General features: G+C 39.9%; 3 long non-coding RNA genes across 3 annotated transcripts; all 3 read right to left on the bottom strand.

Moving 5' to 3' along the window:
• Window positions 1–22,791: 22,791 nt before the first annotated feature.
• Window positions 22,792–40,396, bottom strand: LOC121668573. The gene is made up of 5 exons (XR_006017461.1): window positions 40,238–40,396; window positions 37,298–37,523; window positions 35,076–35,373; window positions 25,448–25,577; window positions 22,792–23,549 (listed from the first exon to the last, which is right to left on the bottom strand). It is a non-coding gene; the product is annotated as an uncharacterized LOC121668573 (long non-coding RNA).
• A 62,062-nt stretch (window positions 40,397–102,458) lies between these two features.
• On the bottom strand, window positions 102,459–240,292 carry LOC121668534. Its single transcript, XR_006017434.1, has 3 exons — window positions 240,190–240,292; window positions 104,398–104,478; window positions 102,459–103,449 (listed from the first exon to the last, which is right to left on the bottom strand). It is a non-coding gene; the product is annotated as an uncharacterized LOC121668534 (long non-coding RNA).
• Window positions 128,652–136,666, bottom strand: LOC121668533. Its single transcript, XR_006017433.1, has 3 exons — window positions 136,569–136,666; window positions 135,560–135,684; window positions 128,652–129,269 (listed from the first exon to the last, which is right to left on the bottom strand). It is a non-coding gene; the product is annotated as an uncharacterized LOC121668533 (long non-coding RNA).
• Window positions 240,293–288,358: the final 48,066 nt, after the last annotated feature.

Here is a 288,358-nt window from a genome sequence, read left to right as displayed (position 1 = left end):
CTTATGTGGTTATAACTTGATTAGTCCTCCATCACCAGGGAGCCTTTTAAGGTAGACAAGACAGGACTTTAACTGGTGAGACAAAACATTTGTTTCCTCATCTCATATGATAGAAGACTAGAACAAAACCACCCCATTTTTTCTTCCTTTGCAAGTCATAATTTATAAGGGTTCAGCAATGAAATAAAGAAATGTATCTTCACCTATTGGTTTAGGAGAAAAGAAATTAAGATTCTTTCTAGTATTTGTAATTGTAAGATTAAGTCAGTAATCTGGTTTCTTATCTGGCTCCTACCTACCATGCCTACCTCTTCTTGTACATGGGAGAAGTCAATAGCACTTAACTCTCTAATTGAAATCAGCCTGCTGACTGAGTCTGTCCATGGATACAGAAGCTGGACTGTAATAATCTGTTCTGCAGAGAATTAATCTCCTGGGAGTGAGGCAGACCTAATTACCAGCCTCAGAGAAAAGTCTGGATTTGCTATTGCTGCTTGTTGGCCCAGCTGGAGGAAAAGGCCCAGCATACCATTTAACTAATCTCTTCCTGAAATGTTTGAAACATGCCTAATACTGCATCTTGTGCAATTGGTTTTAGCAGCTCCAGTAACAGGGTAGAGGCTCTTTTTCAATCCCACTTAACATTAAAAGAATCTGGGCCTCGGATCTGGCTCAGGGCAATGGCCTGAAAGTCTCTAGAACTTATGAGTAACCCCAGGCTTACAAATGGCACTTAGACCATGTGTTTTACAATTACAAGTCAGCATTTATGTGGGCCACAGCTATTTCACTAGAAAGAAGAGTCTCTGCCAATGGCAAACTGAGAGCATAAATATTTCCCTTGCATGAATGGTGTATCAGCATATCTTTTCAGCTTTGTTCAAAGTGATGTGTCCCACAGGATAAAACACTAGGAGGTTGCAGCCAGCACATCGTTATCTGGGCTATTTTTCATGAAAGGCTCACTTTTTCATGAATTTTCTTCCATATTTGTCCAGCATAGGCTGCTGAGCACTCTGAAGATTAATTGATAATATTAAAAAAGAGTATCAAATATAGTTTCCTAAGTGTAAAATGAGAAGTCAGATGCAAAAGCCAGCTAAGGGCAGGCGGTCCAGGAAATAAAACTAACAGCTCTTGTATGAGCTACCCCACATCTCTTAGAAAGTATTTTCTTGCTGTAAAGAGCCTAAATTTGAACTTCAGAAGAAACTCTCATAAACCTAATGCCTTTTAAAGGTGCAATAATGGTAAAGGTGGTATGAAATGTCTCATATATCATAATATATAATTCTTCATGCAAATATTAAATCTGTGCAGGATTTATTAGCTCTTTGTGGACTGTGAGAACCATGTCATTAACACCTCACCGTGTTTTGATATTATTAGACTGATCTCAGTTCAACAAATTGAAGAGACCCAATTTTGCAATATAATATGATGGTTCAAATGCAGTAGATGCAGGTGGAAGCAGAGTAGTACATCCACATTCCTTACCTGCACCGACTAGCTAGACTCTGGGAAGTTTCCTATAGGAGAGGAAGTTTTTCATTGCAAGCCTCTGGAGTCAACATCTAATGAAAAATCAGTAGTTTTGTTGATGAAACTGGAGCCTGACTGATTTTGGGCAGTGTGTGTGGTGCCACCAGAAGCAGTGACAGATGTCAGCCAGGCAGTGCATCATGGATGTGTTTGTCCAAGTATAGATGAACCTTTTTTACTGCAGGGCGCTGCTGTATGGATGAACTGACAGCAACCAAAGCCAGTGTTTTGGAATTACATAGTAATTCAGACCACATTTGCTGCTGCACTTTCCCCAGTTGTGAAATTGTCTTCTATTCTCTCTTTCATGTTCAAGATCTCACAACCCCCCTGCTGGAAACAGGAACTCTGTGTGTGAATGGAAATCAGAGACTTGCGTCCTGCTGTGTCCATGCAGGTGCTTCAGCTGAAAGCAAGCAGTAACAAGGTGCCTAATAGGAGGCAGCCTGCAAAGTAAGGAAAAAGGAAGCAGAAGGAAGAGTCTGAAGATCTCTTTAAGTGATTGGCTTAACTAAGTATGGTCCCATTAGGCAGAGGCACTACTGAACCTAAAGGCTAGAAATTCCCTGAGACCAATGTATGCCACTTCTGGTGCTGGAGTTCCTTCTCCATGTTTTGCCACTGTGGCCAGCTTTTGCGGGAATAGTAATATTGTTTCCCTTAATGGGAATTTGCAAAACATCCACAGAAGAAGGCCCTGAACCACAAACAGGACTAGTGAGTTCATTATGTTGAGCTCAGAATCAGCAAGTGTCATAGTGATACAACAGGCTTAGTTATTAGTAATAAGTTTTACCTTCCACAACAGACATGTCTGTGAAACCAATCTTTTATATTTCCCTAAGTGTACAAATATTGCTTTTGCATCCATGTTTTATTTAGTTTGTTTTACTTGGCTATATGCAAATCAAACCTTAGCCACCTTCAGTGCCAGCTCTCATTTTACAGTCTGCTCTCCCATGGGCATTTATGTGACTCCAGGTATCAGAAAAAAGTAATTGTTTTAATATTTCACTTTATCAATAGACAGATGACATCCCTTGTCACTTGAGAACGTCATAATTCATTCTGGATTGCTTTATTACTGTGTCAACACTCAGGCATCTGAAATAAGCTTTAAATGCCTTATTTATGAACCTGGAGAAACTGACTTGAAATTTTAGGTTGGAGTTAGAAGTCTCAAGGTTATAGGGCTTTGTCCAAGGTGAGTCAAGACATGAGTTCATTGATCGGTGTAGGAATCCCAGGCCTTAAGACAGGACCTTTAGGGCTGAGAACTGAAAGAGATCTTCTTTCCATTAAGAGAGTCCTTGTAAGTCATGAAATGGCAGAAGAAGGCATCCCAGAGGGTAGCCATTGTTAGCTTACACCCAGCTGGTAGAGCTCACTCGAGAAACATGAGGACAAAGAGACATAAGTCCAGGGCAGGGCACTTTTCTAGAATAAAGGCATTATCTGCAACAATGATTCAAATTTTGGACTGATTTATGATGGTTAGATTTTGTTAAATTTACCAAAAGGGCTTAATTTTATTGAGGCCACAGTAATACCCCAGTTCTCTTTATGCAAGTTCACAAAAGTGCTATGAATTTGCAGAAACTGTACAAAAAACCTAGGCAGAAAATGCTGTAGATATGCCAAGATTATTACAGCCTCTCTAGCTTCCTTCTCCTACACACAGAGACACTTCTCTGGACACATCCCTAATATTTCCAAGAAGCTATTCATATATCATTAACAAAATTATCTTTTAAAGCAAAAATGGGTATTAATTTTCTTCATGTAAGAATATATTGTCCTAATAAACAGATCTTAATCATGCTGTTAGATACAGTTGCAACACAAGTGATAGAAATAAACCAGAAAAATTATCATTTATTTTCTCTGGCTTCAGGGGAGATTGCTTGTATGCTTTGGAAATAAATCCCTTACTGTGCTGAAACTTGAATATTACTTAGTCAGAGGAGACCATGGGAGAACATGCTAGACTTTTATTGTGGCTTCCCCTTGTTGAAGCCCTTCCAGAACTGAAGTAAAATAAAAGCATATTGCAGTGTTCTGGCAAAAAAATAGAAATAATAAAAAGTGCAAATAACATGACTGTGACTAAACCAGGAGAGAGATGACAGAGTTTCTCTTTGGAGGGTAAGCATATTTGTGATGAAAGAAAAATTATCCTGTAGGATTTTCAGCTGAAAATAACCTAAATTATCAGAGTTGATGATAAAAACAAAATCTAGTATCCAATACCTACCTGAACAGAAAATTGGAGCTCTTCTGGGGGAAAAAAAACACAGAAAATCCTTCCCATCCTTTTACAAACACATATGTATTAAAGTCTGATTTTATCAGAGTGAGGCAAATATTAGCTGAGATAGAATCAAAAGCGTCTATCAGTGTCACTGCTCAAGTATTAAAAGCTAGTGCTACAGCAATTCATAAAATAATTACACAGATGCAGAAATATTAAAAGATTGAGGGGGACGTAAATGGGGCATATTGCTATCCCAGTTATTTCAAAAATAAATTTTTAAGTAAAATATTCTAAACCTAAAAACATAGATAGGAACCCAAAAAGATACAGATGGGGATTTTTAGAAACAACAATAATTGCTTTATGTTGATTCAGAAAGGATTATTTCATCCAAGCACTTTGGCCAGTGCTTTCTTTCCCTAGCAAAACCTTCCACTCTCAGAAATAAAAAAAAAAAACAAAAAAAAAAACCACAACAAAAAAAGAAAAACAGTATTAAATTCAAAACCAGTAAAAGCAATGTAATAAAACAAAGAAAACAGTCTGAAATGAAAAATTAAAAGGTGATTAAAAATTCTGAATAGAAATAAGTAATTATCTTGAAGGGCCTTTCTCTATCCCCTATTTCCACAGCTCATTTCTTCTCCTTTTTTGTGGCAGAAACCACTCACCATTTCCTAATTGCTTCAGTGACCTCCAGAAACTGCATTTTTTTGTCAATTTACTATTCAGTGAAAAGATACCAGCAAACTAATTATAAAAGCATTTACTAATGTCAACTTCATTGTTTCATTACATCATTTTAAATTGTAAGGTCTTTGAGGCACAGACCACTTCTCGACACAGGGAGCTGAGTTCCCAAGATAAGACGGCATCCAAGGCTCCCACTTTGGAGACCTTGGGTATGGCTGCACACATGGAAGAAATACTGCCACATCTCACTTTCTCTGTGAGATTCCTGCATCAGCCCTGAAAGGGGCTCTGGTTGTGATTAGACCTTCTTCCTGTTGACCTCTTTCTGGTGTAGGCAGGAGAATTGGGATAAAAGATTTGAATTTAGTCTTCTCCTTTTCTAAGCACACACTAATCTTTGCTTAGTTACCTTTGGTTTTACCCACTTTCTCTGAGATGTGGCTGTGCATCCACCATTCACCCCAAAGGAGATAGTAACTTGTTGCTGCTTAAGCACCTCTATGTTGTGCTTATACATAACAATAGAATATTTCGTGGTAGCATTTAGAAAACTGGCTAAGTAAGAGCTGAGAAGGAGAGGGGAGAGAGTTCTCTGCTTCCCTAGTCCTTATCTCCGTTGGAGGGTGGGGCTGTGTTTTATATATTTTAAACAATCTAGCTACAGCTGTGAAACTGGTGATAGAAATGCTTATCAAAGCGACTTGAACATGCCTGCAATTTGTGCAAGTCTCCCCCAGGAGAGGAGGGGGAGGAAGGAATTCCATGGTAATCCATGTTATAGAAAATGCTCAAATGTATGTAATGCTGATTATTACCACCTGCTCAGCCTCTTCTATGTTACAACCCTCTTGGGAGAATCATACTTTAGGGTCTTGTAAAAAAATTTCAACTTTATTTTTTTCACCAGATGCAATAACTTTCCTTGAAGACCGCCTACTTTGGATCCCACGTGAAAATACCATTAAGCCTTCAGAGAATGGGTTTGGGGACGGCAATCGATTTGGGACCAGTTTATGGCTGTTGCAGAGCTCTGAAAGGCCCGTTGCACCCCCCTGCTCTGACTGAAAAGGCAAGGCTGAGGGAAATTCTATCTGTGTCATTCCTTCTTTAATAAATAAAATACAAATAGGAAGCACTTGATTTGACTGTCTATGATTTCTTTTAATTAGAGCCCTGAAGCCATCCTTTTCCCAGAGGCTAATGTTGTTAGATAATCTTGAACAATATGTCTATGCATTACAAAACCGGCAATTCAACCCCTTTTTGACTACGGTTACGTGTCACGAATGAGTTGACAGCAGGCATTAGGAGGTGCCTCCCGTGAGCCAGGAACAAGGATGTTAGACATTTGTATATAAAGAACTCAGGCAAGCTTTTTCTGACCTCGGTAGCTTGCAAACAAAGACAGTGTGTTACCAGGATTTCCGCACCTATAAAAAAGTCCTTTCACCTTTATGCCTTAAAATGATCCTGTCAGTGATATTCACAGTGGAAACTGGTCCTCTGTAACCCATTGTTTTCCTTCATTTTATTGCTTGGTAGTTCCTTTTGCTTTCTTTAGCAGTTCAAGGAAAGAAAACTTGAAGTAGGATATGCCTATTTAAAGGGTTTCAAGCGGTAGCCTAATGCCAAAGAATAGATCAGACAAGAGCATCTCTAGTGATTGCTTGTCTGTCTCTAGCACATTGCATGCTATTGTTGATCCGTGCTTCAGACCGGCCCCTTGCAAGGTTTTAGTTCTTTGGCTGGTTAATAATTAATGTTACAAGCATTTGAAATGAGGGTCAGGGTGCGGTCATTGCTGGTAACTAATTGGGTTTTCTTCAGACTTGTTGTGAGTTCACAGTGGTGAGCTTTGAACAGTCCTTCCCTTTGAGCCTGGCAGAGGCAACTGCAAGTGGAAGGCTTAGATCAACATACCTGGGGACCCGAGACTCAAATCCTGACATTGATGATGACTCTCTGTGTGGCCTTAGGCAGATATCCTACTGTCTGAGGCTCATGAACATAAAAATCCAGCAGTTTTTATTTCTTTTGTGTGACCAGTTATATCATCACCTTCACAGGGCTGACATGCAGACCTTGAAGTTAGTTGTAGCATCTTAGGCACCATTGTAATCAAATAGCAAATGAAAAGACAAGAACTCATAAACTTTGAGGCAGTTAAACAATCTCTTCCATCTGTAACCAGCCAGGGCAGTTTCTGGCTTTCTCCTCAGTCTTGAGGGCCAATGTGATTTCCGTGAACTCTAAAAAAACATTTGTCAATACAGTTATATCTTTTTGACAGATGGAGAGGAGGAAAAGTAATTTCTGCATGAATGAGACATGTAAAAGGTCTTCATAGACCCATAATTGTCAATTACCTGGTACTGAGTTATGCTCATCTTTATGGCAGAAGATGGAAATAGAGTCTATGATGTGCTACTGGTCACTGATCCAGTCCCAATAAGAAGGTATTCTGTATTAGCCTCTGCTAAATATAAAGTTTCACCAATGAAATCAGGAAAATTTTGATGGGTAATATTGAAAAGGTTTAAAACTTTCAATGAACTAGGTTGTAGTCAAAGTCTCTCTATGCATCTACAGAAGAGTTTTGTGTGAGTCTTCCAGAGCTACCCACAAATGCTTGGGAGAAACTTGAATACATAGTCCATTTGTTTCTCCATCATCACCCTGTACTTAGTTCAAGGGTAGTTGCCATTTGACAATAAGTCATTCCTTTTTTATCAGGAATCCTGCAAATTCTGACATTCCTGTACAGGTTTTGCTAAAAACTTTTTCAATTTCAGTCAGTTGTCTGCAGTTTCTTTTTAGAAAGGAAAAAATTAAAAAGGAAAATCACTCTTCCTTCATATAACGTGACTTTTTATACTACTAGATAACTACCAGAAACCTGATTTTCCTGAATGGAAAATACAGTCAGAGTCTGATGCAAGTGTGTGCTGGGTTGACCATCAGGCATTTGGCTCTTTGAGAAAGGAAGGAAGGATACAGTGTGTTTTTCAGCTGTTGAAAGAAGTGGGGGAAATTTAATTCAATCCCTCCCATGGGGCATCTCTGTGATCATCCCAAATGGCTTGTGGCTAAGTTGCTGAGGGAATTACTGGAATTCTGTGTGAGTCTGGTGCCAAACTGAATGTATTTTCTCCTCTTGACAAAACAGGGAAAGAACTTTTCAACTGAGAATCCACCAGAAAAAGATTTTGTAGTTTTGAGACAAATAGGAGAAAAATAGACATCACTTGGAAGAAATCAGAGAGATATGTTCATGCTAGCAGTGCATAGCACAGTCCCACATGATCAAGTCCAAGGCCATTTCACTCAATGCTGGAATTGAGACCATTACATATAGGAAAGTTAACTTGGCAAAAAAAGGATCCTGTGGATATGGCATGATAGGAAATAAACGTTCATAGTGTATGAACTCTTTGTTGGTGATCCAGGATACTTTCAGTCTTAGTCCATAGACACCCAAATGAAGACTTTGAATATCTGTATAATTTCATTTTATTATTCACTGTAGAGGGATTGACAAATAATCTTGTGGTTGTAGCACAAACCTGGAAGAAAGGAGATCTGGGCTGAAGCCAGACCACAACTGAAAACTTCAGAAAATAATTATGAGTACTTACATCCGACATCCAGAAACAGAAGTACCCCAAATTAACTATCTCTTTTCTAACTGCTTACTTATCTTCTTTTTAACTCCATTTTCCCCTGCCCCCTGGAAATGAGTTTAGTAGTAAGGAGGACAATTTTCTTCCTTTTTAAAAAATTGCTTCTCTATGGAAAGGAGGTCATAATACTCTCAGCATACTACCCCATAATAATACTAAATCTTTTGCTCCTTATTTGTTATCCATTGCAACTGTAAGGTATGCTGGGATGAAGAAGGAACACCCTAACCGAATACATCTTTTCACAATATAGAAAAGTTTAAAAAATACTTTGAAGTATTTTGAATAAATATATTCTTCAACTTTCAGGTTTTTGAACAATTCCACTCACAAAAAATCTTCTCTATTTGATGTTAGTTTTAACCTTATTAAGGTAACTTGGTCTTGCTGTTGTAATGCCTTGGCTTCTGCCACATTACAAATGTTGAATGTTAAATAGAATTGATGGGGGCCATTCTTACTAATTGCCACTTGTGAAAAGGTAATTATATTCTCTGTCTTGGATAATATACTGTGGCATTTGGGACTAGCTAGGCATGACCTACCTGACCTTTCCTGTTGTCAGTTTTGGAATGAATGGTATGGAAAACAAAGCCTAGTTGAGACTAGAAAAAGCGACTGCAGGTCTTCAACCTACCGCAATTCATTTGAAGGAAATATGTTTAAAGATAACTTAATCAATAAAAATTGATGGTCTGTGTTGCAAGGAGTGACCAGGAGATGTTAGCATTGAAAGCAGTTCTATTTTATTTTGTCATATAGTTCCAGTATCTTTTTGAAGTCCAAATACATGAAATTTATATGCCCATGTTGCACAAAATTTTTATCAATAAAAGAAGTACTAAGGGAAAAAATTGATGCCAACCTGCACTGCATCCTGACAAACAAGGACTCAGAGCAGGGGGAAAAGCTTTTATTTTTTACAGAACAGTTACCGGGTGAAAACTGACATTTCATGAAAGCTAAAATGTCCCATCAATTTTGTGGACTGTTTTTCCACCTCTAGGATGACTCTGCAAACACAGATGAACTGGTGCAGAATTTCAGACCCTCACTGGGAGCACTAGTCATTCTAGTTCAAGTCCCCTCTTGTTTTCTGGAACATCTGTGAGCCTGGTCTCCAACATCACATAAAAGTACCTATTACCAAGTCTTCCTGGACCTTCCTGTTCATTTGTTTCCTTCTAGAAATCCTGGAAAGCTTTGCTTTCCTTCTTTATAGCAGTGAAAACACATTTGAAGCTTGGATATGTTTTATGAAACAGAAGTGCTGTTTTCTGCTCCTCCATACTTTGAATGTTCTTGTTCTACTTCCAAGGCACCTTGTCACTTCTGCATCCTTGATTGTGACTTTTGAAGTCTAAGGGACCTTAGTGCTCCATCTATAAACTAGGGATGATTCAGTGCTCAATTTCTAAACTGGAGAGTGTGCCCCTTCCTTTCTTATCATTTTATTTGACCTGTTGTTGTTTTCTTTTTTGTTTTGGGGTTTTGTTACATTTTTGACACTTACTAGCATTGTGCAATGCATGTAAGTGAGAGTCTGATATTTGACACTCCTTATTCTCTTATTGTAATACAAATAATTAACAAGATGCAGAAAACATTATTACAAAACTGCAGGGGAGCACAAACAAGAACTAAATAGAATTAAATTACTAGATATTTAATACCATATCTTCACATCATTTTTGAAGTACTGTAGGAGAAAAGAAGATAAAAAGAATTTTTCATTCATCCACTGGTCTTTTGTTATAGAAATTGGCGCTTTTCTAAGATCCTTGCAAGTTTATGGTCTATTTACTTTTGATTAATTTTGGCACTGTTCTACTTGTTGCTCTAATGTTTTGTTATTAGACTTCCGGCAAAATTTCACTTCTACACTTCAGCAAATTAGCCCTGTTTAATTCTTGCTTTCATGAAGGCTAAGCACATCTACCACCACTGCTTTTCTTTACCTCTCCCAGAAATCCTCACTGACAATTAACATATGCTTATTTTATGTTTTTGCTAAATTACTGTAAAAATCCATAAAGCTCTACAATGAAGGAAACTCAAAATTTTGTCTTTTGTAGTCAGAATGAGCTAGTCTCTTCTGACAGAAAATTTTTGACAGGATCCTGGCATCTCCCTGTTTACAATTAAACAGTTCTAGATTTCATCCCTTCAAAAACCATTGAATTCCTGAAAACCAATCTAGCCAAAGACATGAGTCAACATTTTCTTCATTTGCTTGGCTTCTATTGCTCTTTCTAGAGCAATGACTATTTCCAGCTGTGCCTTGCTCGCCTCTCAGTTAAATGTGGGTGGCAACATGTACCATTGCTGACTGGTTTATGGGCCCAAGCCAATGCTGAAAGAAACCACTTCAAAAGATGATACCACAACAACTAAGTGATATCAGATGGACATTGACCTAAATTTGGTCTGTTTCGAAACAGTTCCCAAAAATGCTGCCCTTTTCCAGGTCTAAGTGTGGTGTTCTTTCTTACAGCTAAATTGGGTAATTATGGGGGACATGTATCTCACAGCTATATTCAACCAAAGGCATTTCTTACTTTTAACAGAACAAGAATATTTGAGCAGCTCCAGGCCCTGACCCCCTGGGTGCTGAATACTCTCTGCTCACTGTCATATCCACGTGAGAGGAGGGAATGATGCCTGCCAGGATCCAGCTCTGAAGGTGTGTGCACTATGGACAAGGTCATTGTGTTGAGTCCTGCAGGCTCTCAGTGAATATGGACACTAATACTGTGTCATTTAAGCCAGACAAAAAGTTCCCACTGATGTCAAAGGCTGACTAAAATCTTGAACTGTTATCCAACCAGTTTGCCTCCTCTTTATTTTGGCTTAAGAAAACTCATATTCTAGGATGTACATCCAAAGTGACATACAGCTTCAGTAAGCAAAACGACATACTTTGAAGTCTCCTTAGTGTCTTCCAACACCTCAGGCTGTTACAAAGGGCATTCTGGGAAAGGATTAGATGCCAGAGTTGGATCACCTGCCTTGGGACCAGAACATCAAGCTACTTGTCCCTGACCAAATATATGAAGAAGACACGAAGCAGTTTGGCACACTGAATTCCAGTTTTGCAAAGGCATCTCTCTGCCTGCCTGAGCTCACTGTTGTTGTTCAAGGGAGAGACAGTATTTTTCACATAAACCTTCAAACGTTTGCTGTTGACTGTCTGGTGCCAGGCACTTATCTCTCCTGAGATGGTGCAAACAGGACTTAGATGCCTTTTTCATTCATTTGAATTTTACTTCCCCACCATGTAGCTCCAAAGATCGTGAAATCTATACCCTCATGTCATGAAGTCTAACCGCCCCCTTTTTGTATCCCAGCTCCCATCTTTGGCCATCCTGCATGTATTTTTGTATTAGGAAAAGGCACAAGGACTTTGGGAGCAGAACAAACTGACACCTTAAAACCTTAACATACATTATTAATAGCAGAATGAATTGATAATAAAATCACTAGTAACTGATTTCAATAGGAAAGAAAAAACATTAAGGTTAAGAGCAAAGAGGAGAGCATAAATGGGAAAGATTTGAGAGAAACAGCAAAGAAAAGAGAGGACGCAGAAAGGCGGGTAAACAGAATGAAAAAGATAGGTAAAAAGGTGAACCATAAAACTATATGCATAAAATAAGGCAAAGTAAGGCTAAGGAATAAATGTCACAAGTGAGCCTAGGCTGTGCTGTTTTGAAAGTCTGCCCCCTGCTCTAGATGCTTGTAAATTTAGCTCTGAGCTCTCTCGGTAGTTTGACCTCACTTGCCTGAAGTGAAACACTTTCCTAATACTATAGACTACGTCATAGAGATAGATGCAAGACCATTTATAGGAGTATTTGTGACTTTTCACCTTGTCCACTCTCCTTATTTGTGAACTTTAGAACAATAGCAAACTCACATTTCAGCGCAAAATCCCAATGTTGACTGAATCAAACTGATCCAAAAATCCCATGTCATTTTAGCTCTTTCAGCAGGTAACTAATGCATTTCAAAGCATGATTTTTAATATGCTTGAGTCATACTCAGCATGACGAGTGTTTGTATCTTTCTTTTCCAAGTACATGAGAATATAAGCAAAGAGGCAGCTGACCTGCTACTTCGCTGTGCTCCTCTGTGCCCACTAAATGCGCTGCTGTAATTTATAGCCCTTCTTGTTTGTGTCTCCTCACAGCAACCTCAGCATTGCCATCTTGGAAAGTGATGTATGTGAATCAATTACTAGCTGAGGTTACTAGGATAGCAACACCTGAGAAAATGCTTTGTCTGAAGCTGGGAGGTAAGTGTCTTGAGACCTGACCAGAGAGCAAATAAAATAAAATGAATGAGAGAGAGAGAGAGAGAGGAAGCAACAAAAAAAAGGAAATGGAAAGAAATAATGCTGTTTAATAGCCTGGATTAGGAAAAGTCTTTAGCTTTTCACTATGAACTTGCAGAGTTAACTAATAATTATGTAAAACTCCTCCTATAAAAAATGCTGACAATTGCTTGGACCTGAGTGATCAATTTTGTTACATGGCATTGGTGGGCCTTAATTTGAGTCCATTTTCTTTCAGCAGCACATTTCAGTGATTGCCTAAACTCAGGTATTCTAAAGTCCTAGTGGTCAGCCCCAAAGATTTTTACCCTTTGCAAAAAGAAAAACTTTCTCATCCCCTTGGTCTTTATTTAAAAATGGAAGAATAGGGAACATCTGGACAAATATCTTGGCATCTTTTTGTTGTGATGACTCAAACTAAAGTTTGAGCTTCAACAATGCCTTGTAGCATCCAGTCACAAGGCACAGTGTGACTTTAGGTCCTTAGAACTGAAAGATTTCGGAAAATTCCATACAAATGAGCTGCAGACATACAAGTCTTAGAAGCAATTGTGGTGTTTCTTTCCACTTAGCTTTGAATTAACATTTGTTTGAAACAAAAAGGAGTTTTATTTTTCCCCCTAACTGTGTCGCTTTTTTTTTCTTCTGAGTTTTGAAGACATCTTCTTCTTTCTTTGCATTTAGGATATCAGATTCTGACTGTTTATGATTCTGTGAGAGGGCACTATTGCTTCTTTTGACTTGTTACCTTAACCCTATAGTAAATTTTTTCAAAGTCAATCCAGATAAACATAAATGTACAATATGGAAAAAAAAATGTTAACAGAAACAGCCTCACTTTAAATCAGTAACAAAAATGTCTCTGCAATATAGGTATAACGCTTTGTTATTATTTTTCTGTGTACATTAATTAATTGGTCTCTGTATTCATAAGTTGGTGAAATGGAATTTGCCACAATTTTTATTCTTATTTCCTTTAAACAGCTGTCTGAACAGATTACAAAACTCTTTTTTGAACTACTGTGGAATAGGTAATAGCAAATAATGTCTTGTTGAAAGCAAGTTTCCATTCTTATAAGCTTATAAGGGTGGAGATACTCTTTCCTACTTCCCAGGGGTGAAATTCTGCCCCACTGAAGTTTTGCTATTAGTTTCAGTTGGGACAGAATTTCGTCCCAGGTCTTCAAAACCAGCTTCCAGATGTACAGTAAAATACCTGAGTTTTGGCCAGCTTTCCTCCTCTCTTTGCCAGCAGCATGCATAGAACAAATACATACAGAGAAGAAATCTTATAGAAAGTCTCACAGACCTGAACACAATTTAAGCACGACAGCTTTAAAGACATGTGAAGGGATTCTGTACATATGGGAGAAGAAAATGTTGTAAAGCTATTTGAAGCATAGATCACCAAGTAGACATGCAAGGCATCTAAGTCTTCTCCCAGTTCTGCCACTTGTGTATCTGGTGACTTTGACTGAATCACTGCAGTTTACTGACATGTTCATCTTGCATGTAAAAAAGTGAGCAATAATTGATTTCCTCCAGAAGATACTTAAAGAATTACAGAGTAATCCCACGGCATAGTTTGGCTTGATTTTTCCTCCCATCTAGTGAAAATTGGACATTCGTGGATCATGTTTAGCATTTTGCAACATGCAATTTAAAGAGTTGCCTTTATCATGCATATGGTTAAAAAGTTAATTATTAGATATCTAGATGATTCATAGCAGACATCCAGTTTCATGCAGTATTCCATCCAAAGTGTCCTGTGGAGATTTATTCCACCAAAGCTGGTTTTCACTATAAGAAAATAAAGACACTTTTTGTGCAAAGAAAGTTGTAGGGTATGTGTCCACATCCCAGTAGACTGTGAAGAACCAAGAAAGTGAAGAGGGCTCAGACTCACAGCTTTTATCTGATTTTGTGTTCACTAGAATTTATACAACAGCTTTAAATGGAGAAATCATTTTATGAGAAATATAAAATAACACTTAAAAGTAATTGTTGCACTTTTCTTTTTCTTAATCTGCAACAGAAGTAGATATTTGCAGTTGTAATCTGCAGTCTGGAATGTGTACAAAAGATTTGCAATCACCAGCCATATGAAGTTCAACAAGGGAAAGTGCTGGATTCTGCACCTGGGATGTGGCAACCCTGGAAGTACGGACAGACTGGGGAATGAGACACTGGAAAGCAGCGCTGTGGAAAGGGACCTGGGGGTCCTGGTCTGTGGCAAGTTGAACACGAGTCAGCAGTGCCCTGGCAGCCAGGAGGGCCATCCCTGTCCTGGGAGGCATCAGGCACAGCATCACCAGATGGGCAAGGGAAGGGATTGTCCTGCTCTGCTCTGCACTGGGGCAGCCTCACCTCGAGCCCTGGGGGCAGTTTTGGGTGCCTCAGTGTAAGACATTAAGCTTTTAGAGAGTGTCTGAAGGAGGGCAACAAAGATGGTGAAGGGCCTTGAGGGGAAACTCTGTGAGGAGCAGCTGAGGTCACCTGGTCTGTTCAGCCTGGAGAAGAAGAGACTGAGGAGAGACCTCACTGCAGTTACAACTTCCCCTCATGATCTCTCTGGTGACCAGTGACAGGACCTGAGGGAAGTTGTGTCGGGGGAGATTTAGGTTGGATATTAGAAAAATGCTCTTCACCCAGAGTCTGACTGGGCACTGGGCAAGGTTTCGCAGGGAAGTGGTCACAGCACCAAGGCTGGCAGAGTTCAAGAAGCATTTAGAAAATTCTCTCAGGCACAAGGTGTAACTCTTAGAGATGGTGCCGTGAAGGGCCAAGAGTTGAAGAGATTCTTGTGTGTTCCTTCAAACTCATTGTATTTTTTTGAGATTCTGTGTGTGTGAATCTGCCTTGTGTATTTACTTTTTGCTGCAATTTGACTTTGTTTATTTGATTGATTTTTTTTCTCAAATGGTGTGTGTTTTCAACATCAACCTATTTTATGCGAAGGAAATAAATACATGTGTCACTAATGGAAATTATTTAACAGAGTTTAAGACTAAGAGGTACCATTACACTATTTACCTAGGACTCTGGTATATTAAAGTTCTTTAAATATCACCTACTTATTCTTATATGAAAACTCTATCTGCTTCTACTTCATCTTAAAGAGACATTCTAGAAAGACAATCCATCTGTGCTGCCAGTAGTTTGTTGTCCTGGTTAACAATACTCACTGTTAAATATTTGGCCGTTGTTTCTTGTAATACGTGATGCCTTTCTCTCCTAGATCAAAGCACTTCTTAGTACCCACTCTCTTCTTCCTGGGAAAAGGATTCATACTTGTAAACTCACCCTCTCTTCTTCTGATCAGATAAACAGATTAAAACCTTCTAAGTGTCTCCATGGACAAAAAATTTCATTGTCTTCAAAACGTTTTACATTTTAAACTTTTTTCTGAACACTTTCCAGCTTTTCTGAAACAATTAAAAGGTGTAGAGTGCCAGTGAAGTGTGCATCATTCTTCCACAGAGGGTAGCAGAAGACTCTGCTGCACACTGGGCATGGTCTCCTCTCTCTGCTGGCTCAGTACTTGCACACTGAAGATGACATTGATCTATTTTGTCACAGAATATATGTTGTGTTTGCACCCAATGTACCTCAGGTCCTCTTCAGACTCCTGATGCTTAGGAGCTTAGCTGAAATGTTGAACAAGGGTAACCATCACACCAAAAGCTACAGGTTCATGATTACACGTTTATTTACCACAGTCCAAGTCAAATAATGGGAATGGTTCCACAGGGTAGGTATAATAGGTAAAGTTTATAATTTTTACTCCAGAAAACATTGGAGGGAAAAGGCAGTATTTATTACCACTGATCTTTTATTATCATAGAAAATCTACAGATTTTCTATGGGTTATACATTCCAGGAGTAGCTAGATCTCTCAGAAAGTTCTCGGAATATTCTGGTACTGTTACAGAGGTTCAAGCAATTATTTGTATCATCTTCTTGACCTAATCTCTGCCAAATTCTGCTGGAATGCTATGATTTTCCTGATTGGCATCTGTGCTGCTTTAACCAGAGATGTATGGGGAATTTTTAGAACTTGAGAGGCTCAGAGATGAACTGGCACTCAGACCAACCCTTCAGTGGTCACTTGACTTGTTTGCCTTCCTGCAATATTTCCCCAGAGGAGTGCTCACCCTGGGGCCACTGCAGCAGCTGTGCACCTGTTCTCCACAAAAGGCATTTCCTTCAAAGAAAACATCAAAGCTCTGAGAAATAACCATGAGAAACATTTCTCTCAGCATCTTTCTAGCTATTATCTTGACACAACTGCTGTGTTCTGGGTACTTAACCCAGGAGATTAAATCTTTATGCGCCAGTGCAAAAAGATCATATCCCTGTAATTTTTCATATATATAATTTCTCAGCTGCTGTAGTTTAAACTTGTCATATTTATGGCACAACTGCAATTTAGGTGAACACTTTAAAATGCCATTCTCAAAGGACAATTCTCTAGAACTACTACAACAAATACCTTTCCTTGACAGTATATTGGGTGGTGGAACTTTTCACTGCAGTCAGTTATATTTCTGAGCTAGTGACTGCTTAATATTCTCTAAGAGAAAAATCTTTAGAAAATCCGTACTAATAAATTACAGAATGGTGTAATCGAAGTAGGAACAAAAGGTAAGATTCTGTATGTAACTGCATTTGCTGCAGAAGTGAGTTATACAGGAGTAATCCACCCTGGATGCCTAGAAAAAACTGGGCTGGAGGAGGTATAGATAAAAATTGGTTTAGCAACACCCTGTCTGCTTTTGGTGATCCTGTACCTACTCTCCAAACTATCTCTCCTTGTCTGGTGATAAGCTAATAATTTGCATGTCTCCTATGAATCATTGTAGTATTTCCTGTATTGCCTACTGGTAAGAACCTTTCTGTACTTTGGGGATCATTAAACAGGACACATTTTTGGGATATTCAGATTGTGGTCAAACCTGTACCATGGTAACTGAAAGTGGCTGGGATGACTAATGTGGCTAAACGCAGATGACAAGAGCCTGTGCTTAAATCCCACTAAATTCTATGTGATTTAGGCATTTAATTACTTGCAGTGCCAGGCTGGGGGGATTGTGTTCCTGTCAACACTGAATCCTATATTGAGCTGATTCTGTTCATCAGTCCCTAAGGACCACAGTGGTCAGGAAACCACAAAACTTTGGGCACACTGAGAAACACAGCCCCAAAAGTCAACTGCCATTAAGCACTGAAGGAGATGTGGGTAGCTACCAGGCAGCAAAATGCACTTCTGGAAGAATGCTGTTGGTTCATAGACTGTTTCTGGTTACCCCCTTTAAAAAAAAACAACAGAAAAAACCAGAAAAAGCCAAACCAATTTGGAATTTCCAAGAATACTAGAATAATGAAAGCATAGACAGTTTTGGAGCGACAGAGAGGATACACCACATCACACAAACCTCCACCACCACTGGCATTCTTGCTGTTGGCCTTGGATGGCAGCCCAAGGGCTGAACAGGCAAATGAATCTTCACTCCTCCTTGTGACCCCTCACCAGGCTTGAAGGCCACGTGGAGAGGAAGCTCTTATTGATGTTGCTGTTCAGGCTGCTTTTAAATATCTCAATGACCATGGTTATTGAACTAGTTTCTGGATTCTCAAACTCACATAACTGAAGACGGTCATTTTTCTGCACAGGCTACTCTGTAGGGCAATTCTGTGAGCCTAAGTTAGGTTCCTGTTCTTCTTCTTGTGGAGCTTTCCTCTCCATGAAAGCCTCTGCAGACTTGCAGCTTAGACACCTCACTCACCAAAAGTAAGAACTTGAACCAGAAGTAGATCTTCAAGGATTTGGATGGAAAGACAACTATTTCCTGTTTAGGTCACTAAAATAATTAAATTCTTCCTTACTGGAAGTTGGCAATTTTGATTCAGGATATGCTGCTAGATTTTCTGTTCAAAAAATCATGGAATCTGTGCAGAAAGAGTACATATGGGCTTTACAAGGCAAGATTCTGTTCAGTATTTTCTGAGAGGAAAAATAAAGAGAAAACTAAACCACAAAAAAACCCAGTGAACCACTGTGTTAACTGTGGTATGTCATGAGCAGTGGGTTGTGAATGGAGAGCTTCACCAATACAGTGCTAAGACCAGCATTAAAGTGTTGTTCGCAGCAAAGATTCTGGAGTTGTCATTCTCCATATGCTGCCTCAATATCTGCAATGAGAGCTAATCAAAGTAGATGCATTGGGCTTGTCACTGGCCTAAAACACACTCTTTGATACAAGACAGCCTCCAAGGCAAAGGGAGATATATTCTCTAGTCAGAAGGGCTAAGAAGAGGCTGTTCTTCAGAATTGCTCTTTCAGTATTGTTCCCTATGAATTTTATGTCTGTTGTTATTTCAATGTGGCTTGCACTGCACACAGCTTGTATTCAGGTGTGGATCTGAAGCTGGGACTGATTTGAGGTTATACTGGTATAATGAGTTCTGGACCTAGGTTTTCTTTGCTGAAGAAGCAGATGAGGCAGCAGGGCCTACATCATTGCATCTTGGAGCAGCTCTGTACTCACCAGAGCATTTGTCTCTAAGTGAAGAAAAGGCATCACTTTTTCAGCTCTCAAAAATACAAAGCACTCCCACTGCTGATCAGCTTTTCTAGGTTGTATCATAGGCTTTGCTCCCATGTAAAACTTTCATTCCAACTTGCTAGATCAGCAGGAATGCCTTCCTTGGGAGTGGACTAGGAACTCACAGCTTTGTAGAAAGCAATATTTGGAATCCTCCTGGGATGCTTCTAAAAGAGATACCTGTAGATGCAACTTGCCAGTATAACCTCTTAGAATATTGCTGAGCTCAAAAGCAGATATCCATATACAAAAAAAAAACCACTAAAAAACCCCTGTCGAGTAAGAAAAAAATGATATAGCTGTAGTATATAAATGACTCACACCACTGAGTTCAACTTTGATTTTTGGTGATAGTCTTAGCAGTCTGCAGTCTGATTTGTCTGCCTTCTGAATATAGTACATGCTATCTTTCAGTACCTTTCTTTATTCTCTGCAGGACTGTTGAGAAAGATTCTCTTGAGATTTGAGAGCCTGGACTTTTGTATTACTCTTCTGCCAAATCAATAAATGATGATTAGAGCAAGTTAATCAGGATGAGAGGTTTTGCAGGTAGCTAAGTCAGACATTCAGTCTGTCACCCAGTCTCTCTCCAGACTCACTGGGGTGAGAAATGCAGCTCCATAGATTCATATCATGTGTTAAGATGGGATGAATCACAGTTTTGGAGATGTCCATCAGTTTTTCTTGGGGTCCCCCTCAGTTCTATACTTAGATTTTGCACAGCCACAGGAGCATGGAGGTCTGTGGGAGTTACTCCTCAACTTGCTGGGGGTTTCTGCCTCTGTTACTGGATCATTTCCATTACCTATTTAGTTTCTTCAGGCTACCTGAAGTATGACAGATTTTCTGTCTTCTTCATCTGTAAATATTTCCCAGAGGACCACAAACACATAAATATTGCAAAAGTTATGACGTGCTCAGGCACCTAATGGCTGTGGTTATACAGCCATTACCATGTGTCCATGGCAAAATAAAAGCCAAATCAAAACAAAACAAAAACCCCACCCAAACTAGGAAAAAATAAAGACAACTTAGACTGGCTAATCAAACTTAGTTTGGCCAAGCTAAAGTGCCATGGAAAGATGGAGCAAGTCTAAGGCAAAGAGTTGAAGGTTCTTTCCACTGATATTGAAACAGCATTTAGTACTTTGAAGTAAATCCCTAACTTTATGGATATTCTACTGACCTTTGGTGAGACAGACAGAATATCTTTATGCAGTTTCATCAATATTTTAGGTGGAAAGCACGAAAATTATACAAACATTTTAGACAACGAAAAATGCAAATACAGATACATGTAAAAGGAAAGATGAATGAACTGTCTTTACAAAGAAGAAAAAGGAAAAATCCTGGCTTGTGTAGGCATGAGACCATTGTGAAAGGAAAAATCTCGATCCTGTAAATTTTAGACAACCTTGATTTTAGTGGACTTCCTTTAATATTGATGAGAGGCTTAATTATAGTTATCCAGCTCTCACAAGCATTGACAAATTTAACCCAAAGTTTGAGTATTTTCTTTGTTCTGAATGAGCTACAAGTTCTGCTCTCTTTTACAGATATAGGGTGCCATGGATTTTGCTTAGGCAGCACAGGTGTAGCTGGAAGATGAATTTGGCCCAGAATGTTTTCCCACATTAACAATTCATTTGACATTTAAAATGAGCTACACAAAGGCAACAGATTAATCAAGCCAGATATTGTAGATATGCCTGGAGCACAAAGGAAAACAACCCCACTGAGCTCAGAGATGCATTGCCTGAACTATAAAGCTGGTTTTCATTAAGTGTGTGTGATTCAGACAAATTAGGAACTAAGTACAAGGGAAAAAGAAAACCAAACTATAATCATTCCTGCACACTAAATTAAGATTTAAAAAAATAGAACTATTTGACACATTTCTGACCATGCAAACTTCTGTATCCAAATGCTTAGACTATTTTGTGTCCACCAGAATCTGACAAAGATTTTTAGTTGTTGAATTTTTCCCCCCACTCTTCTACTGAATTGTCAGACTCTTTCTTGGCTCACAGATTTCAGGCACTAATTAGAATCCCTCGTAAATAAACGTACTATGCAGTCACTAAATCACCATGATTTCCCACATGCCTGCATTTTAAAATGTACACAATATTTTCAGATGTGGCTGAAAATGACATCCCCCAAAGATGCTGTTATTTTATATAACACTAAGAAAAAAAAATGTAGTAATGTGTGTTCCTAATTTGAGAACTTTGTAGTAACATCTCTATATATTAATATACTTTTGAATTTATTTTTCAAAATACCATTGGATTTTACCACTATAGCAGTTAAGATGAAAGATGTTCTACTGAGTATGGGACTAACTTAATTCAGGTCCCCATTCTCTTACAAAAGCTTTTTGACCTTGGTTAAGACATTTAGAAATCAATAGGACTGAAGCCTAAATTTCATTGAAAATCTGTGGCTTTTTATTCATCTGTGTTCTTGTTTCCATTTTTTACAATCAGGGTTCCAAATATCTTGAAAAGGATAACAGTGAGCTATAAGAAACAATTAGCTTTTTTTTAGTTTGCAAAATAAATTAAGAAAAATTAGAATTTTTGCTTTTTGATTTTTTTAAATGCTTCTCTTTCAGTGAAAACAATTAATCCCAATCACAAATTATTACAGTCAGAGAGATTACACACAAAGATACTATGAATGGTCAGTAATGTGGGTCACTCCATTTTTTCAGATGCGAGCTATATGAAGAAGAAAGTTATTAGGTAAGATATTGTTCCTTGTGTTTAAACTATTTACAAAATTAAATCTTTGATTTCTTTCTTTCTTTTCTTTCCCCTCTTTTTTTTTCTTTTTTTTTAAGGTGCCAACTATTGCCTTTCTGCAGGAGATTTATTTCTGCGTAGTTCACAAATATTTTTTGGCCACTCAAGCTGTTTGAATCTAAAAAACCATTCCTGCTGTGAGTGGCATACTTCTTTGGAAGAGGTCACTTTTTCTTTCCTTTTCAGAGTTGCAAGACTCTAGGTGCAAGTCCACACGTTTAAACAGAAATGCTTTCAGGCCTTGTAGCAAAAATAAGTTATTTAGATCTTAACTGCAACACCACAGAGCTGCCATACGCCTTACCCTTTCTGATTTCACAGAATCCATTGGCTGCAGATCCCATGGATGTGGGATCAGTAGGTGTATTCCACTTCCACTGAAGGCACATTTCCATAAATGCACATGCAGCTGCAATTGTTATGTCCAAGGAGATTGCTACTGGGAAATAATGGAGGGTGAAGCCCCACGCTGTACTCTCTTTCTGAAGACTTTTAGAATACTTCAGATGAACTTCACAAAAGCATAGCAGATTACTTTTAATAGAGTAATAAATTACTCTTTCAGCCAGAATGCAACAGAAGCTGTTGGATCTCTGAATACAGAATCCAAACATCACAGGCAACAAAGCCAGCAAGTTACTTGGAAGGATCTGCAGAACACTGGCTCCATGAACCTGTTCAAAGCACCAGTCACAAAATGCTTCTAACAAAAATATAGTACAAAACATTTCCCAGCTCTCTAAGACAAATCAAATACCACCTAACCACTATAAATCTAACACTGTCCTGGGTCTTTGAAGTATAAACTTTTTTAGCTTATGGCAACCATTTTTACAAAATATCACAGGGCATATGAAACCAAAAATCACCACAGTCATTTGGAAAAGGTGTAAATCATGGTGAAATATTTGTTTATTTAATCACTACAGTAGGCAGCGACTGACAACAGATCTTGATGATACATCATAGAAGTAAAGGTGCTAATTTTAAAATTACAATTTTTGTACAATGCTAATAAATATCACTGAAATTTGCAGTTATTCTTATTGTGGTTTTATTCAAGAGATAAGACATAATGACATAATAACAGTCATTCACTTAAAACTCCTTCAAGCTCTAATAAAAAAGCATACTGCAGGATATCACATTAGAAAGGGCTTCAACTACTTTTTGTTGTCTCACAGTCTTCTGGTGCAGTCTTGTTCTGGAGCAGTTTGCCACAGCAAGCAGAGGAGTCACAGTCATCTGAGAAGAGGACACACTGAGGGCAGATGGAGGTCAACTGTGATATTTTAGGAAGAGGTTGAGCCACAGTGTTCAGATACCGATTCAGTCTTCCCCAAATTACAGTGGTTTCCAGATCCAAAGGTTGGCTTCAGGCTCAATTCTCCTGATTTTGCATTTTTAAAAACACAGAGTTTAGTGTTCACAGCTTGTGTTGATCTTGTGGGAATACTCAGAGGAGAGCACATAGAGAGAGTTTGCAGTGCAACTGTTCTGTTTCTTCTCCTCCCATATCCACTTAGGAAACTTCCCTTAATATTAAAAGACTTAACATCCATTTCTGAGTGTGAAACTGAAGTTGAGGGTGTGAGGATAGTGATTATAAACAATCATCTCTGCTTTTTCTTTCACCTTTAAGAGAAAATAATGGTATTTTTCACCTGTGCTTCTTTAGGGGGGTGCCTTTCAGGACCTCATGGTTTTGGTAAAGAATTGCTACTGCTGTATAAGCTGAGAAGGTCTAGTCTCAGTCAGAACCCATTAGAACCCCAAACACATCTTCAAAATATGTGTGTTGCAGGGCATCATGAATGCAAATACTTTTTTCCTTTAATGCACTTGGGAAACATTCACAAGCCACTTTAAGAAAGGTTATTGGTGATTAGAAAGTGTATATCTTCCCCACCATTTTTTTTTAATATGTAGATCTCTAGACTATCAAGTTGATGTTCATTATCTCTGACTGCCCCTTTCACCTTTCCATGTGGCTTATCCCAGTCCTCTCTTTGATGAGTTGACTGAAATGAACTGTCTTGACTAACTGTGGTGTGAACCATGTGCATTTGAAAAGGGAGAGTAAAACAGGGCTTAAAAAGGACTTTTCAGTGATCTGACAGTGATGCTTGATCTGAAGTTCTCAAATTTGGCTGCTGTTCTGAAAATCTGGAGCGCCCTGCAAACATTGTTGCTTAAGCAGAGCCTTTACCACAAAGGGCTGTCTCAGGGTGTCAGATCCCTATCTGGGGTGTGTTCAGAAGGAGCCAAGAGTCTTTTTTTTTCTCCTTCATCAGGGGGAAGTAAACTTAGATGTTTATAACAAGACACAAGTCACTGGCCCCATACTAAGCACTGTTTGCAGTACATCCTCTTGTCACTGGCCCAATTTTTAAGAATATTTACAAATTATTACACTGTGGCTTGAACTTAACATGCTACCCTAGGTGAGGGATCAACTCTGTCAAACCAACTGCCTCAACTGTGAGCCAGCTGAACACATCTCTTTCCAACAGGACAGGAATTTCTCACGAAAGATGAGAAAGAAGGGCTAGGCTTCTCATGAGAGAGTAACCATTTCAGAGTAACTGTCTTTCTGATTCAGGGCAGGGATTTCAACTACAGTTTAGGATTACTTGCAACCTTATTAGCCCATTTTAACTACCCCTCTTCTGAGATGTTGCCATTTGTACAAATCCTTGGAGTTTCCAGTCCAAAAGTCTATTTTAATCTTCCCTGTATCACAGAAACAGCAAAACACACAAGTAAATAGTGAGGCTGTGGCTCTCAGCAGAAGCAAGCCTCTGAGGAGTAGTAATTCTTACAAAGATGCTAATGTGACCATACTTTCTTAAGGTTTCCAGGTGAGTTTTCTTCCCTGGCTATCACACATTATAAAACAAAGACATTGCTCCTTTTTTTGGGAATATTTCATTATAGTTCTGAGACACTGAGACAGAGATGAAGGAAAAAAGTGCATACCTTCTCTGACCATTAGGATATGTATAAGGGCATATATATAAGAAGTCCAATCCTTAAATTTCAGATGTTTCCCCTGAAAATACTTAATAATGCAAAGTATCCACAAAGGTAGTTGAGACAGTTTGCGTGCAAAAACCCTTGACTGTCCATTCTAATGCCTGACTGACTTCTTTTCCCAAAAAAGGGCTAATGGCTGCTTTTTTTTTTTTTTTAATGGGAAGATCCCTTGGTTTTTTTGACCAGTACTAATTGGAATTGCTCTCCTGGAATACTCATCATTCTGACTCCTCACATTATTTCCAAAGGATACAAACTAAAGTGAACAAACTCAGTTGATATTATTTCTGAAACACAGTTTGAAACACTAGAGTTTAGATATATTGGCAAGAAAATGTCAAGCATTACTTTGTCGGGTACTTTTACTTAAAAACCACAGTATACAATAAAATATTAAGAATATCTCTAAATATTTTAAAGAACACTCATACTCTGAAAAATGAGTATAAAACAGCTTTATAGGTACTGTGCTTATATTATCTCATAAATTTGCTTACTTTGTCTCAAAGTGCAATACTTTACATAGATCCACTTTAGAAGCTGCAAACTTCTCCAGCTTCTCCAGAGGCTGCTTGCACATCTAAAAACAGAGCTGCAAGACGTGGTTTTCTTCCACAGCTGAGAGCTCTGCAGGAGAAAAGAGAAGGTGATATAAACTCCTGGGTCTCACCTCTGTAAGCCTGAAGGTCTGAGGACAGCACATACTTAAGTGCAGCAGGGAGGCACTCAAGGGACTCAGTGTAACTAGCAGGGCATGTTGCCCAAACTGATCAGCCCGAAGGCTGTCCTGCTTTCTGGACTTGAAATCCTGTCCCAGAAGAGCACTGGACCATGGCCTGGGGAGGTACAAGTTTGTGAGGAGCTTGGGTGATTTCTGCACCTCACTCCTGGTGAATATGGACCCACTGCTACATGTGCAATGCACATTAGTGCTGTCCTGGAGCAGCCACAGTCCCTGCACACGAGCGGATCACATGTGTGCATAGAAATGGACATGCAGCATTTTTACATACAGTCAATTATTTTCCCAATGTATGACCTATTCATTGTCATTTAAGCTTGTAGCATCTCTTAGACAAGAATGTTCCTGAATTAAGCATGTGGTCATGTGAGCTGAATTTACAATTTTCTGTAAATTTCATTTACATAATTAAGAGTCCAATTTATAAATTTATTTGTATTTGTACCTGCATATGGAGAAACACTTGTGCTGTTGCACACGTACTTCTGCCTTTAATTATCTTTGTCTTGTCCATTTGCATACTAATGTTTTCCAGCTATGGCAATTATTTTTAGCCTCCTATTAAAAAATTGAAGCACTAGGTAGAGAGACAATGAGCTGAACATCCTTCAGTCTTCTTCAACATGAGAACATGTCTGACAAAGCAGAAGGTCTGATCCGTCTCAAACTTAGAATGTGCAGAAGCTCTGTATAAGGCATGAGTCTCCACAAAGCTATGCACCCATTCATTCATTGAAGGACCAGACCCAAAATAGATTTAAAATCCTATTTGTACATACCATATATGAAAGCTTTGTTTGTACTTCTTTCCATTTTTAAACGCAATTAAAAATAAAAGACGCTCTTCAGAGAAATGCATACCAGCCTGCAAAATTCCCCTTTCCCAGGGCAGAGGCCAAGAAAGAGACAATGTTTCTTTTCCCCGAAATAGGTTCTGGTTGCACTAAACCAAATCCAGCAAGACAAATGATTGTCTGTGGTCACAGACAGATCAGGACTCTCTTTTGGTAATTTGGCTCAAGATACAGGCAGACAAATTTACTAAATGGAATTTTAGTGCACACATTTAAAAAGTAAAAGCTCTGCAAAGTACATGGCTGAAAGTGGCATTAATTAGAGCGGATGAAAGAGTCAAATAACATACACATACAAAAAATGTACCTGCAATCTATTTTGTGGGAAGTTGCAACTTTGCACTCACATACAGATATTTCAAATGCTAAATTAACGGCCATTAGCCCAAGAGGAAACAAACACACTTTAAAGGTGGAGCATACAGAGATCAACAAATGACGATGGAAAAACAAGCTGAGGTGTGCGGATACAGGTCATGTTTTTTGAAATAGTACACAGAGAAGTTTCAGAGTTGGGATTGGTTGCTGAAAGTAGAGGGTGAGTGTGAGACATACATTTTTGAGGGAGTTTTTGCTTACCATAGAGACAAATATGGCTGTGGGCTTAATGGCTTGACAACCAAAGGAAACAATGGAGTCCCTCTTCTGTGCGGGAGAAGAAAACCTGTTGACCAGCTGATAGCTGGAGTCATGCATTACAAGGAGCTAAATGCTCATAGCTTACAGATTCCTTCCCACAGGGAGCTAGGATCTCTCCCACTCTCTCCATCTGTGCACTGTGGCAAGCATGAAAACAGTTCTCTGAAGCTCCTGCCCCTATGCTGAGCCTTCTCAGACTCCTTCTGTCACCACTTGAAATAAGAGTATGCTTTTCCCTTGTTAAAGAAGATTAATCTGCCATGATGTCAGTGACTGAGTGGACTTCATGTATTTGGTCTCAGTCATGGTGTTTTCACCCTAATTGGAGACAATGTTGCTGATTTAGACCATCTGCTGAAAGATGACATCCTTTTGAGGCACTCACAGACCATAAACAATAATGTCTCAATATGCATAGAGATGTTTTACATGTCTTCCCAGCATTTCCGTAGAGAATCTCAAAGCTCTCTGCATACCAGTGTGTTCAGCTTCCCAGAGACTTCAACCAGTGGACAAAACTCCTGCTTTACACATGGCAAGATGAAACCCTGAAGAAGTCAAGAAACCTGAACTCAAGATCACCCAGCAAATCTTTATCAGGATGGGGAATAGAAACCAGGTCACCTTACATGTGGTTCTGCATTTTATTCACTCCCCTGGTGCTCTGACCTCACCATGCTCCATGAACCTCATCATAACTATATGGGAAATGCAGCTGTTAGTTCAAACATTACCTGTTTGAACTAAAAACACAGCAGCAGATGGAAATACAATAGGTTAATAGCTATTCCAAGAAGCAATCATTTAAGGTACCAAGAAATCACTTCTGTTAACCTTTTCCCTTTGTGACATTTGACCAGTATATATGCAGGTTACAAAGGTCACCCATTATCACCATTTTATGAGACTTGGATTGCCTCTGATCTTTCTTCACATTTTGCATTCAATAGCCTTTACCTGATCCAGCAACTGGTAATATTAACCAGCCACAATAAGTTTTTTTTCCTTTATGAGCCAGGGTCCACAGTCTTAGAGAAAGTATAATGTAGCTTTCTTTGCAGTTAGATACTTGTTCTTAGAATCTTATACCAATTTTATGGCAAAATCTTCTTGCCCTACATCTTTGATTCAGCCTCAATTTCATATGTGTTTTTAGAGTTTGATATTACATTACTAAATATATTTTGGGTGTTCTTTAGTTTTTTTCAGTTATGCATGCTTTGCTGATATATCCCTTTACTGTCAAACTAACCTGCCTGTTGTGCTCCTTGTGTCAGTCCCAGACTTTTACAGCTTCTCCTTCATCAAAAGCTTAGCATAGATCTGTGTGCTATCTAATAGAGTTGTAAAATATTGGGGTGTGTCTGGCTTATCAAGTCCTTTTGAGATTCAGGCAATCAGCACTGCTAACGTCCCAGCCTGATCTGTATGCCTTCAAGGACAAGAGTAACTCCTGAAATAATTTTCCAGTGTGATATAACAAAGAACCCTTAGGGGAGAAAGGGTGTGTTTTGATCTAAATTCACATCATACAGGAAGTTTTACAGAGAAAAAGGAATGTGGTGATGATTTAATTATCCTCTTCAAAGCAAAAAGCATGTTATTAGCAGGAGGTTGTGACTCAGAGGTTTTTACTTGGTTTGAGTTCTTATTAGCAGTTTTGAAACAAGGGAGATTGATTGATTCTTGTTCAGTCATTAAACTCGTTAATTTACAAAGATTCATTGCACTGGTGTTAATTTGAGAGTTGCAGGAAGTTGCAGAAAGAAATTGAATATGGTGCAGATAATGTTATTTCTTAAAGGATGATCATCCATTCCCTATAAGGCGTCCTTTGAACCACATTTTGGAGGCTTTTCTCTTCTTTTAACATGTCTAACATGTCCCCCCTAATGAAGGGGGACAGACACGGGTGCTCACCTCCTGACCCCAAAGCATTTTGTAAAATTGTCTCCAGAAGCTGTTACTCCAAGAAATAACATTTTGACATCTAGATGTTTTATTGCTGTTATTTCTGCCATGGGAAAACAAACACTAGACTAGACTGTTCCAGCTTTAACAGTGCAACCTAAGGATATTGTGGGATTATCTTTCTCTGAGTTAGGTCATACCCAATACAATTTCTTTGTGAGATGTCCTATCAGCAATAAAAGATGTGAATACAGGGTCTGTCATGCAGGAAGATATTGAGCTCCTTCACAAGGCTAAAGCAAACTAAGATGTGGACTACAGGAGATTAAAATAAAAATATTATTTCAGCTTCTACCCTAAATCAAAACCAAAGAGAATCAGCAAGTGTGTATGGTAAAACACATCAGATTAAACCATCTTCCCCACTGACAACTGCCTGTAATTTATTACAGCCTTACTTCACAATGTCTAGTACAAACTATTAGGATTTAAGCAACAGGCAGTGATTATGAATATCCCAGTTGAGATCTGTTTGCCAGAGAACAAGTGCTCAGTGCTTTATATAAAAATGTAACACCTTTAAAATATCTTCATCTGGTTACAAACTAGCAAATGTCCCCTCTTCCCTACTAAGGTTTGTTTCAGGAAATATTGGCTGTGGTGTGACAGTTAAGATGCCCATGATGAAAAGAGTCTGATCCCTGTTACACTCTTAATGGATTAGTATCTTGTTGGTTGAGGCAACACTTCTCCTCTCCTGTCCTTGATGCCAAAAGGTTAGGTAAGAGCACAGGAGGTCAACTCTGTTACTTTTTATGGAGGCAGAAAATGGCATAAAATGAAAATAATTTCCTGTGAAAGCTGAGGACATTCCTTCATTAGATTTGTTTCCTGTGCTAGGTCATATGGCTTTTTTTTCCTTTCTTTCTTTTTTTTTTTTTTTAAACATGCATTTGCTGGTTTCCTGTGCCCCAAGGGCTTTAGTGATCTGCTTTTATGAGACCAGGCCCACCAATGCTGTTTTTTATGATAAAAATGAATTAACTAAGTGAATCAAAACCATCAGAGGCGTGCTTGATAAGGGACAACAGGTGATATGTGTTTGATAGAGGCTAAGTTACTTAGGTTATGAAAAACGGAGTTATTACAAACCCACATTCTAAATCGCCACCTCACCTCAGTACCTCACAACAACAGGTGACACATCCTCTCCCAAACAGCACCAGCTGGACTTCAAACAATTCTTGCTAGTAACTCCCTCTTTTTTCACTATTGAACATAAAATGTCTAGCAATAATAAGATCCAGAGATCTTTTATATTTTTTTCACCCTCATAAAAGCTGATGTTGCCTGGCAGGAAGGAACAGCTGGTCACCTCTTTCCCTGGCTCTGGTGGAATGCAGAGCGAAATGGTGTCCTTCATTCCCACTGCCAACAGACCTAAATCCCAGGCAAATTATCAGGAGAGTCCCAGAGATTCACACTAAACACAGCATGTGCTAGACCAGCACAAAGGAAGGAGATGAGGCAATATGACAGATCATGCTGGCTGGCTGATTTCTCTGCAATATCACAGCTAAAGATCACTCTTTCCTATTTTTTTGTGCCCTTAAGAAAAAACACAGCAAAGATGAGCAAGTAAAAATGTGTAAATGGGCACTACCTCCAAGAGATAAAATCTTGTGGTTATAATAAATGGTTGGTTTCTCACCCTCAGAAAGGCAAATTGAATATTAAGCTGTATTAGGAAAGGAATAGGGAGCAAACCATTCCTACTGTAAAATACACCTGCATTCTAGTGATAGGGCTCAACTTAGGATGCTTTCCTTCACTCTCTCCCCTCCACCTTCAGGAAGGATGTAGTAGAACTAGGAAAGTTTTTAAGAAGGACAAGGGTAATCAGAGGCATGAAGTATTTTCCATATGAGGAGCAAATAAATAGACCGGGACTTTTCAACCTGGAAGAAGAAGGTGAGTGAAAGGAGATATGCAAAAGCGTGAATGACATGGAGAAGGTGAATAGGAAATTATTGTTTGCTGTCTCTTCCAGTACAAGAACTAGTACATCAACAAACCAGGCAGCAGGTTTGTAAACCAAAAGGTGATTTTTCTTCAACCAGACACAAAGAACTTCTTGTCCACTGGAAATTGTAGATGCTGGGAGCTTTCATGGTTTCCAAAAGTGATTGGAAAAAATCATGAGAAGAAAAAGGAACAGATAATTTTTTATTAAACACAGTCATGACTATCCATCTCAGCCACAGAGTTGGTCTAACCTGATTCAGCTGTTCGTGTGCTCTCATGCTGTGTTCTCCGAGAGGGGATTATGAGATTTCTTGTAGCTCACCTCTAAGTATGGACTATTTTGATTCTGACTGGATTTTAAGCTCAAAAACCTTTGCCCAGTTCAAGCAACAATTTTGTCTGAATATGTGTTTATTAAAGACTGGAAAAGAAAAGACATCCCCAGGAATTCATGTGGAATGAAATACTCTGTCAATGCAAGTGGCTGTAGGTAATCTTGAAACCCTGAGTAATTACACCAAGAGTCTGTGTATAAGACTTCATTGATTTTAGTGCATGAATACATACAGAACTGCTTCCTAAGAATTTTAAATTGATTGTGTCAGGCATATCATACAAACCCAAGGACTCTGGGAAATGTTTGCCTTACTCATATTTTTCTTGCTCAGTAGGCTAAAAATACACTGTCTGAAGTAGTGCCTCTGAGGCATTTCATTCCTTTTAACTTCACACACCTTACCCACCATCTGAACTCTTGAACAAAAGCTGCTGTAGAACTCAGATCATTATTTTGTGTCCTACTGTACATTAAGTAAGTTCACTTCTTACTCAAGGAATACAAGACCTGCAATCTTGTCACTATTTTTGTTTAGTAGCTCTTTTTCTTCCCTCTGAGTGCTTTAGTGGTATACAGAAAATATTTTAAAGCAGTGCTTAATGAACTGCTTTCCTTCCATAATTTTGATGGACAGGCCATAAGGACACAGAGTGGTCGGAAGCAGAAGAGTCTGTATGTTGTCTTTAGCTGGCAAATACTAAGAGCCCCCACAAGGAATTTCAATATGACATACTACTTTGTTACCCAAGGAAGAGGCCTCAAAGGACAATGCATTTTGTTGCTAACAGATCACTTCTTATTCCTACCAGTCCAATTCAAGATATTTCTGTACAGCGGTCAGCTGTTTGTGTCATTTTTGACAGCAAACTGTAATACCTTAATTTTCTAGAATTGTTGTCCCAAAGGGAGGTGACATTGAAATACAAATTATGTTACAAGCTGAACAGGGAAACTGCAATAACATTGAGAGTTAAAGCAAAGTGAAGATATATTAAATAACAACTCAAGTACTGCTATAATGGTGTTAACCACTACCTTCCAGAAAGTAGTCAGAGTGGGTCAAAAGAAGTGAGTAAATAAACTCATGGCTAAACTGAATATGATTAAAATTACTGGATATTAGTAAACAGCAAATATATCACAAGAAAAGAATAATTTGGATGAGAAGCTGATATAAGGCTATGATGCAGAAGATCAGTTGTTTAAAATGGTCTATTTATGATGAAAAAGAATGGAATTCCAGTGGAAAGAGCAGGATGGAACTGGGCAGGGATATGAAACTAAGTACTTCATGGCACGCTGCTTTCAAGTAATGAAAGGAAACCTATGAAAGACAGAGACACAAATCTCCATTTAGAGATTTAATCATAGGTAGGGAAGAGTTACTAGGGTATAATAAAGAAGACAAATATGGTGGAGCAGTTATTATCCTTCCCAGTCCCAGCAGTGGACCTACAGGTGCCTTCTTAACTGGAATTTTCATCTAACCATAAACAACTTCAAGGGGACCTATTCTGCAGGTTTTTGCTAGAGAAAACATTAGGGTTTTGCTTCCAAAATGTGGTGAATGAAATTTGTAGCTATATTACATATTATTGACGAAAATAATCAACATCTCAAGCAATCTGCACTTCTCTAAAGATAGAATTTCATGAATGTAACCATGCACATACATCTGTGGATAATTTACATCATCAGGTAGTTCACCACAAAAATTCATTAAAGAAATAATAATGGTATGAAGTAGTGTTAGCACATTTAAAATAATTACTTGATGAATAAATAGTTCCATAATTTAACATAATTTTAGAAAATGACAGAGCAATCCAAAATTTCAGCCATACATATCAAAATAGAGTCAATTCTCTTGTTTCAAAGCATATGTTGGATTTTGTCATTGAGAAGACCTCAGCCTTTGCCAGCTGCATCATACTCACAGTTGGCATTTGGAGACAGAGAAAAGTTTCATCAGTTTAATTTCCTGAAGTGTTGGCATGATCTTCAATTTTGAATTCAGCCTGCATGAATTCAGCAGCATTGGGGAAGTTTTTTTTTTTTTTTGTTTTTATTTTGTTTAACAGACAGGCATTTAATCTCTGGCAACACAAGTTTTCTGCAATTCTCCTAATTTTTTTTGCTGCAAGTTTTTTTTGTTGGTTCTTCTCATTTTTCATCAAAAATGATTCAAAGCTATAAATTACTGTTTGTGACACGGCTGTAGTAATTTTATCTGGCCTCTAGAAATGGTGAGTCTAATTCCAATTCAGAGAGATTTTCTGTAATCTTTTTCACTAGCCAAGGTGAGAAAATTTTGCAAAAAAAAGCCTCCAATACTAGTTTTCAATGTCATTTTACACCTTTTTTTTTTTTTTTTTGTGGTAACTGTGGAAAAATCCTTTTGGCAAAGTTTCAAGAGGCATAACTTCATGCTTTTAAAGAGGTTTTTTTTTTTATTAGAACAACTTGAAACAAACAGTTTTCTGATGAATGGTGGTAGAAATAATCATGCCCCTTGCATCTGCTTCATCAGCTGCTTTTCTTACAGGGTTGTCAAACACAGGGGAATTCATCAATGGGGTACAAACTGCTTTCTGCAAGATCTGAGTTCATTGTTAGGTCAGTGAAATATGAAGAAAAGCTCATCATTTTTCTAAGGAGACATTAGGCATCTCCTTGCCCGAGGTTTTACAGGTATTCTTGGATGACTTCAATTTCATCAGCATATGCACTAATTTGGGCCACCTTTAAAGTTGCTGATTTGTATTTTTTTAGGAGCTCATCTGAACAGCTGCTGTTACAATTCAAGTATTGTTCAGCTGAATTGTAGCTACACACCTTTTCATCTGAAAGGTGAAAATGTCTCCAAAGTACTCTTCTGGCAGAAACATTTCCCTGGGATGATGTGTGCAAAGGAGTTTTTTCTCTCCACTCCCTGCGGTGAGAACACCACTTGCCTGTGCTAAATTCGTGTTTCCTTATTGTAAGGCACAGGCTACAGCTTCTACCTTGAATTCAACCATAGAAATTTAGCATGCTTTTCTAATGTCATTGAAACCACTGCATCCTGCTCTCAAATAGCTGGATGGTATTCATTAACAACTTGTGTGTCTCTCTATAGTTGCCACTTTCCCTGGGTGAGGTAATGTTGTATAGGCAGTAGGAGGGGGACAGAGAAGTGTATTTCAGCAATAAGAGGCAGGAATACAGTGCAAGGAAGGGCTCAGGCCAGAGAAAAGTGATCCTGCTCTTGTGTAAATCCCTCCTTCCTGGGGCAGCTGCTGTGTCAGAGTCCTTCATTTTTTCTTGGAGGTTCTGTGCTACAGGGAAAGAGAAAGATATAATGGTGGATCTCAGGGGCAGAGAAGAAAATTACATGGAGTAAGAGGCAGCTAATGGCTGTGCTTAGCTTACATTTGTACTATTCTTTCATTCCATGGAAACATCATGACTGGCTTTTTTTATAATTCTTTTATTTTTATATTGCATGTTGTAATCTTGAAAGTACGTTACGTGTGAAAGAGGTTCTCCCTTTGTTTGTTTTAGCAGCAATGCTGTTATCAATGCATGTGAACCCTTGATTCCTTCACTATGAGAGAGACTAATTGCTCTGCACTCACCTTCTTCATCAGTCAGTTCTTTGTAGATCATGTAAAAGGTTTCTGTGCTGTTATCATGCCCAGACAAGCTTTTTCTCACTGGACTTGTGGTAGGTGAACTTTCCTCAATTGATGCTTGATGTGGGGAAACTGCCACGTGCTCACACATATCCATGCAAAAGGAATAGATTAAGCATGTCAAATCAATTATTCCTCACTTACAACTCCTTGGTACTTCTCAGAAGGTTGAGGGATTCTAGTAGCCATGGTGGGATTTAGACTTCTCCTCTTAAGCAATTTGCCCACTTCTCATATGAGGCTTAGAAGAAGAAGGAAACATTTTGTTGGAGGGTAAACAGTAATTCCACTGTCTACAATAAATGACTCCAGTCAGCAGTGCCAAGGTTCATTCCTGATCCAGTAATGAGAAGTGCTCAAAACTCTGGCAGTGGAAATTCCAAAATGTTATTTTTACCTCAGGCTTTTAAGGAAATGAGGCTTGTTTGATCATACTCTGTGTGCGCGCATGTGTCTATCTATCCATCTGACCTTTCCTAATAATGTTTGAGGTCTTTGTCTAATTTCAAGAAAATATGATGAAGAAGTAGAAATCACAAGCAGTGTTAAGTACCAAAAAGCGTCAGAAAAGTAAGTGGTTCCATAAAAAAGGGATGTTTGGTGTCTCCATCGAGGGAAGGGCAAATATATTTTACAAGCTATCAGAAAGGGCTGCTGAAAAACAGGCTATATTAGCTCTTTTCCACCTTGAATGACTGCTTTTATTTCAGTTTTCTTTTTCCACTTAACTTTTGCCCATAGGCTTTTTTTGTAACCATTACATGTAAGAGTGGTCTGCATACTGCAGACACTCAGCCAGAGCATCCCATGGGAAAAGCGCTCAGTCTGAGCAGCTCAGTTGTATAGACCTTCAGTTTGTGGCAAAAGGGAGCTTCTGGCCTGTGTTGCTTACAATGCTGAGAGTTCTTTTCTGATTCAGCATCCTAATACATTGTTGAAGAAGTTAAGCCTGGAAAATGCCAGTGGAAAGCCATATGGCAGGGGTGTCAAAAGAAAATATTTAAATGTCAAAAGTTGAGCCATGAGAAAATATGAGATTTGTTGAAATATCTCAAGGCTATGTTGCATTTTGCTTTCTTATACCTGTGATTTGTCATAACACACTAAAAATAAAATACCTACCACACAAATTCAATAACCAGAATATATCTATCTATATCTATATCTATATCTATCTATCTATATTTATGTCTATACAGGAATACCAGCTGAATGATTAGGCAGGTGGTATTTTCCCATTATAATTTTTGTTAAAATTTCTGAAATTTAATCTAAAACCTCTGAAGGTTCCTGTTGTAGCAGTTTTACTCCAGAAGATATGGAAAGCAATCCATTGCTGGTGTCAGAAGAATTCCACTTCACCGAGTTTGTTCCTTAAAACCATTTAGCTTACTTCTGATAACTTTTGAATCAGTGCTACACTGATATTGATATCAAGCCCAAATAAACCACATTAACATATTTGGTCCACTTAGAATTATTAATTTTAAACAGCAACTAAATTAGCAAAGAATCCTGAAACACAAATATGAACAAAAGTATCTTATTAACTAGAACTAAGTAAATCGTTACAATACATTGATAAGAAAAGGTTAGGGTGCTAATTGTAAAAATACAGAAGAGGTAGAAACAATAATATAGGAACTGTTGTAAAAGGGTAAGTCTGAAGTATTTAGAGTGGTTAAAAGACCACACTACAGAGTAAACATCTATTTTTTAAATGGGAAGAGTGGAGAAGAAAACAGTTGGGAAATTAATCTTTGAAAACTTTTTCTGTCTATAATGAAAGAATAATTTGTAAATCTTACTGGTTTTTACTATATTTCTTTTAAAATCAATACCAAAGCATACTTAAAAAGTAGATTTTCTTATTTTAAAAGGACCAATTAAAGGTCTGCTTATGAGATAATATTTTCAGTTTATCAGAATAAAGTTTTTCATTGACCTGAAGTGAACACATATTTTTGCATGTTATTCTGTAAAAGAATTTTTCAAGATTCTGTTTTGGTTCTATTTTCCCCTTGGTTGGAAAATCCATTTGCTGACCAGCTATACAAAATAGTCACGAAAGCAACATTTTTCTGTCAAGCAAATTCTTCCTTGTATTTTGAGCAATGATATACTAATCTTTCGTGTCTTATGGAGATCATGCATAAAATATTTACCATGCACTTAGTGTACATCATTTCTTTCAACTCAGGATGAGTAGTCCTAAACTTTGATTGCTTCTGTTTAGAAACCACTGTGGATTAGTGAGCAATTTGCAAAGTGGGAGTCAGCAGGTACAGGAGTAACCTAAGAAGTAGGAGAAGAGTGTCCTGTTCCAATTCAATCTGCTGGGAAGGCTGGACAAGTCCTTTTGTTAATCTCTGCACAGTCCCTGCCCCAGATCTGGAAAACAAAAGTAATGCGACCTTGTTAGCAATGTAGTTTGAGACTGATGGATAAAACTGTTACCTAAGAGATAGATAATAATAACTGTTTATTGCTGACCCTGCTTAGAAAATGAGGGAAATACACAAGAGTGCCTGTGGTCACAAAACAGGATAGGGGCTGGGACTGGAGTGTAAGATTTATATTTGTAATACCCTATGTCTCATTTTCTCATGTTTTGAAAGAATAGTTTAGGCAATATTAAATATTCTAGTATATGTAAATGGTTTCTCAGATTATAAAAATAATTATTTTATTTTCCTATCAGGTCTCATATCTTTCATGTATGATCTTCAAATTCAGACTGTCATTTTTTTGTATCTTGATCTATGCCATGAGATTTAATAATAATATATCCATCAAAGAAAACAATAATACAATCTAGAGCATTCATGTTCTGCAGTGGTCTGGAAGTTAAACCTGGCAAATGAATCTAAATGCCTCAAGATGGTGACCATCAGGGGCCCTGCCATTCAGCTGTAAGTGGGATCTGTGTGCTATGATAAGTGAAGCAGAGGTGTGTGAAGAACAGCAGTTGTAAGGGATCTTCTCCTCCTTTCACGGACTTTCCCTCAGATAACACCACTGGTCAGGAGGCATTGACAGCCCCACGTGTAACTGCCTTTTCACCCTCTATAGTTAATGGACCAAAGCAGGGACTCTTCCAGAAGGGGATTTTAAGCAGATATTAGATTAGGTGCCCTGAATTGTCTTCCAGGGATGTTGTTTTGTCTTTGCTGACCAGAGATGAAGTCAGAGAAGACTAGTTGGAGGAATAAGCCATCTCTGATGCCAAAATTCAGCAAAATTCCTTTCTTTTCCCACTTTTCTTGTATCTGTAACTCACAGTTAATTCACAGTGCTGACACTGTACTTCCCATGCAAGCCCATCCTAAGAACAGCCTAAGCAACTTTTATGGAAGGTAACACAGAAGAAACTGCAATTTTAGCATTCCCTGCATGGACACTTACTGGGAATGGCTATGCCAGTGAAAACCTAGAGCAGCATGACCTCTTTGCAGAAAAGAAACATGCATCTTCATTTGTACTGCAACCAGAATCTTTAAAAACATTTATAATTCTTTTTTTCCATCATAATAAGCTGAAATAGTCAGTCAGTTCACCTAGCTGGTTTCTCATCTAGAGGACACATTATTCTGTCAAAGCAAGTTTGAAAGGACTTGTGTTTGATTTCAGTTCAGATTGAACCTTGTGGAAGGATCCAAGACAACCACATGGAATAGATGGCACTCATCTTCACTTAGCACTCTTGAAGTGTTATCCTTCTAAGGCATGATCAAATCATCCGGTAAAGGGGAACAGAAGACAGATGGGTTTTCTTTCCACTGAAATCAGGGATGACTCTAAACAGTGGGAACATCTCATCAGTGACGCTTGCTTTGACCCTAGCCTGCAGCTTTGATATGAATATCTCAGCTATTCCTTCCTGCAGGGAGTAAGAGATAAAATTTGCAAGCTGGGAGGAGGGTGATGTGTGTCTGACTTTGGAAAAATAACTGAAAACAACTTTTCCTTTTGTTGCATTGAAGATACACTAAAAGACAGAATGTGCCTATATGCCTGATGAACATACCTTAAATCTCTTCTCCCTCCCATAGTTTTCCCAAATTGAGCAATGGCTTCAAGAATTATCTTCTCAGCTTTCCAGAATTTGCGGTGTGTTTCATTTTGTTTAAAAAACTAGGGCAAACCCAGGGAAATGACTTCAGCTGTGTGGTGAGAATTGCTAGCTGCTAACTGAACCACAGAGTACTGCTGGGAAATTTCATGCTTGCATCTGATAACCATTTTATGGGAATGTGTGCTGACCCACAGCTGTGGCTCTCCACAAAATACTGGGAGCATGAGTCCTCTTCTACCAAACATACTTTAGGGTCTATTCTTAGCCTCTTTTTTTTTTTTTTTTTTTAGCAGACTCGTTCTTTTCTAAACACTGAGATTAAGTGGAAGAAAAAAACCCTCGACAATGTTTCTTGTGTTTAATTGTGTCTTTAAATGGTTTGTAAATGGAGGTAGCTCTGTTAACCACAGGTCTGGTGTGAGTTGGTTAAGGACTGAACTAATTGTATTTATTGATTTATATTTCCACATCTGTAACTTCTGGTGAATGGCTATTAATTTCAGTTATGGCATTTATCAACTCAGATTGTACAAAAATTTAAGGAAAGAAAAAACTAACCTGCCTTTACTACAAATATCTCAGTGATATTAAGACAGATGTTCCTCAGTCTTCCTTCTTTCCAGGACACACTTCTGTGGATATATATATATATGTAAAATAAAGAACATGAAGCTAAGATTTTATGCTTGACTTCTCTGGGGCAAAAATTGTATATTGAGTTTTCCCAGTCCGTTCTCCTCTGTGATTATTGGAAAGGTTTCAGTGTTCCAGCTGAAAATGATCTGATACTTCAGTACTTTAAAATAGATGAGACATAAGTTTTCTAAATCAGGCCTAAATGCAACAGTGTGTCAGGTGGGATTCCGTAAAGCCCCATCAAGGTAAAACTTCTGGGAGAAATCCTCAGCATGAACAGACCTTCCCATAATTTAGCAGGTATGAAAGACCAAAGCAGTCTTTTGAACTCTTCTGTCACCTGTTTCAAAGAATGATGAAGGTCCCAAAAATCCACTGAACATAGGTAATCTACCTGAGGACAGAGACTTCTTGTTCCCAGCTGTGAAAGCAGTTGTATCTCTTGTTTTCAGATTAGTTTGGGTGAGATTCATTGATTTAGTCATGGGACGTTCCTGTGAGCAAAGATAATCAGCACTAAAGAACAGAGCAAACTGGGTGTACAAGTGCAATCTCACCACATATGCAGCATCCTGTGCACAAGGACACACACATATTTATACAAATTACTATATATTAAGCTGGCAAAGTAAAACAATATGCAGAAGGTCATTAAATTCTACTTAAAGGATCTGTTCTTCCTTCCCCTTTTTATTGCCTCTAGCAGGTACTTGGCTGCCTTTATAAACAATTAATCTCTGGTCTGATAGCATTGAGCACAGCAAACTGGAGCAAACTCTTCAAATAGAGTGAAGACAGCTATAAAGTTTCCCTCCTGAGCTCCCTATCTGACCTAGAAAGCTCCATTCTTTTTTCTGCTTGAAAATGCACTGGGGTCTCATCAGACATTTTCAGTCCACACATCTCATGGGATTGGAAACTGCCCTGCAATGTCCCTCCTTTTCTCTATAGCCCTATTTGTCATATCTTAAAAACCTTGAGGCTACTGTCGTGTATTCACCCCTCAAACAAAGCTAATATTGTGGACATAGGGTGGGGATGAGTACTGGTAAAATACACATGCTGCTTTTAAGGAATGTTGATTTGGAAAGAAGAAGAAAGCCCCCAGTGTGTGTCATAAGGCACCTCCTGAGATTTGGACCTTTCTTCTGTTGCTGCCTGTTCTGAGCTTCCCCTCCCCCCTCCCAAAGACATGTGCTCCGAGCTCCTTTGTTCCAAGCGCGGGCAAAGCCAAATGTAACTCAGACTCTTCAGCAGTGTCTGATTGGCCGCTCACCCCGGGTCCGCCCCCAGTCCTCCCCTTTCCCCTTCTCCTAATAAAGATGGTCGAGGAGAGGCAAACGCTCTCTCTCAGGTCAGCGACTTTCCTGTGAGCATCTCTGGTTGTCTGTCTCATTTGAAAGCTTCTAACTGCAGGGAATTGAGCGAGCAGGGAGCTATATTTCTCCCTCTTTGCTTCTGCTGATGGTATTTGCTCTGCAGCTGATTCAGGTACTGATTTTAGAGCTACTAAAATGCTAGATCGCCCTTGCTACCTCTCAAGGCTGCTCGAGGCTTTCTAAGGCATTGAAATACAAGCGCTAGCCGGTATAAAGCTGAAAAGATACCTTCCACATTCTTCCTTGCCTCACTCCTCTGGAAAGGTCCCACCAAGAGCCTCACATGGGAAACTGAGGCACAGTGACTCTGCCACAAACCAACACTTCCATTCCTTCAGGAATCTGTTTTATACTGAAAAAACAATTGCAGTGAAGACTAAAGGTGCTCATGTACCATGGTGACAGGAACACTCAAGAGAGGAAAACCATCAGGCAACAGTTCAGATTTCTTGCAAACACTTTTGGATTCTACACAAACTGTGAGCATGGACCTGCTCTTCCCTCCATTTGCTGTGCTAGTGTCCACACTGCTCACGTGCAAGCTGGAGAGATGAGGTGCTGTGTCTATCTGCACCATTTACTGCCTGCTAACAGAGTCACTGGAGAGAGCTTGGGCTCCCTTATTCCAGCAAATGGTGTAGGTAGAGCAGGGATGAGTCTGGATCCAGCCTGCCCACACAGCAGCAGTGGCAAAGGAAGCTGCTTGCCATGGTTTCTTCCCCTAACTCCTCTCAGGGCACTTAAGGCAAGAAAAGTTTGCCGATTTGTGTGCTTTGGAGTCAGCAATTTCACTTGCATGACAGTCTAGTTCAGTGAACAAATGAAATGGTTTATTTATAAGCTTGCTTCTCACCAGGGAGCCAATTTATGCTTAAAATTAGCTAATTGTCCCTTTGATGGATTTCTACTTGAAGTAAATAGAGGTCATTAAGTTTCTCTGTTAGGCTGCATTCAGAAAATAGCTATCTGACAAGAAGTTGACCTTACTGAGAAATCCCAGGTAAGGTCAACTATTTGGAACTGCTATTTAGCTTTACACATTTGCAAAGTGCCCAGGGAGGAAGAGGATGTCATTACCCTCACAGTCTCCTGATACCTCATGCCTTTTATGACTGGAGGTACGAGTTAGAATAACTTGAGATACACTTATAAACAAGTCACTTTTTGGGGTACAGAATTATTTTAATTTCCCTCCTTGGAAACACTAGTACCCTATTAATGACTTTTCTTATCAGACCTCCCAAAAGAGCATTGACTTCTCTTGAGAAGAAGCAGAAGTGCTAATAAAACATTAGGCATTCTCCCAAAGTCAAACAGTTGGCTCAATCTGTACTTTCCAAGCACTGCCAAACCCATTAATACGTCTCCTCTGTCTACTAAGATATGGTACACCTGCATTTCAAACTAGAGATGTGGAAGGAAACTTTTGAAATATAGCCTATTTAAACCCAAGATATAAGAATATTCTAGTCTACTGTTATCTACAATTTTTCACTACAGCACATCCTCAGCACTGGGGGTGCACAATGCAAAGGAGCACTCACCGAGGTATAATTTAAACAGCAATGCATCATGCTGTAGGGAAGTGCCGTGGCAATGGGAATTTGGCCCAGCATGATCCAATGTTTTTATTAATGACCCTGAAGAAAGAGCATACACCACATTTGTTAAATCTGAAGATACTACTAAATTAGGAGGTGCTGCAGGCTGTGGGGAGGATGGGAAAGCAACAGAGAAGGAACCAGAGTTGTCAGATATGTGGGCTGGGAATACTTAGCTGAAATCTATCCTGGACACAAGGAAAGACAAAAATTAAAGAAAAGCCCTTTATTCTGTATTTAGAAGAAGGGGAATGCTGAAGAGCTGGAGAATGAGAGGAGGTGATAGTTGGTTAGATAAAAATGTGTGAATATGGTATAGATCAGTGAAATATGAAATCCCAACCCTGACAGTAGCTCTCTGTGACCATTGTCTTTTTGTCAGAGACTAAGGAATGCTTCCTACATGACACTGATGAAACATTTCTGAGAGCGATCTTATGAAAAAAGCATAGTGGTCCATGTAGCCAAAAATTCTGTCTTCAAAAGGGACTAATCCTAGATAAATGAGGATAAGGTGTAAGGAATTCTGGAGCAAAGAGTTGTTTAAGGGATGAAGACATGGCATGCCCAGAGATGCAGAAAAAGTCTTATATAAAAGTCTTATAAAATCTTTCAGTGACTGGGAAGACCTCAGTTAGTCCCAGTGAGACTGTCAAGTGGGAGTACTGATGCAGGAAGTTGTTGTCCTGCTAGAAGCAGAGTCAGTCTCTCAATGTGACTCCACACTTGGGCACAGGGCCTGGAACTCTACCACAACATCTCTGTCTGCCCACAGGGAGAATTCCCTTCCCAACTCTACTCATTGGAGGTTCCTCAGTGTCCTGAAGACTGATGGCTTACATCCATTTAAAAATTCCTTAGGTAAAATATTAGTCACTTGGAAATTACTGGTAAGGTCCCACTGAGTTCAGTGGAAACAGGATTTCTTCCAGTGGATATATATATACAGTAAAGTCTGTGGAGGAATTGAAATGTCTGCATAGCAGCCTGCATAGATTCTTCCTCTTATAAATCTGCTATCTCCCTGTTGCTACTCCTGTAACAACTTACTCTCCCAACGGTAATGTCTGAAAGATATCAGCTATCCATGAAGAATTACAAACTAATTAATCAGGAAACTGGCCATGGGAATATTTCATAAAACTCTCTGAGCATTTTTAAATCTCAGTGCAAAAGTGGCTTTGTGGAGAATAAAACACAGGCATAGGAAATTAAAGTGTATTATTTGATCACTTTTGTTTTAAAATACACAAACAGAATTTTCAAAGTTACCTTAAACAGAACAAAAATGTTGAGTAGGCATTTGTGGTTCTTCTCTCCCATCCTTTGATTTAACTACTACTGGGAAATACAGTAGCCAAATGTACTTTTTCCTTCACTGAGGAGAAAGACACGGAGAGGTGCATTAGATAAGCAATTTCCTCTGAACACTTACTTTTAGGATGATGTGTTTTCCCAAAAACATTATTTTCTATATTCTATCCCACAGCAGCTGAAAGGGACTGCAAGGCTGCAAAGAAGGAAAAAGTTCCCTGTTAAGCTTCATTGCTGCAGAAGGTTGTGTCAGGAGAAGAGGACAGCCATCCTCGGACAGCCTTCATTCTGATACTGGCACAGACTGCAAAAGGAGCTTTCCATGCATTTTACAGCCACACTGACCTCACATATCCAAAATCTTCTCTCCTTTTTTTTTTTTTTTTCCTCTTTTCATTATTTTTCAAAAAACTTTGATGTGCTAGGAATTTTTTAGAGTAATAAGGCTGTAAAACTGAGCAGACCCTTCAGTAAAAATAATCTACTGCTACATAGTTTTCTTCACAGTCTTGTTATCTCTGCTTTTCTGATGCTACCACATCATATGTGTGGAAACTGCATGAAAATAAACACTGCTTATGAAGTGTATCCTCTGTACAGATTTTATGCAGCACATTTAAGCAATAACTATTATTTGATTTGCATCAGACAATGATTATTTGTGGCAACATTCCAGCTTCTAAATTGACCAATTGTGATTTCTTCTCTTACAGTAGGATGAACTGACTTCAAATCTAATTGTGTGGAGCTTAGATAGAACTGTTCTGATCAGTTCTAGAACCAAGGCAAAGTGAAAGACATCAGCTTAGTTTCATCTTATTTTGCTTCTATACTTAATATTATAATTTATTTTAAAATTGAGAAGAAATCTTTATTTTTTAAGTGCAGAAAATATTTATTCAGCACTATTATGTTGAAACTCAATAAATGCACAGAAAATGTTTCTTCAAAACAAATTATTACAAAATTATTAACACAGGTCACTACCACAAAGCAGCAGTGTTGAGATTTAGGAAGTATTTCTAGGAATAACTGCTATTTATGACATCTAAAATTTTTGCAAAGCGAGACATATAAACTAAAATATGTCTTATTTTCATCATTCATAAAACTCAGATAATTATAGTTTTCTTATAGTAAGAATTTACTTTTCTGAATATTTTAATGTGCAGCACGTTATTAATTATTTCTGCATACAGATTGAAGTGTTGGACTCCTATTTTCTGTCTGATTTTGTTAATGTAGAGCTTTGCATTTTTCTCTAACAATAACAGGACTCAGCAGAGAAAGGAATTGGACTCCAATGTATTCTGGTGAAGAGTTAGACCTTGGCTGGCTCAGTCTGAATGAGGGAAGATGGACTCACAGCTTCCAAGTTGTGGTGCTCTCTGGAGGAAGCCCAAATCAATGGACTGTACAGTCCTCTGGGAATGGGGCACTCTCAGTCTCACTTGTTGAAATTGCTGCACCTTCACACTGAATATTCAAAAACCCATTGGTTATTTAAAAAAAACATTCTCCCAGGTGTCTCTCCTCTTGACACCTTGCATTTTCTGAACCTTTTTGTTTGTCACCAACTTTTCTGGGTGTTGAATGGGTGAATACAGGCAGCTTCTGCAATTCTCTGGACTCCATCCCAAGGCAGAACAACCCTTATCTAATCCTTGAGACCCCTGGGGATACATCTCTTTTACAATATGTAGAAAAAATGGCTACTTTTAACTGTTATTATGGAAAATAACATTATGCACAGTGGTTGTTGAAACTGTTTTTACTCCAAGGGGTCAGATTACGATGCCTTTACTTCAAGCTTTTTTTTTTTGTTTGTTTTGGAAACAAACATTGTTCCATTGATTTTTATCACATTACGCTAATTTCCATTTTCTTAGGTTGATTGGCAGATTGAGGTTTTGTGGAAAGAGTGAGAGATGAAAACTGCAGCTAAAGAGAAGCAACAGACTAACTGCAAAAGAATGCTGGCAGGTAGAAAGCAATAAAAACCTATATACCTACGAAGTGTCAGTCTGCTTAGTAGCTAGGAATAGTTTATTTTTCTAAATACTTTATTATTATTATGTCTTTAATTCTATAAACAAACAAACAAAAAATAGCTGGCTGTTTTATTGAAGCAGCAGCAACAACAAAACATCAAGAAGGAATTAGATATCTCTAATTTTCTCCTCATGGGAGTGTAAGAGTCCAGCAGCTGCTGCAACTGGCAGTAAAGTCACCATTTCAAAGAACTTATTGAGCAGTAACTGTTAAAAAGTCCAGGTTGCCACTAAATCACAATTCCTCACTTGGTTCCCACACTACTGCAGTGCCCTAAGCTATACACAGCTGCCACACATCTCCCCAGAGGTGGCTGCATTTCAGTGGCATGCAAAAGAACACCCAAATTACATCAGCAGGCAGATTAATACACTCTCTGATTCTACATGACAAGCAATAAACAAATGCAAACCATCATTTTATTCAATAGGTGACAGAATTCCTTCTTGGACAATAGAAGCTAGTGTCCCAGCATACTGCTAGGAAATACTGAATGGCTACAAATATTTGGCCACCTCTCCAGCCTCACTGCACTGTGTGTGGTCACCTCAAACTATTTTGATGCAGTCATGTAATGCTGCAGAATCAGCGTGGTAACATTTTATGCTAACTTTATTTTGATTTCCACAGAGGCAAATAGTCATGAGATGTGAAATGTAATGTTGACTGAAGTTCAATCTCATTGAAAACCCCAAAATATCAAATGTGAATGCAGGGCAAAATTCTAAGAGGTCTGTTTGTACTGGAAAAGAGTATTATGTGTGTTAGAAATATGGTAGGGTCAAAGGTGTGTAAGAAATGGTGACAAGTGACTTTTATGAACACCAGTGAAGGATTCATCTAATGTATACCTACATCCTCTAAACACAAAAAAGTCAATATGTAAAAATATAGATTGATAAACATACAAAAAAAGTGCCAATAGCTCATGTTGCCATAATAAAATTATTTTGCCATAATTATTTATCAAATTCCTTTTCTGTGCCTGGAAAAGCAAACAGTAACCAGCATTTGACTTTCCAGCAGACACAATTTTCCCATGAAATAATGATATGCAAGTGTTTGTGATAAATCAGAGGCTCAATGACACAAAGGGAAAAGAGTTCCTAAAGGCACAGGTAAGAGGCCAAAGGCAGCTGAAGAGAAAATGAAAACCAAGTTTTTGTACATCCCACCAGAATTAAAAAGTACCCTTGAATATCTCCATTATTACAAAGTGCCAATCTACTTAGCAAATCCCATAAATGCTCTAAAAATGAGTAAGAACTTACTTATATGAGGTATTCCGCAAAGCCCCACATTGCCTCAAAAATAATATCACAGCAACTCTGGTATCATTCCTCCTGTTTTTTTATACAGGTTTTATTAACTCCATATTAGATTATTAGAGCTCCAGTCTGCAGGGCGATTTTTCAAAAGGAGGTGGTGTTTAACCTCACAATTTACTTCTTCCAGAAACATAAAACCCCCTACATTAGCAAAAAGTTCACTATAATTTGAAAAAAACCCACTCCTCTAGCTTCTCTTAGAGCAGAGATTCAGGCTCTAAACTACTACTGAAAGCTCTGTAGGAGTGATATATTTGAGCTACTGCCATTGAGAACCTATTCTTTCAGTAGTTCTTTGTGTTGAAATTGTTTATATAATCTCAGTTTGTCATTTTTAGAGTTTATTTTTTTGGCATCTGTACATTTGAAGTGAATATCTGGAAGGACCTGCCTCCCCTTGAACTGCACTTAGTGACTTGAGCTGTAATAAAGCAACTTTCCTTGCTCTGATTTGACAAGTTTGGTAGCCAACAAACAAGAGTAGTTTAATGCTGATTGCACAGAGTCAAAGCCATGTATTCACCAAAATGCTCTTTATTTCCAGACTCTCTTCCTTTATTTGCAATATGGGGTGAAGAAAAGTTGTCTCCAAAGTTAATCTGAGTTGGCAAGCTTCCTTCATATTTTATATGTGCCTGAAACTCATACAGGCACAAAGCAGCTGCTTTCTGCTTACAGTGCCAATGCACAAATGTCCTCCCCCAGTAACTGAGCAGGAGTAACAGGACTGACCCTGGAAAACCATGGAACAGCAGCAAAACACCACAACCTGTACACAAGCTTTCTTCAAGGCTGTCTGGGAAAGGAAAAGGTGCAGAGGGTTTGAAAGTGATGGTCAGAGAAGACTGCAACCAAAACCCAGCTTCTTTAGTCACATATTTGGCAGACATGTTTACACAGTATTCATTCAAGACCAGGTTTCCAACCATGAAAATGATGTGTTAGTTTTTTCTTAGGTGGTTGGGGTAGGTCTTGAGTGTGCCTTTGGAGGTTGTGGCCAGGAGTGGCTACTCTTATGGATATAATAAAAATGCTAATAAGATTGGAATAATGAAGGGGAGATATGAATCGTAAGGAGGGTAATTGGTGACTTTGAAATGGTAGAAATATTATTAGCCAAAAAAATTCAGAATTTTAAAACCAGTGGCTAATCTCTTGCAAGGTCCTGGTTAACCCTGGCATTTAAGTAGAGTTTTATGTTGCCTGTGCCATCAGTAATTCAATATGCTCTCACAGCCATGATACTTTCATGTTTTTTTCTGTGTTTGACTGTCCCAGTCTGCTTCAACCACACACTAGAAAATGTACAAGAGAGTGTGGCATTGCGTCATTATTTCTTATTCATATCACCAGGCCACATTAAGACAGCTACAATCAATTCACAATTCCAGATGTTGCAGTTACAAATAATTTGGAGGTGAAAGCAGTGAAAGCAGGTGAAAGCAGTAAAAGCATGCGCAAGGTAAATATATGAGAATTCTAATTGGAAAGTCTTAAATAACAATTTCCTAAGAGAAAAAGCATTTGAATTTGGATGGTTTGACAATGCGTAGTTGCGCAGTTTCATTTCTTATTATTCATTTTTCATAATCCCTCCTTTGTCCAGGCCCATGGCTTATGTACACATTCCTACTGCATGTGCACACTTCCACAAATACACATGCAAATTTAAGTCTATAAGGAAAGAATATAATAGGAGCTTCCTTAATCTAACAGTCTTTGGGTGTCGGGTGTATGTCCTTTTGTGATTGAACTTTGTGATCTGACGCTCTTCAGTCTGATATTTTTCACTGCCTTTTTGACAGCTCCTGCTTGATGCTTACAAAAAGTTGTGCATATTTAAATTATCTGAATCAGAATGAACCAGGCCAGCAAAATCTGTTTTAAACAGCTTCAGCTAGCTGAACTCTTTTGCAGCTCAGTTAGGTTTGGGGGCATTCAGGTGAGCAAATTCGCTCGCAGACCTGCAAGGGCTGTAGTCTCTTGCAGACATGTCAATGAGCAGCAGGGAGCAGAAGGCAAGGTTTTCTGCTTGCCTGGAATCTGGAGAGTGTCTGGACAGTTCTCAGTCTAGGCCAAAACTTGGCTGTACTTAAGCCATCTTCACTAGCACCTTGTCAGTAGGCAGAGGCCCTGAGTCTGAACCAAAAAAAAATGTTTAGGTCAAAAAACCTTTTCTCATATCCAGATCCCCTACAGCTCTCTGTACAGTCTAATCTATGTATTCTGTCCTCAAATATTGCCAAACATACACATTTTGTGTTGTTTTTAACTTGCAGATTTCTCATCACACTCGGTCTCCCCAGAACCCTCCTCAGACATACAAATACTGAGTCCTTCAGGCAGTTCTTCAAAGGTGAAAGCCATTGCTCTTGCAGTGGTGGACGGTGAGGCAGGATCTTCCTTCTCCCCTTCTCTTCTAAGAGGTCTTGTTTCTGTCTTGCTGTTCCACACTGTGAGGGGAAGTGATTGACATAAGACCAAGTCCATGGTCTGGCAAAAACTGAGCCCAGGGGCTGGCACAACCTCCCCAGTGGTGCCTGAAGGAAATTCTTCTTGTCTTGGGGATATATAAAGTAAAGAACACCTTAAAATTTTAGGTTATGCTGACTTCCTATGCGTATTGCTACAGCATTTATTACTACAGTTGCCATGATTCATATAGAGATCCTCTTCATGTAGAAGTCTCTTTCCACTGCTGTGGTGATGGTGAAGGTGCTGAGCCTGAGATCTGCACTTTCACCTGATGCCAGAGCAGAAGCAGTGCTCTAGACAACTGTAGCCTGCTAGAAGTTTTGTGGATGGCTCAGAGCAAAGCTTGGTGACTCCCTAAGTGTCTCAGTGGCAGGAGGGAAATCATTTCTCCAGCTTCAGCAGCATGATGAGTGTATTGTGGCTGGGGTAAGGAGGTGGCCAGAGGTGAGCTGCCTGCCGTGAAGGTGTGCAGCAGAGGGCAGCAGCTCACAAACAGACACACACCTGCACCCACAGCTGCCACACTCAACACATATCCCAACAACGCTTCTTCCCATCAAACACGGACTGGCAAGTTTTGGATCTCTGCAGGTGAGTGAATCACTTTCAATCTGAACATGTGAGCTCATAAAAATATGTTCCTCACACCGGGCAGAGGATCAGGGCTGTTTGCTGTGCTTTGCTTCTGCTGATGTAACCTGCATCCACAGTGACAAATCACAGATGTGTTCAAGCATTCAGTGCTGGCTTTAGGGCAATAAAGGATACACTTCTACGAAAGAAGCAGGGATATTTATTCTGAGAGTTCTCCAGGCATGCCTTGATGAACTTTTAGACAACCAGCTCTAACAAGACCAAGCGGTCAGAAAGTGCTTTGTAGACCAGAAAACTGGTCATGATGCTGGACTCACTAGTCAGTTCATTTGTCTTCTTATCTGGTGGATTTTCTCAGTCTGCCTTTCTGAGGCTACCCTAATAATCACAACAACACACTGCATTGAGGAGAGAGACATTACTTCAGGTATGAGTCAGGTTCTCTTTGTACAGAAAACTATAAATATTATTTCTTTCTATGAAACAGAGACAGAGGTGTAGGAAAAAAAAAAAAGCCCTGCATGCATTATGGGCCATTTCACCAATTCTGAGGTTTTGAAAAAGTTTGTGGGAATCTCCAGCCCTAGAGTGTTCTTGAAGCATATTCTGCTGTCAATAAAGGGTGCTGTTGTCTTTGATAAGAGTGATTCAGTTGTTTGAAATACGTCTAAGAAAAATGGTTCTGAGCCTGAGTGAAAGGCCCAGATATCAAGTTTCTTCAAACTTGATGCTGGTTGCATTTAGTCTCTGGACTGCTTAGAGGTTGAAGCCAGCTGGAATCAAGTAAATGTATATAACTTTTTCTTTAATTTGCAAATGATTTGGATTCAGAATTTCAGCCTGTATCTGCCTGATTAAAAAAAAAATTGTTTGGTTTAGAATTTCTACATTGTGTTCTGGAACCCAAGAAAAATTCTCTGTCTTGCCCAAACTGATGAAAGAAGTCTCTGAATGTTTAAAGGAGAACAGTCTGCTCACAGAGAAATTACTTCTAAATGTCTAGTGATTAGTGACTGATTTATATATTTCCTTCAAATTGTTTCAGCAGCAACATTATTATCCAGCTCACTGTTTTATTCTTACTCATATGGAATTGTTAGTCTCTGTGTTACTTTTAAGAAGTAAGATTTTTCAGGATACTTGCATTTAACAAAATTTATTCATTTTAAAATTAGGTAATTTTAAGAACTGATTCCAAATATAGAGGAGCTAAAAAAACCCCTTTGATTTCTATGGTACCAGAAACCCTTTAATATATCCCTGTATTGTTACAGGAAAAAATGTTTAAAATTCCAATAAATTCAGTCTAACAAAACAAAACAGTATTTTTTTTAGTATTATAACCCATAATTTAGTAGTATAATGTCTTCATTTTAAGCCTGTTTCAGAATCCTTGATTAAAAACTGAGTGCTTATTTCTGCATTGGAGCCATTCACAGTTTAAGACTCTAGCAAGCAAAAGTTACATGGGAAAGAAGTGAGTTACTGCTGGCTTTGACTTGAATAATTTTCATGGACACCCAGGCAGGATAACAATAAATGGTGGTTGCAATGCAACCGGGAAGTGATGAGCAGCAACAAAAACTAAATCCAAGTTTTCTGTGGGAATTTCCCACTGACCTCTCAGACACAATTCCCTCAAATTTTGCACTGAAAGTCTGGCACTGCATTGATAGTGTGTTGAGATTTGTTCCAGTTTGCTCATCTCCTTTGCCTCATTCCCCTGTGTGCGGAGACTTCTGTAGGGTTCTAAATCATTTGAAGGAGGTGACATACGTGCAAACCTGGCAGAGTGAGCAGTCCAAAAAAGGACAAAGGATTTATCCATAACCTTCTGCTCTTTCTGGCTGTATCAGTCACTATCATCAAAACATTTTCCCACTGAAACTTCGACACAACTTTCAGAAGTTATCCTGCCATTCATGTACCAGTACTTTCTAAGATTTGTCCATCAGTACTATTTTCTAACTGTCACAAACTGCAGGAATTCATTCAGATCCCATTTACACTTTTTTTTTAGTGCATTGATAATGCATCAGTTGAGCAGGGTACACTGTGCTTACAGAACTTGGAGGGATCTCAATTAACCTTGGTATAGCAGAGATCAGAATTTTAGCCTGATACATAAGACCAATAAGTTGAGGCCATAAAATTTTCTTATTTCAGAATAAAATTGTATCCTTTGGACTGACTCAGTACAATGAGTAAAATTTCTTTTGTTTCATAGAATCATAGAATGGTTTATGTTGGACAGGACCTAAATATCCTCTAGTATCATCCCTCCTGCCATGGGCAGGGACACTTTCCACTAGACCATGTTGCTCAAAGCCCCACCCAATGCAGTCTTGAACAATTCCAGAAATGGAGCACACATGGCTTCTCTGGGCAACCTGTTCTACTGCTTCACCACCCCCACAGGGAAGAATTTAATTTAAACTTACCTTCCTTCACCTTAAGGCCATTATCTTTTTTCCTATCACTCTATGCCCTTGTAAAAAATACCTCTCCAGCCTCCTGTAGGTACTGGAAGAAATAGTCCTAATTATTGTTTGAAAGACATTATTTATTTGACAAAACCAGTGGCCTGATTGCAAGTAAAGCATTTGCTCCTTATAGCTCAAACATTAAATCTGATCTTGATTGAAGTGGCTTTATGACTGTTGAACTGCAGGAATTTATACTGGTTTTATGATTTTATGTCCATTGCACAGGACAGATGCCTCTTCCATCAAAACATTAAATGTGGTGCGGAGACAATATTTTGAATAGCTCTGAACAAGCAGAATGAGTTTATATCACCTTTGAGCTTTCGTATATACCTACAGCATTTTTCACTTGGCAGTAGTGGAACCTGGCTATACCACAGAAGGCCAAGAAAGCAAATCTTCAACCAACAACAACCCTTCACACGTGCTCTGATCATCTTTTTGCTAACACTCATTCTCTGAGATACTTGCCACTTCAGAGTTCTTTTAGATACCAGGATTCTTTCCAAATCATGATTTCATGCAATCATAACTGTCATTGCCATAGCTCAGACCACTACTATGGTCTCGCTGCCAGCAAACTGTGTCTCTACTTCAAAACGACAAAAGACAAAAAAGAATAGGATAAAAAGGTGTCATTATATTACTCAGAAAAGAAAGAGGTTTCCAATGCCTTATTTTGGAGTGGTAGTAGAGTAAGTCCTCCTGGAAGTTCTTTCTAACCCTGAAGCACCTAACAACTTCAAATAAGTTTAAGGACAAGAGGTCATGAAAATGGATAATTCACTTCAGATTTTCCTTCTTCACCAAAGTTCATAAAAATAAGTTAGGAATTATTCCCCAGAGTGAATTTCTTCTCGCTATCTTACATTTTGTCTTCCTGTTTCTTTATTTAAAGTTTAATCTTAATATTCACAATAATTAAAACAAATAATGTCCTGCGCTTCTTCTATGCTCCATGTGGGAAATGGAGAGGCTTTCATTCGTAAGTCTCACCACTCTTCACCTTCAGAAAAGTTGAACAGAATGGCTTGGTCCATCATGTGAACAGCCCTTGTCCTGTCCCATCCTGCACTGTCCCATCCTGCACTGTCCCACCCTGCACTGTCCCATCCTGTCTCACTCTCTGGGTCCAGGCACTGTCCGGCAGATTGTTGGTTGGCCCAGGCCAAAACTTCCAGGAAAAGGGATCAGCTTCTCTGGTTTCCCTGATCACTAATCCATGGGCACAACGGTGCCCTAGGCCAGTTTAGTTCAGAAGCAGAAGATTTCCAGCTCTCAGGCTTCCCCAGAAATCTACATTTTTTATTTACTGAGATCTGATTCTCATGCAAGTTAAAGGAGAACCAGAGCCAAATATCTCAGAAATGTTTATAACTCTCATAAAGACAATTAATAGCAGACATCTGAGTAGGAACAGACAGAGCATGGGTTATAATACAAGCTAATAAAAAATACCCCATATATCACATGAAAACAAAGAGTGAATAAAGCCCCAAATCACGCCCTGTGAAAAACACCACATCAAGAGTAGAACAAAAGTATTGATGGCAAGAAAATGAGAAAAATAAGTAGCAAGTTAAGCCATAGCCCAAAGGTTTTCGTTTCATGCTTTGAAAGCCTCTTGCTTCTCCCTTTCCAATTGTTATTTCATTTCCAATATCCAATCATAAATTAACACTGCCCTTGTCACTCAATAGCTACACTGGATGAATTAAACGTAGGGAGGAATGCCAATCCTTGGCAAGAGCTAAAGTCCAATTTAGAGTCCAACAACAAAAAAATGTTGTGAATTAGGCTGCTGAAGAAAACACAGGTGAGAATGTCTTTGGAGAATCATGCAAATTATAATAAAAAAGAAATTAACCAGGACAGCATTCATAGGATGTGCACAATTTTGTTCACTATAAAAACAGCACCAGAACTGTAATTTCAAAACCAGAGCTGTGAACTGCTTTATCCACTCTCCTGACCATAAGAGTAGCCATGAAACATTACTTCCAAATGACATAAAAAGACATTGCCTTGAGCAAGCAGGGAGTGGGGGCACTGAATGAATGAAGCCAGCCAACTTCAGTATTTACCTCCACCTTCTCCCATCACTGCTTCTGGCACCTGATATTCTCCAGACACCATGCAAGATGCCATCACTGGAACGTGATCTGTGTGAACATTGTTCCTTCACTTCCATGAATTATGTGAAGCTTGTGTGCTCATCCCACTTCCAAACCTATCATGAAAACAGTGAGTGAACAAGGAAGCTTATGAATCTATGTGTTGGTTAGCTTGTAGAGTGCACAGTGTTCATGTCTGTGCTCTCTGGATCATCCAGCCTGAGGAAAAATATCTGTAGAGATGCAATTTTTTTCTTCCCTCCAGGATGCTGTTGCAGTCAGAATATTAGTAGTGTAGGAGAGTTTTGGATAAGCTCCTCTCACCAGTGTGAAGTAATTACACACTCATACACTGAAAGGTTCGGAAACCAGTGAGAGGTGTGATTTATTCAAGAAAATCATTAAGTGTTAGGCTGAAGATCCAACCATGTCATCCTTTAAGCACTCTCTTCATAACACAGGAGCATTCACTTTTTGCTAAAAGAAAAAACCTAAACCCATCAGAAATGGCCTTATGTCTTTTGGTAAAACCGAATGCCAATAAAACAGGATCTTCTTCTTTTTTTTGCTGAACGAACTGTCTAGTAACCAGCAGTGGAAAAGAGGTACTGAAACATATTGGAATGACATATATAATATTATACTGCAATCACTAGAGGCAAACAGCTCCAAATGATAAATCATTTGGAGATCCTGGGTTCAGAGAACCTCAGCAACTTGATAAATGCAAAGCCTGATCCCAAATATAGCTCATATCCAATACATAATTTTTAAAATTTCTAATTGTAATTTTGAAATTATCCAAAATTATCAGGAAAGTCTGAAGAAAATCTAAAACTTGGATCAAGAAAATAAATATCTTTCAGTTTTTTGGGATATTTTTCATCAGCTAAAATAATAACTACAGTGACAGTCATCATGCTGCCAGTAAGGCTGCTACTGGGATAAATGGATCATTCCTTGTCTGTATTGTTTTGCTTCAGCACAGTAGGAGTATTTAATTTGCTTCTAGAATTATTTCAGACAGGGAACAATGATTACCCAAAAAAATGTTTGACTTGAAAGTAGAGCACAAAGCATTTAATGAACATATCTGTGTTTTATCTGACAAATAATCATGCGGCCAATCAGTCAGAGAGTGTTGGAAGTTTTTCAGTCGATGATACAGAGTTAAAAAATACACAGATAATTTCACTAAAATTTTATTTTAACTTAATGTTTTTCTTCTGCAAAGGTTTGACATACTCCAACTGGTTAGTTTTACACCAAGTGTGTGAATTATAAAATAATTATACGATCTGTTCTACAGATGGGAAACAGATATCAACAGTCTAAGGGATCTGCCAAAAGTCACAGAATGCTTGACCCACATCCTCATGAAGCTAGCAGTAGGCTCCACATTCATTCTATAGTTATGCTTAACCCCATGGGGAGCCGTGACTGGAGCTCAGTTAATTGCAGGGTCCTAGTACGAGCGTGTAACTATTGCCATTACAGGAAACCCAGGTCATTTGTTACGCCACTGAGCATCCAACTGATCCTGTCATTAATCACTATGACATCACAGGACAGCTACCATATGGTGCAAAATAATCCCCTCCCTTGCTACAGAAATTAGATCTCTTTAAAGACAAAATCATCTCTTATACTTCTTGGAAAGTACATTAGACTTTTGTTTCCTTTTAGAACTTTGTCCTTAAAAGCTGGTTAAGACGATTTGTGAGGGAAAAAGGAGACCTTCAAACACTGTCTGCTAGAGAAAAGAGGGTCAGCCAATGCAACTCTTGCTGTATTCAAGTCTAACCTATCCATAACCCTAACCATATCAATCTGATCATTAAAAATCCATCCCTTCTAATGAACTGGGAAAATACCAGTCAGAAACAGTCATTCACACACTCTCACACACATTTAGCCTCCTATTCACTTCTTTCCTTCAGATGGAAAGTCTTGTGAAAAGTTCTCCAGTGGTGGCTACAATGATTCTTCAAGTATGGGCCTTTTGCAATGAACAGGATGATATCCCACCATATATTACTCAGATACAGTTTTACCCCCAATGCAAGCACATTAGGTACACAGTTTTAGTTTTGATGTGATATTTCAGTTATCTGAATCAATGGCCTGGATGATGGCACACTCTGGTTTCATTGCATTTCAAGCAGCAAAGTCATTAGCAGCTTTCAAGACTTGACGAGTCTGCCCTCACTAAAAAATATCTTTCCCTTTGCACAGGAAAGTTGTGCCAAGTCTATGTACTGCAATACCCTACTTTGGTGATAAGTTTTTGCAGGAGAATCTGGGACAGAAAATACATTTGTATACCATATTCAAAATATAAAACTTATTCAAGAAGGAGGTGCTGATGTCAGCCAGAGTAAAACATTGAGCATTCCCTGGTACTTTATAGACTTAGATTTATTAGAGAAGAGGTTAAATACCAGAGGCTTGTTTCCATTTCTTGTTAGTCCCTATAATTTTTTCTTCAATAGGCTGCTAATAACTCACCTACTTGTAGGCTTTAGGTATCTCTTCAAACATTGCATCGTGCTGCAGTTTGGCATTTTGGCACCCATATTTTTCTGAATTCTGCCTTTAGTCTCTATGTAAGGAGTGAGAATGTGGGATTAGGGGGAAGCACACCTGTTGTCAGTGATCTCCATGCTCCTATAGGAATATCACTAATTTTCAGAAACCAAGTAAGTGTGATGAACTTCCTGTGTGTGCACACATTTTGGATGGATTCTGGCTTGGAAAGACTTGTAACTTAAAGAGAAAAGGGGAAAGGAAGGGTTTAATTGCTGTTTTATTAATGGAAAACTGAGGCACAGAGAAATTAAATTCAACTAGAACACCAGATCATCCAAACCAAGGAAGAAATTGAATCAAGACCTGAATCAAGTGTCTTAACCACAGGATCATTCTTTTTTCCTCAATCTTTTGTAAAAGTCTTGATGACTATAGTGGGTTCATTTCTTTTTTCATCTTCCATAGGAGATTTGAAGCACAACTGGAATTCCTAAAGCTCTATTTGATCAGACTCAATTTGGCCTAATTATGAGCACAAATGTTTCAATAATTTATTCTTATTTCTCCACCACAATAAGTCAAAGACATAATGTCTTACAGTACTTCATTTTGAAAGAGAAAGCTCGTAGGAGAAATTATAATGCAAACCATGTGATGTCTCATCTCTGTTTACAATCTTGCTGAAAACTCTATTTCCCAAGGAAAAGAGCGTTCTTCATGTATAACCAAGTCCAGATTCTTATTTCATTTCATTTGGTTCAAACATACTGTTAACATCTTGCAGTATTTCATATAGATTTTGCATCCATACGTATGGCTCCAAGTTAAAAAAAATTCTCCACATCTGTGGCTGTAATTGCATTTGACTTAGGGTGAATACTTATTAATAGCTCTCCTAAATCTGTATCAGCAGGACTGAAACTCAGCTGAATAATGGAAACCTGTTTAGATGCTTAGATATTACTGGTGGGCATTGAATCAGTATTTTAAGGTGATAGAAATTCAGCCAAACGTAAGTCAGACGAATAACTTTCCATCAAAGTACTAGAAGAGCCATGCTAAAGGACTACATGTTAAAGCAGGTGAAATGCCATGGGATTTTTGTGGACTTGTGGTTAGTTTAAGAAACAGACAGGAGCTCCTGTTACAGGGATGTGTTACTCTCTCCTCTTCTAGCTGAGAATCTCCAAAAACAGATCACTTCCACTGTCTTTCCTCTGATCTACAAAATAGACTTTAAAATGACATCTTACAGGAGTAATTATGGTGTTGATTTAACATCTATGAAAATATGTTATACAGAGGTGAACCTGTCAGTTGGAGCAATGGTGCATATTTGTGACTATTTAGATCCCTGGCACCTCTTCAGTGCGTCCAAGGGGCAACAGAGGATATACTTAAAGAAAACAAGAGAGGTGTTATGACAGTGATCAGATGTGTCCCCACAGAGCAGAATTGTGACCTGAAATCTTTCTGGCATGCACTAAGTCCTCAGGAAGCTGAAAGTTGTCAGAGCATTTGTCAAAAATAAGTTTTCACAGAATCACAGAATGGGTTGGAAGGGATCACAGTGGGTCATCTGGTCCAACCTCCCTGCACAGGCAGGGTCATCCCAGAGCACACGGCACAGGATCATGTCCAGACAGTTCTTGAATATTTCCAGTGATGAGACTCTACAGCCTCTCTGGACAATCTGTTCCAGTGCTTGGTCACAGCACAGTAAAGAAGTTCTTCCTCATGTTCAGGTGGAACTTCCTGTGCATCAGTTTCTGCCCATTGCCTCTTGTCCTATTGCTGGGCACCACCGAGCAGAGCCTGGTCCACCCTCTGACACCTCCCTACAGATACTGATACACATTGATGAGGTCCGCTCTCAGTTGTCTCTTTTTTGAGGCTGAACAGGCCCAGCTCCCTCAGCCTTTCCTCATAAGAGAGACTCTCCAGTCCCTTAATGATTTTTGTTTTCCTCCACGGGACCCACCCCAGGAGCTCTGTGCCTGCCTTGTCCTGAGGAGTCCAGAACTGGACACAGCACTCCAGGTGAGGCCTCACCAGGGCTGAGCAGAGGGGCAGGATCAGGTCCCTGACCTGCTGGCAAGGCTCCTCCTAATGCACCCCTGGATACCACTGGCCTTCTGCTGGTTCTGAGAAGTGTTTTCTCCAAATATACGGAGGAAATTTATTTTAATCAGTATCAGTCATGTCCAGGGAATTTTTATTTTACTGTTGTAAGATAAAGATCTCCCAGCTGCTAGGAATTTTGTTTCAGGGATAAGTGACTGAAATGCTTTGTGGGAAGGACAATCATGCTGTAATGTATTTGTAATAAGCTTAAATGGTCAAAAAGACTCACAGTGAGATGGTTTCTCAAATTTAAAAACACTTCCTTTCATTTGCATAGATAGGTAACTATAACTCACACAGCTATATAAATATGCAGTAGACATATAAAGATATATAAATATAACAACACTTAGATAAATAAAATAAAATTTTATTAATAAATGTTTGATTTTGATAAACCAAATATAAACTTTTGATCAAAAATTTGATGTGCTTCTCTTTCCTATCTGCATATTTTTTAAATAACGTGCTCACATCAGTTATTTAGGCTTACCAGAAATATAAATTTTCTCATGTTTATCAACTATTTTTTGTTTTCCTAGTTAAAGAGTGTGTGACCCAGGTAAATAATTGCCTTTTTTTTTTTTTTGTAAGTCTTCTACAGTACTCATAAGCTTTAGTTATTTCAGTAAGTAAAATTCTGTATTACCCCAGCTGAGACAACATTCTTTGAGTTCAGCACTGATGTAACATCTGGAAAATTAATTCATTCTACATTAATAGTTACTTGTAGTCTAGCTCTTCAGGTCCTAAGCATATTGCTTACAGAGAAGAAATTCTCACTACTTATGCTTTTTTCAGATGATTCCATTTTAAAACAATCAATGACATAATCTTCCTCTTTTTCAGGCATTTAAATCCCCATATCCTCCGTAACTGATTCATTGAATAATCCAGAGATAGTATTAGAACACAATGCTAAGAACAGGAATGGCCAGGCTGGGTCAGAAGTCTTGGTGTCCAGCCTCTAATGGCAAGCACCAGCAGTGCAGAAGAAGCAATATGAAAATGAACTTCCAGTCGAAAGGAAATTGGGCTTACAGAGATTGACCAGCAGTCATTCTCTAGAGTGTTTGAACTTGAAGTTTTTTCCAGAAAGTGTATCAGACCTGAAACATGCTCCATGGAAATACAGGGGTTAATGATAAATAGATGTATTTGTGTAGGAAGGGGAATAAGGGGAATTTTAGGCTTACTGATGGCAGTTAATTACCTTTGAGTAAATTACCCTTAACATCTGAAAATCCTTCCCAAGCCCATATGCCACAAGTCACTAAACAAGTCTTGATTTTCAGCAGTGATGAAATTTCACTTGCAATTTCCAGCACCTCTGGAAACCAGGGCAGCTTTTTCTGTCAAAGACAGATGACATTTATCTCCACCAAACAATTTAATATATATTAAATTTAATATATATTAAAGAATGCTTTCCAACATGCCTAAAAGTGCAAACTAAAAGGAAGGTCTACATGCTACCTGTGGAAGATTAGCACAAGTTAAGTAAAACAAGGTCTAAAACTCAGAGCCTGGAAAGCCCTGTTTATCTGATGAGTCTGATGTCTGAGGTCTGCTCCTGTTCAGCTGTACCTATCTACAGGTAGCTGATGTCCTGCAGCTGCATGTACCCAGCACAATGCTATCGTAGACAAAGATGAGTTTAAGCCAACTACTTTGCGGCCAATCAAATACCTTGATGGTAGTGCCACGTCCTATTTGGATTTCAGCTGTGCTTAAGTAGTAGGAAGGTACCTGGGCTGCTTCCATGCACATGCTGATGACTAAATTAATGTAACTTAGGAAACAATGAGCTAAAGAAAAAAGTGCCCAATTTCCTAAGCTATTGGTTACTGAAATTATATATAAAGCACAAGGGAGTCTGGATGTCAACACAGGATATGGATAATAGAAAGATTCCTTCCTGAGAACTTTTATTACGTCTAATTTCTTAAAGGAAAAATAGAAATAGTGAGTCATTTGCAGTATTTTTTTTTCAGATAAGCATGAAATGCATCCAACAAATAGTAGCTTAGCCAGGTGCTACATCCTGTGTCATGTCCGTCAAGTCCATAGCCAGCTATATGTGGGTGGGGGAATGTGTCCAAAAACTCCATGTGAAAGGTTGGAGAGATATATAAAAGCTTGAGATACACTACTTCCTTATATTAAAAATAAGTCTGTGATGCAGCATGATTCACCTCTTAGGTGTATGGCCAGGTCAGTTCCACTAGTTCAGCACCATTATCACAGCCAGCACCTGCCATGCTCGTTTCCCTCTGATCTGAAATCCAAATGTGTAAGTTGCTGTAAATTCAGTTGAAAGAAAGCTTCTCTCTTTTTTTATTGTTATACAAGACTCCAAGGTATAAATTTGCATTTGGCTTCCAGAAATATCCTGCTTCCTAGAAAATTGGATAAGCATGCTTAATCCATGAGGTCTCTCTCCACAGCATTCCCTGGTTTTGTCTAATAGCTGTGAGGAACAGTAGAGGGTTTCCTGACAGGATTTCAGATATGTTAGCAAAAGTAAGGCTGGAACAAGCCAGCTCTGCTGCAAAAAAACCCCTTTTCTGGGCTTGCAGCTCTTCTATTTGAACTTTATGGTCCCCAGATAGACCAGCTGATTCCTCCAAATGCCAAGTATAGTTGTCATTGTTCAAGTCTATTTCCAGAGAACACCACAGGAGGCATTAAAGCACAGAATGCATATTTATCGTGTTACACACTGTTGGACGAAAGCCCACATCTGTTGCTTGAGCTGACTAGACAAAAATGGGTCAGAGTGAAGGGAATAAAATCACTAATACAGACCTCTCACATGTAAAACAAAAATCCAGAAAACTTCTGACCTTTAAGTAGAGCATTTCTGGTTCCTTCTGCCTATGCCTGCATCAGAACACAAGTGCCTAAGCAACCCCACGGAACACTGGCTGTTTCTAAGAACTGAGAAAGTTCTTCTCAGAAGAGAAGAAGGTTGATGCAATTTGGAGGCCGCAGATCAAAATACATTTTCAAGGAAAGTGTTTTGTAATCATCACATCTCCCTATGCTTAGCTCAAATTCTACTGCACATAGAGAAAACTGAGAGGATGAGCATTTCTCAGCCAGATCGTTTGCCGGGGAGAACACCTTTGTCTGCTGGTGACAACAGTTGGGAGCTCTGGCAGGGATCCTCACCTCTTTTTCCTGACAATAGGAGGCTGTTAAGGCCTCATTTACATCCATCTCAAAATGCTTCAGGAGGGGAAAAATAATGTATAATTTCCCACCTGCAGTGGGGGAAACCAAAGCATGTGAGGCTTTTTCATCATGGCAAAAGTCCAGCCTCAGATGTGCTGTTGCAAAACTTTTTGCTAGTTCTGAGGTGATGCAGCTGCTTTTAGTCTGAACAGAGTCTAAAGTGTCTGTGCTCTCTTGTTCTCATGGAATACTTGGGAGAGGTTCTTCATACAGACTTCACTCTATCCTGGCTTTGTGATCTTTTTTGAACATCCCAGGATCTTTTTTGCTTTGCTTTTTAAGACTATTGGGTGTTTGGAAAGATGATCAGTCTTCCTCAGTGCTGGCTACTACACAGGTTATTGTTTGAAATTATAGCTGAATACCTGGATATAACAGAAGTCAGGCTGCTGATAAGCTTGCCTGCATGTGTACACAAGACCATTTGGGATTGTGTTTTATGAGTAATATGGAAGACAATAGCAGAAAAAAAAAACAACAAAACAAAAGGTCAAGTAAATATTGAAACATAATTTTTATACCCAAAAAAATGTTGTTTGCCTGAAAACAACATTTTTTCTCCACAAAAGCCCATCACTGAAAATTTTAGTGAAAAGACAGTTTTAAAAGCAATAAAGGTCACTGGAAGCTGTAAATACAGTCTTCTTTTAAATTAAAAAACAAACAAACAAATAAAAAGAAACTAAAAAAAGATAATTCATACTTTCTGTTTGACAAAACCAGGTAAGATTCATTAAAAATAAATAACTTCTTCTTCGAATAATACTTGCTTTTATATTGAAAACAAAAGTTTAGAAGAAAGAGCAAAAATCCCATCTTCAGAAGATTACAAGGTAATCTCATAATTGAAATACATAAAAGAAAAACATAAAAGAAACTCAGTGGAAAATATCTTCATGGTGCTGTCACTGCAACCCTGCATAAGTTTTCAGTGTCTCAGTTTCCCCATGCAATGCTCACATTTTCCAGCACCTTCATTCACTCACCTTCACAGGACACTGAAAAGCTCTTCTCTGTAAGTGAAGGTTGGATGTCTGGACATCCTGGGCATGTGCAGTGCAAATGGATAGTGCTTCAACTGCTAGATGATCGCAGAATAATGGATTTTTTCTGATCATTTAAGATTATCCTTAATATTTGGATTTTTCTAAGTAGTGAGGAAAAATTACATTGATTTTCTATACAGGAAAACCAAGGCAAAGTTGTTTAGTGCTCAGTTTCCCCTTCTTTCTGTGTGAGATAGAAAATTAGATATCACAGAGGAGAGGGCCTAAGAATTTTGTGCAAAATCTCACAGGAAACCTGTGATAAACCATCCTTGAACTCAGGGGTTGCAAGTCCCTATCTTAATTTGGACTCAGGGTTGTCAAGGCTCTCTGCATGTGGATGGCAAGATGGTAACCTCTAATTATGGGTTCTAGGACAGTTGTAGGTCACACATTCCTTTGGTTTAGGTTCATGAGAGACACCATATACATTCAGTCTGCCCTTCATAGATGAACAAGAAAAAAGTGAGAACAATGCCAACATTTAAAATAATAATTATACATATGACATATTAAAACTTGTTAAAACACAATACTAATTCAAGGAATAATGTAGAAGTGAAAATCATGGAGCAATCTGTGTGAACCATGCTATTGAAAGAAAATCAATATTCACTACAATTAAAAAAAAAAGAGATATAGTGGATTAGTGATGTTTAGTTTTCCAAAGGTAGCTCTGAGATCAGTGTATATTTGTATGGATCTCTTTGTGTGAGGGACCACCCTTGTGCTAGGACTGAGGCTAGCCCATGTCTGGAGCCAGAGCTGTCACATCAGTGCCCTAGAAAACAGCAGTCTCTGGGTGAGCAGAGGGAGGGAGTACAGGCAGAGATGGCATGTCATGAGTTGCTTGCATTTGCATTTTGATGAAACAAAAGGGGATTACCCAGCTGAGTGTAAAAGCTGCTGATTTAGTAGAATGAGGAGACACCTTTGCTTGTGCTTTACTTTGCTCATTGTATAGACCAGCTTTATGAAAGGGGCCCCCAAAAGCCATTGAATGCAACAGAGAGGATCCGGCTGATTTCAGTGATTGTGGATAAGCAATAAAACTGAATTCATGCAAAATCTTCCAGGGCTACATATTAGGGACCCTCAGCAGAAAGCAAAAGGGAAAATACCTGTCACAGCCACAACCCTGCTGACTAGAGATGGTGAGAAAATGAATCATCAGTATTATCCTTGTGCTATCACTGCCTGGAAACTTTTAGCGAAAATGAAAACAATGAAACAATAACTGCATAGAGAAATCTGGAGAACAGCTAGTCTCCCACACAGAAAGGGAGGATGTAGTGGCAGGAGCTTGCAAGACAGTTTCAAAGATAATAAAATATACCAGCATTTTCTCAGGAGAGCTCATATTTTTAGCAAAGAAGTCAAAACTGAAGTGTTCTGACTGTGAGTGCCATTGTTTCTTGTAGATCCTGGAATACTTTCCCTAGTAAGTTAACTCTCCTGGTCAATGGCCTGTGCTCTAATGAACCATGGTCTTTTTGTTAAGAGGTGGGAAGGATGCAATGGAGACAGTCTTTGTGGTGAAGTATTCAAGTCATGGGACACGTAATATGTCTAAGGAGAATATATAAAAGAACAAGGAGGTGAAGAAATGTGTGGAACATCAGCCAGGTAACTCAAAAGAATTGGTTCAGTCTCTTATCTGACTGAAATATTTTGGTATCTGTGGTCTCATTATGTTTATAATTAAGGAAGTCCAGCACATCCAACAAAAATATACTGTAAGAGGAAAAATCCTCTATTGCTAAAAAAAAGAAATTTCTTAATTTGAAAGCTGTTTCAATACATTCTTAGTCTGAGAAAGTCAAGATAAACTACTGTTGATTTACTTTTTCTCTACATTTGGCAGGATAAGACTGGAAACCTTTTTTCCTCCAAAGTTAGGGATTCCAGTTGTTAACTTTGAGCTTAAGGTGGTGTAAGCTGCCAGTTGGATTTTGAGGCTCTGTAATTTTTCTCCAAGTATAAACATACAGCATTAAATGTTCCTTGTCTCAGGTGACTATGGGGCAGTGATATACACACTCCATTCCTGGGAAGGGTTAAGAAACCTGATAGCAGGCATAGAGAAGGAGAGACACTATCAGTGGCTTGTATCTAGTCATATGTGAGTATTTCTGAAAGGAGATTAAAATCAGTGGATGGATAATATCTCTGTGTTTGTATCTTGCTGAAAAAGCAGCCTTTTCCTCTCCCTTTACGTCATTGGCAGTGTCACAACTGTGAATGCAACCACATGAAGAGAATGACAACTTCCAGCTTTGATGGTCTGCACTCCGCTTTCCGCAGCATCGCATAGGAAAGTACGTGGGATGCTCGGCCAAGCCAGGAGGCACATGAGCAGCACTCTGCCCTGCAGTGTCACCAGTGCAGGGGACACCGGTATTGTGCTGCTTCTTCCTCATGGCAGAGTCAGACCCACGGTGAAAGGGCTGCATGGTCCCACCTTTCTCTCTCACACATCTTAAGACACGGTTTCCGAGGTGACTGTAGAAGAGCGCTGGTATTAGTAACCCATCATCTCTACTGGTGAATTATCAGCAAAAATACAGTTTGGCTGTTTCCTTTAATAGATGCAAAATGGCCTTAAAGATAATTTTATGTTAGCATTCAAAGCCTTTCATATATCCAGCTTAGAGGGATATGGTTAGCCCACACTTTCAATTAGCTCTCAGAATTGGTGACCTAAAGGAAGAGTGATGTGAGACAGACACTACTGGGAATGGCTCTTCCAGAGTTTGGAGAAGTGCAGATGCTGAAGCAGTGACACACCAGTCCCTCATTAAGTGCAGCAATATACAGCATAGAGTTTCATGTCAGACACGTGCTGGGAACAGAGACACCCAGCAGTTCATACAGACTGTGGGCACCAGTGGGAGCTGAATGACTTTACTTCAAAAAAGATTACTAGCCTAGGTCCCTAGCTATATGTTTCATTGGTCAGGAAATAAACCAAAAGTCTCTGTGTGCAGCAGTCACAAAAACCAAAACTTCCTGTTAATCTTCTCACGGTCTTGTTGTAGTTATTTATCAGCTTCTTAGATCTCAGAATGAGCCAGACTGTGAAGTTCATAGGAGAGTGATTATTTCATATATGCTAATATACCCGTAAGCATGGTGGGACCATAATTCTTGACATAAGTCTAGGTGCAGTATAATTCTCAGTATAGGAGGTATGTACCCTTTGCAGCTTATTTCCTTGGGGTTAATAACAGTCAAATATTCATCAACTTTTCATTTTTGACCAGACTGATCCCTTAAAATATCACACTGAAGTTTTTCCTCTCTTTTCATTTCCTAGACCTACTTTTACTTTTCACTTTTAGTCCACAGAAGTCTTGGAAATGTTGTGAGGAAATTCAGATTCTCTGAGCATTATATCCAGCCAAATAAAGACATGCAGTAGGCCTGTGATGTTCAGTTCTATTAGATTTTTACATATGTCTTCCACAAATCTTAAATTCAAATGAACTTTCAGGGCACATCTAAATTGCTAGATACTTATCTGACCTGTATCTAACCTCCCAACCTTTTGTGGCTGACACCATCACTTAATATCATCTGTGGATGTGCATGCACACCAGAAATAGATGCATACACTGCCAGGACATCGTTCACTTTTGCTTTTTTCCCCCGAGCTCCATTTACTCTTCATGGAGAAGTTTATTCCTCTGCATCATCAGTTTCTGGGGCTGCCTGCCCTCCAAGGATGACAGGTTGAGGAGTATAATCTGTTTGGTTATATGCCAGGAAGAAAAATAATCTAATTTTAGCAAACAAGTGTTGATACAAAAGGTCACCGAAGTCTGTCATCGCTTACGTGGGAATTGGGAATGAAGCACTGTAAAGTGGGGATGTTGCCAAGAACATGACTCTAATGGCTTTACATACTGTCAGTGACATGTGGGAGGGGCAAAGGCAAGAGGATGGAATCCTTGAAGGACAGGGGGTATCTTGCCCTGGCTGATCTGGAGGAAAAGATAATACATATATACAATATATAGTGATCTTTAAAAGAGAGGTAATAAAAGCAAAAGTAAAACATCAGTTTCAGTGATCTGAAGTAATAAATGCTCTTGGCCAGATGGTAATTAAAAAGTTTTTTCTTTCAAAAAGTCTCTTTTTTCCTTTCAAAGGTGAAATTTCTCACAAACATATAATTTTCTGAAAAAGGTCTCTATCCTAAAAGTTTTCTGCATTTTTTCGTTTGTCCTATCCCCATATGCCTGGGCCAGCATGGCTGGCAGTTAACGAACTCTTTCAATATCTACAGTGAGAGCTGCTCTGTTTGTTTAAGAGATTGGCTAAGCGAATGAGGAGTGGAACCACTTCAAATCCCGCAGCATGAAATCAACACCAAACTTTTTCATTTTTTAAATGTTCCCTAAAAAAACCCAAAAAAAACCCAACACATTGCTTTTTATAGCACTTTCCTTCTCAAATACTGACTTTGATGGGTTTGACCTCACCCACTCCTACTGGGAGGCAAACAAGACCAAGGTCAGTTACTATGTTCTTTCCTTCAATGGGAGATCACCCTGCTTGATCCTTAAGATTGTACCCATGAAACTCAGCTACTCTGGATAAGTCTATGCCAGTAAATTAATGTGCCCAGTACTGGTCTAATGATGTAAGTTCATAGGCAGTCCCATTCCTGTGCCTAGGAAGATTTTCTGGAACTGTTTTATTTATTGGTTCATTTAAAAAAGTCCTGGGCCCCTCCTTGAATGAAAGCACTTAGTCACTGCCCAGCCAACAGACCCTCATAGTCTCCAAGTAAGGCATATTCCTCAGTATTTCAGATATACATCTGCTGATAACAGTTTTGATTGCTTTTAGTTACTTCTGGGGGACCTCTTAGAAAAGATTCAGGGGCTGTTGTTTGAAAAGCATCATGTGACCCACCTCAGTCTGCAACCCTGCTCTCAGTGTGCCCCAATTATTTCTTTCCCAAGTTCCCACAAAGATCCATTTGTTGTCATCCTCTGAGCTGCTAAGGATGAAACACAGTTTGTGTACAGTCTATCCTGAGACTTAGACCATGGGAGATTTATATAGTTAAGCAAAATGCTTTAAATTTGTCCAAAATAGAGAGTGAGAAAACTCAAAGTAAGCAAGGATAAAGGAACAAGCAGGAAGAGAGGAAGATCCTAAACACATTTCTGATGAGAAATATCGGGTGAAATTTATGCTAAATTATAGACCTGACAGCAACTGGGATCTATTGCCCTATGTCCATTGAAGTCAGAAATTCCACTTGAGATTTTAACGTTAGCCATAACTTGCTTCTTGATTCCTTTCCTTATCACAGTCTTTAAATTGCTTGCCAGATTCTAGGAGAAGCCAGTACAAGCACTGCTTTAATAGAAATCTCTTTGGTGACTTCCCCTCTTCTCTCCTTTTGTGCACACGCACACATTTGCTATATATAAAACCAGCTTGGTTAAACTGATAGAACCAAGGTCATAATTTCTCAGGGAAATGGCAGACTAATGGAAAAAATGTTATAAATATAATAAAACATGAGTCCTGTGACATTTACCAAGGACAATAGTTTCATAATAAACTATCGGGCACTTTGAAGCCTTCAGTTAGGCCCCCAAAAGATATCCTGCGCCATCAGCAAGGAGGGGGGTGGGAGAAGGAGATGGAGGGGAAACCAAGAAAACTTTGAAACAGCCAGGGGAAAATATGCCTGTGGTTTCCAAAGCGGCCTGAGCTACTAATGCTCTCTGACGAGTTGAAGGATTAAAAGTTCAAAAGGGCAGGTCACGTCAGGGCACCAAGGTCATGCAGTGCTGTGACCTAGGAAATACTGACTGGTCAGAGAGTGAACCCTTCCACAGCATGTTACCAATTAGTGTTTAATGACCAAATGTGGAATGCATTAGTGCTTCTGAGAACTGAATAAGATTTCAAAGGGTCCAAGATGTTCTTTACAAACATTCCTGTGTGGTTTGATTCACACTCTGTTTGGGGAAATCTTAAAGCTTTGTCCAGACTACAAAGCAGATATGTTGAGAATTCCAGTGGATGCGAGAATGGAACAAACATGGTTTAAATTTCTAAGGAGACAAAAAGTTTCAGCTCAGGGACCCAGGAAGGGCCTCTAGGAGTTAAAAAGGAGATTCTGTTGTCATTATTCAGTTGCTAACATGCTTGGTACTTAAATCAAGACTAAAAGAGTATGCAGATTCAATTGAGCTCTCTCAGTTTATACCAGCTGACAAACTAGGCTGTGCTCTAAGGCCTTGCTATTACTGAGGCCTGATGTTGCAAACTCTTCCTACTATAGACACTTTTTGTACATCACATCACAGTTGCAAATTGCACACATTAATGGATTTTAGGAAGCATACAGGGGAAGAAAAGAAGACAAATTCACTAGAATCCAAAGCCCTGGTTGTACCTTCCTAAAGTCCAAAGAAAAGGGCAAAGAATTGGGCCAAAATCAGCATGCTTCATTGATCCTTAATCTTCCACTTCCCCCATTCCAACCTGACCCTCAGTTGCTCTTCTCCCTTCCTTTAATCCTTTTCAATTCCATACCATTTTCTACTCACCTGTTTTTTTCCAGGCCTTTCTTTTTCAGACTTCTACCTCATTTTCAAAATTTTATCTTGCTTCCCTCTTCAACTTCTTCTATCTTCTGAGAAATTTTTGTTCCTATTTGCTTCCCAGATTACCATGCGTAAGACTAACACGCCTCCAGGTCATATATCAGGCTAAATTTTGTACCACTGCACTTTAAATGCATTTTTCAACAGGCACTTGTTCTGGATGAGTATTTCTTGTGAGCTATACTACAGAGAGAGATCAGGAAGTCCAGTCTTAACTAGTGAAGGGCAAAAGGCAAAGGATGAGGCTTCTTGCTTCCTGGTTCATTCTGTTCCATTTTCTTTATGTTATCTGAAAGTGGTATAAGGTATTTACTAATATCTTTATCTCCTGGAGGGATGATTCTCTCAGTGCATATGCTACACAAAATAAGTACAACACTGCTTTCATTAGGACATCCTCGGAAATCTTGGTAAGGGTCAAGATGGGGGAGTGATGGACCCATTTTGGTAGTGGATAGTAATGATGCTTGGCTGGACTGGCCTTGGAAAGGCCAGCTAATTTGGAACTGCCTCTGGGAGGTCCCTGGAAGGACAGACAATAACCACTTAAAATCACAATGGCATCTCTCTCTGAGTTCAGAAAAAATACACTGAAGTGTTTCATATCTGTGGAAACAGACCAACAGCGATGCTGTGCTCATTCCTCCTCCATTTAAGCAAAAGGTGCAAAATTTAGTTTAAACTGCATGACTTCCAGTTGCCAGAAGAAATAGAGGGAAGAGTTTGGAAGGTCAAAACTTGGGTGAGAAGATGAAGACATTCATAGAATCATAGAATTTGATAATGATGTTACAGAAGGTGTAGGAAGCTTCAGCTCTGTGTATATATAGGAGAGCACAAACAATCCACGGACTACGATTTGCATACCTAGTCTAAGCCGTTCTGCCTCAGGTCTGCCACAGAATACATACATTAATGATATTTAAATAGTCCTTGTGTAGTGTTGCATAAAGTCCATTCCTACAGGGACAATAAGATTTTGTACATCTCTATGTTAGGATGCTTGAAAAAAATTTTTTCAGGGTTTGTTATTTAAGGGGCCTTGGGAAACAAAACCCATCCTTTGTATTTCTTTGAGGTGTTAGCTGATAGAGCATAGTCAGACACAAAAATTGGGGATTTTTCTGGCTGTAGAGGAAAAAAGAATTAATTCTTAAGGGTTTTTAGCCCTGTTTTTCCAACTATGTAATAGGTGTTAGCAGTAGAACAGGCACTAGAACAAGTTGAAAGTTAGTCAACCTGAACAAAAACCGTTTTTCTTCTGATTTTATCATTCTCTTCATTCATAAATCATTCACAGCTTCTCCACTCATTTATAGATTCTTCCAAACACCACCCCTTTCCAACTGTTCACGTATTCACAGCTACGTGGGTACTTCCCAGAAGAAACTCTGAGGCACAGTGACAGGGCGCTACCATTTTGGATGAGAAGTTTAAAAAGCACACCTTTAAATGTCTACTTTTATTCATTTTCTGAAGGTTGAGTTCTGCTAAGACAATTGTTTGTAAATGAACAGAGAGTGGCAAACAGATCAAAAGCTTGGCCTTTATGAATATTCTCTATTAATAGGTCTGATTTATTTCTTTTGTTAGAAAAAGGCATCCTATTAGCAGTCATCTGAACTATTATGCTTTCATGTGATAGGAACAGCCAGCTACGTGTGTCTCGTAACACATCCAATACCTCTGGAGCCAGAATGTAGGCTCAGCTCCCTTTCAGAGATGCACATTACAGACTGTTGAGGACATAAAATAGGCTTTAGAGTAAAATACTGCCTATGGGTGATAGCACACTCTGTTCCTTCATTGCAATCTTCAGCTCTCAGTCCTTGTTTCATTGGAAAGGATGAAATGCCAAGTCTGGCTGTTGAAAGATGGACCAGAACTCAGCCTCCCAGAATGTGTTTTGAAAAGTTGCTTTTCCGTGTTCTTTTCTAATTGCATAGGAATATTTCTAGTCTCCAGAGCACTGACATATGTTGGATACAAAAAACACCTCCAGTCCAGTCAATATATTCTAACACATTTCAAGTATCTGGATTCACAGGCACATCTCTGTGCTTGTTCCAAAAGGAGTTTATGTGGCTGAGCCACCCAGAAACTGTTCAGGGTGGACTCTCCACTCAGTTGGAGGATGTGCATCAGAGCTACATTTCAGTGTGAGGGTAGAAGAAGGATCACTGACTCAGCTGACTTGACCATGTGCAGCTGACCCTTTCATTCAGGGGTTGCTCAAAGTAGCAGCTGGTGAGTGCCAGAGTGATGTTAATGGCTGTGCGCTCAGGCAGCAGCTCGTTAGGAAATGCACGAAATGTCTGCTCACACTTTACTGAACTGTTCCCTGAGCTGCTGGAGATCAGAGTTTGTGAGACACTGCTGTCAATTTTCACTTACAAACTTACACTTTCTTATTTGTGGGGACTTACAAATAGAGCATCAGGCATTTCAAGCATCATAGGATGGCACTGAAGGATCAAGCAAAGTTAGTGATAGCAGTAACTCCAGAGACAGTTTAATGGAATACTGAGATGGCATGGACAAAAAGCTCAGGAATTACTGTGGAATTTAGGAAGCAGTGATCTGATACTTTATCACATCATGTTTTCTGTGAGACCCTGAGCAAACCTCATGAAGTTGATCTAAGAGAAGGGTCAGGGTAGATCTCAAGAGACATCCTTACTCATCTTGGCTCTGTCCACCACTGCAATGACTGCTGAGAATGGCAAGCTACCTTGATGCAAGTCTTCTTGTCTGTTAACAGGAATAAAAAATTTAGGGATCTATTAGATCTTTCCCAAGATAATATGCATTTAGGGGCAACATGATTGGCAGTGAGAGACCTAAAAGGGAGGCCAAGAACAGGATGTTGATCTTAAGCAATAATTCATGAAGCATGAAAACAAAATCTTTGCAATTGCAGAAATGGTAGAATAAGCCATCATGACCATGTACTCTTACTTTCACCAGTCTGGGTCACAGGTTGGGCCCTCTCCAGTTCCCTGGTAAATGCTGAGAAGTGTTGCAATGGATGGCAGTGCTACACTATTACAGTACCTGATGATTTCAACACATCAAGTGGCAGTGACTGCATAGAGTTCCCCATCACATACATGGGCCTGTACTTGGCAGACCATCACTTGATAAGAGAGGGCTGCTTTCTCCTTCAGTCTGGTCCTCTCCAGCCTGTGGCAAATCTGCTCTTTTCACAGGAATAAAATGCTGATTATAAAGGATTCTCTGATCTACTAGAGAAAGATGTAAAAAGTTCATGGGTGAAAATCAAAGACAGGACACTTAGAAAGGTAACAAAATGGGTGAATAACCATCGGGTAAGGATCCCAAGGGAAAAACTCCTCATGTCTTGAAATCAAGAGAAAGGTCCAAGATGACTTTGTCTTTCTGTAGGGATTATCTGAGAAGGCCAAATTTGGAGTCTGTCATGCTGGGTCTCTGCTGAGAGTAATTCAGATTTCTCCTTTGGGATGTCACCCTATGGAGGGAGTTCAGTCTTTTCCATTGAAAGTGGAGGAAGCCTGTGCTTCTAACTTAGGGACTGTGCTACTAACTTAGATACCAGTCAGAACTGGATTTGATTATTTTCCTGGATGAGTGATGCCACTTATAAATTGCTGGGATAATTACAAGAATAAATGGATGAAAAATAAGAGGCTGTGACTGAAAGGAGGGCAGTCTGGATGCTCCAATGATTTTTTTCAACTTTAAATCTTTTACAATATTAATACAGCTCTATAGAGGTCAGGTTTTCTGTACCGGGGAGTACTACAGGCAGCTCCCTCATCACCCTTCCTCTCTGCTTTACTGGTGTGACAGACAAAATAGCTGCTGTGACAGACACATGGCTGTAGCTGCCTCTTCTTCATCTTCCTGCATGCAGACTAGGCAACCCTGACACTGCAAGTGGAATTCCTAATGTGGTGATTGCAGGGGAAAGTTCATGTCAGCCCAGGCAGGCAGCCAAACACTGAGCTCATATTAACACTTCCACCCCGGCATAAGAAGAGCTACACTACAAACACACAGATTGATATCAGCATTTGGTGGGAACAGGTCCAGAGCTGGATGTGGATTTTGTGACAGAAAAGAAAAAATAAAATATTAAGAAAAAAAAATTAAAGAGAAGATCATACAATCATACACAGTGTTCTGGCTCCAGGTTGCTAAATTGGAGAGGGTTCAGAGAAGAACCACTGAAGTGATTAAGGAATTATAAACATACTTTGCAGAAATACTCAGCAACTCAACTTGTTTAGTTTAATCACAGAAAACGTTGAGGGATGACTTGATTACAGGCTGTTAGTACCTACTTAAGGAATGAAACTTCAATAATTACATCTTTTGTCCACCACAAAAAGATTTAACAAGATCTAATGGCTGCAAACAAGGCCAAGAACCTCACCCCACTCAAAAACGCCAAGTCTTGTAAACAGTTCCCATAACAACTAAATTGAAAAGCAAGGTTAGGTTATTTTTTTCTCCATAAAATATTATATGATAAAATATTATCTGTGTTGATATGGCCTATCTGTTTCTCTACTCCCGTCAAAGTGCCCTAATTTGACTAAAGATATTAATTTTACCCAATATAGATACCTACACTGGAGACATCTAATCTAATCTAATTGTTTTTCTTCTATTTATATGGTCAGAAGGGAGAAGTAGCCACTTTTAAGTGTATCATTTGCCTTACACTCAAGCTAATTTTCAACTAACCTCAATAACAAACCTCATGAGGTGAAGGCAAGTTTAGAGAGCTTAGGTAAAGGTGGAAGCATTTGAGACTCACATGTAGAGTTACAGAGACAGGTGCTTTAACTCAGGCATTAGCTCAGAGGAACTTGCAATATGTATTAGCAAGAAGACTCAACCAGCTAGAGTATTGCAAAGTTTTCTTCATCTTTCTAGATTTTCTTCATAGGCCAAGATACTGAAATCTTACAGATGTATTCCACAGTTCTTTAGGGAAAGATGGAGTGCAAGGAGAAGTTAGAGACAGCATTTCTTAACCTTTTCCATGGGGGCCAATCTCACCTCACATTCTCCTCCTGGTCCCTAAACAGACCCCAGAGGGGCAACGCTTGTCACTGATCCTCATCTGGCCATGGAGCTGTTGACTGCTACCCTCATACAATAACTGGGTGGCTGTCCCAGGTCAGCTTCTTTATGTTGTTCACCCAACACCTACTCTCCTGGAAGAGAGACTGGGTTAACAATCTGTCATTCCCTTTCTCTCACAATCTCATCAGGACTACACCAGAATAATTTTGCTAGACAGAGCATCATAGTGGAGGCCTTCTGTTATGGGTTGAAATCCTCTCTGGTGCTGAACTGAGAAAATAAACTCAGTGATTTCCTCACTGGCCACATTTAGGATATGCCAGTGGAGTATGATGTGTGCTGACGTCTGCTAACTCTCTAAAGCAACCAGAAGTTGCATAATTATTTTGGCACAGTAATGATTCCATGGCAATAAGCCATGCTGAATGGCAGGCTATGTTTGTTCCAACATAGCATTCAGATAGCACGATCACACATCTTTTGTATTTGGGCTGACTGACATCCTGCCATTTTGGAAAGAACTCACATCTGTGCAGATTTATGTGTCCACTTCCCTTTAAGGACAAGGCTGTCCTGTCCCCCAGGGTTATCTGGCATAGCTACAAACTGAAAAAGGGTGTTCTGTTTTCCTTTTATCAACTTGATGGGTTAGAAACTGGAATGAAACAGCAAAATAACACCAGTCTTTCCATACTCACCTACCACAGTCTCTATGTCAAGCACTTTTGTGGACACTGCACATATAGGAGACATCACACCATATGGAGGAGGGAAAGGGAGAGATTTTCAGATTCAGAATGTCTGATTCAATATCCTGCCTCAGTTCCTCTACAGAAGCAAGGAAATACCATGCATTCCAGTTAATCATTGTTATTGTATATAGAGATGTGATAGTGTGTTTCTGAAATGTCAAATATCCCCACAAGGCAGGCATTTTTTGAAGACAGAATTCCTACCTACTGTGTGAAAAAAAGAAATAGGGAAAGGGGAATTAACACATTCTATCTCCACCTCTAAAGCTGTGTACTCAGAGGTTTCATACTGGTATGTGTAATGAACAAGAGGAGAAAAATACCGTTGGCTTCATTTATTTCTGTTGAAGAGCTCAGAATCTTTCAGAATTGGACAGAAGCCTCAGCTTTTCAAAATAATCATAAGATTGTAGTTGGTTGACCTGTGTTGTTTTAATGTTCACTATTTGATACTGAAGGAAGAGTTTATCTTTGGCTAACTCCGCTCAATGCACATTATTTTATTTAAGTAAAGGAGATAAGGTATTGTAGAAGCTGTCTGTACCTTCTTCCCCTTTTCTTGATCCTTCCACAGGAAAGAATGAGGAAAATAAGAATGAATTACCCACTCACTTCTTAACCCCTAAGGAGACTTAACTGAGACTAAATGGGCAACTTTCTTCAGATGTAAACCAGCAACAATAATATGATGTGACTGCAGTAAATCACTTCCAAAAAGTCCGACACTGGCTTAGAAGTGATCTTGGAATCACTTAATAGCTTTGCCTATTCTAATTATATTTTTTCCCATTCAGGAGGAGGTGCTAGGCCTCAAAGACAGTTGCCTCTAGACCAGGCAAAAAATCTCAGCCATTTTGGCTACTTGCCTAGTCAAAAGTGTGGTATAAGTTTGTTCCAAATACACATCACCTCCAGGAAGAAACCAAACATGGAGAATTGCCAGAAAGATTAATGCATGAGGAAGTTATTAACATGTGAGAACAGGAAGTTATAAATGAAGGCTATATTGCAACCCTTATTTTGGAGGGTGTTACCAGGCTCCTCCCAGCCTGGTAAATATTTTTGTAGCTATCTAGGAACCTGATCCTTCTTCCATAGGAATTCAGACAGTACTTACTATTGCTTTCACTGGTACAAGAGTCAGGTCATCAAGTATTTTAAATAAGCATTCAATTTTTTTCTTTCTCAAGTAAATGAATTTTGAAAAGCAAGTATAGATGAGTTTACAGAGACTCTCTTTCTGAAGTCCTTATGGCAAGAAACTCTGTGGTTTTCTAAGGAAACAGAACTTGTTGTCATTTGGAAAGAGGTTTTGAAACACACATTAAAACCTGAAATGAACTGATGATGTAATTTTTGGTTTTCTGCTTTATATCCATCCAATTCTGTCCCCACAACAAGGCTTGATGTGGGAAGATGTTTGAGCCCTACCTATTAATAGACGCACAAGCCCTCAGGAAGACGTGTCACATAGCTTGAAATGCAATTCTCCAGTCAATGTAATTTAAAATTAGAGGGGGAAAAAGAAAGGACAAATGGAGATAAAGTTTATTTTCCATTTATGAAGATCTCACGTGGATCTGGTCAAGGGCATCCAGCCCAGATTCCAAGACACTGCTGCTGTAAAACAAAATTGCTTTTTTAAAAACATTTACTTGAAATACCAAATCTAAATGTTCTTAAGACTAAAGAGCTTCTTAAGTTAATTTTAGACAAGGCTCTCCTATTTTGGTTGTGGACTGGAAGCAGAGAATAATAAAATGTTTACTCTGAGAACAGTGCTGGGCATTGAGCCCAAATACAGCTATCTCCCATAATTCTCTCACCAAATAAGATATAGCTCCTTCTAGAAGTATTTACATCAATCTGTACTACTGCAAAATGACCATGCAGCTCATTATCAAACAGCAGATCAGTACAGTCTGCTGCACTTCTGTACACTGGGGTCTTGCCACATTACTCAGCCAGTATCCAGAGGAGTCAGGGCAGAGTGTACAGATGTGTAATGAAGAAAGAAAAAGGGGACTGGTCCTGAGACCTGGGTGAGTCCTTCAGCTTTCAACATTGTGAAAGCAAGGGCAGAGGCACTAAACCTGATAAACTCATGTCTCATGGGATGAATGAAATGAATAAGAGAGTGAACGTGCGTGAAATGAATAAGAGAGAAAGCGGTCTCACTCCAGCAGTTGTACACAGATGATAATGGAAAAAGATCAGTTTTGGAATGAATGAAAAATTTACAGGTTCGTATTGCAGACCAAGTACAAGTCTGTCAGAATGGGAGATGAATAAGAAATACAGGGAAGGAGACAATTCATTCTGCAGATGACCAAATTCTGCCAACAACAGGCCTTGGTTGGGTCTTTTGGCCTGTTGTCTTTCTGTGAATCATGTAAAACAACACTTTCTCAAAAACAGCCTTGTTGTAATCACTCTCTAGATGCTGCTTGTAAAAGACATTGATCATGAACACAACTGTAAAAATATCAGACATATTGAAACAATGAGCTACAGGCCTTCTATGGTGGAGTGACTGTATCAGCAGACAAGGGAAAAGCTTCTACTGTCATCTACCTGGATTTCAGCTAGGCCTTTGATATAGTCCTCTACAACAATCTTGCCTCGTAGTTGTAGAGATAAAGATCTGATGGATGAACTGTTTGAAGGATAAGGAGTTGGTTGGATGGTCATGTCCGAAGAGCTGGAGTTAAGGGCTTGATGTCCAAGTGGAAACCAGTAAAAAGTGATGTCCCTCAGGCGTCTGTACTGGGAGAAATAGTGTTTAATATCTTCATTAATTATATAGACAATGAAATCAAGTTTGTGGATTACATGAAGATAAGTGGTGGATTTGCTTGAGAGAAGGAATGCCTTCCAGAGGCACTTTGCGGGGCTGGAGGGGTGGGACCGTGTGAACCACAATGAAGTTCAACAAGGCCAAAAGCAAGGTCCTGCACTGGATCAGGGCAATCTCCAATATCAATACAAACTGGGGAATGAATGAGAACAACCCTGAGGAGAAAGTCTTGGGAGTACTGGTGGATGAAAAATGGGATATAGACCAGCAGTGTGTGTGCTTGCCTTCCAGAAAGTCAACTGTGTCCAGGTCTTTACCCAAAGAAGCATTTCCAATTGGTCAAGAGAGGTGGTTGTCCCCTTTTACTCTGCTCTGGTGAGGCCCCATTGGGAGTAATGTGCCCGATGCTGGGGTCCCCAGTACAAGAAATACATGGACAGGCAAGAACAGGTCCAGAAGAGGGTCATGGAAATCATCAGAGAGGCAGAACATCTCATCTATGAGGAAAGGCTGAGAGAGATGGGATTTTTCAGCCTGGAGAGGAGAAGGCTCCAGGAGACCTTATTGCAGCCCTTCACTACTTAAAAGAGGCTTATGAGAAAGATGGAGAGAGCTTTTTTACTAGGACCTGTAGTGACAGCACAAGGGGGAAATGGACTAAATCTGAGAGGGTAGATTTAGATTGTACATAAAGAAGAAATTCATTCAGTGACAGTGGTGAAACACTGGCACATGTTGTCCAGAGAAGTTGTGGATGCCTGGTCATTGGCAGCATTCGAGGTTAGGTTGGATGTGGTTTGAGCAACCTAATCTAATGAAAGGTGCACCTAACCAGGGCAGTAGAACTGGACATTTAAAATGTCTTTAAAGGTACATTCAGACCCAAACCATTCTATGATTCTATGAATCTATCAAATATCTAAAGTGGATTCTTCACAATTGAAAAAAAATCAAATATTTCAAAGAAAGAAAGCAAATTCAAAATGCTGGTCATTGTAGGACAGTAGCCAAAAAAAGTGTTAATTTTAAGTAGCAACAGCTGGGGATGGGGAGGGGAAATGTTTGTTTCTCTATTTCTCTGTTTTTATTTCACCCAAAAATGGGGGTTTTTTTCTTTTCACAACTTTTTTCTTACTTGGGCCATTCCAAAAGTAAAAATGAATAGTCAAAATGCAACAGTTAAAAACTTAACAAAACAAACTAAACTTGTAAAGACAAAATAAAAGTCTTTGATTCTCATGAAAATTCATAATTTTATTTCCAAATCGCCTGAAAAAAGACTCAACCACAGAAACAATTTTTCCATGTAAACACATCTGCTTTTTTTATTTCCATTTTGTCTTGAAGTGCCACTTCAGTGTTAGGATAGACCTGGGACTTCATAATTTTAAATATACCAAATATGTCCATTAAAAATGAAGCAAAAGTATTCAATTAAGGAAACAGCACCTGAGTCCAAGAGAGATCAATGGACTTTAACTGCCAATGCACTTTATTGCCATTTTAAACTATATCTTTATGAAGCCCATCAGAAAAGTCTATGATCATTTATCAAGGTAAGCAAAGTTTTCTAGCAGCCAGAGATCAAAGAATAATGGGCCTTTAGTCTACAGACTGCATCAGTGCTGTTCTTCAAAGGCAACTAAACTCCTCTGCCCATGACTGCAGAGCACTTTGAGGTCCTTTGGGATTATAAATGCTGGGTTTCAAAGCACACGAAGAAGTGTGAAAGTCACAATTACAGAACAGTGCTCTGTCATCTGGGAAGAGATTTTTAAATTAACTAGGGACAGATTCTTCATCATCTGTGTGAACTCACAGAAAAGTTTGCTTTGATATTTCCAGAAAAGGCCAGTTGTGAGTCATGGGGAAAAGAGCATTTGACCTTAGTGAGCATCTTAGTGCATCTTAGTGGACGAACCATATCTTCCCCTTCTTCCCTGGTGCCAATCACAACATCAGGCACCCATCTCTGCCCAACACAAAGATGTCTCTTCTTAGTGGGGACTTATACCTGGTATAGTAAGAGAGAGATGATATTTTGAATGCTGCACAAATATTCTGTCCCCAGTACTGAAGCAAGACAGAGAGGTCAATTCCTAAGGCAAGAAGGATGCTTTCCTCTTCAGAATTTTAGGAGTGGGGGAAAAATACCACTAAGCTTCATCCCTGGGAGAGCAACAGAACTCCTCTAGGAAAGGAAGTGAGAGGCTTTAAACTGGACATCTAATAGAGATTTGACTAGATGAGCAGGAGAAAGATGAAGATCACCTAACTACCTTTGTGAAACATCACGCTCCCGAAGAGAGTATATCCTGACTGCAGGGATACAAAATCATTCAGGATAATGTCTCTTAACACAATTCTAAATAGCTTACTGTGCTTTCTACAATATTTCCCTGCCTTCTGTCCTCACTGAGAGATCTCAGAAAGTAAATAAGTAAACACAAAAAATTAGTAACTGTGTATGTGTGTGTGTAACTCATTAGTATTCCCAACATTTGAAAAGGAATTAAAATATCCTTATCTTGGTCTGCAGATGAGGTGCAGGAAGGGAGGGTAGCTTGCTAGTGTTAGAGTGTATCTACAATACTGCTTGCACTTAGGGACAGGATGAAATTTCTGTTATCCTGACTTCCTTAAGCACCACAGACTGTGCCAAGTATGGAAGTCAGTGGGTATTTCAGAAGGGGCAAGCCCTATTCCTCTAAGCTCTGGGCCTGCACTCCACTCACTGAGCCACCACTTGCTTTCTGCAAACTGTTCCTGATTCATTATGTAGTGTCATTTTAGATTAAGGTCTTGTCATGAACCACTGAAGTATATGAGAAGGCTTTGTTCAAGAATACTTGAGTATTAGACCCATCTTTTTCCCTACTTGGTTACCCATCATGAGTTGGTGATGCTTTTAGACCCTTCCCTACACAGAGCCACAGGCTTCCATTGTGGCAGTCCTTTCCAAACCACACTTCCTTGTATATGCAGCAGGTTAACAGGCTCTGCCCATGGAGGACAATCATGAAAATGGTGAGTCAAGTGGTGAATGAATATGTGGAGTCTAGAGACAGAAATCATTCCAGTAAAAAACCATTTCTTCTTTCATTTAGTTCTCAACACTTTTAGCCTGTGAACAATTTCAGTCCCTAAACTATCCTGTCTCACAAAGTGCACAATTCCATTTCTTCTTGAAAACTTGTTTGCTGTTTGGGGCACGTTATTCTAGTGCAGCCTGAGATCAGTTAGTCCTTCATAAAGGATTGCTGCTTCTTTAGAAACTGTTTCTGGTCCAAGACTGATGTCAGGGCATTTAAGATAAAGTTTCATAATACTTGTGAAACAAAGAAACTGTTGTATCCTCTCAACTCTCCCTTCATTTCCCCAAATGAAATCATGTATGAGTTAATCTGAAAAATGTTCTTTCTCAGTGAGAAACTGGCTGTTCTCACCTCCAGCTGATCAGATTGTGGTTGGGAGTATGTGGGCCCTCATTGCTGTTTGAAATTTCTAGCTCTTCCCAGAGGAGACTTCCTGCACTGAGACTCAAATAAAAATTAATAATAACAGGCACTTGCAAGAAACACATTATTTCCTGCTACTGTGCTGGAACATAGATGTGCAGATATCCAGCAAGGGCAGAAGCATGTGGTAAAACTGCAGAAATCACCTTACTTTTTTTTCTCCCTCTTGAATCTTATTTCTCAAGAATACATAATCAATGAAGCACTGTAAATAAAAAATAGTCACAGAAAATAATCTACCATCTTTTAATTAACAGCATAGGGAAGATAGAGTCCTCATGTACTGGAACATTTTTCTGAAAGGGGAGTATTAATCTCACTCAGCTAGGGTGATAATGAGGAAAAATACTTCTGAGAGCTTTTAAAAAGCTGAACATCAAAGTCCCACTTTTAGTGTTTGATAATATGTGAACTGTGTTGCTGTTGGAAATTTCTGCCTGTTCCCAGGGGAGACTTAGTGTGCTGCCAAAGACCAGCAACCTTAAGACCAACTTCTGTGTAGTTAGTCCAGGATTTGTTTGATGCAAGGACATGAAACAAGGCTTCAGAGAAGGGGGCATGTTCAAGAGCTCCACAGCAACCTCTGTTAAACACAGGCAACATTATCCCCACTGGTATATTCCATTCAGGGGGTTATTCATGGCACATTTATTCCATAACAGTTGATGATATTACATAACTCATTGATCCAATAACTATTACCTGAAATAGGTTAACATATCTCATGTAAGGGGTGGGATTTTAGTACTTATTTTCTTGTCAGATAAGGTAACAATATGTGCAAAACTAAAAGTGAACATTTCTGTTATCTTAACCAAAATACAATTGATTTACATCAGCTTAAAATTTAAAAAAATACTCAAATAAGAGTTGAAGATAGACTGCATACAGTTTTATTTGGGTTTATCTGAAAGGTAGCTTTTACCATAAAGCACCTCAGAATATACTTTTTAAAGTCAGATCTTGTTTCACAAGTGTCTTTTCACTAGTCAGGCTGGGTTAGCACTTCTAATGTTTCATCTCCCAATCTTAAATGGTTACCAGCATTGACAGTGCACTCCTCTCCTCTCTCTCTTCACTTGAGACCCCCAGAATAGATTGACCACAGAAATTTCTGCCTCAGATTTCTCTCCCTACTACTTTCTTCCTACACTACCTTGAGTTGAATCACTCTGTAGAGGAAACAACATGGTTTTCTTATTGATTTCCAAAATATGAGGCAGCAGAAAACAGCCATCCTTTCAGGTCTTCCTCATCCCTGGGGTCTCAGGGAAAGGTGAGGGATAATGCCACAGGGTGTTTTCTCCCTTCCCTACTTTTACAGCAAGCATCCAGGACTGCAGAATTTCCACAAGGAAGCCAAAGTGGCCAAATCCAATGACATTATATTCTGATTTAAAGCCTTTTAACTACATCTGTAGGAAGCAGTTTCATAGTGAAGAAAGGAGAAAAAAAATTAGACTAAGATAAGAGGTGTGGGAAGCAGAGTAGAATGAAACTGAAGCACAATTTGAAGTCTAACACTGAACAAATTAGTTCAGCGTATCAAAGTTTGACCTTGCTTTGAGTCTGTTATGTACTAGTTCTGAACATCCTGGAATCAAAAATATAGAAGCTCTTTTTCTGAAGAAAAAAATGGGTGCTCTATACCAGGTGGTTTTCTTTTTCCCTGGGAACCAGACTTTTTAAATCTTCTACTACTGACTGATTATATAAACCCATGCAGAAGGTCATTGTTGAAGAGTGTGAAAGTGATAAATAAAAGAAAAAAACCTCACAGGTTTTACACAGTCATCACTTCTTGTTGAATAAGAAGTGAAATATTTAAGGGATAAAAAAAAAAGGCAGCAGAAGAAAAATACAGTGATTCCTTAACAGCTGAGGAGAATCATTGGAATGAAATGCAAAAAGAAAGAACAAAAATCCAATTCTGAGATAAATTCATTCTTCTATGAATAAAATTGAATATAAAAGTAACCACAACTCTCCTTTCTCCCTTTTGTGTTTCAAGGTTGTAAGGAGAGTACAAATCCTACTAAGTAAGCCCTGTGAAGAAAACTCAGCATGTTGCAAAGCTGAATGCTGGGTATCTTGATGCATAGGGAAAGCTTTTTTGTTGCTCTTAGGGACTCAAATGAAGGTGAGTTCTTACACTGCTCTGTATTTCTGATGATATGCTTGACCCTAATTTATGTGTGGTAAAACAGATTAACATCTTCTCCCTAGTTTTAGTACCACTGTTCTTTAAAAGATCTTAAATTAACTTATATTCTGTTTTCCTAATATGTAGTAAGTTAATTTGTGTTTGAAACTACTATTGTGTATCACTAAAGGCCAAATCAAAACCACCACATTTTTCCTTCTAGAACTAACAGTTGGCTGAGGTGTGCAGGGAATGTTTCTATAAGCCTTATTTTGATAGAATATTTTAATAGTCTACTGCCCAAGTCACAATTAAGGCTATTTGATTAGTTATAATTATTGCTGTGATGTCCTTCAGCCACAAGTATCTAATAACTTAGCTGAGGAATGTGACAGTAAACCAATTACTGTTTCACTGTGACTTGGGATTCATATCCAGATTTATCCTGTTTTGTGGTCCTGTGTTCTAGCACTATTTGTAGTTCCAATTTGTAATAATTTTGAGTCCCAATTCAGCCTTCCTATCATTCAATCATATTTCAGTACCACTAATTGTCAGTTAATGTCTCTGTCATGCAAATCCTATCTGTGAGGATTTTCTTAAATAAACTTCCTACATTTGTATATGAATTTTTATAGATCAAAAATCTGTATTCAATCAAAGTGAGCTTCTAGTAATATTCTTTAGTTTTAAAAATTCATTGTTTAATGTTCTTCAGGATATTTGCTCCAAATTATCATTTTTCTCCATCTTTTACTTCCTTTGAACTCTGCTTTTCATTACAGTAAGTAAACTAGAAGTTTCTGAGCAAAAAAATACAAGACGTGGTCCAGTATTTTGGTTAAATGTAGAATAATATCTTACTTTTTAGCTCATAGCATCCTTTAGGAAGGTAAGAAGCAAATGTTAATTGTGATGATGAAACAAAGCAATCCAGTTATTAAGGAGGAGACAAAAAATAGTTTTACTATATGCACTGGTAGATTAGAAAAATTAAGTAAAAATATTCTTATAATAGGTACAGATATTCAAATACATATTAGACAAACAGTCAATTTTACAGATCTGTCACATTAATTTAAAGAAAATGAAAGAAATGTCAAAAAGTATGAAAACCATCATGTTGGGTTTTGATAGTAGCAGCTCATTGTGAGTTAAGATGTGCAAGGTAAACATCAATTTAAAACTTCACTTACTCCACATAGAGAAAAAAATATTTGATGTGTTCTGAAGAGCAGTGTCTAAAGCCCAGTTCAAACAAAAGAAGTGAATTATTGTAGTGCAAAAGCTTGAGGCTAAGCATTTATTGTACCGCTTGCCCACCACACCCCTGAGATCCTCCACTTGAATTTTGTGAAGTGGTGGAGTGAGATCCCACACCCTGTGCCCTCTACAGCATTACCATAGAGCTGTCCCACAGCTCCAGCCACACCCTCGAGAAAGTTCTCTAGACCGCACTTCCTCCATCCCCTAGTCCCCAGTGCTGTCACACGTATCTTTGATGGAACACATTCACAAGGCTAATCATAGATTGTTTATTCACTTTTGCCTCTTCTCAGTTCCATTTACATCTGAATCCTTTTTCAGTGCTTCCAATATAGTGGAAACTTTTTGCAGTATTCTGGGACAATATTACATTTTCAGTGCTTTGCCACAATCATTCTGACCAACCACACCTGTCTCCATCACGTAGCACATGGCTGTTCTGATTGCCTACCTCATGGTTTACCAGGTGTTCACTGCAGACATTTGGGAGGATGGCCAACATGAAAATTCCTCTGGAGACCTAACCTAGAAAAACATCTTTTTCTCCCCATTTCCGACTGACAGGTTTCTTAAGACAGTTAAAAATACTGCACAGAATTTCTTCATCATCTTCTCCTATGCTACAAGCTGCCACCACTATTATTCAGATTTTGCATGCTGTATTTTAAGCCTTCTGATTGATTGCATCTCTTGTATATTGTGTGATACAGCTCACCTACCAGTTAGAATGGTAGCAAGTTCCTTGCCATAATTCCTATTAGCTACACGTGCTGGTATTAATTGTATGGGGAGAAGGAGATCGTTGCTCTTCAAGGGCTAGAGTTGTCACTGCTGAACTGATTTTAAGACAAGCTGTTTCTCAGAAGACCTGTCATTTGATGCTTAAACAAGGTTAAAACCCAATCTGAAGGGTTTGTCAGAAGGAATCACTTGTGTTGGTATTTTGTTAGTTTTGAGATGCAGCTTAATTAGGTCTTTAATTCCTGAACCACAAACTTTTCTTAAATTAATGAAGAGAAAAACAAAACAAAACAAAAACCCAAGGCTTTATGCCACCTGGAAGAAATTAAAATAAGTGTCCTCCCCCACTAATCTTATTTCAAGTCACAATAATAAATATGTTCTGTATTCAACAGCTTTGTTAGCCTGCAGCTGAGGGGAGTCCTCTGTGCAAATGAAGTATTTCCAGCACCGATACTTGACAGCAACAAATTAGCAAATCCTAGTAAAATCACCAATATCTGTGATGTATCCCAACTGGTGCTATCAAACTGTGGGCAGTTCTGGGAGATTATATGTATCCTGAGTATTTTGCTGCTGGTTAGAAAGGTATCAAGGGAGTTTAAAAATTACTGCAAGTAGAACATGAGTTTGAAGATCAAATTTTAAATGATGGACAGGAAAAAGGAAGGAAATACTGAGTTCTGCTTGTACCCGCTAATCTCTGTACCTGAGAGACTCCACCCCAGTGGTTTCCCTGGCAGCAAGGAGAACACAACAGCCCTACTAGTTCAGACTTCTCCCTGCTGCTGACAGCAAAGGCTCCATATAGGGCAAGGTCCTTTCTCCTGCACTGACCAGTTACCTGCTGGTTAAAATGACACATTTTCAGGAGCTTTCTGCCAGTTTTGAGCTTTATCATCAGGACAAGGAGTTGTAGCAGGACAGGGGTTCCCAGCAGCTGTTGAAGCCAGTTTTTTCCCTGTGTCTTCACGTCCCCATGAAGATAAGCTATGTTTCTTGGATGACGTGGGGTGCAGTGGGTGCCATTGATACACATTATTTTCTAGTTCCGCATTTGAAGTCTATTGTATCATCCCTTTTCACCTATGCTCCCTCTCTTCCCTCACTGCTGTATCACTGAACTCACTCAAATTTCTGCTTTGTACCCCTAGTCTAAGAGCCTTTCTGGCTCAGGGTGCTCCTCTGACCTTTCTTTTCCAGAGGAAATCAATAGGGACAGACATTTACAGACAAATATATGAACACTGCAGAGCGTGAATACGTTGGTTTGTGTCTTCACAGGTTTAACAGCTGTATGGTTAAAGTCAATATGAAATACCTGAAAACACTGAAATGCAGACATCTGATCATCAAAATATAAATCTGCTATGAAAATGCAGACACTGTTTGCTGGTCTAGGAGCTTGACTACTTTATAATTTAGGTGTCAGATTCCTACTAATACCTTTAACTCCCACCTCATGCTCATTAATTCCTTTTATTTAACAATTCATGACCCTCACCATTTCCTCACAGTTTAATGACTTCAGAGAAAACCTTTCATCCCATTGTTAACCCCCTTCTTTAGCTATTGCCTTTTGCAGAGAGAACACGGTCTGCTAGAGTAGTGGTGCTCATGTTCCCCACATGCTCTGAGGGAGGATTCCCTTAGACATAATTGTAGCTGTCTACTTTCCCCCTGTGGACAAATCAGTCCCAAACCAGCTCAAGTACAAAGATGCACAGTTGGGAATCCAATTGTGCTCTGAAGTCATTAGCAAGACAAAACACTCTGTGGAATTTAGGCTTTCAGAATCTCCTCTGCAAGGAGAATTTCTAAGAAAAACCTGGCAGTTCCAACTGGGAGAGGAATTCCTTCTGCTAAATAGAAGATAAGGAAAGATTAGTTTAGTGACAACAAGCTTGGAGTTAATGCTCTTCAAGTGACAATGTGCTCCTTCAGAGGACTGAATCAAACTATATATATATATATATATATAAATTTATTTTCAAATATTGGCATTTCTTATTAAATAATGCTCTCTTTAACTGGAAACATCTTTTAACAAGAGATACCTGTTGTTCACAATATTTTGAATTACAAGTACTATTACCAGCACTATTAATAACCTTATGGCAGTATTCCAAACTCAGAGCAAAATAATGAAATGCCTACATTTGGTATAACATTGAGAACACCAAATTCTTTATGTGGCTTGGCTAAAAAATTGGTCTTTTCCTTCAGTTTCCAATTCACAGGGAAACCTAAACTCATGGAAAGTAAAAGTTCCTGTCACAAGGCTGAAAGCAACATGTACTATCAAAAAAAGCTTCCCGGAGAAAATGAGACAATTCTATCTGTACCCTGAACAGCTAGCCAGTCAGAGTAAAAATTGGCATCTGGTTTATAAAAAAGACAAATTATTCAAAAAATTTGCCCTTGGATCTCATTTGCCCTCACTGCATAATTCCATCACTAAGTGACTGTTACCAATGGGAAGAAATATCTGTACACATTAAATTTGTTAGTTATCAGTGCTCATGGATCATTTCATCGTTTGGTTATACTGATGGAAATAACGCCAAAAAGAGCCTGTGATTTCAATGTTGTTAAAGGGGAATGTTGACATAAATATAAAGAAGAGGAAATATATATGCAAAGCAAAAATTGCTTTTCCCCTGGGCTGGGCAGGAGGGAATGGGTTAAACCATCCAAAAAAATCCATGTCTAACACTTTAAACAATGAAAAGAAGCGCTCAAATTCTTAATGAAATCATGTCCTGAAAAGGATGAAAGTGTTAATATACTTAAGGTTACATTTGCAACACAAATTGCACTGCAGTTGATGGGGAAGTCATTATTTTGGCCACTTTGAGCAAGATCTTTTCTTAGTAAGAGTCACAGTGGGAGTGTTGAGCATGCCTTAAAATGCGAACCTCATGTAAGTTCTTCATTGAGAATCACACACTTTGTAGGCAAAGCAAACAAACAAAACCAAAAACCACCACCCCTTCACCCTCCTTACTCCAGGTTACAAGAATTTGAATAAAGAAGAAGTGGAAGCTGAGGCAATTTGAAATTTGCCTAAAGCCAAGTCAGAGGACTCTCACGAAGGCAACCTGTGCTGGCTCAGGAATTAAATAACTCTGTGATCTCCATTTTCTAGGAACAATGTTGTTCTCTCAACTACACCTTTTTTCCTAGACGAAATTCTGAAATATTCCTAGATTAGTGGGATAGTTGATGTAACATTCTTATCACTGCTTTTAAATAATCTGTAGATTATACTTTTCATTTTAAGTAATTTATTCTGTGTTTATTAGAATGAATAGGCCACATATTTACCTAGACTCTCTGCGTTACATTGATCAATATTTAAAAATTGGAAGCAAACTACTGTTACTTCATTAAATGGCAAAAAATTTGGAAAGAGGATTATTGTTTTTATTGTTGTTATTATTATCTTCAGATACCACTTAACTAAGAGAAGAAATTATAAAATAAAACCCAGGTCCTTTTATAGGTTAAAAATTGGCATTTTTTTGGCCAGACTTTAAATTAGTTTCTTCCTCCCAGTTCATTTGAAAGAGTTGATTTTAACTACTGTATGAAAACAAAATTGCATCTGTTTCACACAAAAATTATGTTTATTTTGGCATAGCTTTCAGATGGAGCTACCCAACAGGGGTCCCACTCCAGCTGAAGAGATGCTCCTCTGGGGCTAAAGCTCCATTGCAGTGAGTTTCAGCTTTCCTTGAAGCAAATGACTCACAGCAGGTTTTATTTCAGCCTTTTATCATTTTGTTTGTTTGTTTGGGGTTCTTTCTGGTTTTTGGTTTTTTGTTAACTTGAATTGTTAGAAGTTTAATTTAATTTTTTTCTGTCCATTTTCCAGCATCAGCCTACTAACCACAGTGGATCTGTGACTGCTTCATGAGCAACAAAAACCCCATTTCAATAGGATACAGGTCTCCAGAAGGCTCTTAAAATAACCACATGTCCTTGAGTTGATCCCAGTAAGCCAGTGCTTATGGTTCAGAGCTCTTAGAGCTCTTAGGTCCTTGCATTGCAAATACATTCATACAAATTTAGGTGAGTATAAGACAGACTTAAAATAATTTAGATTCTGCCTACCAGTTTAAGTGGCCTCTTCTGGGCAGTTAAATTTATTTTGGTTATGAATTGCTGTGTGTTTCTTAGTGTGGAGAAGGTCTGGCATGCTGGTAAGTTCTTAAGGTGGAACCGTGTCCTGATAGAATTAATTAATGTTGCTTGTTCATTATGTTAATACCAATGTGTGTGACAAAAAAAGAAAAAGAAGGAAAAAAAAGGCATGAAAGGACAATTTTTAAAAAATCAGCAGACGGGTGGATCTGAAGGCTTTTCGGTGTGAGGCTGCTATCTGTAGATAGTTATCTCACATGGCAGCCCTGTGTTTTAAGAAGCAGAAAAGTTTTCAGTTTGTGATTACATACATATGGTAGCAGAAGAGGCCCTTGGGGCTGCTGCAGAGACCTCACAGGAAGCTCAGAGCTTCAATCCAGGGCATGGGGGAGGAGGAGGGATGCATGGAACTCAAGACGCAGAGATAGGAAACAATTATCATTCAGCTGGCAAAAGGCTAAAAATGTCCCTCAGCAACATTCCCGGGATACCCCAGGGCAAGACTTGCCAGTGGAGGGAAGACAAGGAAAACGGAAACTAATTGTTTCACCCAGGCTGAATTTCACATCCTATTACAAACTCTAGCAAACCCTATTTTCAGTGAGTGGGTGCTCCAAAACACAGTTTGAAAGAAACAAAAATTAGCAGCAACTTTTGGCATGTTTAATTTTGAGTGACATGCTCGTTGTGTGGCTAACTTGTGTAGTCTGGGTAGAGAAATAAGCATCATATGGGCTAAGGATATGATTTATATACATCTATTTCTAAGCAGGTTTTGGGGCTGACCTGGTGCTTTGCAAAGAAAATGAAGAGTTAATAGTTTAGCCTCGATAATTTAGAAAATATAGAAAGTATCAAAATATTATTTAACAGTGAACTAAATGACTAAAATTTGACATAAAAACAAATAAAGTTTTGAGAAATTAATATTCTTTATTGTTTGACAGTGAAAAATGTTTGTCAGGATCAAAAGTAATCATTAATGCAGTTGGAGAATTGAAGAACCTATTATTTGCACAGCTCATCTACATATACGTCAGCATGTAAAGAGAAAAAAAATATTTCAATTTTTCTTTAAATTTTCAATATTCAATTTTTCTTTAAATAATGCAGAAGTGAAAACAGATCTAACAATGCTGTGTGTGTTGTGGAAGAAAATGAAATTTCTTAGATGCATATGGTTCATGTGGAATATGAAGACAGCCAAACCACCACATAGATTTCCTGGGACAGCCACAATTTTTCTCAATAGTTGCATTTAAGTGTCATTCCTTCTTTTTTAACAGTTATTTGTGTTTCTTAGTGTTCCTAGAGACTGTTTAAACAAAGATTTCGTTTAACATTATTGTCCGTTGTCCAACTATGACAATCTTGAGGCTTCAAGGATAAAATAATTCACCTCCATCTGAGGAAATCTAATGTGAGAAGCTCTACAACAGGAGAGGTTAGGATGAGATTACTGCCCACTTAAAGATACGTTTTTCTTTTCTGCCTCAACAGATACAAAGATGAGGAGTTCTAATATTCTCCATTTAATTGTCAGAGGCAGATGCTGTAGTCAGATGAGGACAAGGTCATCAATTTGAATTATGCATTAACCTCCTAGGACTGTTGTTTCCTTTCTGACAAAAATTTCTACCAAGTATTGTAGCAACAGAAAAATGGAATAGGGATGATAATCTGTAACTTCCCACCATCTACTAAATCACTGTCCATTCACTTTTCAGGAGTGTTTTTAAAAAAAACATTCATTGGACCAGAACGCTTTTGTTTCTCAATGCCCACCTCATATTTGTCTTCCCTTAGCAATAAAAATGCTGAATACTATTTGAAGCTTTTGAAAAAGTGGTCTTCGGGAGATATTTCAGTCTTCTACAGTGGACTAAGATTTGTCACAGGAAGCTGGAAGATTACTATGCTGTAACATCAATGAACCCAACCAAAAATTAATGAATAGTGCTCCAAGAGGCTAGTATTCACTATGTTTCATGATCACCATTTGCAACGCTGTGGGTAAGTCTTGGATAATAATTGTCACAAAACTCTGCTACATTCTCAGTCATGGAAAAACGTGGTGAATTATATTTATTTTTTACTCCAGTGATGTCAGTCCTATATTAGCCGGATGTGAACTCAGTCCCATGAGCCCACTTCCATCCATGTGATCACTAACATGTTTCAGCAGACAATCTCCATCATGTTCTGATGCAACAGGACACTTTATCCAGAAGCTGTGTTAACTCATGGGGAGGACGTGTTCTGACTATGCTTTCTAGACTGAATACTGAAACATTTCTTAGACTTTCTCCTCTGTCTGTTGTGTAATACCATTGCCCCATTTTTATCCTGCGTTTTATCCTACCACCTTATTGGCCAAGAGACCTTTCCTCCACTGCAATTAACTTTAACGTTGGGAACTACCAGTCTTGCTCTCTTGTCTTCAGCATAGAGTAAGCAGGTCTCCAGCTTTGATTTGGAACATTTAATGCTATCTTTCCAAAAACATTCAACCTTATGTTTCCAAAATATAAAGTGTACTTATTGCCCTCCTGAAGATTTAAATGCTTATATCCAAGTACTGGGATGATGCAAGAGGGGAAAAGCTCTTTATGAGCCAAAGTTTGTGAATCTTTTTAAAGGACTTCTCTGGAAAATGGAATATTTCTGAAAAATAACCATGACTATTTTAACTGAAAATTTCCAGCATTCCACATCACCCAGGCTCAAGGGTCATGCTCTCTCAAGTTTGTCACTCCTCTCAGAAATTACCTCTGTTCATTGGCATTTATTTAGAGGGCCTGTTAACTCTTAATGTGGTAAATGTCTCAGGAAGTACAAGTAAGGACACACAGTGAATATAGACACAAGACTGCTGTTATGCAGCCCTTCCACCTATTTTCACTTAAATAATTCATGAATAATAAGCTACATTACATATTTGCCATCCAGGATGCCTATCCCAGATCCACAAGTGCATTATGAGAGACCTCACTAAACAGCATTTTTCTTTCAAGTCCTGATGTGTGAGTAAACGTTCACCTTCGGGGAGATGGCCCAAATTTTTAAGTTTCATTAAACGTGCCTCAGAACAAAACCTCTGTTTCTTAGAAAGGAAATCATATGATTAGTGGAAAAGCATCCTTTGTGCCTAGAGTTCCAGTTTGAATCATTTCCATAGGTAGAGAAATAATTCCCCAGAACCTGGTAGAAATAGCAATTCGAGATACTTAATTTCTCTGCCTGCTGCACTTGTTGGCGCCTGCCTTGTAGCTCCTACACCAGTTGAGTGAGTTACATACCTTTGCAACTCGTGCAAACCCTAAACTTCTTTTCCCTTTTAGCTCTGGAGCAGACAGAAAAGGTATCAGACATCTTAGGGGAAACAGCAGTGAGCCATGTTCTCCTACACGGATTCACTCACTCATTGATATTCTGTTATTTTGGGATATGCTCTGTGCCAAGTGCTCTTACAGCAGCACTGCAAGGCCTTTTTTATGTGAGAACACTTCATGAACTGCATGAAGGAAATGGTAATAGCAAATCACAGAGAATACATATTTAGCATATTTTCCATGAATTCCAGAAAGAGCTGAGGGATACTCACAGTAGCTTGGCTTGTTCAAAGTGAGTACTGTAAGCACACAACTGCCCTTCATTCACTCCCTTCCCAAACAAGTTAAGACCTTTATGCTAGAAACATACTGCTCTTTAAAATCTTGAAGTTGAATTCTGTTGGAATTTGGGGGTGTAGGATTTTGCTTGTTTGTTGGGGTTTTTGTGATTATTTGGTTGGGTTTTTTCCTTAAGAAAACAGGATTATACAACTAGGAGGAAGCATTATAGTTTTCTTGAAGAGCTGCCAAGCACAAAAAACTCAAAGTTAATTTTGAAGTACAACCAGCAGAAAGTGAAATTAAGACTTCATCTCCAACCCTGGTAATATCATTTTGTACCTGCAGTAAAAGATAATTCCAGAATGCAAAATGCAGGCATAGCTGTCAGTGTATGTTCTTTTGCCCAAACATTTGTGTGTGATGATAGGAAAGCCAAAAATGGGTTGACTTTGAGATATTCATCAACATATTTACTTCTTTTGAAATTCTGGGTACTTGCAATACCTAGAAAGTTAGCTTTGTGCTTGCTTTATCTCAGTATTTATCCACTAGCTGACAAGAATACTTTCCTACTTTGTAAAGATAATAATCGGAGTAGGTTTGATTTGATTTAACCCATCTCACTTTTCCACTAAGGCAGCTAGATTCTGGCATGGAATAAACTTCTATTTTCCCATTTAAATCCCACTTAAAAAAAATTATATATATATATATAGGCATTCAGATAAACATTCAGATTTTGAAGTGGGGGTTGTGAAGGAAAGAGATCAACAGCAAGGAAAAGAACAGCCACAGAAAAGATCATCTCTGTACTAAGAATTTCTGCTTTGTTAGTGACATTCAGAAAAACACATATGAAAGTGAAGGAAAAATTTCTAGTAGAAAAATAGATATTATTCCCGTATAACTAGCTAGAGATATGTTCCCATTTTTATATTCATTATGCAGTTATCATGGATTGCTGTGTTATTTCACCACTCCAATATAAGTGACAGCTCTTTGCGTGAGGAAACCTGCCTTCAAACTAGTCCATGCTGTGGTAGAATACAAAACAATATGCAAGTTAATTATGTTCACAAAGTTCTCGCTGTTTTACAGTGTATCAAGACAGTTTGATCTAAAGTTAATTACTCCTGAATTTAACTTCCCAGCTGTGATTTGTGTATTGATTTATAAATAAATCTATAGAAGATGCAAAGATTTAAGGCTTTGCTATGTTTGGCCTTCAAAGTTGGTAATTTTTGCTACTGATTTATGTGACATCTTGCTTATCAGTCATGTCCTTCTAACTATTCAGCTAATAAAATTGCAGTTATTTATTAGGGACTATCTTATATGCATTAAATGTCACAAACTGGCAGTAAAGGTAAGTTAAACCAATTGGTTAATCAAAACACCAACACACTGAAAACAAGAACTTAGAAACTGGGCTTCAGAATGCACAATGAAGTCTTAAACTTGATTTTAAAACAATAAATCTTTGCGGGATTATGGTTTCAGGCACCTGAATAAATCACCTGCTCATTCTACATGCTAAGCATCTATCAGGTCCCAATGGCATGAAGGAAATTTGTTGAAGGCTAAACATTTTTTTAAATTGAGGAATCTTATTCACAAGCCTAAAATAAAGGTTAGAGAATTAGCTGAAAGGATCCACTATTTCTTTTAGTAGCAACATGTGCTATAAAAATAACTATTAACTTCAAGCTTTGTATATTTTATTTGACAATGGGATCTTTAGGCTTGGTTGATCTATTAGCTTCCACTTAGTTAAAATTAAGAAAGAATAAAAGCTTTTATGAAAAATAAATATTAAAAATATCAGTTAAAACATCGCCTGTCTCTCACCACCCACACTTCACAGCTTTGCACAGAAATACAGCTGAAGCACAACACATGAAGGAATGGAAATGGAGTGCGCCATTTTCCTTCTCAAGCTGCATGGCGTGGTGAATGTGAGAACATGTATTCTGAAAAAAAAAAAAATTATAAGCAAAGCACACAATACTCACCTTTGTGGAAAAAAAGTAGGGAAGAAAGCCACAGACTAACCAGCACAGCTGTAGCAATCTGTCTTTTCTAAACTTAAATGAGCAGCCACCTTAAAAGCATCCTGGAAAGAAATGTCAGCCCTTCAGTGGAAAGCTGAAGTAGGTAGTTAAGCAAGGAGAGAATATCTGTAGTAATTTAATTCCTAAAGCTTACTTGCTTGTTAGTTTTATTAGAAAATGGAAGTGAAATGTATAGTCAAGACTTCCTATTTCCCCCTCCCATCCTCTCTCTCTCTCCCCCTCAATCTCATCCTCTTTCCTAAAAAAACACCCACAAACTGCCTGGGACACAGCACACAGATTTTAAGAACTTGATTTGGCAAAAGTATAATTGTCTGCTTATTGCCCTTAGATTTTAGTCAAGGGATAGTAGTATTAACTTGGTTATCAAAGAGAAAATGGAAGTAAATATGGGGCAGCCCTGCAGGGATTTGATCTCAACGGATCAATGATCTCAATGGATCTCTTCCCACCTCAGGAACTCCATGCTTCTGTAAGTACAGTAATCTTCATGTCCTCTGGTAAAAGGAACCACTCACTCCTGTCCACATGGAGCAGGACACTCCTTTCTAAGAAAATTGGTCAGGCATGTGTGGCCTTACCTCATATCAGATAGCTGAGCTTCTTCCTGCCCATCTTTGTTAGAACCTGCAGAGACTTTCACTAAACTTTGCAAAATCCATATGGATGGAGGAGAAAGGTTCACTCTGCTTATACCTATAACTTATAGGTAACCAAAGCAAGTGCTTTGAATTGCCCTCTGGAAGCACTTCCCTCTTTCCATTTGGTTATTGGAGGACAAAGGTTTTGACTCAGGTACTCTGAGGCACAATCAAGATAATGGCCTGATTCAGAGCCTGAAATAGCCTGGTAAATACACCCCACATGAGCAATGGGCAGGCTTTCCTCACCTGGTTGCATAGACAATTTTATTTGTGTAAGTTCATTAGCTCTTAATAAAGAACCTTGTCTAGTGCTGTAAAACTGCTTAGCCCAGCCTACATATAGCAAAACTTTGTAATGAAGTGACTCTCTAACGAGAAACTTTCTCCAGAGCACCCTTCAGATCAAGAGCCCTGAAGGCAAAGGGTGATTATGACAAAATTACACATCACCTAATCAATTAGGTATGATCATTGCAATTGTCCTTACCTGGAAACCATTATGCCCCACATCCCTTTAGAAATTTACTCCTGCAGTCCTGGGTCTTCAAGGAGGTGCTGTGACAGCAATAGATCAGCTAAAAGGCAGCAAGGGGTGTTTAGTTACCAGTCACCTGGGGTGAAAATCAGGAGATTGTATTGTCTCAGGAATATGTTTTTTTTTGTTTGTGACTATGAGAAGTATGTATTTTACCTTGCTGTCCACCTTTAAGTGGAGAAGACTATGCCATCTCTGTGTTGCTAGGAGAGGATAAAGCTCTAACTGCAAAGATCAGATAATGTAACAAAGATGGACACCTCAGAAATTAACACAGAACACTGTGATCTTTGTCAAATTTAAATATTTGATTTCCAAAAGACACTGAATTACCTCCAGAGGGATCTTACAAAAAAATGGTGAGTCAATCAACAGTAAAGGAAAATCTAACAAAATTGAAAGCAAAAATGACATTTTTAGTTTTCCTTGACAAAGATCCAGGGTAATTTTCATTAGCATGCCCATCAGTACTAGATGCAGAGTATTCATCAATATGTCATGGGAGGATGGTAATTCACGCTGGACCAGTTACTCCTTCCCTATGTATTTATGCTCTTTCTTAATTGGACATGCTTAAGCATGACATGAATTTTTCTGTTTTCATACTGTCTTTGCAACAAAACAGATTCTTTACTCTTGGTTTCTGGGAAGGCATCATAACCAGCCATGGGTTTTTTTGGAGGAGCTGGTCTTGCTGGGCATGTAAGTAATTTTGGAAAAAAAAAAAGTCATTTACTAAGTGCTAATACAAATGTAGGAATCTGGCCTCTGTTATTTCTAGCCTTCTGACATTAGTCTTGATAAAAGCAGTGTTCACACTGGGATAGCACTCTAGCTGAATAACAACAGATAGCACTGGGATAGATCTGTTGGCTGTAGCAGAGACAAGATCTCAGGCCTGGAGCAGAAATACTTTGGTCATTCAAGAATACTAGAAAATGAAATTTTTAAGCAGCATCTGAAGAGGAGAGAAGAAAGTGTTTGGAGAGCAAGGATTAGATTAATTTAGAGAAAATATAGTTTCTGTGTGTGTACGGTGCATCTCTGAGGGTACGACATGAGTTCTGAATATGTGTGTGGATTACAGATGGGCAAAATGTGCTGGTTTCAGACCATGAAAGGTTCAATGAACTTTTGCATTGGTTCCAGTTGTGATCCTTAATGCCAACAGCAAAGTGATACAGTGAAGCTTCAGACATTATTAGAAGCTGTGTAATGTCAAACAATGATTTGTAGAGGCGCTTGCATTTCAGCGCTTGAAGGCACTGAGGCCAGGCGTATTTTGATGCCAGTGAAGACAGGAAACAACAAAAGAGGAGCAATGTCTGGGGAAGGGAGAAAAAAGGAGAAACACAGAAGATGCACATTTGAAAGGTTCTGTTCTCAGGAAGATTTCCAAAACCCTTCACAGTACAGATAAACATATATCTATCTCCCTTTAATTCTAAATTAGCTTCTCGGTTTTCTACTGAAGAAGAACATAAAGGAATGTCTTATAAGTGTCAGTGCTGGTAGGATGTCTGAAGTGAAAAGGTGAGGTAAGAAAGGGAGGAGGTTTTAGGGTGGAGTGAGAGGGGGAAGAGCGGAAGGAGTGAAAAATCATCTCTAGTTCTAATTGATAAGATAGAAAGCATGTATGGGGAAAGGAAGGGTGAGGAAAATGGCCTAAGTTTGTTTCCAGAGACTGTCTGGAAGGTAAAGGTAAGTCCTGGCTAGAAATTAAAGAGGTCTGGAAAATTTTACCAGGTGCCAAAAGATGCGGGAGAGGAAGGGGAGAAAAGAAAGATTAGTAACTGTTGTGATAAGGATGTTTCCGCTTCTGAATCATGTCACAAGTGAGTATGATGTTTGAGGCAAGGCATAAGAGAAAACACGTATAGGAAAAAGGCTCACACTTTGAAACCCAAAATATCATATCAGTCCATTGCAGTAACACCCTGATTTCCAGTGAGGAGAATCACTTTGATAGCTTCTCTCTCAGTCCTCGGAATCATTAAGAATTAGCAGATTACTTCCTTCTGTAATTACTTTAATCATATTTGTTCTGTGGTTATCTGTTGTTAATAGAGCTCTTTGATCTTCTTAACTGCCTCCCGTGCAATTAGACAGTGGTGTAAAACACATGGATAATACTTTGCTAACGATGCAGTATTTGCACAGAGGAAGATGTGAGAGCACATGGTAACTCTCTATGAGGTTTTGACTGAAAATGTTGCAGACATATTTTACCATGTTTATTTTGTTGTTAACTGAACATCACGCATAATTGCTTGTTACATCGTTAATTGCTTTGCTTACAGCCAAGAGGTTCAATTAGATCCTGCTAATATTACAGAATGTTTCTTTGTTCTGAACTGGGTCAGATTCCAGCATGTTTATGTGTTGACCCTGTTGCCTTGTTTAAATGTTGCGGTTTTGCAGCAATGACACTTCGAAGAATTGCACTCCTTGCAGCAAGAAACATCACCCAGGAATCTCTGTCCTATTGATATCTGGTGTCTTCTTTTGGGTCATATAATCCACTCCTATATCCTATGCTACACAATTCTGGGTGGTCATCTTCCCTGGAATTTTTAGATGTAGCAGGTGACTAATTCCTGATTTCTTTTTCAGAAGCTGCCATCTTGACCTTCTCACCTGGAATTAAACTACCCAAACAAAGGTATTGCAAAATTTCACGTCCAAACCACCTTGTCAAGACATTCACTCTCTATCTGAAATCTGTTCATGAACTTCAGAAAACTTACAGATGGATGGAAGAAGCCAAATGTCACAAGAACTTAAAAACATGCTTGTGAGTCAGAACAATGGTGCACCCAGATCAGTATTCTGCTTCCAAGTTCTGCACAAATAGATGAACATGCACACTTGCAAGAAGGGCATGAAAAAATGGTCACTAGTGTAATGAAAAAGAGTGAGAAGAAGACAAAGGAGAATATGGAAGCATCTTAGGCTATTCATGTCTGATGGCTAATGTAGGTCTACCTGAGTATAAGAATTTCTTTCAAGACTGAGCATTATGAAGTGATACATGAGTTACTCTGGAGAATTCTGGTAAGGAGGTGCCACAAACTAAGAATTCAGTCCATCCTACACTCCCTGTATATATTCAAATCATAATTGGACTGAATAACTCAAAAGGCATGTGTGTCTCCATGTTGAATAGAGAGGGAACCCATAGTTAATACAGTTCTGACTTTAATGTTTCTGATACATGTTTCAAGCTCCTGGCCTGAAGCTGGTTTCCCAGTATTTTGCCCATCTGGAATGTTTTCTCTGTCAGTAAAACACATAATTACTAAAAGAAGAAGAAGAAAAAAACAAAACCAACAAATCAACCTAGATTTGATTCTATGAGTATTTCTAAATGTACCTTTATAACAAAACAAAATTCCTCAGTGAAGACATGCTCTGTAGCAACATTCCAAGCAGTACACAACTAGTTGTCAAAGCAGTATAATTTATTTTTCAAAAGGCAAGTCTAAATATCTACTAATCGCCATGTTTTTCTGCAGGAGAGACAAGCAAGATTTTTCTCTGCAAGTTAAGGGCAGGCAGACAGTAGCAAGAAAAACAGAGAATTGTTTGTAACTTGAACCAGAATGAGCAGAGCAGTCTTTTATCTGAAATGAATAATGTAACATTGCCCAGAATGTAAACTACTGAGTTTTACAGTGGAGTATTTAAGAGCTGATTTTTTTGTTACAGTAGGCACTACAGATGAACCTTTGGAAAGGATAAATTAATCAGGCCCTTCCCTGAAATAGTCAAAATACACAAATTCCTTGCCTGGATTGTGGAGCAGCAGGAAAGAGTGATATTTCATTAATTTTTAATTAATATTTCTATACAACAGAGTGGGGATTTTGTCCTTTCTTTCCTCCATCTTTTAAACAATACTCCTCCTTTCAGTTAGAGGCTTTCTGATCAGGGAAATTTGATTGCTTTTATGTTGTAGATGGACCTCACACTCTGTCAGAATACAGAAGAGGACACAAAATGTAGGAGGTAGTATACTGAGACGTTGTGATTTTGTAGTAATTTTATCAGTGTTGAACCTGCACTTTGTTGTGTAGCCTAGAACAGATTCTGCCAATATAACTCACACCAATGCCAAAAGGGAGCTCTAATCCAATGGTGTCATTCTTAAGTGCAAGCTATGACATTGTATCAACATGGCAGAACTTAACTGAGGTTATTCACCATCTCTGTGCTTCCATGGTGGGTTCTACTGTGTCTGCTGCTTCGACAGTAGAGTGTTTCAGGTCTTCCATCTGGTATTACACTGTTTTTCACCAGCTTCTCTTCAACAAAAGGCTAGACTGAACTACTCTAAACAAGAGGTCAGCTGGACAGAACCTCATTGGTTTGCAAAGTAATCAAGTCACTGGATTTTATATTAACATATTTCCTCTAAATGCCATACCATGGAATACAGTAAGTGGGATTCCAACTGAGCTGATGGTTTTGCTAAAATATGAGGATACTCCTAGTGCCCCAGCTATTTTGCAGATCACCGAATGAGTGCTGTTCTGATAGACCTAAATCACTGTAGCCAGTGTGTGGAACAACGTCTCTGAGAACAAAATCTGAAGACAGCTGAAAGCAGGCAGGGCAACAAGCTTTTTGTTTATGAGTCTAGTGAGCATGATGGATTCTGTTCTACAGATTCCACTGGTTACTTCAGCTCCAGGCTGCAGTAAACATGAAGGTGGGTATTTTCCTGAAGGCCAGGTATTGGCCTGTTATTCAGTGGATAACATAGTATAATTAATTTTAGTATAATTAATTTTGGCAGTAAGAGGGTTCAAAATGAATTTAAGCCTTCAGTTAATCCTAATAGGTGCTGCTGAATCTATTTATCACCACCCCTTGCAACTGGCAGCCAACACAAAACCCTGTAGTAAATGCAAAACTGGCTGCTTGCCCACAGAACTGGCAGGCTCTGAGACACTGAATGAATGAGAACATGAAGCAAGCAAGAGAACTTTGATTTTATATGCAAGAGCCCACTGGAGCTCCAGCAAAACTCTGTTGTGTTCAAATGTCCCTGCTAACACAACACAATAAACTGACAAGACACAGCAAATCCACTTGACTAAAAATAAAACTGAAATCCAACACAATATGCTTGCAATTGCAAGATGAGCATTTTTTCAGCCTAAGAGAAACTCTGTAATTATTCCAGGGATAGGATGGAGGCAGAGGACAGGAAAATTGGGATGGCTGGATTATTCATTGCAGTCTGTCCTACTGTTTGCATTATACTTGGTTTATGTTGTCCATCTTACTTGAGAACTGGATGAAGATTTAATTTGAATGGAGGTTGCCATTTCCATGGAGAAAATCAGTAATAGTTGTGCTTTGCTTGGATTCACAGGTAGCATGCTGAGAAAATGGAAAAAAATCATTATATTTTATTTTATTTTCAGAAAATAGGTATTCTTGTTTTTATAGTAGTGCTGAGGAGTATCAAACAGGAGTAGAATTCTATAGCCAGATACTGCACATACAAACATTAAAAGAGAGGTATGAGGTATAAGCTATTGCTTTCTTTATGCTACACTTGATGGGCAGAGAATGACTGATGATTTGCTCAAGATCACACTCAAGAAATACATAGCAGAGCCTAGAACCAGACCCACGTACACTAGACAGAAATGAACCATGATCAGGGGTTGCAGCTGATATCCAGTAAATCTAGGTCTATGGCTCCAGACTTTCACATACATCTACATGTTGTTTTTTAAAATATCTCAGCACCAATCACTAAATTAATTGCTGCCTAATCTCAGACTCCGGATGATTCTGTTTAGTCCATGTAATACGCAAGGGAAGTCTGAGGTAGGGGTACCTGATGCTTATCTACCTCACTTTACCTATTACCAGGAATGAGCAAATGCCCTGAAAAATTCAAGTTGTTTACTCATACAGTCTCAGTCACATAGCAAACATTTCCAAGAACTTCCTGAAGGTTAAAATAACTGGTATTTTCAGTGTCCTAATGATGGGAGGAAGGAGGACCTTCCAGTAACTGAAGGACCAACTGAAAACTTCTGTTACTTGTTGGGATTCAGGGAACATGACATAAGTAAACAAGAAGTGCTACTTTCTGAGATATGCTCTGTATTGAAACTCAGCTTTTAGTCCTAGAACTGTCACAACTTATTTTTCATTAATAGTGTCAATGATGCATAACTCATCTCCATCTCAAGAAGAGGGAATAGTCTAGCTTGGATTTCACTTTCTGCTCCACTTCATTTCCTGGCTGTATATAATACTGAACCTTCTAAAAATAGCCTGATAATTAAAACACATTATAATTTCCTGACTCACCATCTGGATTTGACCTACTTCTGGATTAAACTTTGACAGCAGCGGGGATGGTGTCCAGGATCTGCTCTTGCAAAAAAACACCTGCATCATAGAAGAGAATTACTTAATGTGAGATCGTAACATAAGACAACACACTGGATTGCTGAGTCAGTTTTCAGCACATGGAAATGACTGGATCATCAAAATTCCTTCAAATTGGGTATCACATAAGAGGCAGCATCACCATTTGAAGTAAAATAGTCTTCTTGGACTGTGTGAAAGGTTCAATTCTCCATATGAAAACACTTCCTATGCTAATGAAAAATTTCCCTTGTGACTTCCTGCTGACTCCAGTGTGGTGACTCTTGAGCCTTGTAAATAATGAAAGAATTCCTTCATCCAAGTAAAGCCTTTCCTATAAAGTATACCTCATTCAAGCCTCCAACAAAAATGTTTCTGCGATAATGAATACTTGGTTTCAGCTTCTTAGACTTCCTGATATCCTGAAGGCTGTTTAGCATGCTGCTTTTGTCCATGCCTCCATGCCCTGGAGATCTTAGTAATTAAGCCAGAAGGATTTATTAAGGTTTCCTAGGGTGGCCCAGCAGTATATTTGAGGTGACAGTTTCAGATCAGTTCCACTCCTCTGAAGCACATATTCAATGCACACACTTCTGATCAGAGAGAGATGACAGTACCAGAAGTCTGTATGCTTCCTTCTCTCATTTTGTCACAAAATTGCTATGGGTACAGGTAGGTCACATAGAGAAGCAAGCAAACCATAGATATACAGTTCTAGTTCCTATCTCTTTTACTCCATCATAGTAAAGATATCATGTTAGTGCTAAACTGAGCAGCTCTCCATCATGCAGGAAAACAGCACACTTATCTGGAAGACACAAAACTATCTGCTAAATTTTATACCCTGACACTGAATTAAGAGCTCAAATGATGACTTACTGATTAGTGCTTTGGATAACTCATGTGCATGTGGTGGAACTTGATGGTCAGAGGACAAGCTGAGGGCTACAGAAATCAACAAGTCTCTCTTGGTGAGCACAACAGGTTATGAACTACACACTGAAGCTGAGTAATCCAGAAAGAGCTCAGTTCTGATCTAGCCACTACCATTATTGTCTTCTTTCCAAAATAAGGACCAGGATGCTGTGTTTGGGTGTTTGCACTTCCCACCTTGCTTCCCAGGCATTTCACCTTGCATGGGGCACCCACAGCTTCTGGGATCTATAACACTTTGAGCAAAGGTCAAAAATCTCAGTAAGTCTGCTCAGTACCCTCAAGGTGTTTTAGTAACTTTCCAAACACCAGTTTGTAATGTAACACCCATTACCTAAAGGACAGGGGAAATATTTGCTATTTTTTTTTCCTTTACCAAATTTCTTTTTGACCGCTACTGAAGAGAGGAAAAGATATATGCTCAAATGCCTTTTGCCCTCAGAAATAATGACATTGTAAAAGTCTGGGATCTGGAAAGGAGTCATGAATACATCAGAGGCTGGAGACAGAAGGCTTTTCATCAGTGTGGCTGTTCCCTGACTTCTGACCACACATGATATAAAATGACAGGAGTCTGTCTTTGGAAGAACTCTTTTCTTTCTTTATCCTGGCAGGGCAGGGAAAACTCAAGACATCTGGTAGAGGGATACATCAGTGTGGTGAAGTGGAGGATGAAATCTCTGTCAAGCTTGTCACTTCATGGGGCAGCTAGTCATGTACAAATCACAGTCAGTTTACTTCTATTTGGGATCAGCTGTTTACATTAACGATGAAAAATGTCCCTGAGTGAGGGGAAAATGTTCACTCAGAGACACAGGCACAGTGTCAAGGGTTTGGCTGGCCATGTTACAGGCTCCTTGGGGACTGGGATCCTCAAGGAGGCCACATCCCTCAGCATCTCCCCAGAGTGTGCAGTGAGAAAGACTCGTAGAAGCCCCAGACCTCTACCCTAGGAGGTCCAGCTCTCCTTTTGGGCTGCATTTTCCTATCCTTGATGGACACAGCTGATCTCTCAGGTTCTAGAGCCACTGATCTCTCACAGAAACATTGAAGCCCCTCTGCTTCCCTTTGCTAGTCCTCCCCAACCCTGGCCTGATCTCTCACATGATCTCAACATCAGCATTTGTCTCAGCTGATGCAGCAGGAAGTCAAAATGGACCATCTCCCTGTGTCAGCTACAGAGGAGCTGCAGGACTTGGCTTGTCTCTGATCTCTACTGAAATAATGTGTTTGAATTAGGAACAGAAGAACCAGAACAGATGGAAGAGAGTAAAATTAACAGTATGCAGAGCTGAAAGAGAGTGTGACCTAGCACTCACTCTGGTGAAACATCTGTGGAAATGAGGAGGTCATTCAGTTCTCAGTATCTTCACTACTCTATGCATAAGGATGACATCCATTCACGGTGCTGTTGCCCATCACCTTCAGACAAAGACACCAAATGATGAACTTTCAAGTTATTTGTATTCTGATTGGCAAGGCTATCCTTCTGCCAAGAGCCTTTCAAGTATGTCCTAGCTGTCCAATTTATTTTGTCCACATTTAGGTATTGATTTTGCTCTCTCAGCACACATAGTTCTGTGTGACACTGAGAGACATGGGCATGCACGCTCTCCCAAATATATCCCTTATCTCTTAGAAACTTAGACCTAAGGGAAGAGAAGAATCTAGATCACTGACAACCAAAAGAATGTTACAGCACTTTCTGATGAGTGTGTGGAGCATTGGTGACCAATCTTCCTTTCCAAGCTGAAGCAAACTTTCCCACTGCTGCAGCAAATCCACCCTCTGCTTGCTCCATTTGCAGCTACCATCACTTCTTGCACTACTTCCTTCACAGGATATTCTGAGCTGGAAGGTGCCAGTGATCTCTGACAAACAGGAGGGGGGGCTCGGACAAGCATTCCAGGAGCTTTTATTAGTTTATCAGTCTCACATACAGAGTTGAGACAAAGTGGGTACAGAGCTCACACTGTCACAGAGACATCCCCAGATTTCCTGGTTGCAAAGCAACCTGAGGCCTGCTTCTATTTCTCACACCTAAAATCCTTTCCACCTTTTGTGATTCCCCACAGAAGGGACACTGAAGGACCATTGAGTCCATTCACTCTTAAGTGAATGGCCCAGATGGGGGTTGAACCCACAGGCCACAACCCTGGCATTACTAGCACCATGCTCTACCTAGCTAAGCTAATCTCAGGGTCCAGTGTATAAAGTCCACAGAGGCAGTAACTGGGATAGGGATGTCCTGGGGTGAGTACCTAAGGTTATGAGAAGATGCTTAGGTTTGTAAGAACAGCTGAAATACGATGGAAATTATTTTCCTTGATCACATTTGTTGCTTCACAGAAATGTCAGATATGTGTCAATGACCTAGGAGGGACTGGAAAGGAACTTCATTCTTTCACTCCTTGCTGCATGGTGGCAGTCGTATTGTATTTCCGTTCACATACCACCTGAGAGTCTAATTAGCATGTCTTTGTCACAGCAGCTTGGTGTTAATGGACTGACTGGGTTAGAGTCAGAAAGGAATTGGCTCCCAAAATAGAGGAACTGCTGGGATTTGCCCACTGGTTTTCTGGCCTTCCTTTGTAACATGACTTTCTTTCAAGAGTCGTTTGGTAGAGATGGAGCCAGTCCTGCACTGTCTACAGTCTATTTCCCTGCTCACTATGAGTCCAGAAGCTTCAATCTCTACTGAGTTCAGATAGTTCACTGGAAAAGTCTCACACTGCTTATAAGTATAGTACCACCTGTCCTTGAGTTTTACAGGCCACTGGAACTTGATGGGATTCTGACATTCAGATCTGATTTTCCATGCAGTTTATGAGCAGTTGGACCCATGATTATTGGATATCTCTAGTGTCAACACAATAAAATGGATGTGATAAAATGAAATGAAAAACCAGCAGTGCTCTGTCAAGACCAGCCTGGTTACCACATAATAGGAATTAGTCCTCCACAAAGAGTTTTGCTTCTGTAGTGCTCAGAAGAGACCTTGTGGCTAAGATAAAGCCTAATTTGTTTAATGGTTTTCATGCCCAGAAAGAGTAAAGGCAGGCTCTATCCATACATCAGCAACTGGACCTCTGTAAGCCTTTGCTTGGAAAGAAAAATTAAAATGGATAATCATCTTTTTGTCACAAGATTTTCCTGCTTCCTCTCTTTTCTCAGGGCAGTCAGCAGCACTTTGCAGCTAGTAAATCTGTTTGGCAGGTAATCTGCCACCCATAGACCAGATGCTGCCTTGGCAAGGTTAGCTTTCCTGTTGCCATGGCAAAGCTCAGGCAGCCAAATGACATGGATGCTATGGCATGTTGCCAAGGTAATCTGATGGCACAGGCCTTTGTTAATTGAAAGAGGAAAGCAGGCTGGTGCGGCCTGCTTTTCCCTGCCAATCAAGGCTGAACTTTGAGCAGGGCGAAGGACTAATTAACTGCCTCCACCAGCTGTTGGCTCCAGCATGCCAAATCTGACAAGTGGCCAGGGCCATGCATCCTTAACCCTTGCTGTCTATGGAGGAGAGGCAGCAGTTAATGAAGCTGTTGGAACACGTGTAAATTTTGCTTTTCTCTGAAAGACTGGTAGAAAGGGAAAATAAGTAAAGTGGTTGTGTTCCTCCTGAAGAACTGCAAACGTGTTTGGTTGGCTCATGATTCCCCTTTGAACTGGTGAAGCTGTCAGGACACAGCAGCACACAAGTCATGGATATACTCTCCAGGTGCCTTGCAGAATAAAAATGTAATGTGCACTGAAAGTTTCAAGGTTGACTAGTTAAAGGGATCTGATTCAGCAGTTGCAGGGAGAAACGTCTCCAATGCTGACTGTGTTTGCCTACAGACATCTCTAGTTCCCACTGTGCTAGGAGAGCAAAGCAGTTTGTGTCAAAGGGACAGTGAAAGGAAGCCTTTCTGAAAGTGACTGGGAATAACTCATAGGTCCTGAGGTTTTCCTGTTCTTCTCTTGGGCAGACTCTTCCAGCATCCTTTGCCTTTCATTGTCTGTAGTGTCTATCCAATGCGTATTACAGTAACTGTCCATTTCCAGCATTCTGGATATAACTTTTTTAACTATTCATTTTCAGATGAATTATTTTAATTTATTCTGCTAATAGAAGAATAGTTATCCAACCTGCTTCTCAAGTTATGGGCAAATGATTTCTGGTCCATCCAGTTCATTCCTTTAGCTAAACAAAGGGAAATTTTTTTGTCTCTGGACATCTGACTTGCCTGTCTTATTGCTCAGCAGCAAGGATCAACAAGATTCAGCCATGAATCTTACAGCTGCAATGGATGAAATCTCTAAACTAACAGCATCTTTACTCAGAGGTTAGTTTTGTCAACACATGTCTACATAGAGAGAGAGACACTAAGAGCTATAGTATTCTGTTGTTTGAAATAAGTCTGTTGCTTAAAAGGCTCTGGGCAGTGTACTTTTTTACTTTTATAGGCATGTCCTGGATGTGTTTGACTTTTCAAATCCTCTCTTCAGAGATCCAAAGGGGTCTGTTTATAAAATCTGCCTCTCAGGCTCCTTTCTATATGAAGTTCAGAGAGTAATTTCTACTGCTATGTGTAAATGTGCCCCTGATGTTTTCTCCTTGGAGGAATCTTCGTCCAACTGAAACACTTCCTTTCACAGACAAAAAGGGTGTCTCAGGTTCTGTTTCCTGCACGTGTGTGTGTGTGTGTGTACAGAAAGAAAGGTGCTCTGGCTGCTGTGGGAGCCTTTGCACAAAGTCTGAAACATTAACTGTAAAAGCAGCAGAGGGAAATCAGTGCTTCTTCTGATCAGTTCATTTGTCCTGCCAAGAAACTGCCTCTATCCTTTCCTGCCTCAGGCTGCCTGCAACAGTTGTCAGGTGTCAGAGGGACTGAGCTGATTCCTACCTTCTGCTCCTACCAGAATAGGAATTAATGCATTTGCACAGCAGCACCACCAGCAGCTCTCTTGTGCTTGTTAGCTAGCTGGAGGTCTGCCATGGAAACCAACAGGTCAGGGACTGAGCTGAGGTTGGAAAATGTGCCATACCATGGTGTCCTGTTTTCAAGAGCCTCCTAGTCACTGGTGGAACCTTGTGCTTGGTGTCTCCTCCAAGTGGCCTGAAACTTGACAAATACATGCATACATACATGTGGGTTTTTCCATACCCATTCTGTACCTGTGCTTAGTGGGTTTGGGTGATGCCATGAGCCCACTGACGAAAACTACCTGCAAAGAAAGTATGGAAGTTTACTGTGCTTATTTAAACTTTTTATGTGCTACAGTAAGAAATACAAATATTTTACCACCTTTCTGAGTAAGCAGAATTTTTTTCAAGTTTTTTGCCATAATAATAGGAATACAGAAGTTCAAAGAGTTTCCACTAGCACTGTGATAGAATAACCACCTTCCCCTAGTGTAGACATGAGGTCCCTGTTCCCAGTTCTTCTCTTTTCTAGGATTGATTGGGGTCCTTAAACTTTCTGGCTACCCAGGGATCAGTCACTGGAAGAAAAAGTCTCAGTCCCCAAAAACTTGTAAGGTCTTAGAAGAATACAAATCACACATGAAGAATCACAGCCTAGGGAATAACAATGATGTATTTTGTCTACAAACCACAGGGTAGAAGGATCTGCCTTTTCAAGATGATTAGAGGGAGGGAGCACCCCTCCGATGAAGAAAGGCTGAGAGAATTGGGATTGCTCAGCCTAAAGAAGAGAAGGCTTCAGGGTGACCCAATTGTGGCCTTCCAGTACTGGAAGGGAACCTACAGGAAAGATGGAGAGAAACTTTTGACAAGGGCATGTGGTGATAGAACAAGGGGGAATGGCTTCAAAGTGAAAGAGAGTAGGTTTCAATTATATATGAGGAAGAAATACTTTCATGTGAGGTTGATACTGGAACAGGCTGCCCAGAGGAGTTGTGAATGCCCCATCACTGGAAGTGCTCAAGGCCAGGTTGTCTGGGGCTTTGAGAAATCAGATCTAGTGGAAGTTGTCTCTGCCCATGGCAGGGGAGCTGGAACAAGATGATCTTAAGACTCCTTCCAACCCAAGTCATTCTATGATTCTATGGTGATCGAGCACAACCTGATATCAGATGTACATGTAAGAGCTGAGGCTTTTGTTCTAGAAAAAATTTAATTTATCAGAGAGCTATAGGATACACAGAAGTTTATGTGTGACATCTTGTTGAGCTAACTCATGACCTGCATTGTTATTGCTCACATGGGTGATGAAGAAATGATTAGGCCACTTCCTGCTCCTTTGGGGCTATGATAGTACAGGACAATTTCGTACACTAATTATGACACTTAAGGCCATGGGCTTGCTATGGGTGTATGAACAGCAAAAATCAAGGTGTAGGTTAGGACTGTCACTGTCTCTGTTGTATGCATGCCTCAAGATTGAATCATTTCTCTGCTGTTGCTAAGTTCTTGGATCAGTCTCTCAGTCACATAATGATTAGAAACAAAATTCAAGGCTTCATCAATGTCTTGCATGTTCTTACTTGTTGTGTGCACAAGGGTTTCCATCCCCACCAGCATATTTACACGTGGAATGCATCCTGGGTTTGCCAGGGTTATAAGGCACACGTAACCAGTGCTCACTTCAATTTGGCCCCCAGATGCAACCACTGTTGCTTAAAAGGTCATGCATGCAATGCAGATTCTGTGAGCCTGTCAGAGGCCTGTGCAGTGTTTGTGAGTAGTGAATTAAAATAATACATTTAGACACATTAGCACTTCCCTCTGTGTGTTAGTGTGACCGTGGTATTGGAAGAAAGGAAAGTGTTAAGCTATTAGCAGCAATTTCACCATGTGTATAGATTTTATCATAATGTCTTCACTTTTACTTTCAGTCTATTACAGAAAACTTTCAACCCCCTTATCCCTACAAGCCTGAATCATAGCATATATTTTATTCACACAAAACAAGATCTTCTTAAGCGAGTCTGTTATTCCTGGTTGACATGACAATTTGGGCATGTGCAAAACTAAGAGCAGATAAACCACATTAGCAGAAATGCAAAAATCTTGTCACGGTCAAAATACTGCAGCATTTCTTCATCTTCCTGTGAATTAATATGAATTTGAAGAACTTAAAGAAGATAAAAAGTCCATTTAAAAAAATAAAACCCCGAACTTTTTTACTTTGCGTAGTAGCTACCACTCAAGATTGCTCAGTATCTCAACAGTTCTGTTTGCATTTGGTTCTTGGTGTGTATCAGTAGACAAACCGGAATGGGTGACAAACTGTTGCTGATGACACATAAGAATCAGAAGTTAATGACAGAGGAATGTTTTTAAGACCAGCTGACAGTGATAATATTTTCTTGGATTTCAGATCTGAACATGATCCCTTTGAAATGCAATTGAACACAGGAGATTCCATTGAAAGTTGTTGTGATGACAAATCATTAATCAGTTTTGTTCTGAATCAGATAAGTTGGTCATAATACAGAAATCAGAGAAGCATTTCCTGGTTTTGAGCTCCAGTATCAACATTTTGCATGGCCCTGGGCTTCAGAGTTGTGTTAAAACTCATTATTGCAGAAAAGGACCATTTATAGACATTCCTTTGAAATGGACATCTTTTTGTAAGCACAATTTTAATCAATCAGAATAAGTAAAACAGATAACACTGAACAAAAAAGGTTCTGATAGTCACTATATTTTATCAATGAATATTTAGCTACTACTGACGTGTTGTGTTTCAATTTTGAGCTGTTATCTGTTTTTTCTTTCATTTGAAATTTACTATTGGTTACAGATGAAAGCAGACAACTCTTATTCTCTGGAAACCTAAGTATAACTGACCCAATGCTGTACAACAGTCAGGTAACACAAAGTGAAAACATTCTTGGAATTGACCCATAAGTACTGCTTGTTCTCCAATTGAATATGGTTTTGGTTTTACAATTGTGGTTTCTTTGCTTTACAAACTAACTGGTTTCAAACCTGCTTAGAACAGGAAAACCTAATGCAGTTGCTTCCTCCACCCAGTATGGTTAAAACACAAATTTACAGAAGCTGTGAGGCTGTTATAGGTGGCTGGAAAGTTAGGGGAAAGAATTGGCTGAAACTTTATTGATGGAGTAGGTTGAAAATGCATCAGAAATTCCATCCACTTCTACAATCAGCTTCAGCACTGGGTGATGTTGACAATGGAACTGGTGCTGGGAAAAAATGTCTTGTTAATTCCCACCCCAAACCTCAACACTTCATTGTCATTAATAGAAGAAAAACAAATTATTTCTTACAAATAAAAATCTTCTCTCTCCCCCTCACAAACCTTGCGAATTTTAGGGTGAAGAAAAGGTCTTTTGTGAGAAACAATTCCTTGTATGATGAAAGGAGAAGGTTCTAGGATTCACTGAGCAGGGGAGATGTATCTTTTAAGGAAAAATATTATATTGGGAAAAGGGGGAGAAAAATGGAATGGATGTGCTAAAGTTTCTGATCATTTGCTAGAAGTTTTTACCATCCCCATGCCATAATACTGTTTTACTTCACTGTGTTACTGACCAAAGGATAACCATACCTACCACTGCATGGTATGTTGTAAGGATAAGCTACTTTTGTGAGATTATAAACAAGTTTAGGCTGAGAGGAGCTTACAACAACCTGGATTCATTTACAATAACAATGTACATGATATGGAAGAGAACTTTTTACCACTACCACTGGTGTCTGTCCATTGGGGGACTAGGAGCACCCAGCAAGGACCAAGTCTATTTTTGTGAGACACTAAATTAATGTTTTTAGAGTGAAGCCCTTATTTGGAATTTGGCGTTTAGAGGAGAAGGACAGGTTTGGTTGGCTGAGTGAATAATTCTAATCCTTCATCAGCTCAGGTAATTTATAATACTTATATTTCACTTTCACTCTCCAGTCAGTAGCAAGGAAAATATCCACTGATTAAAGCAAGATGGTCTTCTGGCGACAAGCAGTCTTAGCACAGACCTGCCATTCTGCCAGGGTGTGATCTTTGCTTATGTTTACTCTGAGAGATGGAAATCCACTTTCTGTGATACTGAGTTACTCAGGATTCCCTGTCCACAGAAACAAAAAAAATAACTGGACCCCAGGAAAATCCAAAAAAGCAATGGTATTGAAATAGGTAATGATTGATCTTCTTCTGAGATTAGGGTTTCATTTTTCTTCTCTGGCCAACAGCACTTAAATAACAAAACATCCTATTGCTTCTGACAGCAACAAAGTACTGTACATAAATCCCTCTCGATTTCCTTCCTGCTCCCTCCCACAAAAATAACTTAAAAAATCTCTGCCTCACAAGTTTTTCACAGAGACACTGAGCAGAGATAAAAGAAAGAAAAAAAAAAAAAAAAAGAAGAAAAGGAGTTTCTACGTTTTGGTTACCAGATTTTTCAATCTTCATTTCAGCGAAAATGTTCATTCTGTGCATGAACACTTTCATTATCTCTTCTTCCTCCTCTCTGCACTCACAGAAACCCTATCCCAGTTCTAAGACTTACAATGACCCTCAGAGAGGGCACGTTACACTTCACTTCCTCTGCTGACCATCACAGTCTCCCCCACTCCTTTTATGCCTCCTTCCACACAAGAAGGACCTATTTCCTGAATAGCTTTTCTGTTCATCAGTCCTCATCACTTTGGAAGCAATTCCAGAAGGTTGAGATTTCTCTATAAGCAGCATTGAACTAGATAAATATCAGTGGGCAGCATAAAGGCATCTAGAGATCATCTAATTCTGCCCTTAGCTCCTAACAATTAGGCAGGGTTTGGTTGATTCCTACAATTTTGTTTTCATACAGTAAAAATCCTTGTAAATTTTGCCGTTACACATGAACAACTGAAGACTGTGTCAGTACTGTACATGGCAATAATCTCACTCTTTGTTCAGCCAAATATATTGAGTGGCACTGAAAATGTGTAAAAGCATCAACGTGCGCAGGACTCAAAGGAGGATGTCTCCACTTGGTGCATATACAGACTGCAGCTGTGCAGACCTTCCTTACTCAGGCTTTTATATCATACCCATTGTGTTGGTGAGCACCCTCGCAGTCATTATAAGAAAAAACACCTGTTTTCTTCAGGATTTCCCTGTGGAGGTGGATCTCTGGATGTTTTTGCCCTGATTTTTTCTAAAGGGATCTCTGAGAACTTGTGGTTGACTCTCTTAGGGTTGGTATGGGTTCACTGTGGAGATTAGTTTTGCAAATGTGGCCTTGCAAAGAACTGTGTATACTGATCCTGGTGTGAACAAGTTCTGTGCAATAAATAAAAGAGGCAAGGTGAAGTTCTAAAAACAAAAATTATTTCAATTTCCGTAAAATCCATTAATGTTTAATGAGAGTTGGATGACCATGTGGGTGAAACCTGACTGGCAGCCAGTAGAAGATTGTATGTGTATCAGACAAAGCAGACGCTTGCTCTAGCTGGCCCAGAATCAGATAAATTGCACCCTGTCACACTCAGCAGCTTTTACCACTCATGTAATGGCTATCTTAAAAACTCTGTAGATGTAGATGTAAAAGAAAAGAAATGTGCATGTAAAGATAGAAAAAAATTATCTCCCTGACTGTTTTTTGGTGACTATTTGAGAGTTTCGATATATGTCTTTTGTTGGAAGTATGATCATTTTGTTCTTTTTCACTAATTACTGAATGATTTCAGATCCCCTACAAGTCAGTAAAAGCTCTGTCTATAATGTGCATATGTAATGCAGTGTAGATGGATTCCTTTGTTTGGGAAGTCACATGTCTAAAGCAGAAAACACCTTTCCACTTCCTTCTGGGTCACTTTCTACAGAAAGGAAGCCAAACCTCTGACTTCTTGAGAAAAGAAAGGAAAAGCAGTGTCAGTTGAGACAAATTTAATTTTCTCAGCTCCTGAAGACATAGTTAATCTTGTACCCTGACATGGAAGTGCAATGGACAGTTACTTTTCAAAAAGACAATTACTAATGTTCCAGGTTTTCACAATAAAAAATCAGTGACTTAAATTAGGTTTCTAGATCTGTACACAGAGGAACAGAAATAATTAGTGATCACTTGAAAATAACTCAGTCTGTACAATAATCTAGCTTTATACTCCTGTTTTGTAGGACTTTTCTCTAGTTTTCAGGAACACCTGCAACTTTTCTGCATTATCTTATCACCTTAGAATGTATGATTGAGATCCCAGAAAATCTTCAGCCTGAAGAAGAAACAACTCTTCCCTTCTTACTCCTGGCTATGAAGTGCTCTCCTTTCCTAACTGGTGACTTCTCTGAGACAGTGATGTCCTCACCACCCTGTTTCCCCATGACAGAACTCACCTGTTACTCATCTGCTCTTTTGGTGGGAGAAAACGTTAGAAAAACACCAGGGCTATTGTCTCACCCACAAAAAGGCAGAACTGTGTGTGCAGAGAAATTTCACACTTCCACCTGGGTGCAGAAGTGAAAGGTTTGCTTGTGGTGAGTAACTGATGCTGCCCTGGTTGTGTGACAGCTGATCATACGCAGAAAACAGGAAAATTCCCTCAATTTTTCTCACACGGGTACATAATCTAAGAGAGGAAAGGCTTTTCCACTCACTATAATTTGAATCGTATCTCATTTTTTCCCACTCTTCTTCTCACAAATTCAACAGCTCAGAAGGTGACGAGTGTTTTCAGAAATGAAAGGCTTGATAAAATTGGAGATTTCTGAACTCAGCACTGTGTTAGTAAATAAATTGACAAAGCAGAAGCTTTAATGTTGCAGAAACACCATTAATGGAGGACAGGCTTTTAAATAAAAAGTTATCACCGGAAATATTTCTCTTATCTCCAGCCTTGGACTGAAAATGCTCTAGATTGATGTAAGTTCACATATAAGACCCTGGGTTTGGCCAGCTCTTCTCAGCTTGCAACCCCAGAGGTCTTCTGAAGAGTTTGTCAGTTAGATCACAATGGCATCTTCTTGAGAGTCTTAAATTTACTCCACAGAGCCTTGCACCTCCCCTTGAAGACAGGGAGTTACAAATGAAACAGTTTCCAAACACTGATTTAGACTGTTACGGAAAAACCCAGCAGAGGCTCAGACATCCTGGCTATGTTCTGTTATGCTCAAGAAAACACTTCCTGTCAGGAGGACTGAATTGGAGCCAATAAATGACCATTCACAGCCAAGGGGGGGAAAAAAAAAGCAGAAGAAAAGTGCTGTTGGTTAGCTGGCAGGCTTGAAGCAGCTTTACTGGCACTGAGAACCTTTGTGTAAGCATTGCTTTAGCCAAGGAACTGCTCTCAATCCTTGTTACTCAACTCCGTGAGATGTAATTCCCTTAATACAAAGCCAGGAAACCCCAAAAAACACCAACGAATTAGAAAAGTATCTGACTGAGAACAGTGCTCTGGAATTTATACTGAAATCTGGAATTTATACCAAAAGTCCAATTGTAGCTAATGTTTACAAGATGCAGGTTAGTAAAATATCACGCACAAACTCTCCACTTTCTTTTTGTACCTCTTGCAATCCTAACTGCTGGATAAGCAAGGAAATGTTTGCATTAATTAGTGCACAGACTTGAGGGCCAGTAGTCCCGGGTTATTTTCCATCTCTGGCTCTGATTTGCTATTGTCCAATCCTTATGTATGTTAAAACCACGTTTACTGAAATGATTCAAGAGTGCTTAAGGCTACAGTGACTTAAGTACAGTGTAGCTGAATGGAGTGAGGCATTACTAGAGAAGTGCTCTCTGCCTACTACCAATAATGCTTTTTTGCAGTAAATCATAGCATCAGTAACCTTTAAAACCAAAACTTTTGTAGCTGACTCACCAAAAGGTGTCACATTTGAACACAAACTTCTGGGTGTGAGTCGTATCCTGTGTGGCCCACCTTTCTACCCTTTCTCATCTACTGAGTCTCAAATTCAACACTCCTAAAGGTTTTTTCTTGCTTCAGTATGTTTCCAGAGGAAGATGAGTTGACCCCTTCAGAGTGCTTTTGAAAGTTAAAGCAGTCACTGCGTCCATACAAAAAAAGTCTCTTTCTATTTGATCTGGTAAAGTTTACTTCTGTAAAATCATCCAGCCAATAAATACAGAGATATTATGAACAAGACCTTTGAAAAACTAGTGTGACTTGCCTCATCTTCATCCACACCATGAGAAATACCTGCCCTATTTTTCATTTATATACCATGGTATTAGCTCAAATTTTCATCTTCTGAGAATTTTGTCACACTGGAACCAAATGGCAATTTAAAACATAAAAGCAGTTCAGGTACCATATTTATCTATATTGACAAGCTGAAGGACTCTGAGACAACACTGAGATTTGACCAAGTAAAAGGTAAATCAAAATTGTAATTAGGTGAGATGCTGCAAGTATAGTGCATATAGTTCATGTGTTCAGTCACCGTCACCTCTGCTCATTCACTTTGGAACAGGCAAAGGATGCTACTGCAGCACAGAGAACTGCTCTGTTCCTCCCCAGATTTCCCAGATAGGCTTATACGCAGTGAAAAAATATGTATGCACTAAATTTAATGTTTTGCATCTCTTCCGGCTTGCTGCACTCATGCACATCACATATTTAATACCTGAGCAGTAAGTCTGACATCTCCAGAGGTACAATATTCAGAGGTAACACTTCTGGGAAGTGCTGTACCAAGTAGATATAAAACTGAGCTCAGTGTGTCCTGCTGAAAGACTTAATATTTTTGGACCCAGCCTGACTGGAGTTAATACACAGTGGATTTTAGTGAGACAGAAATCCTGGACTCATGTATAAATCCAAAGGGGCTTTTTTACAGAAATATAGGACATGTTAATGGAAACCAATAATGAGAGGAAGAGAGAGTTTCACTTGCAATAGGAGTCTGGAAGTGTTGGCTTGCTTAGTTAGTCCAAATTAATGCTGAGAAGGGATGTCATTTCTGCCTCTTAATGTATCAGAGTGTATTCCATTAAGAGAATTGATTATTAAAACTATAGAAATATGTCGGTGTAAGGATGAATGAGTGAAAAACCTACACCATGCATGACTCAAGGATGGAAACTGGCTGCAAGTTTCTAATTGCCAGAGGAGTGAGTTTCCTGGAACAATGGGAATAGTGGGACTGAAAAAAAAGCTTATTGTGCTCATAGTGGTGCTTGATGTGTTTGGGAGCAGGACTGGATACCAAAGGATGTCTGTGACGGTCAGATGAATGCAATCAAGATCCTGAAGTCTCATAGACTGAAAGGTAAGCAGGGATTTGGGTGTGGTGGGGCTCACGTTCAAACCATAAAGGGGAGTATCACACAGATCAGTTTAGACACAGCTTCAAGGGTGTCAGACGCTTCCACAGTGGAATTCCTTTCTTCTTTTACTCAGAACCACAGCATTTCATCCATACAGCTTTTCAGCTTGTGAAGCAAATAAATCAAAGAGATAACTCCAATAAGTAACAGGCTGAGCTCAAGTGGTCAGGCTGTAAAGGTTTGGCTGACTTGCATTAAGAATCTGACAGCACAATACCAGATGACTTTCCTTCTTTTTTCCTTCTTTTTTCTTTCTTTTTTTTTCTGTTTTATTTGTTTGTTTGTTTTGTCTTTGTTTTTGTTTTTTAATAATCCTTTCTAGCCAGTCTTACAGGCAAATTTAAAAACAGGGTATTATTTCCACTTTTTTATCTCATGATCTGGTAGAGATATAAATTTAGCAAAAAAGTGAAAGCAATGGTTACATGGAGATCAAACATGAAACACCAAACTCTCATGAAGTATTGTCCACTGGAAAGACATTTAAAATGTGATTTCAGACTTATGATCTATCCATTAAACTTTTCCTAAATTTCTTCCTATACGCAGTCTTTATTTTTATTTGACTGAGGGCTGTATTTCTGCAAACAAGCTTGAGGGCCCTGCAGTTTAGAAATGCTGCCTCAAAATACAAAACAAAACCTTTCTTCCATCACTCCTCTGCTGGTATTTTCCAGAGGACTTTTTCCCTGCATTTTAGATAAAAATGACCTAGCAACGTATAAATCAGTATGGGAGAGTGTAGTTATACAGAAAATGGATTTTAGAGGGTATTGACAATCCAACAGAAAAGTATATTTTTCTATTGAACGTTGTTTAGTCCAAACCAGAATATTCCCCTGGCTTAATCATGACAACACTATCTCTGTTACTTTGGATTTACTTCTCCTCCTAGTTTTACAGGATATGGAGTGCAAATCCCTGTTGATTCCCATAATTACTGAAATGCCTGTCAAAAATGCAAAACTACAACGCATGATTATATCATCCCTAGATGGATGACTTTGTTCTTTAACCCTTTTTTTGACCCTTTCCCTCCTGGTTAAAAATAAAAAATAGGGGTTAGTGTAATGAAAATTAAAGCTGGCTCTTCATTTGTTGCTCCATAGCCAGATCTGAAGAAAGGTGGAGACATCTAGGACTTCAGAACTATTATCTGCATTTCATTTGCCTCTTCATTCCACAAAAATCTGCCTTGTTCTATTCAGCACTTCCTAAAAGTGGTCACTGAAATATTTAAACTTCTAAAAAAATAGATTGTAGCTTGAAGGCAAAGTTTATCCCAGGTAAACTTAGACACTGAAGTCTTGGCAGACTGTGAGAGGAGGACCTAAATGACCTCATTGTTGAATTCTGGGAGCTAGCAGATGCACCAGCAGCAATCCTGCTGGAAATCATGCCAAGGTACAAAAAATAGAGACACGAGGGTTAAATCAAGTGGCACCCACACTTGCCAATTTATAGTACAGAGGGATTGCACTTTCTGCCTGGGGTTTGCTGCTGTCCAAGCTCAGATGTGTCTACCTATTTTACTAATGTCAGGGTACTTCTCCAAGAGTGTGAACTTTCCAGTAGCTGGGAAAAAGTCCCCATATTGCTGTTTTAAGAATCTGAGGAGTTGGAAAAACAAAAGTTTTGCCCCTGATGAAATGAACACAGGGGTAATGAACACACCAGGGAGTAAGAGCTTGTATTTTTCTGAAGAACTGGTGCCTGACATCCACTCACCTCCTCTCAGCTTGGCAGGTTAAGACCTATATTATATCTTGGTTCTGTAATGAGAACGCTGAGGTGAACTATACATGATTTCAAACATGCACTGTTTCACTGGGCTGAGGATTCAGGGAATTTCTGACTATGGACTGTTTTAATGTGATGTGTTAACTGCTTAAGGGAGCAATACAAAATTCAACCTTGAAGGAAACATTCCTGTTCTAAACACTATTTATGGATGAACCTAAATGCCCTAAATATGAGCAAGTGACAGTGTTTTTATTAATCAATGATATAACTCAATTTCTGACCCTAAACGATTGCATTAGATACTGAATGTTTCTTTAATAATATAAAACTATATTTTGTTAACAAGTGCTGTTATTGCTGTGACTGCTCCATAAGAACTTGGACATAATCCCACAGTACTTGTTTTGTTCTTTATTTATACATGAAGTCCAGAAGCAATATTTTCTGAAATTACAGTCTTGAAAGTTAAAGATGGAAATTTTTTCAGACTAGACAATTCATCAACATATGAGTGTAATGTGTTCCTTAAAAATACTGAAAATTTTAGCTAGAAATAATGATGGGAAAATTAGTTACTAAATAGCCAGCAAAAAAAATCTCTTCTGTCTTATAAAGCTATATGCATTCCTTGTCTGTCTTAGGAGCAGGGCCACAGTGTTTTTGCTGATAACAAAATTTAAAAAGAAGTGGTGATTTTCTAGACTACTGTAAGACTGACCTGCAGATTGACAAGTCAGTGGAAAGATTCCAGCTGACTTACACATACTGTGGATGAGGCCCTCTATCCATTCTATTGCCAGCTGTTAAACATCACTGACAAACACCACTTTTCTTCTTTAAAGTTCTTCTCCTGAGAACAACTTTGTGAGAAAATATCAAATGAGTAAGAGAATATTTTTAAAGTTAGTTTGATCTTAACTACGCAGTGTTTTATAATAAATATTTAAAGTCATGCAAGAGATGTCACTTGAATGTACCAAACCCAGACTGAGCCAGAATAGCTCCATATCTCTTAATGAGGAATGATTTTTAGATTAGGAAACTTTGGTAGATTAAATTTGTTTGGTTTTCAACATTGTGAATTGTTACATGGGAAGCCATAAATTAAACTGGAAAACATGTAAATTAATAAATGAGTCCTAAATCCAGTAAGGAGCTAGTTGAAGACTCTAAACCCATGAACTGGGTTAAATTGGGAGTTCCTCTAGAAATTGTTTTGAAATGCATCTTACTTAGTATTTTTATTAGATACTATGACAAAAATACAATAGTAAGAGACTAGCAAAATTTGCCACTGACATGAAGTCAGGAAACAGCATGAATGAGAACACTTAAAAGGTGAAAATAAAAAAAAAAAAAAAAAAGATTTCACAAAGACAATGAACTGTTTGAGTAAAATGTAGAAAATCAATTGAAACTGACAGAGACAAAAACAAATCTGGTCTTGAACAATGACAAATTAGTAACAATAATGTTTCCACTATTCACAGGAGTGAGGTTCTTGAACAGTTTTCCAAAATACATACGAAGTAATTGAAGGAGATTGAGGGTGGAGATTGTTCTATTTGTGAAGGGGATTACATGATTTCTTATTGCCTGCAGTAACAGGAAACTGGAACAGTGTAGTGGTACCTCATACAATCTGTTATTTCTAGCTTTTCTCTTCTTTTATTTTGCAAAATTTTATGTGCATTTTTTTCTTGTCCTCTCCAACAACTCAGTATTTTCTTAAAAACATCAGGAACTCTTGCAAGGCAGTGAAAGATGTAGGAAAGTACTGCAGGAAATCACTATTAAAACACACAGCATAATTTTGCTAATTTTCTAGGCTTCCCTGATTCGAAACACTGGAGTGATACTCTGGGGCTGTTTCCATTGCAGCACATGAGGTGATTACAGTTGCATTTGTTTCTTGGAGAAGGCCCAGAAAAGGAACTCTAATGGAAAGTCCTGCAATCGTGATACCCCTGAGACTCTATTAACAAGCACCATTACATCACTGCTCACTTAAAGAAGGTCAGTTCACCCTTCCTTTTTTTGTAGACTGCTGTAGGGGTGAAGAGACTGGAGACATACAAACAAACCTGTCTTTTTGGCTGACTGGTTTTCAGAACCCATAGACATGTGGGTGGAGAGAGTGGGCAATATCACTCTATATCTCAAACCAGCAAATATTTTACCACCTGTGGATAAGTAGTTCAAACCGTGGGAGATATCAAGGGGAAGGGTTTTCACAGAAAAATTGGTAAGAAACATGGCAAAACCAGACCAAATTAATGTGTAAATGGTTCTGTTTGTTATCTTCTAGCAGAAAAGTAACTCAGAACCTGTTTTTTGGATCTATAATTACAAAAAAAAATAGAGAAAAAAATCTTCACAACTTCCTGCTCTAATTTTAGGATTCATAGAATTCCTTTCTTTCTCTCACTCCTATTTTAAGATCTTGGTGCATTTAAAATTTTTGGGATTTGTTTATTTTTGTTTTTAATCACAATTTTCTTGCCTATGTCTAAACCCGCACAAATTACTTAGGTTTGCTATGTCAGTAGTACTGTTTTGTCCCAGGGTCTTTTAGAGTAAACCTCTAGCTGAAGAGATTGTAATTGGTACAAAAATCTGCTGAGTATTCAGAGAATAATATAAATTGGAACTATCTCCCTGCTTTCCAGTGAACATTAAAGTGAAGTCTGGTGATGTCAATGAAAATAGCAACAAGGTTAACTATTTCACTAATGACTAGAATGTGTGAAGAAAAAGCATAAACATCTGTAGTGATGAGCAGTACTTGCCATGACTGATAACTGTGCTCTACCTAGGCAGAAGCAAGCTTGGTTGGGCACTGAGGCCATCCAGGGAAGTGAAGGGGTTTTCCTGAGCTGACTCAGGAGCACCACCCTGGAAGGATCCAGGAGGAACTCTTTAATCATACCTCGAGCACCTGCTCAAACTATGGTGTTTAACACCTTGTTTCACTGCTCAGGGTGAGGCAGACTTGTTTGCTGAAGGTTTGTCTACAAACTACAGATATTATGCCTGGTGTCATAGGTTAGCATAGCTACAGAAGTGATTTTCTTGCAAAGAGGTTCTTACAGCTTCCTCTATGACCTAACAGAACCTATCAACTGGCTAGTTCGAATATTGACAATTTTTTAAGCCACTTAAAAATTTTTACCGCCTCTGTGGTCCACATTTAAGAATGGACAAACCCTGGGAAGCTCTCTCTCGCTTCCAGCCCTGGGACAGGTACAGGGCAGGGCCCATGAGGCCCAGCGGGCCTGGGCTGGGCCCTGCTTGGCCCGGGCCAGACTGGGACACAGCCATCCTGGAGTCGTGTGGCCCTGTTCCACCCACGGCCCCCCACAGCCCTGTTACATGCAGACGGTGCAGCCTGGCTACCCCCCTCCCCCCAGTGTGGCCAAAGATTCAGCTGAAACTGCCCCACTGCCGGAAAAGATCATGTGACCAACAGCGATAAGCAAAATTCCAGCTGCAAGGCCTGGGTGAGATTAACCCTTTAGTGCTGTGAAGAGCTGAAAACCTGAGGGAGGAGAAAGAGGAGATGCTTAAAGCTGAAATTCTGTTGTAAAGCTACGGTGGTGATGGACTATGATGTATCAGAGTACCTGTTGTAATTTCATGAAAGCATGGGGGTGGAGCGTTCAACTTGTACTTGTGAGCAAAAGTACCTGTGCCAAAATAAGCAAATGTTGAAGTGATTTGATGAGAAGTTTGAACAAGGAGAGATGGAAGTGATGAGGACTGTTGCTCCAATCGGAAGGAGAAGACCTTTGTTCCTAGAGCTATTCCCAGAGACACTCCTAGAGATGAAGATGATGAGGACCTTTTTCCTCCCAGGGGAGGGGGAGGGCCTCTATTCCTAGAGATGAAGATGCTCCCAGAGATGGGTGAAGAGAACCTTTGGTTTTGAACAGCTCAACCTTAAAATGCTACCCTAGTAGCTCAAGACTGGACCCTCGAAAGCAGTTGTGGGAAAAGCTGCAAGTCGGGGGAAGGGACTTTCACACGCGAGCAGAGAACCAACCCAGGCGGCTGTCTCGCTGTGACATTGAAGGCATGAGAGAACTGTTTCTTGTGGAGATGTCTCCATAGCATGAGCAAGAGAGACTCCTCTTCCTAAATGAACTGAACAAGGTTATTATGGAAGTGGTAAACAGACTGAAAATCTCAAGGGTTGTCTTTTTTACTTTGTCAGTGGGAGAAGGGAGAAAGAGGGGGCAAGGAGAAGTGTTCTGAAGGTGCGGCATGATTTTTTTTCCTTCCTTTTAGGTCTGTTAATAAACTTTATATTCTTTTAAGTTTTGTGCCTGCTTGGCTTTCTCCTAATTCTTATCTCACAGAAGGTAAATAAGTAAGTAATGAGTATTTTTGACCAAACCATTACACCTGGAAAAATACATTACCATTTTTAACTCCCCAAGAGTTATAGAATCATAGAATAATTTGGATTGGAAGGGACCTTTAAAGATCACCTAATCCAACTCCTCTACAACGAGAAAGGACAAGAAGAAGAAACAGCACAAAATCAGATCTCACCTGAAGAAAGCAAGTACAACATCATGTTTGGATTGATTGATTTCTTGCAGGGGTTTTGGTATATCTGAATTTTCAAGAGCAGATATATAAATATGTTTGAGAGTTAGTATGAGTAGAGCAGTGAGAGAAAGTCACAAGTATTAAGATGCAGGACATCATCTCTGCTGAAGAAAGAAGAGAAAAGCTTCAAGTAGGCCATAAACAGGTCCTGAGAGGTGGAGAGATATTAAAAACATATAACATAAAAAGGAAAATCCTCCCTTCTGTATGATAACATCCAGCCTCTTGAACCTGACATGAGTTCTTTCTTGAGGTCTTCAACATTTAATAATAAAAAGCCATCATCAACAATAAATGATTTCAGGATCAGAAGAGATTTCAAGAAGTGTGACAAAGTTTTAGACCTTTTGGAAAGAGATAATAATTTTAGCAATCTTTTTTAGGCCTGGACAGAGACTTTCAAACATTGAGACATGATGTTGTTTTAAATAATCTCAGGACATCTTCCAATCTTCATGCTTGAATTATGTTCTTTATTTGACCATAATTGTAATACAATATGAGAACAACATTTCTAGGAATTACTGTTTGCTTAATATTGAGAAATAAAGTGGAATCAAAGAGTTCTCTAGTTATAAAGTATGGACTAGGCTGAGAGAGGTTTTTGGCTTTGTCTGGAGTTTTGTCTGAAACTGGATAACATAGTGGAGTTTGCTTGGAAGTTCAGTACTGCTAGGTGTTGTATGCCTGGAAATGTTTCAATAAAAACATCTGGAATTTAATCTTCCAGAGAAACAAAGCACTGGAAGCTGCACTGAGTTGTCCAAAATCACATAGACTCTGGGAGTAAAACCAGGAGGAAAACCCAGCCCTCCTAACCCTGCCATTACATGCATCTTGCATTTTCATTCTTACCAATCAGTCACCCAGTCAGCCAAGAGTCTTCCTGGAAAGAAACAATGACAGAAGCCAGAAGAAATGCAGAGTTTGGCTCAAAATTATTTTAGCCAATAAACAGATGTAAGTAACTTACGGTTTAAAATGTATCAGTAGCTAAAGATCTGATTTATTACTTAAAGATCAAGATATTGGTGTCTTTTCAAACATAAGCAATACTCATTTTCCCTCAATTACTTTTATTTGACATCTAGTTTGGACTGCTACACCTGTAAGATATCATGCGTAGTAAATCCCTGTTGCTGTTGCCCTCCTCTGATCTCTGCACAGCTGTGTAGTGCAAGAGAGCTCTTTGGGCAGGGAGCACTCCAACCTACTGTGGATGCTCTTGCACAAAAGAAACAGAACAGGTTTGGATAACAATCTTTTAAATTTCCTGTATACATAGAGACTGCTTTTTTAAAATTGTATATCCAGCTCAGATTGCAATTGCTGAAATTTCTGCTTTAAAAATTGTTGTTTTTGAACATTTCAGGTGGATTATTGAATCTTGCAATATAAATTGCTTTTCAGTGTGGCAATGTTTGTCTAAAGTTATCTCACTCCTCTTTTGTCATAAACAGGTTTTCTAATTCTCATAATGTTGTTTAAAGAGCTTTTCAAGCAACTTCCACAAGACATCTCTACACTGTTTTTATTAGAGAAGAAAAGGCTATGGAAGATGCTATATCTTCCATAGGTAGGTGACAGAAATATAAGAGTTACTCTTCCACTCATCCCTTACTTCATGAAATTTGTTTCAAACCCACCTGGCAGGACTAGGATGCAGGTCAGACACTCAGAAGCAGCTTTACACACTTGGGCTTTTATTCCAAATCCTAATTATTGCATATTTGCAGACAATTGGCAAAAAAACTCTTTTGTTTGTTTTGTTTGTTTGTTTTTCGTTTGTTTGTTGGGGGGTGGGTGTTGGTTTTTCTTTAATCAGTAAAAAACAATTCGCAAGGTGTTTTATTCTATTGGCATCTATTGGCAATGAAATTATTAGCCTCGTTCTGTCCTGCAGGAAGATCCAAACCAACAAACTTACTCTTTTTTTTTTTCAGTATTTTTCCTTGATAGCAATTGTTCCTGTTCCACTTAAGGGAACGTGACCTAGAAAAGCAGCCACAGAATTTAAATATTTACTGAGGAATTTAGAGGTATTGGAGAGGTCTGAATGCTTGATTCTTGTTGACACTGAGGAGTATCTGAGAGTTAATGAAGAACAGAAATCACTGGGCCTATTTTGCATGAATATGTTTATACTAAATTGCATTGAAAATTTATAAAACCGTCACACTTTTGTTAATATCTTCCAATTATAGAAAAGCTAAAAGAAGTTATATATCCCAAAAATATAGGTTGGTTTGGGTTTGTTTATTAATTTTTTAATTGAAGTCTGTTAGACAAAACAACTTACCTGAAACTATAATGTCCTTAAAAAACAGAAATTCTCACTTTTGGATATTAAATACCTTTGGAAATCTCACCTTTAACACTGCCTTATCAGATGGTGAGGGAATAAAAGTATGCAATGTATATACAACTTTTTTAATGCATAATAAGAAATGGACCAGTGCATCGTTGCAATGCAATTACATGTAGTATAGATGGGGCCTAAATTTTAGGTTTGCTTTATGAACAGACTATCACAAGTTTTGAAAAACATTCCTTTTTAAAAATCCTTTAGTAGTTTGGATTTATAACAACTACTCTCTGTGCTGCTGTGTTTTAATGTTGGGTGCCACAGAGAAAAAAATCTGGGTTAAAAAAAGCCTTTTAAAACTAACTAAGACAAGATATTACCTCTGGTGAAGAACACCACCCTGGTCAGATCCCACAGCTGAGAGGTGACATGTGCACTGCCTACTGCACTTTAGTCAAAGAGCTACTTTTAAAAATGTATTAGCTGGTCTACTCAGACTGAATAACTTAGTGATTGTTTCCACTGAGCAACTGCTCTGTACCATGCTGAGAGGACAGGAACCTCTGGCTGGAGGCAGTAACAGGCACCTGAGGTAGGTAGGAGAACAAGAACCTCTCCATCCAGTGCTGAACATGCGCTGGTAAAGCTTTTAGTGATTTACTAGCAAGCTGGCTGGGGGGAGAAGCAAGAAATACTCTGGTTATGCTACAGAATAGGTTGACTGTCAGTGCTTTTGTGCACACAGGCATTTTTCAGTTGTGAATTCAGTCTGAAATATGGAGCTCAGTCATGGTTCCAAACAAGGTATTTTAAAACAGGTTTATTTATTCATTTTATTCTCTTCCCTGAACTGTACAAACACTTGTGTTTGAAAATCAGAGTACTTCTTTTTCCTTGTGCTTTCTCCTTCCAGCATCACATCAGTGACCTGATTTCCAGAGGAACAGCTCTCAAAGTCCACAGGAGGTACTCAGCATGTCTGAAAATCAAGCCATAAATAGACGTGAATCTCTCTTTCTTTTTTCCTCAAGGAACTGAACTGCCAAGTCTCAGCAAACAGCCAAAGAAACCCAGCTTGTTCACAAATGCTAATTTAAAGCTGCATGTGTGTTTGCACAGGCTGGATTGGGCTGAATAAATCTGAGTCACAATAAAAGGGAAATTTATTATTCTAAAAGGAATCTTTAAATTCTTGGAGGTTTGGGAAGAGAAAAAAAAGGCTGTCATTTGAGAGATCTGCATCTGTGGGATCTGTGAGTAAGCCTGGAGCGGAAGTAAAGAGGAAATCCCCCACACGACTTAATGAAATGCTATTGTGGGATAATCACTGCCAAAGAAACTCATCAGTTCAGATTTTGAGCATCTTTGTCTGTTGAAGTGCCTGAACAGAGCAAGTGAAGCATGCATTTCCTGTTTTGGGGGTTCTTTTTCCCATATTAAGATCTGGATTGTTATTCTGTAGAAAACAGTATCATTTATATTGGGGAAAGCAGGGGAGAGATCTGGATTTTATTATGTAACCTTTCTCAATGGATTGTCTTTCTGTTTGTTTTGAAGATCTTGAGAACAAGCAACTGTTTCCTAGCACAAAAGAAGTTAATAGAAGAAGTCACACTGTCACGTTCCTCTCATGTCTCTTCTTAAATATTTGTTTTCTCAGATCAAAACACTGTTATGTGCAAAGTAGCTACGGAAAAATTGTAATGGAGGGAGAAAATTCCTGTTTTTAAATCCTCGCCAAATGTACAGAAAGAAAGAGAAGTCATTTGTACAGAGGAACTCTAGGATTCTTCCAAAGAGAAGGCACTGTTAAGCTAAAATTAAGACACTGTTTTTTCTCCAAGATGTCACAGGTCCAGCAAACTGGATCCCAAAACTTATTTACCTGAAATAGCAGGGTACAGATATGTTCCAGGTCAATCTAGCTGTACTCTACTTTCATTTAGTAAATGATTCATAAATTGTCCCAGATATTACATGAACCATTACATGGTTAATGTTAACAATACCTCTCCTGCATATAAATCAGTATTAGTCCACTGATCACAACAGGCTAAGGCAAAATAAAGGGATACATTCTTCAGTGCAAGTAGAGGGAGTAGAAAACCCAAAGGGGTAATTGAATGGACCACCAGCAAGCTGGCTGGTAATCCTAAACTGGGAGGTGGTCCCCCTTGAAGAGGGTGATAGGGTGGTTGGAGCACTGAGCAATGATTAATGGAACCAAATTTAACAAGATCAAATGCCATAGTCTGCATGGGGGATGCAGCAACAATGGGCATAAGTATGAATTGGGAGAGCAGTGGCTGGAGATCAGCCCTGCAGACAGGGATCTGGGTGCAGGTTGGCAGCAGCTCTCCAGGAGCCAGCAGTGAGCCCAGGCAGCTCTGGGGGCAAACCCCATCCTGGGTTTCCCAGCATGACCAGCTGGGAAAAAGAGGGTTATCCCACTGTTCTCAGCCTTGGAGCCCTGAGTGCAGGGCTGAGACCCACCAACTGAAGAAGGATGTGAAGGTCCTTGAATCCATCCCAAGGAGGGCAACAAAGCCAGTGAAAGGGCTGGAAGTCATGTCCTGTGAGGAGCAGCTGTGGGCTCTGGGCTTGTCTGGTTTGGAGTAGAGGAAGCTGAGGGGTGACCAGGTGCTCTCTAACTGCTTCCTGAGGAGGGGAGGGGGAGATGGAGAGCTGAGTTGTTCCTCCTGGGGTTGAGACATCTTTAACGAGAAGGTGATCAAACACTGAAACAGGGTTCCTAGAGATGTGATTGATGCCCCAAGCCTGCCAGTGTTTAAGAGGCATTTGGACAATGTAATTAATAAGATGTTTTAACTTCTAGTCATTCCTGAAATGGCCAGGCAGTTGGACTAGATCGTCACTGTATCTTCCTTACAGCTTAAATTTTTCTAGCCTAGTCTATTCTCTAATTTCCACTCTCTAGCCTCATTTTGGCTTTGAATCCTTCCATCCTGTATCTCTCTCTTACCATTGCAAAGAGTTAACTTTGCTCCATAGGACCAGGATTTTCAGTCAACAGTCTCAGACACAAGAATATTCTCTCCCTCCCACAGTATCTGTCTTTTATCAAATGGGTGTTGGATGTACAAACTTCCAGGTACCAGAATGCCATGCTTGCCGATTCTCAGCTGTTCTCTAACTACTATTCCCTACCCTGCCTCTGCCAAATTCTCATTTGCTTCAAGCCTTGTCTGTGCATATCTGAGTAATCAATCTCAACAAGAGATGTGGAAGGTAATTCTGCTCATTCTGATTCTTCCAAATATTCAACAGCCTGGTGGTGAAGGCCAGCCCACAGTGCTGAAGTTACACATCAACATGCCTGCATACCAAAGGTCTCCTAGTTTTAGTAGTTGTTAAGCTACCATGAAAGAAGTGGACACTGGTGTCACATCCCCTTTTACACAGTGGGGATGTTGCTATGAAGGTTATTTAACCTCAGAAGAGGGTGCAGGGGTTGCAGGGACTGAGTAGTGAGTCGTGAGTTGCAGGGACACTCAGTGGGGATATGCTCCTGGCCATTTGCTGTTGGTGACTCTTAGCAGCACCCTGTCTACACTTCCACACATTCTTCCCTGGCTTCCTGAGATAATCCTTTCTCTCTACTGACAGTCTAAAGAATATAAGCACCTGGCTGAGGTGTTGGGGATGATTGTGCTGGGATTCATCATCTATGTTTTAGGTGCTGTTGTTCTTGACCTCAAAACAAGAAGCAGAAATGTTGTTGTAACTGTTGCAACTTAGAATACTATACACAGAGGAAATGTGTAATAAAAGAGAAGGCCCATATTCAATATTAAAACACTCCACACTAGTCCATTTCATAGATCTAATCCCTTTTTTAGGAATCGGTATTATGAGGAACCCTATCATTCTTTTAAACAAAAAATACATCAGTGAATAACTTTAAACATACTAAAAGCTATTCTTAAATAATCTGTAAACAAAACCAGTTCATGAGATAAATATTATGACAGTGGTCTTTTTAAAAAGCCTCATTAAGCAGTTGTACTTGGTGAGTCAATTGTTTCCTTGCTCACAAACATCACCCACTACTATGCATTGTACATGAAATCTATTTCTCTTGCAGCAACCTGACATAAAACTCTGTATTTTTTGGTTCATGGTAAATTTTTTCACTGTTACAACTGAGGGAATATTTGGGGTTATTTAATATTTGTTTTGAAAATTTCTGACAATGTAGGTTTGAATCACCATAAAAAAAATTACAAGGAATAACTTTGTAAAACAAATTCAGTTCCTTTGTGTGAACTCAATGCAGAATATTTTGTTTCACCACAGTTTGAAACTGCTCGATATTACTAAGTTTATTATTATCAAAATTTTGTTTAAATTAAGTAAGCAAAGCACTGCAATTTTGAAATCAAATCACTTATTTTCAATACACAGGTTTTATTTTTGAGTTTTGAACCAAAACAGTTCCCTAAAATCTATGTACATTTTTCCTGTGTTTTAGCAAGCTAGTCCTCCACTTTTAATGATGAAATTTTACTCACTTGATTTTAACCAAGCTTTATTTAAGCTGCAATGCAGAATCCCTTCACCACGAATCGAGGCAGATTGAAGTCAAGACAATGCTAAAGAGAAAAATATAGACAGATATGTGTACCTGATTGACTGTTTCAGTTTGTCAATCAGATTACTCAGCAACATGCCATTATTCCACATCATATATCAGAGATGTCAAAGATCGTGCTGGGTCTATTCTGGCATTCCTAAAACTGATATACTGTAAAGAGCCAGCATGGTATGGAGTTATAAATTAATACCTTTCAGGAACTACTGCTAGCAAAAATGTTCAATATTCATCAAAACTGTAAAATATTCACCTGGAATTCATTGAAGGTCAAATACAAAACTCAACTTCTATTCCCTAAACAAGGAACCCTATTCAAGCTACACTGAAATTATAGCCAGTTTGGCATCATACAGACAAACTGTTTTTACAAAAAAAATCAGTATCAGCTTCTTTGATCAGTTTGCACACTCAGAATTGTTTCATGGGGCTTTGTTTGGCCAACACATGAAAGGATAAGGGTGGAACATTTAAAAAGGATTGAAATGTCTGATCTATCTAGCAAACTACCATACAAAATAAATGTAAACTTAAAAGATTTTCTATAATTTTGGCTCTCAAAGAGATTGGACATTGATTGATTGAAAGTGAGTTGTAAGTTTAGGCTTCCAAAATTCTCTTTTCCTCATTTAGTAGGAATTAAACCATTAGTAGGTCTTTGGCTGTACATCTACAATTTTGACCATTGTGATGACTCCAGGGACCTGTTTATGCTCTGTATTTAAGGGCTGCTGCACATCCCTTTTGAATAAGAGTGAAAACCTGAAGATTGAAAAGTGAGCACTGTGTCCTCCAAAACAAAGAGAGGAAAACTGCAGTCCATACCACTTATTCCAATTGTCCATGGAAGGAAGAGTGGATCTAAAACTCAAGCCACTAAGAATAATTTTTCACTTATTGTAAATGTGTCCATCTTAGAAATTATGTGGAGCTTTAGCAACTCAGAAGACACTTGTGTTAGAAAGACACGGAAGAAACAAGGAGAATTCCTCTTGTTTTTAAGCAATGTTGATAATCCTTTGTCATTATCTTTTGGCTTCCTACGGAAAGAACAGATCCAGATATGATGCTACAGAAGCAATTTGTGTTGTGATGAAAGAGAGTGATGACAGAGACTGGTTTGAGTAAGAACACACAGAAACTATTTATACAAAGAATGCAATTCCAACCAGGAATTTCTTGTAGAGAGAAAAATTGGGTCCAAAGAAGCCTTTGTAGAGTCACCTTAAGAGAAACTGGTATTGAACAAATTCAGAAAAAAAATAGTGGATACTTTTGGACAGTACTAGTGCTGAAAAAATATAGTGCCTTAACCACAAAGCAATGATTTCTTCCTGACTCAAAGTTTTCAAATAAAGGGCTCCCCTTCTGAAACACCTGCTTTTATGTAGGGAGATGTAAAGGAAATTAAACAGTACAAAGAAATCAGATTACTAGATCAATAGTCTTATCTCCTGATAGACTTGTAGAGGAGTCAGTGGCCAGATTTTTGATAACATTACATGGGGAATGTATTTTTTGTGTTATTTGGTTTAAAACTAGATATCAAGAGTTTCACCAGCTATGAACCTCTTTAATGCATAGCTTTTATAAACCTTTTCTCCAGGAAGTATACTTCTTGATCTCAGTAGAGGCCTTGTAGGAATCCTGTGCTGTGGACTATTTCTTTGCTTGACTGAACTCAGGAAAGGGCCACTGTGGATCTATAGAGTACTATGTGGGAAACCAAGAACATGGTTTGAAAAACCCTAAATGGCATTTTTGTGATCTTATTGTTATCACACTTGCAGAGTAGACAAACAGTTTGATCTGATAACTGGGTTTGAATTTGCAGTAACACCATGCAAACTTCTCCTGTGTATGTAGCACTAAATATTAAAGAAAAAAAGACATAACAATAGATCAAATTTTGGTGTTCTAAGGTTCCAAGTAAGACTTGTTTTCACTTGCATTTTAAAAAAGTTTTTCAGTTCTTTTGATACCAAACCTCAAAGCAAGAGACTGGTGCACTAATCTGCTGGGATCCATGTGCTTTTTTATTTGTAAATGTCACCATTCATTTCTTTAAAAGTCCCACAAACAGCTACAAGACATCAGGATCAACAGTGGCCTGTGTGGGACCTTTCAGTGCTCAGGTAGAATGTAGATAGTCAATGCTTATACTTATAAGCACTCAGAATAATGAGTGCTAGAAATCCTTGAACCTAAGGAGTTTGCAGTGACTTAATTATAATTTAAATGCATTGTTGATATTAATAACTTGAAGTTAAAAAAAATTAGAAATCTTCATTTACTCTTTCTGGGGGAACAAAAAAATTAAGATTTAAGCATATATCAATATTGGGTAAAAATCTGTAGTTCTTAATCTGCACAGATTTTCTTAGTTCTTGTAATCCTGGTCTTCCAATTCCTGTAGCCATGAATCCCTGTAGCCACAAAACCTCATGGAAAGGAAGGGCCTGAGCTTTTGTGAATTCCATTTTTTACTCTTAGCCAATCAATCATTTCCATGTCCAGCTTTGACACAGTAGGGGCTGAAAACATGTGGTTTATACTTATCAAAATTACCCCCAATCCTTTCTTTATAATCTTCTTTTGCCATACCTATGGTTCTGGGTGCAATGCAGCTCACATCAGAAAATTATACAATTACTCACTTGACCTAGAAGCTGGGAGGTTGCAGAGACTTGGTGTATTTGCCCTTTTCTTACTTTCTTCAATAGTTCCTTGCATGGACATTGCTACCAGGAGGTCACTGCGCTAGATGGACACTGGGTATGACCTAGAGCGGATGCAGAATCATAGAATAATTTAGCTTGTAAAAGACCTCTAAGAACATTAGTAACCCCCGAAACTGAATTACACACAATCCTGCAAAGAGCTGTGAGCCAATTCATTTCACATTTGAGGGAAGAGAGGTGTGAATCGCAAAATTCTGAATATGCCAGGGTCATTCTTTGCAAAGTTATAAGACCAGAATAAGTCACACAGATAGAGAGAATGCAAAACACAGCAATTTAGAAACTCTTGTGGTCATGAAAGACCACCATTGTATTTGTGCATGACCTACAAGCTCCAGGGGCCATGTGTGAAGCGAAACACGCAAGATGTTACTTTAAAAAGAATATTTACTGCAGGTTTGGCAGCTCCTGCTGAATGCTAGAATATGTGGCCTCCTGATAATTCGTAGTATAATTTTTCAAAGAAAGCAGGAAATGGAGGCTTACTGCAGAAAAAAAAGGAAAAAGAAAGAAAAACTGACTCTTACTTGAAAGCAGTCTCTATATGTAATGTTCCAGAAAACCTTAACTGAACCACTTACTTTAATCATATTTGTTGTTAATTTAATTATGACGTAGAGTCTTTTGAAAGAGAGAAACATGGAAATAAATACAGGGCTGGAAGACAAAACCTCTGTGCTCTCATTCTAACTCATTCTTCATGTAAGCCTAGTTTTACAATGATGCTGAGGAAGTAATTTAAGAATTCCTACTTCCCTGTCTGTAAACTGGGCATAAAAATATTTTCCTTTTCTACTCACAGTGGTGCTTTGAGGCTTCAGGATCTCCTTAGAAAAACTTTACTGGTGCTAGTGTGATTCCATGGGAAGAAATTGTTCAAGTGTAGAGCAGAAGCATTAAGAAATTTAAATGTATGGTTGGTTACCTGTGTTGGAAGTCAGAAGCCATGGAAAACAGGCCTTGCACTGCAGTGCTGGTGAGAGCAGGACAAGCTGCTAAACAGAAAAATAGGTGGAAACTTTAGCAGTCCCCACCCTCCCCACACCCTGCCCTTCCTGGAATGAACTTGTCTTGCACTGTCCAGCCCAGAAATATAAGGAAATAAAAGGCAGCTGTGGGGTCTTCACATTCAGACTCTAGTTAACAGTGACGTGACATCCTATTGCTGTTTCTTCCAAGAGATGAGTTATAGGTAAGGAGAGAACTACTTGACATCCATGTAGATGTCTACCTTTGAATTAAGCCAGTCTCTGTTGATTGGGACAGGATTATACTTATTTATACTAGAATATTTGGCTTTCATTATAGCCTTCTTTTCTTTTTTTTTTTATTTCCACTTTAGCACTGCCAGTTAAAATCAAAACCAAACAGATCTCTGCTAAAATGGGTCACAAGTCTTTGTGCAAAGCCAGGAAGCTGGCCCTTGGCAGCATGTTCCCATTGTGTCCAATTCTACCACAACATTCTGCTCCCTGCTGCACCCACTCTACAGCCTTCACTGACACTGGGATGTCTTTCCTGCAGGACACAGCAATTAGCTGTTTTAAGAACTGCTCATGCCAGCATTTGCTATGTTACTGTGATCCACTGATGAGTACCTCAAGATGAGAGATATATTAAAATGATACTTAGAAGTTATTAAATTCTGTTAATTCTGACTTAGCACCTAAAGCAAGGATGAGCCAATCTGCAAGGTTAGAGCTTTCCCATCTATTCTTAGAAGCTGTGGGAATGAAGCATTCCTGCAGGCACACTCATCAGGTTGCTAGTACAGTGGTCCTATGACTACTTGCAGAGATTTTGGTACACCTCACTGAGATGCCTGCAAATGTCTTGCTCAGTCTTTACTCTCTGCTGTTGCAGGTGTTAGTTTAAAGAGTTGTGCTAAGAACAGCAGTCTGTGGTGTAAAACAAGTACAAGGGGTGGAGTCCAAGTTTCACCGGTGGATAAATCATAGCAGATAGGTTGGGACTGCCTTTTCCCTCCTTTCCACTGCACCATACTGACCACTAGAGTTTGCTGTATTAACGTTCGAGTGAACAAACCCAAAAGATCTGAAACAGCCCTACAAGCAATTACCAAAGAAAGCATGAATTCCCTCACCACAAGCTGTAGAAACTACAATGCCCTTTTCCAGCTGTTGGGATGAACTCAACTAGAAATGTAGGAGAAGCTGCAGGAAGTGTATGATTAAATAAATGGCACTATATTCTCTCTGTTGGTACAGTGCCAATGTTCTAGCAGTATGCTAAGGGACACTGTGCTATTTTCAGATTAAGTGAGAAATCAAGGTCCTGACTACAGGTCATTTTAGCTAATTAAAGATCCCTTGGCATTTATTTGCAGAAGGAGGGATATTAGCTTTGATAAGCTGGCAAAACTCCAGCTAAGAGAAGCAAATGTTTCAGACCAGGTTTTCCTTGAAGTTCTGAAGAGTGGAGAGCCCATTCTCTTCTTCCACTTTTAAGAGAGTAGCATATAAAATTTAAAATGATGGCACAAATTAATTTTGGGATTTTGATTGAAAGTGGACACTGATTTTGGCAAGCAGATTAATTTCTGGACGAATCTTCAATGCAGCTGCAATGTTCTCATGTTTGAGACTTCCTAATGAGATTCATCTCTTCCTCCTGACAGAGGTACTGGACAGTGTGTTCTCACCTCCACTCATACCCTCGGTTCAGCTGGACACAGGTCTAGTGGTGGCATCAGCAGAGGGAACTCTAACAGAAGAGACAATCAATCTTTTTGAATTTTCCATGACTACTGCCACCATGGTCCCAGGGAACAAGATACAAGGAAGACTGGTTCCAAAGAAGTCTTGCTCCGCCTTGCAGCTCTGGTAATGGGTGTCCTTGTTCCCAGTTGGGATGAGGCCTGTTCTGTCAATACAGGGAATTGATTCCTCTGATCTTAAACAATGTCTCAGCTTGTGGAAAGCTATTATTTTCAGACACACATGATTTGGCCGTGTTTTTACAAAGACAGCAAAAGACTGCATAGCAAGCCCATCCTTTGCCAAATTTCTATTCCCTGCTTCAAAGCCAGTAAGGGCCAAAGCCTCTATCAAAATGGCTTCCCAGCAAAAAAATTCTAGGGTGAAGGAAAAAGTATTACCCCTATCCTTCTTCTTCAATTATCCCCCTTCTCCACATCATAGTTTCAAAGAATCCAAAAGGAAATAAAAACAGACAGAAATATCCACAAAGAACCTGAAACAGATTAAACAATTTTAGTCCGAGTAACTACACATTAACAAAGTGATAAGAGAGTGAAAAGCACACCAAGCCAACTTATCTCCTATTAGTTCTTTGAAACAGTAATAATATTTACCAGGCTGATGATACAGGAACAAAAGCAGACCCTGAGATAATAGTCATATACAATTATAATATTCCCTCTTTTAACATCCTGTCCATCTGTTTCAATTACTCACTGCTGGTGTCCCCACTGAGGTCATAACCCAGTTCACTCATGGTGAGGTAAACAGAGTTTAATGGGACTACTTGTAATGAGTAGGTTACAAGATGCCTTTTACTGAATCACAGTCAGGAGTAAAATTCCAAATATTCATAAGTTCATTTTCCAAGCCTGAGATCTCAAGTCAAAGGTCTCCTGCTATTCTGGATTTTCATAGAAAATCAGCTTTCTAAGTGCCTAATTATTTTTGGAATAGAGCCAAAGTCATCTAGCAATAGTGTTTTGAAATTGTGACTTTCTGTCTAGTTATCTGTGCAGAGCCATGCACTTGGAGAATTCATAAACAATAAAATCCAGTCTTTGTTTTTCCTGAACTGAGCCCCAACCCAACAGATGCAGCTATTAAGAAATTAGTTAAACTAGAAACAAACACTTTAGGAACTGCCCAAACAAGCTAAAAATAAGAGCACGTGGCATGCTGCAGAAGTAAAATATTCTGCCTCAAAACTTGAACAACAATGATCAAAGGCAGCTTGAGAATTCTAGAGCAAGCCAAAGAAACAACAGATTTTTCAGGACACAATTCATCTTAATCAACTGGTCTCAACTGGGACCCTATGGAAATACACAAGGCTGGCTGAAGAGGCCATGGGGAGAATTAACTAGGTGGTATATTGGGAAAATGAGGAAATGACCAAATGCATTTATCAAAGCAGTTTAGGTGACTGGGAGGATGCAGGAGGATGCTCTGTTATTTCTCCTGGTGTTCCTGAGGCAGCAGAGGAACTCAACTGCTCAGTTATTTTCATAAGCATCACTCTAAGACTTTGCCCAGATATTTGGAATTGTTCTGAGTTTATAGTCCCTTGCCTTCCCATCCCCACATGCAAATATAGTTTCTTTAACACCTATCTCTTCTAAATTATAACGTTGTAAAGCCAATTAACTTTTAAATATTAGCCTCTTTTTTACCCAGTTAGCAAATTTTAGGTGTGTCCTTTAAAGTCAACAAGCAGTAAGACAATGTCCTTATGTCCAAATTTTGGCAAACATCCTTGAACACTTCCTAAATTCTAAAGCACTTGACATTTTATGTGCAGCTTTAAGGGAAAGACCAAATCAGACAGTGCTCTGCTTTAGAGTTGAGGCCACAGCTTTCCCCAGCTGATGACTACTGCTGTTCCAAATAACAAAACACTCAGTGTTTGCAGATGGCTTTCCTTGGTCTAACCACTCTGCAGAAGCGGTACACTCCTTTAGGGACAGCGATCTTTCTGCTCTTCTCCAGCTCTCACTTGCAGACTGGAAGCAGCACTTTGGTAATTTCCGCATACAAGCTCTTGGACCAATGAGTGATTTGTGTTTGCTGGTGTCAAAGTACAACCCTTAAAAGGAGAGTTTCACTACATTTCAAGATAACACAGATCTCTTCTTTCTAATAAGTCTGCCTGAGCACTTATGTGATGCTTCTGAAATTGCTGCTTCTGCATGCTTTTTAGTTGGAAGTTTCACCTCATATGAAACCCTTCAAGAAAAGTAACTGTTCAGGCTGCTTACACAGATGTCATGGGAATTATTGTAACCATAGGCACAAACAGAAAGGTATTTTAAAGAAATTGTGGCAAGAGGTATGCACAGGTGCCAAATTATGTAGCCAAGAAGGACTGAAAGTATTATTTTAAAAGTTTAGAGTGAAAAGCCTAAATTAGAAATTCTTTTCAGCTGTTTTCCTGTGTTGATTTACAATAAATGACATGCAGACCTCAGCTACAACTTTAAAAGAAGAAGCTTTGCTTTCCAGACACAGTGCACAGATCTTAGATAAATAACCACAGACTGCTAAGTTTCTAAGAAAAATAGCCTATTTATGGACACAGTGTCTCGTGTGATCCCCTAAAGCCATGGCAGCCTGTCTTGCTCAGAGTTTTAACACTATTCTTGTGTGCATTGCATGAACAGTCTTCAATGAGTAAGGCAGAGGCTGTTGAATGACTGGTTTAGGCTACAACTTTTTAGGGGTTTATGGGTAAGCAGCAGCAATAACACTATGACAGCATTTCTGAATCACTTAACCCAGAGCCTAGTTCAGGGGAAGGCACAGAGTGGGAGTTAAATGGCCACTAGTCCATACTACATTTACACCAAAGCCATTTTAAATGGATCCCAAAAGCCATCCTATTGAGTACTCTGAGCACGGGACTGTAGCTGGTGTAAAACTGATATTTCCTGTGCTTGGGATATATGTCATGAGTTGCAGCCTGTCTCTTGGAGCAGCTTGAGCTGGAAGAGGACCAGGATTTTCCACTGGCACTGCTGCAGGCTCACATTTTCCTGTAGGTAAAAGGCAGTGCAGTCACAACAGAGCAGTACAAGTCCTTCACTGAACTATGAATTAGGGCATAGATGTTTTCCCTGGCAACCAATGGATTATGATGCTTTACAGTGGGTACCAGATCAAAGAAATGGAGGAGTGTGGATCTCACAGCTTTAAATGGGCCACAAACTGACCTGAGTATAAAGGGCAGCGAGATGATCACACCAATCTACAAAAACAAGCATTGTCTTTTCCTACTCATCATCACATTTTTTGTCTCTCACATAGGTCATAGTCACTTCCCTACAGACTGCACATTGTAGCCATGACTATATCACCTACATATCAAACACCTCCTACAGGAGTATTAAATATTACAGTGGAGGAATAAGATAGGACAGTATCTGTGGATGAGTTCATCTGTCTGTGCTAATATCTGACCTTTATAAACGAATCATTTTCATTTTTTCCAAGAATTTATTGTTAAACACTAGTGACTGTTTCACTTCTGGAACATCAGAGGACAGAAATCTGAGCAAACTCAGAAATATTATTCCTAGTCTTGCCCTGCTAGGCTCAGGAGATGTACGTGCAATTTGCTATATGTAAACATGCATGCATGCATGGATATGTGTGTACCAGGATGTGCTTTAAAATCTATTCTGGCGTGTGATAGAGACACATAAAATAATTTCCATTTTTTCTGGAGAGTCTTGAGAAATATTTTTCACTGATTACCCTCAAGTTTGGGGAGATATAGTTCTCAATTTGTTCTGCAAAATACCTTTTTCCTTTTTACAAGCTTCTTGGTGGCTGTGGACCCACAGATATATGGTCTAGACCAGTAAATTCCATGGCTGGGTGCAGTTGGCATAGAGGTGCTTTCATTCTTAAGATTCCCAAGCACATCATAAACTGTTCACAGAGCTCACACCCAGACTATCATTGAAATATAGCCATGGCTTCAGTGGAATTCAGCAGCTGCATAATGGTTCATAGATCATTCTTGTTCCCAATTAGGCCAGTAGCAATCTTTCTGCTGCTTTCAATGAGAAGGTTCTTGTGCGCTAAGCCAGGCATGTGCTTAAGTACCTTGTTAAATCACAGTCCAAAGGCTTAAACTTTCTCATATAACATTCACACTGGCTTCACTGGATGCAAATCTGAGCCTTCAGGAAGGAAATAAGTAGGAAGATCAAATGAAAAGACAGGGTGAATTTTAGGTAGAAGGAAAATAGGGTGAAAGTGGAGTGCACATGACTAGTAAAGCAGATGATCCAGATGTTCCCTGTCTGCCCTAGCTGGGCACTTGAGACATCAAAAAGGGGCCAGTTTCATTCCTAGAGCAGTTGCCAGTCTCATAGAGGGGAATGCTTAGAGAGGTAAATAAAGAATGACTATTAAATATGAGCTAATGAAAGCACCTTGAAAACTCCCTCTAAACTGATGTGAATGTCCATGTCCATTGCAGTAAGAAACATTTCCTAATTTTCTAGTGAAAAGTGTCCCTGCCCATGACAGGGGGTTGGAACAAGATGATTTTTAAGGTCCCTTCCAACCCAAACCATTCCATGATTCCATGATTCTATAGCCTAGTTATCATGGTTTCATGCAATAGCAACTCTCAGTGTCCTCGGTACCAGGCATGAGCACACAGGGAAGTAAGCCTCAGTTACCTTTATAAGCAAGTTTTAGGTATGTTTTCACCTATACAATCTTTCCCTGTTTGATCAGCTGCACACTGTATTTCCTTCTCCCTTATTTGCTGACAGAGAGAGGATACAATTGCAAAGTAGCCATTTATTTCAGCATAATGGAGGCCTTTGATATCTAACTGCCACAGGAAAACCCACAATTTCTAATTTCCTCTGTATTTTCCCCCTCCTCCTCAATGCCTATTTAATTTTTTAAAATTATTTTTAGTGAATGAATTGAGAAGATAGACTGCAGAATCTCACTGATATAGCACTCAGTTCAATAGAGTTTAAAAATACAGGGGATATTTTTGTTCCTGTATGACCACAGAAATTTTTGTAATACCTATCACACCAAATGTACAAGTTCCTGTCAACTGTGAAAAAACAGCTGCTTTTCAAAATAGTTTGATTATTCATCTTTCTCAAAAGCTTTTGCCACATGAATATCTTAAACCAATAATCACAATTAATTGATGTGAAATTAGGATGTTACAGTATAAACTAGTGATTCATACAAACTAATGGGAAATTTACTCATGCTCATCACCAACAGAATATGCCTCAAATTAAAAACTATCTAGTAAGAGACGGGCATTCATTGTAGTTTTTATGTCATCTAGAAGAGGGCTTAAGCTGGTTGCAGACCTTTATATGCAGCTAAAAATAACAAAGTTTTATCAGAAAAGATTGGAAACACTTGTAGATGTTTAATTTATGACCACATCACTGTGAAATTATAAATGTGAAAGCAAAAAACAAAGAAATTGCCTTAGTTAGGAAGTTCACAGTACTTTAAATGAGAGAAATCGTTTGAGTAATATGTTGAAAGTTTTAAGACAAATTATTTTCATCTGGAAAATTTCTAAAGGATGATTTAAGAAATTATTAACTTCAGATACTGGAGAAGCTGTTAACTTTTGCTGCAATATGATGTAATCTTATTAAACTTGCCCTTCAGAAAAGGACTCAGTTGAAGAAAATACCTCATATTGAGGTGTGTGCATGGCAGATAGGGATGAAATGTATTACAGCTACTGAAGACTTAAGATTTTATTCAATTACTTAATCCAGTTTCCTAGTAAAGTATCCAGTCTGATTTCCAGTTACCACTTTGGAGTCCTGTGCCATCTCAAGAAGGTCATGAACCTGCTTCGGTGGGTCCAGAGGAGGACCATGAAGATGATGAGAGGGCACCTCCTTTGAGCACAGGCTGAGAGAGCTGGGGTCATGCACACTGCAGAAGTGAAGGTTCCAGAGACCTTATAGTGGCCATCCAGTACTAGGAGGAGGCCTACAAGAAAGATGGGAAGGGACTTTTTATCAGGGAGTGTGGTGGTAGAACTAGGGGTAAGAGTTTTATATTGAAATAGCATAGACAGTAGATTTAGATGAGCTATTAGGAAGAAATTCTTTACTATGAGAGTGGCAAGGCACTAGAGCAGGTTGCCCAGAGAAGTGGTGGATACACCATCCCTGGAGGAGTTTATGGCCGGGTTGGATGGGGCTCTGAGCAGCCTCGTCTAGTGGAAGGTGCCTCTGCTCATGGTTGGAACTAGCTGATCTTTAAGGTTCCTTCCAACACAAACCACTCTACAATTCTCTGTTAGGTTTCCAGTGGCATCAGGGAGGCTGTGTTTTCAGCCACATTGCACTGTACTTAACTGCTATGCAAAGTCTTCCTGCATAACGTTTCCAAAGTGCTGCTCTTACACTTTTCCCTGTGAAAGGGGGTATCCCTGGGGAATGGCAAACATTGCACTTATGAGGAGGACACGGTGAGTCAGATCAGATCAGTCACAAAAGATTTCCAACTGTTCAGTACGAACTCCCTGAACATCACTGATCCTCGTGAATATTTTAAAATAGCATGCAAAGAATAAGTTAAGCAAATGCTTTTAAAATTTAAGAAAGACTAGCAGAAATCTCTAAGATACATTGTCTTTTTCTCATATGTATCAGTCCATTCCAAGCCCTGATTACTTTGAAACATCATTTGTCATCACAAGTCAGATAGGAAATTTACAGCTCTGCCCCATTATTGTGGATATCTTCATTCTTTCTCTCTTGCTCTATCCCTGCCCAGCTACATCGCATGGTCAGGAAGAGCAGGAACAAAAAATTAAGAAATGTATTGACAAACTCGAGAAGATATTTTCCCTGTGTACTGCCAGCAGAATTTTTGAAATTATCTGTAACTTTGGGGAGAAGGAGAAAACATCACAACCAAAGAACAAGTCTCTCTCCTGACTTCATGCTAACAATGTTTGATTTTTATTTTTTTACAAACTTCTGAATCTTAAATTTTCACATGCCTCTTAAAATTGAAAAAGATAATCTAAAAAGACAGGATGATATGTACTTTAGTAGATACTTTACTATTACCCAAGAAGTCTACATTCACTGTTCTTTCCTGAAATTAACATTCTGCCCACACAGACACAGTCATTCATCATGAGACTTTTGAGGTGCCTGAACAAGGTGGGAGAAAAAGTCTGCCTGGACAATAGGCCAGTGATCCTAAATTTAGTAGAAACTTCTCACATTACTTATACTATGATAAAGTCAGGCATTATATTCAGCATTACTACCTTAACCAGTTTCATTTTATTCACACCTTCTTTCTTTCTTCTTATAGTATCTCCTGGGTTTCAGATATTTCAGCATTTCAATTCTTTGCCTGTGAAGGTGTGGAAAGACCAGAGGAGGGCAGGCAGAGTCTGGAAAGGAAAAAAACAGAAGCTAGAAAGAGATGCTTAAAATATGTCAAAGAAATCAATAATCCAACTGAAAGAAGAGAGCTTTTGTAGTGAATCAGGGAATTCACCTTTGCTTTCCACACAGAAAGAACCCTTAAGCTGAATGCTGCCTCTTCTTACAGTTGTGTTCAATTAACAAACATGAGGCAAGGTGACAGCCAAGTTCTTCATTTCTCCACTTAATCTTCCTCCTCCTTGGACTCTTATTCTAGAAATATCTAAAAGTTGCTTCTGCGGATTGATTTCTCATCTTAAGGACACAAAGTTTATGGTTATTTATTACACTGCTGTGGCAGATACTTCAAAGAATGAATCAGGCACAGACAGCCCTACTTTCTCATTTTACATATGACAAGAAAAGTAGTGGACAAAGAGATCTCTGCGGAAAAGTAAGTGGGAAGTATCGTTAGGAAACTATGACTGTAAATGCTTCTGGTTTTTGCATAACTTCAAGGAAAACAGGGAGAAGAAATCCTTCCCTCTTTGCTGGCATAATTTGAACAGCCCAGGACAACCAGGGAGAATGCCTTTCTCCTGAGGAACAAAGAGATATTTCTCAGGGTGTGTTTCAGAGGTCACATAGTGAGAGGGGAGAAGAGACGCCTGTTTATCACCCTCTGGACTTAGACCTTGCTTAATTGAGACGTAAGGAAGGCAGTCACAGGTCTTTTGTGCTCTGGAGAATGAAAGATGGGTCATAGACTGCAGGAAATTTGGAGGTTGAATCACGAAGACTCTCTCAAGAGGTAGTGCCACTCTTCTTTCTGTCTAAAGGTGCCATAATCCTTCAAAATACAGCTAAACCCAGAGGTCCCAGCTAGGGATCATGACTTTCTTGTGGTAGAAGCTCCTCTGCTATTCAATATTGGGAGAAAATCTAAAAGTGACAATGGAAAAAATAAAAAGTGACTCCTGGGATATAAGGCTGGTATCAACAAGGGAACAGATGCTTAGTCTTTTGATATTCAAAGCCAGAATAGGTTACAGAGGGAGTTGGAAAAGAAGACAAGCTGTAGCATTTCTTGTGTGGTGAGAGCAAAAATGCTTATGATTCTTTACTGCTGACAGGAATTAATGTGTAGAATTAGTTTCCAAAGACTGGAAACAAGCAAAAATAAAGGTCATAGATCAGAATGAGAAGGAATACTCACATATTTACTGTGCTTTGGTTGCTTCATGTGAATATTAAGAATACAATCAAAGTAGCATTTTACTCTAAAAGGCACACTTTTTACTCACATGTCTTCTCCACATCACTTTCTTTTTCTGGCTGAAGCCACAGATAAAGTCTACAAGCAAGATTTGACAATTTTGTAGAGCTGTGTTAATGTTCGTAGGCAAGTCAGGAATGCCTTGTGATAAAAAGCATAAAATGCTAAAGAGAAGACTCAGAACCAGGGTTCACCTGTATCCTACATAGTTGGAGACCAAGTGTTTATTTTTACATCTGTTCAGAATTTGCTCTTAAGCCAGGATGAAATAAACCTGAGCTACTAATAATTGATGAAATCACTGAGAAGACAACAAAACATTCATGTCTATGTAAGCTTCGTCCCTGCAGGAAGAGGGACAATTATTACAGCCTGAGTCTCATCTCCATTAGGTGTAGCCATCTTGTGTGCCTGGTGTGCACAAATCATTTAGATCGTTCTCTCGGTACATCAAGAGGGAAAAACAAGCAGCTGCACAGGGTGGGTTAATCCTTCCGTGATATAAACCTGTCCCCTGTGGGGACAAGACACCCTCTCCACAGATGGGGAACTGGGTTGGCCTACATGCATTGCTTTTAACCCTACAGGTGAAAGAAATCCCACCGTTTTTCTTAATTAACAGGAGGTACTAAACTTGAATATTATTAGTCATCCTCCAGATACAACAGGAAAATACTGCCCATATACTGCCCAGTTTCTAGACCACCTGGCATGTACAAAAGATCAAACATTGTCTTTAAATCTGGATCGTCCACTTTCCCCTTAAGCCACCTGAATTACATCCTTTTAAAAGAAAGCATAAGCATTCAGCTAGAAGCAGTTGAGTTTATTCCTTCAGAAATGAGAGATTAGCAGCATCAGACTAATAACTATGCACAAAACCAATCATCTGAAAGATGCCATGGCAGAAAACTGTGACAGGAGCTGGATTATGCAGTCATAAAAACTTGAGAGATTTGTCAAGGGAATGTATAAACCCAGAGTTGTTCCTATTTCTGTTCAATTTAATTTCTTAAGTATGCCTGTTTTTCTTTCTAACGTATGATTCTGTCTCATTAAAGAAATAGGGAAAGAAGCATTTTATTTTCTCTCTTTCTCCATATGCATATTAATAGACCAACACTCTAATACATGAGTCTCATTTTCTGTAGCTAGCTGTTGAATTTTCACATATACTGTTAGTAGAGGTGGCAACACTGCCTAAATTTGAAGTTTCCCAACACTCCTAATAAATGTTTATTTTCAGTGGCTTAACATTCTGTCAAACAGTAACCACTCAGGCTAAAATTTTCCAGACTTGTTATCTGTCTTAGACTGAATTTTTAAAGACACTGTCACTCAAAATACCTCACCCATTTCTCAGAAAGACACTCAGGTAACACTCAGTGATCACCCATTTCAAACAAACAAAAATAAAACCTTACACCTGTTTGTTGGGGTAACACTGAATATATTATTTTGTGTGGTAGAGACTCAGAATGTAACAGGTGGAAAGTGAAATATGGACTAAGGATATGTTGCATGCCATTTCTGTCTCTAAGTTGTAGCCTTTCAAAAGGCCTCTGAGTTTGTCCATGCTCAGACAAGAGCTGAGGCAGTTGGCAGCTGCATGCTTAGAAATTCCTTCCGCACTGGTTGTGTTTTCCTGCCTGCTGCCAGTTCTCGAGGCCAGGAAGTGCCTCTTTCTTTCTTTCTCTCTCTTTGTGTGAACTCAGTGTTTCTCCTGCTGATTGCTAAGCTCAGGTTCTCTGAAGGAGGATACAGTCCAGCGTGTACCGGAGAAAATTCAGCTCAGCAAGAGTCTGGAAGTCAGATGTGGCGTCATATACTAGGACAAGTAGCATTTAGAGAAAATGGAACAGATGTATGGAACAGCTTCACGGTTCCTAAATCCCACTTTTACCAGTAAGCATTTTGTGCAACTCCACTGGGAAAAAGTGCATTTTGGTATCTGCTAGTGCCTCTCGGCAGAAAGCATGAGAACATCACCCAGGAGTCACAAAAGCAACTCAAGAGACAAGAGGTTTCTGCAGTGGATGCAAAGGTTGCTATGCCTGAAAGGGTACCTGTGCACGCCATTCAGTTGCTACCTAATGGAACTTATGTCTTGTTTTTCTCATTTTTTCTTTATTAAAAACCTAGGAAATTAGCCTCTTTCTCCTTCATGCACAGACACCCTTTTGAAAGAACCCTGACATTTCAAAGTCATGCACTCAAAACTTAGAAAATAGCAAGTGAGAAATGCAGTGAAGTGCATATCATAAAGCAGGGTTTTAATGTAAAATTTTAACTATCTTGCTTCAAAATAAACATGTTGCAAGGCATGTGCACATATACAATGGACAAGTTAGACTCTTAACTAAGTCTGTCTTAAGTTTATTTTGAATGGTTTCAGGCTCTTCCTTTTCCATGTCCTGCTCAACACCAAAGTTTGGCAAAATGTTTTTCTTCAATCCTGTAGACATGCTTACAGTGAAAATCCTACCTTCTTGCAAAGTGAGCCCAAACTGTGGACAGATTTACAAGAGAGGATAAGCATATTTTGCTATTGTTTGGCTAAAAGCATCCAACAGAATCTCACATAGTGCATAGCACTGGAGAGTTCTTGTTGTATGATATCAATTTCCCCCAGCACCAAAACTGCTGACTTTATCTATTTTGATGGTCCTTTTCCCCATAGCTCAGCCAAGAAGATCCACACCAGTAAATATGGAATGTATTTTAGTCATTATCATGGTCTTAATAAAGTTTCTTCTAACTACTGTACCATACTTTAGCGGAGTTTTGCTGAGGGCATAACAGTGCTTCAGTAACTATTTCCCTTCTTCAGGGCCTTAGGATGGATTATGGGTTGTGTTTCTAAAAAATATACACCATTTTAACTATGACACAAGGCATTGAGATGAACCAAGTCAAAGAAGTAGGTGTGGGGATTGAATCATCTCCTACCTTGCAAATAAATTCTTGGAAGTTAGCTCTGGGGTGAGAAAATTGTCCTAGAGCAGGGCTGGAACCCGTGCAAGAAGCAGCCTTTCTAAAGGAGGGGAAGAAAATGTTGCCTCAATGGAATCAGTGTTTGTTGGTGCAGACTTGAAGACTTCGAAATCATTTATGTTCATGAGAACAATATTTTTCCAGACATTATACACTATAATCCAATAAAAGGCATCACATTCTCTACTTGGTTTTTTTTTCTGCAAGCTTTGGAGAGTGGACACAGCAACACAAAAAATTGTTATTTATATAAATAAAAGGTGGGAATAATCCTTTCAACATGCTGAAAGCAATCTAGCCCAAGTCTACACGATGAACTGCCCATAACACCTGTCTCCAGCCCAGAGAACACACTAAGAATTTGTGGTTCTTCAAGCTGAACAATGTTGAGACATTGGGTATAAACACATACATTATCTCTTGGACATGTTCTTCACTTGATGTCTAATGGGAACACTCTGGCACGCAATTCACAAATAAGGGACTGCAAGGACTGTTTTTCTGTGAGAGAAATATTTTCATATAATTTTCAAAATTAAATATGACTACTGTAGACAAGAGACTACTGTAGCTTGTTTGCGTATGTTGCCCTAGACACTGATGCCACAGTTAGTAGATCAAGATCTCATGAGGAAACACAGGCTAAAAAACCCCCCAAAGGTCTATCTATTATTAGCAAAACACACTTATTTCCTCAGAAGCACAATAAAATGGCCAAAGCAAGGCACAGATACAAGAAATTGTATGGACATTTTTTTTACTGGTTTAAAACTCTGATTGGTTCCTCCAAATCTACCCTTTTCTATGAGAATGCCACCTTCCCTTGGCACATCTTCCAAATAAATTATATTATCCTGTTGTACCAGGATCTATCCCACTGTTTCTTGCACACATTGCAGTTTGTTAAAGCATGCAAAACAGTGCTGACATATTTCTACCATTACCTCTATTTTTTTCTCCTTAGTTTTAATTGTTTGTTTATTGCATCTAATAGAGCTGTAGAGATCAATCCTAAAGAAGGTCGGTAATACTTTTGTTGTGTTTTTAACAAATAAAACTAACCAGCACTACTTCATAACAGCATGTTTTTAACCACAGCCTTAAGCATCATTAGAACCAATGTGACTTTAGTTCATCTATTTGCATTTTGCTTTATGCTGTATGCAGATCAGGTGCCTCAGTATTTCAATACCAGAGATCCTTTCTGGTGTTAAAGGGTGTGTTTAACTTCACTTACATTTTCTTCCTTTTCCAGTTAGAGATTATTAATCATCAATTGATAGGAAAATCGTTCACCTTGAAAAAGAATTAAATAGATGTGTGTGTCATGGAAGTCAAGGGATAAAACATGCATTTAAGTTACCCAAAAGTTTACAATCTGCAGATCCACCCTCTCCAAGTGCATATCCTCTTGCCTCCTAGTAATGACTGGGACACACAATAAGGGAACTGTGAGTGTACCCACCAGTGATACACATCTAGTATTAGAGAAGTTCTTACTGGCTTGTGGAGTGGTTGGGTTTTATTTTTCTTTTTTCTTTTTCTTTTGTGTTTTGTTTTGTTCAGATGTTTCTTCTAAATGATTTTCCTCTAACCCATTTCACAGGGAAGAATAATAATGCCCTTTTCCTTGGCTAAGCATATCTACTTAGCACTTCATTTGTCACCGTGCTATACACACATCCCAGCAGGAATGGGAACACAACTCACTTCTTGAAATTGGGCTGTGGGACGTTCTGCACTGACTTTTTCACTGTGAGGGGAACATCTTTCTCAGCCTCATACATTCTCACTCCTTTTCTCTCAAGAGAAGTAAAGGCACAACCCAATGATATTAAAAGTATGGAAAGCACTAGACACGAACAAAATAATGGAATTGCCTTGGCTCTGGTTCTTATACAGATAAAGGTTCTGAACCTGCAAATGCTTCAATGACTCCTGGCACTAGCTGTCATGAAAGCCCAGAGAAGGGTCATTTGGGATTCAGGCAGAAGTAATAGGGATTTTTAGAGAGGTAACAAAAATTATGAATAGTCAGCAACATAGAGGAACTTTTACTTAACTTTTCATAACAAGCATTAAATATCCTGAGAAAAATTTCCAACATTATCTATTTTTTGCCTTCAACTGTCAGGTTTAAAGCCTGCCTACAGGATAACTGCTTTTCTCTGCCATATGAACATCTTCCTGCACAACCATCATGGTGTCAATGTCCCTTTGCAACCACCACCACCCTTATTAGTAACCATGTCCTTTTTTTTTTTGGTTGTTGTTATCATTCTACGTGGTCCTAATCATAAAACAGAAATTCAGGAGGGCTTCATCTGCTTAAACATGGATATTTGAAATTTAGGTATCAACATCTGGCTAAACATACTTTGGTCTGTGCCTTTGGTTTTTCAGTACAAATGTGAAACTTGCAAAATCTTTTTGTTGTGATAAAGCTATAAATTCTGTTATTGCTTTCATAAAGTTCCTAAAATTATAATTCAAATGGTGTGTTACTGTAGCAAACAGCACACAAAGAAGGAAAAACGGGACTAGTAGGAAAAAACATGTTACAGGATACTGCCTGGAATATATTCTGCCCTCACAACATCCACATTATCTCCCAATAACAGTAATGAAAATTTTGCATACACATGAAGACATAATATATAGCTAAGCCTTTGACTGTTTTGATATATATTTATGAATGTAGCTATACATTTATTCCTTCAGCCAATTTAAATGCCTGTGATTCAGAGTTTAAATTTATTCATTAATACCTGCAAATAGAGAAAACCAGTATGGAGACAACATTAATTTAAAGAAAATCTGATTATACAGTGAAATATGTCAGGCATAAGGAAATAAATTAAGGTTAATATTTTTTATCGCATTGGGATCAATTGTTTGGGAAAAAAATTTGCATAATAAAAATTTATGGTTCAATTATAGATATTTTTTGTAAGAAAGGGTACATGCTGTTTTTGCATAAACATTAATAGACATAGATATGTAGAATATAGAATTTTATAGCTACATGTCTGCAGATGTGAAGAGTTTTGATTGAGACACATTATATAAACAAAGCACAAGCAAAAGTATGGACATATCTTTTCATTTATGTGATTGAATCCATTTGGACTAGTTTTCCTAATTGATTTGATATCATGTTGTGAATTGTTGTGAAATTAATATGTTGGAGAATTAGAATACTTTAGATTAATAAACCAATTGAAAATTAAAGGCAGGCTGTAGATCATGCACCCAACTAGCTTCTCTTAAACTGCAGGTAAAAATTGCTGCATTCCAATATAGTAACTATTATTTTGCTTTTTTTTGAGTATAAATAGACTTCTACCTATGGCCACCAATTTAGAAATAAATAAGAATATAGTAAAAATTGCAGATGGATATCCAAAACAAATCAGAAAGATTCAACATTCAGATGTTGTGGACTTTTTTTTAAGTCTTACATCTGTAACTCTGTGTTTGGAATTTTTTTTAGATTTGAGGAATTGCAATATACCTTCTCTGAAGACATAACATTTAAACACAAATGTGAAGCCTTCATTTACAAATGTGATTTTTTTTTTTTTTAAAGAAGAAGAATTATTTTCCTGGTATGAACAACCAGTGCAGCCTCCAAAACTCTCTCCCTAGATTAAAAGGGCAAGTATTAAGATGTGAATGCTTTGCTTCCCAATCAGAGTTTCTAGAAGGTTAAATGTCATTAGGCCTGGTTCTTTTATTGCAGTGTTAATGATATATCCTCATGTTATGGGCATGCCAAAATGCTGAAACACTCCAAAATCGATCAACTCTGCTATCGTCAAAGAACTCAAATGTGTGTTTTTACTGTCAGGAAATGATATAATCTCTCTTACAGCTCTCTCATGACAAACTGACCCAATTTGAATTTAATAGTAATGTTCCTGAACTTTGAATGATTTCTGTTGAAAGGGAATTTCCAGATTTGATAGCTCAGATACTGTTTATGCTGGGCTCAATAGCCCTGCTTAGTTCACAGTCCTCCAAATTGCAACAAATCTAAAAATTGCCAAAGCATGACATTGGAACCTGTTCCAAAATATAAATCCCGACTTCCTCAAACGTGAAATGAGATGGTTATTACATCACAAAACTGAGTATATTTATTATAAAGATCAGTCTGATTAGACAAGATTTGTCTTAAATCTTTTTCAGGGCCTTGTTTCTTTTAATTCAATGCAAGTTTTATGCATATATCCACTGTGACTTTTCTTCCAGTTCACCTCTGTTTTTTGCCTTCTCATTCCAGTTTGAGTCTGAATAAAACCTCAGGCTGCATCACTTTGTTTCATCTGGTTTCATAATGAAAGGAAATTTTTCACAGAAGTTAATACAATTTTCCAATCAGACTGATTAACCTAAAATAAAAACCAAGCTCATGAAATATTTTTTCAAAAGAAGCTGAAGAAACTTGAAAAAAGAAAAAGCATTGAAAAAAAATGCTTTGAAACAAAAGTTTGGAAGGAATTGAAAAAAAGATCGTTTTGGGTATTTCTTTGCCCAGACAAAACAATCCCATTCCTAAATAATTTTAAGTTAAAAGAGAGAAACATACTTTTAAACCTGAAATATACAGCCTATGAGGGTTTTGTTGTTAAAATAGGTCAATTTTAAAATGAAGTGTTACAATAAAAATCAGTTTTGTCTTAAAAGTGAGAAATGTTTTGTTTTATTTAGCTTTTTTTTTTTTTAATTGAAAGCGATGAACTCAGAAAAAATTTGCAAGTCTTGTACCTGATTGGTATTCCTCTGTAAATACATAAATAACTGAAAAATTTCTGTGTAGCACATGGATGGCTTTGAAACATGAACAGAAGTAAATTAGCCAGTTTCAAAAAAGCCCTTAAGTGTAATGTAATTTTTGATATAATCATATATCTCACCTTCACTTCATGATGCTGTGCTAGTTTAAAAACAGTCTAGTTTTTGGTGGGCGGGAGCAAGTGGCTCGAAGTTTCTCCAATGTCTGGCACAGAGCCAGTCGCTGAAGGCTCTGACAATGGGCAGGTTACTAGCCCAATTAGACAAGCTGGTAAGGCCTCTGTGATGACATATTTCAGAAAGAAAAAAAAAGCTGGAAGCTCTTTTTTACTTCGCCCGAGGGGTGGTGAGGTGGCTGCCGGGGCCCATCCTGTTGGGGGCCACCAGGGGCCGGCCAGCCGAGGCCGTCCCGAGGCCAGAGCCGCCTGTGCGGTGCCAGCGAGGACCACGCGGTCGGGGCCGGCCTTGCGGTGCCGGCAGGGACCACGTGGCAGCAGCGAGAGACACGGCGAGCAATTCCCCAATGCGGAGCCCGGATGAGATCAACCTCTCAATTACAGACGCCGACTTTCTTCCAAGTCAGAGAAAAAGGAAAAGTGAGGACACGTGAGGAGAACCATCATGCCGGCACCAAGGTCAGTGAAAAAAAGGAGAGGGAGGAGGTGCTCCAAGCGTCAGAGCTGAGGTTCTCGTGCAAGCTGTGGTGAGGACTGTAATACAACAAACTGTTTCCCTATAATTCATGAGGTGCATGGGGGGGTGCAGAGATACACACGCAGCCGTGAAGGAGAATACTTACGCTGGAGTACCTGGATACTGAAAAGCTGTTATCTAGCGAGGAACTCGAACAGAGGGATGACCCTTGCTTTTAGAGATAGAGGAAGGGAGCCTTAGCTTCCAAACTAGAACAGCTCAGCCTTAAAAGACTGAACCCCATGAACTAAAGTGGCCCATGCTGGGCTGTTGTGGGAAGACTGCTTGGCCTGTGGGAGGGATTTCACATTGCAGCAGGTACAGGCGGGACTGTTGCTTGTGGAAGTTAAAACCACACTAGAAAAGTTCGCAAAGAACTATCTCCCCTGGGAAGGATCCCACAGCACAGCAGAAGAAACTCTTTTCCTTAAGCATACTGTAGAAAAATTTTTAAGAAGTGGCAGACTGACCAAAACCCCATGTTTTGTGTCCTTGCATGGTCGGTGGAAAGAGGAAGGGACTGAGAAATGTGTTCTGGAAGTTTGCTTTGATTCTCATAACCCTTTTTACTTTTAATTCTGTTAATAATATATCTTCTTTATACTGTTTAGGTTTTGAACCTCTTTTGCCTTAAAGTGTGGGGCTTTTTCCAATAATCCTTATCTCAACTCATGAAAATGAAGTTTTCAATTCCCTCTCCTCTGCTCAGCTATAGCAAAGGAAAATAAGTGGATGGTTTTTTTCGTGGGTGCCTGGCACTTAGCCAGTGTCAAACCTCGACAGATAGGGATTCAGATGTAATGTTAGAATAACTAAAATCTAGTCATCAGTCCATTCTATTTCAACTGGAGAAAGGAGCTTCTCATCGGCAGACTGTTGAAACATAGATTTTTTTGTTTCGTTGACCTGTACCAAAGATGATGGCTTCATTGTTACTCAGTTTCTGTGAAGTGTAACTGACTGCAAAAATCAAAGCACTAAAACATAGTGTTTAACAGTGGTGCTCTCTTGCTGTGGCCCCCACGTATAATGACAATTGCAGAATACACCACTGCCAAAATTGATTAAATACACACTGAACATTTAACTCTGCTTCAGGCAAAATCAACGAGAAAAATACGGGTCTTTTCCTCTACTCCTGAGGTGACCAAAATCAGGTGAGATATCTCAGTCTGCCTCCAGGTCTCCCTGTACAGATTAGACAACAGCTAGGTTACTTGTATGGGACAGCAGCAGAAAATGGTCATCAATGGAAAACTTGGTTTAGGGTTCTTTGCAGACTAACATCTGCAGGATTAATTGTGTAATCTTTTAAGTATGAAATACTACATTGACTTTCTCTACACAAAGTAAAACCTAGTCAGAAGATACATGACAAGATATCAGTTGAAACACCACTAAAATAAAACACTCTCTGTGTGCACAAGACTTTCCTCCTTGTGACTTTCTAAGGAAGAACATAGAACTCCACACACCAGAAGAAAAGGATGCTAAGCCAGATACACATAAGAGAATCGGAATGTCTAAGCTTTTTCCACTGCTAAATATGAGAATTTCTACCAGGAAAGACCTGTAGGATAAAGTATAGAGCATAGGGTCTTTACTCAAAAAGCAAAGAGCATGTAGAGATTTTAACTTGAATGGAGATTCATAATAAATTTCTCAATATATTTTCCCTGAAGGAAGAGATACAATGCAAATGGAAAACTTATTGGTTTCCACTACATTTCCATCAGCAGGGTCGGACAACGGTTCACTTCATGCAAGCTAGTATACTGTTTCTTTTCTGGGGGCTTCTAAGCAATCTTAAAGACAATAACTTCAGTTAACAAGGCCAAATATTTCTTCTTCTTCAGACATCCAGACCCTCCCCTGAAAGTAATGAATTTGGTTAAAAGCTTATAGATTCAGTCTAAAGATTAATAAGAAAGAATAGTGACAAATACTAGTTTTTCAAGCCGAAATTCAAGCTGGGTCCCCAGACTGTTTAGCACCTGAAACTATTTTGTCTGAGTGGTCTTAGTACATTCAGTGACAGTAAGAATAAATTTCTTTTCCTCTTAAAGCTTTAAATTATTTGTATTCCCTCCTTTTCTTATAGTTTTCTTTCACATTCACACTAATGTAATTACTTCAACAGCTGACATGCTCGAGTAGCAAAGATTTGAGTCGGTACTGTGTATAATTAGAAGAGGAATGAGTTTGACCTTGCTGACATAAAGAAAAAGCCGGGAGAGCTATGGGTAGATACATATAAGAGAATAGATAGACAGGTTGAATATAATTCTGTAGTAGAGTAGTAGTTAAAAAATGGAGGTATGTGCTGCTGAATGACATGGCACAGGTCAAGATCAGCCAAAGAACATGAAACTGCAAAAGAAACAGGCGTCAAAATGTCAAGTCAAATTAGTCACTGGAATCAGTTCTGCAGTATGGCTGGCTGTGACAACCAAGCACTTAAAAATGTAAATAGAAAGAAAACTTTCTCCTCTGTAGGTCTTAAGGGCTTAAAACACCTGTTCACCAAGCTTACAAAAGACAAATTACAGCTAATAGGCAAGTTTTAAAATAATTTATAAAGAATTATTCAGAGAAACAAGATGCTTTTGTCCTAGAAATCAGCACTTCTACTGATTCAAGGAATTTGCATGCAAAGCCAGTCTTCTCCATGACTTGCTGCCATGCTTCATTTGTTCTGTTGTGAACTATGAGGTCCTGGTTTGTATTCTCCCAAATCCACTTGCAGAAGTGCAAACATGTTATTGCGCATGCTAAATGGGCAGTTACAAGTGCAATCACTTGTTGGCACAAAATTGGTCACATTGAGCACAAAACAAATCACAGTTCCTGTGTAATTACTTTGAAGCACTCATAAGCACACATATGGCATGCAAAAATTAATTCTAAAAAACTTGAGTATCTTTTCTCTATAGATGTACAAAATGCACTATTAGAGTACATGATGCCTGTTCCCCATCAGTTTCCTGAATAGTTGCATAGGAAAGTTGAGGTCATATTAAGAAATTCATACAGTTCCTGAATAAATCTCTTCTGCTAGACCAGGAGCTTTGCCATGGAGTTTGTCTGGCACGGTTGTGGTAGAGAGAGGTTGCAGAGGTGCCTTCTGCGAGGAACTGGCAGAAGCTTCCCTCACATTTCACAGAGCCAGTGCAGAGCAGGTAGGCACCTAAAGGAGACACTAATCCCATGGGAAGCCAATGCTGGAGCAGGCTCCTTGCAGGACCTCTGGCCCTGTGGAGAGAGGAGCCCACGCTGGAGCAGGTTTGCTGGCAGGACCTGTGACCCTGTGGGAGACCCTGGCTGGAACAGTTCTCGAATAACCGCAGCCCATGGGAAGGATACTCATGTTGGAGAAGTTTGTGATGGTCTCCCACAGGAAGGATCCCACACTGGAGCAGGTGTGAGAACCCCTACCCTGAGGAGGAAGGAGTGGCAGACAACGAGTGATGAACTGACCATTGTCCCCCTAACCCATTCCTCTGCACCCTTAGAGAGGAGGAGGGAGAGAAAATGGGTAGTGAAGGTGAGCCCAGGAAGAAGGGAGGGATGAGGGGAAGGTGTTTTAAAATTTGTTTTAATTTCTCATTATCCTACTCTGATTCCATTGGTAGTAAATTTGTGTCTCTTTTGCCTGTGGCAGTAACTGATGAATGATTTTCCCCTGTTCGACCCATGAGCTTTCTTTTATATTTTCTCTCCCCCATCCAGCTGTGGAGGGGAGTGATAGAGCAGCTTTGGTGGGCACTTGGTGTCCAGCCTGGGTCAACCCACCAGAGCAATGTATCCAAAAGCTGAGAAAAAGTGGAGGTGTTAATGATTTTGAGTTAGAAATAAATCTTTTAGTAAATAGCCTGCAGTAAACAAGGAAATGCAGAAAGGGTAAAATCTTGTTCTCCAACACAGAGGCTAGAAAATATACAACACAATATAAAACAGTTTATTTTCCAAGAAATAATGTGAATATTATCTTGATTTGAAGATTCAGCAGTTGAACACTCACTGAGTTCCACTTGAAGAACTGAACTTTCCAATTGAAACTCAGTCAAAACTGACAGTTTATCTGTGGTCTCTCTTCAGGCTACTGTTACAAAATAACCAGCTGCACCCCAAAAATGGATAGCTGAGTAAGTATTTCCAGAAATTATGTTTAAGTGTCTCAATTCTTTGTTACTCAAGCCAAGTGCTAATAAGATCTTAACATCTATTACAAATTTTTATCACTCCTACAATGATGTGTGTACAAAGAGAAAAATTAAAGTAAATACACATAAAATAGGAAACTAATTATAAAGACAGGAAGGAAGCATTTTAGTGGTTCAATCAACATCATAGACAGAATATTTTTTACTGGAAAAGAGAGGGAGAAATAAAGAACAATCTATCAGGGCTTCCTTACATTTCAATTTTTACTTGGCCAGGGTCATGAGCTGCATATTTAAGATTGCATATGCAGCAAGTTACATTCAGAGCTCTTCCCCTTCTTTCTCCCAAAAGATGTTGAGACACATATTGTCATACATGACCTAGCAGAGCAGTGGTCTGAAAAAGAGGAATAATTAAAATTGGAGAAAGCAAATAATCTCATTCTGACTTTTCTGTATGAGTCAATGCACAACAGAAGTCTCTGTAATGCTGAAGATTGTGGAGCCTCATAGAAAATCTTAATAGAAAAACCTTTGTCCCCAGGCAAGCTTATTTGCAGATGTTACAATCATATGCTCCCACAGAGAAGTGAATAATGTCATGAAAACCCAGATCCTTCTGTTTCTGATGCCACAAGATCATGCAAAGAATTGACTCTAATGGGCAGGAAGAGTCTATGTAAAAATGAGCATGTTTGGCAATGTTGGTAAAGCTGTGTATACAAATAAATCATAGCAGCCACTCAAACACCATTTTTACCACAGCCACATGAACATGTGGATTTGGGAAAAAACAGGAAGAGGACATCATGTGCTCCAATATAGGGGCCCTTCCCTCCTTTCCTGCTGGTTCAAGCAATTAAAACCAGCATTTATCTGACCTTGCTATGTTTGCTTTGAAGGAGCTGAAACTCCCACCTGAATTTGGTCTGATTCTTCTGCCTTGTACATAGAGAAAGCCCATAATTAAAGCTCATCACCTTCTCTTCATCAGTCTTTTAAACTTTCATAGTTTTAGTGCTGGATTTTTGTATGAGGCATGTTTTTCTTTTCCCTCATAATCCCCTTAAGCCACAACCCCAGGAGCCTATTCATTGCCAGCACCATGCAGGACAATGGAAAAAGGAAGCCTTAGTTTTAACCAAATGCTGGTCCATGGAACCAAATGGGGAGTGAAGCCAGCTATGTGACCCCATGCAGGCTCCTATTGTTGGCTCTAACCCTTTGCAAGTCCTGATCCTTTTTCAGTACACCACACCAGCTAACAGAAGAGGTGAAACCTGGTCCAGTTATGCTCATGGTCTCAGATAACCCGAGTATCAGGTGTGTGTCCTGGTTCTCTGACCATCCCTGCCTGTTTCATAAATTTCATAATTTCTATTTATTTTTGGAATTTATTTTGCTGTAAAGAAATGAGTTCCCTTCAGAACAAAGCCTGGGTGTGCCTGTGGCTCTAGACAGTTCGCAGGCGGGACTCTGCTGGAATGGCTCTGAACAAGTGTAGCTTTTTCTTCCCCATGCAGTCCTCCAAATTGTCCCAGAGAACGTTGTGTGCTCATTTCTGCCCTTATGAAGTACCTCAGGGCTATTTCAGTAGTATTTCATAAATACTAGTCAACTCCAGGAACCAGTTAAAATGTTCCTCACAATTTGAATGGAAAATCATCACAAAATATTGTGAGAATATTACAACAAAAGAAAATCCCTACTAGTCATAACAACCTAGTTCAGCATTTTCTCTCTTTCAGGGGCATTAGGAGATGCAATACCAGGAGCACACTTGGACCCTGTGGCTCACTCACCCTGTGCTTCCTCAGTTTCTGCAGCAACCAGTTAGGAATATTAGAGGGCACAGTCTTGATGGTTTCTGTCTGTTAATTGACCTGCTGTCCATGAATTTGCCTAACCTCTTTCTAAGGCTGCCAGTGCTGTCTGTCTCCAGAAGGTCACTACACTATGTAAAATGTACTTTCTTTAACCTGTTTTAAATCAATCGTGCTTATTTTCATGAATTACTCCATAGTCCTAGTATTGTGGAGGGTGGTGAAAAAAGATTCTATATTTACATTATCCAGACCTTCACAATTCCCTCTCCACAGCCTTCTTCTTTCAAACTAAAACATGCCAACCCTTCCAGTCTCACTTTCTAAAGCAGCTGCTCCATCCATTGGTTATTTTAGTTGCCAACACAACTTATCCATAATACTTATCCTGCTAATCGAGACTCAGTGCTGGAACAGATGCACTTAGCAGTGTTGAATTTAACTACTAATTCTATGGCTTTCCATTATCTCATTAAAAGCTCATGTTTTGGCACTAATGCAGCCTATACAATGAAGCACCTGAGCAGGGGTGGCCAGTGTCAGAGAACAGGATGAGAGAATCCTCACGGTTAACATGGATATGAAGAAATACTAAGCAAATGGCCAGGCTGAAATGTATTTGAATACCTCTGAATTCCTTGAAAGACAACCAAAAGCACCTCATCCAAACTCTGATCTCATATCACTTTCACTGTTGTGAAACTGTGTTGACTTTGCTGGCTTGATCTTCAAATGTATGCCTGTATAAATAAGAGAAGATTCTGGCCCAGGGATTTTTGCTCCCTGTGGCTTGACAAAATTACTAGAGAGATACTGGAAATGAAGGCCTGAGGAATACTATACCCAGGCATACAGGTAAAATCATGTGACCTCATTGAAGGTACAGGCTTTTGTGGGGCGACAGAGGCATACCCAGGGAGTCAATGAGCTGTGATGACTGTAAGCAGAGGAGATGGATATGACAAACACAGCTTTGAGAGAAACACAAAGCTTTTGGAAGCCTTTGGGTGGGATTGGACCTAATCATCCTATAAATCTGATTTCACCTGCATCTCCTAATATTTTAGTGTTCTTTATTCTGGAGTAATAATTAGAAAAGTACATATACACATAGCCATGTTTTAAAATTACATGTATGGAATTTTAAAACTGTCAGAGAAGGGAAAAAGAAAACCTTACTCTTTCTTCAACTCCTAGAGAAAAGATACAGGATTTTGCTTCAAGTGCTACTCAACCACCACAGAGCCTGGCATTCAGAGAAGTCTTTCTGACTTTGCAATTTTTTGCTTTGACCCACCATAACAACCCTTATCATTGTCTCCACCAGAACAAGAAGTTATGCCATTTTATGTAACCATAGCAGCAGCCACAGGAGTAGGCAATTGAATTTTCAGGATGAAATGTATCATCAGGCACTGCTAAGTGCAAAAATGTTACTGTAAAGAAAAACTTGGGAAAGGAGGACAGATTTAGATTTTTAATGGCTGTCATGTCTTAGCGAGAGGCGTCTCTGTCTTCCAAAACCACAGTAATGCAGATAGAAACAATGTACAAGTCTGGTTAACTTTTTACTACCTTGGCCACCTGAGAAGCATGTAAAAATAAGTTTGCTAGATATTTCAGATCAAAAAAGCATCAGGAGTGCTGAGTTCTTAAAGTTTTTGTGGATTTCATTTCAGAATCATATTTTATATTCTTTTTCCCTATCTTTCTGCTATTTAATTGCCTGTAAAACTTAGTTTTACCAAAGATTAAATGTTTTTTTTTTTTATCACAGTGAAGATCTCTTAGTGACTGGTTATAAGAATAGATGCATTCAGCTGAAATATTGCTAAAAATAAGAAATCAAATAGTAATGATCAGCTGGTCACTTTTTTAATGATTTTTTGTTTTCCAGGCAGTGCTTTAAGTAGCCACCTAAGATAAAATGTATATACATTCAACATCTTCTCACAGGTGACCTAAAATATTCACTAATTTTTAAAATTAATTTGTTTAGCATTCTTACCAGCAGTCTATCAACTTCCTCAAGAAATGAGTTATGCAAGGCTTCTCTAAATAGGCAAAAATGATATTATCAAATCACTTTGAAAAAATGTTGTCGATAAAGAAAGTAACAAAAGATTAACCATTTCAATAACCATTAACCAGGATCATAATTTATTAGTCAATATGGCTCTTGTATTGCACTGATAGGCCTTTCTGGAGACACAGAAGGTACATTCCTCTTTAGTCACGCTATACTTACATCAGCAGATCTATCTGAGTAATCTTTTTTTTCCACACCTTTTATATAATTAATATCTCCCCACAGATACAGACATGCAGTCCTTGTTGAATGCAGTTCTTGTATTTTATCATCATGATTTCCCAGAGGCTTTTTAAGTGGCCACAAACCACCTGCTATTAGAGTCATTGCTTTGGTGCAGACCATCAGTGCATACAGACATTGTGTTTCTGTGAGATGAGGAGGAATATCTGAACGAGGAAAGTAAATAGCAACAATACTCACAGAGCAGGTGCATAAAAATGACAGCTAGAGACACATTCTGATTTGGCCTCCAGAACTTCCCACCAGATCTGGCCTACTGTGGATGGTGTACTCAAGGCAGAGGCACAGTTTTGTCCCTGGTTTATGTACTATTAAAAATATATGTAACTGGTTCAGTTAAGACCATTCACAGAATAAAGTCATTCATTTTGAAAATATTTTTGACACTGTCATACTGAATATCCAGAACCCACTTCATAGTGGAACAGAACCATCTTTTCCCAAAACACCATTTTGTAGTTCTCAGAAAGAGGTGGTTTTGACTTTACCCAGCCTTGTTTGCATTTACAGCCTGTGGTCATGTTTCAAATTGAAAACATGTGACGCAGCTATACCATGGCTGAGAATACTTGTTTACATTATGTCCCATTCTTCAAAGTTCAAATATTATCTCACAGCTATTCTGACAATCTTTCCACTGTAACAGAGGCATCATTTTATCTACACAGCTCTTCCTGTTCCAACTTGTAAAATGTTGCTATTTACATATGTAAAGCCAAACCTCAGTGCTGAGATTAAAGTTATCTCATAGGCATTAACAAATGAGTAGGACTTCATGTAAATAATAACTGAATTCAGTCTCAAGGAACAGATATTCATCTCAGTCTGATAAAAGTGCTGACAATCTCCTCCCAAAGTAACTTGGTTAAACCCATGATGGCAAAAGAATACAGAAGATGGGGGGAGAAGGTAGCACTGACCAGCAGATGGTTGACATAGTGTCCTTCTCTGGTCTTCTTCAAATGATGGTAGACTACACTAAAAGCCCAGCTGTCCTTTTGACGAAAGGCTCATCAGACCGAGCAGGATGTTCTTTGGCTTTCTTTTGCCTCTGCTACTGCTGCCCTTTGGAAAAGGAGCTGTCCAGCAAGACCTTGGAATGGCTATAAAATCAGCCAAAAAAAGATCAAAAGCAACCAGGGAAAGCTTTAAGCTACCTGCAGACACTATCAAGAGAAGACAAGTGAACATAAGATTCTTGTTTTTCTAGGTGAGGCACCTGTATCATGCTAAAGGTAGACTGAAGCAATCTGTCTTCTCAGACAGATAGACTGAAAAAGAGAGACTCAAAAAACTCAAATAAGTAATTTCTTTTCACATTCACAACAGATATACAGGAAAAATTTAAGTCATGTCCAGTGTTATTTGCTGTCTGAATTACGATGCAAGGTTAGTGACTCACTGTGGCATATCTGTGGATACAAAACAACAATTATGTTACCCAAAGGATTCTAAGTTCTTCTTCATTGTCTTAAAAAAAGAAATGGAAGACCAGGAACCCCAATATATATGGATATTAAAGGACTGATTGACATTCCATTAAAGTCAGAAGGGAGGAGATATATCTCACTACAGTGTGGACTTCTATATATAAACTTCTGGCCATGAGCTTTCTTCATAATCAATAGAGGAGAAAGATCAGTAAACTCAGAAAACTTTGGTCAGATCAATCACACTCTCAACCCTGCTGTCTCTATTGGATTTGACTACAATAGGATAACTATCTCAGACACAACTTTACAGTGTGGATATCAAAAGATAAATAAGGTAATTTCCACCAGGGGATTTCATGTCATCTACAGTGTGCACTGTCAGAAATTTTGCTTGGGAAAAAGATGGCAAAAAAAGATGAAGGAATGAGTCAAAGCAGAAGAAATATTAAGATAAGAAGCAAGTATCTTAATTGTTATCTGCTGTTGAATTTATTCTTTTATTTGGATTGTCTTCTATTTTGCCATCCCTTCTTTGACAAGGCTAAGACTGTGTTCTAAGAGGTAAATCTTATGTCAGGGGAATATTTCTAAGACATGGGATGAAAGGCACAGCGATCCAAGTCATAGAGACCAGTCTGCAAGATCCTAAAGGTTTCCAGAGCATGTTAACACAGCTAAAACAGTACAGGCACTACTAAAAATAAACACTACTATAACTTCCTGTTGCTGGTTGATTTTCTTAATCTTTTTTTTTTTCTTAGCATTGGTACTATAATCATTCTCTTCTCTTCATTTGATTAATCACAAAGGGCAATATTTTCATGCCTGGAACCAGGTCATATTTTTAATGTATGTTTTTATGATATTTACACAGCAGTTGGAATTAGAGAAGATTGTCATTAGACCTCCACTCCTGCATTCCATCAGATAAACAAAAAATTATCTGGGTTGATGGTTGATTAGGTTCACCTTGACAAAGAGGTCAGTGTCTGAGGCTTCATCTGACAAATTCATAACCACAGACTTCAAGGGGAATTTTTGCTAGTAATTAACTTGAACTAGCTTCTGGAATAGGAATTTAAGGGCTTTGCTTTGGTATTGTTTATCAGATCAGACATCTAAATTTCACTGACTTCTCAAAGAGGTGAGCATGCAGAATGCACAATGTTACTGCAGTGTATTCCTTGGGATATGAACTGTGGGTTTGTGACTGCTGAACAATCAGCTATATGGATTCCTCAAACCACTCTCACGATCAATCTGAAATAATACTGACCCACTATTACTGGCAAAAACATAAACAGTCATGAAATTAAAAACATGTATTCATCCATAACATGAAAAAAGTTGGATAATTTCCCTGAATCTTCTTACATTAATTTAACCAGATAGTAACAGAATTTACTCATAGTTTACCAGATGTGAATATGTCAAAAAAATTAGTTAGGTTCCACTTTCACTGGAGAGGCAGAAAGAAAATTCACATGCATAAGCATTTGTATAGATATACACCCACTCTTACATACCCTTTTTTCCCCCAGAAGATATTTTGTTTAGACAGAGAGTGAGCATCTGAGCCATCATATGAGAGCATCATCAGCTATTTCCAAGTTCCTGTGAAGGGTCATAATATTTTCTGATTGTCTGCACTAGAGGGAAGATCTATCCTTGGGAGTGAAAGGAAACCAGGAAACAGTTTTGGGGATGGATTAGTCTTAAATTCCAAGCTGCTATAAAAATGTGTTGGTTATAAAATTGCATAAGCCTGTATGTGTTCTGAGACCAACAAACCTGACTTCCTTTCTGTGCTGATTTTTCAGCCCACAAGCTATTTCCTTAGCAAAACCAGTCTATGACAGAACTCTGTTGTAAATGTCTCTCAGAACAGACCGTGGGACAGCTTTACACTCGGAGCCATCGTGTTACCGTACACTGGCAGCTGATGGCTCTCACCTCCTGCATTCAGCACCTTCCCAGACTGGGTTGGTAACAGTTGAGTTTCTGTGTGAGATTCTGATAATCATTTTAAAAAATCAGAAAAAGTGAATATACTTTTTATTATTATTTAAGCTGGAGCCTAGCTGGATTTTAAGGCATTTTTATACCTGCCTTCATTGCTGGCCTGAAACTGGTTAAGAAACTCAAGTGAAATGACCAAAATTGGAGGATCATTGGATCAGACAGGATTAGAAAGGCTAGGACCCATTTGACTTTCATTATTGCCTAGTACCTTGACCCACATAGTGTGCCTAGAGGATGGTTTCAAAGCTTTGTAAAAATACGGCTTCTTTATCATTCCTGGATTGTTTCCAGCAACAAATATTAGCAGCTCACCATGATCTTCCCTCTTGGCAATATTCAGCTAAATGAGTGTCTGCTCTCAGCTCTACTGACATAAATCCAAGGTAATGTCACTAAACCAGAGAGGGATATTTAGTTCTGTTCCTTCAACTCCATTGACTTCAGCGATTTGTATCAGTAACTCAGGGCATAGACCAAACACTCTGCCCTCTTTTCAGGTTTACTCTAGGACCACTGAATTCAAATTTGACCCACAGTCATTCATCACTTGAAAAGCCTCCTAGCTGTAGAAACTAGATCAGGTTGTTGGTATTGTTTCAAATAATTGTCCTTTCTTGAGAAATCTTTTCTTCATACTAGTGACAGTAGCATCCTTCTAATGTGTGGGCTGCTGAAGATATTAAATCAAAAGTCAATATAGAGTGCAATTTTGGATAAAATATAAAAAATTGAAAAATAGAAAGTTCTGGGAACAAAAACTGGAAGATGGTTTAATGTAGGTGACATCTAAATAAGTGCATAAGCAAGTGTCTTGTTCAGTCATGATCTCTACATGGAGAACAGTGGCCATAGCGATTTAAATATGTACAGGAGACACACAGAGAAATGTTGGGCAAGGTAACCTGTAGACACCGCATCTGAAAGGAAAATCGGTGTTGAATTATTAGTGTCTCTAATTTTAGTGCCAGATTTCCCACAGACTTCAGGGCAAGCTAGCCTTCTGTCCTATCCTTGATGATCACAGATTGTCCCAAACTTAATTTTTCATTATGTCATCCAACCTGGTAATTACAATATCTAAAAGTTTTTAAAGTTCTTCTTTAAGGCTGCACAAGCAAATAACAACTTGATGGAGTTTGAAGGAGTAACAGTTTTACCACATTCAGGTAACTTTTTTCTGTCACACAGGGAAGTGTCACAAATCAGTTTCTGTGTTACAAGTGAGTGAATATGTACACCACACAAGGAGGAAGGCCACGGTATTATTCCCTTTGCTTTGCTCTGAGTGAGCCTCAGGAAGCTATTGACTCTGCTGTAAAGGTTATTGTGAGAACCACACCACTCATCACATCAGAGGGTGCAATGGGTTTTGTTCCTGCAGTTTATCTGCCTGCATGTTTGATCTGCTACTCTGTTTAATTTTCCTGGAATGGTCTTGCCAGGAGTGTACTCACACTTTTCAGAAATTCATTTCTCCTGGCCTTTCAGAAACACATGACTCGTTTCCTTTCCACAGTAACATCTCTTGTCAGAAGTATCAGCAGAAATAAAGCAGTTATCTTGGATCATCAGTGATTTGCATATCTCTGTTAATCATTTAACCCTGAAAATCTAGGCAAAATATTCAAAATATTAATCAGCTTCAGTGGGATTTGTTGCTCTTTGTTGCACAACAATGTTTCAATATCTTTGAAAATCAGGCCAATCTGGGGAACTGAACTTGAGACACAAGAGCCCATGTTTGGGTTTCAGTTCTTCAAGTTCTGGCCTTCATTAATTTTAACAGAGAAAAAAAAAAAACCAGGAAACAAAACGTGCATTTTGCCCAGGAACTATTGCAGTATCAGTTCAGTAATGAGAGACATTGTCAGCAGGACGCTAAGCTGATCTAGTACAATTTCAGCTTAGTTGACCGGCATTTAATAGCTTTGATGATAATTTGCTGAAAGTTTGCCATGTTATCTGTGTGCCATGCTATCCTGTACCCAAGGTGCACAAATGTTTCTCAGGCTCACCTTCCAAGAAGGAAAAAAAAAAAAGAATCTACAGATTTTCTGTGAGAAGTTTAGTGCAATAAACGCAATCTGTGATACTCTGGTCTCATACTCTGGTACAAGAGGACACAGACCCAATCTGTACCAGAGGAGGTTCAGGCTGGACATCAGGAGGAATTTCTTCATGGGAGGAGATGTTAGGTAATGGAACGGGCTGCCCAGGGAGGTGGTGGAGTCACCATCCCTAGAGGTGTTCAAGAAATAACAGTGCTGTTGATGCCTTAAGAAGCCTCCTAGAAACAGAGACTAGACAGGAGTAAGGGAATAAAAGCAGGTATTTATTTGAAAGGCCTTCAAAGGTACCCCCTGGGGAGCCAGAGGCTACTGCAAAAATGGACCCCAAGATGGACAACAGGTCACAGGTTCTTCACACTTTTATAGGTTTGGTTCATTTGCATAGCAGGGTTAATTCTCCAATTAAAGCTTCAGTTTAATGATGTAATTTCCCCTCAGCCTTCCCCCCGTTTCAAAGGCTTTTGGTTTACACATTTTGGGCCTAGGACAGTCTGAGCGTCCTTGAAGAGCAGGCCCAGAGAGGCTTTGTTATGTCTACCTAGCATGAGAGAGCAGAAGTTAACAGGCTACAAGAAACTTCAGAGTTACACACTAGGCAGCACAGGATTTGAAAAATATAAAAGTTAAAACCTAAGGCATCACTGTGGTCCGGTTGACAAGACAGTGATTGGTCAAAGGTTGGCCTCAGTGATCTTTTCTAACCTAAATGGTTCTGTGATTCTGTGGTGTGGCAGCAATGCTGCTGTTAATATCCTGATCAAGAAGTCTTCATGAAATCCTTTAATATCCAAAATTTCTATTATTCTCAAGACCATAATATTTCTTCCAAGCATAAGAAAATCCAGGGAGAAATAAAGTCATGCAAAAACTCTTTGGGCTATTTTTTTCCTATGCACATGAAAGTGGAATGAGTATGGATATCATTGGAGCTGGGCAAGAAAAATACAGACCCAGGGATGCTCCACACCATATATTCCCGTCATATAAGACTTTGATCTGAGTACTCTTCATTTGTGTCTACATCACTCTCCACATGCACAGGCAGGTCAGCTTACCTCTCTCTCACTGTGTTCCTGGTAGCTGAGCTGACACGTATGATCTGAGTCTTCCCCAAAGGGACAGAGGAAGGAGTAAAGCTGATCAGAGCTGTGCTCCCTGTCTTTGTTTTATTCACAGCTAATGCATGATGCAGCTTTGTGGGACTCTCCTTGTTCTCTCCATCTTTTCCCCTGGAGTCTTTTGGTTATGCCAATCATTTCAAGAGAGGATAAAGGCAGATACATAAAGGCACAGTTAGGAAGGGGTAGTGTGCCCTCCAGCTACTTTGCCCAGACATATTTTCCCCACACAGTTTTGCTCCTCTAGGCATGGTGGAATATGCTTCAATTTCCCATCCTTTCTGAGCTCATTATCATCTGAAGTCAGTGACATTGGTACAAATTAACACTTCGTATCCATTTCTAATGAAGAAAAAATATACCAGGTGGACATTTAAAAAAATCAATTCCCATGACAAAGCCAAGGATATTAAAAAGAGAAAGAGAAAGAAACACAAAGATTACCGAGTACAGCTCTCCTACAGCAGCAGACAGAGTGGCAGCCAGCCATTGTTCCAAAAGGCAGCATCAGCACCAAGAATCAGATGACTAAGCTCCTGATGAATGAAATATTTTTACTATGCTGAAAAAATTCTGGCACTGCAGGAAGACTCAGGATAAAGGAAGCAATTTTGAAGAGCCTTTCTGAAGGACACCATCAGATAACCTTCTGGTACAAGAAATTCCAATACCCTGAAGAGAAATGATGGTTCTGGGCTTCAGCAGGAATAAAAGGATATAGGCTTAAATTAGGTGGACTTGATGAGAACACACATAAATAGTATTCTCTACTAAATGTGACCAGTATTGCTGTGAGAGACATGATGCAGTGCTGGTCAGGGTTCAAGCTGGCTCTCAAAAAGCCAGAGAGCCTGGGTATCCCTGAGTCTTGCAAGCAAAGAAAAGGCTGCAGTATCTTAAATTGTTACTGCTTGCTCAGCTGCTCATTGTTACCCCTCTGCTGAAGGCTGAGGAGCCTGTGCAGAGCTGAGAGGCAATACAGTGCCTACAGCTCAGCTGCTGTCATTCATAGCTCAGCACAAACCCCCTTCATCACAGAGCTGGGGAGTGGTAAAATCTTAAAAGCAGTTTCACCAGGGCTCATATCCTCACTTATCTGACTATCACAGCTGCCTTCTGATACCCCATCCAGACATAATGTGGGTATCTGCCTTGCCCTGATGTGTCATGGATGTACCCTTTTTGGGTACCCAATGCATCTCATTGCTGACAGTGGGACCCCATGTCCAGCAAAAAGAAGACAGGGACCAGATGAAGACTGTTGAGGGAGACATTCATAAGCCAATGTCATTCATAAGTCTGATAGTGTCAGCACCATTTGATTAAACTGGAATTATGGAAAGATGCTTCAGCTCACCCTTACAAAAACGAAAGACAGAAACAAAAAGAAATTAAGTTTTTGATGCTCATATATAGTCATACATACATATATATGTCTATGTAATAAAGTTAAGGCTATGTATACACTATGATAAGAAAATGCTAGCAAGGAAGAAGGTTTAATAGTGTGAGCTGAGCTTTAAAATGTTTTGTGGTTTTTTGGTGTTTTTTTTCACTTCCGGAAAATAGCTTCTGACCTAAAGCCCCTTCATTGAAATATACAAAATTTTCCTTTTAATCTTACATATTGCAATTTGTGAGCTAAAGAGTTTGCAATGTTACTGAAAAAAGAGTGCTTTTAAAGCTTACTGTGCAGCATCCTCTGAGAAGAGTTATCAGAAATGTTTTGAAAACAAACCTTCCCTTCAATACAGCCTAACATGTGGATGGGTTAGGTATCAACTTGGTTCTGGAGGAAAAAGCATATTTAGGGCTGAGGACACCGTATAATTCCAACACAGAGGCCTAATTCCATTAGAAAATCAAACTTAGTCACAACCTTGACTCCAACCCAAGGTTTGCTCTCATACCTGAAAACCAGGATATCTGCTCTACTGATTTAATCATTTAATCAACTGATTAAGTTGTAGCATAATAGAATCACAGAATGGTTTGGGTTGGAAGGGAACTTGAGGATCATATAGCTCCGACCCCCCTGCCATGGGCAGGGACACCTTCCACTAGACTAGGCCTTGAACACTGCCAGGGATGGGGCATCCACAGCTTCTCTGGGCAGCCTGTTCAGGGTCTCACCACTCTCACAATAATTTCTTCCTAACCTCTAATCTAAACCTACCCTCTCTTTCAGTTTGAAGTAATTTTAAGTGGTGTAAACAAAGTTGGGAACAGATCTGGAGGTGTAAATTTGTGCTCATTTCCTGGCAATTCTATTCTTTTTTATGAAAACTGGGTAAGTCAAAGCAGCGTTAGATTTCTTGCACTAAATAGCAAACCCAGAATCCAAGGCTTCGGTTGGATCCACGGCATCTACAAAGCCTTCATTAACAGTGCTGTGAAGCTTTGAAGCTCCGCTGTGCAACTATTAACTGATCTTGTTTAACAAACAGTGCTCCAGGCCTGTGTGTTTTTTGTGGCTGAACAGGTGATGATTTTCTCTTTGCTGCCACCAGTCAAGGACTTTCCACTACCAGGACCCAGGCTCTGGTTCTGGGATCAGAGGTCCAGGCTGTAGCAGGGGAAAGGAGAAATGTTATCTCCATTGATTTCTAGTTCAAAGAAAGCTTTTTGCTTTCACACTTTGAAAAACACAGATTATCAGATCATCCCACAGCCAGGTTAATAGTGGGGGGGTTTTATTTCATGGTGAACATGATTTTTAGGTTTTGTGCTTGTAGGAATAGAAACTGTTCAAACAGCAGTTGCCTCTCTGTATATTCTAAATTCCTTTCCAAGTCTGTAGGCTGCTCATACTGATGGGATTGTTTTCACTGTTTCACAGACTTAAAACCAAACTCTGAGGTCCAGTTTTTCCTTAGAAGATGTCATAGGTAAGCTCAGGAAGTGTGTGTTGGGTGAGTGGACAGTGAGGTGGATGGAGAACTGGCACAATGGCAGAGCTCAGAGGGTTGTGATCAGTGGTGCGGAGCCTACTTGGAGGCCTCTAGCTGGAGGTGTCTCCAGGGGTCAGAACTGGGTCCAGTCTCATTCATCTCATTCATCAGTGGCTGGATGAAGTGACAGAGTGGACTGTCAGCAAATCTGCTCTGGTGATGATAGAAAACTGGGAAGAATGGCCTGGAGTGAGACCTGGATAGACTGGAGAGTTGGGCAGAGAGGAACGTAAGAAAGGTCAACAGAGACAAGCACAGAGTCCTGTACCTGGAGAGGAACAATCCCAGGCAGTAGCACAGGCTGGAAAGCAGCTCTGTGGAGAAGGACCTGGGGGTCTTGATGGACAACAAGCTGTCCATGAGCCAACAGTGCCCTTTTGGCACTCAGTGGGATCCTGGTGTGCATTAGGAGGAGCACTGTCAGCAGGTCAGGGAGGTGATCCTACCCCTCTGCTCAGCCCTGGTGAGGCCTCGAGTGCTGTGTCCAGTTCTGGACTCCACAGTTCAAGAAAGACAAGACAAGGAACTATTGAAGAGGACCAGTAGAGGACTACAAAGAAAATTAGAGGACTGCAGCACAGTTAGTGGAGTGTAGCACTGTTCTTACCAAAAAGAAAGGCTGAATGATCTTGGCCTGTTTAGCCTGGAGGGGGACAACTGAGAGGGAACGTCATCCATGCATACAAATATCTTAGGACTGGGTGTCAGGAGGATGGGGCCAGACTCTCCTCAGTGATGCTCAGTGGCAGAAAAAAGAGAGACAGGCTCAAACTGAAACACAGGAAACTCCATCTGACTATGATGAAAAACCTTACTATGAGGGTGACAGAGCACTGGAACAGACTACACAGAGAGGTTATGAATCTTCTCTGGAGATATTCAAAACATACCTGAATGAGATCCTCCTGAACTTGCTCAGGTGAACCTGCTTTAGCACAGAAGGTGCTAAAGGATCCAGAGATCCCTTCCAGCTCCAGCCATTCTGTGATTCTGTATGTTGTATTTTAGAGATCAGCTCTAATGCACCAAATAACACGTGCATCCTTGTTTGGGTCATGAAACTCCATCTTATGGTGATGGTCTTTTGATGAGCAGATGGTAAGAGGTATGTATTCGTGCACAGATAAGGTCAGGTGCCAGGATGTACTAAGCATGGCACTGGTACTGCAGGTACAATTAGTCTCAAGTATGCCTGAAAATGACTTTCCAGAAAGGGCAACAGGAAGACAAACAGGATACAAGCTAGGAAAGGTTAAGGATTATTACTCTGATCATAAGCACTGGATTACTTAAAGCTAGTGTAGTATCTGGTCTAACCTAAAAGAATCCTAAAAGGAACACAAATAATGGCTAGGATACGTCACCACATTGAGAAACTGTTTGGAAAGAGACATGTTTTCTGACTGCTCTGTAAATGGTCCCAAGACTTGCATAAAAGCACTAACTAGCATGACTAAACAAACCCTTTACTGGCAAAGGCAAACAAGATAAGGATTTTCTGTTCTGCTGCCATTGAGTCTTCAAAGCAGTCATAGTCTTGACAAACCAAGTTTTGCTTAACCTCCTATTACAGATAAAATAAATGTGTCTAGAAGGAGAATAGATAAAGTTACTATATTTTAACTATAGGAGGAAAAACAAAGTAAGAAAAAAACATCACATACAACTCAAAAGGGTTTGTATTTTTCAGAGTCTATCGTCTGGCAGCTTCTTTCAGAGATTATAACTACTGCAAGGAAACAACTGATTTGTCTCAGAAAGGTAAGAAAGTGTAAGAAGCAAATGGGCAATACTTTAAAGTGAATCCAGGCCTTTGGCATTCACGTCAGTGAACTACCAAGTAATACACACCTCTGAAACCATGCCAGCCTGCACTGTAGCTGCTTATCTAGCTGAACTAGAGCACCGTTATTGTGCTTTTTCTCATGGAAAGAATACCTTTTTATACCTAGATGGCACCTCTTAAATTAACCAGGCAGCAAATGTAACAATGCACTGAATGGATTGAAAAGGGATTTGGCAGATACATAAAAGGGAGATCCAGTGTGGGTCATTAAAGATGATTATTGGGAGAGAGATCCCAAGATGCTGACTGTCAAGGAAGGGTCACCTTGCCTAGTAACCAAATTCCTTACATCCTTTCCTAAAATATTCTCTGGTGGTCAACATAAGAGTCACGACACTGAGCTAGTTAAAGTCTGTCTCATGTGCTTCAGCAGTTTTGCTGCTGCCTCATCTGCTGTATCTCTTGCATTCCATGAAGATGATTTTGAAATGCTATGTTTCAGTTCAGGGCCTGCCTCTTACTCTGCTCCTGAAATATTTTCTAGTTTTGTTTCTGTTGGGATTTTTGTATTTTGCCTAAAGAGGACTGGTTATAGCATAGAACCACACATTTATAGGGGACAAAAACACCTTCAAGCTGGCATTCAACATATGCCTGACAGTAAAGCAGAAGACAGATGGTTTTGACATAGATATGAGGCCAATGAAAAGAAATTACCGAACTCCCAGTTTAGTTTATCTGCAATTGAACTCTCTTCCAGCATGGAGGAAAAGAAAATCCTTATTTTAATAAATATCATAAAACCAGGCAAATACCTGAGGCTGGAACTTGCAGTTTCTAGTTAGCATTTCAGCAGACTCATCTCCTAGGATAGATGGGAATAATAAAAGAGTTCCACCCTTGTGTTTTGCTGCCCTAAAACCAGGTGAAGGTTGGATTTCACCTCCACAGTGAAACTACCTGCAATAGGGGACCAATCCACATCACTCCATGGCTGTGACTTTCTCCCACAGGATCAATCTCAAGTCACCAACTCCTACAAAGGATTTTGTTCAGGACCTCTCTAAGGGGAAAAAACGGCCTCTTTTTTCTTATTCATCTGTTTTTAAAAAAGATAATCCACTACCACTTCCATATTTACACTTTTACAGTTTCAGAGTAAGCCTTGTTTGTTTATGAGTCAGAAGCTAATAAATATCCTGCTTTTTATGTACTCATAAACTTCCTCAGGACCTCCGCATGGCAAAGCTGACAATCTGCTCGTTCAGGGTTGAACTGGGAAGGGAATTAAGCAAGCTGGAATCCTTTCTCAAAAATCCACTGCATCAGGGAAGTGCAAATAAATGATTGCAACCTTATATTTGCTACCAAATATAGAGAAAATTTGCGATACTTTGCATCCTTTTAATGGAGATAAGGTAGTCACAGAGGAAACAAACTGGAGCTTTTAGTTCAAGATGCACAGGATCCAAGTTAAATCATAGTACCTGAATTTTTTCCCTGTGCCTTGATCCCAGGTTAAATGGGGATGGCTGTTGAAATGCTTGTTTTATGCCTTAGTCTTGAACTTGGAGTTAAATTATATCGCTGTGCAGCAAAAGTCCTTAGTATAAGGCAAAGAGTGTCTCAGCACCAGAGACTTCGTGGCTCTCCTTCATGTTTCCAGATGTGAAATCCCTTCAGCTGGGTCCAAAAGGAATGGGGAAACGGAAGAAATAGAGAAATTGCCCTTATCTTCTTTCTCATTCTCCAGGGGAACAGCTCATCTTGGGCTTTTCTAAGAGCCATTACTCTTCTGAAAGAATAGAAAAGGAGAGTAAAAACTTCCCTTTCCCTCACTGTGAGTTTACCGAGTTTTCTTTTCTCCCTCATGCGAAAAGAACATGGAAATATTAATCCTGAAAGCAACATAACTTCCACTCTTTTTACTACACATTTTCCATTCTACTGTTCACTGCTTTGGGGCTTAGATTAATCCTAGTATCAGAATTATCTTGAGTCTGACATAAAAGCTTGAAAAATGTGACGTCATGCTGTATTTGACAAATATTTGTGTCACTGACTTGGTTACCTGCCTTACATGTTTAGGTTTTTTTAATGCTTTTGTGAAGTGGCAACAGCGACTTGGGCAGCTTGACTCAAGTCTCATCTGCTCTGCCTTTCTGTCATCATCTCCCATATATTTTCCCCATCTTGGTGTTCTAAAATTCTCTGTGATATGGGATAGCTGACAGCAAGGAAGCACATGCTTAGAAATAATGTGCATTAATGGAACCATAATCTGTTGGTTATATACCTCCGTCTTCCTTTTTAGTGATTATCATTCCTTTTCTGAGTCACTTCGTCCATTTTTCCTACATTTCCAATTCCCATTGCTGTGTGGGCTTAGGTCTTTCAGTTTTTCTGCCTGAATATTCTGCCATTCTTATTTCCCTTATATTCTTCACCTGTCGATTCTTTCTGCAGGGGTCCTTGGGCAGAAGATTGATACTCTCAGTTAATTACCACACACACTTGCATACTTGCTCACAGTGCTGTCTCTGATCCATGTCCAAAGCACCTCTTCATACTTCTCCATAGTCTGTCCTCTGCATTATCTCCACTAATCTTTGTCCCTGCAAATTTTTCTTCATAGTTACTATTCTGTTTATTTCTCCTCAGACATTTTCTGGAGGTAACTGTGTGATAGGAATGAGGCGCTTTCATTTCACCCTGTATATTTCTTAGTAAGATGAGTAGAAGTTGTCCCTGACTGAACAGCTCCTATTCTCATAGCTGGATGAGCCACTGTTCACTTCACCTCCTGAGGACTTCAGGCCAAGCTCATCCCTGAGATGCAGGAGAGTGAATCGGGGCTTTGCTTATAGAATCCAAAGCTCCAGATGTGGCTTAGGCAGCTGCTATAACCTACTTGCTGTTAGGAAGTTATTCCTGCTGGGGACTGGAAGCAGGTTAGGTAGGCAGTGAATTTGCTGTTGATATCAGAGCTCTGATACCTTTATATAATTTCAGAGCTCTCCTCCACTGAGGAGATTCTCCATGTGGGTCTTGCAATCAATTGACAGCTTTGCTTCCTAAAGAAGCAGCTCCAGGTGAGAATCTCCCCTTATAATTATCCTATCCCTGGTCATTTCCCAAATCTAAAATAATTAGGCTAGGCTAATATAAATGCTTTATGCTGCACACGAGGAAATACCATGTCCCACTTCTCCTTCCCTGAAGGTGTTTACCCCACTTCCTCACTCCTCTCCTGCTTTGACCACTTTCCTTTGCATCTAGTCCTGAGATATAGGATCCACTGCTTATTTTGCAGCATCCTGATTTTCTGCCAAAATCTTGGTTTGTATTTTAATTGATCCTACTGTGCCATGGTAAGTTTTTCTTCAGCAGCAGTTTGTGAGCAATGAACCCTTTTTTGCCAAGTGTAGAGTTCATACTTTTCCTTGATTTGCTGGCAGTAAAATATTGTCTGATCAGATGTCTTAGCACAATGCCATTTTATATAAGGATGACATTTTTACCTTTCAAAGAAAAACAGAGCTTCACTTGAAGATAAAAAGGTAGAGAGCTGAAGAATGTAAACAGAGTCTAGATTCTCTTATCACAGTTAAAGAAGAAAAAAATACCCCAAACTATTTTAAACAGAGGCCCTATATAAGGAAGTCTGCAAAACCACTTCCCATTTCATAGGACAGGATATGCCAAAGAAATGATACGGCTTGGCACAAATAACAAAGATAATTTCAACTTCATTTAAATACTACAAGGACGTTTAAAGACATCTCAGGGCATAAATCCCATTTTGATTACATTCTTCAGCTTTGCTTTAATGTTCATCATTTTTTCTGGGTAGAAGGGGAAACTAGAAGGATAGTCAAAACTTGTGGTTTGTAAAAATTATGAGCATCCTGTAAGCAGGTCTGGAAATTAAAACCTTAAATTTCTTCCCTCTGCAAGTCTGGAGAAGGAAGCCAGCATGTAATCTTCTCCCCTTTGCTTTACTGGAACTTTTCTATCGCTCATGGCTGACCTGGAAGATGAGAGGTAATTTAAACTCTAATTGTCTCAAAAAGAGCCAAGAAAAGAAAACAAAACTATATTAAAACAAACAGTCTGCAGCCACTGAATCTATCCTCTGTCAGACTTATCACCCTGGGGACACTGAGGGATGGGTCAGAATTCAAATATTGTAGGCAGGGATTGCTGATGAGAACAGCCCATGCTGGCTGCTGAACAGATGGACACTCTCAAACCTCCACATATCCTCAACTGATGGAAATCAGAACTTCTCTGCAGGAGTCAATAAAGACATATCAATATTATACAGCCAGGAATACAGCCTATATGATTTTCATTTTGGGTTAAGCTCAGGATTCACAAGTGTTGAGGAGAGAGATGCATGAGAGATCCTTCATTTGCCATTTGTAAGTGCCAGTAAAAACCACACAGGGGTCAAGTAAACCTGCACCAATGCAAACCCTCCTCGAAAGGCTCACGAGAGAAAAGACAATTTGAGAGAGCTGTAAGAATTTAATTAGGAGTGCAATCCTATAGGCATCTTCTTCTTCAAGCACTTAGGCTAGACAGATGAGTAATGATATTAAAAGCCAGTAGCTTGTGTCCCACAGGGAACAAAGTGGGAATTCTGTATTGTTGGGGAAAAAAACCCTTTCTGCTTTCCATTAGGGAATAGTTCTTCAGTGTGCCACAAAGAACTGTGCTTGGTTTAGTTCATCCTTCTATACTGGCTTTAATTCTACTCCTACAATGAAACTCTTTAAAAATAATTGTGGTAAGGGAGTAAGGGGAAGGAGCAACAGAAAACTCAAGGCAAAAAGAATGTATACACAAATCACAGGTTCTGAATAAATCTTATGTTCCCAGTCCACACAGTGGGGAGAATGATTCAAGTCAAGTGAAAAACCCAATTAGGCCTACAGCATACCTGATATATTTTGTTTAAATAAACCAAGGTGCCTCTTCATTTTTCTTCAATGCCAAAACACAAACTGAATGTAAAGCAGAGAATCAATCTTCCATGTTCTAGAAGATGAAAGTAGAAGTTTAGTCAAGCTTTGCCAGCTTCTGAAAGTCAGAGTGGATGGCATCTATCTGGAGAGCCTTCAGACTTCATACAGAACGTTGAGAAATTAAGTCAATTCCAGAAGTTGGAGTTGACATTTTAAACTATTATCCCTTGTTAATATACATATAGAGAGAATTGTTAATATAGATATATAGAATGTAGATGTAATAAATCTCCCAAATATTCCAAAATCTTCCAAAATAATCCACAGAAATATTTGTAAGGCTCAGACAGAGGGAAGCCTTCACTCATTCATCCCTGCTCTATGGTGTCACTGCACTTTAAAACGGTCCAGTGACTTCCTCCCGAGTGTGCACTGCAACATCTTCAGGGCACAACATGTGCACCATGGCTCATGCAGTGCAGATTCTCGTGACATTTTCAAAGGTATCTAACATGTGAGTTGGAGTTCAGAATCCAGATCCTCTGGGTAAATCACCTGTCTCCAGGTGTGAGATTATTCCAGACTGTGCCCAAGGGCACAAAGGAGGAAAAGCTGCTTGAAAAATATCTTCTCCAACCTTGTGTGTGAGCCTGGGCACAATCTTCTTCCAAATTATCTGAGGAGAGAAAAGATATTTGCCAGAGAAATATTTTCAGGACGTGGTTATACAATAGCAACTAGAAAGGTCACGGTAGGGCACTGTCTGGTGTTTGTTCCTGTGCCTTTCACTGAGCAAGCTTAAAAAAAGCTTGGTTTCATATAAGTAATAACTCTGCCAATTAAAAAAAGAAAACTGAGAAGAGCCCTGTACACTGCCACCTTATAATGTGAGGGAACTGATGCAGAGATCTTATTGCAGTTGAGTGATAGCATCTATCCTCCTTATGACGCCAGCCAGATAGTAGAAACAACTGCCAAAAGAAAGTCCTGTGTCTCCAGGCAAGGACACAACCCTAACTGGGACAGTGGGGGCAGGCTGGAGTGTCTGAAAAGTGAAAGGAAGAGAGCAATAATCAAAACAAGTTTGTTTTGTTCTCAGCCTGGGTGTGTCCTCATTTTGAGTGAGGAAGTAACTTGGTTTAACATCCCGATCAGCTGAAAAACTTCAGCTGTACCGTAACTGAAGTTCAGTTTTTCACATCCCCTTGCTCTTCCCTTACACCCTGTTGCATTTTCATAATTGACCAGTAGTATCACTTCAGTGCTGTTTAAAGTGGTTCATTTGATGACCAAGGCCACCTTCCTTGTGAAACAACAGCTGAAAAAAAGCTGTTTCTGCACTTGTGCTCACTGTGCCTGTACACGTCGCCTTCCCGTTACTCCTCAAACACCAAATGTGGACAAACATGAAGTAGAAGCTCTCTGAGGATTTTGAGGCACAAAAGAGCCTTGTAAAGCAAGCCAGGAAAAAGTATTATTACAGAGGACAAGAAAAGAAAAGGTTGCCCAGTCCTCTGTCCTTGTTCCCAGAGCTTTACTATCCAGTCCAAGAACCACTGCACAGGGGACACCAGCACTCTCACAGATGCTATGCTGACCTTTCTTCAAATACTTCTCAACTCATAGACATCAACCCTTCTGCTTTGAATCTGTCAAAAGAAGTTCAGCTCCAGATACACAAGTGTTGATGGAGGCCATGATGGTGATGATTCACCAGAGTCTGTCTAGAATAATAGGAAAGCTGAAGTAAAATGTTTTTTACCCAGTTTTTTCTTCTCAAGGATTTTTTGAAACTGAGTATCAGCATGTAAAAGAAAGAGATAAAGTATCATCATGTCATGACAATGTGAAGCTTTGCTCTGTCAGTCTCAGCTCAAGAACAGGAGGGGCAGACTGGAGGAAGATGTTACTTGCTTGCTAATGTAAAGAAAAGATGAGAAATCACCCATGTGAAATTGATAGAGCCAACTCTTGACAAATTAATTTGGCATGTGGGACCTTGTAGAGCCTGGCCATTTAATCTGTTGAAAATTTGAATTAAATTAAACTGTCCAAGGGAAACTTCTGGGCACTGTTTAATTGTGGGACCCTGGAGAGTTTTGTGACCAGTCAAAAAAATTGTTTTCTTGGGGCAATGGAAAGTGTATGGAAAATGTATCTAGCAGCTGTAGTTTTCATCTTCTACAGTGCTACAGTGTCTCCTCAGCTTTCAACTATCAACAGCTGCCATAAGGGAGGTGGCATATTATGAAGTTGTACCTAGAGCTACTAAGCTTTTATTTCCCTCTACTTTCCTAGAAGGAAAATCAGACACTGTACTGGGATGTGATGCCTTTGGATGTCCAATGCTCAACTGGGGATACAGAAAGGGCTGCTCCTCAAAACAGGAACACATCATGCAACAACTGTACACGCAACACCAAGGGCAGTACCAAACCCAGAAACCCAACAGATTTGAAGCACCTGACACACAGATACCTGAGGCTTTGCTCACTTCTAGATGCTTTTTTAGGCAACAACCAGGGCACTGCAGGTGGCAGAAATAATAGCAGTAATAGGTTAATCAGAGTTATCTGGTTAAAAATAACACCACCTATTTTGTACAGGTGCTCTGTCTTAGAACAGGATGTGGGATAAGCTGCAAACATCATCATAAGAGGCTCTTTTTTTGGGTGGAGCCAAGAATATTGACACTTAAGCAACTTTTCTATTAAACCTGTGTGGTTTCCTGAAGCCTGTGCTTTTCTGTGACTTCTGAGAATAGTGTGCAGGTCATAGGATAGTTTGTTGATGAACATAGGATTGTCCCCTCTTTAAACTGCACAGATAATGATCAGGGGCTAAACCACATCAAGGCAGAGTCCTTCTCCAATTGCTGTTTCCAGAACTGAGTAGCTTATTTTTCTTGACAGTGGTGCTGATCTGAAGGCTGGATACACTTCCAAATCCAGTCACCTCTTCTCTCTCGGTTAGGGTTTCAAAACTTAAGTTTCCTATTTTTTCACTGTGAATTTTGTATTAAACCTAATCCTCCTCCTCCTCCCCACAATTCATGCACTGAAAAATCTCTAACAAGATTGTAGTAGTAATGTAAATGAAAATCCATGATGACCGTTATATTTACAGGGTCGTCCACTGTTACCAGGAAGGAGCAGTCTCTAAACAACAAAGTTTATTATTTTAGTTTACTAGTGGTTTTGGTTTAAAATTATTTGACTGTTGTGCAGCAATCACTGCCATAAAAACACAAGCCACTGAGCCTTTGATAGTCTACAGCAGGAAATGAAGCCAAACATATCAGCCTTGAGCTGCCTCCTTTTCTGTCCTTAACGTGAGCTCAGTGGAACAATGATGTCCCTTCTAGAACATCTGAGCCATCGTGTCTCTGACCTGAAAGGAATACTCAGTAGCAACCTTTATACTGCTTTTACTGAGAACAGATAGACAAGTGGCTAAAAGGGCTATGAAAATTCATCCTTTGTCCCTTCATGCTATCCACCTCCTTTTATATATTCTCTAGAAGATAGAATGAAGATAACTGATACCTGAAACATTTATCAGACTGTATAATGTGATGTTTTTCCCATTCATGTTGGCTAGACATCTCAATTTCTTCACATGCACAGATATAGAAGATACCTACTAAAGATTGTATTGTTACTTCTTATCTTGCCCACATTTTACTCTAATCCCTGGAGCAAATAGGACATATAGTAAGATACGTATTTTTGGTAGCTGAGATTCTCTGGGATTCTCAGGTCTCAATATTTTGCAGTTATGAATAACTGGATAACAATGTTGATTGCATAAGAAGCAGCTTTCTGCCCATGCATGTAAAGGGTGTGGTGCTCAGCAGCTTCTGGGCCATAGATGCAGAAAAAATGCCTGTCTCATTTTTGATCATCACAACCCTGTAATACTATTCACACACAAAAACAAGGAGTTTGTAAACTACTTTACAAACAACCTGGTGTTTGTAACAGCCAAGTGGGTCCCAGAGAATTGTTTCTTTTGTTGTTTTCCCTCAAGGTAAATAGTATTGCTAATAGCAATGCTATGAAAATTCAATACATTGACAGAACAATTTTCCCTGTGAAGTACTTTATGACCTAGAAATTTGGCTGTGGAGGGTCTGATATGTCATTACCCAGGTTTCTACAAGGAGTGTGGGATGTGGCTGGTCTGAAGGGAAAAGTTTCTCTCAGCAACTAATAAGGAGACTTCAGAGCAGCAAGTTTCGTATGTTGCCCAAAGACGTTTCCAGACAGCAGAAATGCCAGATTTTTCTTGCAAACAGTGTTGAGGTACTATTAATGATCATAGCTGTGAAGGCCTTAGGCTTCTATTTCACAGAAGGCACAACACCTTCAAACCAACCCCTCTCTGTGTCCAGATGAGGCCCTGGGTCTGAGGAAGGATGAGATGTGCTTTACTACTGACATTGCTTCCAGCGACACTTGCACACCCTCCACTCCTCGCTGTCACCCAGAAGTGACCTCTGAGTTCAAATGTAGTGCAGTGTCTTGAAGAAGGGCACCAGTTCAGGCAAGGAAGTGTGTGATTTTATGAAAGTTTGCATGAAGAACAGTTAAAGACTGACTCACAATTTGCAGAAATTGTCTTGAAATGTTGTTAGGAATGTTGTCTACCTTGACTTCGCCAAGGCTTTTGACTGTCTCCATAACATCCTTGTATATAAGCTCAGGAAATGTGGATTAGATGAATGGACAGTGAGGTGGATGAAGAACTGGCTGAATGGCAGAGCTCAGAGAGTCCTGATCAGCAGAGTAGAATCCAGCTGGCATCCAGTGGCATTCCCCAGGGATCAATACTGGGTCCTGCACCCAGGGAGGAACAACCCCAAGTATCAGCACAGGCTGGAGACTGACTTACTAGAGAGCAGCTCTGCAAAGAAGGACCTGGCAGCCTTGGTGGGTGACAAGTTGACTATGAGCTGGCAGTGTGCCCTTGCAGGCAGGAGGGCCAATGGTATCCTGGGGTGCATCAGGAAGAGCATGGCCAGCAGGTCAAGGGAGGTGATCCTGCCCCTCTACTCGGCCCTAGTGAAGCCATATGTGGAATGCTGTGTCTTACAATGAGAGACAGTGGGAGCTGGGACCGGTGTTTCGGAGAAGAGAAGACTGAGAGGGGATCTCGTTAATGCATATAAATATCTCAAAGGCAGGTGCCAAGAGGGTGGTGGCAGATTTTTTTTAGTGGTCCCCAGGGACAGGATGAGGAGCAATAATCATAAACTAAAACACAAGAAGTTCCATCTCAACATGAGAAAGAACTTCTTTACATTGAGGGTGGCAGAGTCCTGGAACAGGCTGCTCACAGAAGTCAAGGAGTCTCCCTCTCTGGAGGCATTCAAAACTGACCTGGAGGCATTCCTGTGTAACCTGCTCTAGGTGACCCTGCCTGGGCAGAGGGGTTGGACTGGGTGATCTCCAGAGGTCCCTTCCAACCCTATTGATTCCCTGATTCTGTGAAATCAATGGAGATCTCAGTGGGACCGGACTGAGCCATAAGCAAGGAGAGGCCCTTCATATTGTGGATTTTCTTGACTCTTATTGGCTAGAACTCATTAGGTTTTGAATGGCAATGCCTCTCAACACTTGACTATTTGCACAGCTCTTGTATCAACAAATATTTTCCCCAAAGTGTTGCAGTAATTAACATATAAATAAACCATGTCTTTTCAAAGCTGGTGACATATGTTAGCAAGTGTTTGCCAACACAAAGCTTAGCATAGCAAATACAGGGAGATTCCATTTCTTCATCTTTGCAGGCAGACTGTTGCTAAGACAGTTCATTAGCAAGTTGTAGAACCTCCAGTTGTGATCCATATGGCAGGAACTAGTAGCTATCAGCCACATCCATCCCACCAGCCTAACCAGTGCATTGGCAAGGATTTTCAGGAATGCAGGTTACAAGGTACAAGAAAGCAATACAGAGATACTTCCACAGCTGATGTAATTTGACATGGCTAAAATCACAGAATCACAGAACCACAGAATCATTTAGGCTGGGAAAAACCCTTAGTGTCATTGAGTCAAACATTTAACCCAGCACTGCCACTGAACCATGTCCCCTAGCGCCACATCTACACGTCTTTTAAACACCTGCAGGCATGGTGTTTCCACCACTTCCCTGGGCAGCCTGTTCTACTTCTTGAAAACCCTTTCCATGAACAAATTTTCCCTAATATAAACCTCTCCTGGTGCAGTTTGAGGCCATTTCCTTTTGTCCTATCACTCATTCCTTGGGAAAAGTGACCAACCCCCACCTGGCTATCTCCTGGCTATACTGACTACCTCCTTGCAGGCAGTTGTAGAAAGCAATAAGGTCTCCCCTGGGCCTTTTTTTCAGACTCTGTTCTTGATATTGATTCTCTGCTTCTCTCCAGTTTTACTGCAGAGGATTTAGTTCTCAATTTTAGCATTGTAACTCTGAAGATCTACATCTGTGTCATGATGGATTAATGCAGATCATGTCACTGAGCTGAGAGCTAGAGGTGTCCTATCTGTCAAACCTAAGCCATTTTTGTAAAGAACTGCTCCATTGTATAAAATATTGCAGACTTCATCCCTTTGCACGGGAAAATATTTGATAAAATAACCTAAGATAGTAGAGTAGCAGCTTACAGTAGATGGATGGATTTCTGCAGTCCTTCTGTGGTAACAGACAAGGGTAGTGAGCTTGATTTCCAGATCTTCTAATGGAGCTATGGACAAAACTAGAATGGACTTAAATAATTAATTAGTTTTTGGTGGATGCAATTTTCATTGGTAGATACTTGTGGATTTTCCTTTTATCTTAGAGGTCCAGTGCACAACAACTTGTAAACCTCTGGAGTAGCAAAGAAACCTCCCTGAAAGAAAAGTCCTTCATTTTTGCTGCGTTGACCTGACTGAAACCCAACTCAAGTTAATGGAAAGGTATCAGGAGATTTCACAAAAGCAGAGAGTGGGTTGGAGAATGTGACTGCACAAGAAACACTTGCTCTGACTGTTTTTCCCAGTATCCTTCCCAAGCTGATGAGTACTTTGCATCCACCAGTGGCACCCCTGCCTCTCCCAGTATCAAAAATTCCCACCAGTGAAATCCTTAACATTTTTCACATTTAAAAAAAAAAAAAAAAAAAAAAAGAAGAACCAGCCTTAATTCAGATACAAGCTATAGCTAATTTATTTACCTCATTGTAAACAGAACTGCAGCCAGACTACCTGGTGTGCTCTGCATCTAGATTAGCTTGAAACAAGCCAAGTGATAGCAGAGCATAAGAAAGCTGGGCTGGGTCCTCTCATACTGACCATATCCCATCAGGCATCTAAAATCATTAAATTCTAAAGATCTCACATGGAAATGATAATTTTGGGACCTATCTACAGCCTTTCATCTTGTGTGCCTGATTGACTGCGCTCTGTGTCTTGACAGATATCACTATCCTGATCTGTCACAGCTGCTTGCAGAAGCAATAGCTGAATGTACCAGATTATCAGACATTGAAATAAGAATAAGGAACCTAAAGTACATTGTAAATACAATTATGGTGCTGACACCATAAAACCCTGGCTGATCACTTCTTTGCCTGAGGCATCATGGAATCATATGTTTTTGTCAGTATAACACTTAGGATACCCTCAAATTCTTCTGTCTTGCTCTGGCTGGGTGCTCTATTGCAAGTATAAGTTTTGTTTGTATTCAGGAACTGAGAGGTAATGGGGTCACTAATGAGGCAGGGCTGTTTAGACATATTGAGAAACAGGGGTCTAGACCAAAATATGAGCTTTGATTTTAGAACTACTTGTTTAAAAAAACCAAAACCAATCAGTCCTCCCACCCCAAAAACAAACAAAACCAGAAATAATAGTGAAAAGCACATTTTATGCTTTAGCAGTTAAAAACCCCTTAAGGAAAGGGAGATAATTCAGTTCTGTTTATGAATCGTGTCAAACATCTCTTCCTACACAGCACTTGAGATGTTTAACAACACAGACCAGAATGCACCATTTTTGCCCAACACAAAGCACTCATCTCTAAGTCACAGGGATAGCCTCTGTCATTCTCTCTTTGCTTCTGGCTCTTTGAATCTTGCCCTTTTTTTCTGCACACTGCTACTTTTGCAAGGATGGTGAGTAGGAATATCCTGGTGCTCAGGACCTGACCCTAAAAATGTCAGGCTGAAGTGAGCTGAATGCAGATCTCCCTGTGTCTGAGTACTGAACAATGTAGAAGACAGCCATGACCTCTTCTTCCCCCTATAGGGCAGCTGCTTTTCAAAAGGGGAAAGTGATTCATTTCCTTGGTACTCAGCCTGATCACTTAATACTGCATGTTTAGGAAACAGCTTTGGACTGTGAATCACAAAGTATTAGAGGTGGAAAGTCTGAGCTGCAAAGGTAACATTTCAGACTCCACTCTCAAACATGTCCTATAGAAACAATTAATTTAGGTGCCCCTCTGCCCTGGGCTGGGATTTCTGCCTTTACAAACACAAATATCCCAGACTGCTGCACACAGGATGGAGACTGGGACTATCTGAGGACCTTCTGGTCATTTTAAAAGTGAAACTTTAATGTCAGTACGAAGCACTGCAGAGGATATACATCCGTTTAAGGTTTGGAAAAAGGGACTCAGAGGAGCATTGTGGCACAGCCAACTGCAAGGAGGAATAAGTGTTACTGACTGACACACTTGTCACGCAGCCAGGTATAATAAGGTTCTAGCTCCATGTGGAAATAATGGCTTGTGAATGTTTATTTACCTTCCATTACTTTCAATTTTGATATTCTAACAATGTTTCGGATGACAAAATGCTTTAGAGTACAGTCTTCCCTGAATAATAGAACGGATTCAATTGACAGAACAAATAAACTTGAATACTGAGAGCAAAAGAAAACATAAATAGGCAAGACAGAAAAGTGGTGGGAGGCAGAACAGAGAGACAAGGGAGGGAAATTGCATGCCAAGGTCACAGAGCAAGACAGTAGCTAAGACAGAAATAGAATTCAAAAGACTGGCTTGCCTAGGTATTTTTTTAAGGCTTAACAAGTTACATCCTGTTTATTAAGCTTAAACAGATTTTTTATTTGTTCAGCTGACTGCAGTAGCAATTGTAAATATGAGTCAGGTTTCTTTTCAGATCCTGAATGTTTCTCTGTGCCAGCTTATTCTAAATTATCAGCTTATTCTAAATATTCCCACTTATAGTGGAAGTATAATAGAAGCTATGCTTCTACAACCAGAAAGCAGCCAGTAAAAAGTCCCATTCTGCTGCCTCTGAGCCATCAAAATGCCCTGGTAGCATGTAGAGATCCACTGACTCCATGGTCTGTAGCATACAGCCTGGTCTGGGAGATGGGGCCTCTGCATCTTCCTGAACTAATTGGGCAAAACCTGTAAAACTTTGGGCTGGGAGCTGGAGCAGCTCCACTCTGTGTTGATCCAACTCCCTTGCAAAGCCCCAGATGGAGCCAGGGCTCCAGGAGCATTCTGAAGGGCCCAAGTCTGGGATACTACTAGGCAGGAATGCTGGAGTCCAGTGAGAAAGCAAAAGACAAATGTCTTCATTTGAGACACATTGGGAGGAACTTTACCCCAGGACAACAAAATAGCAATTAGTTCAAAAATAGTTTATTTCAAACTTTACTTTGATTTCAGATGGTCTGAGTAACACTGTGGTCCATCAGCCAGGTATCTCTCTCACTTGAGCAGGGAACCAGAGCAAAAGAAGGAAGTTGCATCTGTGCATACATCTGATAGAGAGGAAGATGGAGTTCCTAAAGCCTGTTTCTTCAGAGAACAGGATTAAATCTGACTTTGAGAGGGTTGTGTATTACTCATTTAAGGAAATTTATTCTATGTAAAAATAAATAGGCAAAAACTGCTCATCAGTCTTCACTGAAGCTTTTAAAAATACTTCTTAGGTATTACATATGGAGTGAGACCAGAACCTATCCAGTTAATTACTTCTGCTATAAAATATGACAATATGTGACTCACTTTACCGTGCTCACCAGTGTAATTTTTGATTCTTCTTGTAGCAGCTGGTTTGGGTTCATGCTTTGCCTGATAGTACCTGCTGGCTTCACAGTTTCGGCTTTGCCTTTATTATTTTGGGTGTTGCTTTTCTTTTTAAATATCTTCAACTGAAAAAATAAATCCAAATAACCATGAATCATGGGCATATTTGGATTTAGAGCTGAACTTAATGCCATAGGAGCAGCCACTGAAAATAGGCGCATAGACTAGCCTTCCTGCACCCCAAAAATCCTTGCAGTTTTCTAAGTATTGTGACACCAAGGTCTCAAAAAATAAATTTTTTGTTTCAGTGGAACATACAGGATTTTCAGTACATGTGAAAAATATCATATTGCTTCCCTTTAATTGCTGAACCATGAATTTTGTGGGTCCAATTTCACATACTCCTACATTAGAAAATTCACTCTATAATCTCTCTTCATCTCAGCTTCTCCATCAATCAACTGGGAATAATAGCAGCTGATTTAGGAGTACTATGGACTTTAATTAATGTGGGTACAGTTTGTTGAGATCCCTGAAGAATAAGATGCTTTAGAACATCAAAGAATAAACAATGGCAATCTTTGTCTTATGTCCTGGAGTCAAGATACTTTAACATTAAGCTTCAGACCTATAAGGGATTCAGAGGGAATCCCTTTGCAGCACTAAGCAAAATCAAAATGTGCAGCTGCCAACAACTTCATATAAAATAAATTCACAAGCACTTATTTCCTATATTCTCGGTCTGAGAAAATATTTCTGCATGTTTTCCCACTCCTTGTCCCATCTGTAATCTTTCTATTGCTGAAATGTTCAGCTCCAGGCTACAGCAGGTGATCCTCCTTAGCTCCGTGATGTTAAGGAGTGATGTTTGAGGTTCTCACATTAACATCACCAACACAGGCAATACCCATCTGATAAATTTCAGCTGATCTCTGGGTGTCCATGAGGCCTGCCCATAGTCAGAATGGGCAGAATATGGTACACAATATACCCTTATAGCAGAGCCAGTGCACCCAGCTTTGGAGCTGAGTGGTCACCCTGCAGTGCCCTCCCAAATTACAAGGTAGTCTGTAGTGATGACCTCCATTCTTGCCCTGCTGGTCCCTCATACAGCAGTGAACTCTTTGCTAGTGGAGCCAAAGTATGGCTTATGACCCTGCTGAAGGTTTGTGAAGGCTTTGGAAGACCCTAAGAATTTTTGATTACTGTATCCTTACTACGAAGTAAAGGAGTAACCCTCTTGGAATTACAGGTAGCCTGAAGTCATGACTTTCTTCTTCCACCCACCCATCCCCAACTCTCTAAAGAGAAGTGTAAGATAAAATGTCATTTAACTCTGGAGAACATTTTTTCTTTGAGAAACAGGAGGCAGGCAGAAAGCCCAAGTGAGAATCCCTATTATTTCTGCAATTTAAGTAAAGCCATAGATGAGGTACCATATGCAGAAACAACAACAGAGTGTGTATCTATATATGTTATATAGTTTGTATCTGTATATGCTGCATCCATAGACACAAAGTGCCAGAGTGTTCCAGAACTGTGTATTTCTCCTGTACAAATTCTCAGCTATGGGCACTTAGTGATCATTTAAATTAAGTTAATTTTATTCAGGGGCCAAAGACTCAGAACCTCAAAGTTTTTCCTTGCATCTGCATCATTTATGAACACCATATAATGATAAATATTATTCCTTATTCATAAACAAAACTACATTTCCCAAATCCTGTGAATAATAACTAAGATGCCTTGTAATTTTCAATGCTTCCAGAACTTAATTCAGTCTTTACAACTTTCCAAATGCTTAATAGAAATCACATGTTTTATGATCACTAAAGTGTCATTACCCTTTGAAGTCTATAGCTGAGACAGCAAGTTTCTGAATTTTATTTTTTTTCTACAGGCATAGGCTTTTCAGTCATACTTCTCCTTAGTTTAGTTTTCCCATCTTTCTGCCTCTTTATTTAGTGCCTGCAGAGGCAGGGAAAGGCATCCACAAAGCCAAAGAGAACACTGGAGGTCACACAGGATTAGCACAGGGCACTTTTGAGTCTCAGGCTAGACTCTGGGCTGGTGCAAGTCAGCAAAGCTTGACTAGCTAAGGATATGCAGCTGGAGTTTGCAAGGCAGAAAAACTCTCCAAACAGAGTACAAAAGTACACCTGGTACCTACATGATGGTATTCTTCAGGGGAATAGATCTTGTCTGTCTGGAGCTGGAATTTCTGAAGAGGGAGGGAAATGCTTTCAGGAGTGAGGCTGTGTTACACTGGGAGGTTCAGTCACTCACAGGAGATAAAAAAATGCAGAATAACATACAGCAGAGTTAGTTTTCCAATTTTTCACCCAAAGGAGGGATTACAAGTCTGTAGCTTTCCCTTTCCCTTCCCTCCCTCTTTTCACTGCACTGTTGGCTCTTTCCACTCCCAAGTCCTAAAGTGAGTCATCACTTTGCCCTGCCTAGGATGCTGCATTCAGACAGGACTGTGCTTCTTCCCCATCCCTAAACTGTCTCTCTTACAGTCCCCTTCAGACATATCTTGATTCCATTGGAACATATGAAAACATTAGAGGGAGAGGAGAGCTTCTCTCATTTTCCTGGCTGTAACAATTTGGAATGTGTCGATTTCCAACACTGGGATTGCAACCAGCTGTTATCTGCCCTCTGGCTGTGCCTCCCTGGTGTAAAATCTGCCTCCTGGTGACTGCAGGAAAGGTCTAGGACAGGGCTTGTCCTTGCAGTGAAGATGGAGGACACTAGAGCCTGAGGGCCCTGAGAAGAGTTTGTGGATTAGTCAGATGTCATGACTGAAGGGAAAAAGGAAGGAACAAGACTCTTCTCTAGGCCATCACACACACATGATGACAAAAAATTAATCTAGATTAATCTGTGGCTTTTACTAGCTTTAATCTATATTGTCCTCCAAAACATCCAAAACATCTGGGTGCTACCAGTCATAGAGTGAGCACTGGAAGATATGGCCATTGCAGATAATTCTGTCCTGCTGCTCTGTGTAGAAACAGTTCTCTCATATACGAGATATTTTGCTGTATGTGAAGCTGAGGGACAGTCTGATATTGAAGTTTTGCTGGAAGATTTTTAGGACAATTGAATAAAATAGAAGAGACAAGACTCTGGGTCTTGACAGCATTCATTCACTCATTCATTCATTCATGAGTTTTCAGGAATTCCGTTATGAAATTGCTGAGCAGCAGTATCTTTCATTTTGCATAAATAAGCTTTGTTGTCAAAGCTAGGAAAGATAGGAAATGTGACAGTCACCTTTAAAGGGGGTTCAGGGATAAATTTTGTCAGGATTCACAGTCAAATCAGTAGAAACAAGAAGAGTTGAATTAGTAGATGTGGGTTGGACAGAGCCACCAAGCCCATAGTGGAAAAGAGGCTTCAGCTAAAATAATGAAATTTATTTTAGAAAAGCTTTTCATGAGGCCCTTCAGTACAGTCTCAGAAAAAAAGGAAATTTTCACAGGACAAAGGAACAAATCATCATCACAACTTGAATCAACTTAGAAGATGGAAAGGAAAAGTTAGGGATAAATGTTAAATTTATACAACTGAAGGAAGCTCACAGTGGAAATCCACATGCTCTTAAAGAACATAAAAAACAGTAGAAAAAGGGGGTGAAGAGCTATTGGTAAAGACTGCAAATGAAGTAATGTAATGAAACCTAGAAGCAACTGGGAAGTTATAGGAAAGTCTCGTAAGACTGAATTAGAAGAAAAAACTGGCAGATCCAATACATATGCCAAACAGTATAGATAGAAATCATATATGCACAGCCAAGGATTATACTTTAGCTTTACTCAGTCATGGTAAAGATCTGGGAAATGCTGAGTGCAATGCCCAATAAAACATCCCTCCAGTGCTCAAGGGCAGTCAAAATTTAAGCAGAGAGCTACCAGAAGGGTACAGGCAAACATAAAGCATCTATATGCTCTATATAAATTCACGAGATATGAATTGATGAAGAGCCTTTACATCTAGTGTCTAGTCCCAATGACCCCATTCTTTTCTTATTTACAGTCATTGTGAGCAATGGGTTATTAAGGTAAATGGACTTTTGTTTTGACCCTGAGGGGTAGCTCTTGTGTTAAGTAACATGACTAACAGCTGTTAGACATTTGTTCGAAGTCCATATCCCGAGAAAAATTACACTTAAGACAACAGTTGGATATTGACAGGCAGGCATGATGACATAAGTTTTGCAGAATGAGTGATTTTTGAGTATTTACAGAAACCTGGTGTACAAAGGGTAGATTTTTCACTGATACTGTAAATTAGACCCCCTATCAGGTCCCTCAGGCTGGACAAGCACGGACACTGACTATTTCTGAGCACCTCACTCACTAGATACATTATTACTGACAACGCAATCTTATAAATTGTTTTACAGACCCTTTAATTTTAGGATATTCAGTTTTCTTCCCTATTGCTAAAAGACATTTCTAATCAATATCCAGGTTTGTTGAATTCTTTCCCCGCTCCAATGCTGATTTACTGGCAGCACTTAGAAAATGCAGCTCTTTTCTTCCAATGATTTACAAGTATCGGGACCATTCTCACCATTTTGAAAGCAGCTCACTGGCATTCCTAAAATGTATGTAATTTAGTTTCCATTTTATAATAAGGAAAAGATGGCCCCAGGCTCAGAGTTAACATTTTCTTGAAGGGATGCTGGATGTCAAGCCCGCCTGGGAACTTGGAGAGACATAATACACTGCTGGACCACAGGCCCTCCAAGTGGGAAAATCAGGAGTGACAAGGAGCACAGCATGGGTACATGGACTCTGAAGGCCTTTTATCTTCCCTGTGGGGTGGACACAAAATCCCATACAGACTGAGCTCTGCCTGTTCTTAAATCTCTTCCCCCTCTCTGGCAGGAAGGCACCTGGGTATGGTTGAATTAGGGTCATGGCTGAGGGCTGTGAGAGATGTGATGGAGCTATGCACAGCAGAGAGTGGAGCCCACATCTCCAGGGTTTAGGTGACATGAAGGACAACTGACAGCAAAGGCAGTGCAGATGCAGGGCAACAAGGATCATGTTAGAGGCAGGGGATGGATGCTCAGGGGCACAGACCTGCTCACGTTGTCATGGCTGCTGAGCTCAGGGCTGCTGTGCCTGCCTTTGGCCAGAGGAGTCTACAGGTCACTTGGGTGAGGTAAGCATGTGTGGATGGACAGCAAGCTGAGCCTCTGGGAGTCTCCCTTCCTGTTTTCCTCCAGGGGAAGCATGGCCATTGAATGACTGTTTCGTGGGAGTCAGACTAAACCCTTTAAGATCTGCCCTCACTTTTTGAAGAACAAAATACTGCTGCTGTTACGGTGAAAAGAGCAGAGACAGCTTGGCTGCTGTTTTTACACAGACTGCAAACAGCAATTCTGCTGTGCAGAGCACTCAGCTCAGCGCATCTTCTTCTGAACACCTTTCCCCTGGGGCTCATTGGCAGGCGTCAGCTCCCTGCCTCCCTGACTGATGCTTAAGACTCCCTGGCATGGTCTGGAGTGCTCTAACTAAAAGGGCAGCTCCTCTTGGCTGTGTCAGCCACAGCCCCCTCACCTCTGGAGCTGAAATTATTTTATAAAAATGCCACTGCAGTAGCTATGGGCAGACAGCTCTGCCCCTCCCTTGTCAGTCACAGCTATCTGCCGGCTGCCTCTGCGCTTTTCATCTCCCTTGCAAGTTGGAGGAAAAGAAATAATACATAGCTCAGCTGTTTCTGTCTGGAGGCATTTAAGCTGGTAAGGCTCAGCTGTATAAATCTTCCCAGCTGTGAGAACCTCAGTGCTTTTATTCCCATGATAAAGCCTTTGGCTCTAAATGTGTTTCAGGGATATTCAAAGTGGAAATCTTTCTCTCCATCTGGGGAATTGCTTGGTGTCGACTGACAAGGAAATGGAAGGTCAGTAGCATTAAAAAAAAAAAAAAGCACCCTGGGTTATAGAATTAACTTTATACTAAACCTCAGTGTGTGTTTTAGGAAGAGAGGAGTGGGAAGGAGGCATGGGGGATGGGATGTTTGACTTGCACAGAGCCCTTCATTGGAAAACTAATGCAGCCATCCTCAAGGCACTGTGCTGCTAAGATCTGGCATTTTCCTGCTCCAATGGAAAAGGAAGACCGATACTTTCCCTTATAGTAACCTTTGCTGATTAATCAGTGTAGTGACATTGAAGTCAGTTCCAGTGGGAAATAATTGCTGTCGCTCTCAGACACAATATGGAAATAAGATGCCATGGTGACAGCAACTGTTTTGAAGGGCTGGCAAGGAAATACCGATCAAAGATCAATGTCTGGCAGGCAAAGTGTTCAATTAAAGTCAAGGAGAGAATAGTTTGGGTGGAGAGGTTTCTCTTGAAACTGACAGGGTTTGGACAGGGAATGGGCAAACTCAAATAAAAACCTGGGTACAAGGAAATTGTAGTGCTGCAGACTGAAACCCAGGGCTCAGACTTGCAGCTGGGCATGAGCAACTCCCAATCTGAAGGGTATTTCAAAGGTCAGCTGCTCACATGGGTAAGGCAGTACCCTTGCTATGGTGCTAGGATTTGACTTCCACTCTGGGTTCTGCTGAACCTCTCCTGTTGGTGACCGTGAACATGATCCCAGTTGCTTTTTCTGCCTCTGTTTTTCACCTACAAAAAGAGCAATGAGCCCTTTCCTTTCTCCAAGGGTGTTGTTAAGGTATCTAAATACTCCTTACTCAGACACTAAGGTAATGAGCTGAGATGGACTTGTGTGGTGATGCGATACTTTTACTGTATTTGCGTATGTTCTCTGTACCCCGATGGTTCATCCCTACCTTCCCCACTTCTATTCCCAGTTGGTTTGCCCCAGACCCAAGCCGCTCCCCCGGTGTTCCCTATATGGTTGTTCCTTTCCCCTTGTTCTAGACAGTTCCCCATCAATCACCCAAACCCCTCCTGTTGTTCCCGAAAGTTCAATATCTATCACCTGAGCCCTCCCTAATTACCCTTATATGGTCTCCGTCGATCCCCCAAGATCCTGCCCCCTCAGATACCTCCCCTCTTGGAAATCCCCTAAACCTCAATGCCCCATTGGGGCATGTGACCCCTTTCCCTCCACCCCTCGAGGCTATTGGCCTATGTGAATGTCTATCCCTGTCCATATCCCTCCCCTAAAGATCCCTATTGGTCCCCTGTCACGCCATCCCCGTTGTAACACCTCCCTTTATAAGTTGTTGTTCGGTTGTGTTCTGGGCTTGTCCTCTGTGAATATCCTCCAATAGTGGTGGAGTGCCTGCCGTGGCAAGCCTCCTCGCTCCTTTTTGTCCTCTCCCTCGTCTGGGCTGCTGGCAGCCACTGTGCCTGGAGCTTCAGCCCCCCTGGGCAGAGCTGAACTCCAGAGGAGCAGCTTTAAAGCCAAGAGCCTCCGGCTGCTCCCCACTCCTGCCGCACACCACAGGGGCTAGCCGAGCAGAGAGCAAGCGGTCAGTGCGACAGACTTGAGGTGTTTTTGTTGCTCAAACTTAGGCGATTAAATATGTGCCGTTGGTATATAATTAAAATTTTCTTTCGAATAAGTCACAAAGAGCTCTGTTTGTGGAGCCGATATATACTGGCTTATACCTGGAAGAAATTATGGTCCATCCAGCTAGGTTTTATTCTTGGGTCCCTGAAAACAGTCAATTTTCTACTTCTTCTCCACCCCAGTAAGATCATACGCAATAGATTATCCCGGTGTGATCCATGTCCTCAGCAGACAACTGTATGGGCAAGCTAAAGGAGTCTCTGCTTCAGAGATAGGAAGTGCACAACAATATTAACCGACTGACAAATTCAATTTTAAACAAGTAAGAGAGTTTCCCAAGCGTATAACATTCCAAAGGACTGGCTTCTTTAATAATAATAAATAAATAAATCACCTAACTCTAAGGAGCGATATATTGTCAGTATTAGCAATACCTTAATGATATTTCTCCTATGGGAATAAATACATGGATTTGAATAATACACAGAGCTATCAACAAAGCAGAAGCAAATACAGCACCTACCATTTCCCCTGACTCTCATATTTCTAGGAGGTAAATGAAAGCAAACCAAAGCAAATCACTGTGATCATGAAAACATATGGCATCAAAAGCAAGGGACTGTTCCACATGGCTTACATGGGAAACAGAATCTGACTTCCATCAGCATAATGAGAATTTGTTTCCATGCTGTTCAGATAAAGCAGGCCTCAGCTAGAAGGATAAATACGTTGGTGTCTAGGGATAAATTTAATTATTTTACTTTTTTCATTGGTTCTATATGACCAAGGAATGCAACTTCTTGCCTGCCATTAGCAGGACTTGGATGGCTCATTGCTGCCTGTAGTAAATGACTCCAGATAAGCAAAATCCCACAGGAATGAGCTGAAAGAAGCAACCTATGAGAATCAGCATGCAGTGTGTTGGCAGTAACAGCCTGCAATAGTACCCTTGGTACTGACAAGTCCCGAGATCCAAGGAAGGATGAACTGAGAAAAAGAGATGAATTTCTCTGGTGTAGTGGCCGGAAGGACTTCTCCCAGGATGCATTGTTCTGTTACGTTAATCGGTCCCAGTTTGGATTCCCTGGTTGGCTGTCAGCCTCTACCCCTCATCACTCCCCCAGAACTTCCCCATTGGTCTCCATTCCCTACTCCCACCTTTTCCCACCCCCAGATAAAACTGTGAGCTTTGGGATCACGTTCATATTTGCCTCTGCACCCTTTGACAGTGTAGCAGCAATAAATGCTCCTGGTGGAGCGCACACAAATGCCCTTCTCGACTCTTTGCTACCGACTGCAACACTGAACCCACCCGTGCGTCTGTGGGGGCACGCGGGACCCCATGGAGCCGGGCAGGGACAGTATTAGTCTGGGTAGGAAATGGTAACTAATACCTTGACTCAGAGTTTAAGCTTTACCACCGATGTCTCATTTCTAAGACATTTAGAAAGAAAGAGGTGTCTCATGAACTTGTGAGGTGTCCTCTTACAATGCTGGTGTTGTGTCACATGCAGTGCATGGACCTTAAGTCTTGGTGCAAAGTCCAGCCAGGCAGATCAGCTGGGAACCTTAGAGAGGTAATTTTACTCACCAAAGGGATGGCCTGAGAGTCCAGTAAAGATAAGTCTATTTCCCTGTCTCCAAAGGAAAAAAAAAAAAGATGTAATTCTGTAGTAGGACTTGGAGAGCTGTTGGCTCTAGCCCAGGAGTTACCTCTGTGAGGAACAAACCAGTCCACTTCTCAGGGCTGCCCACCCAGCCCTTTGCCTGCCTTGATCTTTTAGATCTTTTGCATGGCCCAAATTCTCAAAGTTATCAGTACACATCGCACCTACAGAAGTGATTTTTGAAAATTGATTTTAGTGGGAAATGGCATCCAAATTCTGATGATGATGGAAGCTAAGCTCTTTTTGAGACAAAATATGGTAGTGTAGAACATCTGCCACAATGAGGCTTTGCTGAGGGTTAATGCAATACTGAAGGATAATCCTTTCACTATGATTTTAATTGTCTTTCACTCAGGAATTCCTATAGCATTTCCTATGTCCACATCCTTTTTTTTCTCACCTGTTATGTCAGATGAAAGATGACCATCAATCAATATGAATCATGTGCCAGAGCTTGTTTTTGCCAGCTCTGAAAAGCCTGTGCATTTAAATGGGCAGGAAGAAAATTAATGACCTACCAGGCACAAATCACAATTGCAGCATTTCAGAAGTTGTACAGAGAAAAACTAATTAAACTGACTGCCACGAACCCAGGACAAGAAACTGGGAAATGTGCCAAAACAGCTCCCAAAATAGCTCCTTTCAAAAATGCAAACCTTTTTTTTCTCTTCTTTCCTCAGTTCCCTCCCCTTTATGGCCACCCTGACATTTATTTCTACATAGAACATCCAGACCACACCTTTCTTCCATCTAGTCTCAAAAAAATTCCACAAATTAGGGTTAGTGTTCTATGCACTATGCACAGCTATTCCTTATTAAATCCATCATTTCATAAAAGACCATAGTACATCTGATCCTATTAAAGAGCCTCTCCTCTACCAGCATTCCCAGTGGATGGACCTCAGCCTTGTCCCAGTATGGCCATCCTTATGCTCTTGTTAAAGAAATAGGCAGAAAGATGGAGTGTTCCAGAAACAGATGATGAAAAAGGAGATGAGAGAGTCAAAATACATCTACTGAAAATTGGTTGGAGAGAAATGACGCACAAAAGAAATTCCCCAGGAGAAGGACTCTCCCTGAGATTGGGTGCCAGTGTTAGACAGAAGACCTGCATGCGGTGCGTGTCTCTCTCCCAGATTTTTTGTTGGTGACACTGGAAGACTCACATTTTCTGTATGTCACTTCACCATTAAGAAAATTATGTTTTCCTTTCCAGTTAGGCCCTATAGCTCTTCAGGATAAGAAAATATCTCTTATTACCCATATGCCAAACACCATAGACTCTTTAGGAAAATAAATGGTACATTGTCCTTTTCTGGCTCCACTTTTTCTTTATTTGCATTTAAAACCAAAGTATCATGGAAAGAACCATCTTTGGTGCACATTAGAGAAATAGACGCATAAAGCCTTCTAAACATGACATAAGTGCTTTTGGTTAATTACAACCCAGAACTAGAGCACAGACAAGCAATGAATAGGAAATTCAGAAGTTACTCTTACATCCCAGCTGTCAGAATGTACCTCATTTCCAAGCTCATGTAGATAGGAATTCCATCTCTAAAAACAATGTAGTATGCCAGTGTGTTAATTTGTTATTTTATGAGATTAATATGGAATAGTAGGAGGCTGCATCCCTTTATCTTCAGCAGTCTTAGCTGATTTATGCTAAAGAAGTCCTACAGAGAGGGAGAGAGATAAAATGCATGTTACACTGTAATCAAGATTTAAAGGAATAAAGTACGTTTGTTTCTGCTATCTAGTTTGGCCAGTGATAAAATATTTTTCAGGAGAGCTTACAGTCCCATACTGCTTTTTCCCAGAGACTGATGATTCTGACATTGGGGAGAAACTTCATTCACCCAAGTGCTGCATCATTCTCATAAAGGCACAATACAGAATTCCCCCATGCACAACCAGAAGTTCCTTGAGTATCATCAAGTTAAGCTGAAAGTGCCAGGTTGGAAGTGAGCAGCAAAGAGATATTGATCACAGAGACAAATTTTCCAATAGCAATTTTAAACCAATCTTGCCAGAGGGCAGCTGGATTCCAGAGATTTTGACACCAGCTACTCCATCCTTCTGTTTCTTCAGTCAGTTTCAGGCAAAGCTGTACCTGGGTTCCCTAAACCCTCCCCTTGTGTAGCTGCTGTGTAACTCATGCTAGCAGATTTGGGGGTCCTTGGTGCAAGTTTTCTATTCACCAGCCAGAAGAGGTGCAGCTGTTTTTTTTCCCTTGTTGAATCAATCTGTCAGTTCTTTCGGTTTTTATGGAAAAAAATATAGTTTAAGTCTGAAACTTTGCCCACTTAAGGATATATGTGCAGACTGACAATTTAGATTAAACTCTGATGTTGTTCATCAGTTCTCAGATAAAATCTTCAGAAGCGACTAAGTGACTTAGGATCCTGCTTCTCAGTTGTAATTAAAATATTTAAGAATTTATATCACAGTGGAAGTGTGAGCCAAACATGAACCTAGACGGCAATTGGGAGGTAATTTGATTCAGGTCTCAGGGTCACCTAGGCTTTTTTTTTTTATTTATTTATTTGAAAATAACTCTAGTTATTTTTTAATTGGATGAGATCCTGAGAATAGGCTAAGGGAGGACTGAGTAGTACTCCATGCATCTATAGTCTGTGCTAAATATTGTACAGTTTGGTCATTTCTCCAGAAAGTAATAAATTTGTTAGACCAAGATAAACTCACCAGTGTTAAAAAAGTTTGCTTATGGGTGAAGAGCAGTAGCGGTTGGGTGGATAAAATCCCTAATCCTTTATGTAATAGATCCAGGGCACACTGAACTAAATGCCATTTCTCCAGGCTTTAAGCATATATGCACTTAAACCATCCTTCTGGGATATAGGAGTGTCTGTGCTGGAAGTTCGGCTGAAGTTTAAAGCACTAAAATAGCATTTCAGCCATAGCAGAAGTCAACTGATTTTAGAGAAATTGTGACCATAGGATTAACTGTTGCCCTCCCAAATTTGCAGCAGCACAGTGTTCTCTTCTCTTTGTCAGAGACGGGAGTGCTGTTAGGGTTGAGGTGTGGTCAAAACAGCATGGTCAAGATAGCAGTGAATTTGAGCTCTGTCCTTTTGCATCCTAGTTTTCAGCATTAAGGAACAACTGCATCAGCAGCTGGGATCAGTAGGAGGCAGGGATGAAAATGTACACCTAATACACATCATGGCCTGCATCTTTAGAGATCTGGCATATACTTGCACAGACTCTTGCATCCCTATTTCCTTCTATCCTCCTCGTATGTGCTGGTTGGGATGGCAGTGGGGGAAACCTCCATTAAGTACAGACCTGCAGGGAGACACTGGGCTGTTGCTGACTGTGATCTGCTAATAGCACATGCCTAGAAACTGGAATTACTATGGCATGCTTGTCTGCCTACATTTTTGTTCTATTCCTGGACCAGCCCAAAATCCAGAGGGTTGTAAAGTGACTTATAGCTCAGGTCCATTGCTCTCTTGGCTGTATGTTGCTCGGTGCATGTAGTTACTTTCTAACTGATCAATCTTGTCAACAAGAAATTAGCAAGTATTTAGCTTCTCTTTCTCTGGATATAATGATAGAGTCATAGACATTAAGTGGCTGGTACTTACAGCACCTCATATTAGTCTTAGGCTGTGGCTAAGGCACCAAATTCTAGTTGTGGGGCATAGGATTCAACCTCATAGCTCCAACTGTCATGCCCAACTCAGGTACCTATCTCAAGGGATAAAGACAAAATTAAAACAAATTCTCTTCCTAATATTGTGAAATCTGATTAGTGCAGAAAGGGCAACTCTGAGCTGGTATTTGATATGTTGATGATCACATTTAACCCCATTAGTCATTCCTGATTTGCTTAGCATGTGCATCATGCTGGACAAAAAAATATTCAGAGACCAAATCAATATGTTTCTTTTAACACTGGGTGTGCCCTTGGTTCTTTCAGTACACAATGACCTCAAATGCTGACATCCAGATTTGATCCAAGCTTTTATTCTACTTTACAAAGATAAGCAGAATGGAGAACTCCTGATTCCAGCACTAAGGGAAGCAGGAGTTACAACCACTCTGGCAATATAATAAAAGTTATTTTGTGCATCACAGTGTATCCAGCGGCACCATTAATTGTTCACTGATCCCCTGTACCTAAAAGGTTGCAGCAGGGTTGTTTGCCAGCATCAGTTAAGCAGAACAATGGTTGTGATTGGAAAAATATTGAACACTTTCTATGCTGATGTTATGCCTTGTCACAGTTCTTTTTCTTCTGGGTTACTCTGTTCTGACCTGTCGTGAAACACCTGTTCTTCAAGCAGTGTCTTTGCATGTTTTCTCTGTTAGTCTCTTTTTCTCTCTCTTTCCTCTTTGTGAAAACATAGTTCTGACAGTGACTTTGGAAAACCTCACAGCTGTTTTTCTTATTCTGAAGTCACTCCACCACCCACAAAGAAACCCACTTGGCTTTTCTTTATGACACTGCCATTGTGTGGGTCCGTAAAACACTCTGCTTCTTCAAAACTCTGCAGCCAGACACTGTTGTGTTATTTTATTTGTCTCTTCGTAGCTTTGGTTTTGGGTAAAACTGGATTTCTTCTCTAGGACAATGATGCAGGGGGAGGAAGGGAGCAAAATTTAAGAAAGAGAAAAGCCTGATGGTCAGTAAATAATGAAAAACACTGATGTAGCTGAAAAGACTTCATGAATCAATGAGTCATCTGGACAAAGGCATGTTGTAGAGCTCGGAGTCAGGGAAACATCTAGACATTTGGCAAATCTAATGAGCTCAAATAACAGATATATTTAGCAATGCTGTGTGACATGAAGGATGAATCTCATAGTCAGGTTAACCCTTCAACAATGGCAGGCGTAGTGCCAGTCATCTGAGCACTGACTGAGATACTGGGCAGGAAAAGTCCTGTCTTCCCACGGGGAGAGACTGATGTAGATAGGTGCATAAATAGTCATTTTTCTATTCCACCCTTGTTTTTGTGAGGGTGACATCCACATGAAAAGCTGTGGTAAACTACTCAGTACAAGGTTATCCAACTAGGCTCAGGAAAAAAAAAAGTATTTGTTCTAAGAATGATGATGAGGTTTTTACACCTCTCTGCAGAGCAGATGCAAGGAGCTCCTTTTCTAATGTCATACAGAAAGCCCAATCCCAGACCCGACAGTATGTGTCATGGAAGCAGGCCAGGATCAGTAACTATCTGTGCCACTCAAAGGTGTAGAAGGGCAGACCAGAATTGTCAAAATCAGGCTTTATCATCTCCACAAATGGTGGGGACAGTACAGTTCCAGGGCAGGTCTATCAGGGAGAGTCACTGCAGACAGAAAAGTGAACTGTACTGATGCAGGAGTCAGGAGATTGAGATTAAACCTACCAGTAGCACACCAGAGAGGTGGGAGATCGTATTCAAATATTTTATCTACTTTAAGAGACTTATCTGTGCCTCTTCCACAGTGAAAAAACCTGCTCTCTGAGGTTAGCTGTTAGTAGGGCAGGTACTACTCATTGATGGTATTTCTCAGGTTGGTACCTGGTAGCTAGCAGTGTCTGGGTTAGAACAAGGGATTTTTTCAGAATTTAATTTCAGGGAATAGCTTTGGTTTCCACTCAGTTTCAGAAAGAATTAAGAAAATGAGTAAGAAAAATTCCCTTTTTTTTTTCTATCTGAAAACATTTCTCTGTTTCACCTCTAATTGATATGGCCAGTGTGCCTCAAAGGTCCTCAGAGGGTCACTGAGAATATATCTAACTATACAGCAGCCCCAGACAGTCTGGGGGAGGTGACTCTCTTTTAGGGAGATTAACACAATGCCATTTTACCACAGAAAAGAGGTTAACTCTGATATTGATACTTGTGCTAACTGCTCAATTATTTTCACCCCAGGATAGGAAAAGTCTATGACACACTACAGAAAGGAGAAAATAGAAAGATTAGGGAACATAAAACTGAATGGCAGCAAAAGCTGGCTCAGTCTCACCAGTATTAATTGAAAGGATATTTCCAATAACCTTTGTTTAAGTTAAAGGAGAGCACAGTTTTCTGATATTGGATTAGAATTCAAGGTTAAGTCCAGCCCTTATCATGACTTTGTTGTAGTCTTGACCACTCGGTCATTGTGCAGTTTGGGTCTTTTTCAGAAAAATGGGGCTCACATTGCTTTCTCAGTGATTATATAGTTTCCCACAAGGCAGAACCCATTGTGGTTCCCTCTCTCCCCAGAGTGTGTAGATGAGCTCCAAGCTGAAATCACCAAGTGTTGTCACCGTGTTGTCTCTATTTGTGAGTGGTCTGTTAGCATAGGATAACCAGGATCCATGGGCTGGTCCAAAAACTCTGACAGTAACATTAATATTGCATTTCAAATAGAGACTTGCTTTTGGCTGCTGCAGCTGGCCATCCTATAGCTGTCAGAAAAAACACCTCACGGGTAAGTTGGTGACCAGTCTGTCTAAAATTTCAAGTGTTTGCAGGGCATTATTTGTGAACACTCTTCAGAGTGAGAATGATGCAATTCATTAGAAAACGTGTTTTCAGACAAATCTAAAGAGGAGAAAGAACTGACATCTCTTGAAGAAATCCCTGCAAATGATTTATGCGGTTTAAGTCAAAATTGACTATGAAAGGTGTTCATCCCACGCCTTGTGGAGCAATTTATGGCTGATAAAAATGGTAGCATTCAGGCAGCCAATCTCTATCAAAACCAAACAAATTTATTACAGTGTCTCAAAGCTTAATACTTCCTTCACAGAGCAAAACCACAAAATATGTGTAAGTTATGTTAGTGGCATGTGTCAATGGCCAAAAGAGAGAGGTTTTGAGATGGAAGAAATTCCATACAACATACCTTCTGTGCATTTAGTGAACATCAAAAATCAGCATATTCTAACTGCAGTGTTTCTTGTTGCAGTTTTATGGAACGACAGTTTATCCTGAAATGTCAGCACACAGAAAGATGGAGGTAGGAGTACAGGACTATCCCACCAGTCTCTTTATAATGTGTCATGTTTTATAATCCAAACAGCTAAGTAAAGCAGATTTGTGAAGGAAAACAGAAACCTTACTGTTAGTATTTGGAAGTGCCAGGCTTTGAAAAGAAATCAAAATACAAGTCACAGCTGAGTTATCAAGTCCCTAACCTTGCCCTGATGATCTATGTATTTTATTAAAAATCTATGAACCCAAAAGTGCAAGTCTTAAAGGCTTGCAAAATCTCCAGCAGATGGGGTTTTGTTTGTGCATCACTACTGGGCCACATTTGCTCAGCCTGGCATCAATTTACTCCTCTACCCCAAAATATTATTATTATAATTTGTATATCTAAGTGCCAGATTTTCTGGTTTGTCTGAGCTAGTCTCATCACTAGAACAGGCAAAACTGGCTTTAAGCCACTTATATCTTCCCCTGGAGTCTGGAGACAGCCAGATGTCAGTCCAGTACCTTGCATAAATTAGAGCAGCCTCAGGAATGCTCTGCCTGGTTATCCACATACACAAAGGGCTACTCTGGTACCCAAGAACAATGAAGAAAGCAGAGTGATCCAATTAAGTTTCTTTTTCCCCTTATATCTCCTTTCCATTAGGGGAACACAAAGCACAGTGTAGTTCTTGGAAGTTCCTGCTTTATGTCATGAAGACATTTAATTTTTAGTTGGGATCATAAGAGGCAAGAGGTACCAATTTCATGACTTTGTAGGGCTGGGACACAGAGAATGTAGCATGGCTGAAGTTTTATTACCAAGAGTGGTATTTTTCTTTGTCCTTGGTATCAAACGATACAGGAGAGTTAAGTTCTGCTTTCTATAATATATAAAATACACTCTATGACATCAATGAGGTATTTTTTCACCTAACGTATCTTGTATCTCAGTAATTTAAGATGAAGTCTTGCTACCTGTTCCAGGGTCCTAAATTACACCAGCTAAGTGCAGGTGCAAAATTATATCCATCATTTTAAAGGTTTAAAAATCATATTTTGTGTTAAAGACAGCCAGTTGAATATAAAATATGTATATGCATGCAGATAGAGGATGTAAATTCTGACTGGTTTTCAAGGGAGCATCAGTAAAACATTGCCAAAGGGAGAGAACTGTGTGTGATACAGTCCATCTCAGACATTATTTCATGATCAAGGTAATTTTTCTCCCCCTGTAGAAATATTTTACACAAATAATGCTGAAGAAAACTGTCCCTATTTGTTTCATCATGCTTCTGAATGTAAATCTTCATTTGAAATCTTCTGAAACAGAATGCTGAATTGAAGGGCTTGTGTCTGCAAACGTGGTGCGGGAGAGACAGTGCGTGAGTCACTAGGAAACAGCAATTATATCTGCTGTATAACCACCTCCCATGTAGAGAGAATCAAGAAGAGGAGCCAAAGAGATTTTCTGTGCACAGTGGTTTATGTCTTTAGCACAGAATCCCTGCTTTCCCTCTATTTTTATATCTTTCTATTTCTTGAAACATCTACCCCTATCAAGTGGCTAATATTTTGTACATCTCCTCTTTATTCCATGTCCCAGTCCTTTGGCCTGTACCTGTTCTAGGGATTCTTCTTTTGCTATATAGTCCTGAGAGTACACATTTTTTATATAACGAATATGACACAATCTTTGGCATGGAAAAAAATGGGGTGTAAAGACTTCTTTAATTATTGTATCAATATGCATAATAGGGTTGAATTAAGATCACTAAGACAGCCTTAAAACTGAATTTTTATTACGTGCCTTGAAATTGTGTCTATGTACCCTTTGTGTATTTCCTAGGAATGTAATTTTCCAAGTTTGTAAATCATCAAATCGGGAAAAAGGGTAGACTTTGTAGACTTTCTGTTGCACGAAGAAATGCTGACACCCACAAAAATCATTGGAGGGTTGGAAACTTGAGATCTGCCTCTGCCACTAGGCTTAAAGCAGAAACTGATAGTGGTAGCTGATTGTCATCTTCTCGTGAAGAGCTCTGAAGGAGTACCAGAAGCTTTTTCACAGGGTTTTGAAGAGATTTTCTTTATAGCAGACTGACACATAAACAATTGTATTGAAAGAAAATGTAGACTGCTGTTGTGAGCACTGCCAAAGACTGGCCACAAAACAAGTGTTAAGTGTTTCTAAAATTCAAGATCCTACTCTGAACTATGAAGCATTAGAAATTTCAAGAAACAACTTCTCTACCTATTTTCTTTCTTTTTTTTCTTTAACTTCAGCAAAAACAAACCAAATCATCTCTGGTTTGTTTCTTTTTTTTTTCCTGACTTCATTCACAAAAATAGTTTCTCTTTAGGAAAAAGCATATAAACATTTGAAACAGGTACACAATGTGGAGTATTAAACACCAGATCATTAAAGATCAGAAAAATTATTGGCAGCTGGAAAACAAGCCTCGCTAATGGGATGTGTCAGACTGATGTTTTCAGCTGGCTTACAGCCTCTGTCTATAGTAGTTGAGGAAGTTAAAGAAATGTTTGGGACTTCAGTAAGACTTCAAAACAGAACTGGAAGCATAGTAACCTATTGCTTTTCTTGAAAATCATACACATGCCCTGCAATATAAAAAAAAATCCCCCACAAATATTAATAAATTAAATGAGGTAAATGTTTATCAGATGTTACTCTTGTTTGAGATACTTTCATCAGAAACTTGAGATAAATTTGTAACAGAGTATAATAAGGATCCTTCACCCTCAACAGGTGTAGTTTTTCAATTAATGGCGTTCTTGATTATTTTGTTTCTTGGGTTTTTCTGGAAGAAGACTCATCTGAATTTATTTTTTGCAAGTTAGGGTTTATTAGAGCTGTTCTTCTTGGCATTGTGATTAAGTCTTGTGAAATTTTAAGCTTTACATATTTTTTCAAAGGAGACATTTTGTATTTGCAACAGTGTATTTAGAGCTCCTCTCTGCAATCAGCTTCAAGACTTTTTTTACTCTTTTTGTGGATATCTGAGACGAGAAAATAAAGAGATTTTAATTAGACATATTTGTTTTCTAACTGGGGAACTGATGGCAAGATGCTCTAATATTTTAATGGCTGCTGAGGCAGGGTTTAGGGTAATACTTTTGTTTAAGTGCCTGGAAATTGTATAAGCACAGCTCAGTTGCTCCTGTTACGTAGCTGTCTGGGACTGACTGGCTGTCTCAGGACGTAGTCACACATCCTCTTTCAGCTCCAGCTGTTCCAGCTGAGACATTTACTCCCCACAGCTGTTCACTGTTGCATCCAAACTGGAAATCTTTACCACCCATCTGATTTATTGGTGGAGAAGCTCACATAGACAGTCCCCAGCTTGCTCTAACCAGGTTAACTACCATGGTGCAAGTGCTGGGCCTGTTTGTCTGCAGTGGCAGGGAGCAGCAGAGCCTCTGCATGGGAGGGTAAGGACATTCACTGCTCGGGTTCAGAAGAGGAATGAGGTGGGAGAGATAAAGTCACTTTTTTGGGAAGTGCTATTGGACAGGATGAAAGGCATGTCCAGCCTCTGGGAATGACAGCCCACTGCCACTGCTGTGTGCATGCAGAATATCCAGATGCTTCTGTTTCATTTTTGCCTTGGAAAACATCCAAAATCTACCAGCTAGTCTCAAGGTCCTTGCACTGAATGAGTCTGGAGCTGTCTATACCGCTGGCAAGTTAATCACATCTCCAGAGCACTGCAGGGCAAGATCTTGAGAATATTTTTCTTTCTGAAGCAGTCTTTTATTGCCACCACAGTAAGTGGAGAAATAATCAAAAGGTGACATTGGCAAAGAGACTCATTGTCCCTAAACGATTTGACCAGCTCCACCAAGGAAAGAGAAGGAGAGAGAGATTTCAAGAAAAAATATATCTCACATTAGAGTATGAGCCTGCTGTATTCCTCTCCTCACTTTTTCCCCACCAAATTTCCCCACAGATATCAAGCTCCACTCCTGTTAATTTTAGAAATATTGAAAAGTCTCCAACACAGAGGCCTGTCATTATTTCTTGGACATGGAAGGGTCCACCTATTGTAAGTGGCAACTGAGCCCAGAAACCGTAGCTGTGCCCTTCATGTCGGAGTCAAAGGTTGTACACTGGAGGCAAATATTTAAAAAACATCATAGAAAAAATCCAATGGCAGATTTTAATTTTGCAGAGTGAATTGTCAGAAAAAAAACCAAAGCCAACAAAAAACCAAACAAAATATATATACAGGTGCAGTTACTTGGCTGGTAAACATGTATAGCATAGTATTGCTATCTTCTGGTCTCCTGTTATCTCATTGCTTTCTCCTCCCCTAATGTGCAGGGATGGATTTGATGACTCCTAATTTCTGTGATTCTATCATAGCATCTCACAGATTTCTAAATAAAGTGCTTGTCCATGTGAAATCAAAGATTTAGAAGAAGAACTGTACTGCACAGAAGTGAAAGTACCAGGGTGAGATCTAACCTAAGCTGAAAGTATATTTCACAGAAATGTTTTCATCAGCTATCAAAGTACAAAATAAAGGATAAAAAATGTGAAAAACTGAAGGTACTGAGCACCAGGAGGACTATCCATGGTTCTGTGCACAGAATTATATTTGCCATTATTAGATTTGGAAAGCTCATGCAAAAGTCTGTCATTCCTGTGGTTCTCAGACCACATTATTTGACTTTCCATATCTCCTTGGATCTGTTGGGGTGATCTGAGGCATGTGTGTGTGGGGAAATGAGAATTTTTCTTGTTTTTGCAAACAAAAAACTGGATACTGCTCGAGTGGGCAGGAAAAGGTCTTGTCCTCAAACATGTTCATAACCTCTTTAGTAGTAGGAGTTTTTTAGTAGTAGGAGAATCAAAAGCAAATTTGTTCATACCAGCTATTGCACTATATTTTCCTACTCTTTTACAATGCTTTGAAAACAATGTCAGTAGAAGGTATGCAAGTTAATACAAATCATATGTCCTTCAAGCTTATCAATATGTACTTGGATCTGTATCATTAAGACTTCACAGTCTTTATAGTTTTCCTGATAGTGAGTAATGTGTATTTCAGTTAGGGACTGATATAGGTGTTGTTCACATAACTTTTGACACAGCTGGATCAGTGTAACATTATACCTGCTGCAGTGATAAAAGTGTTAATAGATGAATGTGCTCTTCTGAAACTGCCCAAACAACAGAAAATTGTTGATGGCCTTTGATATATTTTTGACTGTGTTCTATTCATGTATCACTCCTCTTTTCAAAAATTCTCATCCACATTTTTTCAGATTAGTTTCCCAAGGGAATTTACTGAGTTTCTGTGGAGCAAACTGGCTGTTAAGGCTAAATCTGGTCACAACCCAGAGGACCATTTTCCAGCCCAAGCCTATTTAAGAAGGGAATGGCAATTTGTTTTCAATGACTTCACTCACTCTTTCTGCAATGTTTCCAGTAAATGCAGGCGTTGCTCTTCTGGTGTGAGTTCAGCACATCATTCCTAATGTGGTCCTAACTGAAATTTTATATTACTTACTGAAATATGTACTTTTCTTTATATGTTCTTCATCTCTCATGTGATTATGCTGAATCATTGTAAAATGAAAAAAAATCTGATGAGCTATCCACAAAAAACCTAAGCGACATTAGATCATCACAACTGGTGCTGTTAAATTAAATGTAAATACACAATTATTAGCCAGCAGATCCAAAACACTGCCAAATAGTTTTTGGTCACTGTGTTTACACAGTGACAGATTCTCATGTTAGTCATATCCTTCTGAACAAATGTTTTGGATGGACTCTTAAATCAGTGTCCACAAGGAAATAGAGGGAGCCAGCCAAACTCTGTTGAATGTCTGCCATTGACAAAGGTTAAGCATTTACAGTCACTCTCTGCCTAAGTATTCTAAGGAAATAGTAAGGAGCGAAAAACAGAAGGCAAGGATGTTCTGTACTCTCGGCAACAATGCAGTCAGGGCGACAGAAGCAATTCCAAAATAGCCAGTTACTGGGCCAGATCCTGTTCCCATTAACGTCACTGGTAAAACTCCATTTAGCTCTAAAGGGACTAGGATGTGGCAACTGGTCCTTCAAGTGACTAAGGAAAAAATAGTGAGGTCTTGACTCTTCTCTTTTTGCTCCTTCTTGTTCATGAAGAATCCCTGTGGGACTGAATAAAACTAAGTCAGGATGTAAAGTATGTGTCTCACTTGGACTGTCAGGAAGGCTAATACATATTGCATCCTCTTAATTTCCCTGAAAACTATACCCATTTTCCCCATTTCTTTTCTAGCCATTCATAATGTTTAAGTCTATTCTGTCCCAATTAGTTTCACTCACAAAATATCAACTGGATTACAGCAATGGAAGAATTTGTTTGGGTGAAAATAAAATTTAAACCCAGGTGAACTTTTCTATTTCAGTCCTCATATCACACAACTATAAGGCCATATATTTGGGATGACTTTATGGTCACTGCCCTGACATTTAAATCTTAACCCTCACATAGACCTTATGCAGGGCAGATGGATGTACATAATTCACTGACACAATTCTGCTCTGACATCTCTATAGCACTTTGAATATACCTGCAGGTATCCCAAGGAATAGAAACTCATGGACAACTGCTGCAGGCATACAAGACACAGGGGATATGTCCTTCCTCACCAAAGACAATACAATTTGAGGGGTTTTTTTGTTTTTCAGGTTCAAATTAAATCTGAGAGGCAGCACTCCTTCTGTAGATATTAAAAAAAAATAAATGCAAAGTAGGGGAGATATATTTACTTAAAATTTAGACCCCTACCTGCTTTTAGCGTATAGTGTTCCACTTTTGTTATCCCTTAATAAGCAAAGGATGATGATTTGTGCATAAGCTGAAAATACAAATCTTAGTTCTAAGGTCAGACAGTAGCTGAAGAATGAAAAAATTGTTTTCTGGAACCTCTGATTTGTTGTTCTTAAAGAAAGTATCACTGAGAATATAAAGCCATTGAGCAGGTCCAAAGATGATTTTACATTACTTTAGCCTTTTTAGGTTTGTAAAGATCATTTAGTTTCTATAAATTAGGATATGCTCCAGTGCACACTGTAGTCAATGGCAAGACCTGTGAACATCAGTGGAAAACAGCTTGGGCTTTTACTCTCTGTGCAGCAAAGCACAGAGGCAGTGGACCCATGAGGTACCTGCTGCATTGTGGAAGAGGTGACGGCAGGAACCACCCAGGGAGCTACAGTGAGACAAGGATCAACTGGCATCATGGAATCAGACTTCTCCTGGTCCTTCTGGTCTGTCAGAGGTGGCACCTTCTTTAAGAAAGAGGTGATGGGATGGAGTGAGTTAAACTTTCATGTCCAGGCCCAATATTGACCCAGACATCATTTAATTCTCATCACATGTTCATACAAAAACCAGCTGATGGGAAACTACATGGGACCCTCTGAGAAAGAAGCCTCTTGCAGTCAGCCAGACCTCCCAAAATCCACCTCTTGCACCATGAGCTTGGAGTCCACTTTTCCCCATTTTTGCCATGATTCTGTTCCGGCAAGAAACAGCTACAAGTGATTCCTCAGAGCATAAAAACCTATTCAAAAGGGAGCGGAAATATTTGCCTGTCCCCCTTTAGCCTTTATAGAGAACTTCAGATGTTTTTAGTGAAGCTCTGAGAAACCTGGTCTAGTGGAAGGTGTCCCAGCCAGCCCATGCCAGGGTTTTGGAACTAAATGTTCTTTAAGGTCCCTTCCAACCTGAGCTGTTCTATGGTTCTATGAATCTGGGCCACAATTTCATCTCTTACATATAAAACCTTCCCTCACCAAGACTGACATGTGGCACTCAAGACTTTTTCTCATATCTTTGTATAACTGGCCAGTTTTTTACCACATTTATAAGTTCTCTTGAATCAGTAGCAACATTCATGAACAGTAGGTTGCACTGATGGGAGGCAAACTTGTCATATTTTGTTCAAAGCATAATCCAGTAAAGGATATGCCTGTTAAGACATGCTGAAGTAACCACTAAAGCTTTCCTTAGTTAAGGACCACCAACTAAATCCACAGCTAGCCCACATGGGGCTACTTTTCATGGTAAACAGTTGAGTTGCTGAAATTTGTATCTCAGCCATACAAACTATCCTGAAAACTAAATTCAGGATAATCTTCTCCTGGCACTAAATCTGAAGTGGATTAAATATATATCTTTAACAACAATGCTTTTGTCAGGTTATTGGTTTAAAAATTTTAGAACAAAGGAACAAAGAACTGGAAATCTTCCAGAGGAAGAGATAGTTTGATGATTCCCTATATAAATCTAACATTTCGTCATCTTTTATAAATGGAATTTTGCAGGTCATTAGTCCCTTAATGTAGTATAGCTATCAGTTGTAGGGGGTTTATGTGTGTGTGTGTGTGTGTGTGTGTGTGCAAAAAAAAATGCATTAAAATGGTTGAGATACAGAGAAAATTGACTGCTGCATAGTCACCACTTTTCCTAAAGATTTTTACTACACCCTTGGTATTATGGATCTATAATATGCAAATGTGTAGCATCATTAATATGCATTTGCTGCATACACCCTCCTTAACAGAGTATGTTATGGGAATACAAATTAAAAACAATATACTCGACTCAGCTAAATTTTAATGGCCCATTGTATGAGTGATCCCCAATTGGGAGGTACCTAAGCCCTTTGTCTTCAATACTTCCCTTCCTTCCCCACATCCATTTTCTTTATTTGCTCTTGTTTTCACTGACTGAATAATGAATTCCACAGCTGAATGCATTAGATCTCAGCATAAAAAGTAAAGTAATATGAAGGTTCTGTGTTACTTCAATGGTGGTAGCTGGTACGAGAACCGAAAGCTGAGTCCTAGAAATGAATTCAGCCAAGAGTGCCCATGGTGAAATAAGCTGTGCAGCCCAATCTTCTGGGTAAACGTATCCTGAGGTTACTTTGGCTTGTATTTGCTGCAGAAGGGAGCTAAGGCATTACCTAACAGAGGTGAGTCATTTGAGCATATCCCCTGGCACACTTCTCTCCTCATCTTCCCTTCCTGGCTGCCTGTCCAGGGAAAAGAAGCTTCTGATACCCTCCCTTCATCCAACAAAACCTCTCTGGAGGGACCAGATCACTTCATCTGGCAAACCAGACCAAGAGCTGTCTCACTGACTCACATATACCAGTGGCTCAAGTTTTGACAGTGGATATAATTACTGGCCCCAAGTTTTCCTTTCTGATTCTCTACCAGAGTCAGCACTTGTGCAGCAAGGACAGACATAACCATGAAGCATCTTTAAAGCACAGCAAATTATAGCCCAGCATTTTAAAGTCAGCCGGTGTTGATTGAGGCTTGACCTAAGATGAGCCTCAAAGTGAAGCCTTTCAGGAGACAGTTCACAGGGACACTGCTGGCATTAGGGAAAGCAGATGCCACCTGAAATGAAGTTACCCATCCTCATTAGCCAGTGCATGCAGTCAAACCTAATAATGACCTTGCTGTTCTCATCAGTGCTCTTTGCCTGCAGGCTCTAAACTTTGTAGATCAGATGCACCTCCAGCCACACTGTAGGGACAGGGTCATCTGACAGTGGTTGTGAAAAGGATTGGTAGGGAAGGTATTTTTTTCCACTGCCCCTGTTAAATCTACCAAAGAATTGGGTAAAAGTCCTTAGTGGACACTAAGTGTTTAACATACTGCCAGTTTATCCTCAAGTATTAAGGCAAACCCTATATACACTTATATAAACTGAAAAACTTAAAAAACCCACACTTTTACAGTTTCCTTAGTATTATTTATTCAGTAATGGATGCCAATGTTATTTTCTTTTACTTAACAATGACTGTGCCAGAGCTTAATCCTTCCAAAATGCAATAGGGAGAAAAATAACACTGCACTCTGTTAATTGGGCTTCCCAATACGGTGTGAGGACATTTGTCACTGAGCCTGCTTATTCAGTGCTGCATATTCAAGCTGTTTCAGCAGGTTTAGCTGCTCTTGTGGGAAACTAAGCTGCAATCAGATTCTGCAGTCATCCAGGTCTAGACTGTGATATTGATCACAGAGCAGACAAACTGAAGGAACAAGGTTGAAATGGCCACAATGTCTCCTTTGTATAGGAGCACAGTTACTTGATAGAAAGTGATCTTTTGCAGATGCAAATCTGCTATGCAAGGTGTAATGTGGTTGGTTCCAAAAGCTATGGAACAGCTAGGAAAGATTCTTTTTATTTTAATTACATCTTTCTCATGTCACCTTGTCCATGAATCTGAGTTACACCAAACCTTGGAGTTTGGTGTAACTCAGGATCTCTTTCAGATTTGCAGTCATTAATCACAATGTCTTTCATGGAAATTTCATTACAGATGTGAAAGAAAAAGCATGCTGCCCTGATGCAAGGATTGCAGAATTTTTGATGCAGTTGCTTCATCCACAAATTCTTTGGTAAGTCCCAGCTCCTGCCTACAACAGGAATCTCAAAGCTGAAAACCCCAGGAGACTTATACAGGTTCCCATCATGTGGCAGACTTTCAGCTGAAAGTTCTGTCCATTTTGATTTCTTTATCAATACTTGATAACCACTGAACATGGGTTGTTGAAGTTCTTCATGCTTTGAACTAATTTTACCACAACTATAAATGACATGTTGACCAGTGAAGCAAGAATGGGATGACATAATGGAAACAAACATTTTCATCTGCCAGTTTCAACTAGCTGATGATTAGATGTGAAATGTAATATTGATAATGTTCAAAGTATTCCTGCCTAAAGATGAGTGGAAGTGGGTATGTAATGCGAAGCAGTCTCTACTGGTGTACAAACAATCCTGGCAAGGATGGGCAAAAGGCTATATAAAAATAAAGATCCTGAACACTGACTTATAAAACATAGATATAAATTCCAGAGGGCAAGTGATGACAGAGATAGAAATGACAGTTGTGAACTAGGATATTATTAGCTCAGAACCATAAGTTCCTAACAAAAACTATAAAATCATTAAAGAAGTTTTTTATTCTTAACTAATATTTAGTTTGCATTATACAGGAAACTCAAAGAAAACTGCCAGTGAATTGGCACAGTCAGTAAACCTAGGCTGTAAAAAGACTATAGTAAGCACTATTACAAATGGAAAGGACTCGTACTGAGGATAATCATAGTTGTGGATTTTAAGAAACCTCAGAAAATGTAACTGTCCAAATAACTTCTAATGCTATCTTACAAACTCTTCTGAGATCACAACATCCTTCACATAATGTTTTCATGAAAAGGATAGCCAGACTTTACATACATGCTTAAATAAAACAAACACATACAAAATAAGCTTCTTTTGAAACTATGATTTCCTTTCCTATCTTATTTTTTATAAACTCCAGAGAATTAACCAAATTATTGATTAATTTGAAAAAGATTCAAAAGGATTTTAAGTGCACTTGCATCCTACTCTTAGAAATATTTGATCCATTACTTCCGTCTCTGTGAAGTAACGTCTGTGAAGAAAACCCTTGGTTAACTCTTGAAACAAAGACTGGAAATTGCTCAGAAGATATTCCCTTTTCCACATCCCCACAGTGCCTGGCAGCAATGAGCACCCTGTTGTCTTCATAGCTGGAACTGCTAAAGGAGAGTCCAAGGATGACAGAGACCTTCTTCACGAAAACCTCACTTCGATGGGCTACAGGAAGTGTTACTGACAACAGCTTCTAGTGTTTGAATTACTTTCTAGCTTACAACAAAATGACTTTGTGCAAAAATTCTTTCCTAGGACCTAACTGGTGCCAAAGATCTTTCCCTCAAAACCAGTAGTTAGTGAGTGTTCTACCAGAGTCCATAAGAGAGGAGAAATGGCTTGCACATCTGAGAGCCATGAGTTTCCACATTGTGCCTGAGCAGAAGTTTAAAAGTTCACATGAGCATCACATTCTTCTCAGAATAAAAGAAGCAAAATGAGAAGCATTGAACAGCAAGCCTAAGAGATCAAGAAATTCACTGCAACATCCACCAGAATGTCAGTTCAAGCCCTGCAACTTACAGCAAAATAGACTTTTAGCAGAGAGATATTTCCTTTAAGAGAGTTAAAAAACACAAGCCCAAGCTGAAGGAGGCTGGCTTAGAGCAAATAATTAAAAATCCCCCATGCTCTGGTCTAGAGTTAATTCACCTTATTCCTATAAAATAAAATAAACCATCAGTTTATAGGCTAACCCTGGTTCATCATTCAGTCTTCCACTCATAAGAGGAAGATGGCAGGTCACAGTGCTTCTGGCTAATGGCAAAAATAACTTCTTCAGTGAAAATTCAGTGTCTCTATATAGAATTTTTGTTCAAAAGATGATAAAAGATCATGTGAAAAACAGTGCACAGGGAGGCTCAGTGTGGTCTGACTGAATTGGCTTTGAAGCACTGGTCTCTGAACCACTTGCTACAATTAACACGTCCCTTTCCTCATTGATATTGGACACAGCTGGTTCAGATCCTGTAAGGATGGCTCATCTGGCACCCTGATGAGATCAGTGGAGGAGCATAAATACAACAGAAGCCACTGCTACCAAAATAAGCTGCTTCTTCTGCATAAGAATATAACTAATTTACATCAAATAAGTGATATTTTCTTTTCTCATTCTATGACCATTAAAATAAGCTGAGCATTTTCTTAATATTCAGGAAAAAAAAAAAAAAGAAAGCCAGAAGGTATGGCACAGCACTACTGAGGATCAAAACAGGACAGAAGAAAAGCTAGTTCAAGCTCAAATTCAATTTCTTTTCTTTTTCTTTTTTTTTCAGGTAGGATATTCAAGATGCAAATATATTGAATCAGAAATCTGTACAGACACAAAATTTCAGAAATTATAGATTCAGTATCTGAATCAGATACTGTTTCCCATCCAAGGATCTCTAGATGTTTTAGAAAAATTGATTAGATTACAGTGCATATGAGAGTGTTATCCTACTTATCTGACAGAGAAAAGAGAATGATATCAATTGCTACTGGCAGAAAACAGGTCTGTACCTCAGAAATCTTGGCCTCTACTTGTAAGAGAATGTTACAGTCCACTCCAATGACTCGAGGTTGTAAATGCTTTCTTTTCATATTCCTAGCACATATACATATCTGTTTAAAAAAAAAAGCAAAAAACTTTTTTAATCAGCTATTGGCTTCTTCAGGAAGCTGATGTTTTGACTGCTTAAAAAAAATTGTCATTAAAACACTTACAATAGGTTTCTTTTATCAACTTACTTATTTTTGAAACAGAGATGAGAACAACTCTTTCTCATTAAATTGACAGCCACTGCAACCTCCATGCCTTCAAATCAGCCAAGTTTTCCGTTGCTATAAATTAGTGAAGTGGCACCTGAGTGTGCTCACTCACATTTCACACAGACCTGTTAAAGAGTGATTGTACTTGTGAGTTTATAATACTTGTACTTCCTGTGGATGGTGGTGCCTCTCCTGCCAGAGCCGTGAGAAGTCAAGGATTTCCAAAGCTGTTCAAAACATTTATTATGGGAAGAAAAATTGTTATGCTGAGTGAAATCTTACATGTTGAAAAAGTCCAGTTCTTCACAAGCCTGTGTTCAGCCAACTTGACAGGCTGTGAGGGCATTTGTCCTGAGGCAAATGATACACTGTCAGCCCAAGGGAGCCCTGCTCTCCTGAAATTTATCTGGAATACCACAGCAGATGAATCACTCTTCTGGTAAAAGCGTCCTTGTGTGTACTATTAAGAAAGAAAACGGGACTCTGAACACATTTAGCAGATCTGTAACTGGAGTTGAGTAATGCAGCCAAGCCCCAGATTTCAGCAACACTGCTACTCTGCCCTCACACTACTCGTAAACAACTTCTTTCCTTGCTGCTTTCCAGCCAGTTCACTTCCCTTTCTAATCCCAGGAAGTCACTGCCCACCTTTAAATGCTGAAAGATACATTTTAATCAAGTGGAGAGCTGAACAGTAGCATAATTTTACTTAAAGCACACACCAAGCCACACTTTAGCGGTATTTGGGGAAGAAACCAACCGCAGCCAGGCAGCCCCCCCTTGCAGAGTTCAGGCTGGGTGGTCACTCGAGCCAGAGACAACACAGTCAATTCAGACAGATGGCCACTAAGTCAGCCCAGTGCATTTGGGGAATATCCAAGATGTTAAAAAGGAGATGCACACCTTCAACTCCCTGCAGCTCGAGTAGCCTAGGAAGAAATTTATCTGTTTTCCTCTCCTGTAGCTCATCTGGGGAAAAAGTGCAGTTCAGGCTGAACAGACTTTTTCCTGCCAAAATGTTTGTGCATGTGTATTGAGAGTGTCAACATTTTAAAAATTTTCTCCCGTTATTTTGACCCAATATCATTTGGTGAGTTCAGTTTATATTCACAAGAAGATTAATAACTCCATTCCATTGCAAATTTATCATCCTTCATTATTCCCTCTACTTGCTCCAGCCCTTGGTCCGTATTTTTTTCAGATTTCACACCTATTCTCTAGGGCTGGTGTGCCAGGTTTCTTGGTATGTTAATTGCTGTCTGATCAGAAGGAGCTGGGACACACTGCTTCTACAGTACTCAACAGCCATTTCAGAAGACGGAGCATAGGGAAAATTGGCTTTGATCTGTTTAAGACATACTGAGACACCCACGATATTTGGTGAAGAGGGCAACAATCACCACATGTTGATGAAGACCCATAAGTCAAAGAAAGATGAGTTCCCATGCTCACAGAAAGCAAGGAGTAGATAAGGGACAGGAAGAAACAACACTGCATTAAAGGCGGAACATCAAAAGCTGGAAAATGCTTTAGCAAATTTTCAGGGCCAATGTTTATCATTAATATTATATCTGGCTTTAGTTCTGTGCTCCCAACAAATTAAGAATTGCAAGAAAACCTTTTACCCTAGTCAGGAGAACATGAAGACATCAGAAGACATGCTGCTTCCTACTTTTCATTTCATCTTATTTCCTTCATCTTCCTCGTTTTCTTCCTCTTGTGTAAGTGACTGAGTATGTTATCCTCTACTGCATCATCTGTGTCCTCCAGATGGTGGTCCACAAGCCAGGGGAGGGAAATGACACAACTGAAAGACTTAAATGTACATTACAGCTACTGTCCAACAAAGACACAGAGAGATGTGACAAAGTCTCCATCACACTTTGTCCCTCCATGCATGTCATCTCAAGGTCAATAACTCCCACTACTTGCTAGCTGCAGCCACTGAAACTAAAATGAGTAGGTTTTGGGTCCCTTTAAATATCACAGAGGGAGGCCCAAACCTCTTTAACCATAAAGATAACATCTGCCTCAAAAATGGAAAGCCAGAAAAAAAAGTCCAGACAAAACCCATTGCATAAAACACGTAAACATTGGGCTAGTCATTAAATACAAAACACGTTCATGTAAGAGAAAAGCCTGTAACAGAAATTTTAAAAGCCCTGAAAACACAGTATTTTTTGTATCTACGTTCTCTATCTTATATTTTTACAGGTCTGTAAAAAATAGTTATTTCTAACACGTGTAGAAATGCCACAGATTTACTGGGGTCACTTGGAAAGTTAGCAAAAAGAGGTCACGCTTCCAATCACATTAATATAATAACGTGCCCAGCAGTAGATTATGTTAATTTTTAGAGTAATTTTTAAGATTTGTAATGCAACACATTACTCGATAGGATTTCTAAGCCTTCTTGGAGCTTATTAGTCTGCCTTTATAAACCAAATGTCAGCTTTATCAAAGTGAAACATTAATTATTAGCAATGGGCGAGCCTCAAAAGGTTCAGAGGTTTGGTCTAGTTTGACTAGACAGGCATGAGACCAGCTGCTTGTGCAGATCATTTTGATGGCAGATTGGAGTCCTGATTCTGCAAGTATTACACAATTATTGAAATGTAAGCACCCAGACAGAGCCTGCTGCCTTCAAGAAGGATTCTGAAATGTCTTGAGCTTGGTAAGCATGGGGCTGCCTGACTCATCAACGTCAGACTGCACCATCCCAAACTTCCCACAGCATCCACTGCAATGGGTGTGACGGAGTAGTGTACCATAATAGAACATCTACAGGGAGCTGGGACTAGAACTGTAATGAGGAGGGGAGAGAGAGAGGGAGAAGGAGAGGGAAGGAGACATGCTATGATATGCTGAGGTATTCTACTAATGAGTCAGCAAAGTCTTACAAATATTCCAGGACAGACCTGTATAGATTTGTATGAGCTAAATGACACATTAGGGGCCATAAACCCAAGAGTCTGAACATAAATCAATATATTTGCAAGGGCTGTGCTTGAGCTGAGGAGCCCAGCCTCTTCTCAGGACTTATTGGCTCAACCAGAGTGACTTATTTCTCTAGCAGAGCATGCCAACATGGCTGTATGACTTTTGGATTGAAGCTTGCAATAAAGAATACTGGGTGTGACAGCATATGTCAGTGAAGAGAGGCCTGAGGGGGACATGTGTGAGGAGCTGAGCTTTTGGCCTGGAAGTATGATTACTTACAAGAAAGTTCAATTTGTTTCTGTAATTCTGTGAGTAAACAGGGGAGTTTTAGTACATGGCAGAGATTTACTGGGAAAACCTGTGAACACATTGAATAACCAGCAATAGGATTTCACCAGCTAATGCTCTTCCTTGTCCTGTAACAGTAGTCCTTCAGAGCAGAGTTACAGCACTAGTTCTTTTCCTCTCTCTCTTTTTTATTTTTTTTAATCTGAAGCTGTTGTTCTATATAAATATCACCATTACTACTTGTGGGAGCCATAGCAGATGATAAACATCCCAACTCAGATTTCTTCTTCACTGACTAAGAGTGATCCAGCCGTTTCCCCTCTCACCTGTTGAATTTTTAAGCACTGTATGCAGAGCTTGTAGACGAGAAAATTCCCCACACAGACCCACCTCTTTATTGATTTTGAGGCAATCTTCTGGTGGAGGGGGGATGGGAAGACATTATTTCAAACTGACAGCCAAAACCCACTGAATTCTCTTCCTTCTGTTACTTTTTTTCAGTGCTGCCATTGCAACCAGAGGGGAATGTGAGCACTTGCATGTCAGCTGTTTTTTGGGAAAGGACTGAATCCTCTTTAATTTTGGAAAGAAACAGGCACATCCCTCCAGGGGATGGTTTCACCTTCATGAAAGAAGTTGCCCATGTCATTTCCATTTCCTATGGGGAAGTATTTTCTCTGTGCTGCAACTCTCTAGAAAATTACAAATTCTTGTAACTTTCCTCATCGTTGCATGGGGAACTTTAGGACAAAGATGCTTAGGTTTCTTTTCATAGTGAAAACCAACCACCAGAAAACAGGCATTGGTGACATGAAATGTAAAACTCCACAACAGAGCTATGCCTGAGTAATAGAATAAATTGGTTGTGAGGCAGAATCTGAACCTAGTTGTCCCAAATCCCAGCTAACACTATAGTTGCTGCACCAACTGCAGAAGCAAGGAAAGATCAGCATCAATCTTCCCACATCTGCTTATTGAAGAGTGCCTACATCTTCCCTCTTAGTGTGTGGAGATGGCCGCTGGTAGAGAAACATGGGTATAGATCAATCTTTGGTTCATATCAGCCCAGCTACCCTTGTGTCCCCAGGTAAGCACAGAAGCAGAGGTTTTAAGCAACTGTGTCAAAACCCGAGTCAGATGCCTGTGACATTATGGCAGTAACAGCAGAAAGCACAAGAGTGTATGACATTGCAGTCACAATGAGAGCAGCAGTCAGTGGAGGAGCAGATGTGATTTCAATCATATCAGTTACAGAGACAGGCAGTGTGGAGGCAGATGGGCCTCTGACTGAGTGAAGGCAGCCAGCTGCAAGATGGAAGATGCTGCTGCAAAGCTGGTGATGCAGATGCTACTGTGATGGGAGTAGGACTGCAGCAAGACCTGCAGCAGCAGCAGATGCTGCGGCTGCCTCAGAGCAGTGGGCAGCCAGCGTTTAAGATGCAGCTGCAGGTGCTCTTTGCTCCTGAATTCCTAGTGGTCACCACTTGCTGAATGGGGACAAGTGCTTTTACACAATAATTTCTGCAAATTATTGGAGTGTGGCAATGCATGCACTAAGATGAGACCAGGATTACATTTCTCAGTGATGATCAGCCTCCACCCCATTTCACAACAGCCTTTACAGACCGTAGGGGGTGGAAAAAGACAATAAAGAATTACTCTGAAAAATCCTACCTGTACCCCTTATGCTGTTCTGTAACTGAGAGTATTTTATACCCCAGCCATCTCTGTAAAAGTGAACTCTTCTCAGCTGGAGGAGGCAGTGACTGTGGCACTTGCTGAAACCTTCTCCGTAGATTGGATTGCTCCCAGGTTTTCACCAGCTGAACATCTCCGTGCCCAGCCTAGGTCCTCTCTCAGTCTTGTGATAGTCCTCTGCTGAGACCAGGGATAGACTATTTCATCAGATAAGTAGTAGAAATTATGCAAGCCTTTCCCAAAGATGACAAAACATTCTGATAATTTGGGACATATCAAGCAAAAAAAGACAATATTCAAAGCATGAAATCTTGTCATGAAGTAGTTTTTGTTCAGTGTCCTTTCTCAGAAACTATGCATTCAATAAGAGCATCTGGACTTGCACAATGAACACATATTATTCTGGTAGAAGACCAGCCTGAACACTGAAATACAAAGATTTGTGAAGCTGGAGGTAAACATGCTCTCCATGGGTCTTGAGATCTTGGTGAAGGAAGAGTGGATACTAGTCATGGTCCCTTACAAAGATATGCTTTGTTCATTTAAGATGAAGAATCTCAGTTCTCTTTGAAAAAAAGGTGATGTTTTCATTAGAACATCATCCATTAGAACTATTTGAACATTTCTTAAAGTTATTTATAAGTCATTCTAGGCAAACATTCTGTTACAGTGCAGATACTGCAACACGATGTATCAGACAACGAGGCCAGTGGAAAGAAATATATATGGACCAATTCTTGATAGATGTTTCAGAGATGTTTATTTCTCCAGCCACATGGCCGGGGCTCTGCCGAGGAACTGAGGCAATCACGGGACCCGAGGGTCCCTGCCCACACAGGGAAACACAAAACAACCAATGGGGAATGAGGCTGACCAGGGGCAGGGAAACCCCGTGTCTCCCCCCCAGGGCCCCTCTCCCAGGACCACATGGCAGGGGGGAAGGGACCCCGACACTTCACCCATTTAACAAAAGAGATTTAAACTTAACATTGAAAACAACTGGATAAACATAACAAGAACAGTTTCAAAATAAAACAAGCCACCCTCCTGAGTCTTTAAATGTCCAAACAGATTCTTTGGAACATCTTAAGGCTGACAGAAGGGAGACAGGACTCTCTGGGCATGTTTTTTTGGGGAAACTGAGGCAGGAGAGAGTTTAATTTCTTCCCTCCCCCTTTTCATTCCCCCTTTGGCATCAGAGAGGAGTTGTAGGGAAAGGGAATTGTATAGGGAAGCCATGGGGTGAAAAACGGATTTGGAATACACTGGGGGTAATAGGATATAGGGTAAAAGGGAAAGGTGGGATTAGGAAAGGGAGACTGTAGGGGGGGCTTATAATGGAGATATTCTCTAACATGACTACAATTTTTAGCATATATACTGCCTTTTACAGGAACACCATCAGGCCCAGTGACCTGCGATGCTTGTAACCCTTTTCTACCTTGCACTATTTTAACTCTACCACCTCGCCATCTCCCAAGCTTGGGATGTATTTTTCAGGGTTATTCTTTTTAATAGCAGTTCTATGAACGAATATGTCTTCTTGGTTGTCACATCTTGTTATAAAACCATAATTTTGTTTAACATTATACCATTTTACTATTCCTAAAACCTTAGCTATGGTGATTTTTTCCTTTTTCCGAGTGGCTGCATTTTTGCTTTCTCTTTTGCTTTCGCTCACTCCCGTGTTGGAATTGCCAGGGCTTCTGGGGCCGCCAGGGCTGCTCGTGCCTGCGCGCTCTTCCCAGGGTCACATTCGGGGCCGCGTGGGCCGGGCTGGGCAGCGCCGCTCAGCTCTCTGCGCTCCGCCGCTTCTGCCCTCAGCTGTGCTGCCGCTGCCTGAGGCTGCACCCACGTCTCGGCCAGGGCCCGAGCAATGACCTCCCCACACCCTGCTCCAGCGTGTGTTTCGGCTAGGTGCAGCTCCGCTCCACCGCCAGCACCACCAGCCACCGCCCACGCGCTGCCCCTCTTGGTTGGGCATTCACGGGGCTCGCTCCACCACGCGCTGCGCGGGGCCGGGCGGGCACCGCCGGATCGCCCCACTCCTGCCGCGCCTCGCTCCGTTGCCAACACTGCAGCTCGTGTGGCTCCACCCACACGCGGGAACTGCCTCATTGCTGCTCGCAGAGCGCTCGGTGCACATGGCCTGGGTCACACGGACTCTGAGGCACGCTTCCCTTTGCCAGGACACAGCTGACATTGCTCAACAGTCTCGGTAATTAAATAATATTCACGAAGATATTCTTCCATCGGCATATATTTTGACTCAAAAATTAACTGTGTCCAAACGGTCTTCCAAAAGTCTTTGGTAAGAATCAAATCCCAAGAAACATAGAAAAAGTTCTTAAACAGCCATGCCAGGAAGTGTTTCAGTTCCTTTTGAGCTTGAATTAAGCTAAAATTTACAAATCATTGTTCAAGAATCTTTTCAAGTTTAAGATAAATGTCCATATGCAGCTTGGAGAGCCAAGAGTCTTTCCACGGTTCCTCCATAATTTATATATGGAATAGCAAAACAAAAACAAGAAGAGGAATCCAGAGTTTACTCACAAATCAGTCCCTGTCCTTAGGGATCGGGGATCGTTCTGCTCACATTAACCACCATTTTTACAGTGGGGATACTGCAACACGCGTATCAGACAACGAGGCCCATGGAAAGAACTATATATGGACCGGTTCTTGATAGATGTTTCAGAGATGTTTATTTCTCCAGCCGCATGGCCGGAGCTCTGCCGAGGAACTGCTCAATCACGGAACCCGAGGGTCCTTGCCCGCGCAGGGGAACACAAACCAACCAATGGGGAACGAGTCTGACCAGGAGCAGGGAAACCCCGTGTCTCCCCCCCAGAGCCCCTCTCCCAGGACCCCACGGCAGGGGGGAGGGCCCCAACAACATTCCCAAACTGAGTGTGCAGATGATGAAGACTGAATCTTAGCCCTTGAGAAGTAACTTGATTCCTCTTAGTTACACTGTGATAATTGATATGACAAGCTCCAAATTTCTTCCTTTCCCTCTTTTTTTTCCCCCTTCATTTCTAACTGTAATTTCTATTCAAATGAAATCTTAAATATTCTGCCCTGACCTTTGCTGGAAGGAATTTAATTACCTATGGAGTTTACATAAATTATATGGCCTGTTTGTTTAAGATTAATACTACACAGAGATCAATAGAGCCATGGAACATCAGTATAAAATGGCTTCTTGCAAATGCCACCAAAGGTCACAAAATTCTTTCCAGTAAAAGGGGATGAGAGACATGGTGTGGCACATTCCTGTCGTCAGTCCAGTGTATGTCACTGCTGCTGCCTCTGCAGCCACTCAGGGATGATTTATCAGCTGTTAGAGGACATTTGGTACAAACACACTATAAGAACCAGCTGAGGAAAAATTAATTGGATGCAGTGATGACTACAATTCATCATTCTCAAAAAAATGGCTCAAAAAGTGAGAGAAGGATGATACATTGACCATAGCTCAGATAAACTGCTTTTCATAATACTCTTTGGAAACAACCTCTTGCTTCAACAGATGCAATGCCAGTTTCCCTGTGGAAAAGGCAGCTCCTATTTTTGGTTTATGAGATGGAGAGGACACACAGAGTATGCACAGTCAAAAGATTCATTAGAAATTACATGCTTGTAGCTTGATAGAGCTGATTTCTGTGTGCCCTAGGTATGTTTACCAGCAAATTTGAGTTTATCCTCATATTAGGTTGACAGAATTAATGCAGTAAAAGTGCAACACAGTCAACACTTCCTGGCTGATCAAGGCTAGATGGAATGCCCAGAAAATTTTTCCCCATGTTAAAAAGAAAAGATAACAGAGAAGAGAGAAACAGACAGTATCCTACTGATAGAGCAGTGATATGAAATGAGGTATTGGGTTTGAATGGCCAGGTTTTGGTAGTGGGGGCTATGGACGCCACTGCTGTAAGAAGCTGCCAGAAACTTCCTCCGTGTCTGTCAGAGCCAATCCCTGGCAGCTCCAAGACAGACATGCTGCTGGTCAAGGCTGGGCCTTGCTGGTCAAGTTAGAAATGATGGAAACACCTCTGTCATAACATACTTAAGAAGAAAAAAAGGTATTGTGCAAATGTAATTGCAGCCAGAGAAAAGTGAGGTGAGATCATGTGAGAGGAACAACTCTGCAGACACCAGGGTCAGTGGAGAAGGAGGGGCAGGAGATGCTCCAGGCACCAGAGCTGAGATTCCCCTGCAGCCCGTGGTGAAGACCATGGTGAGGCAGCTGTACCCCTGCAGCCCATGGAGATCCCCAGGGATGCAGATATCCACCTGCAGCCCATGGAGGCGTCCCACAGCAGAGCAGGGGGATGCCTGAGAGGAGGCCGTGACCCCATGGGAGGTCCATGGCAGGGACCTGCAGACAAATGGAGAGAGGACCCCACACTAGAGCAGGTTTCCTGGTAGGAATTGTGACCCTGGGGGGACCCACACAGTAGCAGCCTGTTCCTGCAGGACTGCACCCCTTGGAAGAGTGACCCACATTGCAGCAGTTTGTGGAGGACTGTTGCTTGTGGGATGGACTCGTTGCAGCAGTTTGTGGAGGACTGTCTCCCATGGGAGGAACCCCATGCTGGAGCATGGAAAGGACTCTTCTCCCTAAGCACTGGCAGGAACAACCTGTGATGAACTGACTGTAAACCCCATTCCCATCTCCCTGTACTGCTGGGGGAGAAGGTAGGGGTGGGAAGGAGGGAGGGATAGGGTGAAAGTGGTTTTAAGGTCTTATTTTACTTCTCATTATCGTGCTCTGATTTTGCTAGTCATAAATTCAATTAATATCCCCAATTCAAGTCTGTTTTGCCTGTGATGGTATTTAGTGAGTGATCTCTCCTGGTCCTTGTCTTAACCCCTGAACCCTTAGTTATATTTTCTCTCCTCTGTTGCAGAGGGGAGTGATAGAGAGGTTTTGGTGGGTGCCTGGCATCCAGACAGGGTTAACCCACTACAGCCTCCAAAGACTGTACTACACCTGAGTCAAACCATAGAGTTCAGCCTCAGTTTTCCACTGAGAAACCTCTGATTTTGACAAAAAATGGCCATATTCAGGCCCTCACCAGAGCTCAGCACCAGATGCTAAAGCTTTTGCTAATGTTGCTAATGTGAGGAGAGATTTTCACAAGTGTTCACAAACTAGCAGCTCCCACTGTGACAGATTTTGAAAAAGACCGGTAATCAGTGTACACAGTTCTTAGGACTTCTAACCAGTTAGCTCTGTGCCAAAATAGGAACTGAGCTTTTATGAAAATCAGCTCATCACTGTGGTAATTAGCAGTAATCTGAAAGAGGCAGGCAGAAAGATTTTAACTTGACTTTGAGAGCTGCAGGCTGTAGTTCCTGTCTCTGAAAGAGGGGAAAAAGCAGAGTGGTACCCTCGTTTGTAGAATGTGATGGAATTCTCTGGTGACAACCATATTTTGGGTCCTGGTGTGAATGTCTTTCTCAGCTCTACTTGGGACAAACTTCTACTGGGAAGTGAGACTTACCAGTTTTATCCCCAGGGTATGAAGTTTTGGGGCTATAATAAACATAGATTTTAAAGCAACTGGAAAAGTTGGGTTTATTGCATTTCTTCATGATAGAGCACAAAGGCACTTGACCAAGGACTTCTGTTCTACAAAGCAGTACTGCACACAATTTCATACATAGGAAGATGACTTGAAGCTATACAGTCTGGAGCTTCATTCAGAGTATGGTTGGATTCAGGCCCTTGGTTTGATCCACTGTGGAGAAGAGGCTCAGAAGATGAATTGAAGTGGGATAAAACTTGGATGTTTAAAAGGCCCCAAAAGCCAAGCAGAGTTTTGATGTGGAATTATGCTCTGAACAACATTAGCAGTATTAGCAATTTTTAATTACTATGTGAGCGTCTTTCGGCAAGCCCATAGTCAGAACACCATGCTGAGGGTGCATTCAAACAGAAATGATACATTCAGGGTAATAAAACTCCCATTGTTTCTATGTACTATAATAAAGCCTGTAAACCACAGATGTGATCAAGACCATATTTTGCAGAGCAGTGCACATACAAGCAGGATGAGACAGGATTTCCTCTGCTCACAGACCACAAGAGAGGGAGGGAGAAGGTGAAGTTGAGGGAAAGGGACTTCTCCCCATGCCCAGCTTGGCAGTAGCAGAGCCCAACTCTGCCTTCTTGCTCACAGCCCTGCAGAGTGGGAAGTACTTCCCACAAGTACCAACTGCAGCTCAGATGGATGTTTTACGTTCCAGTTATAAAAGGAGGCCTTAATGGGCAGCCCTCTTTGCTGGCTTGGAGCCCAGAGGTGTCAGAAGAGGTCTGTCCACTTACACGAGCAGATGTGCACACTTACAGTGTGTTTGGGATTGTACCAACCAGGATAGGCTGCACCTGGTCCCTTGTACAGGGACAACAGGAAATGATCTACCAATGTCTGTCAAGCAACAGGGGACACTGATTTCTGGTGTAAAACTGCAGTTCATATAATTAACTAATGAGAACATCTTTGAGTTTTTCACCTATTTCCCATTTGGCATTGTTGATAGTGTAGGTTAAGCTGAACATGAAACCTTCCATGTACCTTCTGTGCCACTGCCAAACTTTTACTGGTATTACCAGCCCTGAGGCAGGCTGCTAACACTTGGGCTTCACAACAGATCTGTGTGAATTTCTACCTTTTTGTTATCAACTGACAAGTGACAATTGTACTAATACCAGCCCATTTGGACACAGACAGAGGCGAAATCTCCCAGAAGCCTGGAGATAAGTGCCATTTGGTGAGTGGACTTGTGTTAGAGCATCCCACTCACTTGCCAGGAGGCATGTCCATACCTTCAGTCTCATCTCTGAAGGCCTCATGGCCAACACTGAATTTTGAGCGAGTCTTTGGCTGGTTTTGTGCTTTAAGGGAGAGGATGGGGGTATAGGATAAGAAACATCATCCTTGGTGTAACAGGAGAGCATTGTAGCTCAGCAGCTCAGCCTTGAGCTTCCGCACTTCTTTCTTTTTTTTCTTTTTTCTTTTTTTTTTTTTTTCTTCCTAGGACTAGACCATGATGGGGAACAAAAGGTCTTATCAAGAGATTGCAGTGGTAGCAACACAGGACTTGAATTCAGGAGGGTGTATCTACATCCCTTTTATTCCCTTAGGGACTATGCTACTGTGAAAGACCCAGAAAAGGTCCACACAACTATGTCAAACACTGCTTCCAGTACAACTTTAAATTAAAAGTTTGAGTATACAATTACACGATGACCTATAAGAGAGGGGTAAGAGGGGGTTACTGGTTCATTTCTCTTATGGGTCAGGATACCACCACCAGAGATATTAAAGCAGTTTATAGGATGTATGATTCATTCTACAGAGGAAGGAACACACTTGAAAATCAAACTAAAATGATGATGCAAACAGCGTTACAACAAGTTTTTATCTGTGCATGTGACATCAGTGCAAATCTATGCAAAAAAAAATCAACATCTCAGCTTGGCCCCTTTAGGCATTTCTAAATATTCTCGATTAATACCCAATAATTGAAAATCTTAAATACTTGAAAATGTATTAAAGACATTATCATTTTTAGCATAGTAAAAATTAAAACCAGCTTTGAACATAAAGCATATTTTACCACATCTATCCTTAGCTATGATTACAAATTCTCCTCATTCCTTCACCAATAATTTCAAGTATTAGCCTGAGGCAAAACCTTTTTGGCATTCTCCTTATATTACCCATCACAGGATATGTCAATTTTAGTACCTAGGTCCTTTCATGTGCCTTTCCTTGAGGTGAAATCCTTAGCTATGAAGGGGCTGTGGCACTTCACCCTGTTTTCCAATGATCTTCATGCGATTCCAGCCTGTAACCAAGCAGAGCAAATGTTTACGCACAGAGCCGAAACAAATCAGCCCTGATGCCACCACTGAGAACTGAGTGACCTTTGGCAGAGGAATCCGGCTTCCAAGGTTCAGCAGGCAATGAGGATTAATTTTATGGTCTGGACAGAGTCCTGAATTCCAAGCATAGAAATTGGATGTTTGTAATAAGCTATTTACAGTTGCAGTTCTATTATTTTTATTGGTCCTCAAGGACCCACAAACAATGCTGCACATTTTGGTCACCGTCTCCTACCTCATTGTGTATTCACTGTCTCCATAAATAGATATTGCTTGTTGGACAGCATCCTCCATATCTCTCTCTCTCAAAGCAAGGAGCCATTGGGCTAAGAATTGCAAAGGCTGAGAGTGAAAGAAGATAAGTAGTAGAAATTTTTTCTCAGCTCCCACATGGAGTGGCTATAACTCTGTCACCAGAGGAAAATTTGGGAACTATAGGAACAACCACAGCATTTTTAGTAACACATATTTTCAGAACGTCCAAAAGAGGAAAATTCTGTCAGAGTTTATAGGATAAAACACCGTGATGAAATCTTTTCATAGTGTTGCTATCAAAGCCTTTCCTCTCTTCTCCCTGGTACCTGAATACCACAGACAGGATATTCAGCACATTTTATCTTTGCTTGCAGTTTCCGTCTAATGTATGAAGCCCAGGCAAAGCTGTATGGACAACTCGTTCTAGATAGATATAAAAGGTATGTTGGTGTATGAAGTAAGAGTAATTTTTCCTGTACACCCAGCCTAAAAGCTGCAGAGTGAGGGCCTGCAGAGGCACAGTTCTGGAGTCTTGGCTGAAGTTGACATAATAAACCTGAACTCTGCCAGGCACCATTCTAGGATCATTCAGCTTTTCTTCCTCCATGAATCTGTAGAATCTTCCAAATGCTCAGTACAGGCAGTACAGATTTATCAAGCATGAGGTTGGGAAGCTTCATATACAAGGAGTGTCTTGGGTCCACTGCAGTTTGAGCAGCAAATATGGTCCATATACTGCTCTTTGAAACTCTTTTCATGAACTGGTCTCACAAAGTGACTGATAGATGTATTTTACTGTAATAATGTTAACTAAACGTTAAAGCAAAAATGGACAAGGACTGCAGCAAAAACCAGCAGAGAAATCACACATTAAATTAGAAAGGGAATTTTTTTTTTAATTTTTTTTTTTCCCCCCCACAATTTCCTATTAAATCACCAGGGACACTAAGCAAGAACTGGGACGGGTGGAGGAGTTGCTGTATACTCCGGTCCAAACTTGTGTCATCATTAAACTGATATTATCAGTATAATATCTTCTTGGAAAAATACAGGAGTGAAGGGAAAGAAACAGCATGGGAAGGGAAGAGTCCAGACCCTCAGTCAGTAGTGTTCAGAGGAGAAGACATAGAATCCCACAGTCAGTTATTAACCAAGATCAATATTTATGGAACAGAGAATCATTTTAAGTGTACATTATTCATGTAGAGACTTGTAATGAGCACTTCATGCTTGAATAGAGAATGTGTATACTGGGATAATTTTAATAAGAAAGCTCATAGGAAACAGGATATATCTCCTCGGAAATGGTCAGTGTATCTGTCTCTCACTCTTGCTCCCATTGAATCAGTCAATATTTTCCACCATTACAATTCATAATCAGAAATATCCTTCAGCTGGAAGTTGGTAAGAATGGAATGAGATGTTTTAGACTTTGGTTTTGAAGCTCATATTTATGCAAACTGAATCCAGATTGTGGATTTTTCTTGAAAAATGGTAATGTAACCTAAATTATGTGAGGAACTCCAGCTATCCATTCCACATACCCAAACAGACAGAGGCCACTGCTGGGAGCATTCTCATTGCTCAGTTTGATGAAGTTGATTCCTTCATGAATCCTTCCTCCACTTGCTTTGTGAATCCTTCCTCCTCCCGGAGTGTGTATCAAGGATAAGGATGTGATAAACACTCTTAAACTAGGAAATGACAGCTTTGCTGTGACAACTGCTGAAGACACAAGTGGCTGGGTTACATGACTGCAACATATGAGCCCTTGCATTTGGGATTTGGCTTGTATTCCACACATTCATACAGCATCAGTCATTCACTGAGAGCCTGCTCTTTATGCTGTTGCTCTCACACACACAGAAGAGTATCACAGTATGCTGAGTCAGGCTTTAAAGGAATTTAGGCATATAAAGATGCTGAATGGCTTCTAATAGGATTTCCAAATATGCCTAAGCACACAACTTCTGAAAGGCACCTCTGAAAACCCCATAAAGCAACTATGTGCCCCTTAAAAGTGCTTGAAAACCTTATAATTGAAAGCAAGTAAATTTCTTGCACTCTTTACCTGTGATTTTCAACAGGGGCTGAAGAGCTTTAAGTGTTCTGGACTCTTTTAGTTTTGTGTCCTTTGAAAATCCCAGCCTAAGACCTTATCCATTGCCAACAACATCAAAGAGAGGAAGCTCAGCAAAGTGATTTAGAAGTTTAGAAGTACTCTAAATCAATCCAAAACATGTCACATGCTGGGTGACGTCTGCTATTGATCAAAGGGACAGGACAAGTCAAGTCAAGGAAACATGATTGGGAAAATAATAAAACGGGCCCAGTGAGTGTTTCAAGGTTTTTCTTAGCTTGAACGATGCCACTAAAGTGCACTGCTGGCCAAGAGGTGATCATCTGTGGGATAGTCCCTGGACAAAGAGGAGACATGGTACATTAGAGAGACAGTAAAAATGAATTTCCCTCCTCATGACCTTTTTTTCAATCTACAGTTTATTTATGTTCTTAACATTAAGACTACACACAACTAATTCCTTTCTGACAGATGATACATTGCTTACATAGCACAGTAGATTGGTACTGTGTAAGGACCTGGCAAAGAAGTTGGTGTTTCTGTGAAAAAGCTGTGGGAGATACTGTCAGCTCGCAGACCTGCTTATGAGATTAGGTAGCCTGGAAAGTGCAGAGAAGTTGGGAGATTTGCTTCCAGGACAGGGCTCTTCTCAAAAAGAACCATCTATAGGGATATCCATCTTACCTAGAGGAAGCTTTTTCCCTGGTGCTACTGAAGACACCGTCTGTCTCAAAGGTCAACTATTGTTTTATGCATGCTGGGTAGAGTTGTGTTGCTTTTTCTTTTTCTGTCAGAACTGAAAATCTGGTTGAGAAACATCTTACTGGCACAATTTGTGAAGGCCACCCACACATCCCTGTAACTTAAACCTCTGTACTTAACATAGGGGTAACGTGTCTCCCCAGGGAAGAGGAGGGAAGGATTATGTTGCAGAGTTACAGACATCTGCAGAGAAGGACGCATATGAAGCGTGTATGTTTTACAGAAGGAGCTCAGGAGAGGGGGAGAGAAAAGCTCTTTTTTGCCTGGAAGGATGGATGTTCATGCTCCAGGGTCAGATGAGGAAGGGGATGATGCGAGTTCGTGACTGAGAAAGGTGAGATGAATAAGGGCCGAAAGTCTCTTGGTATGATGTGACTGCAGGCTGTGCTGGAGATTCCTCCCCTCATAAAGGGCTGTGGGCTGAACAACATTATCCTGCACTGCAAGTGAGGCCAAACCAACAGCCCCCCTGCCTCAAGTCAATGTCTTCTCCTTGGATGCAGATTGTAGCCAAACTGATCAGTTTGCACAATTGCTTCCTTTTTTTTTTTTCTTTTTTTTAATAACATGAAGCAGTTAATGAATTTAAAAATAACAACCTTAAAGCTGATCCAAGCTACTCCACTGCAGCTGTAAGAAAAACTACACTGGTCCAGCTGGCCTACTGCAGAATAACTCAAGACAGCTGGAGACATGGTTAAAGGAACCTAGTCCTCCACAGCTGGGATGCCTAATGAAAAAGTATCGTGTGACGATCTCAGAGAATTGCTACTACAGAGGAAAGAAACCCTGGAGACAAGGGAAAGATAGTCTTAGAGAGGTGTAAAATTCTCACAGTCAGCCAGAGAAAGTAGTTGTATGTGCAGGAGAGCCAGCTCAGCCTGGCTTGCTATGGATTTGTGCCTGTGGTGGATTCGTGGCTGTCTGATCTGAAACAGATGCCAAGCGATGCTTTTATCAAAGTCAGGGAATTAAAAATCTTTCTCTCCCAGAAGGATTCTCTTCTGAGTCTTTCCCCCAGTGAATGGATTAATAGTCTCCATCTCTCTCCTACCTGCCTGTCTGAGACTTGCAGGAATTTGCTACTGCTTTGTGTGACTGAAATGAAAAGAGCCAGTGGGTTAAAAATGCATCAGATTGAGGAAGAATACACACAAAGACAGAACGTGATCCACTTCTTTAGGAAAACATGCTGAAAATATAGCTGAAGTGGAACATGCCATCTCCACAATGTATAATGTCTTCAGCCCCTGAATTTTCTTCCTGGTCTGGAAGTTTTTTTTGTTATATAAGGAGTGGAAGGACAGATCTATGCATTAAGGGCACTGAGGGCTTACAGCTGTCAAAAACAAACCCGTGATTTTCAGCTACTCTAAAGAGCTCTGGATAAGTGCAATCCTGCAATTACTTAGGGCCTGCCTGCCCTAAGTAATAGGAGTTTCACTGGCTTGCATCAGCCAGCCTCTGGCTCTTCTTATGCTAACCAGGCCAGCATTATTGTATTACATTTAATGGATCTCCTTATGTCATTCCATCCTTGCTTCCTTTTTCTGATCCATGTGCTTTCCCTCCCTCCCATCACCTCTTCCTCATCTCAGCTGGAGTATGCATACGTGTTCCTCTCCCCCTGTACCAGACACCACTGCAGTGCAGTGCTTATGATTACAAATCATCTCATTAAAGCCAGACAGCCACTCAGCTGGATGCAAATTACTGACCTCCTCCATTTATGAATGTCAGATTTTTCAGGGTGGGAAGGGAGGGAGGAGCAGGGTGAAAAGTGCTCCATTAAATGGTATCCATCAACCCTATCACATTTATAAGCTAATAAAAAGGCTAAAATGAAGTTCATTGGGACTGGCTGGATCTAGTAGTACCAGCTGGTTCTATGAAATATTAGTAGAAACTAGACATGTCTCTGTGTTGGAGTCAGTTAGGTGCAAGGATGATACTCTTATTGATAAGTTACTGCCCTGTCCATTCTTCTGAGTGACATCTTCAATTTTCCTTCTGGTAGTGTTAATCCTCCTCTGTATGTGACAAGACAAGTCTAAAACACAGGAGATTCTACTACTGAAGAATAAAGACACATATTTTACAGGGGATCAAAAAGCCTCAGCTTGTGGGTCACACCTACCATTTTGACCTTGTCCCAGCATCTGTGAACTTTGCTGCCTTTGTGAAATTCAAAGGCAGAGCTTTGGCTTTAACTGGTGGAGGGAGACATGTCAGGGAAGGTGTGGAATCTGAACCCTGAGAAAAAAAATGCAAACTGTAATGAAGAGTTCAGACAATGCAAATGCTGCTTAGCAGCATGGCAGAAGAGCTTGATTCAGGCAGTCTGGATGATGAAGGTTTTCCCATTTTGGTGGCTTCTCAGTTCAGTAGGTTCCTGAAATTACTTTGAATTAGGAATAAATGTGTGCTAAAAAAATCTGCTGTTTGCTGGGATACCGAGGTACCCTGGACATTCATATATCAAGGCAATTAGCTCAGCAGATCCAGACAGATAGGAAACCAACAGAAAAGCCAAATAATAAACAGGCCTGCACTAATCTCAAAGATCTACAGATGGTCCTTTCAGGTTGCATGAGCACTACAGCATTAGAGGGAAGGAAAGTGTACCAAATGACGTCTGTCCTAGGGCTGAGCAGATCATTTCCCTCCACGTTAATATCAATTAAGCACTTCTCACCAACACTGAGAAACATTCTCATCTAGCCTGGGCCAACCAGTCAGGGTGCTGGGGGTCTCTGCAATTACTGGGAAGTACAAACTGTAAAAGAGAACAAAAACAACTAAAGGAGGAGATCTCTTTGAGATGCCGCAGACAAAGAGTTTCAGAAAGACAGAAATATACACCATGAAATTTTTGTTCTTCTACGAATGTCTCCTCCCAAGATAATGGCCAGTCACAAGCTTTTAGAGACAAGAATAAATGCACTAGAACATATCCCTTGGCAGAGCCAGGCAGATGCAATGATAAATTAGCTGGCGGGTGGAAGACTACCTACTGTGCAGAGAACAGGTTGTCAAACAGATTCATTTATGGCTGTGAGAGTGATCAGTTGGGTTCTGAGCGGTTAGTGGAAATAATTATATCACATATAAACAGCATGTTTCTTACAAAGAACAGATATGCCATTGACTAGGTAGCAGAAGCACAACTTGTCATTGAGCAAACATACACGCAATAAATTTGAAGCTTAAAATCAAATCCTTTAGATTTCCCCAAAAGAAATCGGTTCAGAGGAGAGCTCAAGCATAAGCAATGTCAGTCAAAAAGGTAGCAGTTGCAATGAAAGGCTGGCAAGTGGTTTCTAGCAATATATTTGTTTGTTTCACCCAGAGGGGACAAGAGCCAAATGAGTCTTCAAAAAACAGTAGCTATTGCACACACAGACATCCATTCGCCAAGTGTCATGCTGCATAACTGCTTACAGCCAAAAAATATCCATTACTACAGTGAACAGATGTGAGCAAGAATAACAGGAAAGGAGAGCTGCTAAGAGAAGTTCTGCAGTGATATTCAGAATAATTCAAAGTACAGTAACACAGACAGGGAATCTCTCCAGGCAACAGTAAACTAGCTGTATCCTCACAAAGCATTTATATTATTCCCACTTTTTTTGACAACTGCTGGCATTTAAAACCATCTTTCAGGAGCAGATTGATGGAGTTGGTACCCCTGCAAAGATGAACAGAGGCGGAGAAGGAGATAAACATCCCTTGAGCTGTAGAAGGGTAGACAGCAGATAACATGGCAATCTGCACTGCCTTATGGTTCTGTCCTGGCTTGGTGTGCTGGCCTCAAGGCAAACAGTCAGTTTGAGAAGAAGCAAAAAATGGATAGGGAAGCATAGAACTGGTAGATCATAAACATTTTGGTGTTTGGCAGTGATGGAACACCTGACTTTTTGGAGAAGATAGAGGATCTATTTGTCTAGGTTAGGCACAGGAATCCCACAACCCTTTTTGGTCCTCAAAATCTCTCATCTAAGAAAAAGATGGTTATTAAGTACTTTGAAAATTAGACATGTGCAAAAAAGATTTATGTGAAGAACGGCTGGTTTGAGGCAGCCTGTAGAAGAGGTTGAAGAGTTTTACTCCTCTTCTGACTTAGCAAGCTAATTTTCACAACAGAAAATTACGGTTAAAATGTAATGCCAATAATCATATGAATAAGCCTGTAGTCTAGCAAGTGTTCACTCTCTGCTTTATTTTTTCTCCAAGGACAGCCAAAGAAGTCAGACTCTACCTAAGCTACTAGCTGGCCCCATCAGCAGAGTATGTGTGCTACATCCAGTGACTGTGTCAAGGAAAATCTATTAAACTGACAGTAACAAATACCCAACTCTCCCCCTTCCAAGGAGACTATAGTCAGCCTTGCTGGTGTTCTCTTTTGTCCCAGGAATTCTTGAATCCTATGCTACAGCTGCACAGCTTCAGTGAGAGCTCTGGAGGATAGCCCAAATCCAGCTTGGTAATTGGGGATAATTAACAGCATTTCCCCAGTCAGAGGAGGGACTTTGAACCTGGACCACTGACATCCTGCCTTAGTGTTTCAGCCACTGACTACTGTGCAAAGCGTGGCTGAGGAAAAAAGTTGTGGAGTGACAATAAGAAATTAGCCACCATTTCAGAGGAAACAAGCAGGACTTGTTAGGGTCTCAAAAAAATGAATGCAAGCATTTACCTTTGGGGTAGTGTCCCAGCTTTGGATTGGGAGTGAGGACCCTGGAGATATGCATCTTGCCTCTGCCCACCCAGGCCCTGCAGTTCTCTCTCTCCTGGTTATCTCTCAGCTACACACTGTAGTTCCCTGCTTAGGCTACAACCTGCTTTGAATCCCACTCTAAGAACATAATCTCCCTGTGAGCTGTGTACTGAGCTGCAGTGATTGCCTTATGGTACAACACTGGGCACACAAGGTGGTCACTGGACCTTACCAGGCTACTGAAAGTGGTCTCTGATGACAAAGCAAATTGAGCTATGTCCCACACAGGTCAAGAGCTTGAACCACTGGTCTCCACATGTGCATACAGATGCATATTTTTATGAGACAAAACTTTTCTGTTTTAACTCTTCTTCAACAAATGCCTCTAGGTAAAAGGGAGCATTCCCACCAAATGCTGACCTAATAAAAGATGTGGTCCCTGACTGAATAATTTTGCAGAAAGAAGAAACTCATAAAATCACATAGTGCTCACTTTGGCCCAAATTTTTTCATGCTGTATCAGTCATTTACTATTCATTACCAGGGCAATTCTCCCACTGAAGTCAGTGAACTAGAAAAGAACATGCTCTCCATGAGCATCTAGAATACATTTAACCAAGAACAGACAAAGTAAAAGAGGGGGGAATCTACATATTTTCCAAATGGTTTGAATGAACATACACCTGAAAAGGCTGGGATAGATGCATTTATGTGGATACTGACCCACCAGGCTTATCCAGACTATATCGGTTGCCAGAATTTTGAGCCAGCAGAGGAGAAATGCATTGATCTGAAGAGTGGCTGCAGCCAGTGTATCATGCTGAATATCTACACATGGAATCATAGTCTAATTTGGGTCTGAGCCCAGCTCCAGGATGCTTTTCAGGTGCATTTCATCCAAGAAGGGCTTGTACAAATATACACCTGGGAGGGTACTCTATTTTTGTCTCTGCCTTTGCTTAGCTGTACAGAATGTGCTTGGCTGATGCAAAACCTGCTGAAAACTCTGCCCAGAGTAAAGTAATGTTCCTGCATCAGACTTTTCCCCTCCTCCCTTTACTTTCCCTATCCTCTCCATTTTCATTTGGATTATACCCATCCCCCCTCTTTCTCCTCAATGAGGTAATGTTTATCTGAATTTGTTTGTATTTTAGTATCAGATGATGACCCTCACTCCTTCACATCATCAGCTGACTCTGCCCATGATGCCAAGTGACACAATGGGTGACAGCAGAGCAGTTACCAGCAGTTGCATCAGAAAAGGCATGTGACTGACACCTGCTCTCAGGAGTGAAAAAAGACTGAGCTCACACTGAAGGTGACTCAGCAACGCTTCTTTGCTGCTTGTTACAAAACAGGCAGGCACACTTTTATCAGTCCTACAGCCCTTTACTGTAAGAGGATTTGAAGAATCTTTACATGAGCCAAATGGCAGAAGCAACCTCAGCTTATACAGACTCAGGGTATTTCTGTCTACACATTTTTATAACCCCATGCTTGATGAGACTTGCAGTTTCACTCCCTGATGAGTAAGAATCTGAAAGAGCATGAAACAGCTGAATCATTTTTCATCTTTCCAGTTAAACAATATACAGAACAGGTGGGCAGGAGGAGGCTACTGAAGGCCAGCTACACATTCCTATTCCAAACAACACGTTGTTACTCAGTTGCTTGAGATCTGAGATTTAAACATAGACAGTGGATAATTTTTTTTACATTTCTTCTTATCTTGATACAACAAAATGAAGAAATCATCTCAGTGATTGCTTCATGTACAGCACTTCTGCACTTCACAAAGTTTGCATAAATGAAAATATGAGCTGACACTGTACTTTATCCTATCTACACCCTTATATTATATAAATTCTGCCCTGAACAGAAGAAATTGGGAAAATTGGTGGATGGAAATTGGACATGAGCCAGAAATGGGCACCTGCAGCCCAGAAAGACAACCCTATCTCGGGCTGCTTCTTCATCAGCATGGGCAGCAGGTCGAGGAAGGTGATTCTGCCCCTCTGCTCCTCTCTGGTGAGACACCACCTGCAGCATCGCATCCAGCTCTGGGGCCCCCAAGGTAAGAAGGACATGGACCTGCTGGAGCAAGTCCAGAAGACGATCAAGAAGATGATCAAAGAGCTGGAGCATCTCTCCTATGAGGACAGGCTGAGAAAGTTGGAGTTCAGTCTGGAGAAGAAAAGGTTCTGGGGAGACCTCAGAGCACCTTCCAGTAGGCACTATAAGGTGGCTTATGAGAAAGATGGGGGCAGACATTTTAGTGGGGCCTGTAGTGATAGGACAAGGGGCAACAGTTTTAAACTGAGAGGGTAGATTTAGATTATATATAAGGAAGAAATTATTTACAATGAGGGTGGTCAGGCACTGGAAAAGTTGCCCAAAGAAGCAGCGGATGCCCTAGCCCAGGAAGTGTTTAAGGCCAGTGTCATGGTTTGACACTGGCCCAACTCCAGGCACCCACGAGAGCTGCTCACACACCCTCCCCTGCCACAGCTGAGCAGAGGAGGGGAAAGGAAAAAAAAATTAATGAACGCTTCATGAGTGAGATAAGGACCAGGAGAAACACTTCAAGGGTGAAACAGGTTCAACTTCAGTTGCAAAGTGAATTTATTACTAACAGATAATGAGAAGCAAAATAAGCCCTTAAAACACCTTCTTCCCCGCAGCCCCTCCCTCCTTCCCACCAACAGCGCAGGGAGACAGGGCATGGGGATCTGGTCAGTTCATCACTGAGATTTCCTTCCACTGCTCCGGGAGAGGAGTCTTCCCCTGTGAGGCTGTGGGGTCCCTCCCACGGGACACAGCTCTCCCTGAACTTCCCCGGCGTGGGTCCACTCTTAGGAGCAGCAGCCACACCACCCCTGCTGCAGCGTGAGCCCCTCCCATGGGCACACAGCCCTCCCAAAACTGCTGCACCGTGGCTCTCTCTTTCCACGGGGTGCAGTGCTCCAAGGCCAGGCTGCTCCGGCCTGGGAGCAGGGCCCTCTCTCTCCACCGGGTCTCCCACTGGATCACAGCCTCCTCCAGGCATCCACCCGCTCCGGGACGGACACCTCCCCCACGGGCTGTGGGTGGATCTCTGCATTCCCCGTGGATCCCCAGGGGCTGTGGGTGGATCTCTGCATCCCCCGTGGATCCCCAGGGGCTGTGGGTGGATCTCTGCATCCCCCATGGACCCAGGGGCTGCAGGGGCACAGCTGCTTCACCATGGTCTGCACCTCAGCCTGCAGAGGCACCTCGGCTCCAACGCCTGGAGCACCTCCTGCCCCTCCTTCTCCACTGACCTTGGTGCCGCCAGGTTGTTTCCCTCACATGTTCTCACCTCCTCCTCTTCTCTGACTAGAATCCAAAATCCTGTGACTTTGTTTTGATTTTCTTCTTAAATGTGTCATCACAGAGGCGTTACCAACCTCTCTCATTGGCCCAGTTTTGGCCAGCAGCATTTCCATCTTCAGAGCCATCAGACATTGGCTCTGCCGGACACGGTGGGAAGCTTCCAGCAGCTTCCTCACAGGAGCCGTCTTTGTGGCCCCCTGCTACCTAAAACCAGGCCATGCCAAACCAACACAGCCAGGTTGGATGGGGCTTTGAGCAACCTGGTCTAGTAGAAGGTGTCACTGTCCGTGGCAAGAGAGGAGAACTAGATGATCTTTAAAGATCTCTTCCAACACAAACCATTTTTTTGATCCAAAGTTTCTATGATTGTTATCCTTTATCTGAGCTCACTGGGGACTTTTCTACCATTGGTGCAACAGAGTCCAGACCAAAGTGTCTCTTCTGATCACAGTGCTTGTCACCCTCACTCCCACCTCTCACAGAGTGGGGAAGACCATGGCATGTTGTTTAATCACAGTAGTTGAAGGTTGACATCTTAACGGGGTGAAAAGTGTGGGAAGTCTGCTGTCTCCAGTACTGTCTACCTTCATAAGGATGAGATAGCACTAATTTTGCCTCATTTTAGTCTTCATGCACAAGAAATGGATGTTACCCTCCTACCTTATTCTTTACTATGGCTCACACCTTTTTATGCTTCATTGTCCAACTTAGTAAAACAAGGATGAATTAGAGCTAATTGAAGTCTCAACTTCTGCAGCTGTAGCCTAGTGCTATAGGTTAATAATAGCTGATCTCTCCGAAAAGCCCTTAGAGCTTCTAAAATACCCCCACCCTTACACATTAACCAGACAAAAGTGAAATGACAAGGCAAGACAAAAAATTTCTAAGCCTCCTCATATCTCCATGAATAATATTGCTGCTCTTGTGGAAAGATCAGGGGGAAAGTGAATAAAAATATAAATGATATTTACGCCTTTCATCCATGTCTTGTTTGTTTTCTCTTTATCATGCATTGTATTAATGAGGAGGATAATTGTTATTTAATATCCTCTTCCAAAAAAGGCACTCAACCAAGGCATATGAGGGCTTGAAATAATTAGGACGATATAATTGGGTACATTATAGAGGCCATGAAATTAACTGTAGTTAAATTAACTCTTCTTTCTCACATGAGCATAAAGGAGAAATTGCCAAGAACACATCTTTTTCATACTAATTGGAAGCAGAGTCGTGTAGCATTTTATCTGCCTGAGTTTTAACTCTGAACCACAGTTGTGCTTTTACATTCTTCTGTTGAACACTACCTCTAACTGTGGTCAGCCTTTGTTTAAATCTCCTGGACTCTCTTCTGCCTATAGGCAATACTGAAATTAAATCTTGCTGCATAGTGCTATAATCCCATTTAGGTCAACAACTGGATCGGAGTCTTCCAAGAACATTTAAATATGTCAATGATTCATTAGACCAGAACTAGAGCAACGTTCCTGTTTTGTGAGAGAGAGTATTAGTAACCTTTTTCCACAGTAGAAACACTGGTATTTGATCTGTTAATTCGCTCCCCATGGACCTGCCCAGCCATCCTGGGGTGTGTCTGAGCCTGATTCTGACCCCAGCATCAGGTTGATGCTCAGGTGTGAGCTCAGCCTGTCTCCAATCCCTTGAAAATGCCCAGTGCCTAGGGCTGCCCCTTGCCTGCCCTGCTCCCTGGCCAGGGGTATTGGGGTGGGCCCTGGCTGAGACCCCTGTGCTGCCAGTCCCCAGCTGGTACCACAGCCCCCAAGGAGGACTCGGCTCCTCTGAGCCCTTGACAACCACACTGCACCTTGACAACTTCCATCTGCCAAAGCAGAAGTCTTCTTTGAAGGGCAAATACAAACATGCTTACAACAGTTCTGTTCCTTCCAGAAGCCACATTTTAATATCTCATTGTTAAGAGCCTCATTCCATCCAAAAAAGTAGAGATGCAGTGGATGCAAAAAATTACAAATTTAGGTTGAATTGTTTTCAGCCAGAAAAGAAAATGGAAAAACAGTGAAAATAGTTAAAAACTTCTGTGAAATTTTCATGAAATGTTTTAATTTTTTATTTCAAAGAGACATTTCTTACTAACAAAAATTCTTATTTTATCATCACTTTTTATTTTTAAAACTTTTCCTTTCAAAACTTGACTAATTGATGTCCCTTCTCCCTAAAAGTAACAGGGATGTTTCTCAGAGATGCCTGTGCCCAGATGCATGTGGAGATGTGGCTCTACAACTTCTTTTTTGGACAGGAAAGCAGAGCATGCTGAGCTCATAGCAGTCCCACAGAGGCCTGAAAGACCTCTAGGAGTTTGGGAAAGCCCTGCTTGTGGAACTAATGCTCACAAAATTACAACTTCAACTGTTCTTTTGTACTCTTTTACACTGTGAAATTTCAAACCATTGAAACATTATTTTTATTAATGTAAAGGGATACAGCTGGTCTAAACATAGGTTAACATCAGAAGTGACAATTTAAAATGTAAAAGTGAAGGCTTATTTGCCGTGCAGATTGGGAGCTGGAAGCAGCTGTTTTGTATGAAAGCACTTATTACCTCATTTGTAATTAGTATCATTGAGAACAACATGCTGTGGTTGTCCAGGAAGGCTCAAAACATAAACCAGAGCAAGTACTTGAAATCCAGCCATGCTGGACCCATCCCTATCCCAAGAGGAATTTAACACTAAGAGATAGAGTGGTGATTTGTAAACAGACAGAAATGCCTTCAGTGAGGAAACAGTCAACATGGGGAAAGCCCAGAGTATTCCACCCTGATATGATGACAGTTTTTAGCTTATTAAGTGAAACAGTGTTGTTGTTGGATATGAGGATGAGAACCAGAGAACCTAGTCTCGTACTCTTCACCAGCCCAGATGTTTTAGTCATACATAGTTCAGAAAAGAAGGGTAAAGGTGACATTGACTCTTTCCACCCTCTATCACCCTCCTTCCTCCCGGTAGCACCAGCATCCTACAAGATATGGTAATGTGCAGGCTTTCTCCCTCTCTCATGCAAAGTCAAATGGTTTTCTCATTCTCTGAACTTTTCTTCCTCCTATTTCTTCTTACTGAAGGTATATGTTCCCGGAGATCTTAGTCATGGTACTGCAGAGGTGTCTGAAAACTATATTCAAGGTCCTTCCTCCAAAGCGTCACTACTGAAAGTGGTCTAAAGTCAACCAACAGCAGTAGTAGCCAAAATAACTCAGACGAGAAGAAAAAATTAAAGAAATCTGGACCAGATGTTCAAATAACATAAAGTCTAGATTACAAGAGAAGGGCCCACACAGAAAGTAAAAGACAGCAGTAAAACACATGCATTTCCAAAGGTGACACCTCAGTGGGTCAGTCTGTATTCTAAGTCATTCAAATGTTGAGGGTTTCACTGTGATTTGTTTCCAGTGAATAATGCAGGATGTAACAACAGATCTTCAGCTGGTGTAAATTGGTGTCAGTCTCCCCAAGACAATGGAGAACCAATGACTGTCATCGACTCAAAACCTGCTGCTCATTTTGAAAGGGGCTGCAACTGTATGTGCCTAGAGGTCATTGAGGTTTTCAGTCAGGCTGGCTGAAGTCTGTCTCCCATGCTCAGGCTTTGGGATGTGGAAAAAGGGAGATGACTTTTAAAAGTCCTTGGCCAAGTCAGAAAAGAGGAAAATGAGAAGTAGAATCAATGGGAAGCATTAGCAAAAGAGATCAGGAGTAGGAGTTAAAGGTGGAGCATAGCAATGGTTGGAGTTAACACAACAATGTAAAGAAACACAGAGGAAATCCTGTAAGGGGAAGAAATGAAGGGATGGATTTAAAAACTTGGGCATCCATCAAAAGTAGCTGTACTGAATGCAGGAGGAGGGGAGAAAGGAGGGAGGGAAACATGAGCAGTTTTTCAGCTTCAGTTTGCTTTTCAAAGTTGTAATTGTGCAAAGGTGTCTTAATTGTGCAAAAGTATCCCGTACTGCAAAGGGATGACAACAGGTTATCCTGCTACTTTTCTTCCCTGGCTTTTAAGAAGATACACTGTACCTTACCTCACACAAATGACATTAAAAGTGTTTCCTTTATATGTTGTTGTTTTTTTTTTAAAGGGTAAGTTGAGAGGAAAAGAGGGTATATTATTATAACTCAGCCTCAGATGCTGAGGAAGATGATATCAAGCATCTCCCCCCAATCCTTGTTAGCTAGCTGCAGTATGAATGCCATAAATATTTCAGGTCTCCTCCCCTCTGGAATGAAGCTCTGATTCCTTCACATCTTGAAGGTGCTCCCCATTTCCTATTTCTAAGCCAAAAACATCAACATGCATGGAAGTGTCTGGCAGTGGTAAATCTGAGATGTACATGGCAGCATTACAGTTTGCAGTCAACTGGGGACACAGAAATCAAAATAAAATTTCAGTCCCTCCCAAGACATAAGACTGGGGATATATTAGGCAACTGAAAATAACCTACATCATCACAAATACACATGCACATATCTATTTTACAATGTCTGAGCACAAAATCGCTTGAAAGCTTTTAAACTCTCCCCCAAGACTGCACAATGTTTGATTTGATGATCCATAGGTTATCTAAATACAGTCATCTCTTCTAAAAGTCAGAAATTTACGGTATGCAAACAGAAAGCTGCAGAGTATCTCCAACAATAAGATTGATGCCATGCTGACTTTTGTTTCTGCAGAACCCTGGCCTGGCTGTGCAGATCATCACCTCTTGTGATTCCCTTTGCATTCACTTGGTTTAGGCAAGAGCCCCTGAAAATCAAAAGGTATTTGAGTCTGGAGATTAAAATGTTTTTCTTTTTAATGTACTTGAACTTTTTCTTAGAATAATTTTTGTCATGCTCAGAGATGGCACAAAAGCTTTTTCTTTATCCTGCTCTGTGACCATTTATAGTGAATCTAAATGGAAAGCAAAATGATGAATTGCAATGTGAAGAGGTAAGTAATCCCAGTATATGCTCCCTGCTTTAACATGTTTAATTTGCCTGTAAGAAAACTACCCATCACTCCTAGTAGATCTAAATTCTTCAGCAGAAGTCACTGCTAAACTATCCCATCTCCTTCTTTTCATATTTAAATCTCAGAATGTGTTACAGCCTTTTATTGTTATCAGCATTTTCCAGGAAGAGAACATCAAGCACTGGGCTATGAAAGGAGAAAGGTAAAGTTACCTGGAGAAGGCAGAACAACTAAAAAAGAGGTATTTGAATCTTGGTTCAGCATCGGTACGGTAATATTTGGCCTTGTGGAAAGAGGCTACAGCCAGACAACATGATACAATACGTTGAATATAATCACTCATATTGCAACACCAAACCTGAGAATGAAATTATGCTTTGCTGGAAAACTATCGCAGTTGACAAACAAAACTATTACATGTCACAAATAATTTAATTGCTAGAAAATGAATGGACACAAACTGTTCATGGGCTAGAGAAGCTCCATGGCTTTGCAATGAAGTAGGGAAAACAGCACTGGCAGATTGGAGTCCTCACCTCACCCATAGTGAGCAGGCGCATTGATGTCTCATTGAAAGGCCAAACCCTTCTCTTTTCACCCAGGATGATTGTTAAAATAGTCAGTTACAAGTTGTAGTAACTTTTTGCAATTGAAACGACAACAACAATTTTGAAAGTTTATAGAGCAGATGTAGAGGCAGCAGTTACATCTCCACAAGGCAGTGTCTTGCCCTTCCAAACGTCCTTATCCTGTTCCAGCCAGGACAGTGTTAATTTTTGCAGCAGGCAGGAGGGGCATGGCCAGAACCTGGAGGTTATTCCACACCACCTCACCTCATTTTCTGGGAATGGGGAAAGGGGTCCATTCCAGGTCATTCCAGCATGGCAGCAGTGAGGTGTTATTGGGCTTGTTTTGGTAGAGTGGTGAGCATACGAATCCCTTACCTCTCTTGCACAGTCTTGTTATTAATATTGTTGCTGTCAGATTAATATTGTTGCTAACAGAAAACTGTTTCTTATCTCTTTGCTGTTTCCAGCAAGTTGTTCTTATCACAACCCACTATCTTTACCTTTTGTGCCTCCAATTCTCTTCTCCATCCCACCACAGGCGAGGGGGAGGAGGGAGCGAGCAAGCAGGGCATGGTTTGGAGTGGTTTCAGTGGGAATTCTAAATTGGAGAACACCATTCCTAAACCACGGCACCTATAAAGATATCTAACTGAGTTTTTTGCTGAGCCCATGGGCTGAAATCATCCACTCTGGAAAAACAAGGCCAGTTCTCAAGATTAAAAACCACACAATGCACGTGATCCAGTACATAGGCACTAAGTAACCAAGAACAACCAAAACACAAATCAACTCATAATAATTATAATATAATCCTGGGGAAAACCTCTGTTAATTTATACTAATCCTATTAAATTCACTATTAACTAACTGCATAAGACTTTATGGGACATACGTATCTTAAGCACCTTTCATGACACTGACATGGGTCAATTAATTTTCAGAGCCCCACCACATCCCAAAGACATTCCAAACTCAAAGTGCAAATAAAAGATCCAAGAGAGAGAGAAAGAAACTCAAATATTTTGATTTATATTTTGATTATTGCTTAAGGTTCCCAGGCTTCATGACATTGCAAGAGGAAGTCATGTTTCCATGGAAGTAAAAGCATCCATGGACAGCTTTCCATAGATGGTGGAGTAATGTGTTACATACACATTTTTTTTCATGGAAGTTGAAAGTGCATTCATCTAAGTCATTTCTGTTACATTCTCCGACAGCTTTTGAAAATTGCCAGGCTAGTTTTTTGTTTGATCTTCCAAGATTATTGGAGGTTGTATAAACAGGAAGCAATGTATAGCTTCAGCATCAATTAAGACGATTCTAAACAAACACACTGTCACAGTGCTGTCAGTTCCCTGTGGTGGGCATGTCCATGGACTAAGATCACATTGCAAATCCACTTCTAGTGGAAATGGCAGTCCTGGTGTTCCTCCACTAATCTGCGGCTCTGGCTGTGTTAGTAACCCAAGCACATCCGTACCACGGACTCGAATACTGCACAGTGTGGTTCGCACAGATTAATAGTTGTTACATTACCTGGGGATAGTGGGAAGAGGGGTTTAGCCATGTGGGTGCTGTTCTGCTTGCCCTTAGGGCCAGAGAACACAACTTGACCTGCTTTATTTAACAGTAGCCTGCAGCTTTTACTCTACTACCAATCACCACAGGACAGACCACATAAAGCAGATGGACAGAGGCCAAACCATGCCGAGCTTCAGGAGTTCTCTGGGCCTTCCTGGGTTTATCAGTGTGTATTAAATAATGAACAGGAGAGGGAAATCAGGTTGGGATGGAAGTTGGTGGTCATTAGTCTAACATCATAAAGTGGCAGATTTGTTAAAAAATGCATTTTTTTAAACTCCCTTAGAAAAGTAAGTTGCATAGACACTCTGATGATTGATCTCCCAAATAAAAATGTATAAATTGGGTATCAAAAGACATTGGGAGGCAGACTCTATTACATTTCTGTGCAGAGGCTACAAACCCTTCTCTAGTCATTAATTCTTTCCATTGTTTTAGATGAGAAATATATTCAATATTTCAACTCTGAAGCTGGTAGGAAGTTTCCCACAGCATTCAACAAGCTTTTGATTAGACTATTTTTTTAGCTGTTCATGTCCTGTACATTTACTATGACTGCAAGTGCGTAACATTGGCTTCTCACATATCTCTGGAGGAGAGATGTCTTTCCTGGCATTAATTCTAAATGTCAGACTAAGGCTCTTTATGCCCTCCCCCACTAGGCCTTTACAAATTGGTTGAATATGATTATATCAATAATTTCCACAGCCTAGGTCTCAACAACATTCTGCAGGGGGACTTCATAAGTGATTGCTTTCCAAGAAAACCCTGAGGCCTTCCAATCTAAATAGATGACCGGAAAAGAGCTCCACTTACTCTGTGTGGCTGCTTCCCGAAAGACTTGGGTGGACAGGAAGAGACAGAGATTTCTCCCAGCCATAAATCTTGTGCAGACAGGATTCTTCTTTCATACCTCTTGCAACGAGCAAGGAAAGCCACAAAGGACTGTCCTGTAAGCAAGAGACTGCAGAGTTGCTCAGACTGCCCAGATTTGCATTCACATGTCTTCTTCAATCAGGGGCCATTCACTAAGGGTATATATGTGTCATAAATGTGCATTGTACACAGCACTGTACACAGGCACAGATGAGTAAAGATATTTCCTGCAATGCTTTTATCCAGTGAGACAAAGGTGATACTTCAGCCTACCTTAGAACAGAAACTTGAAAGCAGAAAGATTTTTCTAAGCAGTTTCTATTGTCTATTTTCCCTTCTTCTCAACCTGCTAAGTCAACCTCCAACAGCAAGAGAGGAACATAGTGTGCAACCAGGTCATAGTGAAAGAGACCCTGAAAATATTGTCCAGAAGGAAATATTTGATTTTCATTTCTTCCCTAGAAGTACTTTTATAGCTACAGATTCATGGTACTTGATGATTGAAAATGATGCAACGTGTCATATGTGGATATGTCTGCATAGTGTGTTACTCAAGAGATACACAAAAGGTATGCCCACACTCTGAGCCAACCAGAAGCAGTACAAACCTGGTTATCCCAGCTCTGGGCCTTACTTAATGCACTCAACTTTTCAGGAGAACAAATTATCTCAGGTCCAGCACTGAGATAATCGTGTGTATCCAGCTTTTGGTTGCTCTGCTTAGAGCACAGGCAAAACTAGCTTACCTCTGCCCACTGTCTACCATGTAGACCTGCCCACAACAGGGCCATTTGTTGAGCACAGAAGATGTTTGGACCAGGATAAGGGATGTTTTTACTTATAGGGAATATGAAAAAGACTGTTTCATAGTCTAGCTGAATTTTCTTCTAGTAGTGACGCATTCTTCAGGAAAAACAATATGGTGAAAAAACCCTCCTTTTTTTTCTGTGTTCCTTACACCATAAAGCATATCAGTAATTGAAAATGGAAATTAAAGAAGGTGATTAAATTTCTAATGTCTTTAACCTAGCTTTGGGAACAGGATTTCAAGAGCAATTGCTTTGAAGGTTGCCCTTAGAGTGTGGTTTAAGACTTCTCAAATAAGTGTGTGTGGGCATGCATGAGCAGCTTTCTGAGTAACTGTTTAGCAGGATGTAGAATACAGATATGTCAGGAGTTAATTTGGCAAGTAGAAACTGCGCACTAAGTGTCCCAATGGGTGAAGGGTGGAATAGAAAGTTAATACTCCATTGCAGCCTCATATATTCCTTCCAAAAGCCACATACATCATCTGAAAAAGAGTCTGTATACACCTGTGATCAAATATGAACTTGTTGCAAATATGAACTTGAAACTTATGGGGACTTCAGAGCTCCTCTGCTCTGTCTAATTTCTCATCACTGGTTCCTTCTTAAGAGTTTCATGATGATCTCATAGTAAAAGTGTATATTACTGGACTTGAAGAGTGCTTCAGTACTGTGCCAGTTTGGCCAAATTTAGAAATATATCCTCTGAGAGAAGGCAGGTTACAAACCACCCCTCCCCCACCAGGTTCAGGGAAAAAAACTTTTTCCTCGAAGGAAAGTGAAAGAGATAAAAACTATTTATTTAACAAACACACGGGAAAAGGATAATAATGCTAAATAATACAATCTCTCACAGTGGAGAGGAAAAACCTGGGAAAATGTTAGAAGACCTCCCTTTGGTCCTCCTCCTTCGAGCTGGGACAGGGTGGGACCCCCTCCTCCAGGGGCCAGGGCCCTCGGTAGAGAACAGTCCTGATGTGTTCTGATGTTGAAAACAATCCAGCAGAGAAAGGAAAAAATCCGAAATTCCAGGAAAAACAAAGTTCGACTCTCCAGAGGAGAAAAAAACCGAAAGCTTGCTGAATAAGCAAGCAGGGTGCTTCTGCTTCTCTCCCACAGCAGCAGAACACAGAAGAAAGAAACAAATGCAGAGAATGAGAGTGTGTTATCTCTGTCTGTGTCCTTGACGTTGGTTTTTTTTGGGGGTTGTTTTTTTTTTTTTTTTCCATCTCTCTCCACTCAGGCTCAGTTTAAAAGCATAGAAAGGCATGTATACTAATTTCTGGGCATAGTGCAGTGATAGGGAATACAATGTCAAGTCACCCCAAGACAAGTACAAATATAGCTTTCATTTAAATTTGATATTTCTGTTTGTTTTTTAGCTCCTGGAAAACAGCATCAAAATGTAGAACTGTTAGAAATTGAAGGAAAAAGGCTCTGGTATGAATGACCTAGATATAAAATGATAGATTGACAAGTCCAGCCCGGGATGAGAGAGTTCACCTCTGTTTGAAGCACTGGACTAAATACCAGGCAATCTGTGTTTGTTTTTCCTGGCTCCCAGTGAAAAGTTAAGCAGCAGTCACTTGAATCAAGAACTTACCAACACAAACATGTTTGCATACATACTTACATGATTACTATCTTTGAATTCAATAGACAGCCTGGGGAATTAACTATTTGCTGGATCAGCACCTTCCCTACTACAGTTTACACCTTACCCATGTTTCACTAATACTGTAGAAACAAGGGCAGCAGCCATCTGAGGTGTCATATTGCCCTACAGACACAAAACAAAAATATGTCATCTGTGACAAAGACATTAAGCACAGACTGTAGTTAAATTGCTGATTTGCTAGTTTCTGCCATTTAAATTAACATGCAGCATTTTCCAAACTTTTCTCACTGATTATATGCTATCTGTGTTTTGCTCTGTGTGAAGAACAGAAACCCACACTGTTTACCTTGTGCAGCTTCTTCATGAACACATGATCTTGGTTTTGTAGGCAGCATCACAGCAGTTCCCAAGGGAATGTTTGTATGCATAATAATATTTATCTATAATCCCTACAGCATTGTTTTATCAGATCAATGCTGAGCATTTCCATGAGATCTCTAGTATAACACGATATGTATCATTACATAGTTCTATGTAAGGAAGACTTTTTCTTCTTTAGATTAAATGAAAAAGCATTTTTGCATTCTGAACCATGTAATCTTGTTACAATGAGAAGAAATTTATGCATCAAAATCCCATTAATGTGACTGAGAGGAACACAAATAAATGCTCATGTATCAATCATTACTATAATTGTTATTATTATTCAGGCTGATTTATAGAGGACTATTGCTTTTGTGTTGGAATTTAATAATCAATCAGATTTGCCAGCTAAATAAAAGGACTCCAGCCTTGGTGAAAATAGAGGTTAGTGGGCAAATTCTCCTACCATGGACATGAAAAGATATGGTACAGGAATGTGTTTGCACAAGTGGTTGATATGTTGTTTTAACCATGGACCAAATCCTATGGTGTCTGTTTATTATTTATGAATATCTTAAAGCTGCCAGCCCCACATAGATTTGGGTTGCCAGAGACAAAACAGTGTTAAGAATGTTTAGCAGCTGAGATATGAAAAGCTTCAACAAATATAAAGATCACAAAAAAAATCATTTATAATTTATCTCTTTTAGCAAATGGTAAAAAACTCAAGGTTTCTGAGGTAAGACAAGAAATTCAGCCCACTTCAGTCATTACCTTAACTTAATCAATTCCCAATTTCAATTTCTGTAAAAAGGAGATTAGCGGAATTTCATCTGGTACATTAAAATGTGCTGAAGATGAACAGAATTGTCAGAGATGAGGATATATGCCTATGAAGAGTAGAAGTGAATGCATGATGCTGTCTGTACTCACCAGCATCATTGTAATTACTGCAATGAACTTGACACAAAATGGACTTGTGTGAGTATGAAGGATAAAAAAAAATGTACTATGATCTATAACCAGAAAAAACAATTAAATAGCATCTGCTCCAAATGCTGGTATTGATTTTCTAGTAGTTCCATTAACATGATATTTCACATAAACACTCTACCACTCTGAACATTTTGGGAGTGTAAATAATTTTACCACTGTAATCCTGGTTGACAAATCTCACATGTTTCCTATATGGCCATGAGTCAGTACATATCAATCAAAGTTGTTGTGTATTTTGACATGGAAGGCTCTTAGACACAGCACATTTTCCTTCTGTTTACTGCCATCACATTCTGAAACATGATAATGGCCATTTGAATCAATCCTGGGTGCAGGCGTGGGGCATGAACCACCACGTTCCTTCATGCTGCCACACAGTTCCTGATATACATCAACAATCCATATTTGAACATGGGCAGAGTTGTTTTGAAGAACACATAATTGATTGCCTTCTTCTATCATGGTTGTAAAACCTTGTAAATTTTTTTTTTTTACGCTCTAGATTTCTTTCACCTGGTGACACAATAAAATTGATACAATCTGCATTTGAGAGTTATAAAGGCCTGGAGAATATGAAAAGGAAAAGGAAAGGCAATGCTCAGGAACAGGAATCAGGTAAGACATGTTCTCTTAACACTACCAGTGATTTCACACCTGACTGCAAAGAAAGCTTGGTCTGGTGAAATGAGAACAGAAGCTGTCTGCTTCACCTGCATATCAGAGGTTTTCAGGTAAAGATGATCTCGGCACCACTGAATGCAGTTGGTAGTCTGAAAAGTCTAAAGGATGGTCTTTTTGTCTACTAAATATGTCTCAAGAGGTATCTGAACAAAACCATTCTTCCAAAGCAGTAAAATTCTTTGCTTTAAACCAATTAAACTGCATGGGATCATTCCAAGTGAAATAGCCTCTTCCTCTATCTTCCAGATAGGCAGTTGTAAATAAATGGTAGGTAATTTCTGAATGAACAAGCACCAAAAAAACTTGGAGAGTAAGGCCTGGATTTATAGATAAACTCATGCCTTGTCACGAGCAAAGGCATCACTCCCAGTAGCTGGTGTTGTCCCATAACAGGTTGCCCACAGATGTTGTGGCTGCCCCATTCCTGCAAGTGTTCAGGGCTGGGTTGGATGGGGCCCTGAGCAACCTGGTCTAGTGGAAGGTGTCCCTGCCCGTGGCAGGGGGGTTGGAAATGGGTGATCTTTAAAATCTCTGCCAACCCACCCCTTCTGGGATTCTGTGATAACATCACAAGGTGTGGCTTTGACCATTCCTAGGCATAGGTCCTTTTGGGTCAAGTGGTACAAATTTGAAGCTGCCTTTCATGTTTACACATTTACTGAGATTATTTTCTCGCTACCAAAGTCATTGAATCTGCTCTGTTTTCTGTGAAATGGATGAATCTTTCTCTTCCAAAGCTGAACAAGAAATGTCCATTTATCCTGGTGATTAGGATAGGTGCAGGAAACTTCAGATAGGTCAAACTGAGCAGAGGAAGGATTTAAAAATCGAGCCTATATCTCAGACAGGCAGTCTTACAACTGGGCACTGGACCTGGGCTACAATTCCAATGCCACTTATCAAATTAATGAACTTGGGAAAATGAGGGATCAGGACTTGGGACTCCTTCACCAATAGGTTCCCCTTCTGTAGCCTTGTCCTTTTTTGTAGAGCTCTAACAGGAGGGATACAAAACGACCCTATTCCAGTACTCACCAGCAAGTGAATACAACCAATTTGAGCCCTGGCAAGGTGATGATGCCCACACCATCTGCCACAACCTGGATGGATTTCCCATGAGGAAAATAGTCAAAGGGCAGAGGACAACAGCATCCCTGCCTCTCCATCCAATTGTTCTTCTCAAAGGGGCACAACAGCTGCTGGGCTTCACACTGTGGCTGCAGGTGGGCCTCTGATGGGTTCCTCATCTCCAGGGATTGGGAAGGAGTCTGAGTTTCAGTCTTCACAACTCTGAATTGACAGCTGAGTTCAGGAAGAAATAGGAAACTCCATTGTTTGGCCCATGATGCTACCAGTGAACTTAGGTTTTGGCAGCTGGGGAACTAAGAAAAAAAAAAGGAAACACTGATTGATTTTAGGTGTTTCAGAGGTTAGCTCTAACTGGAAAGAAGGCTGTCAGAATCATTCTCCTGGATTTAAGGATTTAATCCTGCAGTGTGAATTGCAGTCTGTAACCTCCTTTTTGTTTCTTTTCTTTTTTTAACTATAAAAATTCACAAAATTACTGGTTACAAGTAAAGTAACACCACAGTAGATTTTTGGTTTTAGTTGTCAGAAAATCTTTACCTGAAATACAGTTGAATCCACTTAAATCAATACATGTGAATGGAATACACCTATTAAAAAATAGAAGTTAAATTACAAGTATAACTCAACTTTATAAAAAGAATAAAATCTCTGGAAGAATTTTAGTTTAAGTCAATGATGATGATGATGATTACAGCCATATCAAACTCTTCTGAGCTAATAATTCTTAATAGCAAAAAAGTATTAAAATATACATTCTGTGAGCAAAGGTTAAGTACTCAGCCAGTTTTAAATGTGTTCTTGATTGTTGGAAATCAATGTGTACCTTCGGGCAGATATTGTGTATAAACATACATAAAAGCAATGACTAACACAATATTATAACTTGAAAGTGCCCAGTAGGTGTGTCTTATCTACAATGTTATCCTACTGCAAAATCACAGGCACAATTTGTTGACTAGGCATTGACTGTTGAGCAGCAGAATTTCTCAACAGAGCGATGTTAAACAAGGTTCAAACCCTGAAGGCTTTGAACAAAAAAATTGCCACTGAAGTCAGCATGAAAAGATGCTGGGGGCGGGGATTGTTCTCTGTGTACACATATAAAAGCTCTGTGTATACATATAAAAATACTGAACTTTCACCACTGTCTCCCAGTAACACTTGACTCAATGACATTTTTCCTTCCCTACTTGCAAAGCTTTTTATAGTATTACTCTCCATTTCAGCAGTACACACAGTCAGCTTCCTGAGAGGGAAAATTTCTGAAGGACATGAAAGGTAAATGTTGTCTTAGGAACTCCTTGAGGCAGGAGAATTGCCTAGACACTGGGAGATCCCAGGGCTTCTCTTCTTCTCAAATGCAGTCTGGACTTGCAGTTCTCTCTGACATGAATCAAATCTTAGGGGAACTGTCCTGAGTTACTTCAACTATATCGTCTCAATGAGAACCATCCTAGGAAGGCAGAATATCAGACATTTTCATCTCTTCTCTCTAACTGCTTACTATTCCTTCCATGAATAGAAAGCAAAATTTCCCTTCTTGTCTTCAGTCACACTCATTTGGAGTTGAGGCGGCAAGAGCCCACAGATGGCTGGTAGACCTGCTAAGGTGAACTGGGTTGTAGTGCTGGGACAAATGGTTTCAGAACAGGAAGGCAGGGTAGGGAAGAAACAAAATGTCTGATACTATGAAGAAATTCCCATTTTATTTAAGTAAGGAGGACTTTTCTGTGGTGGAAGTGGAGGCTTGAGAGCAGCTGTGCTGTTTCTGAAGTGGAGGACCTGCTAGTGGTGCTTAACTCTCTCACTTGACTGACTCATGAGCATGGGTCATTTCTTACATCAGTGAATAAATTGGACTCTAAAGCTCCTAGTGCCTCTGGGAAAAGAATTATCATGGGAGCTTCTGCTACTACTCCCGAGGCCACCTCTAACAAGTTTTTTAAATGGTGATGGCTCTTTCATACAGAAAATGGATTTAAGCGTTAATCTTCTTGTTTTCTTGTCCTTTAAAATAATTTTTAAAAATCACCCAAAAAAATTAATCACCAAAAAAATCTCAAAATACCTCTTCTGGCCTTAATTGTCTATCATTAAATCCATTTTTATAGGCAAAAAGATGTTATTCAACTAAGTACTTAAAATACTTAGGCAATCAAATAAGGCAAGTTCTTCATTAGTAGCACTGAGACCAGCTATAAAATTTTATTGTATATCTGCAGTTGCTGGCATGTGATTTTATAAATGTGCAATGAACACATCCTCAAGACTACTACTGTAGTAGTTGAGTGGGTTAAGAAGTTGCAACTACTAAAAAACATCACAGCAGTGAAATGTACCTATCACTAGGCCATATGAAGAAGCCTGTCTAGCAGTAGAAAGGTAGGAAGCAAAGAAGTAAATGCCCATTATACTGGCATCTGCTAGTCAGGTAGGTCCACAAGACACAGAAAATATACAAGATATGGTGGTTGACAGCAATACTCCCACTCAGAAACAACTGGACAAAAATTCTCTCAGAGAGTGATGCCTTATGTGTCTTTCAATGGGATAAGCTAGCAAGAGCATCTGACAAACTTGTCAGGTGCCAAATTCACAACTGGTGTGAAAGTGGAGAAAATTACATTCCCTTCTTCTGCCTTGTACCTCTGTATCACCAGTCAATCTCCTGTAGGCCTGCTGACACCTACTCCATCACTGCATAAGGGAGCATAAATGGGTGCAATTTAAATATCAAGGCTTTAAGAAGGGGTGTAGGCAGAAGCAGGCTGGAAACATCTCATCTGTGGTCTCACAAATTATCTGCTGTCTTCTCAAGATAGAAGTTATGTTTATTTTGCACTTCCTTGTGCAGTGATAGAGTAGGGGTGAGGGAATTTTAAGAGCTAGACCATTAGGAAGTCAGAAGTCAGATGAAATACATCAAACTTACACTTACCTCTCTTTCTTTGCATGGAGAGGATCTAACTTTCCACACTTTCAGCACTGTGAACTTGGAAAGCATACAGCTAACTAGGCACTGGGGAGAGCAGAGGTATTTTGATTTGTTTATAAAAACTGTCAAGCACCACCCACACTCTGTCCTCAAGTGACCCAAATATATTCTTCTGCCTAAAGATGAAGCATTGAGATATCTACCAGCACACAGAGTGCAAAGTGTGTTTTATGCTCCAGCAGGATAGATGAGCAACCAGCACAGAGTAACAATAATAAACACACTATCCATAATGAAACTCTTGAAGTCCTTTTCTCCTGAATAGGATTAAGCCTTGTTTAACATTCTAAAATATTTGCACAATGGAGCTTGGGTTTCAAGTTTTTTTTTTTTTTTTTTTCCAGGCTTATTTTGGCTAAGATTCAAAGCAGAAGAGCCAAAATTATACAACACACAAATACAAAAGGGTAACAGTGAGCTAAATATAGATCAGAACATGAAACAGACAGATGGACTGTTCTTTAGGCTTTTCTAGATAGCTAGATATTTCCAGATATTCCTATTCAGAGTATTTGTAGCACTACAATAGGCTGTGTGCCTATTGTAGTGAAAATATTTAAAGCATCAGTTCTATGTCATTGTTTTTAAAAAAAATGTGGTGGAAATTCTAATTTTTTTTGCTGGTTTTTGCATCTCTGATTGGCACTTCTTTTTTTTTCCCCATTGTTCCATGAGAGCAACCTTGTCTTCTGTCTGATTGAAAGCAGTACAAGAGTTAAATGAGCCTCCTGAGAACCAAAAGATATATGGTAGGAAACAAAAAAAAAAAAAAAAACCAAAGAGGCAGGAGCTGGAAACCATGTTCAGGCCTGTGTGACAGTTGTTTCCATTCTACAGTCACAACAGAGGCAAGGTGAGACCAGGTGATAACAGCATTAAAAGAGCTGCCTGAAACAGCGAACAAGGGAAAACATATGTAGGCATCAAATTCCATGTAAGAAAAGTCTATTGCATTTGTTGGCCAACAGTCAGTTGGGAACAATTGGGAACATTTGTTGGAGCTTGCCAAAATGCTGAGTGAATGCTGCACCAGAAAAGTAAACAGTTTACAGAGCACTGGCAGACCAGAACTGAGGAAGGGAGCATAGCGAGTACGGAGTAAAGCAGTCACAGAGCAGTGATTAATGGGTGCAGGAATTTCAAATACAATCATACACCTGCACAGCATGGTCTGGAAAGATGGATTGCCAAATGGCCTGTGAAAAATTAGAGCAGGGGAAATATGTTTCAGTGTGACGTATTTGTTACAATGGAAGAGAAGGTGAATTCTGAATTTCACATAATCTGGACTTCAGAGAGGGTGAAGGAAGGGGACTGTTATTTAAGGGGGGAAAAAAGACCTATCAGCAATTTACAAATGCTCTCATTCATCCCTGGGATACTGGCTTGGGTCTTACTTCTCTTCCAATGGTAAATTCTTCCCAAATGTCTACTTTGTGAATGATGAAAAATCCCTAATTTAAATTCTTGGTAACAATAATTTAATAATAAGAATGGGTAAAGCTTAAGTTGCACAAGGAAGAGTGATGGATTTTTCTTCTGGTTTGGCTGGAAAACTCATTTTTAAAGCTACTGAAGGCATAGGTTGCATATAGCCCTATGAATAGCTTTGCCCTTATTCAAATTGTAAGGCAACTTAAGCTAATAAACCTTACAGTTAATTAGAACTCTACAGTGATAGACATGGCATTTCAGATGGTCTTCTTACCAAATTTAACAGCTTATTCCATGGCATCAGCAAAGAGATTTGAAATAGGATATCCACATCCTAATCTTATTTCTCCAAGAGCACTAAGACAATTAAAAATAGTCCACAAGGTTTTGGGAAAATGCAGTATTACCTGTATTTTTTGGTCATATAGAAGGTCTGTGCTCTTGGACAACAGTACACCCCATGCTCATCCTATTCAAAGGCAATTGGACTAAAGCCAGAGCACATCAAACCCAACTCGTGGTGTCAAGCAATTAATTCAGAATCTCAACCTTTATTTTTTTTTTGCCTAACGAAAACCTCTCCATCATCATATTTGTAGCCATTATAGTCACAAAGAAAATTAATGAAGTTGTAATTGAAAAAATTATGCCTGCAAAGATCAGGAGGCATCTAAAATTACGCTCCTGGGAGGTATGAACATCTGCTTTTAATTCTGCAACCTGTCGATCTTGTGAGCAACAATAATACAAAAGCAGTTTGTGTTTCTATGTGTGTGCACACAGAAGGTAAAGGCTGAAATCTTTTGTTGCTAAAGGAAGCCCTTACCTCTGAAGACAAAGTAGAATGGAAAAAATAGTCTCAGTGGCTAAGGGAAGGTGATTAGACCCACTTTCACACAAGGCAAAGTAGAGCACATAAGAAGCATTTGGGCTTGAACAAGAAGGAGCCAGCTATGGACTTACCCAGAGCCCTGGGTTGCCTTTGTGTGATTCTGTGCACGCAAAATATTTGGCCTATATTTGAAGGGGTTTAAGTGATTTGTAAGCCTCTATGAGCTCCCTGCACCTGCCTAGATGTCTCCTGATGAGAACACAAAAATCACAGATTTTTTTTCTCATACAGAAATCTTATACAGGTTCTCTCAAAGCTGAGAAAGCTGACAAGTGTATGGACCACATTTTCCCAACAAGACCACCACTGTGTAACACAGTGTAACCAGTAGCTTTCCCTGTTCCCCCACAAGCCAGCAGAAAAGGGATGTGAGACAACTCTTTTTCTTGGTCCCAGCACCATTGTAGGCAGGACCCTGATGGTACTTTTTGGGCTGTTGCTTCCCCTTGTCACATACCTGCTCATGGCAGCCTTGGAGACTCCTGATCTTTTTCTGCCTCTAGTCAGTAAGACTCACGTTATCAACAGCACTACTCATGTTCCTTCCTTTCCAACAAGTTCAAGTAATAAGGCATCAATTTTCAGCTTTCCTTTCCAGAGCAGGGACCCAGACCAAAGATGTATGAAGTTTGTAGCCAAAGGACTTTTCTGTGCTCTGTGTTTAGGGCAAACAGATGCTGCATAAAAGAAGGGTAAGGAGAACAGACAAATGGAGCTGAAGGAGCTCAACAACTTAGAAAATTTGATTTCCCTCCACATTTAAATTGTTAAATGTGGGCAGCCAAGACTGAAAAATTTGCTTTGTGCAAGTAGAAGAATTTAATGTTCCATTTTGCCAGTTGTGCAGACAGAGACACATGCAATATTTCCGACAGGGTTTGTTTGGCTCTTTTTTTTGCCTTATTTAACAATCCATTTTACAGGGCGATTTCAAGAAATGCCTGTGAGCATGCCAGAGAGGTGCTATATCAAAACAAAGTACACCTGATTAATTATCTAACAAGGGAGATGTTTGCACAGCCAGTACCATTCATTTTTCATGTGACAATGCAGGCTTTAAGTGTTGGCAATCACCAAACCAAAACTGCCAGAAGGATGTGGTTGCCATTCACACAATCTTTCCTTTGTGTCTCATACATGTCAGTGTGCTGTCAGGGATGTCCCAAGTTCCACCCCTAATATCTCCTTTGTACCTCTTTCAGTGACTTGTGAGCCATTTCAAATAAGGATACAGGTTTTTAAAATGTCATTAAATTGTGGTTCAAGAAGATTTAGTAAAAACATTTTTAAATATTGCTAAATTATTACATTAGGGAACAAATTCCCTTTTCTCTCATGTTCATCAGATTCACTCTCCACTAATGAATACAAAGAATGAATCTCCAAGGAATTTATATTTGAGGTTTAAAGGAGGTTCAACATTTGGATTTGGCTATAACTTCAATTTCCTTTCCTGAATATTTTATTTATATCCTGTATTAATCACAGAGTCACAAAGATAGCCTGCCTCCTGCTTCTGCTTGCTCTCATTGTCTGTCACAGAAGCACTTTCTCTCAACCTTAAATATCGCTAATTAAAAATTTCCCTGAAGCCAACTGATACCTGTGTGATTAATGGGCTGGCTAATAAATAAAAGGCACCATGCTACTTTAAGACCATTGTACCATAAAAGCATAGAAAGTGTGCCAGTGGCACATCTTGAAATATGCTTATTAAAGCAACAACACAGAAGTCCTAAGGGTCCTGAAGTGCTCCACATCATTAATAACCAGATAAACCATACACTGAGAAACCTACTTCAGTTCATTATTCTAAGCAAGGAAACTATGAAAACAAGGAGAAAAAATCCAGAAGAGTGAAGAGAAGCACAGGGCTTGTTTCTCAGATGGATAAACTGCCATCTCATCCTTGGTGTGAGTGTGAACAACAGTGAATGACTGGATGTTGCTCGGACAAAGCCTTTCACTCCGAGATTTCAGTTTCAAATGCACAGTAGGTTGCTGAACACTGTGCCCATCTGATGGGTCTTGTTTGGGTTAAACAGTCTAGGTAGTTGTTTGAGACTGCTTGAGGGTCATATCCAAAACCAGGGCAGCTTCTTTAGAGAGGGGCATGGGGAATCAATTACAGCTTCATCTGTGCTTAGGGAAAATCTTTTTGAGTGACAGGAGCTCAGACCAAGTAACTGAACCAATATCAGCTTAGTCTAAAGTGGTACACAGATGCTTCCCTGCACGAAAGTAGTATCCACCTTATGGTAATAAATATGGCAACCCTGACAGCTCACCTTGGCTTAGTCTATAACGTCAATAAGATCTACTCAGGAGCTGATCAGAGAGAAGAGATGCAACCCTTAACAATCCCTCTGCCACTCTACTGTGATAAGCCCAGTGTAATGTAACTCTCGGGCAAGCTGACCCAACCACCTTGCAGGGCAGGCAGAGGTGGCAGAACCAGGCTCACATCTCCTGCCTAGAATCTTCCATGCATTTCAGTATAGAGAGAAGCAGCTGAGTGAAACCAGATGGAAACACACACTCATGTTCTGAAAGAAAGGAGAACTCAGCATTGAACTAAAGTTTGGTATAGCTGACCCATGCTGTACCAGTGTAAGGTCAACAGTTTGTAAGAAATAATGTGCATCAACCCTTGCATCTCACCAGTCTCCAAGACAAGCAGTCAGGCCTTGCTTCTATCACATTCAAGAGTACCTTCCCTGGTCAACCTGATATGAGTCTGCCTCCATAACCCAGGTGGTTAGCACTCTGAACCCAGTGCTGAAATTACATTTATTCATGTCTAATTTTCCTTTCCTCTCCCCTATTGCTTTCACAACAAGAACTGATTAATAAGCAGGTTCCTCACTCTTTGTTTAGCCTAGGCCTCTTACACAAGTTGCTTAACTCACTGACATACACCACAAAAACATACCTGTGTTACAGATCCATAGGAAAACCACCAAAATCCTCTACATCTTTCACACCAAGCATATATTCAACTTTTTTCCTTCACTTTTGGTTAGGAAGGTCGTTAGGCAAGGAACAGTCTCAAACTCACACACTGCTCTGTGGTTTGGCACTGATTAGTACACAAAAAGAAGAGAATCTGGAGCTGACTCTGCTCTTTAAATAGAATTCTCTCTCTCTGCCATGGTTTCAAGTGAGCATAACAACCAAGTATCTATCGAAGCAATTCAGCATCTCAGAACCCAAACCACAAAAGCAGTTTCCATCATAATTGCTACTTTTGACAAAAAAAACCTTGGGGATGTCATCAGTAGCAAGAGATCAGGTAGTATCAGTAGTCATTCCTGGTTTTCTGTAGCCATTGAAGTGAAGGTCAATTTCTTCAAAAGAGCAAAATGAGGGTCATCAATCCATACATGCACATCTGTATGACATGCTGGCCTACTATCAGCACCAAAACCAGACATTGTCCCTGCTTGAGTCAATGAAATGGACCCTATGACCACTCTTCATTGAATACAATTCACTCTCTTACCCCTGGCTCCCTCTGCTCACTTGAAATACTTTTGTTTTCAAACCTTAAGACTCACAGTGAGTAGCCAAATTCATCCACAGCTACTTAAACTCACAGTGAGCTGGCTTAAGTCCTGCACAACAAATAAAATTGGCCTTAAATTAGATCCAGCCATCCAAGGCCTGGGGTATTGCTCCCAAGGTCCCCATAGTGTAAACATCTGTATCTGAGGCAGCTGTCTGGGCGCCTCTTGTAGCCAGTGGAAACCAGACCAGCAGAGCCAATAGTGTTGGGGAGAAATACTTCATACTGAATGGAAATGTCATCTTTTGGCTAAAACAAATGCAGTACTCCACTGGCTGACTCTGACTCTCCTCTAGATACAAAGAGAGACTGAGGTGAGCTGTTCAGCTGTAGATGCCTGTGTTCTCAAAATGCACAACCACATCAAAAAATCCTGCCCCAGAGTATTTACTTATTTAATTTACGTAGATGTTCCACCAAAATGACTAGCAATAATCACAGTCAAGCTCATGGCACATAGATCATAAAGTTATTTAAAATCTAGCATGTTTACTCCATCAAAAGCTGATCAAAACGATAATAAAAATAACTCCCGCCTGTTTGCACTTGTGTAGGAGGCCTCTGGTTGCATATAAACTGCATGCATTTTTACTGACCTCATCTTGGTTACGTCACCAAGACTCCCAACATTGGCCACATTTCACCAGCCTGACACTTGTAATTGTATGAGAGCATCTGTAAATACAAGTCATTTATTCTGCATAAACATAAGTTTCAGCTGAAGCCCATTTGATATTCATGCAGCAGATTTATGACCTCTTGGTGGTTCCTGTGGAGCTAATAATATAATGATATAATACACCTGCATGTTGGGACAGCTGTAGTTAAACGAGGCAGAGGTTTCCCTCAGATCCTCAGAGTGGTTGAGGTGATATCAGCTTCACAAGAGGGAAAAGAGGTAATGTATGCATGGCTATCTGGGATGTCCTCTGAGGATTTGAAGTTTTCAGTGGAAAAATACATTTAAAAAATTGTGTAGTAAAAAAGCAGTAACAATTTATTTTTACCTGCTTTAAAAATAAATAAATAAATAACCAGCTGTATGAAACTCAGAGTGTCAAGTCAGAGGAGACTTGGTCAAAAAACTGAAGTTATGAAAGCAGCTATAGGAAGCTTCAAAGTCCCTTCAGCATTTTCATTGCAAGTGTAGAAAGTGATCTGGAGCAGCAACAGAGACATTTCAGAAACGCTTTAAATCATCCTCACAAAAATAGTTTACTACATATCTGCTTGTTTTCATCTACATGCTAGCAACATAAATTTCCAGCTACTGCAGAGGATTGCATAAAAAAGGAATACAGTGGCCAGGATAAAATCATGTAGTTTACATGATTCTGTCGTCTTATGCATTTTTGGTTGCTCTTTTGAACTGCAAAATATTAGGAAACTTATTCTAAAACTATTTTAAAACGTTAAAAAAATAGGGCAGCAACTTCAGGGATCAGGTTGCACATACATTCCTCTAACAGTCAGTATTTATACATGTGGAATTACATCAATTTTAAGCTTCACCTTTGCCGGAAAATTTAGCTCCAGGACAACTGAAATACTGCAGAAAATCTCATCAAATTTTGATGTTTAGTTTGCAGAACAGGAAAAAGTTTTTAATAAAACAAGCTTTATGATACTTGAAAACAACATTTTTTAATGTCATAATTGATATTATATATTTTTAATAAGCCAAAACCTAAAGAAATTAATTTGGATTTTTTGAACCCATCTCAATACATTTGGAATTTGTATAGGATTTACTGCTGGAGACAATGCTGATTTTATTTTGTTCTCCAAATCAAAAGGTATCCAGAGCTCACCACCTCAGACATATCTCTGCTGTTTTCTCATCTCAATTCCCAATACTCAAATATCAGAATCTGTTCCACTTTGCAGCATGTAATGGCAAACACTTTCATCTTCACAGTTGCGCAAGACAACTGCTGCTACCTTGCCTAAATTTCAAAATCCTCTACAAGGTGAAAATCATCAGTCATCAGTGATACATCTATAAAATATCAGAAGCCTCAATAGTGCGTGGTTTCAGAACGTGCATGACTTAGCTCATCCAGATGATAGAATAAGAATAGATATGAGACATGAGTAACATTTACATGTTTAAGATTTATTCTGAGAATCAACGTTGGCAAATCCAACTCTTTATGTTGATGCTCCATTGCTTATAGGAATTACAGAGGGAAAATGCATTTTTGATGCTGCCAAGAGAAGTGCGCACTTCACTTTCTGACACGCAATGGTTGCACAGAATACCTAAGATTGCATTTAACAAATGAATGACATCATAAACTTGAGTCAGACACTGCCGGGAGCACAGCAGAGTTTTTTCTTACGATCCCTCAGTAGCAATTGCTAAATAGAAACATTTGTATTGGAGTCACATTGTGGCTTTTGTAATACTCAAGACTTTGGAGCAAGGCAGTGAAAAGCTATTCATACACATTGTGTCTGGCTCACTATTCCACAAAGTATTTTAGCTATAATCCACAGACTAATGTTCCTGCAGTTTCTGAAATAGAAATCTCCTAATCCTGGCATCTGAGGCAGTACTGCATTCAGATGATAAAACTGGGTTTGTTTTCATTTTCCTCTGTTTACGAGTGTAAATTCCTTTGTGAATTTCTCAAGATGTTTCTTGTAGATCATGGCGGGAATTAATTTTCTGCAAAAATATTAGTGATTTTAATTCCTTATCTTTTTCTCTCTCCAAATTTTACTTCAGATGAAATAAAGACCTTTTAAGAATACTATATATAAATCCCAAGGAACCACCCTCAGACATGAGAGGAAACAAAATTTTTCACACCATTTTTGCTCACTATAAAACACTTTTGGATGAGCTGGGTTCAATCTTTGTTGAAAGTGTAAGGATTCATTCATTTAATAATTGCAATAATACAATTGCAATAATTAAAATGGGTTTCTAGCTTTGTGTTGATCTCCTCTCATGGAACCATGGGATTCTCCAGCACAGAGGTGATATAAACAGCAGGCACAGAGGAGAAAACTAAATAACATGTCTTAGTAGTGGATTGTCTGTATAATCCAGGGGCTCTAGTACAACCATAAGTAAGGAAAACCTTAGTTAAAATCCTTAATCTAATATATAGGGACACAAAGGGAAACAATTTTAAGTAAAAAGGCAGAAAGACCAAATTCAGAGTAGCTAGGATTTGAAATCTGAATCCCAACCACCTAGACCCCTAAAGAATATGTACTGAACTAACGATTTTTCAGGGCAAGATCATATCTTCAGCCCATATCTCCCACTTGCCTTTCTTTAATTCCCGAAATATTATCATGAACCTGAGGCGCTTTCCCTAATAAATGGATATTAAGACATTTCCCAGTAGAAGCCTAATTTGTCAGATAATATCTAGCAAACTCTAGTTAGCTGCAAATGTGTCACATGTGGCTGGATTCAGCAGCTGCCATTCATGATATGGTGCCAACAGCACTCAAATGGGTAAATGAGTGGAGGATTGCAGGTCTGATTGACCATTTTCTCTGGCCAGCATCATAAGCCCATTTTCTCACTGCACAGCTACTCAGACATGATATGAGTGACCAGAGTTGACCACTAACCACTCCTGCTACTTTTTCCATCCCTGTGCAGTATATTGTAATGCAAGGGAGGAGCCTTGCACAGGAAGACTGTAAAACAACGATGTTGTGGATAATTCTTTAGTCTTCTCCACACCCAGACAATCCATAGATGAATGCAGAGCAAATGACCAAGTGACCTACATTTATTGCTCTTACAGTTTAAGTTAATTGAAGGTTTTCAATCAGATATCTCTGTCTGGAAATTCTTTACATTCCTGTATACAACGTTACCCCTTCCCTGAACAGCAGAATATGATGCTGTGTCTGGTCTCTGGAGTATGTGTAGGCTCCACATTTTCCCCCGGATGTTCACACTGAGGAGCCGACTGGACTGTACCAAAGCTATTTTCTGACCTGCAAGGCCACATTCATTCACATCATATCCAGAGAACAAATTCAGGAGAAATACACACATACACCTCTGTGCACTTGTATCTTTTTCTAATAGGGCATCAGACCCACAATATATATAAAATATTTCAATATGGCTATTTCTTCTGTTAGTACCAGCACTTATATTGTTATTTGATGTAATTGCCAGTACAACTGTCTGTGCTCTTCAACCTGATTAACAGCAGACAATTAGGAAGCTGACAACAGAGGAGATGCTGAGTTACTACAGCAGGATGTCAGAGCAGAGAGCTATCAAAGCTATCTCTCAGAGATAAAGCTAAAGGAATCAGCTGGTACTGGAAAACTCTTGCCTTGTGTTGCATTTTGAAAAAAAAGTTTAAAAAATAGAAAAAAATAATTCTTTTCTTCCCCAGAATGTTTATAATCTATAGAGACAAACACATTATCCAAATTTATGGATCAGGAAACTTGAGTTATAATTGCCATGAAATTAATTCACTATCTTTAGCAAAGGAAGGAGGGAAAAAGAAAACTAAAAGCAATGTATTTCAAGAGGGCAGACTTCAATAAACACTGTAAATTGGTGGGTGAGATCTCCTCGGAAACAAGTTGAAGTGACAAAAGAGTCCAGAAGAGTTGGCAATTCTTTAAAGAAATGACAGTGAGAGCACAATCAGAAGCCATGCCAACATGAAGGAAGGATAGGAAGTGTAATCAGAAAACAATTTGGCTAAACCATGAGCTCTTCAATGACCTGGAGCTAAATAAAATGTACAGGAAGTGAAAACTACATTGAAATACTAAAGACAAGTGTGAATGAATGACATAAATATGTGGGGAAAAATTCAGAAAGGCAAAGGTACAAAAAGAGAGGAAATCTGCGAAGGAAGCAAAAAGCTTTCTGTAAGCACATTTGCAGTAAAAAGAACTCTGAGGGAAAACAGTGGTTCACTGCTCAAAGGAGAGAACAAATTCCTGCCAGATGAGTCCCAGAAAAGTTAAATGTTTGGCACCTTTTCTATTTCAGCCCTCACTGGAAAGGTTAACTATGACTAGACAGTTGATAAAACCAAGGGGCAACAACTCGGGTTGCAACAGGGGAAGATCAGATTAAAGAATACTTAGGGTTCCAGTTGCCAGTTCAGTGAGACTTTAGGACATTTATCCCAAGATACATAAAGAACTTAAAGAACAGGCAGAAACAATCTCACAGGCATTAGCAAATCTCTTAGAGAACTCATACAAGATCTGTAGGGTCAGAAAACTGAAGAAGAGCCAGCAGACCACCTATCTGTATGAAGGAATAAAGGAGGAGACAGGGAATTACCAGACTGACAGTCTAACTTGCTTCCTGGAAAAGCACCGGAACAAATAATCCAACTACTTCTAAGTACCTAGGTAGCAACAAGGAGAGAAGTAGCAGCCAACATGTATGTGTCAAGAAGAAATCATGTCAAACCAATCTAATTCCACTCTACAACAGAGTAACAAGCCTCGTGGGTAGAGGAGGATAAGAAAATGTCATGCGTCTTTGACTTTAGTGAGGCTTTTGACACAGTCTCACATAATATTCTCAGAAGTAAGCTAAAAAACCTGGTCAAGATTAAACTACAGAGAAAAGACATACTAAGATAGCTGGAAATCTGAATTTGAAGAGTAATTTATCGATGATTTGGTGTCAAAATGGTAGGATTGTACCAGGTGGAAATCACAGAGTTCTGTTCTGTGTCTGGTTCAGTATTTTTATGAATGATTAAGAAGAAGAGATAATAATGTGTTTATTACATTTACAGATAAAATCAAGCTCAGGCAGACAGTCTGTAAACACACTGAATGATAGAACAGGAATCAGAAAAATTGTGGCAAATTTTGTGGTGTGGAAATATGAGGCCCAATTCAACAGGAACAAATGAAATGTATTCACGTAGGTGAGAATAACAATTGGTTCAAACACAGGACAAAGAACTGTTGTAGAGACAAAGAAAGTGATTTGGTAATCACAAACTGAACATAAATCAACAATGTTGCATTGTTTTTGAAAAGACAAATATGACACTGATTTTACAAGTAAAAATGTCACCTGTAAGTCCTCTGAAACATCCTCCTGCTCTGCTCAGCCCTGCAGGGCTGCATCCAGCTTCAGGAAGGACTGACCAGGCAGCAAGAATGCAATGCAGAGAAAAATGTGACCCAGGAGGAAAAAACTGGGATTCCCTTGGAACAGGGCAAGGCTGAGGGGACACATGAAAACATTCTTGAATTGCTTGAGGGGAAAAGGAATAAGCTCTTCTTAAATGCTTAGGCTAGGAGGAAACATGGATTTTAATTGTAGCAAGAAATCCAACATTAAAAAATTAATTTGACAAACATTTGCCAGAAGTAGTTTAGGTAGAGGTGATCCTAACACAGAATAGACATATGGCCTAAAAGGTTTCAAAATGTTCCTTTTATCCATCTTTTCTTTCCATGACACACTGTGGATTTCAGGGACACAGGTCACGGATGATTAACCAAAGTTCACAGGGGGCATCTAAAATCAAGCAGAAAATTGAAGGCTGACCTTAACAACACCAGTTCAAGAGTCTTTACCTCAGAATATCTTTCCTCTCACTTCCTCTGCCTCAATAAATAGATTGTACATGTAAAGTACGCAATAAATGGCACATTAAATTTTTTTTCACATTGCAAAGAAAATAGCATCCTGTTTGATTTTTTCATTCTAGTTTTGCTGCCTCTCTTATCATAAAATTAGTAAAAAGAAGATGATACTAAAGCACAGTTGGCTGGTGGAAAATACATTTCAGATACACAAATATGCCATTAGACTTCTGCATAATTGGATACTAGCTGATTAAAGGTCACCAACAAAAGCCTTTTGACACAGCCCCGAAAAAAGCTCAACTCCCTCATATTGCACGTCAGTACAGAACAGAGAAATGACACATCCAGTTTATTATATTGCATTTACAATTTAGAATGGATTATTAGTGACAATATTTCTTTTACAGAAATAGCAGATGCCATCTTTTTTTATTAGAAATGCTGTGAATAATAATTAATAGCCTCCTTTGCTGTGTTAATAATACACTCATACCCAGTAAATACTGGCTAAATAATTAAGTGAAGGTTGGTTTTTTTTCTTTCCAATCCCCAAGCAATTTGCTTAATTTGATAAATTTTAATTGGAACAGTGAAGACTTGGTTAATATTTAAAAAACAAACAGCTAATCATGTTCTTTTGCACTGCCTGTGTGTATCAGCTCCATCAGAAGCACCATGCTGTTCTAGGGGGACAGACAAACCAGAACTGAGGCACCAGAGATATCAAATGCTATCTTTGAAAAATGGACTTTTAAAAAACATGTAAGTGCTTTCCTCTTTCTGGAATGAATTGGGGCCTAAAATACTCTCAAATCCCAGCCCATTCCTTGAGTGTATTCTTGGCACATATATTCTCTGAAAGTTGTGGGAATTGAATATCCAACTGTTTAGATGCCTTTGTCAGTTCCACTGTGTATTAAAATAACTTTAATAACTGCTGATTATGCCTCAAATGGATAAAGGAAATCAGACACAGAATGCCATACATATACATAATATCCTTACATGTTTCCTGCACAGTTTAGTATTCTCCTACACTTTTAATCTAAAGTAGTTCAGTTTTAATCTGAAATAGGAGTTATCAGTAGCACACATAAATCATTTTCTACAAACAATGGTGGCAGGAAAAGGTGTTTTTGGTCCTCTGCAGGTCTGTCAAAATATTTGTAGAAGTAATTCACACTTGTAGTAACCAAACCTATGAACATTCTGCAGTTCACTTCAAATAAAATCTCTATAAGTGAAAGACCAATTTCTACCTTCATTTAATTTTTTGTCTTGATGAGGGTGAATGCAGACAATACAGTAGGTTTGCTTTACAGAAGAGACAGTAAGACTAAACCTTATTAACGAACCTAAAGTTCGTTATTATGAACTCCATGGTTTTTAACGATTACCTGAGCTTTGAACACTTCCTTCCCATTAAAGGTAAGAAACACTGGCTGTTTAAAACCGTTGATGACTTTGAAATTTCGAGCCAGCTCGTCTGAATTCTGCCGAGGGACTGACTCCGTGTATGTTCATGCAAATCCTATTAAAGTCGGTGAAAGTCGCAAGCATGTCTCTGGGGCAGAGTGGGACCCCCTGCTATCTAGTCAGTGCAAATTAACAGCTGGGAGTGGAAGGAATGTAAAAAAGCAAAATCTCTTCACAGGGCCACATTGATATGCAAGGGATTTGCTTGTCAGGGAGAGATGTGTGATATGAAGTGAATGTTTATTGCACGCTGCAGGGAGCTTCCAATAGTAGCCAAAAGGAGATATCTATAGTAGATCTGGATCGGAAGCTGTCTAAAAGCCAAGGCAGAATGAAAAGCCTTTTGATACAGAATACCTTTGTGATCCTACTTATTCCTTGTTATAGGAAGAAACAATTGCTAGAATTTGCAAATTGAGGAAATCAGGAATCCTGATATCTTGCCATCACTTGTAACAACTATTTTGCAGTAATTTAAAGCATGCTTATCTATAGGTGTGGGTGGATGCACAAAACTCCATAAATTCCAGCTATGTTCCCACAGGAACTCAGGGAGAGGGGAGAAAATTTTCAGAAGTGATGTAGACTTTAGTCTGATAAGTCAGGTAAACTGCTGTGGCCCCTGGCCACAAACACCAGCTTGGCTGATACAGACATTCCCCTCCTCTTACTGAGGGACTAAAATTCTTTTGTTCACCTGATTCCTGAAAGAACATATTAAGGATTTTTTTATCTGTGTTGTGTTTAGGGTGACCTACTAGTGTCTCTATTCTAGAAATATGGAGCAGGACATCACTTCCAACAAGAACCACAGGTATCTACGCCAAGTACGGACTACCTAAGGATACTTTTCTCTGCCACAGTTCCTTTCTTCAGACCAAGCAACCATTCAGATGACCAACACTGCTCCAATAGATTATCCTGGAATCAGCTATAGTACTTGGTTGGAATTCAAATGCTTTGAGTCATTAAGTTAGTTACATATGTTGGTAAGTTACACACGTTACTGCACACATCACGTCTGCAATAGTAACACGAATGATAATTTGAATGATCCCTTGCAGATCAAGAGTTACTGTCCAAAAGAAATCTGCAAATTATTTTTGCTAATGGCCACATCAGGGAATTTTGCACTCTGTTTATGAACCATTTGTGAACAGAAAATGGGGAGCTTCATGAAACAAAGCACTCATTTTGAGTCATTGCCATGCTCTTGCTAGTAGCAGTACTAAATCCAAAAGCAGCACCCACACACTTGCTGGCTGGCCCAATAGACAACGCAAATCAAAGCCAGTGGGAAAAGGGCAAACAAACACAACTGAGACAAAATAAACCGTCACATGCAGCAGAGATGATGGATATAGAAGCTGACCATTTCTGTAGAGTTAGACCATGGGATGAGGTTGACCATCAAGTCCTGCTATGGTGCAGGACCTCGAGCTCCAACTGAGAAGTGGGAATGGCTCCACGCTGTCCAGCAGCAGAGGTGACACAGCCAGCTGTTCTCACTGCCCAGACAGCGGGGACATTGCAGCTGATTATCAATCAGCATGCGAACCACCAGTTTCTAACCTGGCATTTTGAAGTGAGCTGTCACACTTTGTTTCAGGACCTCCCCTATGCAGCAGACCAGCCATGAGGAGTTGGTGCTGCTGAGCACTGTGGCCTCACTGTTCATCTGGTTTGCCAGCACTAGTTAGAAATCAGAGTTCTGATGCAGAAAAACTTCAGTGGATGCAAGTCTATGGCCTTAAAGAGTGAGGTGTGCATCATCCCATATGCCACACAGTATCAAATGAAGGCAGGGCTTGATTAAAAACCAATTAGAACATTCATAAGGTCATTAAAAAATGTCCACAAATCATTCAGAAATGAATGTGTGGGCAGATGTGAAGTGCTATGTGTGTGCAGCCCAGAATCAGATGCCTTGTGCCTGCCAGCCCTGCAGCTTCTTGAGGCCGCCTGAGTCCTGTTGGCTGAAGTCTACCTCTTCCAGTGCAATTATTTGCTAACACTAATGGGAATTAAAGAAAACAGTTACCCAAATGCCGCTAAGGATCAGGACATACGGGCTGTGGTTTACTCCCTACTCCAGTAAGGAAACCAGAGGATCTGTTTCTTCTTAATGCTCTGTCTTTCTCTTCTTTCAGACTGAAAATTCAAATTTTTCCAGCAAATGCTGGGATTATACCAGTATATAGTATCAAGTCGGATTTAATCCCAATTATTTCTTTCCCACTGAACATCTGCAGTGGGGCTTCTTTCCTCTAGTAATGCTGGCCGTAATGCTGGCTAATGTGTCTCTGCACTCTACCTCAGTTTAGATGTGTGTTTGCAAAGGTGGAAAGGGGTGATAGAAACCTTGAGCATCAGCAGGACTCTTTCCCCTTATGTCAATAGCAGGTTTGACTTGGAAAGCAGAACCTGCCAGAAGATGTGGCCACGGGCACCATCTCTTTCCTACTTTCCTTTGGCCCTAAGTTCAAAGTGAAACTTAGCAAGAAATTGAAACTGTGTCCCTTGAGCCCTGTGACTCAGCACAAGCATGACAGCCTTACACGTGAGGAAATGTGTGTGCAAAAAATACTTTCTAAGAGGCTTCTGCCTAATGCTGGGAAGCACTGATGCACTCTGGCTCCAGGGAGAGGTAAAAGGATGATTGCCACCCACTCAATAACCATTTCCTTCTGCGTGATCGATGGAGCGTCATCAGAGCCCCCGTCTGGTGACAGGTGCCTGTTAGCTATCGGAGCCAGAGGATGGGAATGGCTCTGTGATAGATGCTCATGGAGAGGGAAGCAGTAAAGAGCACAGCAGCAGTAAAAGGAATGAAATAGGCTTCCTGCTGAACAAGGAGCAGGCAGTAGGATAAAGGAAGGGACATTGATTAAATTGGAACATTTCTCTATACTTGGAGCCCCGACGGCAGCACTCTCATCGTGCCGTGTAAAGTTTCTTCCAGTGCATGCTTGGTGACATCTTGACACACTGATTTTAGCATTGCTCACTCTGTAATCCCCAGGGGAAGATATCTGAGCCCCGAACAGTGTTTTTGAGTAATATCTTCCAACTAAACCCATTTTCCACTTCCCTCCCTGCCAAGGTCACTGAGTTTCTGATCTCAAAAGCAAAAGCTTTACAGGAAAGGTGAGTGGAAAGAGGAATGAAGGCTTGTGCTGCTCCTCTGGGGCAGCAGCTGGCACAGCTCAGCCTGTGCAGTTTGCAAGCAGCATTAACTAACAGCAGGCTGAAGCTTTCCCATGTAGGCAGAGCAGGAGCACGGCAGGGAGCCAGGCTTTCCTGAGAGACACTGCCTGCCTTTGTCTTGCTCTGGGGATTGCACAGTGAGACAATATTCCCACAGGGCTGTAAGCTAAAGCCCAGTTGTTCTTAGATCTACAAGGGAGACTGGGGCAGCCCTAATGGGATGGAGTTATTGATGGCAGGGGAAGGGGCTGGGTGTGGGATGTTCCTGTCCCCACCTCTGGCTGCCACCCATAGCAGGGCAGAGAGGAAACCTCTCCTCTTGTCCTGGGTGAAAGACCTGCCTCTCCTCCCATCACTGAAGAATTAGGAGATGAGAGAGCTCCCAAAGCAAGAATATTCATGTGCTTATAAGAAGGCCTTTCCTTTCCCTGCATCAACTAAGATGTTTTCTTACAGTAGCTCTTTAAATATCATAGAATCATAGAATGGTTTGGGGTCAAAAGGACCTTAAAGACCACCTAGTTCCAACCCCTCTGCTGTGAGCAGGGGCACCACAATATCCCCCCATCCCAGTCTGAGATGCTGTCACACAAACCTACGTGTCCTCAAACACATGAGGCAGGCTGACTGCAGGAACAGTGCCCCCACACACATACCTGCATGTACATGGGCACGGGGTGACTGAAGAAGTTAATCAGCTTCAAAGCCTGCGACACAGTAATCAGAGGTTCACATCAGGACAAGGAAAGAACAGCGGGGCCTTGCATGCACAAATAAATGACCTTTGAGTCCTCTGTTCCCTGTGCATTCAGACACAGGCCAGACTCTGTTACCAACACCTCGGTGCAGGCACGTTCCCCTGGAAGAACAGTCAGTGTGGTGGTACCCGGGCCCCTCTAGCATCAAAGCCAACCAAGTGCCAGCTCCTTACAGGGCAGTGGGTGCAATTTTATGGCTCATCTCTTCTTATGTTACCCCTCCACAAAGTGTGAAGAGATGGGTTTTGGTGCTTATCCGTAGCATGTCCACAGGGAGACGAAACACTGAGGCAATGGTTTGGTTTTATGCATATTTCATCAAGCCATCAGAAAGCAGAAACAACTAGGAAAGATGAAACCACCTGAATTTTTGTTGAATAGGACCCCACCACGAGGAGCCTGAAGGAATAAGGAAGGCTACTGTTCCAGGAGCATGCAAAAAATCAGAAACTATTGTGAAACAACCAAATAAAATAAACAATCCCTTCATCTGTAAATTTTTGGGTGAATTACGTCCAAACTAGGGCACAAATTTCCTCCATGCAAAAATATGATAAAATGCACCCACAGATTAATCCTTATCATACACATATCCAGGGGTATTCTGAAGGTACAGACTAATGGACATGTAAAACACAATAAATCTATGCCTTATTGCACTCATAATTTGAATTTTTCACATGAACTGATAAAATATTTTTGTACATCTGCTAAACTGCTTTGGGAGTAACATGAGAGTACACTATGCCTAATAACTTAAGGAAAACTTTGAAGATTCATCTTCCAGATTTTTACTCAATGAAGTATTAGTCATTAAACTTGGGCAATTTTTACCTTTTCCAGAGCATTAGTTACAATATTTCCCATTTCAATCAATCAAAAAATAAAAAAAAATCCAAACCTCTCTGAAAAAAACTACTTTGTATTAATCACAAAAAACTTTATTTAAACTGAAATATTTTTCAGCATTATCTCCTCCCTTTCAGAGTTCTTTTCAGAGTTAATTTCTAAACTGAAACACCACATTCAACCGAAAAGTCAAAATGTTTGCAATAGATAACTCCTAGAAAGAAATGTTGCAATATTTAAAGGAAATTCTTTCTGCTTAATCCCATAAATTCGACTCCAGTTGTTAAACTGTTTTATTCTGACCAATTTTTCTTCTGTTTCCTTGAAGGAAAATTATTCATGGACATTTACTAATGACCATCTTTCATAACTGAAAAACTTAGCAGTATATGGAAGCAAAAGAATGGGCCCAACCCCAACACACTAAATAACTGTATGTCTTGTCTAACTCTGCAGTGATTCAGGATCTTATCAAAAGGGATTTCTGAGCACAGTTTGCATCAATTACCTTCCCCGCCAGTGCAGAATCCTTCCTGTGAGGAATACATATATAAATACATTTTAATTATACATATTTATATACTTGTAGGTGTATTTTTAAATGAGATTTTGAATAATTCCTTTGTTTCTTTTAAATGCATTTGAAAGAAAACTGTATTTTGATTATGAATTTAATATGTACGCCCACAGGTTTATAGAATATATCTAAACCATGCACTTCATGAATGTTTTGTTGCATGTCTTAAATAAACTGAATCTGCTGTAAGCAGATAGTTTTGAAGATTTTTTTTTTAATTATTATTGATACCTTTGGAAAACTCAGAAGATGTTGAGATATTAAGGGAATATCAGGAAGTTTCATTATAACTGCACAGCCTTTTCTTTTGTGCTACCTAAAAGGCTTTCTTCAAAAGCCTGGGACGTGTTACATTGCCTGGCTGAACTGAGAGCATATTTTCCTGACCTTCACGCATTGTCAGCCAAACCTGGGAGTGGAGGATTGCAGAGGACACACAGCTTCAGCAAGGAAGGACTGGTGGGCTGTAATGGGTGTACAACCACCAGCCCTATTGTGGGAGCCAGCCTGGACACAGCAAACCAAGACAGGGAGCCAAACAGACCAGTGACTGTCTTGTTTCTGTCCAATACAAAGAGCTGAGGCAAGGAGAAAGTGGCGGGGAGGAGAAGAGAAAAAAATGTTGGAAATATTTATTTGAAGTTACACTATCATTCTTCTATTTGCATAAAATCCACTAAAATTCCAGAAGAAAAAGGAAGATATATTATTTCTGCAGAGTTACCTTAAGCCCAGGGGCCAGATCATTGGCTGGTATAAACATCCACATCGACTCTGCTGGAGCCCAGGTGATTTATTTCAGGGTCCTGCTCCTCACTGGGTTCACAACAATCTGGGACTGTACCTGCACCCTCCACCCACCCAGCCTGGCTTCCATCATGTCACAAAAGCCCCATAAAAACTGGCTTTTGCAAACACCACCACCCTGGGTCAGTCACGGGCAGGAGATAGAGCACTCCTTTCTCCCAGGGTCATGGCCTTCGAGATCTTGCCTCTCAGTTCTAAAAAGTCATAAAATGAAGACATCCACTGAAGTATCCCAGGCCCTGCCTGGGGAGGAAGATTCAGAGCCTGCTTGGTGGGGCTGCCTTCCTCTGGGATGCATCCACCCCCAAAATTAGCTCTTGGAAACAGCTCAGGCATGTTAGCAACCTGGGCTTAGAGGAGTTTGCCGGATGAGGGCAATGGGAAAGTGCACAGCCCTGGAAAAACCCATCCTGTGTGATTCTGGCCATCCCTTTGCAAGAAAGCTGAATTCACAGGGAAATAGGTACAGAGGAAGCTGCTGAACTGACCAGAGACACGCAGAGCCCATTTAATGAGAGGAGACAAGGTGTACAAGTTTTGTTTAACTTTGGTGGACAGAGGCTGACACAGAATGTGTTTGCTGTATCTAAATAACCCGTACTGATAAACTCCATGGAAAAATTACTCAAGCAATGGGATGGTTCTTGGCTAATAAAAGAAGCTAGCTGCCTGTGAATACCCTTAAGGGAGAATAGGGGTTCTCTAACCATCAGATGAAGTTTTTGAAAACATTAGAAAAGCTGGGAGATTTTTCATAGGAAGTTGTGGAAATTTGTGAATTGAGCAGAGGGACTGAACTCAGCAACCTTCCCATCCCCTACATCATACAAACACCAAACCAAATTTTGCCACAAATTTAATTGGGCTCACTCTGAAATGCTAATCCTATGAACATGTACATGTGGCCTAATCAGTTTTGGGTCTTTAAATGATTTACCACAATTTTTCAGACCAGATATGGACTTTATACTAAATGAATGTGTAAATTGTATCTTCAGGAGCAGAACTCCAGACCTGGGTACACAGATCTCTATGCATAGAATAAACTCTGGTGGCTGCAGATACAGTTTATTAATCAATTATCTCTGTTTATTGGAGAGCAGGATCTTCCTGCAGCTGCTAAACCAAATGACATGCAATGACAATTATGTAAACTTTCATGGAACTCCAAAAAAGCTATCAGCAGTTTCCTGGCTGTAATTTTTGAGCTGATCTAATCTGACATATGGTGATTCCTTGAGTCATTTGATAGTGTAGAGAGCCAAGTAAACCCCTCTCCAAACAGCCATAAAAAGTGGCCCTGCAGTTTTTGCTCCTTTTGGAAACCGAAAAGCATGGTGCTGCAAAGAGTCAAACATGAGGAAGGATGAGATCTTATAGCAGATCTTGACCTGGGGCACACCAAACCTTTTTAAAACAAAAATACATTTTCAGGTAAACAGCCTACTTTTATAAAAGGAATCAGCCTTCTGCAGAAGAGCATGACCCTTCATCAGAAAGTGCAAAATCTAACAGACAAAAGGTTTCCATCCTAGCACAGGAATTTTGTCAACAGTACACTTGCTAAAAAAGCTCAGCTTTCAGCCATTGAAGATCAAAACATTTCAGTTGACTTTTCAGTGAAAAAGTGACACTAGTGACCCTTCTGCAAATGTTGGAAATTTATTCTTCAAATAAATTTTATCCAGACATCTTCCAGAAATAAAATATTTTTATTTCTGTCTTCATTGGACTTCTGTTTCTCACTTTAGATTATATCATTTAATCATCTAAGAACTGTTTCATCCCATAAATCAGCCATCTATACATGTAAAAGCCATACCTTTAAAACTTCAGAATAGGATTGCATATCCAGACCTGTTTCTTAAATATCCTGGAAACGCAAACCAAGAGAAAACCTGTACCAAAACATCAGTTCTACACCTGATAGCCACAGAATGAAACTGAGATTAGCCTAAAAAATTTGTATTAGCTAATGTTGAACTGCATACCTTGCTTACTAGTAATGCCACATCTAAGTTTAGTGGAAAGAAAATGCTTTTAGGAACCTGGAGTACACAGAAATGTTGGGTCACAGTGATGCAGCAGCTCCTGGACAGAACTGAACTCATCCTGCTTCAATTCCTTAATAATTCTCTGTGTTTAGATGCAATTCCTTGCACCCACAAAAGCAATGTTGCCTAAATTTTCTGTTATGACTTACAAGCCATTAACCCCACTTGGAGTTATAAGGGAAGGTGCTGGGATGTGAAGGGATTTGGTTCCAACAGCAGCTGTAGCCGCTGACTGTGTCCTGTAGCAGCTGGCACATGGTAAAAAGTGAGGTGAAGAAAAGAACCAAACCAAAGTGCAGAAAAATGGACACTGGTGTGAAGCTGATTTTGTGTCTGCAGCTGAAGCAGAAGCAGAGAATATCAAATGTCAGAAGGAAGCTTATCCTAGAAAGCTTTTCAGCCCCATTTTGCACAACAAAGAGATCTGGCTAGTTCAGATAAGGGGGGAATGAACATCCCAACTTTCAGTTGCTCATTTATCTGAGGCACTCCACCCTTCACTAGGCATCTTCTTTCCTAGAACGATTCAAGTCCCTTGATTAAAACATTGTGGCACATTATCAGAACACCACTCAGTCCACTGTGCTTTGTCTGTCCCACCCCAGAGAACCATCACAAAACTTGGTTCTGTCCTCCCACGTTAGCAAAACTCCCACCAACCTCAGTGGCACCAGGACTAGGCCTGGGTAACTATTTTCTGTTCATACACAGGTTGTCTCATCCAGTCATTCCAACATGGGTGGATATTCACACACACACACATACACACACACACACACACACACACACACCCCTACCTTTCTTAAATGAAGTTTTTGTTTGCACAGCTGTGCTAACACTTTACATGGAAGAGACTTTTTATTCCAGAACAACAACTTATCACAGTAATTGTGATGAGTGTGTATCAATAGGCCCTGTGAAGGAGAGAACGCACAACCTTGTCAAGGCATAGAACTTCCTTTGCCTTTGAAATGCCTCAATCAAGTTCTTGCTTCTCTCCATCTGTGTGTAAAACCAGTTTTACTTTGCTGGTTTAGGAGACCCTGCTTGATCAAAGAGCAAATCCCTGTATAGCCAATGTGAGTCTCTAAAGCGTAAGCTCATTCTTCTTAGCTATCTTCTACCAATCCATTGGAAGTGTTTCCTAGACGTTCCTTGATGATCCATGTGGAAAATCTTTCCTGCTCACTAGCCTTGTAGAGACTTTCCAAAAAACAACCCTGGCTTAGTGACATGTTATTTATCCATCATCTCCACCACAGATGAAGCTGTTGTCAGGAAGGCCAAGCTGCCAAACTGTTGCTCAAGTCTCAGTACACTAAAATTGCTGTTCTGTTCATGGCTAAAAATACAGAGGGGCACAAGTTCAAATGCATATCCTAATGTGGTTGTGTTTTCTCTACTGAACTACAAATTATTATCCTTAGGTGAAAAATTCTTCCCAGATTTACCCCATCATCTGTCACCCTGAAGGTGGCAGACCCTTACTGTCTCACCTTCTCACCTGGAATCTGGCTCCTGCCAGGTGACAACACTGTTAAAGATCTCTCTTACTTTCACTTCTAAGTGAATTAGTTAATAGTTTCTTACTACATTTTCACATCTTTGGATATTTCACCTTAACATACTATTTTAGGGTCTATTTCTATGTCTTTCACTTGGCTGTTATCCTACCAATTTAGCTTGAATAATCATTTAGTCTGATGTTTCCATATGCAAATCAATTTATTGTATTGTTTGTTTGTAGGATGTTACACATTATTAAGATTCACTCTATGGCATCAGCACAGTTAAACTTCTCACCTAGTTTGTCTCCCTCACAATTCCAATTCATCTTCTAATGAACTAAGAATTAACCATCTAGATAAGGGTTGCTAGAAATGTGTATTCATCTTTAGCAAGACCAAACTGCACAGCTGCTATAGAACACATAATTTTGTACATTGCAGTAGAAAACTCCATGGTTCCAGGAATTTCAGACATTTTTCTAAGACTGATAATTATCACAGCATGCAACATACAGAATTTCCCTAGACATTGTCTGCAGATAATCTACCACTGTGGATCTTTGCACAGCCTTAAGACCTGACCTGAATATGGTTCCCTGTTTTCTCTACACTCACATATATGAACCTGTCATTTCAGCAGTTTGTAACTGATCAATTAATAGGTCACTCAGACTGTGATGTAGTCAAACATTAACATGAGATCAGAGTGAGTTACCTCCTCCTGTCACAGAAAAACCTTTGCAGTGGTGACTTAAATGGGTGAAAAAAAATTAACCAGCTCTGCTGGGATCTCCATGAGTGAACATCCCACTCTCAAACGGTAAAACTTCACTCACCCTCTAGAATATCACAGCATAAATCCGTCACATATTAGGGGTTTCCCCTTCATGCTATTAACATACCTCAGACTCAGAAAAATACCAGTAATTAACAGGCTTGTTGAGGAAAGATAAACAGCTTACTCAGTGCTTGTCTATATATGGAGTTATTTCTGTACCATTGAGAACAATTCTTTTCCAGAACCTGTGCTCATTCTAAGCTTACTTTGCACAGAGAGGCAGAACTATAAATCTAGTGTGTACCCCTGATTCTTTCTCTCAGAGACTGGTCTTTGAGAGGAGTTTCTGAGGTTTTGTCCCCTCAAGCCAGATTGATTTAAGCTCCAACCTTGTCAGTTTTCAGGAAGCCAAACTGTTCCAAGTCTGGATCTTGCCCAATTAAAAAAAAAAAAAAATAAAAAATAAATAAATAAATAGAAGCTGTAGGTCATGGTTTGTGCTGCAAAACAGGTGCCAATGATTTCGTGGCAGATAGTCACACATCTGAGTCAGATCTAAACAAATGTGGCTAAATCGTGTCAGAAAGGTTCAGAACCACCAGAAGTGCTGTCTTTTAGATTAATCATAAAAGCAAAGTTCAATCCTTGCCTCTGCAGGTACATTAAAGCTAGTCCCACTGTGTGCTCTTTGGTGGTTACTAACCCTAATGCCCTTCATAAATCTCAGCCTGGTGAAAAATGCCGAATTCCCCAACAGACATTGGCAGAATAAAGGTATTTTTTGTTTCCTAGGAACCTGCAGTCCAGCTGTTCTCTGCTTTCTGTGGGCCTTTTTTCAGCAAAGAGAGATTTATTTTTCTTACAGAGTAAAATTTCCCCTCAAAAAATTCTCAGGTTTTTCATCTCTCTTTATCACTTGTTTCTTGTGGAAAAATTTAGCATACCTCTGTCTGGAAAAAAGCCACCAACTTTCTTGTTCATGAAAGCTCAATATCTAAAAGTCTATGAATCATTCTAATGAAAAAAAAAAAAAAAGGTACCTTCCAAAGAAGCCACTGGGAAAAAAAAATCAATTACTTTGTCTGTGGAGGGACCAAGGCCACCTTTCACCTCACAGACTTTCCAGAACTAGTCCAAATTTCTTCCTCAGTTCACCATTTTCATTGCAGATGCAGCTCTGGGAGGTCAGACCTGGTGTTTCAAATCCTTTTGAATTGATATAGATATCATTTCATGCTGATATAGGTATCTTTTTTAAGCTGATGCAGGCAAGACGGGCTTCAAAATGCCCATTAGGACTTACTGATACTCCTGCAGTCCTCTTGTTCTTTGTGAAATTATTGCTTTTTTGGAAGTGGTGGAAATTTAGAGATAAAAAAAATAGGTAGAAAGCATGTGGCAATGCTGCTGGGTGAGAATGGGGAGTCCTTACTTTTTCTGGAGGCTACAACATCTTTACAACCAGATTTGTGAACACAAAGGGCAGTTTGGCTCAGTCATTTTTGCAATGAGAGTTAATAAACCCAAGCCCACAACAACCTGCCTTCCCAGAGAAATCCAGTTATCTTCCCAAAGCCTTCTAGCTTCCAGGGCCAGGTACAAAGTCAGTAATCATGGCTGTGAGAGACAGAGCATGTAATGAGTGATAGAAACTAGTCAAGAGGGATAAAGGACACAATAACACCCTCCCAGCTCAGCATTTGTCCAGTGAGTGTGGCCTTCACGAGGCAAGAGCAAAGTCAAGAAACCAAGTCATGCAGCTCCCTTCCCTACTCCATGGTATCAATGGAAGAGAGATTGGGCACAAGGGCCAGAAGGGAGTTGCAAACAGATTCTTCTAACTCATTTTCAGCCCCATCCAGGAGTGCATGAACACAGATGAAGAAGAGGCATCAGCCTGTGTAATGTCTCTGATGGCTGTGGAAGGTGGCAGGAAAGAGCAAGACTTGGTGACTGCTAATTTTTCATGTTGTAGGCAGGGAACACAGAGTGCAGCTCAGATAATGATGGTAAAAGCTACTTTAAGAAACTTTGAGGAAGTCATGATGCCAGATTCCAAGCTAGGAAGTAAACAGGTATAATAGGGCAAAGAGAAGATGCCATGATTTAATACATGGTAAGGAAAGACATCCTGGGTTTCCTGTGGAGACATGCCTGTGGAGATAACCTCCAGCCATCCTGAATGGTGTTAAAACACGTGCAGTGGTGGTCTCTGCACTTCATTAATTACTGAGGAGAGTTTGCAAAAGAGGCTGCACTTGGGTACTCAGAACAGGTCTCTGTTCATGGTGGAAATGAAAAACTATTTGCTCTGTTACACTATTCAACTAGGTGGTAGCTGGCCTTGGGGTAATGACAAACACCTTTCTCACACTGGCAACAAATCCACTTTCTTAAAGAGACTATGCAGCTCTAAAACAGCAAGGTCGGAAAAGAAAATTTTTTAAAAGTAAAAGAAAGGTCAAAACCCTTTCAGGATTATTCACCTGTTTGAATTACAACCTTCTTATTCCCATAATACCAGTCCAACAATTGTTCAATCCTCTCCTCTTTGTAAATTAAATCCCATGAAGAAAACACTTTTTCCTTTTCATCATAAAAACATAGGTATGTAAAAGTACTGACCCTATGAATCAGGGGTCAATTATTATTTCTAAATGTGTGCTTACAGACAGGCAAGTAAACGCTGGACAGACCCCAAAAGGCTGTGGATTGTGTTCTGGCTGCCTATTACAGTCATTAAGTAGGTGATTCATTGCCTAGCATTTAGTACTGCCAGACTGTGCCTTTCTATGCAATAAAGAGAGAGAAAGAGCTGCAACATCAAAGTCAGGCACTCACAGTCAGCCATCTGCCTAACACTTTGACTTATGTCCCTTTATTGTACATGGATCGGAGTCTATGGTGGTGTACTCTGATCTCCTACCAAACAAAAACACTGTTCTAGGTGCTTGGGTTCATACTAGGGGACCTGTTTGGCAATAAAATCAGCCTTATCTAAGCCGGGTCAAGCACAGAAAGTAATTTCAAACAATATATGAAGGAAGGATGGCAATGGTTCATTGGGTTTTTTAGGTTTCACAGCATAGGCAGCGGGCCACCAACCCACAGCAATGTGTGGCACTCCTCACTCCCCCACATGGGCTGACCTCAAGGTGCTTTGCTTAAGTGAGTGAATGTTATTGATCCGCATTTTCTGGAGGAAACAGAAATGTTGTAATGTCACCAAGGTTTCACAGTGAGAGTCAAACCCAAATGGTTGCTCCCCAGAGTCCTGCCTAACACTGGGAGGAAAAACTGTAAACTGGCCTGCTACCAACCTCCAAAGCAGCATCTAGAGCCAGGACTGCACCTCTAACCCTGTGCTTCAGCCACCCCAGCACAGTGCAGTAGCAGTTAGCATGTCTCCTGCCATGTATGCAGGGCTGTCAGAGCCACAGGTCTGCTGTGATCCTCTAGGTTCAGACAAGGCATTAACCCTGGAATGGAGGCAGCAGGTGGAGGTGCTTGGCAAAGCCAAGGTGTTTGGCAAAGCCACTCTTCCCTCGGGAGTCAGAGTGCATTGCTTCCTGAACAAGCCCGGCCATGTTTGCTCACTTTATTGTACATCTGCAGGTTTGCTTCCAGCTCTCGCTGTTGTCACTGGACTGTGTAAGACCTGCCAGGCTTCACATGCCAGACATGAGACCTGTGTGCTTGACTCCTGTCTCCACCTCTGGTACGTCAGGCAGGGATGGGGCAGTGCTGCAGGTGACACCAGCAGAGTCA

This window comes from Corvus kubaryi, unplaced genomic scaffold (assembly GCF_017639235.1).
Source record: "Corvus kubaryi isolate FWS band 111438036 unplaced genomic scaffold, C.kubaryi_AGA036_p1.0 37385, whole genome shotgun sequence".
Lineage (NCBI taxonomy): Eukaryota > Metazoa > Chordata > Aves > Passeriformes > Corvidae > Corvus > Corvus kubaryi.
Note: the sequence above shows the minus strand (reverse complement) of the source record. Positions and strands in the feature narration are given on the sequence as shown.